Raw genomic sequence first — 288358 nt, forward strand, 5'->3', positions numbered from 1 at the left:
TCAGCAAACACTGGATTACTGCAGAAGCCTAATTTATCTTATTTTTTCCACTTATATTTCCCTAAAACTCCTTAGATATTTCCTACATAAGTGGATGACTTCAGTAAAATTTAAATCAGATCAGATTTTTCCCATGGTTAAAGCACTGCAATGATTTACACTATTCTTAGAATAAAATTTAAATTGTTTAGCAAAGCCTGCAAGGTTAAGTTTTGAAGAACAGGAGCTCTTTATGTTCTTTTGTTCTGTTTGGCCTTTGCATTATTCACTCTTCTCTGGAATAGGTTTCCTCTGGCCCTTGGCATGCATAACTGACTACATCATTAAGGCTTACCTAAATGTCATGACCCCCATGAGCACTTACCCAAACTGCTGCACACATGCACAGAGCCCCTTGCTAATACCATCCATAAGAACCCATTCTTTATTTCCATTAGTCACCAGAAATTGCAGTATTCTCTCCTTTCTTCACTAGCATGAGGAACCAGCTCTCTTTTATCTGTTGTTGTACCTCATGGCCAAAGGAATAAAAATACAGAATAAACACTTTTTAAATAATCAAGGAGTTCTCTAAATTTCCTACTTTTCTAAATTACATTTTTGAGTTTTATTGAGCTATGATTTACAAATAAAAAGTTATATAGTTAAGATATATAATATGGCATTTTTCTATCAGTATACTTCCATATGAAAGTAACTAAAATCAATTAGCATATGAATTATTTCAATACGTTCCCATTTGTACTATTTATACAATAAGATTTAGTTTATTAATAAATTTTAGGTATACAATACATTATCATTAACTATAATCATCATGGTGTGTATTATATATCAGAACTTTTTCTTCTCAAATTAAAATTTGCACCCTTAAATCATCTCTTCAATTCTCCTACCCTTTGGTCCTTGACAGCTTACTCTCTGACATCAGTTTATCACTAAAGTATTGTTTATAAATATCATAAACATGAACACAAGCCAAGTGTCCATAGACCTACATATGGATAAAGGCATAGTGGTATATAATTTACAAGAAAATATTATTCATTCAGCTTTAAGAAGATGGGAAATCCTGCCATTTGTAGAGCAAATGTGGTGAGATTGTGGTAAATTAAATAAGCCACATATAAGAAGTATAAATATCAGATAAATATAACTTGTGTAAATATTGCTTATATTTACTTTATAAAGCTAACTGTAGAAAATCATCTGCAATATTTAGAAAATCAAAGAACAAAGAAAGCTATATTAGATGAGACAAATGCATATGATAAAAGAAAATGAAAAAAAAAAAATTTTTTTGGTCGGCCGTGGGGCTTGAACTCTGGGCCTGAGCGCTGTCCCTCAGCTTTTCAGCTCAAGGCGAGCGCTCTACCACTTGAGCTATAGCGCCACTTCCAGTTTTTCTGGTGGTTATTGGAGATAGGAGTCTCATGGTCTCTCCTGCCCGGGCTGGCTTTGAACCGCGATCCTCAGATCTCAGCCTCCTGAGTAGCTAGGATTACAGGCGTGAGCCACCAACGCCCGGCGAAAATGAAAATATTTCTATACAATACATACCACCATTTGTATTCATAAATCTTTTTTTTTTTTTTTGTCGGTAGCAGGGCTTGAACTCTGGGCCTGGGCGCTGTCCCTCAGCTCTTCAGCTCAAGGCTAGCACTCTACCACTTGAGCCACAGCGCCACTTCCGGCTTTTTTCCTTTTGCTTATGTGGTACTGAGGAATTGAACCCAGGGCCTTATGTATGCAAGGCAAGTGCTCTACCACGGAGCCACCTTCCCAGCCCCTCATTTGTTTTTATATCATTGAGAAGCAACTTTTCACCACTTCAGTGGAAAGGATGTAAGAATTCTCAATGAACTACAATAGCCCAGGAAGTATTTTCAGAATATGCTAGATTATGTAAATATCTTTGTTCACTTCTGTCAGCAAATGTTTCCCATTGCTTAGGAGTCAAATTTCTGAGCAAATTTATTGACTGTCTCAAAGATTAGATAATTCTGCTAGGAATAAAGACATTTAAGTGCTAAATTATGAAAATATTGTAGGAGAGAAATATAAAGCAAACTGGCCACAGTGATATTCAAACTTCAAGGTCTATGAAAATCATCAGCTGGTAATTTTGGCCTAATGATTATTGCCTGCAAGCTAAGACCTTTATAGATTTTTACAGTAATGCAATGTTCATTGATTTCCTACTGTGTTCAAAGAGATGTATGTGATCAAAAGTTGAATCACATGGAAATGCAGTACCTGCCTTTAACTGAATATAGTAACCAAATTAAGCACATGTATCTATCAGTAGGCTAAACCCTTCCTTTATAGGTAGCAGACCCCAACTGCTTGAACCACCACATATCTATTTATTTACAGTGATGTTATATTCCTGTATTTCTAGGAAACAGTATTTCACTACAGAAAGAAAAGATCCAGGTAGTGTAATTACTCTATCTTACCTGTACATTGCAATTCATTTTAGATGTACAGCACTTGTCATGGACAATGATAGCTTATACACTGAGGGATATAAGGCAAAACCACCTGATCCTGAGATCCTGATTCAGCCAAAACTCAGAGACTGGAGGCCACGTGCAAATGAAATAATCATGCCTGAAGGAAATGAAGTGGTTCAAGGTGTTAAATCCAGATAGCAGGTGCAATATCACTAACTGTCTATCTATTAATTACCTGACTCTAGGAGATAAACCACAACAGAATTTCAGTTTTACCATCAACCTAATGGAAACTGAATATCTTAACAGTATTCAAAAACACTGGAAGATGAAAACTTTTTTTCCTTAAGGGCAATTTTCAATGTTGACACTGTACCTTCTTGTAATAGGCAGCCTAACTGGATTTTCCTTAACTAGATAACTTTTATATAGCATTTAGTTAAGATGTGCCATATGATAGAAATATGCAAGGAGAAATGCACCCAATAATAAATAACATCTGCCTGATAAAACATTATATTACTCTACAAAGAATAGTTTGTTTGCCTGCTTTTTATTTTATTTTATATTTTTTTTCTATCTTCAGTGAAGTGGAGACAGCAAGTCCTTTTTTAAACGTAAGAAAATGTGGTGTCTGTTACCTGTGAATTGCCTGTCCTCCCATACTTGGCAAGACAAATAGAATTACACACTGTGAGTGACTCAGAACAGAACTTCACTATCAATCATCTGGCTGGCTCTGCACAAATTCTGTAGGGCATTCAGGACATTTTGCTGCCTATGAATATTTTAGACAAGAAGAATCCCTGAAAGCTTCCTGATGGATTAATATGAGAAAAGAGGACGTTTTCATGTTTTATAGCTATTTGCTAAAGTACTATGGCCATTACTACAATCCAATGAAAGGCTGCCTCTTTACACAGAAAGAAGTGGCCCTGTGGAAGAGTTCTGGCTCTCTTTGTCATAAACTGACTTCGAAGTAATGATATATCACATATAAATACTGCATGTACCCTTCTGCAGAAAATGAAATGTCATGCTAATGCAAGCACCTTTACACATAGTAATAATTGTGAGAAAAATAAAGAAGAGAAGAAAATGTATGCCTACCACTTCTTAAAAAAGAGTTGGCTTGCATACTTCTTTAGCTTTACCAATGAAATAAAATAGTTTATTAATATCACCATTATTTTGGTGTAGAACTCACACTCAAGAATTCACAGCAGAGTAGCATTCTTGATTGCAGCTCAGAATTTCTCAAACAAATCTTGTGCTTTATTTTAAAGTTAATGCCAATTCAGGAAAATAAAACAAAATACTTATTTCTTGATCCCTTATTATTAATATTTTAAAGTATTTCCCACCAGTTTTGATGTATTTATATGTAGTATTCTGTTATGCTATTTTTCTTTTTAATTTAATTTTTAATTTAATTTTATTGTCTAGGTGATGTACAGAGGGGTTACAGTTACAAAAGTAAAATAGTGAGTACATTTCTTGTCAAACTTGTTACCGCCTCCCTCATTTTTTTTCTCTCTCTCTTTTATTTTGGCCAGTCCTAAAGCTTGAACTCTGGGTTTGGGCTCTGTCCCTGAGCTTTCACTCAGGGCAAAAGCTCTACCACTTGAGCCACAACATGTCTTAAACTCTTCATAAACATTTTAATGGATATGTAATCTTTATGGAGAATATTTTAAAATAGAGCCTCAAAATTGTCCATTGTGTGATAGAAAGTATCTAAATTTTTACTTTATTAGTATCATTAGGTCACATTACTGTTTGTATTATTTTTGATTACTTCAACTTTTTTTAGTGGAGGGATGATACTGAGACTAGAACTTGGGCCTCATGCTTGAAGAGCAAGCACAGTCTATTTTTTTATGCTGGGCCCCATCTGGACTGCTCGATGTGTGATTTGTGCTGTCCTTCATCACTGGGAATGATAGATATGCACAGCATGTAGCCACTGCTTGAGATAGAGTCCTGAGAACTTTTATTCTTGGACTGTCCTTCCAAGTATTGAAAATTACACCAATGATCCACCATGCTTACTTGTGCCTCTTTTAAGTTCTAAATAAGCAATATCTCATCCATCCAGAAATGTGGCATAATGTGTCCCACTATTCTCCTTTTCAGCACCTTTTCTATTACTAAGGACAGTATATAGAAAATGTACAAATATAGATAGATTAAACTAATTACCATGTGCTTTACAATTTGTCAACCTTGGGGACAATTGCAATTACAGTTTGAGTAATACAATGAAATGTTGCACTTTTCAAAGTGAACAAATGAGTTTAAGTGACCTAGTCATACGCAAATAATTAGCAAGTCATGGGGCTGTTTCATGTGTTATCCAATATCTTTCTAACTCCACAGAGCTTCCTGTTCATGATCAGCAGGCTGATCTTGACAAGAAGCTGGGGGCTAGATTGTTTAGAGTATGAGTCCTCAGCCTGAAGCCATGGCTCAAAACCCCGCTCAGCTTTATGCTCTCTGAAATCTTGCATAAATTACTCTTCCCTACTGCACCTCAGTTCTCTCTCTCTCTCTCTCTCTCTCTCTCTCTCTCTCTCTCTCTCTCTCTCTCTCTCTCTCTCTCTCTCTCTCTCTCTCTCTCTCTCTCTCTCTCTCTCTCTCTCTCTCTGTGTGTGTGTGTGTGTGTGTGTGTGTGTGTGTGTGTGTGTGTTGGTCGTGGGTCTTGAACTCTGGGCCTGGGAGCTATCCCTCAGCTCTTCAGCTCAAGGCTAGCATTCTACCACTTGAGCCACAGTGCCACTTCTGGTTGTCTGTCTGGTGGTTAATTGGAGATAAGAGATTCATGGACTTTCTTGCCCTCAGATCTCTGGGATAGCTAGGATTACAGGATTACTGGTGCCCAGCTCATATCTCAGTTTTCTAAGCTCTAAAACTGTGATGTTGGTAAGAATGTTAAGACTCTCAGAGTTTCAATAATTCAATTTTAAAATTTAGCCAGGTTCAGTGGCCTCTACATGATTAGGATATCTGAGGGGAATTATGGTTCAAGGCGAGTCTTAACAACCATTAGGAAGACCTCCATCTCAACAAACAAGCAAGTGTGGTATTACATAACTAGGTAGGTTTTTGGTGTAAGGTTAGTCCTGAGCAAAAGCATGAGACCCTATCTAAAAACTAACCTAGAGTAGAAAAGGATTAAAGAAGTAGCTCAAGTGGTAGAGCACTAGCCTAATAAGCAAAAGGCCCTAAATTCAAATAATTTCTCAAGTAGACTTTGTACATCACCAAACATTATAAGTAAATGAAACAAAGCTATGCCACAAAACCATCACTCAGGATCTAAAAGAGTATAAAGTCAATTACTAACTGCTTACGTATTCAGACACATTTTGAGGACTCAAATATATTGGCTCCAGCCTTAATAATTAATATGGTGTATTAGAATATATTCAGATGAAGTTTTTGCTCAAAGTCTTTAACATAGTAGTTTTAACAATAGTGGTTATGATTATATTTGGGATTACATTCAGAATGCATTGGAATGTGAACACTGAATAACTCAAGAAAATCAGTTTAGACATCTTGCTAATAATGGAAATCCAATGTGAGTATATCAAGACAGTTATATCAAATTTAAAACATAAATAGTAATTTATGACAAAAAAAAAAAAAACAAGAATACACCTCATTGTAAATAAGTTTCAGCATGAAGAACTGAGTTGGTTAGGAGTCACCCAGGTAGTCAATCCACCATGAGCCATGGGCCAATGATTTATTGTAGGAGTCAGACTTAATATTCAGGGACAGGGATGAGTACTCCAGAAGGCAAGGTGCACAATCAGGAGAAGTCAACATCCCTCCCATGTCAGAAGCTAAGCACATCCAGCCACTAAGATGGAACTATGAAAGGAAGACTCATGGGAGGTCAACGGACAATGCAGACATCCTTGCAAGGGATAGCTGGCAGCTTCTGGCTCTTCTATACTTGTCCGTCACATCTAACCATGCCACCTTCTTGAATGATGGTTCCTGCTTCACTTCTGCCTTCCCAATCTTACCAAAGCCCTTTGGGTCAATGCTAACCTAAAATTACACAGGGGAGAATGTTATAACATAGTGTTAAGACACAGTACAAACCACCAAAAATGTGTTTGGTTTAAATGCACAAGTAACCTGTGTTGTACTATAGGACATCTCTCCTAAAAACAGTTCTAGCATAGAAAGAAAAGGATTCAGGGGTTGAGGATGTAGCAAAGGTGATAGAGTGCATACCTGTTGATCCTTGGTTCAATCTCGAGCATTCTCTCTATGAAAGAAAAAGGTAGATAAAGACAGGAAAAAGGATGAAGAAAGGAAAGTGAAGAGAAAGGAGTGAAAAGAAAGAAAAGGAGAGGGAAAGAAATGTAGTCATTAGCATCAAGAATGACTGAAAAACTAGCACAGTGAGAAAGCAAGTCTCTTTGCACTGTAAAAATTAGGAGATTGTAATAGAAATGAATATTAAACAACTGAAATTGTCTAATTTTCATGTCTTAAGGTGAACTGATTAAATCAGATTATTCTTCTCAATTTACTAATAAATTGTTTTCTCATTATACAGCATTGACATTAAACAATAGTGAACTAAAATATTTGCTGTTTATTTATAGCTTATAACAATGTAGGATTCGTTAACATTTCTCTCAAATTTGTGATAGAAATTTAGAAGTTAAAGATAACAAAGGGAAAAGACAAGAGAAATGCTAAATGATTGCACTCCATCAATCTGAATGTGACTGATGGAATGTGAAATAAGTCCTAGGACAAAAATGCACCAAGGAACAACAGGAAATGTCAAATATTATTTATCTGTTTAATGTAAGAAGGCTCAGGAAAAAAAATGTTTCCCTTAAATAATTTGAAACATCGTGCGCACTTAAACATGCTCTAGATCCTCCAAATATGAAATGTTAGGTCATTGTTTTTAAATACATTATTTCTAAAGTATAATATAGTATATGCCATAATATCCTATTATGAATAGAATTTCTCAATGAGGTTAGTTTACAAAATAAAATATATTAATACATAATCATCTAGCAATAGGTTTTTTTTCTTTCTTTCTTTCTTTTATTATGAAAATACCAAATAGCGGGGTTGCAATTACGTGGGCAAGGTAATGAGTACATTTCTTATCAAGCATTACTGCCTCCTCCTTTGTTTCCCCTTCCCATCCCTTCCCATCCTCCCCACCCCACCCCACCAAAGTTATAAAGTTCGTTTTTAAACATAATGTCTTGTACATCTCATTGTTGCAATGGGTCCACCAGTATCGCTATTTAAACAATTTGTTTTTTCCCTTCCCCTCTACACATTATACCAACATCAAATACAGTGAGAACAGGGGTTATACCTTGGGGGAGGGACATACAAAGCAACAAAGAAATCATCTTATAAATATGTTAGAAACAACAGCAAGAAAGAAAAACCATTTGAGTCTTTTTTGGGGGTTCATTTTGACTAACATCAACTTATCTGTTTCTGCTTGTCCCAGACATATAGTAATTATAGCAAATAAGGGAAACCATGGGACATATGTTTATTTGGACCTGGCTTACTTCACTTAATATAATTTTTTCCAAGTCTTTCCATTTCCTAACAAATGGGGCAATGTCAATCTTTCTGATGGAGGCATAGAATTCCATTGTGTATATAAACCACATTTTCTTGATCCATTCATCTACTGAGGAGCATCTGGGTTGGTTCCATATCTTAGCTATGGTAAATAATAGCAATAGGTTTTTAAAAGACCAAATTGAGTGTTTTTGTCTGAATTATTCTGAATCATTTCTAAAATAATTCCAAGATTCTTTTTGAAACCAATTATTTGTTATTCCTTTTATGTTCCTACTATAGAAAGTGCTAAAAAAAAATACAAAGCATCAGATATATGAGTGGAAATATGAACTCCTTTGTTCTTATGAAGAAGTTAGAGTTATTTTCTTGGCCAAAGGCAAAATCTTATTCCCTCACAAAAAGCTGAAAAGACACCCAGTATCTGATAGCCTGAGAAAATGTAGGCTATCCACCTAGTCATATCCTAGTCTCATTCACAGTGTCTACAGATAGCATTCACTAAGGGAGGCTGTAAGGGCAGGGGGACACAGAAAGGGCATAGAGATGCAGTTGTGGTAAATGAAGAGTAGACACCAAAGAGGCAGCAGGGCAAATGTGTCACATGATGTTTTGTCATGGTTTTCAAATCAGACCAGTTCCAGGCAGGATTTGAATCATGGCTCCTAGAAATCATATCTCATGCCTAGTACTCCTGGCCTTCCATTAAACCTAGTAGATACCCAAGGTCTTTCAAATGAATTCATTTTTCTTTGACATTGGTCTTTGTAGCTTTTCTTCTTGTTATAAGCAATCAAAACTCCCCATATTTTTAAATACATTTTTATTGTGAAAATACTGTACAAAAGGGTTATATGAGCAACATAATGAATACATTTCTTATCAAGCGTTGTTGCCTCCTCCTTTGTGTTTCCCCTACCATCCCTTCCTCCCACCTCCTCAACCTCACTCTCCTCCCCGCCCCCAAACCCCTTCCTCCCACATAAATTGTAAAGTGCGTTTTAAAACACAGCATCTTGTACATCATTGTTACAATGGGTCAATCTGTATCCCTATTTAAGCATTTTGGTTTTTTCCCTTCCCCTCCCCAAATTATACAAACATCAAATACAGTGAAAACAGGGGTTATACCTTGGGGGAAGGACATACAAAGTAACAACAAAAATCACATGATACCTTATAAATATGTTAGAAACAATAGCAAGAAAGAAAAAAATTTGAATACTTATCTTGCGGTTCATTTCACCTAAAAACTTATCTGACCTTTTCTGCTTGTCCCAGACATATAGTAATTATAGCAAATAAGGGAAACCATGGGACATATGTTTATTTGGACCTGGCTTACTTCACTTAATATAATTTTTTCCAAGTCTTTCCATTTCCTAACAAATGGGGAAATGTCATTCTTTCTGATGGAGGCATAGAATTCCATTGTGTATATATACCACATTTTCTTGATCCACTCATCTACTGAGGAGCATTTGGGTTGGTTCCATATCTTAGCTATGGTAAATAATTCTGCAATAAACATAGTTGTGCTGGTAGCTTTAGTGTGGTCTTGTTTGTGATCATTTCGGTAAATAACCAAAAATGGGATTGCTGGGTCATAGGGGAACTCTATGTGGAGTCTTTTGATTAACCTCCACACTGCTTTCCAAAGTGGTTGAACAAGTTTACACTCCCACCAACAATGCAGTAGGGATCCCTTCGGTCCACATCCCCTCCAGCATCTGTTATTAGAGTTCTTGATTATAGCCATTCTAACTAAGGTGAGGTGGAATCTCAATGTTGTTTTGATTTGGATTTATTTTATGGGTAGAGAGGGTGAACATTTTTCATGTGTCTATTGGCCATCCTTCTTTCCTCTTCAGAGAAGTTTCTCTTTAAGTCTTTAGCCCACTTATTTATCAGAGAGTTGTTTCTTTGAGGATTTGTTGTTGGGGGTTTAATTTTTTGAGTTCCGGGTATATTTTAGATATGAGACCCTTGTCCATTGTATGGCTAGTGAAGATCTTCTCCCAATCTGTGGGCTTTCTATTGATCTTGCTATCTATGTCCTTTGCCATGCAGGACTTCCTCAGCTTCATGCAATCCCATTTGTCCAACCTTTCTTTGATTTGTTGTGTTTCTGGGTCTTTATTAAGAAAATTTTGGCCTGGGACAAGGAGACCTAGGGTTTCTCCTATTCCATCCTGTAATGTTTTCAGAGTGTCTACTTTGACTCTGAGGTCTTTGATCCATTTGGAGTTGATTCTGGTGTAGGGTGATATAGAAGGATCTAGCTTTAGTTTTCTACAGGCAATTAACCAATTTTGCCAGCACCATTTACTTCTGAAGAGGCTGCTTTTCTTCTATTCTAGTTTTTTAGCTTCTTATTGAAGATTAGGTAGCTATAGGTCTGTGGGTTCATTTCTAGATTTCCAATTCTATTCCATTGGTCCTGAGGTCTGTTCTTGTGCCAGTAGCAAGCTGTTTTGATTACTATGGCTTTGTAGTAGAGTTTGAAATTTGGTATTGATATTCCTCCAGCACTGTTCTTTCTGTTAAGGATCCTTCTTGTTATTCTGGGTCTTTTATTGTTCCATATGAATTTTTGGATTGCCTCTTCTATTTCCTTGAAAAATGACATTGGAATATTGATAGGCATTGCATTGAAGGTGTAGATAGCCTTGGGAAGTATTGCCATTTTTACCATGCTAATCCTTCCAATCCAGGAGCATGGGAGGTTTTTCCACTTTCTAAGTTCTGTTTTGATTTCCTTTTTCAGGTTTTTAAAGTTTTCATCATAGAGGTCCTCCACTTCTTTGGCTAAGTTAATTCCTAGGTATTTTATTTTTTTGTGGGGCTATTACAAATGGAGATGATTTCCTGAATTCAGCCACACTTTCCTCATTGTTGGCATACAGAAAAGCCATTGGTTTTTTTTTTAATATTTTATTTTATTTCATTTGAGAACATACTGTACAGAGGAGTTACAATTACATGGGCGGGATAATGCATACATTTCTTACCAAGCATTGCAGCCTCCTCCTTTGTTTACCCTTCACCTCCCTTCCCAGCCTCCCCCCTCCCCCCCCCACCCAATCATACCCCCCTCCCCCCACACACACACCGACATTGTAAAGCTGGTTTTGACATGACATTTTGTACTTCTCATTGTTGCAACAGGTCCACCTGAATCCTTAAACGACTTGTTTGTCCCCATCTCCTCCACATGTTATACTGATATCAAATATAGTGAAAGCAGGGGTTACACTGTGGGGGAGGGACATACAAAGCAACAAAGAGATAATCTTATAAATGCGTTAGAAACACATGCATTAAAGAAACAAAAACATTAAAATACACATCTAAGGGTTCGTTTTCCTAACATCACATTATCTGACCTTACCATGGGACCTATGTTTCTTTGGGCCTGGCTTACTTCACTTAATATAATTTTTTCCAAGCCTTTCCATTTCTTAACAAATGGGGAAATGTCATTCTTTCTAATGGAGGCATATAATTCCATTGTGTATATATACCACATTTTCTTGATCCATTCATCTACTGAGGGGCATCTGGGTTGGTTCCATATCTTAGCTATGGTAAATAATGCTGCAATAAACATAGTTGTGCTGGTAGCTTTAGTGTGGTCTTGTTTGTAAACATTTGGGTAAATGCCCAAAAGTGGGATTGCTGGATCATAGGGGAGATCTATGTGAAGTCTTTTGAGGAACCTCCATACTGCTTTCCAAAGTGGTTGAACAAGTTTATATTCCCACCAACAATGAAGTAAGGTTCCTTTCTGTCCACATCCCCTCCAGCATCTGTTGTTGTTAAGAGTTCTTGATTTTTGCTGTTCTAACTGGAGTGAGGTGATATCTCAATGTCATTTTGATTTGCATTTCTTTTATGGCTAGAGATGTTGAACATTTCTTCATGTGTCTATTGGCCATCCTTCTTTCTTCTTCAGAGAAGCTTCTCTTTAAGTCTTTCGCCCACTTATATATTGGGCAGTTGTTTCTTTGAGGATTTGTTGTTGGGTGGTTTAATTTTTTGAGTTCCAAGTATATTTTAGATATGAGACCCTTGTCCGTTGTATGGCTAATAAAGATCTTCTCCCAATCTGTGGGCTTTCTATTGATCTTGCTAGCTATGTCATTTGCCCTGCAGAAGCTCTGCAACCTTATGCAATCCCATTTGTCCAACCTTTCTTTGATTTGTTGTGTTTCCAGGTCTCTATTCAGAAAATTTCGGCCTGAGCCAAGGAGACCTAGGTTTTCTCCTATTCCATCCTGTAATGTTTTCAGAGTGTCTGCTTTGACTTCAAGGTCTTTGATCCATTTGGAGTTGATTCTGGTGCAGGGTGATATATAAGGATCTAGCTTTAGTTTTCTACATGTAGTTAACCAATTTTGCCAGCACCATTTACTGAAGAGGCTGTCTTTCTTCCATTCTATTGTTTTAGCTCCCTTATTGAAGATTAGATGGCTATAGGTCTGTAGGTTCATTTCTGGGTTTTCAATTCTATTCCATTGGTCCTGAGGTCTGTCTGTTCTTATGCCAATACCAAGCTGTTTTGATTACTATGGCTTTATAGTAGAGTTTGAAATTTGGTATTGATATTCCTCCAGCAGTGTTCTTTCCATTGAGGAGCGTTTTTGCTATTCGGGGTCTTTTATTGTTCCATATGAATTTTTGGATTGCCTCTTCTATTTCCTTGAAGAATGAGGGTGGAATTTTGATAGGTATCGCGTTGAATTTGTAGATAGCCTTGGGAAGTATTGCCATTTTCACGATGTTAATCTTGCCAATCCAGGAGCATGGGAGGTTTTGCCATTTTTTAAGTTCTGTGTTGATTTCCTTTTTCAAGATTTTAAAGTTTTCATCATAGAGGTCCTTCACTTCTTTAGTTAAGTTAATTCCTAGGTATTTTATTTTTTGTGGGGCTATTACAAATGGAGTTGCTTTCCTAATTTCAGCCACACAGAAAAGCCATTGGTTTTTGAGGGTTAATATTATACCCTGCTACTTTGAATCAGCTTGAGTAATTTAGGAGTGGAGTCCATGGAATTCTTTAAATATAAGATCATGTGATCTGCAAAGAGGGAAAGCAAAACTCCCCATACTTTTATACACAGCTCTTACCACAGTGCGCCATTTTTTTTACAAGATTACCTTTCTAACATTTGTCTCACCACTAGAACCAGAGTTTCAGAAGACCCAAGACTATTCTTGCTCACATTTGTGGACCTGGTACTGAGAACATTGAAAATATAATAAAATCAATAAATATTTGCCAAAAGAATGAATTGTGGAAAATAAATCAATACATCCTACTCGACAGGGACACAAAGGAGGCTAATGGGTTGGTGATGTTAAGGAATGGCCAAGATGCCCAGTATAGTGAAATCACTGTGCTATCATCCCCTCCACTGCTAGAGGCTCCCATATTCAGAGAGGGACAAAGGCCTAGTACACAATGAACTAGTTTAGAACTCTCGTGTTTTCTGTAAACCCTTTACAATGAGAATATTTTTTCTCCAGATATAGTCACATTACCATTTAAAGATAAGCATTTGCCATATAAAGATAAGCAGAAAAATATAATTGTCATTACAGCCATAAACTCAATATATCAAAGACCCTCAAAATGCAGCAGCTTAGAGTTCCAAACCTGAGTCAATGAAGAAAGGTGCCCAGGAATACTGAAGGCTTGTTCTATAAAAACAAACAAACAAACAAACAGATATTTGGGGATCTCAGCCCCAGAAAAAGCAAGCTACAGAATCTTGGGATCAGCATTACCCAAATGACCACAAAACAGTCTACACTAATGCCATGATTATTGCAGCATTATTTACCATAGCTAAGATACGGAATCAACCCAGATGCCCCTCAGTGGATGAATGGATCAATAAAATGTGGTATATATGCACAATGGAATTCTATGCATCCATCAGAAAGAATGACATTACCCCATTTATATGGAAATGTAAAGACTTGGAAAAATTATATTAAGCAAAAAAAATTATATTAAGCAAAGTAAGCCAAACCCAAAGAAAAATAGGCTTTTGTAATAATTAGAATATGTCTGTAAATCTACAAGTTAATCTAATGGACAATAAAAGACAAATAATTACACTTGGGCATGATTAATGAAACAACACTCTAAGCATTGCACAGTGAGTACAAAGGAAGATATTCTTAGAAGAGGATCACAATGGCTCAATAGCTATGTGCATATGACCATAAAAAATGATGCTTATCAAAATAAACTCCAAGAAATTGAAACATGAGGTTGTTTCATTATACTGTTTGTAGCTATTTCTTCTTTTTTTCATTTAGTTTATCACCTTTTGTCACTTTTATTTATTTCTGTACCCTTTGTCTTGTATATAAGTTTATATGATTTGGGGAAGGGAAAGGTAATCATAGAAATGGTGGGACAAAGGGCAAACCAATCTAACAGTAATACTCACTAGACACTATGTTTGGAAATGTACTATATAACTTGTGGAGGATAGGGGGTCTGAGAGGGGAAAACAGGAAAAAAGTAGGGAAGAGGTGACACTGTTCAAAGAGAAATGTACTCATTACCTGATTTACGTAACTGTACCTCCTCTGTACATCATCTTTATAATAACAAACTTAAAAATAAAAAACCAAGATGTTTCTTAGTCATTCCAAAATGACTTATAGGACCCCTACTTATGTCATATATTTGAGCAAATATTTTGTGAACAAGAGAACAATTTTTCAAAGTTTTAAAATGGCTACAAATTCATAAATGGAAAAGGCCAAAATAAACCTTATGGGATTTGATTGGAATAAAAAAATGTTGGTATGGGGGCTGGGAAGGTAGCTCAGCGGTAGAGTGCATGCCTTGCAAGCATGAAGCCCTGGGTTCGATTCCTCAGCACCACATAAACAGAAAAAGCTGGAAGTGGTGCTATGGCTCCAGTGGTAGAGTGCTAGCCTTGAGCTGAAGAGCTGAGGGACAGCGCCCAGACCCAGAGTTCAGGCCCCATGACCGGCAAAAAAAAAAAAAAAAGTTGGTATGAACTCAGATAGTTCAGATAGATAACTAGGTATGCATTAATGCACTTACATATTACCTATATCTGTCTTCTAAGGGAGAAGAGAAGAGATAGTCAGTTAATTTGTACTTCAAGGAAAAAAGTATGCTCTATGTTCCTTCTGTGACATCCAATCATCCATTTGTTAACTAAAACCTAAAAATGTCTTGATTCCTGTATTTTATCTGGATTCCAGATGCCTCTTCATTGTAGCAGCAATGAGCACAAAAGCACTGAATTATAGTTTGTAAATAAAGTAGCTGGTTTATAATGAGCAGGGAAGAAATAGGAAAAATTCAAGAATGTTCTAGAATATTCTACAATGTCAAAGGCAAAAACATCCTAATAAAGGCATGAACATCAGGGTGGACAACAATATCGTTAAAATATATGTACATCTTAGTATTCTGAATAAGCTTGACTAAAACAAAGGAGGGGGTAACAATGCTCGACAAGAAATGTACTCATTACCTTTCTCATATAACCCTCTGTTCAGCATCTTTACAAAAAATAAAATTAAAAAATACTGAGTGTTTCTCACCTTTAAATAGACAAAAAATGTTTAATATATACATATATAATAATGGCATATATGCATATATATGCACATGCATATTAAAATATTGCTGAATGGGGAACAGTGCAAACTCTATAAAAAGATTTAACACTACCAAAAAAATACTTACTTAGAAAACCTAGCTTAAAGAATCTATGCCAAATATAAACTGTTACAAATATTTTTAAATTATGCATAAAGCTATTTTTCAGAACTATTTTTAATATATAGACCAAAAACTAATAAGGCAGACTAGTTAAATAAACAAAGTCACATTTGCACAATGGAGCATAACATAAATATAGAAAGCAAAAATTTAAAAATCCCCATACACTCATATAGAGTTATCTTCAATTCATAAGATTTTTTAAAAAGCAATTAGAGAAAAATGAGTATGATACTATAGTAACTAAGAAGAAGAAAATGTATGTTTTTGTACACTGTCCTTCACTTGGAAGGACAGTCCAAATAGTAAATCAAGTAAAAACAAACAAAAATAGTTTACTCACATGAAAAGGGAGATGATCAACAAAAGGAACTAAGACTAAAGCTATATTTTCAGAATACATCCTACTTTGTGCATTTCATGTTGAAACTATAGAAATATTTTATTAATCATAAATTGGAATTTTTAAACAATTGATAGAAAGTAAAAGCAAAATATATTAATAAGATTGACAGGTTATAAGTACAGATGCATTACTTCAAGTTATTTTATTTTTTATTGTGAAAATGTCATATAGAGGGGTTGCAATTAATGGGCAAGATAATAAGTACATTTCTTATCAAGCATTGTTGCCTCCTCCTTTGTTTTCCTTTCCCATCCCTTTCAAGTGATTTTAAAATAAAATAATTTGATCCTGCTCATCTAGTAAGAATATACACAAAGAGCTCAAAGAGCTGCAAATATACATGTTTTTAAACACTGCAAAACAAAAACATTTAAAATTGTTTTCTGTAATCATATGGCTATTGGCCATTGGTGTATTATGCTGGATACATTGTTCAATTAGAAAAATCTAGTGGTGTTTATGATAAATTTTATCAAGAATTGAAGAAGAATCAAATGTAATATTGAAGAGATTAAGTAAAAATCTCTATTTTAAGTTTGAACTGAAATTATCAACATAAATTAAGTGTTTTTAACTTCACTTTAACACAGCTCTGTCCATTAAAAAGGGAAAGTGTTCCTAAAAAGCTGGCATGTTCTTTTTGTTTGTTTGTTTGGGGCGGGGAGGGGGGGGTTCTGGTCAAGGGGCCTGAACTCTGGGCCTGGGCACTGTCCCTCAGCTCTAAAGCTCAAGGCTAGCGCTCTACCACTTGAGCCACAGCGCCACTTCTGGCTTTTTTCTTTTTGCTTATGTGGTGCTGAGGAATCGAACCCAGGGCCTCAGGCATGCAAGGCAAGCACTCTACCACTGAGCCACCTTCCCAGCCCCTGGCATGTTCTTTTTAAGTGTTGTTTTCCCCAGAAAATAATCAGAGCGTCTTGAATATTAGACATCTCTAGCACTACAGCAGAAAATATGGAACATGGTTTTATCAAAGACTACTGAGTATAAATACAAAAGATTCAAGGGGAAACAAGAAACCCTTTCTAGCAAAAGTGGATCTATGAGAGAATCAACAAGAATAACCACAATAGATTGAAAAACCAAACAGGACAAGTTATATGAGTATTCAATGATAGTTTAAAATTATTGCTTATCTTAAGAAAATCTTAGGAATTCAATTCATTATTTTGGAAATTAATAAATCCTCCCTTGTTTGAATTAACTCAGGGTATTTGGGGCTTAGATCAATGAGAATATTGGAATTATTTTAAAAGTGAGAAGGAAAATAAGGAACAGTGATAGAGGGCGATGTTTGATTAGTATACTCTGTATATATGGAAATAACACAATGAAATTTCCCTTATACAACTAATGTATACTAAAAAAATAATTTAAAACTAAATAAAATAAAATAGTTCTTTAAGGAAAGTTTCTCTTTTAAAAATATTTCCACTAATGAATTTTAAATGCAGCGTGAAGCATCATCATTTTGTCATTTCTAATAACATAACATATCTGTAATTATCAATGGCTGCCACTAGCCACAGAAGAAAGATAAGATGATATCATGTACTATCTATGATATAGCCTAATAAAATTTCCCTGCAAGGAAAAAACAAATTCCAACAAATATCTAAATGCACTGTTAATAAAATAAAAGAGAAGCGAGTTAAAGAAAAGCAAAAAGGAGCAATCAACAAAATCTGTATTGTAGGAAATTTTACAGAATAAATATCAATAGGAAAAAAAAGACAGGAAAGGAAAATGTAAATTAAAATAGATTTAAGATTCTCTTAATTATAATTTTGGACCTCATTTGGATAGTGATTTAAACAAGGAATTTAGAAAAAAGAAATCATTAGGAATATTTCAATACTGGATTGAATATTTGATGACATGAAATAAATTTTCAGGAATAATACCATCATCACAAATATATTGGTAAGAACATCCTTTATCCCAAACACTAAAATGACCCCCTAATAAATTCATCCTGGGAATATAGTTCCATTAAAGAGAGCTAGCCTGGCATGCAAAAGGTTCTTGATTTGGTCCACAGAACCACAGAATAAAAAAATAAGAAAAAAAATTGTTTCCTATAGGAAGTATCAAAAAAAGTAAAATAGTATTTGTCTTTTTATTATAAATATTGTTATATATGATTCCTCAGCAAACTATTATCAAGTTAAATGCAACTGTGTAATGTGTGCAAATATGATCTAATTTGAGACATTCTAAGCAATAAGTATAAAAAAATTAGAAATTCAATTTATAGTTTCTAAGCCCAAGAGTTTAAAGACAGAGACGGAAATAAATGAAACTTCATCATTTTAACTAAAGGAGGAAGATAGAAAATATAAAAGAGGGACTGAGCTAAACAATAAACAAAAAAACCCACAATCTAAGAGTAGAAGAGTTAAAACAGTGGAAACCTAAAATAGCTTTTATATTAACTATGAGCATAAATTGTCATAAAATAAATAAGAATTAAGAGATCAACAACCAAAGAGAAATCAAGGTTACAAAGTTGTACATTGTATCTCCTCACCCCTCACCCAAGTACGTGTGTACACATGTGTGCCCAGGCACACACCCGATGCACACACACACACACACACACACACACACACACACACACACACACACAGATTGAGCAAAGTGTTCATTAATTCATTGAAATATCTCAGAAGTTATTACGTTCTTAATACTTTCTGGAGAGAAGTGATTACATACTCAGTATTCTCTAGGTACAATTGGCATAATAGTAAATACAACAGAAGTGGAACAAGGAAGACTAACAAAGGGAGTGAATCTGATGGAAGTACATTATATATACATCGAATGAACACAAAGAATCCCATTTTGTATATTAATAAATGCTAATAAAATAGAAAAGGTAGATGACTGAATAAATAATACTTTTAAAAAAAGATAGATGTGGTATCTTTCCTTGAAGCTTGCAATCCACTGGAAAGAGGCCGAAGAGAAGGAAGACAATTCCAATCCAAATTTGCAAAGTGCCATGATGGGTCCTGCTCAGATAATGTGGTAAGCGGAAAAAGTCATTTGTGCAATGCTGACATGTCTTGTGTGTATTGCCTGCCTTCTCTGTAAGGATAACTTTTGCTAATGCATATAGGTGCCAGGAAATGCCAACATTGTCAATGAAATAAGATTCACCATCACATCATGTTTATAAAGACAGCAACAGAGAATCTCTGATACTTGTCCTTCCTCTAAAAGAGATCAACAGCCACACAAATGGATGAGAGTGCACACTGCAGAGCCCAAAAGGCCTCCTCAAATTATCTCACATTGAAAACATACTGATTGTACAGACTCAATGAGGTCTTATCAAAAACATAAACTGTGCTAAAATAGTTCAAGCACGGGAAATTTGCTACAAGGAACATTTGTAAACTGTTCAAAAGAATAAAAGACTGGAAAGCTTTAGGTAAAGCCATCTAAAACGCAGCATACGAACTTCAAAACCTGCTACCATCCCTTGAACTGGAATAAGAAGCCCTGATGAAGCAAGAATACCAGAATCTCAGAGCAAATTAACTTCAGACTCTGTCAAAGACTATGGCACCCCTGAAACCTCTACCACCACTGCCTGACCCATCAAACCCCACAGCATCCTTCTGATGCTATTACAACCAGAGGGTCCAGGTGTCCCACTGCTGAGCCTCTCCACTATCTTCTGCAATCAGCAATGTCCCCAGGAGCACAAGCTACTCTGTTCATTTTCTTTTTGTTAATTTAATTTATTTTTTCTTGTGAAAATACCATACAGAGGGGTTACAATTGCATGAGCAAGGTAATGAGTACATTTCTTCATTTCTTATCAGGCATTGTTGCCTCCTCCTTTGTTCCCCCGCCTCCCTCCTCGCCACTAACGCCCTCCCTCGCCCCCCAACCCCTCCCCCCCCCCCGCCACCCCCCCCCCCCGCGCCAAAGTTGTAAAGTTCGTTTTTTGACATAACGACTTGTACATCTCATTGCTGCAGTGGGTCCACCTGTATCCCTATTTAAACGATTTGATTTTTTCACTTCCCCTCCACAAATTATATCAACATCAAATACAGTGAAAACAGGGGATATACTGTGGGGGAGGGACATACAAAGCAACAAAGAAATCATCTTATAAATATGTTAGAAACAATAGCAAGAAAGAAAAAACATTTGAGTCCTTATCTTGGGGTTCATTTCACCTAACATCAACTTATCTGACCGTTTCTGCTTGTCTCAGACATATACTTGTTATTACAAATAAGGGAAACCATTTTTTTCCAAGTCTTTCCATTTCCTAACAAATTGGGCAATGTCATTCTTTCTGATGGAGGCATAGAATTCCATTGTGTATATATACCACATTTTCGTGATCCATTCATCTACTGAGGGACATCTGGGTTGGTTCCATATCTTAGCTATGGTAAATAATGTTGCAGTAAACATCTTTTCACTTTCTTTTTCCCACAGGTACCTCCCATTGACCAAACTTACCTGGAAGCTACCTATCAAAAGAGCCTAGAAAATACAATTTGCCTTTTGAGATACAGAATATGGGAATACAGGATATGGGAAAAGCAGGAATATAATCAAGACCATCCCAAACAAACAACAACAACAAACAGATCACTTTGCACCTCTGTCTACTGTCCATATGTAACTTCCTTGATGCAAATTTTTACTTAAAGGATTGAAAGCTGAGGATTCAAAAACTGAGCAGAAGCTTTTATCTTCCAGCTGAGCCTCCTTCAACCACTGGACTCCATGAAAACAGAGCAGTTCACTTGAAATAGCAGCTCCACAAGATGGCCAATCCCAATGAACTCTAAACCAGAATGCCTACGTTGAACCAGCATGCCAACCACTGTGAGTTAATAGTAATGACTCTATAGAAGTGAAAAGTGAAATGAACCCTAAGATATGTATTCAAATGTTTTTTTTTTCTTTCATGGGATTGTTTCTAACACATTTATAAGATTAATTCTTTGTTGCTATGTATGTCCCTCCCCCACAGTATAACCCCTGCTTTCACTGTATTTGATGTTGGTATAATTTGTGGAGGGGAAGGAGAAAAACAAATCGTTTAACTAGGGATACAGGTGGACCCATTGCAAAAATGAGATGTTATATCGAAAACAAACTTTACAACTTTGGTGGGGGGGGGAGGATTGGGTAGGGAGGGGACGGGGGGGGGGGTGGCGAGGGGGGGAGGAGGCTGGGAAGGGATGGAAAGAGGAAACAAAGGAGGAAGCTACAATGCTTGATAAGAAATGTACTCATTATCTTGCCCATGTAATTGTAACACCTCTGTACAGTATTTTCACAATAAAAAAAAAAGAAGTGGACTTTATCAGAAAAGCAGATTGATAGTTTTCTTCCCAATGGATCAAAAATAGATCAAATTATAAGCATTTATTTCACTGATACTAATTCACTAATACCTGAAAGAATTTAAATTGGGCAATACCAGTACACATTTATATCCAGGAATTAAACCAGAAATTACTAGTGACATCACAGTTTTATAATAAGAAATAAATCATTGTATTGCTGAAGGCTTATTTTTAATTGTCCCAAGAAGTTAGAAAATCTGTCATTTTATAACTCAGTATTTTTATGATATCTTTTATGCATTCCATATTTAAAACAAAGGCTGGTTTATTAGGCATCCATATTGATATCACAGTGACTCATAACATTACCACCACACTGTTGAAAAATACAATCAAAAAATGTAAATCTTTTATTCCATAATGGATGTTAGTGACAAAAATTCAGTTGAATGAAAAAGAATCATTATATTTGATATATCAGGACAACTTCTAATAGATAAAATGTCATCTCCCAGGTGTGAATATAAAATGATTCCCTGTTTTCTACAATCCCCATTCATCCACTGTATAATACATCATGGTTCATGCTGTTTTACATTATGTAAAATAAACAATGAATACAGACTCTGGGTTTTAATGCCTCAGGTGTGAAATTAGTTCTCTACCAAGTGTGCTTTTGATTGTTAGAGATTTAAAACATTCAGAAGTATGTCAGTCTGAGACAATGTTTCTTCAGTTCAGAGAAATGAAAAGTAAGCTAGACATTTAAAGGAATTGTTACAGAATGTACCACGTTGTGATTTTACACAAGGTCTTTGATATCCATTGTATTTTATGCATACTCCATCTTTTTAATTTTTCCTCTGAGGCTCCTTTACATTGCAGTTATCACAAATCCTCCATTATAACAAGATTGCCTTGTTTACAAAAGTATAATCTCCAAAAATATTTGCATCTCTAATGTAATTAAATACTTGTTCACATGATAATGTATCCTACCTAATCTTCTATTTGCAGATTAGAAGAAATTTCGGTACAATGAGTAGAGATCTTTCCTGGCTAACAAAAACTTGGGGGAGTTCTGAGGTAAGATGGTGAATAAAAACTGGTACATAACACTTCCTCTCTCAACCTCCACTGCAGTGAATCAAACAAGCACAAAACATTCAACAACAGCAACAAAGAAACACCATGAAGTTCAAAAAGTTGCAACCAAGAGAGAGAAAAAGATAAGACCAAAGCAAAATAAGAAATGCTTTATAGGGAGGTGCCTAGCCCATTTCCACACTGTCCCTCAGAATCAATGAGTCATGGAATCTGAATCCTCTCCTAATACTCTCAGATTGGGGGAGAGGGTCATAAGCTGATGGATGTTTGATGGGGAAACAGGAGGGAGCTAGAGAAGAAGCAAGTAAAGTTTGGGACACGAAAAATGAAGCTCAGCATCTGAGTACCTTTAATGGGTCTCACAGTAGGCACAGTAGTGAGAAATGGAGCAGCTCTACCACCTGTTCGTATTCCAATTGATTTCAAGAACACCTAGTGTGGAATGTTTAACAAATTCCCAGAAGTGAGAACGGAACATACATGTTCTAACAAATCCTGAACAGGTTTCAGCACAAATGTCTGTGTTTTGATGAAAAGTAAAATAAAATAGAATAAAAAATAATTTTTTCATAGAACCAAAGAAGAGTGACCACACCAATAGAAATTTGGACAATGCTGTAGTTGTTTTCAATAATAGATACATTTCCATGAATGTAAGCAGCACCTTCAATGAAGAAAAATCTCCCTCCACCTCACCCTATTACTTCTGTTGGCTTCCTTTCCCTTGACGGTCAAAAGGGTAGGGAAAATGGTCAGACTCTCACTTACCCAGAAACTCTTAAGAGCTATTCAACTCAAGCTGTCCAGACAGTAGCTGCTGACAACTACCCTGATGTGAAAGGATACACACTGAAAACATATACCCAAGTAAACTGTGTGTGTGTGTGTGTGTGTGTGTGTGTGTGTGTGTGTGTATACTTCCTCTCTGAGCAAATCATTAAGTAATTACCACCTATTAACTCCTTTCATTTCAAGGAACCAGGTTACAAGAAGGCTATTGTGGTATTTTTTTTCATGAGTTTGAAACTGCAGAGAAGGAAGAGGGAAAATAAACACTATCACTTATGCTTTCTCCAAAATAGATTTAAACATTGATTCCTAGAAGAGTGCTCCAAAGTCCAAACTCTGAAGAATTATGCCTCCAGAACAGAAACAAAAAACAAAACTTGCCAGTTATCCAGTCAGGTTTTTCCCATGCACTCACCCAATGGTATCACACCTAAAAAAAACTGAGGAGACTTTTCAAGCAACAGGGACCACATCACAATTGGGAAGCACTTCTCTTGTCTAACTATTCTTAAAATGGTGTCCGGATATTTTAATGAATTCATTAAACAGAGACGATCGTTTTGAATTATAGCTAGGATTATGCTTAGAAAATTAGTGTATCTCCACTGGGCTATTAATGAGATGACTACAAAGAAATATATATAGAATAATTGATTTGGAACAATGAGAAGGTCAAGTTGAATACATCAGTATTTCATGTTCCTACTAGTCAGCCAAAGATAAATACAATCATTTAATCAGATACAATTAAATTGCTGCTGTAAGTCCAAGTCTTACAATTGTAGCCAAAATGCCAACAAAACCACAAGAAAATTCCTTAAATGATTTATCTTAAAATTTTCTTTCTATAAGTTACATTATATTCTTTTCATAATGGTTTCAAATGTCTTGCCAGTGTATTTACATATACAGACATATATTTAACTATTTATAAATAGTTATATCTAAGTATATATAAAAAGATCATAAAAGAGGATTATGAGTGTTTATGGATAACATATACATAATGATTTAGAAATACACAGAATCTGAAAGATATAAGAATATGTAATCCAAACATTTATTTTTCAATCCTCAGTCTAATTTCTTACTTTATGTTTTATAGGTATGCCTTTGTGTAATCTTTATAAATAGAAAATTTTTTCAGTAAACAGATTCATATTACTTTTTTATTTTTATTGTAAAGATACTGTACAGCAGGGTTACAGTTACATGAGTAAGGTAATGAGTACATTTCCTATAGAGCATTGTTACCCCCTCCTTTGTTTTTCCCCTACCATCCCTTCCCTCTCCACCTCCCCAACTCCTCCCTCCCCCCCCACCTGCAAGTTGTAAAGTTCATTTTCAACATAGTGTCTTTACATCTCATTGTTACAATGGGTATAACCCTGTTTCAGCATTTTGTTATTTCCCTTCCCCTCCCCAAAGTAGAAAAATGTATATACAAGCAGGGCACCAGAATCAAATACATTGAAAACAGGGGTTATTACTTTTTATTCTTTTTTTGTTGTTGTTCAGTCATGGGGCTTGAACTATGGGCCTGGGCACTGTCTCTGAGCTCTTCAGCTCAAGGAGAGAATTCTACCACTTGAGCCACAGCACACTTCCGGTTTTCCAGTGGTTAATTGGAGATAAGAGTCTCATAGACTTTCCTGTCTGGGCTGGCTTTAAACTGTGATCCTCAGACTCAGCCTCCTGAGCAGTTAGGATTACAGGCGTAAGCCTAATTTTTATTCTTTTATTTGAAAATGCTAAAAAGACAGAGGGCTTACAGTTACAACTTGCTTTCTTAATTAAAGGTGAGCAATAAAAGTTCTTTAGGAAAAACAAAATCTGATCATTTCCTTTATGTGAACACCTGATTGAGTTTTGCACCCCTCCTAGGTAAGTTTTAGAATCAGCCCACCTGTAATGCATTTAGCAGACAAGACATGGGTCACAGATGTTGCAACATGATATTTTCTTTTGTTTCCTATTGTTTGCCTATTTTTCTCACAATATCTTTCTAGCTTTTGTTGGGTGCTGATTATAAATTTCAAAACACCTAATCAAACTAGAAAGGCTGCAATTTAGGCTTTATTCGTGTAAATATATAAATAGTGTTAATCTATTAATGTTTAAAGTGGATAGATTAGTACAGTCCTACTGTTATAACTCACAGGTGTTCTGAAGATAATCAAATTCAAAACACCCCCCTGCCTAAGCAAGAATGCACTTATTATTGCTGACCAGGGCCTTGTCTTTAAATACATATAATGTAATAATTTGAAAGTGCTAAAATTTTGATGAAAATGGAGTGACTAGCATGGTGTAAACAACCTCCTAAATTCCCTTTGAACCATTATTCAATTGTTTTTGAGAAGCTGGCAATCAAGGTAGAATAAAACAAACATGCAGAATTGTACAATCACAGGCTAATTTGTGCATTGCTGCTCCTCCCTGATCTGTACTAACAGATGACTTTTGCTAATTTTTAAAGAATTGAAATTAAAACATGTAGAAGAAAACAATCCTCATTAAATGAAAGTACTGGCTTACTATAGGATGACATAACATCTATCAATAAAATGAAACATCTGCCTCAGAAAACAAAGGTAAAGCTGGGAAGGTGGCTCAGTGGTAGAGCACTAGCCTTGAGCTGAAGAGCTGAGGGGCAGCGCCCAGGCTCAGAGTTCAGGCTCATGACCGGACCCAAAATAAAAATAAAATTTAAAAAAACCTCTTTCCCTCTGTATTTTCACAATAAAAAATAAATAAATTTTTTTTAAAAAAAAGAAAACAAAGGTAAAATCTAAGTGCCTTCATAAAGGAAAAAGGGAATGGAAGACAACGTTGTGTTACTCATACTCGGAAGTCTGGCCATAATCTGAAGGAAAAGGTCATTGACAGGTGCATCTGTGAGGTCCAGGTACACATGTCATGCTGAATGGTTTCAGTCTAAAGAACATCTGCTCAGAGATCTTTCCTGCTTCATCTCACTTCACCCACCCTGCTCAGGAGCAACCTCTTTATCCCTATATCATTCATTTCTTTCAAGGCACTTATCACTTTATTTCTCCCATTGCTCCAGTAGAAAGGGTGAAGGTCAAGGCTTATTTGCTCACCTCATCATTCCTAGGAATCTTAGTGCCTACTGTAGAGTAGATAGTGCTACTAAACAAATAGAGAGAACACCTGAACACAACTGGTACCCTAAAAAAACATGGGCCTTAACTCCTCAAGGAATGGATTTTGGAGTATCTACCTTATCAAAACTGCTCTCTCAAGGGCTGGGAAGGTGACTCAGTGGTAGAGCGATTACCTTGCATGCATGGGGCCCTGGATTCGATTCCTCTGCACCACATAAGCAGGAAAAAAAAAAAAGCCAGAAGTGGCGCTGTGGCTCAAGTGGTAGAGTGCTAGTCTTGAGCTGAAGAGCTGAGGGATAGCGCCCAGGCCCAGAGTTCAGGCCCCACGACTGGACCCAAAATAAATAAATAAATAAATAATAAAACCTAGAAAAAAATGCTCTCCCAAATGACTGAACCCAGAAGCATGAAAAATATGAACGGTCTTTTAACTAACTGCCAAACATGAACCCAGGAATTCTTGCCAAAAAAGAGAAAAGGTTGATTTCTGCTAATAAGTACCTCCTTGAGTCTATGAGAGATGTCAGAGTAATGATGATTTTGTATCATCCTTATACTAAATACATTACAATTCCATTACTGAAAGATTTACAAACAAAAAATATTTGAAGGGTAAACAAAGGAGGAGGCTGCAATGCTTGGTAAGAAATGTATGCATTATCCTGCCCATGTAATTGTAACCCCTCTGTACAGTATGTTCTCTAATAAAATAAAATAAAATAAATAAAATAAAATAAAAAATTACAAATTTCAGGCACTGTATACTTACTGCAGGAACGAATAAAAGAAAAAGAAAACTGAGTGGTGGCTAATTTTATCCAGATGGCTAATAAAGTGTTCTTTTCAATTTCTGGATATGTCTGTGAGTTTATTTCTGGAAGGAATTATTCTGAATTGGTAAACTAAATAAAAATGACTCTTGTCAATACAGGTGGTAATCTTCCAGTCTGTTGAGAAACTGAATAGAAAAGAGATGGAGTGCTCCCCCACGGTATAACCCTTGTTTTCACTGTATTTGATATTGGTGCCCTGCATCTTGTATATACACTTCTCTAATTTGGGGAGGGGAAAGAAAAAAAATGCTTAAATAGGGATACAGGTTGACCCATTGTAACAATGAGATGTACAAGACATTATGTTGAAAAACGAACTTTACAATTTAGGCTGGTGGGGGCCTGGGGGGAGTATAGTTGTGGAGGTGGGAGGAAAGGTATGGTAGGGGAAAAACAAAGAAGGAGCTAACAATGCTTGATAGGAAATGTACTCATTACCTTGCTCATGTAACTGTAACTCCTCTGTACAGTATTTTTGGGGGGGGGGTCCAGTCATGGGACCTAAACTCTGGGCCTGGGCGCTGTCCCTCAGCTCTTCAGCTTAAGCTAGCGTTCTACCACTTGAGCCATAGCACCACTTCTGGCTTTTTTTCTTTTTGCTTATGTGGTGCTGAGGAATGGAACCCAGGGCCTCATGCATGCAAGGCAAGCACTCTACCACTGAGTCACCTTCCCAGCCCTCTGTACAGTATTTTTACAATAAAAAACATATTTAAAAAAGAAAGAATGGGGCTTGCCTTGCATGCATGAGGCCCTGGGTTCGATTCCTCAGCACCACATAAGCAAAAAGAAAAAAGCCGGAAGTGGAGCTGTGGCTCAAGTGGTAGAGCGCTAGCCTTGAGCTGAAGAGCTGAGGGACAGCGCCCAGGCCCAGAGTTCAGGCCCCTTGACTGGACAAAGAAAGAGAGAGAGGGAGAGAGAGAGAGAGAGAGAGAGAGAGAGAGAGAGAGAGAGAGAGAGAGAGAGAGAGAGAGAGAGAGAGAGAGAGAAGATGGAGGAAAGACAAAAGGTAGAGATTGAGCTGAGGCAGCCATCTTCCCTGACAACACCACATGCATTGACATTCCTGCTTCTCAGGTCTTTGGGTTCTACCAGGATTAAACCACTTACCTGTTGTCCTTCTCAAGCTTCAACGTTTAGGCTCACACGCACATGCACATACACACACACACACACACACACACACACACACACACACACACACACACGTATTATATATTCTACTGTTTCTGTTTCCCTAGACAACTCTTCCTAATTCAGGTTACCATCTATACTTTAAACATTAAATGTAGTATTTCTAAAATTTGAATAATGACTTCAATCCTAACTGAATATAATTGTTTTCTCAAAAGAAGACAACACAATAGAAATCATAATGTACTTTCTCCTTTAAAACTGCTTTCTATGCCTTTAGTAGATAAACTACAATAAGTCTTAATAACCTTTTCTATAAAGTACTGATAATTATCTCCAAAGGAACACGTGGTTTCTATGAAGGATTTATAAATATGATCTTGTTAGAATCCCACAATTCCATGAGATTGCTATTTTATGACCATGTTTTTATTTAGGAAACCTGAGGTTCACAGAGGTCAAAAAAATTTGTCCTGTGGTTAAGTGGCTTGCAAATGGCAGGTACAGAAACCTTACAACTGAACACAATTCTAGAAAATAAAGCAGAATGACATTGTAAAATCAAGCAGGTAATATTCTTATACTAGAAATTTTAAAAGTATGTTTGTTATCGGTGATGGTAATGGTGCTTTAAATTCAAGGTCTCGTGCTTATTCAGCCCATGCTTTACCATTTCAACGATGCCCCTGGCCCAGAAAATATACATGTATCCTGAAAAAGGAAGAAAAGCCTTCAATTCATTTTAGAAGCAAAAACCATATCCTTCACATGTTGTGCATTGGGGAGAGTTCTTAAACTTAACCTGGAACCAATCCCAAATTTTTCTCATCTTTTAAAAACTTCTAATTTTTAGACTTTATATCTTGAGATATTGAATGTAGACATGAAAGAATCTTGTAAACCAATGAAATTGCAAACTCCAAAGATACATGGCTGTTGGAAAGTTTGCAGCAGGGCTGTGAGGTCACCTCAGTCCACAGATAGTCACATCACAGATACAGAAACAACTTATGCAACAATTCATTTATCTTCTGTTACATCTCAGCCTACCTGGTCATGAATATGCATCATTTTTGGACACTTTCTTTGCTCTCCTATGCAAATAAATGCCTCATTTCCTTCACACATTATGCTTTTATTCAAGCAGCTTTCCTTGAGTCCACTGCAGGTGTTTTGATATTTTTTGGGGGGGGGTGCACATTTACAATGTTATGTGTCTTCAGTGCACATTGAATTTGTGTCTCTCCTAACAGATGACCATAAAGTCCAACACAGGTTGCTTAGCAACTGCCTTATGCCCAGAAGTAGAAATAACTCTTTGATATACTCACTATGTGTATTTCTCGTGATTTATTTCATTTGTGTTTAACATGGTAGATCAAACAGGACCATTAGAATCCTATGAATACCCCCAAGGGTAGAAGAATTCCTAGCCCACTTTAAGCTAAGTACTCAGAGATCAAACCGCTTATGTGTCATCACAGAACTGTACTGCAGACTAAAATACACAGTCCCTGTTACCAAGGATAAGGTGTGTACATTCTCATCAAATGCTGGCACCAAGATGTTCTTTAAGACTTGAAAAGATTTCTCAACATTGTGATGTCAGTCTCACAGTTTGCTAAAGGATACAGGAATATATATTTACCATCATGTTATTTGCTAAAACTCTTTGATATCCTGAAGGACAATCCATTGTTTCAATGGGTGAGATCGTGTAATACATTACACGGCAAGAGCAATACTAATCACCCCTTTTGTGTGCATCTCATCATTCTTTAATCCTTGTCATATCTGATCTAATCGAAGCTCATTTATGTTATTCGTGACTCGTTTGTATAGAAAGAAATCAACCAAATGCACAGTTGTATTGCAACACTTTCACAACACTAATCCATGACAAAAGGGTTTTGGTTAAATTCAAAAGTGAACATCTTAAAAGCTTTAAACATCATCTTAGATTGGGAGTATGAGGTTAATGTTAGGTTGTAATGAACATAGAGCTTATTGGCAAAGATAAAATTCAGAGAATTTTATTGAAAACTTCTGTTGTGTTTGTGTAAGCCTACTAGTTTAAAACCAGTTTGGAAAACACAGTGTTCTAAAAACCTCAACAAATTTTTCTTTATTTAAATGTTACTGTAAATGTGATGCACAGAGGGGTGACAGTTGCACGTCAGGGACTGAGTATATAAACCTGAGCATATTTATATAAACCAAATATAAGTCAAAACTTTTTTATTTTAAAAAGCCAATTATAAAGCAATAAAAGAAAAAAAGATGCAAGTATAAAAGGAGTAATATCAAGGCAAAACTTCCATTAAAAGACTAATGTTTAAAAGTTTATTTTGTTTTAGACAATCATTTAAAATCACTCGAATATCTATGAAATCAAGACTGGTTAAAGCAATTATATATTTATACATATGGTAGATTATACTTAATAAAGCTAGCAATCTGCAAGGGGATACTCTGGCATCTAGAAAGATGTCAGTGTTGTCCTACCTGAAGGTTTTGAGCAGTGGACTTGATGGTTTCATCAGGAGGCTGAAACTTGGGCTCACATTTTCACACAGCTCTGTCCTGGGGCGAGCTTGGAATTGTAGGTTGTCTCTTGTCTTCCAGCTACCTTATCTTGTAATAGAGCTAAGTTAATATTCTTCATCATAGTCTTTCAGTCAATGATACTTCAAAAGATTAAAGGGAATTTTACCATGATCAAAAGACTAAAGAGATAGTAAAAGAAAGAAAATTTGAAGGTCTTTCACCTAACAAGTCTCTACGTAAATGAAAAGGATTAACAATTGATTTTTTTAATGCTGCTTAAAGAAAGGGAATTTTTATTTAAACATAGATCAAGACAGAGTCAGAATCCCAGGAGCAAATAAAGTTACCTCTTAAACAGAGGGATGGAAGAGAAGCAAAGATGAATCAAAGCAGAGAAATGTGTTGTAGCAGTGAATGGGCCTTAGAGCACAGAGAAAAAAAAAAAAAAAAAAAAAAACCTTAACCACCTCCCAACTGCAGAACCTCTGAGTTTCCTTATCTCTGCCTACCAATCTCTAAAAGGCTGAATACATAATACTCAATGAGCATTAAAACAAGGACTGACTTGTTCACTTCTCATGTTTATGCCCTCTAACCAAACACCATCATGACTTTATCCAAGAGAGATTAGCTTTAATGGCTTGTTACCATATGGAGGACCAGGAAGGATTGGAAACTGTGTGGCAGCATAGCCAGTGACTGTAAGCAAAAAAATGGGATGCAGGCTCATGTTCGGGGAAAATTTACAGAAGTGGAATGTTGATCCAGATTTGAAACTGATAGAAAATGGAGGTGATTCTATAACTGGCATTCTAGTATTTATTATCTAGAAAGCAGGAAGAGTAGATTAAGACTAGATGTGCAAATGGTAATGAAATTACAGGCACTTGGAAGTGGTGCTGTGGTTTTGCTCCTTGACCAAAAAAGCTCAGGGAGAATACCAAGGGAGAATGCCCCACAACTGACCTAAAATATGTTAGTAAAAAAAAAAAATTATAGGTACGCATTTAAGTCAGGAGACAAGGGAGTTTGGTCATTTTAGTGTGGGGACGTGTATTTTTCTATATTTGTCTATATTCATATATGATTATTGAGTAGTCTTATGCTTGTTCTTATTCATCTAATTTGTCTGAATAATTTCAGAGAAATCTGATGTTGATACTCCAGCAGGCCAAGACCCACAAGCATAAGGCCAGTAACTCCGTAGTCCAGCTGATAGAAGTGGCCATTCCAGCTGCTACATGTTCCTTTCCTTTACTACCCATAACAGTCTATTAGATAAAAAGTCATTATCTAGATGCTTTCATTTTAAATTACGGAACTGTATGTATTCATCAAGTACTACATTATGTTTTAAAATATGTGTATATTGTGGAAAAGCTAAATCAAACCACATAATATACACATAACCTATTATACATTTTTGTGATGATGAAACTTAAAACCTACTCTCAATCATTTCCAAAAATATAATACATTGCTGTCAACAATAGTCACCAAAAAAAATCACCATAGTGAATAACAAACAAATATATTGAACTAATTCTTCTTAACAAAAATGTTATAGCCTTTGGCCAATATTTCCATAACTCCACCATACCAGTCTCTCGTCTCACATCCTATCTACAGCATACAGATAAAGAAGACAAGCCTACCCAGATACTAAAAAGGAAGTATGGAATTTGAATCCAGGTGCACTTCTGGATAATCCTGACCAGTGCCCAAAACTTCTGTATAGGTGACAGTTGCCATCACCTTAAAATCTGTAGCTGACACATGAATGCACCTGACCCACCAAAAGCCTTTGACAGACAAATGTGGGATAGAGTTTCTATTATTATAAGCTTATTTTTCATTTTTCAGGATGCCTGCCTTATGAGTTAAACATCTGAGAAGGTACAGGAAACTTGCTTCAGAGCCAGATTTGGTCACAAAATGACTCGGGATGAGCTACAGAATTCCTTAAAAACCCTGGAAAGTCCTGTTGTCTAAGGAAGACAAAGTATACTCAGTGAAATCAATTTGATTCTGTTTTGGACAAGGACCTTCTCTAGTCTTTGGATAGGGACATAAAGCAAAGATATAAAGATTCTTTCATTATTTGTTCTTAAGAAATACAAATTTGAATTTAAATTTTCCTGTAGTGATGACTGCAATTTTAAGAGCAAGGTTTAAAAGAGAGGGTCCCTCTAGTAAGCCAGCATCTGAAGCAGGAATAAAAACACGGCACTTCAGAATAACATCCGTACTAAAGGACATGGCTTTCCTCAGAATGCAGATACTATTAGAAAACTCTCCTAAGTAAAATTATTTTCTAAACTACTGTCAGTGTCTTTCCATTAACATGTCACCAACCCCAGGCTCCTAGTGATTTATAGAAAAATCTGGTTGTTGTAGCATGTCACTTAGGTGTCCTGAATCCCATTGTCCATCTCACTCCTTCTCCAAATTTTATCTTTCTTGGTTCTCATCTCTATTCTCTACTAGTTAACCTGGCTAAGGAAGTAGATCATATGGACTTGGTTGTACTGATAATAAATCATTGCATTTACCCACCAATGTGACAGCTTTTCATTTGACAAATCTTTTTGATAAAGGAACTCCAGCATGTTGGTAGGGATAGTAATAGAGATTTTATGTTGTATAACCAGGAAAGGGACAAAGTTAGAGTGTACTTCCTGTCTAAAAGAGTATGTCAACTATTCTTTGGTGTTTGAAGGATACTCAAAATAGATTTTCTCTTCTAACTCTAAAAATCCTCGATTTGAATACCTACTTGTGAAATCAACAAACACACAAATACAATGTTCCTATCTGGCTTCTGTGGAATAAGAAATTAGTCATTTTTAATAATAAAGTTCAAGTAATAAACCTCACCTTCTGTGTGACACACACTAATTCTCAATCTCAAATGATTCAAAAAACAGTAGAGAATATTACTTTGCAATTATTTTTAAGGAAAAACCTAGAATTTAATTCTGTGCAGATGATACCCAGAATGTCTTCTAAACTTCTATCTGTTTAGTTTAAATGCCATCTTAGGAGAAAAGAAAAAAATCAATCAACCCAGATGTCTACATTCACCTTTTGTGAGAAATATGAACTGGACTTCATTCATCACCATAAATTGTAATGAACAGTCTTACAAAAGAGGGCACAGCCAGTACTCTAATGAAAGCACAAGATTTGCATTGTTAAGAGAGTTGTGGGAAAGTACAGATGCTGCTAGACATGCCAAGGGCTTAGATTGTGGTAAATCCATCCTATAAGTAAAAAATGCATTTCATACTCCTAGCCTACCAAACATGACAGCCTGGAAACATAGCACACTGAAGATTATCCATTGTCTTCCCTGGAATCGATGTCTGACTAACACGTGCAGCTGACTGCCACTGCCAAGCATCACAAGACAGTCCCACTGCACCTCACAAGCCCAGGCAGAGTTCACAATTCAAACCATGAAGGACAACTCATCTCAATGCATGTTCTTTTCCACCATTGTCAAGCTGAGAAACCAAGGCAAATTCTAAACCAGTATATATATATTTCCCCAGAGTCATCTGTGTATGAGAGACCAAAAGATGGTTTCAAATTTCCAAAACTATAACATAGCTGAAGTATGTGTTCAGAGTAAACCTTCATTAAAAACTAAAAAAAAAAGAAGAAGAAATATAAAAAACAAAAAGGTAGAGGGTTTTTTTTTAAGCTCTGTTGAAATTAATTACATCAGGATGGTGTTTTTGCTGCAGCCATGTTACGAAGATCAGTAGTTGTGTTTCCAATTAACTTAAAATGGAAAACCTAATTATCATTGAAGAAGTTTTTGTGGAGGGTAAGTGGACAAAATATTTCAAAATGTTGAATCGCAGAGAAAAATAGCTAAAAGATCTCTTTGCAGGGAAAAGGTCAAGGACCACTTGTTTCAGACAATGTGGTATCTTGCAGCTTTAAAAATCAATTTGACTCTACATTATTCTAAATCTTGTCCAATTTTTTGTATTAAATTATATTTTAAAAAAGAAGTTCAAATGTTTGTCTCTACACAGTTTTAAAGTTGCTTGATAATTTTAAATATCTACATGTTACAAGAAAATATTCACAAGAGAATAGTTATCAAAAAACAAACATTGTACTCTGGTAATTCTAAATAGCCTCCTTAGATTTATGCATTAACTACAGTTTTCCATAAAGGCATGCAAATCACACTGCAGTAACTTCCATTTTGAGATAACATTATAGGTAATTTAAAAGACCTTTGAAAACAAAAGTTACTTTGAGTCATGTAATGACTGTTGGAAAAATGGAAATGATGTGCATTTTGACATTGCATTCATCATTATTTTTACTTTGGAATTCAGGAATCTAAGCTCTGGTTAAAGAAATCTGAACTACCCTTATTATCTATTAAAGCCTTCCTTGACCCAAAGTGTTAGCAACTCAAATGTTTAAGCTGTACTAGGAAATTTTAATGCATTCTCCTACAAATCCTTTAAAGATTTTACAAAGACACACGTCAGTCTATTTAAAACAGAATCAAAGACTCACAGGAAACCTTGTTCTTTCTCTTCCTTTTACGCAAATGCTCAGTATGAAATGTCAAGTATGCTGGCTTCTGTTCTTTACACACAGAGGAAACATAGGTTTGCAACACTGGCAGGCTAGTCACACCAGACAAGGACAGATACTACAGAAGGATCATTTCAGATTGGTGTCTCAATTTGTCTACATAGTGTTACTGGTGATCATGTGGACTAGATACCCATCAACCCACTCCTTGAATTTCAAAGATCTTGTATTTCATCCAATATCAGGTCCCCAATTTGTCTACAAGAAACCAAAACTCCAATAAATGTAAATGATTTACTTATGTTCCTATAACTGTTTGATTAAAAAAAAAAAAAAGATCCAAGTCCTAGGTCTCATGACCAGGTGTTCCTTCTACTACAAAACGTTACAAACCTATGTACTAAAATGTGTCCCCTCCCAACTTCTAATCTTCCCATGTCTATGGTCTCTTCCCATCAGAATTTCACTTGTTAACCTTGCAAGTGGACTCTTTTAATACAGGGTCTGTTCATCTGTCAATCATATTGTCATTCCCCTCTGACATCCAAAATTCTTGAAAAAATACACTGCTCTGCTTCAATAACACAAATGCTTAAAACTGCCACATAGCATTAACTCTGCCCTCTCCTTCAGATAGACTCCTAGTTACCCAAGCCTTTTGGTTTGTACTTGGTGATTCTTCCTAATCTTCATTTGTTTCAATCCCCCAAAAGATCTGAGGAATTAGCACATCACACACACTTAAACATTCATGGCAATCCTGTACCTCATTTATTTTGCTGGACTCTCAACTCAAACTTGTCTTTCTACATGCTTAGAGATGGTTTCCAGGTCAGGACTGAGCAATGTTGGCTATTCAAGTTTATGTATATCCCCTGCCTGTTCCAGGCTTCTGCTGCCCTCTAGCAACCATTAGAAACATGACAGGATTTGAAATAAAGTCACATTCATTGAATAGAGCTACTGGATAGGTGTTTTGGCTTCATACAAGTAAAAATAAATACTGTGATGTGACCAGTGCCAGTGTTCTGCAGCTTCCCTAGCCCAAGGTATGCTTTAGAACCCAGTCTTAGAGTTGTAAGTTGGGAATGGTAGCAGCTGCTTGTTATCACAGCATTTGTGAGACTGAGATGTGATTCACAAGTTCAAGGCCAGCCTACACTACTTACCAAGTTTCACACCAGTCTGTGAGAACTTTCCTCAAAAAAAAAAAAAAACAGCTGAAAAAAGCCTAACAATTCAGTCTATATTTGCAATTGACTAGTTTATGTCTAAATTTCTAAATTTTTGGTCCACTATTGGTGACCATAAATTCTTTTTTTTTTTTTTTTGCATTTTTTATTGTGAAAATACCATATAGAAGGGTTACAATTACATGGGCAAGATGACGAGTACATTTCTTATCAAGCATTGTAGTCTCCTCCTTTGTTTCCCCTTCCCATCCCTTCCCATCTCCCACCCTCCTCTTTACCCCCCCCCTCCCAACCCGGTCAAAATTGTAAAGCTGTTTTCCCGACATAATGACGTGTACATCTCATTGTTGCAATGGGTCCACCTGTATCCCTATTTAAATGATTTGTTTTTCCCCTTCCCCTCCACAAATTATACCAACATCAAATACAGTGAAAGCAGGGGTTATACCGTGGTGGAGGGACATACAAAGCAACAAAGAAATCATCTTATAAATATGTTAGAAACAATTGCATGAAAGAAAAAAACATTTGAATACTTACCTTGGGGTTCATTTCACCTAACATCAACTTATCTGACCTTTTCTGCTTGTCCCAGACATATACTAGTTATTGCAAATAAGGGAAACCATGGGACCTATGTTTCTTTGGGCCTGGCTTACTTCACTTAATATCATTTTTTCCAAGTCTTTCCATTTCCTAACAAATGGGACAATGTCATTCTTTCTGATGGAGGCATAGAATTCCATTGTGTATATATACCACATTTTCTTGATCCATTCATCTGCTGAGGGGCATCTGGGTTGGTTCCATATTTTAGCTATGATAAATAATGCTGCAATAAACATAGTTGTGCTGGTAGCTTTAGTATGGTCTTGTTTGTAATCATTTGGGTAAATGCCCAAAAGTGGGATTGCTGGGTCATAGAGGAGCTCTATGTGGAGTCTTTTGAGGAACTTCCATACTACTTTCCAAAGTGGTTGAACAAGTTTACACTCCCACCAACAATGCAGTAGAGGTCCCTTCTACATCCCCTCCAGCATCTGTTGTTATTAGAGTTCTTGATTATAGCCATTCTAACTGGGGTGAGGTGGTATCTCAATGCTGTTTTGATTTGCATTTCTTTTATGACTAGGGAGGTTGAGCATTTCTTCATGGGTAAATATACACAATGGAATTCTATGCCTCCATCAGAAAGAATGACATTGCCCCATTTGTTAGGAAATGGAAAGACTTGGAAAAATTATATTAACTAAAGTAAGCCAGACCCAAAGAAACATAGGTCCTATGGTTTCCATTATTTGCAATAACTAGTATATGTCTGAGACAAGCAGAAATGGTAAGATAAGTTGATGTTAGGCGAAATGAACCCCAAGATAGGACTCAATTTTTTTTCTTTCTTGCTATTGTTTCTAACATATTTATAAGATGATTTCTTTGTTGCTTTGTATGTCCCTCCCCCATGGTATAACCCCTGTTTTCACTGTATTTGAAGTTGGTATAATTTGTGGAGGGGAAGGGAAAAAAAACAATTGTTTAAATAGGGATACAGGTGGACCCGTGGCAACAATGAGATGTATAAGTCGTCATGTGGAAAAACGAACTTTACAACTTTGGCACAGGGGGCAGGGCATGGTAAAGAGAAACAAAGGAGGCAACAATGTTTGATAAGAAATGTACTCATTATCTTGCCCATGTAATTATAACCCCTCTGTACAGTATTTTCACACTATAAATAAATAAATAAATTGATTCTCATAAATATCAAAAAGAAAACTGTGCAATCTCATCAAGCCAGATAGCAGCCACAGGTCTACTCAGTGATCAGCATAAAAAAGATTCTATATGTAAAGATAATAAAATTAATAAAGCACTTCCCATAAAACTACCATATATTAAACACATAAAAGTTAGTTTTTATTTGTGTATATGTAATTCAACTTAAATAAGAAACAGTGAACAAGCTGGTAGACTATTCTTCCAAGTATTATTTTTGTAATTTTACAAATGGACTCTTATTGTAAGCAACTAGCATTAGCATATAGTTGGAAATTAATATCATAGTGTTACATAGTGTAAGCATTATGCGCACCTTTGGTCCTCACCTCCACCCAAATCTGAGCTCCTCCCCTCCCTGGAGTTCCTGCCCTCCAGCTAGTCCCTCCCTCTCCCCATCTGAGCTCCCATCTACCTCACTTTCTACCCCTAGTTCTCTTCTGGGCCCTGGAGAGTGAAGGGTGCCATGTGCTCTCTCTGAGGGGAAATATGGCTCCTCTAATAAACCTTATAATAATCTTATCCTGTGCCTGCCTGTCTGCCTCTGCATGGTCCCCTGGGATGGATGTGAGGGATCTTTCACATAGCATAGTCTTATTATATCATAGTCTGATATAAATGTAAAAATGGGGCTTAGCCTTTGTGTTGCTGTTATTTATAGGAAACTTATTCATATATACAAATTATATTATTTCAGTCTGAAATTGATTTGTACCATATAACATTTCATTTGTGTTTACACACATTTGTCTCTCACTGATGAAATAATTTTCCAAATCAGCTTGAATTTGTCATCTCTGTTCATAGCAGAGAGAAACAATCAAAGTTCATTGGATTAATTTACATAGTAAGTATAGTGGATTTTTATTGTATATAATCAAATATAAATATTAGTTCAATGAATTCCAAAGAATTTTGCAGCATAAACTAATTGATCCATATAATTTTATATTTAAATCCCATTAATTGTTTAAATAAGTAAAAGTGTTACACTGTTTGCTTTTCCTTTCTATTAACAGTATGATAACTTATCCATAGCCTCATTCTGATTCCAGTATTGGATAGCTACTCTTGGTTGAAACGAATTTTCTTCAATAAAGTTAGATGGCAAACTTTTTGCAACTCCTTCAGATCTTCTGGTTCATGCCAAACCTAGTTGAGACAGGAAAGCATATACTGAGTGATAAGAATGGTCAGCTAACACTTCAGAAACTACATCTAAGAGATCTAAAAACCATATTGTTTCAGCTGTGTCTAAACAATCTACTATAGTGTATATAATAAGTATATTTGTTACTTTTTCAGACAGAGTCTCATTTTATTGCCTAGGCTGAGCTCTAGCATATGATTCTCCTGCCTCTGTCTCATGGGTACTGAGATTATGTGCTTGGGCAGCCATGCCCTGTGAGTATAAAGAATTTTCTCTTAGTATTAAGGATAAGATTCATATTTATATACTCAAGACTGAGGTCTCTGAGGTAGCTCAGTGGAAGAGCATGGCCAAGCATTTGTGAGGATCTAGGTTCCAGAAGACATCTGATAGAAGGCTTCCAAGAAACAGCTAAATTAGGACTGTTGTATTAGGATAGGTGAGTATACAGTAACAGTTGTACTCTTAGTACAATTTATAGCAGGTAACCTGGGGTTGTTGACCTATATGTAGAAGCCAGGAAATCCTCCCTATTCATGTTCCAAGGCAGACAGAAGGTAGAATAGCAGTTTACAAACTAGTTCTCTTAAAATTGTTCCCAAAAATTATGTCACTCTGCATTGAAAAAGTAATGTAAATAGTCCTAAATAAATTCAAAGGTATCAGACAATGTAATCTAACCATATATCAAAAGCAAAGGCTCCCTAGAAAAATTTCATGAACTGAATTAATGACTACCATATTATATACTAACATCACCAGCAATATTTACTCAAAACCATCAGAAAGAGACAATTCAAAAATAATGTCATGAAATGTAGAGTACATGATCTCTAGGTAATATGGCCATATCTTGGATGTGCATTCTACCAAGCTAGGAGTTTAAGAATTTTTAAAAACGAAAGTTATCTGTCCCACAAACTCAGCATAATAACTATTAAAGTGAGATAGGATAACAGTAGTCTCATTCCAAAAGTCAAATAATCAGAGACATCATGTAGAAGACCATAGTCCTTAGCAGTTATGAAATTTTCAAGAAAGAATTTTACATATTTGAAGTCAAAGTGATTGTTAACTAGGCACAGCTTTAAATTTCTTGGAAGCAAAAAGATTCCTGTTTTTGTTTTATGTCCCTTGGCTCAATCCACTAAGATATTCCTCTTTTCCCATAGTATTTTTTTACCAGATACACTTAAAGTTGGCATCAAGACAAGACAGATCTTCCTTGGTGTCTTGGCATAGAAGACATTATCTTAAACACCAAAACACAGTCGCTTTTTAATGCCAGGGGAATGCCTTGCCTTTACGGCTTCTCTTACAATTTTTATGCATTTTGTAAAAAGCTAAGGCATTCCAGCTGCCATCTTTTCTAACAAAAGCCGAGCAGACACAGAGATGTCCTTGCCCACTATCTTTATGAGAAAAGATGAGCACACCTGAAAACGATCCATCATTCTAACCTATCTTCTATGGGTTTCATGACCTGGACTTAAGAATGCTCCAAAATGTTTCTGCCATCTTTGCTTCTTAAACAATAACCTTAAAAGATAAATGTATATCCTGCCCATGTAATTGTAGCCCCTCTGTACAGTATGTTCTCAAATAAAATAAAATACAATTAAAAAAAAAAAAAGAAAAAAAACAAAAAAAAAAAGATAAATGTACTCCTTAAGCTGAACATGCTCAGGGATGTGCCCTATCCCAAAGTGCTTTCATATGTGAGTATGTGCAGATTCCTGAAATAAAATTGCTGTACTTCTTTTGTTCAAGGAAAATATTGCCTTGAAAATAACCCATGTGTTCTCCTTAAATTCTGCAGGTGATAAATACTGGTCTGCTCATTTATTTCCTGTCCATTCTCACTTTGGGTTTCCCTCCATCAAGAGGCAACATTACTTACCCTTGGTTACACTACTCTAGATCCTGCCTGAGGAAGTCAGACAGGCAGATTTGGAGGCTACAATCTAAAAAGGTACCATCATAAATAATGATCATGACCAAGTTTCATTTTCAGTGTCCACCACACTAGCAACCAGATGATCCTCCTCCAAAATATGTATGAATTTAAATACTTAATCTGGTAGTAAACACATGGTTGGTGTGTATGATGCCCTGATTTCATTCCATAGCTTCAAAAGGAAGTAAATAATGCTTGCTTACTTTGAAAAGATTAGATTTTAAATTTCTTTTCATGATCAAGGTAGATCAAGAGGTAATGAACCTGACATACTTAGTGTAAGGATCTGAATCCAAATATTTCTATCTCAAAAAAAATACCCTCTTTTCATTATCTAAAATGTTTCTGATCATTACATTTGCCAATGACAAACTTTTAAAAGGTATTTGCAAAAAAAGGCTTTGAAGCTGATTTCAATTTTTGTAAAATAAAACATCCTAAAGAATTTGCTTTAACTTTGTATTATGTGGATCTATGAGTAACATGTCTTATTCTAATGATGATGGATGTTTTAAAGGTGCCATCACGTAACACTTTTAATCAGGAATTCTATATGGCAATTCCAAGAAAATTCCCCATATTGAAAAGAATCATTAGCCTATGCATTAGATCAAAAAGTACTTGCCTACCAAGTGCTAAGCTCTGAGTGCAAAACCTTTTAACACAAAAAAGGTATACAAAAGAACTATGAAAATAAAATCAAAATGTCCATAAATATAATTAAGCAACAGTCTACAAAACTACAAAAGAAGCTTCACTACAAATGGAGTGTGCTAGCACTATAACCTTGAACTTCTAGCCTATAGGACTGTGAAGGGAAAACTTGGTGTTCAAATCACCTGGACTCATGCATGTAACCACAGCAGCAGAGGCTTGCCAACCACCACACAAGAGGAGTTTACAGTTTGAAGATAGCCTGCTTATCTCCAAATTAATCATTCTGCCTATAGGCTTCATTCCACCACCTGTCATTAAAGTCCTTTCTGTTTGTCCCTTTCCCAGAGTTCATTTTCCTTTGCTGGTAAGACACTGGATTGCTATTTAGATTATTAGACAGGCAAGAAATGGAAAAGCAATGGATAGTACTGATGTTTTTGTTAAAGCAATCGTGAATCTGAAGAAGCCTGATCTTGCTCTTCAGCAATGGGCTCTGTAGCCATGAAAATAGTCTTTTCCTCCACATTCATCATCACCTCCCTTTCTAGCTACTGGAGCAACTGCAGTGAATTCTTAGACTTTGGCCTCTTATTTCTAGGTTTTATGCTCACTATCATCTCCTGCTAATTAATTTCCATCTAGAGATAAGTAATGTAATTATGAATTGGTAAATTTTCCATTTACTCTAGTATATTAAGCTTAAATTCAATTATGTTACAACTGTTTGCTTTTAAATATGATTAGTTTATGTCTGGAGATTATTATCTATATTTGCTGACTCCATTTCAAATTCCCCACTCACTCTGCATATATTCTAATAGAAAATATATTCCTTGTTATTCAAAACTTCTGTTGCAGTTAAGAATAGTTTCAGAATCATCACCTAATCTATTATATAACATCCTAAACCTAAATGTTTGTGGGTGTACAAGACCTAAAGTATACTAAATAACTGTTTCTTACCCTACGTGCTCACGGCTAGTGCTCTACAACTTTATTCACAGGTCCAATTTTGACTTTTTGATGGTTAATTGGTGACAAAAATCTCAGGGACCTTTTCTTCCCAGGCAGACTTTAAACCAGTCAAATCAGATCCTGAGATCTCAGTCTCCTGAGTAGGTATTGTCATAGGCATGAGCTTTAAACCTAAACCTAAATTTGAATCAACATCTCAAAGTGACTGTTGAATATGAATCACATTTTAAAACATCATAATACCGATATTGTGATTCTCAAATGAGACACTTAATATCTCAGAAAAAACATTTAAAATACACATAAAACTATGTTAAAAATAAAGTATTGTTTCAAATATACCATCAAGTTCAAAAAGATTCTAAGTCACCAGAGTTGTGGGGTTACATGTATTGAATAAGTACTTATTGGGAACAAGGGAAAAGGAATATTCTAGGAAATGGAGGGACAGAATATAGGCCAAAACTTCTTCAGTGCTGACTCATAGCAGATGCTCCTTTTGCTGCTTTTGGAAGTTATGGTCATCTGGTCATCTGGAACCTGGTCAAATATCAAAATACAACCGTTGTTTGGTTAGGAACACTATTTGGTGATTTGAATTTTAAAAATCAGTTTATGTACCCAGAAGCTAATACACCTTCAATTCTAGCTGAGAATGGGAGACTTATGTTAAGAGTTGGAAAGAACCCTGGGGAGAAAAGGTCAGGAGAACCCAATGCCACAGAAAAGTTGGCATGGGGTAGTACCTGCCTATCATTCTACCTTATATGGAAAATTTAAATAGAAAAATTATTGTTCACGCCAACTTAAACAAACCATGAGACCCTCAAAGATAAGTCAAAGAAAAAAGGCCTAGAGGTGTATGTCAAAAAGTCAGCACCTGTCTAGGAAGGCCCAATTTCAATCCAACGTGCCACTCAAAAGAAAAAAATCATAAACAAAAATTATCTTACACTATCTTCTTAAGAAAGACATTTGGGCTAGGAAGGTGGCTCCGTGGTAGAGCACTTGCCTTGCATGCCAGAGGTCCTGGGTTCGATTCCTCAGCACCACATAAAAGAAAAAAAAAAGCCGGAAGTGACGCTGTGGCTCAAGTAGTGGAGCGTTAGCCTTGAGCTGAAGAGCTGAGGGACAGTGCCCACGCCCAGAGTTCAGGCCCATAACCGGAACCAAAAAAACGAAAGACATTTATACAACAGCAAAATAAGGGTAAGATACCAATAAAGTATTGCATAAAGCATCAAAACATTTAAGACATACTAAACAAGCATGTTTTTCTGTATCTAAGGATTAAACTCCATCCCAGCAGCATTGGCTGTAGTGTGAGAAGGAACATCCTATGAGTTTATCCATTTGGACAGAGAAAGGGACACCAAGAACAATAACACAATCATCAATATCTATAAGCCAACTATGGTATTTTAGCTTAGATAAGTAGTCCTGTTTTACACTGGGTAATTGAAGGGAACAATATAGAAAAATGAAGACAAAAGAAGAAGAAGAAGAAGAAGGAGAAGGAGGAGAAGGAGGAGAAGGAGGAGAAGGAGGAGAAGGAGGAGAAGGAGGAGAAGGAGGAGCAGGAGGAGCAGGAGGAGGAGGAGGAGGAAGAGGAGGAGGAGGAGGAGGGAAAGGAGGAGGAGGAGGAGGAGGGAAAGGAGGAGAGGGGGTGGGGAGGGGAAAGGAGAGGAAGATAGAGAAGATCACATTTGCATCTAAACGGATTGCATTTTAAAACCAAGTTTCCTTGGGGATAAAAATATGGTAAGAAATACTGACAAGACTGAATGCGAGCATGCATGTTGGAATGGAGATGGCAGTGTATAACTGGCATCCAGGAATCCTCTGTATCACTACTGGAAGGTGACAAATTGGTCTGTCCAAGGGGAACCTGAAGGAAACATGAATGTAAGCAGAAGAGACTTTCCAATGGTTTTGAAAGAGAAGATAGACAAAGTAAGACATCTCAGATATTGCTACAGTAGGGCAGCAAAATACAAAATTATAAAGGATAGTAAAAATAGAAAAATGAGGCAAAACACTTATAAAGTCCAGCTAAAGAATGACTTATGGTTTTCTTTTTTGTTTTTCTGATAGGATGTTTTTATATTTACATGATACATTTTAACACAATAGCTACATTGGTCAAACATATTAGAAACCATTAAAAAAAAGTTAAGAACTAAAATATATATCATACACTTGTATATGTATTTTACACAGGTAAAAAGGCTTATTATAAAAATCAATACAACAGGGTTTTTTGTTTGTTTTTTTTTTAGTATACAGGTAAAGAATGAATTATGCTTCAGGCACTTTAATTTGTTAATGTCAGCAAATAGCTTTGGGATGTGTGTGTGTGTGAGAGAGAGAGAGAGAGAGATAAAGAGAGAAAGAGAGAGAAGCTTCTAAACAGAAAAATCTTTTGGTTAATGTTTTGTTACCACAGATACAAAAATAAAATCTGAATGGTTTTCTAATCAAAAATATAAATGACCAAAAATAAACCCCTCAAATAATTTGTGGAAGTAGCAGCAAGATGAAGGCAAGCGGTGAGTGGGAGGGGGAGTAAGAACATTGATTGTATGCTTTACAGCTGAGTGTTTTAGGCAAACATCAACCTCAAAAATACCCATCCTCCCTGGAAACTGCAGGAAGTTTCAACTCCAACAATTGTCACTCAAGATTCACTCATAAACATGACATTGCACTTAGAGGGAGTTATGACAGCTAACACGGGGAACAGGGAGGCCACAAGCTCCAAAGATGATGCAAAGGGTCAGGTACTCTATAATCCAGGTGATTAAACATAGCTCTGGTCTGCTCTGGAAACAAAGAACAATGTACATGGCTTTTAGCTTATGCAGGATAACCACCTGAGTTCTTTCTAAGTATACTTTCTTCTGGACTCTTCCTTTCCTTGGAGCTTTTCTTGACATTCCTGGGGAGGGTGCTAAGCATCATTCTTTTCAAATATCCAAACAATTCCAATATGCAGACAATTTGAAAACTACAGATCTAAAATATATCTTAATCATTTACATAAATATAGGCCTCCAAATTTATACCTCATTTCTAAATGCCACCTCTTAACCTGAAACTCCCTTTTTTAGATAATTTCGCACCCCTGAAACATGTTGAAATCCTCTCTTACCCCTCACCCTCTTTGGGAATGTATGGCATAACTATATTCCATAGCTAAAGAACAAGTGCTATCATGGACAGTTTTTTTTTCATGGTCAGTTTTTAATCCTGGATGACTGATAACATGTTGGTCAAATCTGATTCTCACCACCTAGTGTTACACAGAAACAAATAAATGAACATAAAAGAAAATAAAGGTTTTACATAGTTCTATGTATCAAGGAAACATATCACAGACTAGCTCTTTTATAAAAAAAAAAGTTGGGACATAGGACATTATCTCAGAAGCAGCCCAATTTAAGAGCTCACTGTTTGCCTTGAATATCCAGGGTGTGGATTCTACAACACAGAGTCTAGGAGGTATGTAAAGCAATCCATTTCATAATGGAAGAGAACTCACTGCAGCTGTATCCACCACATTAGGGAACTTTCAGTTATGTCTTCTCCTAGAACACTTGGTCAATGTCTCCCACCTGAGCCATGATCTTAATAAAGACCCAGAGCCACATTTCAATCTCACTACACAGAGACTAGAAAGCGTATTGTGCCTGAAGAAGGAACTGGAAGCACACCCTGATTTCTAATGTAGAAATTTTACTCCCCCATTGTCATACAGCAAGCATCACTGTGTCCTGGTATTCCAGTATCTTCACTATGCACTCGAATCTATACAGCACAGCTCCTCAGGACAGCAATATCTACCCTATGTCAGCAATATTCAAGTTACTTCACTACCTTCACTACCACCTGTGAAAGAAGCAAGAACCGCATAATTGACTGTGAAAACAGTGCTTTGGGGTTGTAGCTCAAGTTGTTGAGAACTTCCCTACAAACTGATAATTAAACCCTATTACCAATAAGAGAAAGGGAAAGACGGGGCAGGGAAAGGCAAGAATAATTCTCAAAAATGAACATAAAAGGAAACATTATAACTTACCAACACCGATGGGAGTAAGGGAGTACAGAAGATAGTGAGAAAACACTCCTGCGCACCTTCAAAGATTCAAATTTTTAGAACCACAGGAATAGATGTCCACTGAAAAGTAAGTTCAAATTAACTGCATTCCACATGCAAGCATACCAGCTCCCCAGGTTGAGGACCTATAGTCTCTGCAGGAAGCAGAAAGAGGCAGTAAGGTGATTCTTGAGTGGCCAGACAACATAAAGAACAGAACTGACCTGTTCATGGATCCCACAGAAGCTCAGTGACCATGACATACAATAGATGCAAGGAAAAGCACTAAAGACAAGTAAAAGACTGGTGAGATCTAAAAGTGGCACCTACAATGTTTCATCTGTGCAATGAGTTTCCATGAGGAAACTTTGATAACATTGGAGATTCTACTTTGGTATTCAACTAGTCAGTAGACATAAAATACAGTTAGAGTAAGAACAGATAAGGAGTACGTAAAGCTTATAAACTCTACATTTTTTAATATCAGAATTTAAAATACATACCCTCCCAGACATCAAAATTTCCATAGAAATTACACTGATTTTTTTTTCCTTTGGATATCATCACAATATTACAAAATATTGTGGAAAAAAAATACTGCTATACCAAAGGAAGTTTCAAATGATTCATTAATTAAATTGAAATAGCATTCCTTAGGAATTATGAGAGCACTAAAGTCATGGAAAATAAAGCTCATAAAATCTGAATACCAACATTGTGTCCAGAATTCTCTGAAAACAAACACTGAAGGGCTTACTTCTGCAATTCTACCTCCTTCCTGACAAGGGAAGATATCTCTCAATGAATGTGAAGGTTCAAATGTAGGCATTGGGTAGCGCATAGAGGTTGCTTGGGGGAGGCAGGGGAGAGAAAGAATGTATATCAGAGGAAGTTGGACTGAGGAAGACACTGAGCTTCTCAACCCACTAACAGACTCAGAACAGGGTGAGGCCTTCCTAATGTAATTAGTTCAAGTTAGCCTAATGCTAGTACTGCACCTCCTCATTGTACAGGGCAGGCTCTGTATGAGAACCATGCAGGCAATGGCTCCTGGCTGGTTTCATATACAACAGGGTGAGGGAGGTAGAGAACACCAGTCTTCTGGATTAGAGTGAGGAATGATTAAAAAGAAATAGAAAAGGAACACAAGAGATAAGACAAGACTGCAAATAGGGGATCTGGTGGCTACCATACCATTGGTATGAGGGTCTTGATTACTGAAAAATCAGAGAAGTGTACATGATACCGAAGTAAGGAGGTCAGGTCTGGCCAGCACCATATTGGCCACATGGCGGATGGTAGGGTCTGGCATCTTGTCTTCACGCTGGGGGAAGGAAATCCCCTCCCCATCACCTGCCTCCCAGGTAATGGGCATGCCCGGACCCCTGGAGGCAGGGGCAGGCACTTGGCTGATAGGTTACTGAATCTGTCAGTCCAGTGCCTGGGACTGGGATTTCCTGAGGATCTGCCCCCTGTGCCACCAACCTATTTAGGCCCAGACCAGCCTAGCCGCTAGGTGACCATGTCCTGTGTCCTGTTTCCTGACTTGTCTCCAGTCATCATGGCATCCCAAATAAGTTCTCCATTGGAGCTGAATTGGCTTGTTGGTATTGTTTTTGTTAATTCTTTCCTCTTTAGCATGTTTCCTAGCTTTGTTATGTGTATTTGCGTGCTGCAGGGCTTTGTAACAACTGATGGCCTGCATAATAAAGACTCCAATATTCAATATTTTAAAATGTGACTTCTGGGATGGTTTACCTTACAACAGTACTTCAGAGCACTCAAAATGACTTCATCAAGTTTCCTGCAGGAAAATTGTTTTGAGGAACAAAGTGAGTTTTTATACAAATTCAGATCAGCTATATGTGATTTGCTAGCAATTCCTATCAGGAAGTAGCAGATGAACATGAACACACATGATCTAAGATAAAATTCACTCTAGAACTGTATAAATTCCAAAATGACGGAAGGAATAGGACTATAACCTACTTGATTTGCTTCTCCTTCCACATGCATAAATCCACTGAGCATTACTATATTATGGTTTTAAAACTTAGTGGCAAGGGCATGCACCTGTATAATGCGGACTGAGTTCCCACTGAAAAATTTACATTAATTCAAACACTCATAGTACCTCGATAAGGGGGAAAACACCACAGGGCATGGCATGGTGCGTTTTCATTGACAAGGAATTCAAGAATTATTAGTATTATTTTTTGGCATTTTCTGCCCAATTACACATAATACACCAACATCAAAAGGGTTTCATGAACTTACAAACAGACTTCTAAAACATGCTCCCTTAAATTTTCCAGGACTACCATTCTTGATATTCTTCACTGGCTTCAACTGTATTAGACTGGGGAGAAAAACAACAGCATATCAAACACAGGCATCAAGAAAAAAATATTTTAAAAACTACCTTGCTGAAGAAATAATAGAGCCAAACCAATAAGGAGAATCTTCAGGTCACAAGAATAACACTAATGCTACAAAATCTCACAATGTAAACCAGGTCTCTCCTGAACAGGAGTCAGGACTTACAGAATCAATACTCACTAAAAAGGTTGAAATTAAAAAATATGCTGATAGCAGAATTTTCAATGAAATACAGAATATACACAACACAAAATCTAAAAACCTTGAAAAACAAAAATGAATCTTAACAAAAAATATTAACCCCATCTGCTTTTGTCAGAAAATCCAAGGATGGTCTTTAGTTCTCAGAAAATTGTTAGAATTCAATGACAGGTTTTAGAATGCAAACACCCACTTAAAACAAAAACCAATCAAAGACTCTGTACAACATATTTCCACTACACTGACAGGACAGCAAAGAAGCCACTTGCAAAGAATTTATGAATGATTAAGTTAGCTTTCACATGACACTCACCTTACAGGGGGATGGTGATATGTGAACGATAGAAATAATTTGCTGAAGTATAAAAGTGAATAAAATGAAATACACATAATGAGACTTCATAAAAGGAGTCAGACCATGATACACTACATACAAGACATACTTGACTGATGTGAGGAACAATGGCATCAAATCCAATTGCGTCTTCAAAGATGAACAGAACAACTGGAGCAGTCTCCTGACTAAGAGTTCCATATAGAATTTGTTTTGGACCTGTAAGAGACCACATGACCATTACTAAGGGGCATTATAAGGAAAAAATAGAATACCTTTACTTCAGAACATAACATCTGTTCTCATTCTCAATTGATTATATGCATCACCAAAGCCCAAGTTATATTCCTGAAAAGTGTAGAGAAGGGTTAAGATGACACCTTCACAGAATCCTAGTTTCTAGTGTGGAAACAATGTAAACCAGGAGACTAACCCCAGGTAACATTCAAGAAGTCTCCATCCATTACATGGCTCAGCAAAATCCTAAGAATAAGACACATAAAGTGAGCAAGAGTCTAAAAGAAAACAATAGACACTATACTACATGAGAAAGAAACACTGGATCACACCAGAAAGAAATTAGCAATGTACTTAACACAGCACAAAAGGAAGGGGGAGAAAAAAGACAGACTTAAAAAAAAAAAAGCAAACATAAAACCAGTATGGATATCAGAGAAGCAAAGACCCAGGAATCTGTTTTTATAAATGTTAAGGTTAATTAAATAGGTAGCTCATGAATGAGAACACCATGTGGTGTTTAGAGGGAGAGCAGTTTATTTCCAAACTGCTGGCTTCAGGCCAGGCTGAGGACTTCACCTGATTAGAAAAGGGGCTGAGTCTTATCTATGGCAAAGACGCGGAGAAGATGTAACCAGATGAGGGAAGGTGTGGCCAGGTAGGAGAAGGTACAGTCACACCATTGTAGATGTGACCTTGGCGAATGCAGATGTGACCTCAGAGCCTAGGACCCACCCAAAGTCCCAGGGTAGCTGTAAATGGGGGTGGTCCAGGATGAGAAGGGGGAGGTGAGAGGTGACTGCCCCCAGGTGTGCCAGTTACCTAACTAATGCAAGTACTGGGCGGAAACTAAGGGAGGGAGGGGCATCTGAATGGGGCCCTACCCAGGCGGACCTTACTGAAAGCCAGCTTGTCATCACAAGATTATTCAAGACTCAAATTACTAAAGCTTGGATATTATGTCCAGAAATTGAACCCCACCTACAAGAGGCTAAGTGAATGACAAGCACTCAATACCTAGGAGATAAACATATGTCTGTAAGGACAAATAAAAAGACATGAGGGGTTAGACACGTGTGTAGTAAAAGTGGGATACTTCCAGTTAATAAAACTAAAGAAAGAATAAATGGAAGCTCAGTAAATGACTCATAGTAGGGACAGTTAGGCTTTAAAAAGAAAGCCCGGAAAATTAACAAGGAGGAAGTAATAGAAGGATATTACAAAAGTGGATATTACAAAAGGATCAGGAAAAGCCGGGAAGAGAGGCAACAACCAAGTATGTGTCTCATCTTCAGTCTCTGTTGTGTTTAATTGGGGGCGAGGTCCATGAATCAAGGCAGGACAGGAGGAAGACCTACAGAATTAGGAAATAGGACAGCTTGTACAGTTAATACTAACTGGCTAGGACCAGGAAAACAAAAGACCTCAATAGGCAGTTTGGTAACCCAGTTTTACATTTCTTGTTGACCCCAACTTCCAGTCCTATTTCTGGCCTCCAGCTACAGAATGCTGTCCACATGGTCCTGAACACAGCTGAAGAATAGATCCCCACACACACATAGGCAGTTATCTTTTTTTTTTTTTTTTTTTTTTTGGCTAGTTGTGGGGCCTGATCTCTGGGCCTGGGCGCTGTCCCTCAGCTCTTCAGCTCAAGGCTAGCCCTCTACCGCTTGAGCCACAGAGCCACTTCTGGCTTTTTCTACTTATGTGGTGCTAAGGAATCGAACCCAGGGCCTCACTCATGCAAGGCAAGTACTCTATCACGGATCCACCTTCCCAGCCCCACACACAGTGATCTTCGAGCTTCTGTAAATTGCCAATTGTGTGTAGTTCTGACCTTCATAAACCTTGCCCCATTGGACTTTACTGATGCTTTTAGTCCTCCTAGGACAGCCAAATAAAGTTCTTTCATCTCTTTTGACCATGCCTCTGAAGATTTTCTTGACTCTGAGGTCATTACAGCAGCAAAACAGGACAGGAGACAAGCAAGTGGAATTGAGGAGATAGGCACAAAGAGATGGAACTAACATGGAGGCATTGATGAGAACAATGATCAATTAAAAGGCCAAGGGAGAGAGTATCAGACAAAGGGCAAGGAAATCAAGCCATCAGCTAAAAAAATATATAAAATAAATAAAATAAAACAAACAAAAACCACCTTCTGACAGTCTGGGAGGACATAGCCATAGAGCATACTGGAGCACTGGGAGGGACAAAAAATTGAGAGCCAAGCTGGGCACTGGTGGCTCACGCCTGTAATCCTAGCTACTCAGGAGGCTGAGATCTGAGGATCACAGTTCAAAGCCAGCCCAAGCAGGAAAGTCTTGGAGACTCTTATCTCCAATAAACCACCAGAAAACTGGAAGTGGCACTGTGGCTCAAGCAGTAGAGTGTTCTCCTTCAGCTGAAGAGCGCAGGGACAGCGTTCAGGCCCAGCGATCAAAGCCCCATGGTCAACAAAAAAAAGAAAGAAAGAAAGAAAGAAAAGAAGAAGCAGCAGCTCAGGGACAGTGACCAGGCCCTAAATACAAGCCCCAGGACTGGCAAAAAAGAAAAGAAAAAAGAAAAAAAGAAAGAAAGAAAGAAAGAGAGAGAGAGAGGAAGGAAGGAAGGAAGGAAGAAAGGAAGGAAGGAAGGAAGGAAGGAAGGAAGGAAGGAAGGAAGGAAGGAAGGAAGGAAGGAAGGAAGGAAAAGAAAAGAAAAGAGGCATATGGAAGGGGGGGAGAAAAAGAAAAGAAAAGAAAAAAGAAATTGAGAGCCAAACCATTACAATCCACAAGACAAATACTGATGGGATGGGCCCCTGAAAAGAGACTAGCACAGGAGACAAGGAAACAGACACGAGAGTCCAGAAAAACAGAAGGCAAGAGGTAAGACACTGGAAAAAAAAAATGTGATGGAGATAGAAGAAATCCCATTAGAGAAGAGGTTCTAGCACTTCATTCAGGAAAGTTGGAAGGAAAGAATACTGGGGGGAAACCAGCAAAGGGGCAAAAGACTGACCGTAGGTACACAGGGTAAGGAGGGGAGGGGAGGTGGAAATCAGGTGAAGCTAGGGGATGGCAGGGAAAATAAAGGTCCAAGGAAAGAGGAAATCAAAAAAGAAGAAGGAAGAAGAAGAAAAGAAGAAGAAGAAGAAGAAGAAGAAGAAGAAGAAGGAGGAGGAGGAGGAGGAGGAGGAGGAGGAGGAGGAGGAGGAGGAGGAGGAGGAGGAGGAGGAGGAGGAGGAGGAGGAGGAGGAGGAGGAGGAGGAGGAGGAGGAGGAGGAGGAGGAGGTGGTGGTGGTGGTGGTGGTGGTGGTGGTGGTGCAGGAAACCGGAGTGGACAGTACATCTTAAGCCAAAACAATAAACCCTGTGATAAAGGACTGACAGGAACATCAGAACAAAGACAAAGTTGGAGGATGGAAATTGGCAACTGAAAGATAATGCAGAGGAATGTTGTAGGGTAGAATGTGGAGAAAGCCAATGAAAGGAGAAGGAATCAAACACAGGAGGTAGGTATGGATATGGCTTGTGGAGGATAACAGGAAAATCTACAGACTAGACCCTAAAGAACAGAGACGGTGGTATGGCCTAAGGCACCTATGGGGATGGGTTACAAACAGATATAAGGGAAAGATGGAAAGATGAGAAGAAAAGGAAAGGGTAGAAAGGGACAGGAAGAAGGCAAAAAGTGTAAAATGGTGGAAAGAGGACATCCTGCAAAACTAAAGACCAATAAAGAAAAGCCAGGCAGAGTGTTCTAGAAGAAAAAATACTTTCAATATGGGGTACTGCATATAGCTTGCTTCTGGATGCATAGAAAGCAGGCAGAGGTGGTGGATAAGCAAAGACTGAAAGCAGGAAGGAAATGACCTCAGAAAGAGGAGACACACAGGAGGGATTTGGGGATAAGATGAAATAAAACAGATGCTTATTAAAAGCCACCAAAGACAATCTAAAGGCCTACCACAATGATAAGTGCTAAGACAAACTTGAAAAAAATGGCTACTAGACATTATATGGGAAGCTGAAAAGGAGAAAATAAATGAGAGTTCAAAAATAAGAACGTGAAAATGAAAGGAGTAGGGAGGAATAGAAAGTGAGGAATAGGAAACAATGCAAGGAGGATATATAAGAAATTAAAGAAAATGAATGGAAGGTCATACAGAGTGGTATTGACCAAGGCAGTTTTATCAGATAGGAACCAGGACCTTACCTGGAAAGGAGCATGATGTAAGGAAACCACGTAGAGTGGGGATACAGAGATAGGAGTGGTGTGCAAGGGACAGGGCAAGCACTGACATGTTGAAGGGAGTAAAGAACAGAGAACTGAGGCGAAACCAGAGTCAGAGACTATGCAATGAAGCCGTGACAAAAGGTTTAGTCTACGGGATAGTATGAAGACTTCAGGGAGAGGACAAATGGTAGGAGCAAGGAAAGGAAAGAACAACACATGATGGGTGGTAGAGGAGATGCACAGAGGGAGGGGATGGAAGGTCATCACGAGGAGGGTACCCAGAAAGCTCACAGACAATCCTGTAGCCCAAGCAGGGTGGTCTAGACCAGCACAGGCATTCAGAACACTGGGCATCCTGTGTGCTGTGGGACAGGGAAAGTGTGCAGGATGGCAGGGAAGAGAAAAGAGGAGCAAGAGAAGGACATAAACAAAAAGGCAGAGGGTGAGAAGAGGTCTGGAGGTAGAGATGTTGGCAAAAAGAAGTTTAAGGGACAAACTCACAGAGAAAGCCTTCAGTGAGGCCTGGCAAAGTGGTCTGAACCAGGATACCCATTCAAGACGAGGGGTAGGGATTTGAGAGGGGTACAGAGCCGAGAACGGGCACAGGGAAGGGAGATTAGACAGAACCAGCAAAAGGAGGAGAAGGAGGAAGATGAGCACAGGAAAAAAGGAGAAAAGAAGGGTGGAAGGCAGGATGGCCAAAAAAGGTCAACATGCAAAGGCAAAGGGCGGGCCATGAAAACCAGGCAGTTTGTATGGCCATGGATTCCCTGTCAGGTTGGTGTCCTGACCCATCTGCGGTGCAGGCTGCAAGGCAAGCTTCCAGATTAGGGGTAGGGGCTGCGTCTGGTAGGGAAGGGAAGAGGAGGAACAGGAGGGATACAGGAAGGCCATCTGGGGTGGTAGGATGGCCAGTGGAGGCAAGCTAGCTTCCTTAGCCACAGAACAGGCCATGAAGACCTTCCTGGGGTTCTGGCCAAAGGCCAGGATGGGGGCCTGGCAGGCCGATGGGATAGGTGTAGGGAGAGGAGGCAGGGTAGGGGCAGGTGAAGGAAAGGATGACGCCCAGGGGCCAGGGAGTAGGAGGTCAGCGAAGGAGGTACTTGGGAAGACATGCAGCCCACCCAGTAGGCCAGGTAGGATGGTCTGGCCCAGGACACTCTTCTGAGACAGGGTCCTAGGGCACAAGTGGGGTAGAGGACAGCGAAAGCACAAGGGGTCGCAATGGAAGAGAGAAGTGAAGCAAGAAGAAGAGCTAAGCAGGGAGGGTACTATTAGTTTTATTAATGACTAAGAGTACCTGAACCCATTGAACTGGCTTTTAGGTCCCTACTATGGGACCAGTGATATTACCTGGGGAATCAGAGTACAATTACAATTTTTATAGTTAACTTGCCGCTTCCTGGGTGTGAGATGACAAGTTGGAGTCAGAGTTTCCTTTACTCAACTGTGGTGTGTCCAACCCTTTTCAGCAGTCCAAACAGCAGTTTCTGTGCTTAAGAAGATCAGAAAAGGTTGCACCAAGACTGGCTCAAGCCTTTTTATAGGTCTTGATCAACACATAATTACCAGTTTGATGAGGGTGAACAGGAAAGTCCACCTTGCCCCACTCCTTAGTTTTCTAAGGGAGAACAAAGTAGAGGACAACTCAAATATACACCCATGGGCTCAGAAACGCATTGACTTGCTCAGATTCCAAAGGGGTCCTCTAGAGAGAGTACAGTTTCTTGATTTTTACCTCAAAGTGAGAAGGGCACTAACAAACCCAATTCCACCTTCCCCAAGGAGAAACTCTCATAAAGATGGGAGAAAGGAAACCATGAGGAGGACAAGAAAACCCAGAGATTAATAAAGCTGGCAGAGTCTGTAGTTGCAGGGGAAAACACTGTTCCCCTGCTTCCTGTACCTGGCCCTAAAATCAGGGCCTGTGGGACCAGTACATTAACCAGAGCAGCAACTGCCTTCACCCCTGAGAATGGCCAGTATGAGAATCTATTCTGCTTTTGTTGCTCTCAGGGTACAGCAAGGAGCAAGGTAAAGCCCATTATATTGGTCCCTACAACACAGAAGAGCCTCCTACTCTCATCTTAGGGGAATGTGTAGTATTGCTCAGAAGTCCTAGGGGTCTGGATCTCACTCCAATCCTGGAATACCTGGTTGTGTGCAGAGTTGGGTAAGCAGGACACACCCTTCCCTGGGTACCTTGTAGGTTCTATCCAGTGAGAAATCAAGAAGTCAGTGGAGGGGAAAACCAACCAGAGGAGCAACCAAGAAGTGGCAGAACAAGCCCTAGCTTCCTCAGCACTAGCGTGAGAGCCCTCCTCTTTGGGGATGTGGGTGTATTAAGATGAACAAGTCAGACAGGACTTTTTCCCAAGGCCCTTTGAGGAACAGGGAGGTTTTCAATGTTAAAGGCATTGCTTTTAGGGCAATTAAGGATAACCTGGAATAGCTGTCAAGGATAACCTGGAATAGGTGTCATGCTCTATGTATTAAAAGTAAATCTGGCTATATCAGCAAGATATTGTACACAGAAAGACTAGTTGATGTCATTTTCATAATCCTCGTCTGGAATCCTTTCTGCTTTTCACAATATGGTATAAGAGGAATAAGCATTACTGATCTTCTGTGGTAACGGCTAGTCTCTGCTAAGCATACTGTAATACATAGAACTATCCATTAAATATATAAAGAATTGGCTGAAAAAGTCTATAGTGATAATACTAAGCAATCCTGCTCCCAAGATTGAAATCATGAAAGACACTAATATTTTCTGAAGATCTGATTCATCTTAATTTTTTTCAGCTATTTATATTTTGAAATAATCCAAATGTTTAATTCAGTACCTTACAGGTTAAAGATGCTTAACGAGCTTTTTACTTATGTTAAAGTCAAAATCATCTCATTAAATGTTTCTATGATGTGATAATTTCTACCTCTATGTGAAACCAGATATAGAAAATATGGTTAATTCTTGGGGCTGGGAAGGTGGCTCAGTGGTAGCGCTTGCTTTGGATGCATGAGGTCCTGGGTTTGATTCCTCAGCACCACATAAGCAGGACGGGCCAGAAGTGGCACTGTGGCTTAAGTGGCAGAGCACTAGCTTTGAGCTGAAGAGCTGTGGGACAGCACCCAGGCCCAGAGATCAAGCTCCACAACCGACAATATGTGTCTGTGTGTGGGAGGTGGGGGGGGGTGTAATTCTTGATTAGCCATAACTGAAATTTTTTGCTCATCAACCCATTTGACTCTATGAAAGGATCTGAACTGGGTGTTTGTATCAATGACAAAAACATACATTATGTCTTAAACCTAATTCCAGTTCCCTAACCTTTCCTTTAAAAAGGTAACTCTCCCTCATATCCCCTGATTTACTTGTATGCCATTGAAGGTATGCCAAGACTCAAAAGAAGAAATTTTCAAGATCTCTCAGCTACTAGCTCCCATTTGTTAGCTAATGAAGACTCAGAATCCAATTTATAATCCTTGGAAATCTTCAGCAAAGACAATGCCAAGGTAAAAAATAAAATAAAATAAAAAACTAAAAACTGGATACATTTTAACATCACTCAGTAACAAAACATCCAGCTCTCCAAATTGCCAGTCACAAAGGCTTGAATATTCTCCCTAAGAATTCTTTGCATAATTTCCAGCTCCAATTCATTAAATACTCTACTAGTAAAGTTGTGAATGGTTGCACAGTAGATGAAAATTTATTAAAGCAGCTTAAAGTCTCATTTTCAATTATACATATTTAAGAACTTCTTCAAATTCGAATAGCTTAGTATTTTTCTATATCTTAGTTATAAAAGTTCAGAGTGGATTTGCAGCATTAAATAGTAACACACATCAAGTTTCAGAGATTTATTAATCAGTGTAATAAATCCAACAAATCAACATAATTATGACATGCATTTACAGGAGATATTTCCTAGCGAAGTGGAAAATTGTGCGGATGGCTTCTGAAAGACCTTCATTTTAAGCAGCTTTATTGTGAGGTTTTTTTAATTTAGAAGTCTGGACCTTCTTTCTTCAGTTTGCTGTAGTCCACATTCACAGAGTAGAACTTGAAAAAAGGGAAATGACATTTTAGATAATCTATCAAATACAGAGAAAAAGCATAAAAGTTTTAGAATTCTGTCTGCCTAGTAAATGCAAGAACCTGAGTTTAAGGCCAAATAGAGTAAAAAACAAAACAAAACAAAAAAACCCACAATTCTATTTCAAAGTAATACACTATTTCGATGTGGTACACTATTCATTTTGTTCTTTTCTCTGTGTGTGTGTGTGTCTGTGTCTGTGTGTGTGTGTGTGTGCGCGCGCGCGCACGCGCGCGCTTTCCAGTCTTGGGGTTTGAACTCCAGGCCAGAGTACTAATCTTAATTGCACAAGGCTAGCACTCTACCACTTGAGCCAGAGCTCTACTTCTGGTTTTTAGGTAATCAGTTGCAGGTAACTTCCTTACCCTTGTTGGCTTCAAACCTCAATCCTCAGATCTCAGCCTACTGAGTGACTAAAATTACAGGCATGAACCACTGGCATTTGTTTCTTATTGTATATGCCCCTACTTCTAATTCTGTAAATTATTACTTCACGTACATTAAATACATAGCATCTCCAATAAGAAAAATAGGAATACAGACAACTGTCATTCCTATTTGACTCAGCACTATAAACCTTGATGGGAAAACTCTTAAAACCAAGAAAGCTAGAAATATGCTTCATTTGTGGTTTATGCAACTTCTCAGACAAAAACTGACTTTGCAGCCTGATGCTTGTTGCTCAGACCAGGAGGTTGAGATCTGAGGATTGTGATTAGAAGCCAGCCTGTGCGGGAATGTCTATGAGACGTATCTCCAAAAGACAAAAAAGGCAGGTCAGGGACAGAGCCCAGGCCCTAAGTACAAGCATCAAGACCAAGTTCAAGCCTCAAGATCGACACACACACACACAAAAAAACCTGACTTGCTTCAATGGCTTCTCCATTTTCTGTCTGTCATAGAGTCTTACTTATTTCCTAATCCAGGATGAATCAATATCAAAATGACACAATCACATCTGGTGATAGCATTGAGAAAACACAGAATTTTTGCAGATTTAAAATTTCTAAGGGCTGGGGGTGTAGCTAAAGTAGTAGAGCATATGCCCAGTAATCATGACACCACAAGCTTAAACCTTGGCACAAAATAGGAAAAAAGAGAAATTATTTATATTCAAGATTAATTCTAGAAATAAATTAAAAAGCTCCATTTGATTGACCCAGAATTTCTCCTGAAAAACAGAAATCACAATGCACATAAGTCCGGAAGATTTACTCATTTGTGTGCCCAAGACCCCATAGAAGCAGTCATTCTATAATTACTTGAAGACTACACGACTTATTACCAGAAGAATCCATGTTACAGAATCACCACTGATATTTTCTTCAGTTTATATTAAATAAGAAACTCAGGGCTGGGGGTTAGAGTAGCTCACTAACCTGTGTGAGACACTGGGGTTTGATTCCCAGCACTGGCTCCCCCAAGAAAAAAGAAAAGAAAAAAGTGCACACATCTGTTTCTATTATTTTTCAAACTTTTTTTTTATCTCTGATTCAAAAACTCTTACTTCACTTGATTAGGGAAAAAAAAAAATCTCCCCTAACCTGGACAGTGAGACTTAAAAAAAAAATGAAGACATGGTATTCTCTAATATGTTCACAGAACATTAAAAAAATATGTATAGAAGGGTAAAAACAGTAATATCAATGTTTTAAGGACTTTCTAAAAGATGTCATACACAGGCCTACATTCTGTATGCTTTGTATCTTAAATCATAAGCTTTTCCAATTTTGTTTTAATGAAGACAGGTGAAGATGAAGTTATATGACTTAGAAAACAGAGTAAAAAGCAAGATCAGTCTCCTGTGCCCATGCAGACAGCTCAAGAAATCATTGCCAATTTTTTCAAAGCTAACAGACTTCTAATGCATTGCTTCATAGGTATATATTCATAGAGCACATTTTCAGATCTGCTGCATTTTTTACTTTTATGTCCCTGTCCTTTTTCTCAGCTTAATAGTGGGTAACCTGGGAACCCCTACAATAATAATCTCCAATCTTAAACCTGAGATAATTTATTACCTAATGTGTTGCTGTGCCTTTAATGCTTCTATTCTATTCTATTTTGGTCCCATCTCATTGTTTATATTGGCTTTTCATAATTAGAAACACATAACCCTTTATGTGAAGTGAATATTTACATCTTCCTAAAATTCATATTGAAATCCTAATCTCTAACATGATGATGGTATTGAGGAATTGGGACTTCTACAGGTAAAGTATGTCATTAAATTACTTCCTTTATAAGTATGAAACATGACACAGCCTCCATCCTCTCTCACAACTTCAGGAAGACATAATAGTACTTCATCTTGAACAGAACTGGCTGGCACCTTGATCTTAAGAACTGTGAGAAACTTCTGTTAAGTCATCCATATAGTACCTTGTCATAGCCACCTCAAATCTTAGTGGCTTATCATAAAATTTTATAAGCCCTTCATAAATCCCTTGTTCTACCTTTTCTTCAAGTCCAGGCTGAAGAACAGCCCTTATCTGTCAATTGTGATCTCATGAGAAATGGAAAAGAACAATGGAGGAAACACATTAGTTCACAAGGGCAGATAACATTGCCCCTTACTCATGATTTCCCAGAGAAAATCATATGTCCACAGCTGATGTTAGTATGTTGCTGGGCCAGAAAAACAAATTCTCTTAGGTCAGACAGTTAATGATAAGAACAATAACGTAGTCAACTTTAGTGCTTGGGTTTAAATGTAGTAGTAAGTTGACTTCACTAACCCCTGGTTTACACATTTCTACATTTAGTTTCTTTTTATTTTTACAATTATATAACATGTGTCTTCAGCTCTCCAGTCTCTACCAGTAATATAGCTATTCACAGCTCACTCTATGTCACACACTAGGTTTTTTGTTATTCCATTTCTAGTTCATTAAGCCTCATATTTACATGTGTTATTATATTCCAAAGCACAGATTACTAGCTTCTTTACCAGCATCATTCAGCATGTTTTCTGAACTACGTATATAAAAATAATTCGGTATGCTGTTTGGTCAAAGGATCAAGGCCTCTTTGGTTTTATTCAGCATTTCTTATGTACCAACTTTTTTTTTCTGAAATTAACTACTTAAATTCATAAGACAAAAAGAAAATAAGGCTGGGCATGGTAGTTCATGCCTATAACTCTTACTACTCTGGAGGTTGAGATCTGAGGATCACAATTTGAAGCCAGCCTTGTCAGGAAAGTCACTGGAACTTGTCCACTAACCACCAAACTCCAGGAGTGGAGTTACGGCTCAAGTGTTAAAGCACTAGACTTGGCCACAAGAACTCAGGGACAGTGCCCAGGCAGAGTTCAAGCCTCAGGACAGACACAAAAACAAAAAAGAAAAAATATCAGGTATCTATTGATCATTTTTTGAGACAAAGTATTCACATACTGGTCAGATGGCATGTTTCATCTAAAGCAGTGTTGTGTGTGTGTGTGTGTGTGTGTGTGTGTGTGTGTGCGTGTGTGGTGTGTGCGCGTGCGCGCATGCGTGTGCCCACACGTGCACCAGCCCTGGGGTTGAACTCAGGACTTGATCACACCCAGAGTAAGAAAGTAGTAAAACAAATTAGAGAGAAAGAGATTAGTAAAGAGAAAAAAAAGAAAGATTAGTAAAGAGAAAGAAATTAGTAAAAATGTTCATTAGAACAAGCCACAGAAGTCTACATTGGACAAAGTTCATTATAACAGAAATTTAATTGTATATAATTATCTTAATTATACAATTAAGATAAAACTATCCATGGCCAATTTATTAGTTTCCAACAATTCTGAAACCTTACCTTGTATTGATCATTGGGACCCAGTTTGTTCCAGGGTTCTGGGTTATTCTTCCTGTCCCAACTAAATTGAATAAAAAAATTGTAATTACTATAGTACTGAAGTACTTTTTAGAATGATGTTTTATATTTATTAAACTGATGGTATGAATAGGTCAATTTCATTCCATCACAAGGAGTACAATACTTTCATTGTGGAGTTACAATAAAGCAATCAACATAATCAAGTAATGAAAAAGTAGAACACAGATCTTTGGAGGGAAGCTGTCTTGTCCCTATCATTATCACAGGAGAAAGATGATGGCTTCTACAAAGGCTTTTCATTTTATCACTGAAGTGACAGGTATGTTAAAACTGTTTGTTTTTTTTCAACATTACCTATTGTGAAAAAGTAGGCAGCTCTATTCCTAAATCATTAGGAAATACTTCATACAAAACAAATACAATTTTTAATGTCATCATAAAATATGGTATTATTAGCCAGGCACCAGTGACTCACACCCATAATCCTAGCTACTTAGGAGGCTGAGATCTAAGGATCATGGTTCAAAGCCAGCCCAGGCAAGAAAGTCCGTGAGACTCCTATCTCCAATTAACCACTAGAAAACCAGAAGTGGGGCTGTGGCTCAAGTGGTAGAGTGCTCGCTTTGATGAAGAACTGAGGGATAGCGCCTAGGCTGAGTTCAAGCCCCACAACCAACAACAACAACAAAAAAGGTATTAGCAATTCTATTATACCAAAAAGAAAATAAGAAAATAAAAATCAAAGAAATTAGTTTCAAAATCAGAAAAATAATAAGTGACCATAGCTAAACAAAGATCTGAACTTACTATCTGGCCACAAAAGTCAGGTAACTACGACGTTACCTACCCTAAAATGACTAACTCTTAACCAGTTTGACAAATCATCAAAGTTTTTAACTTTTTTTGTTGTTGGTCCTGCCTGGGTCTTGACTTTAAGGCCTGGGAGCTGTCACCGAGCTTTTGTGCTACCACTTGAAGTCACAGCGCCACTTCCAGTTTTTCTGGTGATTACTTGGAGATAAGAGTCTCACAGGCTTTCCTGCCCACTCTGGCTTTGAATTGTGATCCTCAGATCTCAGCCTCCTGAGTAGCGCATTACAGGTGTGAGCCACCAAGAAAGTTGTAAACATTTTTAAGTACTTACCAGACATCTGGATTGAACAGGGCCAGGCGTGCCACATACAGGGCTGCTCCTGTGCCTCCCGCTCCAATAAATACAAAGAGGGGGATCAACTGGAACCGAAAAGAAAATGGACAAGAATTAAGAAACAACTTCAAATTTCCTGTTATTGACTAAAGGAGAGGTTACAATAGCTTCTACAGATAAACTTCCAAATCTCCAAACTGCTTCTTTGCTAACTTGTCTTACAATTTAAGTAAGCATAATAGAACATTTCGTATAAGAGTAATCTAACAGAAGACTTATAATTACTATTCTAATGAAATGGGAGTTTGCAAAGGACGTTAAAACGATCCTGCTTAAGTATCTGATTTACTTATATGGAGCACGTTTTATGGGCATTTTAAAATTTCCAACAATTTATACCACATTTTCTTGATCCATGCATCAGCTGTAAGTGTTCTGGAAATTATTTATCTGTGCCCCCAAAAGGATGTATGAAAAACATAACCTCTGTGAAAAGAGTCCGCATAAGTAGCAACAAGCCTATTACCAATATTGGCTTTAATCAGAAAACGCACTTACCGCCTCTTATTAAGTATTCAGGGAACTGGGTTTAAGACAAAGATCAAAAGGTATATAGCTGAGGGCCTTTCAATTATTGTTGTTTTTTGCTCATAGACATGCTGAGGGGGGGGGAGGGGCAGGGAATGAGACTCCAAAAAGATTTAAATGAAATTTAAATTCTGCAGTTTCAAGTTCCCCAAATGTCAAGGCATCCAAAGTGAAGATTCCAAGTTCAAGGGCTCCTTATACTCCGGAAGGCCTGGTGGTGCAATGCGGGGAAAACATGCTCCCTACAGAAGCCTCACAACAAACAGATCCGAACCCCGCCAGGCGCACGCCCACCTCTACCCACCCACCCACAAAAGGCCCCCCCTTAACTTTACCCCCACAATCACCAGGCAGCATATTTTCCTCGTAGGTGTCCCTCACCTTAGGCCCGCCAGCAAAAACCCGACAGGCACGGCCTAAAAGGCCACAGGGCTCGCGGGCCGGGGTCAACCTGGACGCCCGAAGGCCAGACAGGGTCTAACTCGAAGGGTCGCGGGGGCTGCGGGGGGAGGCCGTTCCCACGGGACCCAGACAGTACTCAGGGGGACATCGGGACACTTACGCTCGGATGCTTCTTGGCCTGACTGATGATCTGGCGGAGCATGTTTGCAGCAGAGGCCTGAAGGATAAACAAACGTTCCAGGCACGAGACTTACGCCGTCTCCGAACCCTAGCCGGGGTGGACGTCCAATGTCACCCAGATCCACCTACCTGAAGGACCCCTCGCTCCAGCGCAGCCGGAGCGGGCGGGAGGTCCCGGATGCGGCTGTCTCTAATAGTGCCTGTTTCCATCAACCTCCTTACGCCACCGTCCTAACCTGGCCTGCCTGTCACCATTCCATTCCAAGGTGACATATCCTTCATTCCTGTGCCGTGGATATTTCTGGCTGGTAACTTTGCCAGTCGGAACGAGAGACTTTCGATGGACCAGACAGGCACTTTTCTGGGAGACCTATATGTTGAGAACTGAGAGGGTCCCGCGGAGCCAGAGAGCCGGGGCCGCGCGTGCCGGGCGCGCGCCGGGAGGCCCTGGCGGCCGCCGAGGGAGCTGCGCGGCGCCCCGGAGGGCCCAGAGCCCGGCGCCTGGAGGGCGGGTCGGGTCTCCAGCCGCCAAGGTCACCCGCCAGCTGTGGTTTCGGGAGACAGCAGCTGCTTCTTCCTGTTTTAGCCTGTGGCTTACAGAGTGGAGGTTAAGCATGAAGCTATGGTCTCTGTTGAATATTTATCTTCACGAAGAACTGCAGCATGCCCTCCTTTCTGCTCCACCGTCTGCCAATCACAGCACTCTCGGTGTGGGCCAGTGGCACCTGTCTAGAAATTGCATTTTTAATATGGTCTTGTTCCTACAAATAACCTTGGCCCACTACCTTCATTCGATTTCTTCCAGAACTTTCTGTACAACAGGCTTTGTGGGACAACTGAGGTTACATTACAACAGATAATCGGATCCCCCACAGATCATCCCTTAGTGATCCAGCAGGTAGAGAACTAACAAGAGTAGGAGACAGTTCCTCCGGAAAATTAAGCTTAGAGCAGACAGTACCTAAGTGAAAAATCGCAGATGCAGATGTGTGGAGCAGATATGATTGCCATAAAAGGGAGAAGCTCCCGAATGACCTGGAAGTCTAGCATGACTGGAGAGGTCAGATTGGGGACCAGATCTGCGCCCAGAGCCACTTATAGAAGGTTTTATGTGCAGAACTTTTGGAAGCTGGTCAAACAGAAGCTTCCACTATTTTGCTTTGTCCATAAAGAATGTATAAATGATGAGTAACATGAAAGATGAGGAACCTACTTGCAAAAAGGCCATTACAATAGTTCATGCAAAGTGAGAATAGTAGCCTGGAATAATACAGAGAATATGATTGGGGGGAGGAGGGGAAAGACTCCAAAGACATTTAGGAAGTGTAGGAAGTGAGCAAAACAGTTAAGAATAATTTCAAAACACACAGGATGGTAAAAGACAACAACAACAACAACACACACACTTAGACAAATTATACAGGGCTGTAGACATTCACATAATGAGACCAAAAGAGGATATTCTTAGGAGAGAATCACAAAAGATACCCATGAGCATATGTTCATATAAAACGATGTTTATGGAAATGAACTCCAAGAAATGGAAATAAAAAGTTATATATTACTTTGTTTCTTTTTAAAAAATTCTCCTTTGTCACTGCTTTTGATTTCTATACCTTTTGTCTTGTAGGTACATTTATCTGTTTGGGGGAGGGTAAGAGGGAGAACAGAAATGGTGGGACAAAGGGTGAACAAATGCAGCAGTGATACATACTAGATATGATATTGAAAATGAACTAACTATACAACTTATAGGGAAAGAGGTCAAGATGGAGAATCTGGGAGAAAACGAGGGAAGAAGTGACACTGCTCAAAAAGAAATGCATTTAGTACCTGACATGTTTTTTTTGTTTGTTTTTTTTTCGGGATCCAGTTGTGGGGCCTGAACTCTGGGCCTGGGCGCTGTCCCTCAGCTCTTCAGCTCAAGGCTAGCACTCTACCACTTGAGCCACAGTGCCACTTCCGGCTTTTTTCTTTTTGCTTATGGGGTGCTGAGGAATGGAACCCAGGGCCTCATGCATGCAAGGCAAGCTCTCTACCACTGAGCCACCTTCCCAGCCCCAGTACCTGACTTATGTAACCAGAACCTCTCTGTACGTCAACTTTACAATAACAATAATAAAGTCACTTAAAATAGGTAAAATAATAAAGTAATGATTACCAACATATTTTTTAAAAGAATAATTTCAGAGGTTCACTTATGACTAGCTGTGTGAGTGTTGATGCTAATTATTGAAATAAAATCAGAGAATAGTAGATACATGTCCACTTATACAGTGATTTTTCGATAGGGCAGAATAGAAAGCTAGACTGTAAGAATGTGTGTGTGACAGAGAGAGAGATTGAGAGAGAGAAATTGAGATTGAAGAGAGAGAGATTCAGAAGGAAATATGAGAGAGAGAGAGAGAGAGAGAGAGAGAGAGAGAGAGAGAGAGAGAGAGAGAGAGAGAGAGAGAGAGAGAGATTGTCCTAGGGATGGAATTTAATGGTCTAGGTACTGTTCTGAGTTTTTGTGCCCAAAGCTGGAACTCAACCACTTAAGCCACAGGCTCACTTTTGGTTTTTTGGAAGGTCATTGGAGATAAGTGACTCACAGACCTTCCTGCCTCGGCTGGCTTCCAAGCTTGATCCTAGATTCTTGCCTACTGAGTAGGCAGGATTACAAGCATGAGCTACTGTTACCCAGTAAGACTGGAAGAATAAAATTAGGTAGGTTATGGAGCTTGGACTCAGGACCTAGGTGCTATCCCAGAGCTTTTTCACTCAAGACTAGTGCTCTACCACTTAGAGAAGTTTATCTGATTTGGGAATGGGAAGAGGGATCACAGAAGTGGTGAGACACAGAATGAACAAATGCAACAACGATACTCACAAAACACTATAGGGAGATAGGGGAAGAAAATGAGAGAGGTAATAATGTTCAACAAGAATTGTATTCATTTTCTTAGTTATATAACTGTAACCCCTCTGTACATCACCTTTACAATAAGTAAAAGAATAAATTTAGGACTCTGGTTTAAAATGAATCACATAAATCAATGAGATTGTTTAGCAAGAAAAGGTTGAGAAGAGGTCTGTCACAAGGTCCAGACAACTGAGGATTCCAACATATACTGAGTGGGAGAGGAGATACGACAAATACATCATCATCGTCACCATTATCATCACAAAATGTATGATTAGTAAAAAGGTGATATGACATGAATTTTATGAAGCCTATTACCTTTTTTTCCATTCACTTCCTGAACTTTTACAAAGTACCTACTCTGTACTAGGCATTGTTCTAGCCACCAGGAATATAGTAATGAAGAAGAAAATTATCTTAACATGCTAAAATTATCTTACATGCTAATTGGGGGCGATAATCAATACTCAATAGTCTTAAATAGTGATGGCAAAATACAATGAGACAAAAATCACATGAGAGACGTAAAGGAGAGAAGGTTGCTTTACTTAGAGTAAACAAGAATCTCTCTGCAGATATTTAAGTTGAAACCTAAGTGAAAAGAAGTTGGAGGGCAGGCACAGGTGGCTCGCGCTTGTAATCCTAGCTACTCAGGAGGCTGAGATCTGAGGACCACATTTCAAAGCTAGCTGGGGCAGAAAAGTTCATGAGACTCTTATCTCCAATTAATCACCAGAAAACCAGAAGTTGAGATGTGGCTCAAGTGGTAGAGTGCTACATTGAGCTGAAGAACTCAGGGACAAAACCCAAACCCAAAGTTCAAGCCCTACGACTGACAAAAAAAAAAAAAAAAAAAGGATGATAACCCATTTTGTTTTGTTTTGTTATGTTTTTTGGTTGGTTGTGAGGCTTGAACTCTGGGCTTGGGCTCAAGGTGAGTGCTCTACCCCTTGAGCCACAGCTCCACTTCCCCATTTTGTTTTGTTTTAAGGAAGAATATTCTAATTGGAGAGACAAATGGCTTTGAGACTTTAAAAATCTTTAACAGTAAAAGAAAAAAAGTGCTGAAAGAAAGCCAATGTGATAGATATATAACAATAAAAAGAAAAATCAGTGAGAGATTAATAATTTCTGACATCTTATAAGATGGTGGTAAAGAGTATGTCTGTTAAAGATCAGCATAGTATTACAGAGACAGAAAGTCCTTAGACATGAACAAAGAATACTGAAATACTAAGTGTAGGTAGGTCAGTAAATAAATTACAAGGTAGAAGAGACCTTGTTGTTAATTAATTAGCTAATTAATTAACAGTCCTCGATTTGAACTCAGGCCCTGAGCCCTTTGCCTAAGCTTTCATGTACAAGGCTAGTGCTCTACCACTTGACCCACAGCTCCACTTCCAGCTTTATTTGGTAGTTAATTGTAGATAAGGGTCTTGGAATTTTCCTGCCTGGGCTGGCTACCCGTTATAGTCAAATCTCAGCCTCCTGAGTAACTAGAATTACAGGTGTGAGCCCCCAGTGCCTGGATGAGATCTCTTCTTCAATATTTTATTTTGAATGATAATGCAATAACTTTTAAGTAATTATTTGACTAATAAATAATAAGTGAATAAAAATATTCATAAAAAAGTAAAATCTAGCAAGTTAATGTGTTGTCATTGATCTTGTTTCTGCACATGACAGTACTATGGATAGCTAAGTGATGTCTTTGGAAATGTTAACAAATTAGAGGTACAGAATATAAATTTCACTAAATATTAAACAACATGTCAAACTGTAACATTTATAGTTTACTCATTAAAGTTAGAGAGAAGAGTATATGAACTATATATTAAGCTGGTTTGGATAGAGTTAAAGCGAGAAAAAAGAGCCATAGAAAGGAAACATGATAAAATTCAGTGTGAGCTTCACAAGTAGAAATTATATATGTAATTGATTATATTATACACAAATACTTCTCTTGTAAAAGGAAATCACGTTGGCTTACTTCATTATTATCATGTTTGATGAAATGACCAGTTTTGTTAGTAAATGAAATGTGAAAAATGACATGTTGTGCATAAGCTTTAGGATCCTACTCTGCCATGTTTGTTGTCTTCTCTCTGTCACTGATAAAATAATATTCTAAATAGTGGCTTCTTTTATGGATGTATCAGAATAAGAACCACTTAGAGCAAAGCCATTGTTGATCTTCAGTGGTACATAGGGAAAATGAGAATGTTGGAAGTCATCAGATTTGTGATGTGTAGTATTTTGTCAATGCGTAGCATGGCTCAAAAAGATTCATGGGTGTGGTCATTGGTGCACAAGATGACAGGAATCAAATAGAAGAGAAGTAGACTACATTTTGATAAAATAACTATTAGCTTAGAGAGTGTGACTGCCTCATATGTGAAATGATATTTGGGCTCCCCAATCTTCTGAAGATAAGAAGCAGGTAGAAAGATATGCTTATCTTTCTATACCTGATTCTCTAGTGTGCTTTTTAGATTGATCTAAGGCCAGAGCCAAGAGAAGAGCGAAGCAGAAAGAATTCTCAGATGGCCAAATCGGGCCCTAATCAAGATTAACTCTAGACCTGGGCACTATCCCTCAGCTCTTTAGCTCAGGGAGAGCACTCTACCAATTTAGCCACAGTACCACTTCCGGTTTTCTGAGTGGTTTATTGGAGGTAAGAATCTCATAGAGTTTCCTGCCCAGGCTGACTTTGAACTGTGCTCCTCAGATCTCAGCCTCCTGAGTAGGTAGGATTAAAGGCGTGAGCCACGGGCACCCAGGTCAAGGCTGCTTGTACCTTCAGTCACCAGTAACTTCTACCCAAAGAAACTTCAAAACAAGTATATATCTCTTTCTCTTTCATTGTAGTTACCCAGTCTGGATCCCATCATTGACTGTTGGAAGGTAGATAAAGTCTTTATAGCTCACCAGATCAAGATGATACATACATAGAACCAATATAGAGTTTGTTGCCTTGAGGTAGGATTATAGCTCAGACTGGAGGACTTAGATAGGAAGCTTGAGGAAAGGAAGGGGAAAGAAAGAAAGAGACTACAGCTTTATTCACAGATCATAGACTTTGAGTTAGAAATAATGACCTATAGGATTTTAGATTGTTTCTTTTCTTTCTTTTCTTTTCTTTTTTTTGTCAGTCATGGGGCTTGAACTCTGAGCCTAGGTGCTGTCCCTGAGCTCTTCAGCTCAAGGCTTGCACTCTACCACTTGAGCCACTGCGCCACTTCCAGTTTTCTGAATGGTTTGTTAGAGATAAGAGTGTCACAGACTTTCCTGCCCAGGCTGGCTTTGAAACCACAATCCTCAGATCTCAGCCTCCTGAGTAGCTAGGATTAGAGGTGTGAGCCACCAGAGTCCAGCTAGGTTGTTTCTACCAGTGAGAATATCTTGAGAAAAACAAAATGAGAACTGAATGTAAACCAAAGACATAAAATTTTTTTTGGGGGGGGGTCCGGTTGTGGGGCCTGAACTCTGGGCCTGGGCGCTGTCCCTCAGCAATTCAGTTCAAGGCTAGCGCTCTACCACTTGAGCCACAGCGCCACTTCTGGATTTGTTCTTTTTGCTTATGTGGTGCTGAGGAATCAAACCCAGGGCCTCAGGCATGCAAGGCAAGCACTCTACCACTGAGCCATCTTCCCAGCCCAACATGTAATTATTGTAGTCAGAAAGTCAGACTTTGCTACAGTGGCTTTTACTCTTTTTTTGGGGGGGGGGGGCGCGTACAGACATGAGGCCTGAACTCTGAGCCTGAGCTCTGTCCCTCAGCTGCTCTTCAGCTCAAGGCTAGCGCTCTACCACTTGAGCCACAGCGCCACTTTTGGGTTTTTTCTTTTGGCTTATGTGGTGCTGAGGAATCAAACCCAGGGCCTCAGGCATGCAAGGCAAGCACTCTACCACTGAGCCACCTTCCCAGCCCCGACTTTGACCCTTATTACAGATTTTATTTAATTTCCCTGTTGATATCAAGTTTAGCCAGGTGACTTGGTTTGGGAAATGGAGCATATAAAAGTATATACATCTATCTATCTATCTATATATATATATGTACAGGATGGATGAGTCAAAAATGAAGGAGCTTTGAATTCCTTATAGATAGAATATCCTGCACAAAGCAGAGAGATGCAAAGTTCACAGTGTTAAATAAAGAGTATGCAAAAGGAAGTGCTGCAGAAACTATGGTGGGGACACAGATTGAATAGAGGGGAAGGGTGAGGAATCAGATTGAAAAGGCTAGTTCGGGTTTTTGAGAATTTGACATCTGGAACATTATCTTTTAGGCTATTAAGATTCATAAATTGTTATCTTTTCTGTGCTTGTCTTGGGACCTGAACTCGGAGCTTGGATACTGTCCCTGATCTTTTTCTTTTTCCTCAAGGCTAGTGTTCTACCAATTGAGCCACAGCTTTACTCCAGCTTTTTGGCTGTTAATTAGAGATAATAGCCTCACAGATTTTCCTGCCCCAGTTGGTTGTGAGCCACAACCCTCAGATCTCAACCTCCGGAGTAAGATTACCGATAAGAGCACACGTGCGATTTCTTCAAGGGCCCCTGCTTGGGGTGCCTTTCTTCCCCCATGGCCAGACACCTGCCTTCTGACTTCCCCTTCTCGCCCCCACCAGGAGGTGGGGGCGACGGGCCTGGAGGGCTAGAGCCGGGCTGGGTGGACCCAGCGTACTTGGTTGAGCTTCCAAGGCCGTCCTGGTGGACCTGGAATCGGGCCAGGGGTTGGACCAGGTTCTGAGGTATGGGGGATTCTTCCTTGCCCTCTGCCATTTGAGTTCCATGGAGGAGTGGCGTACTGTGGACCTCAAGTTGGAGTGGGCCTAGTGCCCCAAGTCGGAGTGAAGCCCTTTCATCCTGAGGGTGAGGTGGGAGCCGGGGTGGAGAGCCACTCCGAGGGGGCTTCCCCTGGGCTCTGCACTGCCCACCCTGATGCTGTGAAGCTGGAGAAGGAGAAGCAGGAGCAAAACCCTGAGGACAGCAAGGATCTGCATTAAGAACGTGAGCAATTTGCCAAGCTACTGAAGCAGAAGAGGATCACTCTGGGATATACCCAGGATAATGTGGGGCTCACCCTGGGGGTTCTCCTCGGAAAGGTGTTCCGTCAAACCACCATCTGCCGCTTTGAGGCTCTGCAGCTTAGTTTCAAGAACAGGTGTAAGCTGAGGCCCCTGCTGCAGAAGTGGGTGGAGGAAGCTGATAACAATGAGAACCTTCAGGAGATATGCAAAGCAGAGACCCTTGTGCAGGCCCGTGAGAGAAAGCGAGCAAGTATTGAGAACCTTGTGAGAGGCAACCTGGAGAGCATGCTCCTGCAGTGCCCCAAACCCACACTGCAGCTGATCCACATTATTGCTCAGCAGCTCAGGCTGGATGGAGAAGGATGTGAGTGCCCCACGCCCTGGCCCTGTGTCTAACCTTCTCTTGCCCCTCTTAGGGAAGGAGTGGTAGGGCTCCCGTCCTACCACTCCAGGGCTGTTGGCCTAAGGGGAATAACTCAAGTCCTGAGTTCATGGTCTAATGTCACTTTCTCCTGTGTTGTCAACTCCCAGGTGGTCCGAGTGTGGGTTCTGTAACCAGCGCCAGAAGGGCAAACGATCAAGCAGTGATTATTCTCAACGAGAGGATTTTGAGGCAGCAGCGCCTCCTTTCCCAGGGGGGCCTGTAGCCTTTCCTCTGACCCCAAGGCCCGATTTTGGAACCCCAGGCTACGGGACCCCTCACTTTGCCACACTGTACTCTGTCCCTTTCTCCGAGGCAGAAGCCTTTCCCCCTGTCCCTGTCATTACGGCTCTCCCATGCATTCAAACTGAGATGCCTGCCCTTCCTAGAGATGGGGGAACAGAGAAAATGGCAAAGCTAGGGAAGGAGAACCTGGAGTCTGTGCCAGGGCTTTTGGGATTAAGTTCTTCATTCATTAAGGAAGGAATTAGAAGCACAAAGTGGGGAGGGGTGGTCCTGGGGGGGAAGTGGTTAGAGGGAAGGTGAAGTTCAATGATGCTCTTGGTTTTAATCCCCATGTTATTCAACTTTGTTCTTGAATAAAGAAGCCTGGGACACAGTAGATAGATAATTCTGTCTTTAGTTTATCCTTTAGTTCCTGAAGTGGGAGCAGAGATGGAGAAAACTAATGGTCCATACTAACTGCTTTCATACCATTCTGAAACAGAGGCATCGCCTAAATTGCTTTGTGTGTGTGCATGCACACGCACACCAGTACTGGGACTTAAACTCAGGTTCCTCATATTCTTGCTTGAGTTTAGGGTTCAAGGCTGGGGCTTCTACACTGGTATCACCCCTTTCCTCATTCTCCCCATCCCTCCCATCTCTGCTCATTTTGCCCACCTGCCCCAAAGAACCTGACTACATTCCTAGAGCTTTCTAAGAACTAGGAAGCAAAGAGTAGCAAACCCACAAAAAAGTCAGGTCCACAAGAATAAGAACTCAGGGATGAATGAAGCTGCTTGTGCTTTATTTCATTTGGAAATAAAAAGTGAAGTTTTGAAAAGCCAAAACAAAATCCACACATGTGTGCACACACACGCACACACAGAGACTGTGACCTAGAGGATAAAAATTTGAAGACAACCCTAGCAAAAAGTCTGCAAGACTCCACTTATAAAGTAACCAGCAAAAGGCAAAAGATTGGATCTGAGATGTGTCTCCAGGAGTAGTAAACTAACCAGACAAAGATATTTTTATTATTTTTAAGGTGCTTTACAGAGGGGCTACTATTTCATAAGTTAGGTAATGAACACATTTCTTTTTTTGGTCAATGTCACTCCTTCCTTCGCTTTCTCTCAGTTTCCACTTTCTGTCACTGCCCAGAACTTACATAGGTTATTTTTCATATATATGGAATGAACTAATGCATAATTACATTAGTTTACCCTTCCTCTCTCATTTTCTGAACCTCTCTTCCCCCCCTAAATACCTCAAAGCAAGAATGAACCCTACCTCCACCAGCTACAATAACAACAGCAACAGCAAAACCATGTTTAAGAAAGGAAAAAATATTGGTAGAGTGCTTGCCTAGCATGCATGAAGCCCTGGATTCAATTCCTCAATACCACATAAACAGAAAAGCCTTCAATTAACCACCGGAAAGCCAGAAGTGGCACTGTGGGCTCAAGTGGTAGAGTGCTAGTTTTGAGCAAAAGAAGCTCAAGGACAGTGCTCAGGCCCTGGACAGAAAAAAAAAAAAAAAAAAAAGGAAAAAATTATATCTAAACCCAGAACAAAGCAGTTGCAGGGCATATGATTTTAATAATTGAATTGAATTGGAATGTTTACCATCCAAATCTGAAACCAATGCCCTTTTTATTTATTCTTATTTTTTACTTGCCAGTTGTGGGTCTTGAACTCTAGACCTGGGCATTATCCCTGAGCTCTTTTGCTCAACCCTAGCATGCTACCACTCTGAGCCACAGTGCCACTTCTGGCTTTCTGGTGGTTACTTGAACATAAAAGTCTCACAGACTTTCATGCCTAGGCTGGATTTGCACCATGATCCTCAGATCTCAGCCTCCTGAATAGCTAGGATTACAGGCATGAGCCACCAGCATTATATTGTATTGTATTGTATTTATTTATTTTGTTGGTTGTGGGGCCTGAACTCTGGGCCTGGGTGCTGTTCCTCAGCTCTTCAGCTCAAGTCTAGCACTCTACCATTTGGGCTACAACATCACTTCTGGCCTTTTCTGCTAAAGGGGTGCTAAGGAATTGAACCCAGGGCCTCATGCATGCAAGGCAAGCACTCTACCATTGAGTCATTTGATTCCCAGCCCATCATTTGATTTCTTGTTTCTTTGTTTTATTTAAATTGTGAATAACTTTAAAATACAAAACATATAAACAACTTGTTCAAGTTAAATAAAATTGCATACAATTTTAGATCTAAAAGTAACCATCACTAGCACCTAAATAAAATAAATTATTCTTTTTGCATATTTTCTCTGATGACTGGAGCCTAGAAACTTAGAGAAGTTTCACTGATTATGTGTTGTTATTCATGATTGATAGTATAGAAATTGTTTCTTTTTTGTTCTGATCTTAGGGCTTAAACTCATGACCTGGGTGTTGTCATTGAGCCTCTTTTTGTTCAAGGCTAATGCTCCACCACTTGAGCCACAGCTCTACGTCCGTCTTTTAGGTGGTTGATTGAAGCCCAGGCTGGCTTTGAGATCTCAGCTCCTGAGTTGCTTGGGTTATAGTCGTGAGCCACCAGCAGCTAGCAAGAAATAGTTTCTTTAGAGAAAAATAAGTAATTCTTGAGCCAGGGAGAACAATTATAATAATGTAAATTGAAGTCAGAATCCTATACTTATATTCTGTTTGCATTTAGGCTTTGAAATTTTTTTTAGTAGATAAATTGACAACTGAAGTTGTTTTTATGATAGTACAAATGAAAATTATATTTTTACTTGCTAATAAAGATTTTGAGACTATACTTAATCTAAAAACAAATAAGATTTTCTACCAGTATGATTATTTAGCATAAACTATAATTAATTATAAAATTTATACTAGAAAAATGAAAGTACTTGGTGGTCTGTGAATGTTTACTTCTGAATGCTTCACTGTCATCAGTTCAAATTAAATAGTTGAAGCACTTAATGTACAAAATTCAATGAATATTAAAAAGAAAAGAAACTAGCAATTTTTTTTCAGTCATGGGTCTTGAACTCTGGGCCTGGGCACTGTCCCTCAGCTCTTCAGCTCAAGGCTAGCACTCTACCACTTGAGCCACAGCTCTACTTCTGGTTTTCTGGTGGTTAATTAGAGATAAGAATCTCATGGACTTTCTTGACCGGGCTGGCTTTGAACTAAAGTGCTCCTATCTCAGCCTCCTGAGTAGCTAGGATTACAGGTGTAAGCCACTGGCGCCTGGCAGAAACTAGCAATTTTGGGGGGGGGGGGGGCTGGGGGGGTCTGGTCGTGGGGCCTGAACTCTGGGCCTGGGAACTGTCCGTCAGCTCTTCAGCTCAAGGCTAGCGCTCTACCATTTGAGCCACAGCGCCACTTCTGGCTTTTTTATTTTTGCTTATGTGGTGCTGAGGAATCGAACCCAGGGCCTCATGCATGCAAGGCAAGTGCTCTACCACTGAGCCACCTTCCCAGCCCAAAACTAGCAATTTTAAATAATAGTACTTCTTTATTGAAACTTTGTGGCTAACTAGTATCTTAGGATAAGTTTATGTGTTTTGAAATATTACAATAAATACTAGACCTTCAGCTTATAGTGATTTTTGTTTATGTATTTTCTACCTCCTTTCCACATAATTTATTGTTTCTCTTCAAATTTTCAATTACAGTACTCTTCCTCCTCATTCTCCTTTTCTTCTTTTGGTGTCTGAGACAAGATCTCTGTACAGGCTGACCTCTAATTCATTATGTAGCCCAAACTGATCTTGAACTCTTAAACCTCTTACATCAGCCTCCTGAATGCTGAGATTACAGATATGTACCACCATGTCTCACTAATTTATCTTTCCTATGAATTCCTTAATTTATTCAGTCACTTGCTCATTAATTAAAGTTATGTTGGGTGCTTGCTAAATATGTTTTAGTTTGCTAAGTACTTAGGATAAATATCTTAAGATAGGGCCGGGAAGGTGGCTCAGTGATAGAGTGCTTGCCTAGCATGCATGAAGCCCTGGGTTCGATTCCTCAGTACCACATACACAGAAACAGCTGGAAGGAGCCCACACCTATAATCCTAGGTACCAAGGAGGCTGAGAGCTGAGGATCTCTGTTCAAAGTCACTTTTGGTTTTCTGATGGTTAATTGGAGATAAGAGTCTCATGGACTTTTCTCTGCGGGTTGGCTTTGAACCTCAACCCTCAGATCTCAGCATCCTGAGTAGCTAGGATTACAGATGTGAGCCACCAGTGACACCTCTTAGTGTTGACATCTTAAGTAGTAGTATTGTTGATATTAAGTTTCTAATCTAAAAACACATTTTTTTCCATTTTGTTTCCTCTTTAATTTCTTTCAGTAAAGTTTCATAGTGTCACTTATATAAGTCTTTCAATTCTTTGGTTAGTTACTATGGATGTTGTTCCTTTGATACAATTACAAATGGAATTATTTACTTAATTTTTGTATTTTAGATTCCTTATTGTTGGTGTATAGAAATGTAAGTGATTGTACCCTGCTTCTTTGCTAATTGTCTTTCAGTTTTATGGTTTTCCACTTTCATATATATCTCTTTGCTTTGTTTGATGGTGCTAGGTTTGAGATCATGTTTCTACTTTGCCAGTTAACTCTTTTTCCCATCTCCTAATAGAAAAACTAGAAATAGACTGAAAGGGGGAAAATGATATATTGTTTCTTGCTTTGTTTTCTGTTCTGATAATCATTATTTCAGAAACACTGTTTGATCTTAAAAGTAACAGTAATTGCTGTAGTAGCATTTTTTCCATCCTGCAGGATTGGGCTATTTTTTAGGGGAGGTGGGAAAGTAGAAAGTGTCTTTTTTTTTTTTTTTTTTTTTTTTTTGAGACAGGATCTTGTTCTACAATGCAAGCTGTCTTCAAATTTGCTATCTAACATAGGCTGAAGTTCAATTTTATAACCTTCTTCTTCAACTCTTCTTCACAAATGCTTGGATTACAAGTATGTACCAGCTTGTTCAGTGCCTTGTAGGTGGTGGTATTTTATTTGTTGTTGTTTTTTTTGTTTTGTTTTGTTTTTATTTTTGCATTTTATGCTTGCATTCTAGGCCTGGGCGCTGTCTCTCAGCTCTTCAGCTCAAGGCTAGTGCTCTACCACTTGATCCATAGCACCACTTCTGGCTTTTTCTGCATATGTGTTGCTGAGGAATAGAACCCAGGGTCTCATGCAGGCAAGGTAAGCACTCTACCACTGACCCATCTTCGCAGCCCTGTTTGTGTTTTCTTTTCTTGGTGCTGGTTTGGAGGCTTTAATTCTTGGCCTGGGCACTGTCACTGAAGTTGGTTGTCGTTGTTGTTCTTTATTGTTTATCTCAAAGCTAGTTCTCTACTACTTGAGCCACAGCTCCACTTCTGCTTTTTTTTTGGGGGGGGGTGAGGGGTCCGGTTATGGGGCCTGAACTCTGGGCCTGGGTGCTGTCCCTCAGCTCTTCAGCTCAAGGCTAGCACTCTACCACTTGAGCCACAGTGCCACTTCCAGCTTTTTTCTTTTTGCTTATGTGGTGCTGAGGAATCGAACCCAGGGCCTCATGCATGCAAGGCAAGTGCTCTACTATTGAGCCACCTTCCCAGCCCCCACTTCTGCTTTTTTTGGTGCTTAATTGGAGATAAGAGTCTCTTGGCTGTGGCTCAAGTGGTAGAGCACTATCCTTGAGCTGAAGAGCTGAGGGACAGCGCCCAGGCCCAGAGTTCAGGCCCCATGACCAGAAGCCCCCCCCCCCCCAAAAAAAAGAGTCTCTTGGACTTTGCTATCTAGGCTAGCTTTGAGCTGCAATCTTCAGGTCTCAGCCTCCTGAGTAGCTAGGATTACAGATGTCTGCCAATGTCACATAACCCCTTGTAGTCTTTTTTTTTTTTTTTTTTTTTTTTGTCGGTCGTGGGGCTTGAACTCTGGGCCTGGGAGCTGTCCCTCAGCTCTCCAGCTCAAGGCGAGTGCTCTACCACTTGAACTACAGAGCCACTTCCGGTTTTCTGGTGGTTTATTGGAGATAGGAGTCTCACGGTCTCTCCTGCCCGGGCTGGCTTTGAACCGAGATCCTCAGATCTCAGCCTCCTGAGTAGCTAGGATTACAGGCGTGAGCTACCAGCGCTTGGCCTTGTAGTCTTTTTTTAATGTATGAAAAACTTGCCTTATTCCAATTCCTCAAATTATCTAGTATACACTCCTTTTTTTTTTCTTTGCCAGTCCTGGGGCTTTAACTCAGGGCCTGGGCACTGTCCTTGAACCTCTCTGTGCTCAAGGCAAGTTCTCTACCACTGGAGCCACAGCACCGCTTCTGGCTTTTTCTGTTTATCTGGTATGGACTAATCAAACCCAGGGCTTCAAGAGTCTAAGCAAGCACTCTACCACTAAGCCACATTCCCAGCCCCTACCCTGCACTCCTCTTTATAAATGTGAATTTTAGTTTCATGGAATCTATTTCTCAAATTCCTTGGGCATCAGCACCAGACAGCTCATACAGTTTAAATTCTAGTTCCTTGTGGTTCTGAAATGCTTGGTTTGATTGTCAACCCAGGAACACCACCCTTCTATTTTTGAACCTTGAAAGATTGCCTTTAGCCTCCTGAGTAGGTGGGATTATAAGCACGAACCATGGAGCCCAAGTTATAACTCCATTTCTAAGAGTCTGAGAACGTTTTTTTTTTTATTTTTTTTTTTGGGTCCGGTCGTGGGGCCTGAACTCTGGGCCTGGGCTCTGTCCCTCAGCTCTTCAGCTCAAGGCTAGCGCTCTACCACTTGAGCCACATCGCCACTTCTGGCTTTTTTTCTTTTTGCTTATATGGTGCTGAGGAATCGAACCCAGGGCCTCTGGCAGGCAAGGCAAGCGCTCTACCACTGAGCCACCTTCCCAGCCTCTGAGAACGTATTTTTTATTGGAGCAGGACCTGTAACAAATGAAAAGGATAAGAATGAAAGGTAGTGGCTGTAATACACGGACTCGGGACCCCCGAAAGACCACCAGAGACCACGACCAAAGCAAACAGCAAAAGAGCCGTTTATTTGCAAGCTCGAGCTTGATCCTCTGCGCACTTGGTAACCAGTGACGCTAAGAGGCCCCAAACCTAAAATCAGCATGACTTTTATAGTATTGAACAAACAAGTTTAGGGGATTTCCACACAGGCAGTAACACAATTGGTAGATTTTTTACAGAGATTATACTATTTATCCACGTTTGACGGTTCCATGGTTGCAAACCCATTCTGTTCCGGGAACACCTTTTAGCAGGTGTTCTGCTTTCTCCTGACTGGCTGTTGCTAGTGGTAGACAGGGTTGATGGCTATCTGTGATTTTTCTGAGTATTGTTTTTTCTTTTTCTCGGGTTATTCTGAGGGCAGCCTAGCACAAGATGGTGGGGCCAGTCTCTAAATGGAGTTACTTTGGCTCTTCATTGGCCAGTGCCCAATCTAGCACACTATTTGTTTGTCTACACAGCAGCCATTCATTTACACTGTTCTACATATAATCCTCCTCAGAATAACAGTTACAATAAAATCATGCTGTCACCAAACACTGGGAGAATATTCCTAATATAAAGGAAAACACTGTCATCAAGGTCAGACTTTGTCCTTGATCTTTAGGCATATGGGATCAGACTCTAGTTACAGGTACATAGAGATGGACATCAGGGTAGTTTTGCTTAGTAATTCATTTTAGTGTCTTTAACAAGACAGTCTGTTGGGTAGGAAAGAAAGCTCTAATTTTACTAACAAAGAGAACCCCCCAAAATGCTGCCGTTCATGTTCCACTGTCAAGATGCCATTCTCCCCCAATAAAACCCTCCACAAACTTGCCTGAAGTCTGAGCTGATGGGTTCAGCTTCACTGATTGTTGGCTGCATTGAGTATATGATTTCATGAGATGTGATACTTTTTAGAACGATTATTCTCAGTGGAGGTGTATGTGGGTAACAGTGTTGATAGTTCTCTTCAAAGGACATTCAACAAAGTGTGAACACGTGAGTGTTTTTAGTTGCCTCAACTTGGATGAGTATGAGCTGGATAGAGGCCAGAGAAGTGGGAACATCCTATACACTACAGGACATTATTTCACAGCCTTGTGTTACTGGTCTCAAAATATTCACAGTAGCTTTTTTTTTTTTTTGCTATGGGCCTGGTGGGTGTGTCGAAATGGGGACATTCATGAACCCCAGGAAAGTGGTGTTGGGTCCTGGCTGCATGCCTGCAAAGTTGTCACTGTGAAGAATATTGAAGATGGTACCTCAAATCACTGCTACAGCCAAGTTTTGGTGGCTGGAATGGATGGTTATCCTTGAAAAGTAACAGGAAAAAAAAACCACCAAGAGGTCAAAGATCAAGTCCTTTGTGACTATTTGTAACTACAATAATCTTATTCCCACAAAGTACACAGTGGCTATCCCCTTGGACAAAACCGTGCTCAACAGGATGTCTTCAGAGACCCAGTTCTTAAATGCAAGGCCAGATCGGAGGGGGGAGGGGGGGACAAGATGAAGTTCAAGAAGATACAAGGTCAGCCAGAAAAAGCGGTTCTTCCAGAAGCTTCAGCTTTAGAGTTTGTTGTTGTTGTTCCTTTGTTTCCATCATTAAAAATAAGGAAAAAAATATCCACAGTGCCTAAGTTGAGAAAAGCCTATATAAAAGCAATCAGAGTGGCTGTGTGTTTTTCCCCCCTGCTGCTGAAACAAAGTTTTTAGGAAAAAACAAAAACAAAAAACAACCCTGGGTTTTCCCTTACCATTCTTCTAATTTCCCAAAGCCTTGGAGAGCTTCTGCTTCAGCCTAAACCTCACTGTCAGTGTTGACATTTTGCTGTCCTCCTCATTGCCTGAATGACTTTAGGTAGCAATTCTCAGTATCAACATGCTCTTTTAGCCCTGAGCATTCACATATATTCCTTCTCTGTCTCCTTTCCTCGATTCCTTGGAGGAGTTCAGATACTTTCTACCTGGATCTAAACATAATTTTGTATAGAATGACTTTCTTGAGTCTTTCTTCCCTCTTTGGCAAGGGTCCCACATTTTACTCCAGTAGCCTTATAAGCAGTAACAGTAATTTACCGGATTATATCGTCAACTGTAACTTCTTATCAGGTAAGGAAAAGTCAAGAAGCATTTTGCAGAAGGTATATTTCACAAATTATTCCACATAAATATTTTCAAGCTTGGTGCACTATTGGTTACTATTACAAAAGACTCAACACTGCATTATGTGATTCCATTTCTGAAAATTTTTATTTCACAGCCTTTTAGATCCCAGTATTTCCTATGCACCAATGATTGCCATTCAAAGATTATGGTGGAATAAATAGTGAATTGAATCAGCTTTACCCAAACTTTCCTCTACCCTCAATAGACAGTATAAAAATCATTGAAATGGTTTCAGGTTCTAGCATTTTAATATCTTAAAATGAGTTAACATACATGTGAGTAAATAGGGTTTTCAGACTGTTGAAAGATTGCCAGACCTGTGTGTACATATTGTCCTGATTTTACTAATGGATTAAAAATGTCTTAAAAGAAATTTTATAGCTAGATATGGCATTATTTCATTTAGTGCTAGACAAACAGCCTAAGAAAAATTCACAGTTGTAAGAAGGAATTTTCCCCATTGTTATTTTCTTAGCAAAGCTTGCATATTTGGAAATGTCTATGTACAGTACAATAGTAAGTACAACTAAAGAGATACTGAACAATTTTTTTCTGTTAGAATAATAATGTTCAAAATGGCCACTAAACAAACTCTAGTGTGATTTTTGTTTTTGTTTTGCACATTCCACGATACCTTAAGAGATTCAATTATTGGGTGAGTTTGGCTGTGGGATGAGGTATGGTTTTTTGAAGTGACTTAAGGTAGCAAAGGTCCTTTTGTGGAACATTTATTCTAACTTGTTTAATTAAATGAAAACTAGGGGCTAGTGGTATAGTCATACAGTTGTGGCCTAGAGATCATGGAGCTGTGGGTTGGTTCCCACCATCTCAAAGCAAAACAAAGAATTAATTCATTAAAAAGAAAAAAAAAAAAAGCAGAGAATCTGAAACATGAATTCCCTCCTCACCGTTGAGCGAAGGGGCAGGACTAGTCGCGGAGGGGGAGGACACTGAGTGAGATGGGCGGAGCCTCCAGGCTTGTGGGCGGAGTCTGAGCTCAACGTCTCACCTTCCTTTCGACTTCCTCTGAGCTGCGTGCGTCACCTGTGAGCGAAGGGGGTCGGCTGGCGGCGACTGTTGCGCATGCGTTCTCCCGCTGCTGCGCGAAGGGCCGCACTCAACCTACTTTCACTTCCTTCTTGTCAGAGCTGTATCCGGGTCAACGCTTTCTCTATTGTCTGTGGCAGTCGACCTCCGACTGCAAACTCTGGGTCTTTTGTCGCTTCGGGTGCAGGCCAATAAAGTTTTTCTTCATTTTTTAATTTTTTCCTCTAGTTGTAGCTGTGGACAGTTGCCTTCCCGGGGCCCGCCGGGCTGGCCTGGCTGCCCGGACCTGAGGGCGCCTGTGTCCGGGGTGGGGCGCCGGGGGACGGGGCGCGGGCCGCGGGGGCCGGGCGGGGGTCGGGGCGGGGGTCGGGCTGACGGGGTGGGGGCTGCGCTGGGGGCGCCCCGCGAGGCCCGCTCGCATCCTCCGGCCCGGCCTCCGCGGCCCCGGGCCCCCGCCGTCTCTCGTAGGTCTCTCCAGACGAGCACCGCGCGGATTCCTTAGTAAGTGCATCCGAGGCCCTGTGGGGAGCGAGGGCCGTTTCGACCCTGGTGGACGGCCGGGCTCGGGGCGGGGCGGGTGGGCAGGGGGTGCCTGGCCGTTCCTGGGGCGCCCGTCCGGTCCTGGGGTGGATTGCGCTACCTCTCTCTGGGCTGCTTTTTCTAGTGATTGTTAAGTTGTCTGAACGAAAGACCCTGCGTAAGATGTACAAGGAGGAGGGGGGCCGTGGGATTTTCGCCTCTCTCCGGGACCCTGAAATGGACCCCAGAGGTATCCAACCTTCTCCTTCACCCCAGGCCCCACTCCAAACCTTCTCCGACAACTCAAGACAAAAGAGCATCTTGATCTTCCCTCCACATCCCCAGTCTCCCTAGGGTCCGCTGTGATTGTGAATGACCATGCCATTTTATTTTTCTTTCTTAATAGTGGATCGCAGCTCCAAGAGGAGGCAGGTGAAGCCTTTGGCAGCTTCTCTCCTAGAAGCTCTCGATTATGATAGTTCAGATGACAGTGATTTTAAAGTTGGAGATGCTTCAGGTAAATGTTTCCTTTCTCTCCCCCTTGCTCAGTTTTCCTGGAGTGGGGCTAACTTTATTTTTTTTTTTTGGTTGTTTTTGTTAATCTTTGTAAGAAAGAATCAGTTTTGATTAAAATGTGAAGGTAAAGTGATGGAACATAAACTTCATTTTTTTTGGTAGGTTTTCTGCATTTCCCTGTCATTGCTTCTGTTTTCCTTTGATACTTCTTCAGAGATAACTGGCTGGTAGGAAGGACTTTGTCCAAAGACACAAACATATCTCCACTATTGTACACTTTACAATGTGCTTATTTCGTGGACTGAGGAAAAGTAAAGAGGTTCCTTAAAATACAACATCCCAAGGGTAATGTAGACTATGAATAACTGAACAAAGTTCTCTTTCTCACTTGGCACCCTCTGAAGAGAGTTTTGTGTTCTGTCAAATCTCTTACTACGGTAAAGTTGATCAGAGTGAGAATTATTTTTTGGTGGTACTGGAGTTTGAACTTAGGACCTCATCACTGCTAGCCTAGTGCTCCACTATTTCAGACAGGTTTCCAGCCCTTTTTAAGTCTATTTTTTCAGATAATGTCTCATGTTTTGTGTCCCTCACAGGCCTTAAAACATGATCCTTTTACCTATGCCTCTCATGCAGCTGATATTGCAGGTGTAGATTCCAGCTCATTTGTTGAAATGCTAACTTTTTGAGGGACTGACTACCCTTGAACTGAGTGAGCTAGCTCTTCCAGATCTCTTGTTTCCTGAGAGAAGCTGGAAATACAGGTGTGAACCACTTTACTCAAAAACAAAAGACATAAACAAGAAAAACAACTTGTATTTTAAATTATGATAGGAGCTGTATTCATAGATTCTGGTGTTTGGACATTCATGAGGTATAACAAGGCATTGAATATAGTGATATAAAACGTTTTTAAGAATCATTCACAGAGTACAAAATTGAAATACAGAAGTTTTTTTTTTTTCTCTTTCCTCCTCTTCCTCCTCCTTTTTTTTCCCCCCTAGTGCTGGGCTTGCACTCAGGGCCTGGGCATTGTCCCTGAGTTTCTTTTGCTCAAGGCTAGTACTCTTCCACTTGAGCCAGAGCACCACTTCTGGCTTTTTCTGTTTATGTAGTACTGAGGAATCAACCCAGGACTTCATGTTTGCTAGGCAAGCACTCTACCATAAAGCCACATTCCCAGCTCCAGAAGTATGTTTTTCTTTGTATCTTTTGTTCAGTGTTCCTCATTTACTTAATAAAGTTTTAACTGAAGGAATCTGAGAAACAGTTATATGAAGTATTTTATATGAAAAAATACTGAACATATAAGCAATAAAAGTATTTATAATTTGACTTTTTTGATAGAAATTTAAACTAATAAGAAATAAAATAAGAATCTTTCCAATTTTCTTTTTTTGCTTGAGGCTCAGTGAATCAGACCCAGAGCCTTTCATATGTTAGGCAGGTACAGTACCAATGAACTATACTTCTGATCCAACTTGAAGTTTTTAAGTATCTTTCAGAGAGCTTGTTTTGCTTAAAGATATCTTGCTCCTTTCCTCGTGTGTGTGTGAATTGTAATAGTATCAGCAAGTTGAATTTGCATTGTGATTTATTGAAAACTTTTGGTTTTATAATCTCAGCTAACTTCTACAATAACTCAATGGAGGAGGTACTTTTTTTTTAAACAGGTCACTGGGTTACTGAATGATGAGTTCACTCAGGCAGTAATGATTCCAATAGTTATGACTCTAGATTTTACTAGTAGATTGACTAGTCTTTCCTCTATTAGATACTAAAAATTAATGGATATAATTTTAAATTAAAACCTCATGATTATTGTGGTTTCTAATATATGAATCCTAGCAGCCAAAAGTTGATATGTTTATCTTTATTAACTTTTAATTTTTGCTTCTAAGCAGCTCCCATTTGGTTCCCTTATGTTTGGCTCTTCCAAAGAAGGAAAAGAAAGAACAGAGAAAGGAGAAAAAATTTAAATATCTTTCCTGTCTTAGTGAAGATTGATTAGATGAGACTATTTTAGGTTAGAAGATAGGTTTGTTAATGAGATTGTAAAATATGAAAAAAAATAGGTGTCAGAAGTTGTGAATTTATGGGGGAAAATTCCAAAACTTATTTTAAATTTCCTGGAAATACTTTTATGTCAGTAAATCTTGTTGAGGATACTTTTTTTCTTTTGTTAATTGAGTCATTCAGAGGTATACTACAATTATAAAACAATGATACAGATATAAAGTGCTTTCTCAAAATAATTTGTGTTCTCAACTTATTCAGAGATTTCTAACCTTCATTAATTCTAGGAACAGTGATAGGATAATGTTGTAAACAGTGATAGAATGAGTTTTGCTGTATTAATATGCTCTCCTAAAAACACTCAATTACATACTGTTCTTGCTATGTCGTACCTAGTTTGCTGTATGTATAGTTTATCTCCCTGTCTTCTGGTAAGATTAAACTTATGACCTAAGATGTGAGGTCACAAATTTATCTTGTTTGTTCTTATGTTATTGCAAAAATCAATTAGTGGAAAATGGTTTTGTCTGTATACTTAATAGAGATTGAGTCTTATTTTCCACTCTTGGTTCAGGTGAGAAGGTATTCCCCTTTGCTGAGATGTTCATGTTCCCCAGATTACCCTTTGCTGAGATGTTCACGTTCCTCAGGTTACCCTTCTTTCACCTTTGACTTTTTTTTTCCTATGCCTAACATATAATTGGCTTTTTGTAGAAAATAAGACATTGGACTCATTACTATTTTTGAAACATACCGAAATTATGAAAGTCTTAGTCTTACTTATAATTAAGAAATTAAACAGAAGGCAAAGAAACAGGTAAATACCCATACATTCATATTTTCTTCCAAAAAATTTCTAGGAATATACTACAAAGTTCTTTAAGACTTAAGTAAAATGCTTAGATTGTCTAGCCTTTTTTTTTTGTTAACTCTATTCTATGGATCATTTTTTAAACAAAATTTTTCATCTTGAAATTATTTTGTGTTTTTGTTTAAATATAAAAGATACCAAAAAAATCATTATCATTACACTAGAATATGAACACAATTTTACTTATGTGCTTTTCAGATAGCAAAATAGAAAAGAAATCACTAAATGCCTTCCAACTAAGACAAGTAATTTTTTTTTTTTTTTGGCTGGTCCCGAGGCTTGAATTTAGGGCCGAGGTGCTGTCCCTTAGCTTTTTTTGCTCAAGGCCAGTGCTGTGCCTTTTGAACCAGAGCACCCCTCAGGATTTTTCTGAGTTAATTATTGGAGATGATAGTTTCACAGACTTTCCTGCCTTTGAACTAGAACTGGCTTTGAATCAGAATCCTCAGATCTCAGCCTCCTGAGAAGCTAGGATTACAGGCATGAGTCACCAGCACCAGGCTCATAAGTAATTCTTGACAAAGTTAAAAATTACTGGGTGCTAAAAGAGATAAGCTTGGGAAAGTAAGAGGCAGTCAAATTGAGACTTTAATATACTAAATGAGAGGTTTCTATTATACCTTTTTCTTTTTAATTACTATAGTTAGTTGCAAAAGGAGGGTTTCATTGTTATATTTTCACACAAGTGCACAATGTATCCTGTCCTCCTTTACTTGGCTTCCTGCTTTTTAAATAATTTTAACAGGTTTCATTGTTCTGTTTTCCTACATGCATACAAACCACTTTGAACATATTCTAGATGAAGGTTTTTCATCTTTAGTGCTATTGGCATTCTATGCTGGATAATTCTTTGTTGAGGAAGAACCTCCTGTCCATTACAGGATGTTTCATGCTCCTTGTCCTTCTCAATGCCAGTAGTATCTTTCTAACCTTTTTTCTCTAAAGCCCCATCTTGTTACAAACACTTTTCCTTGAAGCTGAAACTTGGCCTTTGGGGGAGAGCATTTGTCCTCACTTGAGATCCAATGGTTTAGATTACTCAGAAAACGTAAGAAGACACAACTGTACTTAGAATCAAAAGTCAAGAATGAATTGTGTTGACTGACTTTTGTCAAGAGTGACTCGGGATTAGTCAAAGATGAGGCCAGGGCTGGGACAGTGGCTTAGTGGTAGAGTGCTTTGCCTTGCATGCATGAGACTCTGGGTTCGATTCCTCAGCTCCACATAAACAGAAGCAGCCGGAAGGGGCACTGTGGTTCAAGTGATAGAGTGCTAGCCTTGAGCTGAAGAGCTTAAGGACTGTTCCCAGGCCCAGAGTTCAGGCCCCATGACTGACTTTAAAAAAAAAAAAAGAGGCTAAAATGATGACTCATAATGAACCAGTTGACTAGTGATCTGTATGTTATTGATCGTGTATATTTATGTACTAAGCATTTTGTACTGAATCAATGAATAGACTAAGGTTGATGAAATTGTTGAAAATATGTTGCAAAGTTAAGTTAAAGCTGAATCAAATCATAATTTTGTTTAACATCATGGAAAAGCTTGGTTATAATAATATTGATGCTTATTATATTTTTTATTTCTGAATATTGTGAAGGGATTCTTAAAAGTTTACTTTTTAATTCTGTAACTAGAAAATTTGTGTGTTGAAATTACTACTGCTTCACGTGATTGACGTGTTGTATACTGAAAAAGATGATTTTTTTGTTTAAATAAACGGGAAATAGGATTTCAGTTTTAAAGACTTTTTAATGTTAATTTTTTATAGATTTGGGATTAATTCTGTCTTTTGCCTTTGATCGCTTTATTTGAAATAGCTGGCTCATTTCTCCACTATATTAATTCTTTCCTCTTTTTTTCTTAATTTCTTATCCTTTTACTTTTTAAATCCTCTTGACAGTTTATTGAACACTATAGGCTAGATGTTTTGAAGCCTCGATTACCTTTAATTTCATCCCTCAGATATATCCATGAGAGGAGCTGGGAAGGTGGCTCAGTGGTAGAGTGCTTGCCTTGCATGCATGAATCCCTGGGTTGGATTCCTCAGCACCACATAAGCAGAAAAAGCCTGAAGTGGCACTGTGTCTCAAGTGGTAGAGTGCTAACATTGAGCTGAAGAGCTGAGGGACAGCACCCAGGCTCAGAGTTCAAGCCCCAAGATGGATAAAAAACAAAAAACAAACAAAAAAACAAAAACAGATATGTCCATGAGATAGGCATGCTCCTCTGTTTGACAGAAGGCCACAGGAAGGCCACAGTACTGCACAGGTAGCTGGTGACCAGCCTTGCAAAGAAAGAAGAATCCTTGGGCTCTAGCACCATGCCAGATCCACTCAGAGATGGAGGCTGGCCAAAAATGAAATGGGACTGGGGACCTGTGGCTCAAGCCTGTACTCCTTAGCTACTCAGGAACAGGAAGTGTAGATCTGAGGATCAATTGTTCAGAGCCAACTTGGTCCAGAAACTGGAAGAATCTCTGGGTTTCAGTACAATGCCAGGTCCACTCAGAGATGGAAGCTGGCCAAAAGTGAATGGGTCAGGGCACTGGTGGCTCAAGCCTGTCATGGTTCTAAGCCAGCTTGGTCAGGAAATGGACCATGAGACTATTATCCAATTAACCATCAAAAAAGCCAGAATTGAGCACCCTCCCCTCCGAAAAAAACACCCCTCCCCCAACATTGCTACACTGGCCAGGCCCCAAGTTCTAGTTCCAGGACTGGCACAAAAGTAGGTGGGTTGGCATCATGGAGGTACATAAAGCTTACGCAGACACAGACCTTTACTTGGGTGCAGTGTAGGGGCTTGGTTCCCTGACTTTAGAAGGAATCTCATTGTCTCAGGGCAGACTTTCCACCGTTTCTCCAAATAGGGCCTCGTAACCCAGACAGTGTAGTTGTTCTGGGCCTGGGGCCTACGGATGGACAGGGTAGTAAAAGCATTATCAGGCCCAAGAATGAGCTGGTGGTTTAGGACAGGCAGGAAGCTCAGGTTCCTGTTCTAGCAGGCAGGGATCCAGCAGCGAGTATACAGCCACAATCCTTGGCCGTGTTGTCTGGGGACCGGTGCATGCGCAGCTGGAATGCAGGTGTGGGAATGGTAGATTTGAAATGTGGCACAGAGCTGTTCATTGACATTTTAGTAACAGGATTTCTTTTTAAAGAGAAAACCTTGTTTCAGTTTTTTTTTTCCTTCTTTGCAGTCTGTAAAATGATAGGCAGTCAAGGACCTAATTTTTCTTGTTGTCAATATTACCCATCAAAAATACTATTATTTCCATTCGTATGGCGCACATTTAACAAGGAGAAGTGATGACTGATCACAGAAATTAAATGATTTATGTGGCCAAATTTGATATGTTTGTAGTCTCTGTGATTAGAATGTGAGTAGTATATCCTATTTGGTAAATGAAGGGTTGGGCAGACTATTAGGATTTGTGGAAAAATTTCACATTCTTCTAGTAATATATTAACATATAAAAGGTTTGAATCTCTTAAAAACATATATTCATGCAAAATTACAAAACAAACAGAACCAAGAGTAGCAGTTTACATTTGAAATTAATTAATAGTAACCATAAAGAAACCATAAAATTCTCTGTTAAAGTTATTTGGTAAAATTTATCATATAATGTCAAAGTTAGAATCGTCTTAATTTGTATCTACTGTTAAGTTTTTATTGCTAAGAAGGCCATTAGAAGATTGATTTAGAAGAAAAGAATCTCTTCTTTTTATCTTCATCTTCTAGCTCTTTTAATTATAGCATTACTTTTTTAGCATTGTTATTTTGTTTAGTCATTATTCTGAAAAGCTCATTCTACCTTTTACCTTTTATTTTGGAGATTTTTATTTAGAAATGTATAAAAATTCTTAATTTTACCAGAGGTGATTTTCTTTGTCAATTGAATTTGTGTATGATTTAAAAAATAAAATTTTTTCTTAATGACATGTAGAAATTTTGAACTAAAGAAGTTGGTTAAAATCTGTGAAGTTTGGGAAAAAAATCCAATTTCTTTTTGGTGCTGGTACTGGTGCTTGAACTCAGGACCTTGTGCTTTTGCTTGGCCTTTTTTCTCCTCTACTTAAGGCTGGTGCTCTACCACTTGAAGCATGCCTCTATTTCTGGCTTTTTGCTGGTTAATTAGAGATTGGGGTTTCAAGGACATTTCTGCTTAGGCTGTCTTCAAAGTGTGTTCTAAAGATCTCAGTCTTCTGATATGAATAATATTCCAATAAGCAAGAGCACTGAAAACTTCTCTTGCATCTTCCATTTTTTTATTGCATTGCTATTGTCCCTTTATCTGAATTTGATCTAAAATTAGTTTGCTGTATTAGGTTGTGCAAGTTGACTGTTATAAATAAATATTTATGGCCATTCTGGGTAAAGACACAATTTAAAGAAATAAGTTTTGGGGTGAGATTTATATTGTTTTCAAAGTAACTTTTTGTTTAATATAATTCTATATTGTTTATAAAAGAAAGAATTTGGGGCTGGGTGCCAGTGGCTCACACCTGTAATCCTAGCTACTCAGGAGTATGAGATCTGAGGATTCAGGTTCAAAGCCAGCCGGGGCAGGAAAGTCCATGAGACTCTTATCTCCAGTTAACCACTCAGAAAAAAACCAGAAGTGGCGCAGTAACTCAAATGGTAGAGCGCTAGCCTTGAGCTGAAGAGCTGAGGGACAGTACCCAGGCCCAGAGTTCAAGCCCCCCTGACCGACTCAAAAAAAATTGTCCATATTAAATTATCATTAAATTAAAACAAGTGTTCATTAAAAAATTACTTTTAGAAGAAAATTGTCTAAGTGAACTAGATGACACAAATGAGTGTTACTTTTTATACAGTTAACATACAGTTTTATACAGTTTAACATACAGTTCATATACTCATCTTCACTAATGCTATATTGAATTAAAACCATTATATCAACTTCATTGATTTATTATTTAATCTAGTTGGGAATGTCTACCATTCTTTGACTTAGATTTGTTTATATTGTTTTGCCAGTTATTCACAAGTTTTGGTGGTTTCATTTTGTGTCAGTGTTGTGTGTGTGTGTGTGTATGTATATACATATGTGTGGTTTTTTTTCTCATATTTTTAACAGATTCTGAAGGGAGTGGTAATGGAAGTGAAGATCCTTCAAAGGACAGTGGAGAAGGTTCCTGCAGTGATTCTGAAGAAAATATTTTAGAGGAAGAACTGAACGAAGATGTTAAGGTTAAAGAAGAAGAACTTAAACATTCTGCAGAGGAAGAAATACTGTCATCTGACAAACAGTTAATTAAAATAGAAAAGAAAGAGGAAGAAGAATATGGAGAGAGACCTAGAAAGAAAAAGGAGAAAGAGAAGGAAAAAGAGAAAGAGAAGGAAAAAGAAAAAGCAGCTGGACCTGATAATGTGGCTGTTTCTGCTGCTGCCACCACACCAGCCACAAGTCCTCCTGCAGTTAATACATCCCCTTCCGTACCTGCTACGGCAAGCACCACAGAAGAACAAGTCAGTGAGCCGAAAAAGTGGAATCTCCGACGAAACCGACCACTTTTGGATTTTGTATCCATGGAAGAGCTGAATGACATGGATGATTATGACAGTGAGGATGACAATGACTGGCGACCCACTGTAGTGAAGAGAAAAGGGAGGTCAGCATCTCAGAAGGAAGGAAGTGATGGAGACAATGAGGATGATGAAGATGAGGGAAGCGGGAGTGATGAGGATGAGAATGATGAAGGCAATGATGAAAACCATAGCAGCCCTGCTAGCGAAGTGGGTTGCAAGAAGAAGAAGAGTAAAGTTCTTAGCAGAAACAGTGCTGATGATGAGGAGTTGACCAATGATAGCCTGACCCTATCTCAAAGCAAGAGTAATGAGGTAGATCAACCCAATTTTTATGATATCTGTCTGTCTGGGGAAAAGGGAATTCTTTAAATCACTTTACTCATTTTATTGAGTGGCTTCCTTGAATTTTATTTAGCTATGTTAGTGAATGAGAACTCTCAAAATAACATTTATTTATTTGATCAACAAACTTTTATTATCAACTATTTGTTACCATACTCAAGGAGCTCATAATTTCTATCCTCAAGGAGCAAAAGATAAATATTTTTGTATCAATAGACTTGGGAAATGATAGCTTCCTTTCCCCTCTTTTCTTCCTCTCCCTAATATCATAAGACTGCTAAATTGTGCTGAGTGGATTATGAAAACAGCTCACTTTTCTTTCCACTTAGCTTAGTTCATATTCACAGACATATGCAGGGTTTTACAACTCTTTTGAAAGGGACGACAAACAGCTTAATTCATTTCTCAGACTTTTAGAGATTTAAAGGTTAAGTCCTTAAGCAGCTGTAACATCAATCATCAGCATAGTCACCAACCTTTGCTTTGTGTATACGGGAGTAAATATGGACTACCTTTACATGTATTTAGTGAACAAATTCTTTCTGCAAAGAAATGAAAGAAAAAGCAAACATTCCATCATAAACAAACATTTCTATCATAAAACTACAGTAATGGCTCAGTTCTTCCTCTTGAAGTTCTACTCCTGAAAGTTAGGTTTATCCATTGGGTCCAGAGATGCAACAACAGTCAAGACTCGTCAGTCAAACACATAATCTGTCTCTTGTCTGTGTGTTTATGTATATGTTTTTCTTCAAAGGAAAGCTTAAGTTGTTGTCTTACATGTAGATGTATCTCCTACATCACATGTAGAACTATAATAATTCTGTCATTTACGTTAATGTGGTTATAGTCACTAAGATTTACTTCTTTGCCACTAACGTTTTGGTTGGTTTTCCATTTCATTAAAATAGTTTTAATAGATAAAATTTCCTTCTTATGCTTTATTTGTTCTTCTATATTTTTCTGCTTACAAATTTTACATAACTGATTAATTAGGTTTTGTGTAGAATTTGGTGACATTTTTCTTGCCAAAACAATGTATAGTTGTTAGAGGTTAAATGTGAGTAGAGATGAATCAGTAGCTGAACACTTTGAATTATAGATAGTGGTTAATGTCCAAGTTGTTCACTTTTTTTTTTATGAAGAATGTTGCCTGCCAATGCTATCCTAATTTTTATTTTTAGGTAAAGTTAAACTCGTTTGGGATATTGTGCTGCATTTTTAAATGATAATAGCACAGGGTATTTCATATAATTAATGCTATCTTTAGAAAGTAGAATTATGGAAATTTGTCAATATTTCATTTAGGCATACATTCAGTTTATATCATTTGATATATATATTTATTGCCCTAGTTATATGATACTGGTATTCAAAAGAGTAGTCTAAGCTGGGTGCCAGTGGCTCACACCTGTAATCCTAGCTACTTAGGAGGCTGAGATCTGAGGATCACAGTTCAAAGCCAGCCTGGGCAGGAAAGTCTGTGAGACTCTTATCTCCAATAAACCACTCAGAAAACCTGAAGTGGCACTGTGACTCAGTCGGTATAGCACTTGCCTTGAGCTGAAATGCGCAGGGACAGCACCCAAGCCCAGATTTCAAGCCCCACTACTGACAAAAAAATAGAATAAAAAAGTCTAGGTAAGAAAGGAGGGAGTGTGGATTAGATTTAGGCTAAGGTATTTGGGAATACCTGAGTAAGTTCAGAAATATGTAAAATGTATATTATCTATTAATAAAACTACAATGCATAAGAGTACTTGAGGCTTTAGCTCACTAACTTTTTTATTTTTTATTTTTTTGTGTTGGCCTTGTAGCGTGAATGCAGGGCTTGGGTGAGCTGTTTTTGCTGAAAGCTAGTGTGCTACTACTTGAGCCACAGCTCCACTTCTGGCTTTTTTTGGTGATTAATGAGAAATAAGTCTCATGTACTTTCTTGCCAGAGCTGGCTTCAAACCATGATCCTCATAGCTCAGCCTCCTGAATAATAGGATTGCAAGTGTGAGCCACCAGCATCCAGGTTAGACCAGTAACTTTAAGTGCATTTAAAATCACATGTGAAATTTAGCTTTTTTTTTCTTCATGGAAGAGATTTTAGTAAATACTAGGACCTTGAAATTTTATGTTAATTATCTGAAAGTCATTTCAAGAATGAGTTTCCAAAGCACTTCTTGGAAGAACATTACCTGGAAGAACTTATATGTCCCTCTGATAAAGGTTTTATAGCTGTGTTTGTCCCTGCAACTGTACTATTCAAACTCTCCAATATTTTTGATCATTCTAGCTCTATTTATGTCACTCAAACTAGTTAACATTGAATCTTAATTGAAAGAGAATCAATTTAGATAATTTTTAACTTATAAATTGTCTATATTATCTTGACATAAGAAGAAAGATGATTGAATTAATTCTTGCTGCCTAGGGGCCAGTGTTTTACTTAATCTTTCTAGTTATCTTAGATAGTGATGATTGCTAAATATAGTTAATACATAGATAGTTGATTGTATTTGAAGTTTTATTTTTTTATTGCTTTTACTTTTAAATTTTCAGATGCCACAGCTCAGAATGTGCCTTTAGAAATGCAAGGCAATATTTAGTTTATAAGCAGGGAAACTTTTCTTGGCTGTTGTATCAGATGGATTGGTAGAGAAATGTTCTTTCTAAAGAAAATTTGAAGTTTCTTAGGGAAATTTAAATTGTTTTTGAGTAGGGTCCTTTATAGTTATGGCTTTCAAACATTTTGGTTCCAGGACCCTTTATATTCTTCAGAATTAGGGAGTTCCCCTATTATTATTTATGTGGATTATTTGTTGATATTTAAATTTCAAAATAAAACTTAGAAATTTCAAAAAGCAAGACTTACTAGAAGCAGACAGTTATTCGATTAATATTAGTTATCTCCCGAAGTTTGTGGAAAACTTCCTATCCCCATGAGATAAGGAGTGAGGAAGGGGCAGACATTGTGAACATAGGCTGCAACACTTGGACCGCCTGATAGTTTCTTGCTTTTGAAGTGGGCATTTGATAATGGTGTGTTTTCTGCAGATGGACACACCTGTCTTCAAATGAAATGCATTTTTAAGTGTAGTGTACTCTAATAATGCTCTGGTAATAAGGTTGTGTCCTGTTCAACCTTTTATATTGATGCATTTGAAACTCACTATTTTGCACTTTGGTCTAAGGGGCAGGTTTTTGAGGAGGGCAGAGTAGTTTTTATATTTTATTTTATTTGTATTTTATTTTTAAGAAAATGACTCATTTTCATGACTTTGTACCTGAAACTTGAAAGAAAATTTATATATGACAATCCATGCCAATAGAACCATCTACAAGTGCATATAGTAAAAAAAAAATGGCACTAGTTATGAATATCTACTTCTGTTTATATGCCTAATTTATTCACTTATTGTTTTTTTACACATTTCAAAATGAAACAATAACCATCTAAGATCTGAGGATGGCAGTTGGAAGCTAGCCTGGTCAGGAAAGTCTTTGAGACTTATTTTCAATTAATCAGCAAATAAAAAATGAAAATATAAAAAAATAAGCCCGAAGTGGGGCTCAAGTGGTTAGAGTGCTAGCCTTGAGCAAAAAAGCACTAGGACAGTGCCCAGACTCTGAGTTCAAGACACACACACACACACACACACACACACACACACACACACACACACACACACACACACACACACACACACACACACACACACACACACACACACACACACACACACACACACACACACACACACACACACACACACACACACACACACACACACACATTTCCTTACTACCACCATCCCTGGCAGTTTTGTAACATTGTTCAGATAATATTCGAGGTTTCCTTACTACCACCATCCCTGGCAGTTACGTAACATTGTTCAGATAATATTCGAGGTTCTGATAATTTACCTTTCTTTTAAAACTTAGAAATAATTATTTGTGAAACAATGCACTAATTTTCTCTCTTTTTGCTGGTCTTGAGCTTGAACTAAGGGCCTGGGCTCCCTCTTAATCTTTTATCCAGGTTTTACCAGAGGTATGTAGAAATTTCATACCAATATGAGGTAATATTATGATATATAGGATCAATTTTAAACTTCAAGATAAAAATAGAAATAAGTAGCCAGGTGCTGGTGGCTCACGCCTGTAATCCTAGCTACTCAGGAGGCTGAGATCTGAGGATCGCGGTTCAAAGCCAGCCCAGGCAGGAAAGTCCATGAAACTCTTATCTCTAATAAACCACTCAGAAAACTGAAGTGGCACTGTGGCACAATCGGTAGAGTGCTTGCCTTGAGCTGAAGAGCTGAGGGACAGCGACCAGGCTGAGTTCAAGCCCCACACCACCAACAACAAAAAAAAAGAAAAGTGGGCCAGGCACCAGTGACTTACACCTGTAATCCTGAGTCTGAGATCTGAGGATCATGGTTCAAAACCAGCCTGGGCAGGAAGGTCTGTGAGACTCTTTTTTTTTTTTTTGGTCGGTCGTGGGGCCTGTAAGCTGGGCCTGGGCGCTGTCCCTCAGCTCTTCAGCTGAAGGCTAGCACTCTACCACTTGACCATCAGCCCTACTTCCGGCTTTTTCTGCTTATGTGGTGCTGAGGAATCGAACCCAGGCCCTCATGCAAGCACTCCACCACTGAGCCACCTTCCCAGCCCCTCTGTGAGACTTATTTCCAATAAACTACCAGAAAACCGGAAGTGGCGCTGTGGTTCAAGTGGTAGAGTACTTGCCTTGAGCTGAAGAGCTGAGGGACGGTGCTCAGGCCCAGAGTTCAAGTCCCACGACCGACAAAAATAAAAATAAAACAAAATAGAAATAAGTATTCATTGGTTATCTAGTGTGCAATAAATATACTCCCTACATAGAAATTACATTAGGTCCAAACTAACAGTTCTGTAGTATTATTACAGAAGATGCATAGCCAAATGAGTAATAAATTTAGCTTTATGTTTAAGTGTGCCAAAACCTATGTTTTACTTATTAAAAACAACTTAGATTGTTTATATTTTCCTATTGACATATTGTCTAGTAAGTTGGCCACTTGTTTTTAGGATTATGTAGGGCACATTAGCATTCCTTATTAAGGATTGTAACTTTTCTTTGGGATTTCTAAACAGGTTCTCCCCCATCCCACTGCCCACAAGCGCTGTCCCACGCCAGTGTCATAAATTACTAATTCATATTTTTCCTTTTGAACACTCAACAAGTTCAGATGGTTATTGTGCCTAATATAGGCCAGGAACATTCTTGCTATGCACCTTTTTCTTGCCATGTATTACCAAAGCTTCATGAAGTATGTCTTATTATTTTTTTTTTGTCATACACATTTTACAAATGAGAAAGTTCTACCTTTAAAGATTCAATAGTTATTGAGAATGGATCATGGTACCCAAGGATGTTTTAGTTTAAGTTAAATGTCATTTCCTTTGAAATATGTCTGATGTATGAAAATCTGGACAGATTTTTATTTGTTTACTGAACTAATGAATGGTAAGACATCGGTTTTGCCAGTTTTGCCAGTTTTGCTGGCGGTGGCTCACGCCTGTAATCCTAGCTACTCAGGAGGCTGAGATCTGAGGATGCAGTTCAAAGCCAGCTCGGCAGGAAAAGTCCGTGAGACTTTTATCTCCAACAAACCACTCAGAAAACTGGAAGTGGTGCTGTGGCTGTGGCTCAAGCTCTAGAGCGTTCACCTTGAGCTGAACAGCTGAGGGACAGCCCAGAGTTCAAGCCCCACTACTGACCTAAAAACAAAACAAAACAAAAGACATCAGTTTTCTATGTAGGATTTTTTCCCCACATTTATTTGGTAGCCATTAACTACGAAGTATTTTTTTAGTTTTATAAAAAAGAGCAATAAAATACAAACTTGGAAGCGCTGAAATTCTCAAGAGAAAGAGCTTTTTCTCCTTGATGACTTTTTTTTTGTCAGTCGTGGGGCTGGGTGCTGGGTGCTTGAGCTCTTCAGCTCAAGGCTAGCCCTCTGCCACTTGAGCCACAGTGCCATTACCAGCTTTTTCTGCTTATGTGGTGCTGAGGAATCAAACCTATGGCTTCCTGCATGCAAGGCAAGCACTCTACCACTGAGCCACCTTCCCAGCCCTCTGTATATAGATTAGCTGCAGTTTTAGGTGTTATATGCAATATATATATATATATATATATATATATATATATATATAGAGAGAGAGAGAGAGAGAGAGAGAGAGAGAGAGAGAGAAATAATTATTTGTTGTGACTTTCAAATGTCTTCAAATAGAGTTTACAAATGCAGTTTACAGAGGGCTGGGAAGGTGGCTCAGTGGTAGAGCGCTTGCCTTACATGCATGAGGCCCTGGGTTTGATTCCTCAGCACCATATAAGCAAAAAGAAAAAAAAGCCGGAAGTGGTGCTATGGCTCAAGTGGTGGAGCGGGAGCCTTGAGCTGAAGAGCTGAGGGACAGCGCCCAGGCCCAGAGTTCAGGCCCCATGACCCGACCCCCCCCCCAAAAAAAATGCAGTTTACAGAGATTGAAATAATGGACCCAAATGTTACTTTTGAATAATGTTGGACTTGAAAAGGTTATAAAAATATGAAAAATTAATGTGAACTATAGGGAATATCTTCTGTGGAACTAATTTATTCATTTTGGTTTTGGGTATGATTCAAATTATGAGTAGAAATGTATGTGCTAAAGTGTTTTTTTTTTTATTACATATGATAGGCCCAGTATATTAAATACGGTAAGAGTTATTTTCTTTTTTGTTTTGATTTTTTTGAGATAAAACTTATTGTGTAGCTCAGGTTGGTCACCAGTTCCTAAGTGCAGGTTCTTTTTGTCCTCAGCCAACAGTCATGAGCCATTGTGCTATAGATTTAATCATTTTCTTCTCTTATTTTAGGTGTTACTGGAAATGGAATCCAGAGCCTTATGCTTGCTAAACAAGCACTCTACCACTTGATCCACACTCCTAATGCTTTTTTTTTTTTTTGGTTTGTTTTCAGATAGCATTTCCCATGCTCTTATCTCCCCCTCCCAGTAGAGGATTACAGCTGGGATTATAGATTTGAATCACAATGCTTTGCTTGAATAGTCTTTTTCATTTATTTATTGACAGAACTGTGGTTTGAACTTGGTGTTTCTGAGCAAATGTTCAAATACTTAAGCCATACTGGCAGCACTTTTGCGTTAGTTATTATTACTATTATTTTTGGATGTGGTCTTATGTTTGTTCTGGGACTGGTTTCAGACCTCAGTCCTTTACTTAAGTCTTCCATATTCCTGTGGTTATAGCACACCCTACCAACATGCTTGGCTTGTTAGTTGAAGTGGAGTATAGCTAACTTTTTCCTTAAGACAGCCTTGATCCATGATCTTCCTTTCTCCATCTCGTACTACAGTTGTGTGCTACCGTGTGTGGCTCCTTAATCCTGAGACTACAGGCACAAGCTATCATGCCTAGCTCTTAAATCAATTTCTTATTAAAACTTAAATCCAGTCTACAATTCAGGAGATTTAAATTAAAACAGAATCTTCTCTTGTTTGGAATTTTATTTTTTAATACTTATCTATTAATCCAACTTCTTTCTTTATAGTTAACTAGCTATTTTTATTGACTTTGGGAGGAGTGTTTCTTGACATAAATCTAATAGAATATTTTTACTTTCCTAGCACTTAGTGGACCTGGATCTTTTTTAGGTGATTAAAAAATATATTTAGGGCTGGGAAGGTGGCTCAGTGGTAGAGCGCTTGCCTTGCATGCTTGAGGCCCTGGGTTCGATTCCTCAGCAGCACATAAGCAAAAAGAAAAAAGCCAGAAGTGGCGCTGTGGCTCAAGTGGTAGAGCGCTAGCCTTGAGCTGAAGCGCTGAGGGACAGCGCCCAGGCCCCACGACTGGACCCCCCAAAAAAAAAAAAAAAATATATATATATATATTTAAAGATGTGGCCATCCAGACTGTCATTGATCCAGTATTTAATAATGTTGCAAATTTTGAACTCCCTAGCAGTTAGAGGGTATAGATTCTATAAACTCAAACCTCACATGCACTTACTAATATGTTATCTTGAAGTTATTTCTTCCTATTTCATATGTGCATGTCTTGTGTTTTCCAAATAGGATTGAAAGTTCCTAAAGTGTAGGAACTTACTTTTAGAATCCATATGCAGGATTAAAAGTTATTTGTGGATTAATTACTCCTTTTTTATTTTAGTTTAAGGTGCAAAGTAGAATGACCAAGCAAGTGAACATTTTTTCATATCTAGTTTTAATGCATAGAGAAGAGAATGTATGGAACTTTCAGAGAAGTGAAAAATGAGTAAGAGGGTGCTTAGAAGATTCTGTGACACAGGTATACTTCTCAACTGTAGACAAACGTGCTTAGAAGGTTCTGTGACAGCTATACTTCTCAATTGTAGACAAACTCTGAAGTTACTAAAAAGAATGGAGAATGCAGCATAAATTACAAAGTCAAAAGTAGCATCTAAAATAGTTTAAAGTAGGAGTTTTATTAAAATTATTTTTTATTTGAAATGTCACTTTCTGATGTATTTTAATGTTAGGACTCGCTGATTCTTGAGAAGAGTCAAAACTGGAGTTCTCAAAAAATGGACCATATTCTGATTTGTTGTGTGTGTCTTGGCGATAATAGTGAAGATGCAGATGAAATAATTCAATGTGACAATTGTGGCATTACAGTCCATGAAGGTAATTTGGCTTTGTTTTTTCTCCTTTTAGAAATAACTGATTGACACTATTTAAAGCATCCTCTTTTCATTTGGTCAGTTCCAAGGTTTGTGTTTCATGATGTGATATTTTAATTAAAGTTTCAAAATAGATGAGCTCTGGTGACTTATGCCTGTAATATTAACTACTCAGGAGGCTGAAATTTGAGGATTGCAGTTGAAAGGCAGCCCAAGAAGAAAAGTCTATGATTTATCTCAAGTTTGTAATTTATCTCAAATTAACCAGCAAAAAGTCAGCTGTATATTAAGTGGTAGAGCACCTACTTTGAGAGAAGATGCTAAGGGAGAGCAGAATTCTCTGAGTACAAAAAGAGTTTCAAAATGAATTTTCATTAAATATTAATCCCAAGAAAGGAACTAAAATAAGGCATAATAGAAAGTAGTATTACTAGGGTTTTGTTTTTAAATTCCAGTCTTTAAAGTGACAAACTTCCATATTGTACTTCAGATATACAACTTTTAAAAAATGCCCTTCGGGGGGCTGGGAAGGTGGCTCAGTGGTAGAGCGCTTGCCTTGCATGCATGAGGCCCTGGGTTCAATTCCTCAGCACCACATAAGCAAAAAGAAAAAAAGCTGGAAGTGGCGCTGTGGCTCAAGTGGTAGAGTGCTAGCCTTGAGCTGAAGAGCTGAGGGACAGTGCCCAGGCCCAGAGTTCAGGCCCACGACTGGATCAAAAAAAAAAAAAAAAATGCCCTTCGGGAATGAGAAGTCTCATTGGTAAAGATCCTATAGTTGACATCTCCAGCAAAGAATTTAGCTAGGTGCTAGTGGCCCAGGCCTATAATCCTAGCTACTTACAAGGCTGAGATCTGAGGATCACACTTCAAAGCCAGCCTGAGCAGGAAAGTTTGTGAGATTCCTATTACCAATTTACTACTCAAAACCCAGAAATGGTGTTGTGGCTCAAAGTGGTAGAGTGCTAGCCTTGAGCAAGTAGAGGTCAGGAACAGTTCCCAGGCCCTGAATTCAAGCCCCACAACCAACAAAAGAAAAAAAAGAGAATGAACACCCCCCCCCCCCCCCCCACACACACACGTAAAGCAAAGAGTTTGATAGAGATACACCCTAAGAAAAAATGGTGGGTTAGAGCTAGATGACTCAAGAATGGTCAGGATGTTAAGAATTTCAGTTTTCCAAGAAATTGTGGTCATGGAAGGTACTAGGGAGGAGAAAAAACTCCTTGTTGTCTCTATTTTGACTAGGAATGGAGATTGTTTTCAACTTTTTTTCCCTTTAGCTAATCTGCCTCAGTCTCATAGTTATTAAATATGAACTTCTTGAATGCTTTACTTTAGAAATAAAACTTTTTAACTCTCATGATAGAGCTATATTAAAGAGTATAGAAGAAAGAACCATTATACAATATACAGTTATTCTAGTGATCATGGGGTTACTTCCTTAATTAAAGCACTGTTCATTGAAATACTATCCACTGGAAAGATGTCCAGTACACCTAATCTAGTGAACATCATAGCTTGGCAACACAGATTGCTATAAAGAATTGGTTTTAGAATATTGCTACCTTGGAAAAAGATCACTGTCCAAAAGTTGAAGAATGGTTTTTGCAAGGTGGAAATATTGAAAGTCAAATAATCGTAAGTCAAGAATTGATTGTAGTCCTAATATGTACACAATTACAGTGTTTAGTTTCATTTTCTTTAGCCTATTTCTCTCTCTCTCCCCTCTATCCCCCTTCTCTCCCTCTCTTTCCTCCTTCCCCCCCCCCCTCTTTAGTACCAGTTCTGGAGCATGAACTTGGGGCTGATGTGCTGTCCCTGAAATTTTGTGCTCAAGACTAACATTCTACTACTTGAGCTACAGCTCCACTGCTGGCTTTTTAGTTGTTGATTGGAGATGTCTTTCATGGACTTGCCAGTCCAGGTTGACTTCAAACTGTGATCCTCAGATTGTAGCTTCCTGAGTAGCTAGGATTACAGGTGTGAGCCATAGGAGTCTGGCTTCTATAGTCACTTCCAGCTTTTTTGAGTAGTTTATTAGCGATAAGAGTCTCTTTGGACCCTCCTGCCCACACTGGCTTTTATCCAGATCCTCAGATCTCAGCCGCCTAAGTAACTAGGATTACAGGTGTGAACCACCTGTGCCCGGCAATTACCTCCCTTACCCCCCTCACTTTTTTTTTTTTTTTCTGCTGGTCCTGGGGCTTGAACTCTGGCCTGGGTGTTGTCCCTGAGCTTTTGTGCTCAAGGCTAGTTCTCTACCACTTGAGCCACAGCTCCACTTCATTCTTTGCTTTCTGTAGTTTAGTGGAAAGAAAAGTCTCAAGGACATTCCTGCTCATGCTGGCTTCAAACTGCAATTCTCAGATCTCAGCCTCCAGAATAGCTAGGATTTCAGATGTGAGCCACTGGCACCTAGCATTAATTTGAGATTTTGATGACAGATAACATTCCAAATGTTGCATGTTAAATGCATAACTGTAATTACTTGGTAGAGAACTCACTCCATCCAAATAGAAAAATCTATTTTCTTTTTGAAATATAAGGGCTGTGTTTTGTCACTTGCTGTAAACACCTTTGTGACAAGATACTGTAAGTGAATGTTAATAGCAGGCTTCCCCTGAGTGTGATGTCATTTATCTGATATGCTGATTGCAGCATGTCTGACAAACAGTGTTGAGTATGTATCATAACAGTGACAGGATATTAGGTAGTGCATTTACCCAGCAGTTGTCTTCAAACTGAGTTGCTATGCATTGAATGAGATAAAGACTACCAGGAGATGTTGTCTTCTCATTTGTTTTATTTATCTATCTATCTATCTATTTATTTTCTAATATCTGTTAGCCTAGCCCCTAGACCATTTTTACTTTTCAGAAATGCAAAAAGCTATCCTTATGACTCTTTCCTAGGTAGTAGAGTATGCTCTTTGTGGCTTTAGGACATCTTTTTGACAGGAATTGTGCATTTTTCAGGTAATTTAAACAGCATTACTCATTTTAACTTGGTTTTCTAATAAGAAAATCTAATGATTGTTAACTTATTTTTGTATTAGTATACATTTATAATGTGAGGTGGTTAATTATAATTTTTTTTCACACATTTATACAATACACCCAGGACATTGTCTCCACTGTGTTTCCATTCTTTTCCTGTGTTAAAATGTTAAATAACAGAAATGTATTTTCTTCTTCTTTTTGGTTATCAGGAAATTAGTTGTACAAGAGGTTTCAAGTCAACATTTCAATTTATGAGTACAATGCTGTTTTTTTTTTTTTGGTCGTCGGGCTTGAACTCTGGGCCTGAGTGTTATCCCTGAGCTTTTTGGCTCAAGACAAGCACTCTACCACTTGAGCCACAGCAAAACTTCCGATTTTCTGGTGGTTAATTGCAGATAAGAGTCTCATGGACTTTCATGCCTGGGCTGGCTTTGAACCATGATCCTCAGATCTCAGCCTCCTGAGTAGGTAGGATTACAGGCATAAGCCCACTTGTTCCTGACAAGTACAATACATCTGGATCAATGTTACCCTTTCCATCATTTATGTGTTACAAATTTTTAAGTGGGTAAACTTTTGTGTTCCTTTTTTCCCTAACATTTTGAGAGATATTAAGTAACATTAAATATGTATTACAGATAAAGTTGCTATGCTTTAGAGTCAGTTTATTCAAAGTTACATAAGTAGGAGGCAGAAGACTGAAGAGCTTTGGTCTCTTGTAAGTGGAGAAAACTTTTGAAGCAGATCGACCGTACGTTAGCTTACATTATTTCCTTAAATTTGTGTTCATTGCATATGTTATTCAAAGGTTGAATGTAATTATATAGAAACATGTTTTCTATGTTTACTCCTTTGAAAACAGTTCCCATGTATGCTTATAAATTATTTATTTTCATTTTTTACTCATATGGAAAAATCTCTCTTTTCTGTACTCAATGTTTTGTGTGGAAGAAAAGAGAGAAGTGGCTGTAACATTCTGGAACTTTTTTTTAGGGCTTAGTAAACTCCCAGTTATGGTGGAGGAGTATGGAGTCAGTGGCAGGCTAAAGTGTCAGATAAGGAGCTATTAGATTGGAATTTAGTTGCTTTTTCAGAGGCAATGAAGCTAAAGAATGAATTCTTACTTAGTGCTGTTCTTTGAGCTTGCATAAATTGTCAGTATTTTTCTTTACAAAGGAAGAATGCTATAGAAATCATTCCTAAGGTTATTTGTAAGAGTTTTAAGACTGTGAAAATGTACATAGTGTATTTTTTAAAGCAAAAGTGGAATTTTGCTTTATTCAAAGTGAACTGCTGTGATTTGTTCTGATTTTGCTAAATGAAGTTAATACATTTGAATGCTCCTTGGGAGCTTTATTGACTTGGTAATTGCCTATTTTCTATGAATATAGATGGACTTTTTCTAGTTTCAAATAGTTTGTTTTAGAGGAACATTATTGAATTAAGAAAATAGGTTTCTCTGTGGCATTGTATAGTACCTTGAGAAAATAGATTAAACATGTTTATATTTTAGTTTATTGGTGACAATTACTGTTCCCAACAAGAAAATGATACATCTTTTAATTTAATTTCCATTTACAATATTGATGGTAGTGATAAAAGACAGTGATTGCCGACTACTACCTAATATTAAAGAAACTAATGAGTTTTGATTCCTCTCGTATCTTGGGTGCAAGAATCTACTTTCTTTTGAATCTGAAATTTGACATTTATTTTTTGTGACTTTCAGATTTTAATAAAGTTCACTGTGGCAAAATTTTCAAATAAGATTTGAGAATATAGTAATTAAGGATTTTCATGAGACAGGTTATGTAAGTCATAAGTTGGAAGCCAGTCTTTTAGCTACAGACTATTTTACTATCCTCCTGTGTTTTATAATAGTAGTAGTAAATAAAATACATAAATATTGACCTATAATTCTTCTTTTCATCTGTTTCAGTTATGAATAAATATTCACAGAAGACAGAATTACATAATTTTAAAGAGAGTAAATACTTCACTATTGAATACCTCAGAGGTTGACTTGAGAATGGAACTCATCATGTCTACCTCTATTTTGATTTTTTTTCAAATTGTTCTGTAGCTCTAATTATGTGTGCATGTATGTTTCTGTATTATTTCTTTTAATAAAATTTCATTTGATAGTCATGAGTTTATGTTATAATCTGCTTTTTTCAAATTGTTTTTGTTACTTTTTTTGCTGAATTTGATCTCATGTAAATTCTAATGTTGGGTACAAAGGGAGTTCAATAAATTTTTACTACTGGACAGTTAATCTAGTTTCTTATAAATAGTAATTCACATTAATAATGTATTTCTTAATAAAATAAAAATTTCTAAAAGTTTTCCTTTTAATGCTTTTTCTATAGTATTAAAACTTTTTAAAATGTAACTTAATTCACTAAATTATTTTTTGGTAAAGTTTTTTTTTTCTTTGCTTGTTGGTTTTTGTTTTTTGTGCTGGTATTAGGGTTGGAATTGAGACTCTCACCCTTTAACATGGCTTTTTCCCTCAAGTCTATTTTCTATCACTTGAGCTACACTTCTACTTCCAGCTTTTTGATGATTAGTTGGAGACAAGAATCTTAACTGACCTTATTGCCTGAACTGGCTGCAGACTGTGATCCTCAGATCTCAACTTCATAAATAGCATTCAGCATGAAAAGTATTTTTACAAATTGAAAATGTTTACAAATAGTTAATCATAACTGTTTCTTTTTTAGGTTGTTATGGAGTTGATGGAGAGAGTGACTCCATTATGAGTTCAGCTTCTGAAAATTCCACTGAACCTTGGTTTTGTGATGCCTGTAAATGTGGTGTTTCTCCTAGCTGTGAGCTGTGTCCAAATCAGGATGGAATTTTCAAGGAGACAGATGCTGGAAGGTTGATGTCCTAATTCTGCTTGATTCATATTCCTACTATATAACATGTCTACTTTTAATTCTTTATTTTATTTATGATTTTTGATATACATACTTCATTTCACTGCTTCTTTGAGTTTCTTAAAGTAGAATAAATGGGCCAGTAGGCTATAGATAAAGGAAGATCATTTACTGAGTACTTGCATTTATGTTTACATTCTCATCTCATCTGTTTTTAATAATGACCTTGTGAAGAAACAAATGATAGTTTACCAAATGTTAGGAAGAATGACTGAGACTCAGATCATTTACATATATTTTTATTATTAACTCAGCACCGTAAGTTGATAAATGTTCATATTTGAACTCTGATCTGTCTCATTTAAATAGTATGTCATACTCTTTGCTTTGAAAAAGGAGAAATTTGATATACATCATTATTAGCTGTGGTTAAAGAGTAAACATAAACTATAAAAACTCTATAAAGAATCCTGGGGATGAGGGAGATTATCTGAGAGTGACAAAATCAGAAAGAAAAATCTCTTTCCCCAGATTGGGGTTCAGACTTTGTTGGAGAAACTGTAGTTATAGCCTGATGGATGCCAGAAGGGTTTCAGTACTTAGCAGGTAGTTGACTAGGCATAGGTTACAGGAGGTTGTGGATCACTGTTTCGAAACCTGGACTGTGTGGTATCTGGATTGAGACATAGAAACGTGATTTTCAGGTGTGTCAAGGCTGTTCAATCACTGAAGAACTGAGCTGGTGACTGGGACAGAGGAAATGCATTCTAATCATCCCTCCTAGGAGATTCCTTCTTTTTACAGTACATTCTACCATGGAGTTGTAGTGCTCATTGCCATTGAGCTTAATATCATTCTCACTATAAAGGATAAATGTAAAAAGAGAATTTACTATTGTATCAAGTATTAAAGTACGAGTTTGAAGCTGAAAGACAATGAATTGATGTTGGTACACCACTTATATTCATGAGCACATTTGGACCATTGCTATCATAATAGTATTGACTTCTTTTATTTAAAATTTTATTTTAGGAGACACCATTTGGGGAAGGTGATTTGAAATGTAAGAGTAATTTCTAATCTTATGTGTTTTGCAGGTCACTCTTCTCTCCTATTCTTTTGCAGTAGAAAAGGGTGTATTTATGTGTTTTAATTTTTCCAAGTAAGGTTATTATATTATTTTTCTAAACATATTTAGTATTTAAACAGCACAATAGCGAATATAAATTTCCCATGTTTTTACATTGAAAAGAGTAAGACACATTTTTGTATATTTTACCTAAGTAAATTAAAAGCATATATATATATATATATATATATATATATATATACACACACACACACAGACACACACAGACACACACAGACACACACACAGAGATGTAGTGAAGAGATTTGTAACATGATACAGTAGCCTATAGCAAGACATACATATGTGTGTGTGTGTTTCTGCCTCAAATAATGGATAGATCCTTGAGAAATGTTGCTACATATTGGGATGACATAGGATATACCATAGATTATTGGGTACATTTATGAATTGAAATCCAGAAAACAAAGGCTGAAAATCTTACCTCTTCTTTCTGATCTAAAAATTAAAGTAAAATAGCTATGTAATTTGTATATTGACATGCATTTGTATTCTGTATCAATGACACAGGCATTATTTTATATTTAGAATGGTCTAGAATAAAGGAGGTTTTTTTTGTTGGTTGTGAGGCTTGAACTCTGGGCTTGGGCACTGTCTCTGAGTTCTTCAGTTCAAGGAGAGAGCTCTACCACTTGAACCACAGTGCCTCTTCCATAAAGGAGTTTTTGTAAGCATAAAAAGTATTCATTCATTGTTGCAATGGGTCAACCTGTATCCCTATTTAAACAATTTTTCTTTCTATTCTGCTCCCCAAATGATACCAACATCAAGGGAAGGGATGGTAGGGGAAAAACAAAGGAGGAGGCAACAATGCTTGATAAGAAATGTACTTACTACCTTGCTCATGTGATTGATTGTAACCCCTCTGTACAGTATTTTCACAATAAAAAACTTATTTTTTTTAAAAAAAGAATATAGTAGAGAGAGTAGGAAAAAGAATATGCATTCAGGGGTTGGGAAGGTAGCTCAGTGGTAGAGCGCTTGCCTTGCATGCGTGAGGCCCTAGGTTCGATTCCTCAGCACCACATAAGCAGAAAAAGCCGGAAGTGGCTCCATGGCTCAAGTGGTAGAGGGCTAGCCTTGAGCTGAAGAGCTGAGGGATAGTGCCCAAGCCCACAGTTCAGGCCCTACCTTTTTTTACTATGATTTTAGGCAAGTGCAGTTTTTTTTTTTTTGGTCTCAATTCCCTTAGCATTATTGAGGGCATTCAATGAGGTGATTTGTATAAAACATTATAGTTTTTGGAGCAAAATTATTAGTCAATAAATGTCTTCTGACCCTTTTGTACTGTTCCTGCTTCTAGTGCTTTCTTATTAGCAGCATTACTAAGGTGATGAGCTACAGCAGAATTTCTTTCCGTAGCTCCTTTAACCTTGAGATTTCAGAGTTATGACAATAAATTGTGATGGATAAGTAAAGCAGCATTGAAAAATATGGAGCTTCCTTTTTGGGAATACAATTTGTAATTTTATGTTTTTTTTCTTGTTAACGATTTGAAAATTATATTGAAAAGCTTTCTTTTCATGCTATCATGATTCACAAAGCAACTTGTAAAGCTGTTTCTGAGTGCAGTAAAAAAAAAGCTTCTTTAACCACTGAGATTTACTGAGAAATATTTACATTAGGTATTGTGAGTATTGCATATATAGACACATATCTCTTGATGTACATTCTGGCAAAAAAATTTTTATGTACTACTTAAACACTTTATGATGATGTTATAATGAAAGGCAGACTATAATAGAAATACATGTTTTTATATATTTTGCAGCATATAAAACAAGCTTGATAAACCAGCATAGAAGCCGAGAAAATTTGATATAGACTTGTAGTATTCTATTTTTAAATGGAAATTAGGGGAAAAGAAAGAGTAACATATGTAAATAATGAAAAAAATTGAAATTTTGTAGCACATGGCTTAATTAGACCCTTCCCCCTCTGTTTTATAGGAACCACAATTCTACATTCTAAAAAAATGATGTTATAGATGTGGGAAAGCCAGTAGAACATTCTTGTTACTGCACTTTTAATCTCATTTATTTTTTTTTAGGGAGAATATTTTACTTTATCCAAGTGATCCTGTTGACCTGCTTGTAGGAAACAGAAATATCCTACTACTTTATATCCTTGAAGATTGTCCTCCAATTTGTGAAATGACATAGCAGTCTTATCTAAAGGGCTGAAAATTTTACCTCTTCCTCCTCATCTAAAAAAGTGGAAATAGATGAATGATTCATTATATTGACATAAATTTGTAGTTTGTATTATAGACCCAGACATTCAGTCCCTATATGCCAAATACAGAGATTTGGTGAAAAGTAGAGATAGGAGATTTATAACATGACACGGCAGCCTACAGCAAGATAGTTTGCTGGCATATTGTCAGCCATCTTTGGGGCACGACTTGAATTATAGGTTTAATAGACAAAGAATTAGGGGGAGGGGACAAAAAGGACTCATGGTTAAATAGTCTCAGTGGCAGGTGTGTCTTTGTGGTCAGAGATGGCTTTGTTCAGATTGTCAGAGGTGGTGACAGAGTGGTCTGACTATTGTTTTAGGCTTTGTTAAGTTACTGATACCTGGCAGGTTGTTCAGTCTCCTATAGGCTCCTTCTTGGCTTCTAAGATGGCTCTGAAGTGTATGCAGGAGAGAATGGCTCAGGGAAAACCACAGAGATATAAAATGGAAGATGCTGGGGTGCCTTGCTTTTCTCCTGGTTTTATCTAATTTGTAGATCCATGTTAACTAGTCAGTGCTTTATAGCAAAAGCAGCTTTTAAGCACCCATGACAATTTGATTTATTAATATCATTTTTATTCTAAAATGAGAGTCTTCTGTGAAGTATGGTACTAGTCTTAATTTGCTTTATTAAGATACATAAATTTAAAAGCATATATTAAACAGTTTCTATGCTAAAATGACAATTGCAACTTTTTTGGGTGGTTCATAAGATGTTTGCTTTTCACTCCTCAGTCAACATCTGTCATCATAATGCTGATGGTAAAATAACAAGATTTCTTGTCTTGTTGTTTACCCAACTTTTCTTAATTACAAAGTTCTAAAGTATGTTCATGATAAACAAGTGAACAAAAGACTATTTATTGGTTTAAAATGGGCCTAAATCCTATTAGGAATGATTTTATTTTGTCTTGGTTTGGTATGTATTTAAATAAGGACTCACCGAAGTTTCCTCACATGAGTGGGTAGGTGAAGTGATATACTGATGTGCCAATCACTCTGAAATGGCAGTTTAAATCTGCACTACTTGTGTGACTTGTTCTCAAGCATTTTAAGAAGGTCAGTATGAAGGAAGCAGCCAGCTGTTGGGTTTATCAAAGATAAACTCCTACAGAGTACAGCGACATTTAATACATCAGTGGAGCATGAAGAAACTGCGTAAATTAAATTGAGAAAGCAGCTGCTTGTTGAAGATGTGTATCTTTATATTGAACTCTACGGGATGCATTTGGGAGGTTGGATTAAAATGCTCTATCAAGAAAATCTCAAAACCTTGGATTTTTTTTTCCCTCAGTAAAAAATGATAGTATTTTTAAAAAAGATTTGTAACTTTTCAGTATTGAATGATTATGTAGTCCATTAAAACTGATAGTGTATCAGAAAACCAGAATCATATAGTTTTCAAACCATTTTAACTCTTGAGCTCAAGGCGAGCCCTCTACCACTTTGGATTTTCTGGTGGCTAATTAGACATAAGAGTCTGACCAGGCTGCCTCAGGTCCCAGCCTCTAGTAGCTAGGATTATGGGTGTGAGCCACCATGCTAGGCTCACTTTAATTCTTTTTTTTTTTTTTTTTTTTTTGGTCGGTTGTGGGGCTTGAACTCTGGGCTTGGGCACTGTCTTGTGTTCTTCAGCTCAAGGCCAGCACTCTACCACTTGAGCCACAGCCAGCTTTCCAGTGGTTTATTGGAGGTAAGAGTCTCATGGACTTTTCCTATCCAGGCTGGTTTTGAACTGTGATCTCAGCCTTCTGAGTAGCTAGGATTACAAGCGTGACCCACAGGTGCCTGGCCAGATCAATTTTTTAAAAAATGAAATACTAATCCATTTTTTCAGCACATTGAACACGTCATTTAGTGTTTCAGCATTATTCAGACTTGAAGAGTATATTTATATGCATATAAGGCATATACATTTTAGTACATAAACAGTATGGTTAACAGATGACTATTTTTTTTTTTTTTTTTGGTCAATCCTGGGGCTTGAATTCAGGGTCTGGGTGCTGCCCTGAGGCTTTTCGGCTCAAGGCTAGTGCTCTATCACTTTGAGCCACAGCTCCATTTCTGGTGGTAAACTGGAGATAGAGCTCTCACTGGATGTTCCTGCCTGGCTGGCTTTGGACTGTGATCCATATATCTCAGCCTCCTGAGTAGCTAGAATTACAGGCGTGAGCCACCAGCACTCAACTCAGATGAGTAATTATTATTTTTCCATACCTTCTTCCAGCAAACTACTTTTATCTGAGAAGAAGGTCAACCTCTACACTGAAATTGTTAAAATAAGTTTGTAAGGATTATCCAACAGCTTCAGCTTTTGGAAAAGAATGACCAACTATTAGCAACTACACCTAATGATCACAGATTAAATTCACAGCTCTTAAGTTCCTTAAATTTAGAAGTTCTTATAATAATGAATGTGAATATTATTCTATGCACTTGAAAATGATACTTTATTTTATTTGAATTGTACTCCCATGCAACTTTTTTTTTTTTTTTTTTTTTTTTTTTGGTTGTGGGGCTTGAACTCTGGGCTTGGGCACTGTCCCTGAACTCTTCAGCTCAAGGCAAGTGCTCTACTGCTTGAGTCATGAGCCACTTCCGGTTTTCTGGTGGTTTATTGGCGATAAGTCTCATGGACTTTCCTGCCCTGGCTGGCTTTGAACCATGATCCTAAGATCTCAGCCTCCTGAATAGCTAGGATTACAGGTGTGAGCCACCGGCGCCCGGCTACATGCAACTATTTAAAAACAAGAATAAACTGCCTTGGATTTTAAGCGAAATCTAAGTTTTTGGCTAAATTGCAGTCATTTTTCTATAACGAACTGCTATTATTCTATAGATGTTGCGTATTCTCTTATGTGACTGAAATTGAGTGTGTAACATGTGATCACAGAATTGTTTCAGTAGTCATTTAAGATGTCACATGTTTTCTGTGTTTGTTTTCCATGTGAGAATCTCATGAACGGATTGATAGCAAAACCATATCTTCTCTCCACTAGATGGGTTCACATTGTTTGTGCCCTTTATGTTCCTGGGGTAGCCTTTGGAGATATTGACAAATTGAGACCAGTAACGCTTACAGAAATGAACTATTCCAAATATGGTGCCAAGGTAAGGCAAAAACATCTATGATTCTCTGAACAGAAATTTCTTTTTTTTTTGGGTCTGGTCGTGGGGCCTGAACTCTGGGCCTGGGTGCTGTCCCTCAGCTCTTGAGCTCAAGGCTAGTGCTCTATCACTTGAGCCACAGCACCACTTCTGGCTTTTTTTCTTTTTTGCTTATGTGGTGCTGAGGAATCGAACCCAGGGCCTCATGCATGCAAGGCAAGCGCTCTACCACTGAGCCACCTTCCCAGCCCCCAGAAAATTTTTTACTGTTAGTGTCTAGGGCTTTTAAGATGTTCATATTAATGATCATGCTCTTTGCTGAGTCTGTAATATGACATCATTGTTACTGATTTCCTAGAAAGCAAGTAATGCATGAATCCTTCCATGTGTTCTTAATTTAGTAAAATGATACTTGAAATTATTGCTTTTTTCCCTGGCTTGTGACACACTATCAAATACAGAGAGCTGAGCCTTTGTGTAACTAGTTGGATCAAATTGTATTCTATTTTTTAAAAATTTTATTTTTGTCTCTGAGACAGGATTTCCCTTTATAGCCCAGGCTGGCCTTATCTCATGATTCTCCTGCCTCAGCCTTTCAAGTGTTAGGAGTATAGGCCATGTCACCATGCTCAGTTCAGTCCTAGATTTATACTTTTGGAGTATAATTTATCAAACTTTAAAACATGTATACATGGACATACACACAACAAGAATATAAGGAGTATGTTTTTGTTTTACTCAGGTTTCAAGAATTTAATTTTTATGACTATATAAACTTCTGTCTAGTAAGTGATTCTTAGCCTTAATAGTTTATCAACCATTGGCAGGATTATAAATAATTGTAAATGCCACATATTACCTTATAGCCAAGTACAAGCAGAACTTAGTACTTTGGCTGCTACAAGCAGCCTAAGACCGCTAAAGCTAATTAGACATGAATTCATTCTTTCAATTACTGTCTTTTACGAAATTGGAAAGGAAAACTCTTTAATAGCATCAATAATATATTAAAGTTGGGATAAAGAGATGTCCTAGTGCTTTTAGGTTGGTATAAAAAATGCCTACTTTTTAAAATATTTTTTATTTTTTTGTCTTGGAGCTTGAACTCAGGACCCAGGTGTTGTTCCTGAATTTTTGTGCTCAAGGCTAGCACTTGACCTCTTGAACCACTCCGCTTCTGGCTTTTTTGGTAGTTAATTGGAGATCAGAGTCTCATGGCCTTGCCTGGGCTGTCTTTGAACTGCGATCCTCAGATATCAACCTCCTAAGTAGTTAAAATTACAAATGTGAGCCACCAAGGCCTAGCTTTTTTGGTTGTGGTTGGTCATGGGGCTTGAACTCTGGGCGTAGGCACTGTCCCTCAGCTATTCAGCACAAAATGAGAGCTTTACTGTTTGGTCCACAGTGCCCCCTCCAGTATTCTGGTGGTTAATGGAGATGAGTCTCATGGACTTTTCTGCCCAGGCTGGCTTTGAACCGTGATCCTCAGATCTCAGCCTCCTGAGTAGCTAGGATTACCAGCATGAGCCACTGGCACCAGGCAAGTGCCTAGCTTTTCAGGGTATTTTTTTGAAAAGGGATAGTTTGTTTCATTGCAGCGCCTCGAGTTTTGTATGAATGTTTTCTAATTTTCCAAGTGATAATGTTATCATAGACTAGTCACATAGTGCTGGGTTGCAACTTCACTCCCTATAACTTTCTTTGATATTTTGAGTAGGTATGTTAACTCATCTTCACCTCTATTTTCTCACATGTATGTAAAATGCTTGGACTAATACATGGCACATAATCCTAAAGTAATATTGTTATTATCATTATTACACCCATTGAGTTTTGACTTACTGGAACTATATAAAGAATGTCTATTTTCCTATAAATACTTGGCTTGCCTACAGTTTGTATCGGTACCCAATTGGTTCACTATTTTATTAGTATTTTAAATATTTAATGGATGCTTTATACAAGATACAGTCTTTGGGTAAATATTTTTGCTCTAAGTATTTATTTTTATTATTCTTTCATAGGAATGTAGCTTTTGTGAAGACCCTCGCTTTGCTAGGACTGGGGTTTGCATTAGCTGTGATGCTGGCATGTGCAGAGCCTATTTTCATGTGACCTGTGCTCAGAAAGAAGGTCTACTTTCAGAGGCAGCAGCAGAAGAGGTAAGTTTATGTAACTCTTGGTTGATGAATGTGTTCATTAGACTTCTCATGAGTTTGTTTAGTCATGTAACAGGTGTAAAGCATAAATAACAACTTAAAGCTTATTCTTAACATCTTTATCTTCGTCATTGATCTAGAACTTCAAAAGTGAATAGCTGCTGGGTGATGGTGGCTCAGGCCTGTAATCCTAGCTACTCAGGAGGCTGAGATCTGATGATTGTGGTTCCTGCCCAGGCAGGAGAAATCTGTGAGATGCTTATCTCCAATAAACTACCAGAAAACCTGAAATGGCACTGTGGTTCAAGTGGTAGAGCATTTGCTGAAGAGCTCAGGCACAGCGCCCAGGCCCAGAGTTCAAGCCCCATTACAAAAAAAAAAAAAAGTAAATAGCTATGAGTTTTGTCTCTTCAAACTTGTTTGACTTTTGGAAATCTTAATAATTTTATTATCATTATTATTATTGTTATTGTTATTATTATTTGTTGGCTCTGGGGCTTGAACTCTGGGCCTGGACACTGTCCCTGCGCTCTTCAGCTCAAGGTGAGCCCTCTGCTGCTTGATCCACAGCGTCACTTCCAGTTTTCTGGTGGTTTACTGGAGATAAGAGTCTCATGGACTTTCTTGCCAGGGCTGGCTTTGAATCTCAATTCTCAGATCTCAGCCTCCTGAGTAGCTAGGATTATAAGCTTGAACCACTGGCTCCAGCTTAATTTTTTTTTTTTTTTGACAGTACTAGGTTTCAAGGTTAGCTTGGGAAAAAAGTTAATGAAACTTCATTTTAGCCAATAGAAACTGAGTGTGGTGGCACAGGCTTTTGCTTGGCTCTCTATGAATTCTTATAGCTGAGCTATAGCATGTATTCACTTACGATGGATGGAACTCAATGTTTTATAAAATAGGTCTAAGCCTGCATAGGCGTTTCTTCTGTGATTACAGCTGGGTACCAGTGGTTCATGACTATAGGAGGCTGAGATTGAGTGTCATAGTTTGAAGCCAGCCCAAATAAGAAAGTCTGTGAGACACTTATCTCCAGTTAACTACCATAAAGCTGGAAGTGGAGCTGGGGCTCAAGTGGTAGAGCACTAAAATTGAGCAAAAGAAGTTCATGGACACTGCCCCAGGCCCTGAGTTCAAGCCCTAGAATGGGCACACAGACACACACAGACACACACACCACACACACAAATTAATCACAGAACTATTACATTATACTGTTATGTAGAAAATTCTCTTTCAAACAGTGTAACAGGGTAAGATTATTTATAGATTTTATTGGATTTTTTTTTTTTTCTTTTTTGCAACCTTGGTATAGAAGGTTGAGTCATTTATGGATTAAATTTAAAGGGCTCAAATGAGATCTTTGGCTACTGTATTGATACTTCAGTATCAGGACTAACAGCAATGAGCTCTTGGTAGATCAAATAATTTTGAATAAGTTTGTCAAATAACATATTTAGTAAGTTTCAGGGGCTTTTATTTAGCCCTGCCTAATATGCTTATGATAATTTATTTTATATTTTAAGTTATCCTAGATTAACTGGACAGTCCTTAACTTAGGCTAATTTCTCTCACACACTATATCCTCTCAAGAGTATTTTCAGGTTTTGGTACCTCCTTAGAAACTTATTGCTGTGACATAGTCCAAGTCATCCTTTGTCTCCTGAATTAATTCTTAGTCTTCTTCCTTTAGCTTTTCTCCAGCAGAGAATATATTTTGCTGTTATATAGAGCTAGATTGAAAATATTTTAGGCTTTGTAGATTTCTAATTTATGTCTAGGTACTTTAACATTGTAGCATGAAAGCAGCCATAGACCATTAAATGAATGGAATAGCTACATCCCAATATAATAAATAAAACTTTATAAAAACAGGTAGGGCAAGTTTTGGCTACCAAAGTTGCAGTTTGCCAATTCCTGTTTCTATGTTTTGCACAGCCAGTACAAAATTAAGGTCTAAGTCAAATTTTGTTATTCTATTGGATAAACTCATTGTCAGAGTTTTCCTTTTTCTTACATTATTAATCTTATTGAAAACTACTGTGTTTCTTTTGTATTAACTGATAATATTAGTAAGCCAAGTTTTCAGTACATTAGGTTAGTACCTTTCAGTTTGTTTTTTTTTCTAATAATAGATTGGGGAGGAAAGCCTTTTTCTCTGTCTCCTTAGGTTTTTAATTAGAGGACTGTGGCTTAAAATGACAAATGACAGATTAGTGAGAGAAGAGAAAGATTCTTACTCACATATTTATACAGAAATCTACATATTTATACAGGAGATTCTCTACAAAGCAAAAGTGAAAAGGTAATCATCCAAGCTTTACAAAGAAGAGGGAATGGAGAGAAATGGCTTTATAAGAGATATTGAGCTTTCAGGAAAACAAACCAGGAGATAAGAAAATTTGTGATAGTATTTACTTATGCAGATGAGAGTGGACTTTGCCAATAATCCTCCTCTAGAGAAAGGAGGAAGGCCACACTTCTACAAGTTCTGTTTTAAGATAGACAAAAGAACCTGTGAAAATGTTTGTTTTTACATCTGTTCGCTCTCATGTCTTCATCTGAAAATAACTCTGGGATTTTGAGTGGGCCTTTATGTGAAGTATATTCTGTGGTTGATTAATAAAAGGTTTGGTTATTGGTGTATGACTATTCTAAATGGGTAACTGATTACATTAACCTTTTCAAGTTTCTGGAAATTTCAGAGCCAAATTTTTAGTCTACTCCTGCCATTGCACATGAGGCTTTAAAATGTATGTTTTGATTGCTAGCCTTTTATTACAAGCTGTTGAATATTTCTCTCAGGTTTTCAGTGTCAGATAATAGAATACTTAAGTACAGTGGCTTTCACAGTCCATTAACCATCAAATGCTAAAACACAAACAAAACCTAAACCCTGAGTTTGCTTAAACTTCAGTAGCTTACTTAATTAATGATCCAGAATAAGTTTTATTTTCTTTTATTCTGACATCCTCCATCTCTCCTTTTTTTTTTTTTTTTTCCAGTACAAAGGTTTGAACCTAGGGCTTTGTGCTCTCACTTAGTTTTCTTGCTCATGGTTGATGCTCTACCATTTGAGACATACCTCCAGCCTGACATTTTGGTGTTTAGTTGGAGATTGAGTTTCCCGGAGTTTTCTGCCAGGGCTGGCTTCCACTGCAGTCTTCCAGATCTTAGCTTCTTGAATATCTAAGATTACAGGTGTGAGCTACTGGTTTCAGGTTCCTCTTTTACTTTCTTATATTTTTTTTAGTTTATTTACCTGTTGTTTTTTTTTGTTTGTTTGTTTTCTTGGTTGTGGGACTTCAACTCAGGGTGCTTTCCCTGAGCTCTTTTTTGCTCAAGGCTAGTCCTCTACAATTTTGAGCCACATCCCCACTTCTGGTTTTCTGGTGGCTAATTGGAGATGAGTCTCATGGACTTTCCTGTCTGGGCTGTCTTTGAACCATGATCCTCAGATTTCAGCCTCCTGAATAGTTAGGATTACAGGTGTGAGCCACCAGCACCCAGTTTATGTATTTTGTTTTGTTTTATTTTGTTTTGTTCTTCTTAAACTTCTTGCCTCATTTTCCCAACATGATTGAAATAAGTAAATGTTGCATTGTAGCATTTAAGTAGAAAAGGAGGAAAGGGGCTGGGTGTGTTGTGGGTGGTTCTCAGGTTCTCACATTTGGGCAGGCCAAAGAAGATTCGAGGTATGGTACGGATGGGAAGTTATAATTTTATTCATAAGCTCTTGTATTCACAAATTCATCAGCAGCAGCAGCAGCAGCAGCTGTAGCAATCAGTACCAGCATCAGCGACATCAGCCCACAGTGTAAGAACACACTGTGTATTGGTTCATCACAGCACAGACTCACAGACTACATAGGAACACCAGCTTTATTCTGCCCACAGGTTCACATTCTCCCAACTCCTGACTCATAACTCTGTAATTCCAAAGTCATAACAACATAATATCCCACTGTTTAGCAGATAAAGTAGCACTTGGGTAGAATGGCTTCATAGGCCATGCATGTGTATCTAGTCTCAAGGCTACCTAAGGTAGCCCATGTATAGAAGACTCAAATGAACTTTCTTGAATTTGCTCAACTAGGTGAATACTAGTTCTTGGGAAATGTAGGCCCAAAGCCTCTGGAAGCTATGGTGAGAAATCCTCACCTACTCTATTTACCATTCAGGGGCATTTTTTTTATTATTAGGAGTGAAAACTTCTCTCATATGTCTATACCTAGGAGAGTTTCTGATCATTTTATGTGCCAAAAGAGTCATTATGGTCACTGTTACCAGTGAAAGACTGGGAAAGTAAAATCTGCTACTTTCAGTTTCTCTCAAAGTAAAGGAGCTCTGCAAAATAGAAACTGTGGGAAGAGAAAAATTGGGAAGTAAGTGAGCAACTTGATAGCTTGCCATAGCCAGCTTAAGAAGGTGCCAGTTTACTTCCATTCACTATGGCCTTTCCAAGAATGTACACCTAATTAAAGCAGGCATTAAAGTACAGAAGGAAGAAACAGACTGAAAAAAATAGCTGGGCATTAGTGCTTCATCCTATAATCTTAGATTCTCAGGAGCCTGAGACTTGGTGGATCGAGGTTCAAAAGCAGTCATTTTCTTGCAAATGACATAATTTTATTCTTCCTTATGGCTCAATAACACTCCATATGTATGCATACCACATTTTCTTGACCCATTTATCTGTTGATGGGCACATAGGTTGAGTTCCTTGGTTTGGATTCGGTATAGTGTTTCAATAAACATGAATGCTCAGGACTAGAATTACTGGGTTATAGGGAAGATCTAAGGTTAGTCTTTTGAGGAACCTCCATACGGCTTTCCAGAGTTGTTGAACAAATTTACATTCCCACCATCAGCGTAGTAGAGTTCCCTTTTGCCACATCCCCATCAGCATTTGCTGTTTGTTTGCTGGATTATAGCCATTGTAACTGGGGTGAGATGGAATCTCATTGTTGTTTTGATTTGTATTTTCTTTATGGCCAGCTGGAGATGTTAAGCATTTCTTCAGGTGTCTATTGGCCATTTTTTTACTTCTTCTGAGCAGTCTTTGTTGTCTTTAGCTCATTTATTAATTGAGTTGCTTTTTCTTTGAGGGTTTAACTTTTTAGGATTTAATTTTCTAAGCTCTGAGTACATTCTAGAAGGCTCTTGTCTGATGTGTAGTTGGTAAAAGTCTCCCTTCTGTGGGCTTCCTATTTAGCTTTTTAGTTTTGGACTTTGTCATGCAGAAATTTTTAAATTTGATGCAATCCTATCTATTTTTGATTTTTTTTGTGTGTGTGTTTCTGAATCTTAGAAAGTTTCAAACTGTGTCCAGAAGCTCTTGTGTTTCCCCTATCCCTTTCTGTAATAGCTACTTGTAATTTTATCTATTTATGGTACTGGGAATCAAACTTAGATCCTTGAGCATACCAGACAAGTGCTGTACTGTTGAGGTATACTCCTATACTTTCTTCTACAAGGCCTTAGAAAGAAAATGATTGCTAATTTGAAATTTCTAATTGGAAGTTAATATATAGTTATGTTTCAAAAGCAGTTAACTTTATCATAGATCATACAAATAACATTTGCAATTTATTAGGAAGGTAATACTTCAAAGGTAATATTTCAAAAAGGAAATCATTTTGCAGTAGGTTTACTATGATAAATGGAATAAAATTATTCACTTTACCTCCTTTTTTTGTATAGGATATAGCAGATCCCTTTTTTGCTTATTGTAAGCAACATGCAGATAGGTTAGACAGGAAGTGGAAGAGAAAAAACTACTTGGCTCTACAATCCTATTGTAAAATGTCTCTGCAAGAGAGAGAGAAACAACTGTCACCAGAAGCACAGGTATGGGAATCATGCCAACACTTGTTGATTTTTTTTCTTCAGATTATAGATTTCAGAATTTGGTGTGTTTGCCAATGACATGTGACCTCTTGATCTGGCCATATGCAATATAATTATGCCATTTGGTTAGATACCTAACTAAAGTAGTCTGTGCTTAAGGCAAATAGTTAGTTGACTTTTAAGACATTCATTTTCATCTTGTGAGAATAGCTGATTATAAAGAATATTTCCACCTTGTAAAGTGGGACTGAAGGGAAATTGTGAAATGTGCTCAGTACATCCTTGTCTTTCAGTCAGTCTTAATGTTTATTTATCCAGGGGATCTGATTTGCCTATCATTCAAAATATTCTTGTATGTATATTAAATATATGAGAATATTACAGTTATTGAGAAGAACAACTACAGCTTAATCAACTATTTTACTACTGTAATCATAAATTAAGATAGTTGATCCTAAGTGTAGATTTAGTTTATTGTAACTCTTGAGTTGTGTATTGTATCTTAAAGGCCATTTGTACTCAAAAGGAGATTCTTGTTATCTTTATTTTCTCCTAGTAAAAACATAGCGTGTTCCATGTTATTACCTTTTAAAATTTGTGTACATTTCTTTTATAGGCAAGGATCAATGCTCGGCTTCAGCAATATCGTGCCAAGGCAGAATTGGCTCGCTCTACCAGACCTCAGGCCTGGGTTCCCAGGGAAAAACTACCCAGACCCCTTACTAGTAGTGCTTCGGCTATTCGTAAATTGATGCGGAAAGCAGAACTAATGGGAATCAGTACAGATATCTTTCCAGTGGACAATTCAGATACTAGTTCTAGTGTGGATGGAAGGAGAAAACATAAGCAGCCTGCTCTCACTGCTGATTTTGTGAATTATTATTTTGGTCAGTATAGATAATGGTACATATACTTTTTTAAAAACTAGAAATAGTATGTTAATGAACATATCTGTTTAGCACCTATTCATTTTTTGTGAAAATTATTAGCCAAATTACAGATGTTAAAAAAGCATGTTTATTTTCCCAATTTGTAGATTTCTTTGAAAAAAATAGATTCATGTTTTTTGTATACATAGAAGTTTTATACAATGTAGCTTTATCCTTCTATTTCTTTTTTTTAAAATCCTATTTCTATAGCTAGTTTCTTTGTGTTTTTCATATTGGCTTTTACTTGCACCTAAAGTAAACTTGGATATTTAATTTAAATAGAGAGAAATATGCGCATGATTCAAATTCAGGAAAACATGGCAGAACAAAAGAATATAAAGGATAAATTAGAGAATGAGCAAGAAAAGCTTCATGTAGAATATAATAAGGTAAGTTGCTGCACAGTACACAGAATAATATGGTACATCTTACTTATGATGTCTTTTGTAATTTTTATGGCATTTGTACTTGTTTTATTTTCACACTTTAATGCTTTTAATCTCTTTTCTAACTCTTCGCTATCTTTATTATCAATACTATTTCTTAGTATGTGCCAAGCATAATTCTCAACTTTACATAGAGTAACTCATTTCATCCTCCTCTTAACTTTATAATATAGGTATGCTTATTGACCCAATTTCCAGGGCAGGGAACTAAGTTCTGAAGAAATGACATAAATTGCCCCTGTCTATATAGTTGTCAAGTCATATAGTTGGGGTATGAGGCTAATAGGTATGACTACATTTCTTATTCCTGACCTATACTTAATGTTACAGAGCTTTTGCTTTTAACTTTGTAAAAAATTTCTGAGTTTATTTTTAAGGTTTTTAAAAATCTTGAATTGTATTGTAATGATACTTTTAATTAAAAACTATTTGCTAATTTATTTTTTATTGTCCCTCTTTTCTTAAAAATATAGCTTATTTATTTATGTGTTTATTTTGTGTGTTTTATTGGGGGTTGAACCCAAGACCTTTTACATGCTAGGCACGCATTTTACTACTTCATCCATGCCTTCTGTTGTACATCTTTACGTTTAGTACATAAATAGAGGGATAAAGATAAAATTCTACATTCTAAGAAAAATGAACATTGGCCCAGCGAATACCAACTGTCTATAATCCTGTCTACTCAAAAGGCTCAGATCTGAGGATCATGGTTCAAAGCTATCCCAGGCAGGATTATATGTGTGATCCTTCTCTGATAAAGTACACACACACAAAATGCTCTTGGTAGAGTTGTGGCTCAAGCAGAAGAGTGCTAGTATTGAGCATAAAAGCTCAGGGACAGTGCCCAGGCTCTGAGTTCAAGCTCCAGAAACAGCAACAAACAAACAAACAAAACCCTGGTATTTAATTTGGTAAAAATTTATATTATAAATTGAAGTATTATTCACACAATGGTAAAAATACTGTACTGGAACCAGATTTGGATTGCCTGGAGATTCTTGGTAGTTCTGTGATCTTGGCCAACTCACAAAACCCAGTGAGTTTTGTTCACTTATTGGGAAAATAAAGGAAATGCATCTTAATGGAAGCATAAAAAATAGAGTGTGTGTGAACTTACAGCAAACTGTAATAAAATGTGTAAATTTGTAGAGATCATCATTAATTAAAATGCTAGCATAAAATAGAATGATTAGGCCTATTAGACTTTGTGTCATTTGGTTTCTCAGTAGTTTGTTATCTGAATATATTAAAATATATGCGATATTAATGTGAATATTTTGGGATATTTATGTATAAATTCCTTAAATTACCTAAGGAAGTTTACTAATTTGACCTATTCTTTGTAGCTGTGTGAATCTTTAGAAGAACTACAAAATCTAAATGGCAAACTTCGAAGTGAAGGGCAAGGAATTTGGGCCTTATTAGGCCGAATCACAGGGCAGGTTAGTTTATTTCCAATTATTCTCCTCAATTCTTACTATATGATTTTCAAAATCCAGATTTTTGACACAACTGTCACTGTGTTCACTGAAGAACTGTGTTTGATCAGGGCCTGATCTTCTGGGATAATGATTTCTTCCTGAAACATATCTAGAGCATTGCAAGCTGCCTACTGAGAACCTGGGGCTTAATTTGGTTGTTTCACCAGCTATCTTGTTTGCGGGATTTTTTCATTTGCTCTAACTGATTGACCTGTCACTTGTGATAAGCCTCGATTTGAAGCATGAGTTTCTGCTACTACCTTCTCCTTTCCTTTAATTTAGCAAGTTTAGGCTCTTTGTCACAGTTTTCCTTTCCTATTCTTGCACTTTATTCACTTTTCACTTTTTTAATAGTATTTGGTTTAAAAAACTTACAGAGCGAACTAGATAGATTGATTTTGTATTAATTTGAGCTATGTAAAAGAGGTTTTTTTCCCCTTAACTAAAATGTTACAAAGTATAGTTTTTACCTTTCAGTGGTATCTATTACTGTCATGGGGTAAAATGTCCTTTATCCATAGATACCTTTAGTTTGCTAAAGTTCTTGGTGTTGAAAAAACATGTATTGCAAAATGGAATTTTTAATACCATTTTATTACTGTATAATTGATAAATTAAGAATTTTTCAAGTAATTTCAAATACATATTTTTAAAATATAGTTGACACAGACTGTGTTTCTTTCTCTATAAAAGGTGGCTTCAGAGCCAGGAAGGTAGCCTTAGTGGTAGAGCGTTTGCCTCGCATGAGTGAAGCCCTGGGTTTGATTCCTCAGCACCACATACACAGAAAAAGCCAGATGTGGGCCTGTGGCTCAAGTGGTAGAAAATGAAGCCACTTTTTTTTTTTTCCAGTCCTGGGACTTGAACTTAGGGCCTGAGTGCTGTCCCTTGAGCTTCTTTTGCTCAAGGCTAGTACTCTACCACTTGGGCCACAGCACCCCTTCTGTTTTTCTGTTTATGTGGTACTAAGGAATCGAACCCCAGGGCATCATGCATGGTAGACAGCACTCTACTTCCAAGCCCACTGGCTTCCTTTTTGAGGGAGACTTTTTTTTTTTTTGGTTGGGCTTGAACTTGGGCCTGGGCACTGTCCCTAAGCTTTTCTTCTCAAGGCTAGCATTTTACTGCTTTGAGCCACAGCACCACTTCCAGTTTTCTGATGGATAATTGGAAATAAGAATCTTATGGACACTCCTGCTCAGGCTAGCTTTGAACCATGCTCCTCAGATCTCAGCCTCCTGAGTAGCTAGGATTACAGGCCTGAGCCACCAGTGCCTAGCTGTGAAGGAGGCTTTTTAGTTATTTTTCACTGTATTTGTTTCAGAGCTGTGCAAAGAGTCAAATTCATAATATAGCCCATATATAATTTTATAGAGCCAGGAAAGCTTTTAAGATAATTCTGAACTGATAATTCTGAGTTATCAGAGTAATTTGTCTTAAAAGGTGAGAATGAAGACTTTTTTGTGTCTGGTAAAATAAACTTTTATTTCTATTAATAGGATGTTGATGGATTTTGGAATATTATAATATTTTATATTTAGTGAAGATAATGTTGAATACAACATTTTAGTTTATTTTCCTTTTTAATATTACCTTTTGGCCTAATTTTCAAATTTGTCTCATAAGAACCTTTTATGTAATGTAAACTATACCTATTATAAAAGAGATTTCATTTATAAAATAAGCTTTGCAGAGGTTTGCAAATTTCCTTGTGAAAATGTAAAATGCCCAGTGTAGGTAGAATTCATTTGTATTGTTTGCATGACACTTTTTTTTCCAGTTGGCTGAACAGATGTGGGCCCACTGGGCTACTGAGAAATGACTTTGATAGATGGTTGCTGTCTGAGAAGCCAACATACTTCAGATTAGTAGAAACCCAAAGAGAATCTCATCCGCTTTGTTGGAGAGCTTGGTCCAATAAGATAATTTTTCTAATTAACCTATGGAGCACCAATATGGCTGGGGATGTTGAGGAAAATAAACGGCCTTAATATTCTTTTTGTCAAATGTACTGTGTTACGCTTTTTCAAACCTCCTTTATGCTTGTCCTCATCTTTCTCTTTTTAAGCTAAAGTAGTTTAAGTTTTATATTGTTGTAATATGTCAGAGAAAATTGATGAAAGTATGTAATTATAAGTTTCTAATGGAAGTAACTGCTTAACAAAATGTAATTTTATTTTTGCCATTATAGTAACTGATAAAACAGATTTACCTCTCAGAATCCTAGAATATTTAGGTGGCTTGAGTGCCAAATCTAGGAAAATACTGCATTATTGTTAAATTCTTACAATATATACTGCATTTGTTCAAATCAATAGAAGTTGAACATACCAGCAATTTTGCGAGCACCCAAGGAGAGAAAACCAAGTAAAAAAGAAGGAGGCACACAAAAGGCATCTACTCTTCCTACTGTACTTTATAGGCAAGTAATTAAATTGTGATAGAATAACTAATACTGTGGATTTTTTTAAACTAATGCTTAATTTTAGTTTGTCCAACTTAGAATGTAAGTGAAATGCATTCAAAGCTCATTTTATCAAGTACTATTTTACAGGGAATGGTAGAGGAGAGTTTTGCTGGTATATAATAAGTTAAATGACTTTTGTGTCTATAAGTAACTGGAAATGCATTTGTATAAGCTTGATGGAGATGATGAGTTTTACTCAGGGAATCGGAACTACTTAAAAATTTGATTACTATCTTACATTTAATTATTTACATTTACTTAACATTTCTTGTAATTAGTAATTGATTATTTTCAAGAATGCTAGCTAACATGAAAATGACTGAACTTTTATATTTTATATTACTTGAGTGAGTTATAAAGTTTCGCTTGTTTGCAAGTAATGATGGATAGCCTATATACACCTATGAATCTATTGTCTTTGTAGGTAGTGGATACTGAAGATGAATTTTAGATTTGAATTTGTATAATTTTATCTTTATGCCCAGATACAATAATTTTGTTTTTAGAAATATTTTTATTCTTTACATTCTGTGCTCACTTGTTAGAATAAGCTTTCATAATATTTCTTTCTAAGCTGGGTGCCAGTGGCTCATGCCTGTAATACTAGCTACTCAAAAGGCTGAGATCTGAGGATCGCGATTCAAAGCTAGCCCTGGCAGGAAAGTCCATGAGAATCTTACCTCCAATTAACCACCAAAAAACTGAAAGTGGTGCCTTAGCTCAAGTGGTACAGCACTTACCTTGAGTTGAAGAGCTCAAGGACAGTGTCCAGGCTCAGAGTTCAAGCCCCACAACTGACTATATATATTTCTAACTCTAAACAAAAGCCTCATTTCTTTTTGTATCTAAAAAATTAAAACCTTGGACTAGGAGGTGGCTCAGTGGTAGAGTGCTTGCCTCCCATGCATGAGGCCCTGGTTTTGATACCTCAGTATCACATAACTAGAAAAGGCCAGAAGTGGCACTGTGGCTCAAGTGGTAGAGTGCTACCCTTGAGCTGAAGAGCTGAGGGACAGACCCAGGCCCAGAGTTCAAGCCCCATGACCGACTAAAAAATAAAAAAGCTAAAACCTCATTTTTTTGTGTGTAAAGATTTTAATTACATCAAGAAAAGGGAGTTTAGAAAAAGCTATTTTTAACAGTCTCAAAGCATTCTGAATTGATTTACAAATATTGTAAAAAGATCTCTGTGATGAACTAAATTATCAAAATAGAAATAGTATGTAATCAAGATGAAATTTCACAAAGTTTAAAAAAGTTATGGTGAAGGGTATTTCACTATGACAGTCTAATCTTCATTTGCTGCTTTTATTCTAAGTTGTGGAATTTGTAAGAAGAACCATGACCAACATCTTCTTTTGTTGTGTGATACCTGTAAACTTCATTACCATCTTGGATGTCTAGATCCTCCTCTAACTAGGATGCCAAGAAAGACCAAAAACAGTTATTGGTAAGTAAGATGGAGGGTGCTTTGAATTGGGTTACTTCTAGCACTACAACAAGAAGTATTATACTGATTCATAATAAAGTATTTGGAACATTTTAAAATTCATATTTATATATATTATAATTATGATAATTTGTTATAAATGTAACAAGGCATTTTTTGCATTTTTATTGGAATATATATATAATTGCATTGTATAGTAACTTTGTGTTTTATTTATTTATTTATTTTATTTTTTGGGGTCCGGTCGTGGGGCCTGAACTCTGGGCTTGGGGGCTGTCCCTCAGCTCTTCAGCTCAAGGCTAGCGCTCTACCACTTGAGCCACAGTGCCACTTCTGGCTTTTTTCTTTTTGCTTATGTGGTGATGAGGAATCGAACCCAGGGCCTCAGGCATGCAAGGCAAGCACTGTACCACTGAGCCACCTTCCCAGCCCAGTAACTTTGTGTTTTAAACTAATAAATTGCACTTTAGCATGACATTTGGAAACGTGTATATTTTTTTTCTAATAAATAAATTTTCGGTTAAGGAGTTGTTTTTAAAGGATGAATTCTGTGTGCTGTGTTTATAATTTTCTTCGTTTTGTTATCAGCTATTGCTCAGATGCTTTATCTTCTATTTGCTAGTTGAATTTTTAATCAATCAGTCCATTCTTTACATTATGTAGAAGCATTTGAGAAAAAATTTGATTTGTTCATTGAATTAACAATATTTAACCCTACAGATGTTTCATCCTTCTTTTAGTCCAAAACAGATATTCATATTTTAAGGGATTGATTTTTATAAGAAAAATAATGACATGAGAAATTACAACAAATATGAGTGTTTTGTGTAGTGTGTGTGTGTGTGTGTGTGTGTGTGTGTGTGTGTGTGTGTGTGTGTGTGTGTGTGTGTGTGTGTGTGTGTGTGTGTGTGTGTGTGTGTGTGTGTGTGTGTGTGTGTGTGTGTGTGTGTGTGTGTGTGTGTGTGTGTGTGTGTGTGTGTGTGTGTGTGTGTGTGTGTGTACTTGGGCTGGAACTCAGGGCCAGAATACCCTTTTCCTAACTTTTTCATCAAAGCTGGTGCTCTAACACTTGAGCCACAGCTGTACTTCTGACTCTTTGCTAGTAAATTGGAAATAAGAATCTTAGTGATTTTTCTTCCTGAGCTGGTTTTGAACCATGATTCTCAGCTGTACTTCTTGAGCCACAGCTGTACTTCTGACTCTTTACTAGTAAATTGGAAATAAGAATCTTAGTTATTTTTCTTCCTGAGCTGGTTTTGAACCATGATTCTCAGATCTTAGCCTTTTGAGTAGCTAGGATTACAGGTGTGAGCCACCAACACCCACTATAAGTTTGTTTTTTTACATTACACACACACCCACACCCACACCCCCCCCCCCACACCACACACACACACAGAGTTTTAGACAAAAGCAAATTCCAAATCTTTGAATTGCAATCTACTCAGACATTAAATGTCTTTGTAACGTTCAAGGACTTTAACTGTTTTTCACCCTGTATGACTACTTCTGTTCCTTTTTTGTTGTTGTTCCTGTCCTGGGGCCTGGATGCTATTCCTGAGTTTCTTTTGCTCAAGGCTGTCACTCTGCCATTGGAGCCCCAGCACTTCTAGCTTTTTCTGAACAGTTTATTGGAGTTAAGAGTCTAATGGACTTTTCTGCTTGGGGTGGCTTTAAGTCACCAGCACCGGACTAGTTCTGTTTATTTTACTAAGGTTGTGTCTTGTTTAAGTCTGTTTTATTTATATTGTAGAAAATGGTATAATGAGTCTATTACTCATCCTTTCCCTACTCCATATTCTGTGATTACAAGGTAGTAGCTTGAATTTGACAGGTGTGGAGCTATACATACCATGAAAGCTAGATAGTTACCAGTTTGAGTTCTCCTCCTCCCCCAAGTACATCCAGGTGTTAGACATTTCAGAGCATATCACTAATGTGGTCAATATTTTAGTTGTTATCTTGTTTTGGTGACTCTGGTTAAAGCTCCCAGAAATCGCATTGGTTTATATTTTAGAATGTTAGCAATTTCCGGTTTTGCAGGTTGTATTTTCTGCAAGGTTGTGGTGATGCTCTCACTACCAAATCTCTATTTTACTCATTTTAGTCAGAATTGTTACAGCACCTGTAGTCTTATTTCTCAGATCCCACATTCTTAACTATTGGTTTTTAGAACTTGCTATCTGGCTGCTTCTTCCAATGATAGGTCTGACTTATGAAGGTGTTAGCTCAAGACCACTCCCCCCTTCTCTCTCTCTCTCTCACAATTGTTAAAAAGATAAAGTATTTATTCATATGAAAAATTAATCCCTAGCTGGGTGCCCGTGACTCAGGCCTGTAATCCTAACTGAAAAGCGAGGTTCACGGCTGAAAGCCATCCTGGGAAGGAAAGTCTGTGAGCCTCTTCTCTCCAATAAACCACCAGAAAACCAGAAGTGGCACTGTGGCTCAAGTAGTAGAGTGCTAGCCTTGAGCTGAAGAGCTGTGGAACAGCAACTAGGCCCAGAGTTCAACCCCATGACCCACAACCGACCAAAAAAACCCCCAAAACCAAAAACCAAACCAAAACAAAAACCCCAAAAACAAAACCCATATACTGAAAATACAAACCTACTTGCCAGGAAGCAATATTAAAATTGGAGGCTTAAGGACATCACAGTTGTTTTGAAAAAAACCTTTGTATTGTAAAGAAGATGTACAGAGGGGTTAGAGTTATGTAAGTCAGGTAATGAGCATATTTCTTTTCCTTTTTTCTTTTTTGTTGGTTGTGGGGCTTGAACTCTGGGCCTGGGCGCTGTCCCTCAGCTCTTCAGCTCAAGGCTAGCACTCTACCACTTGAACTACAGCGCCACTTCCGGTTTTCTGGTGCTTTATTGGATTTTAGAGTCTCAGGGACTTTCCTGCCCGGGCTGGCTTTGAACTGCAATCCTCAGATTTCAACCTCCTGAGTAGCTAGGATTACAAGTGTGAGCCACCAGCGCCCAGCCATATTTCTTTTTGGAAGGTGTTACTCTTTCCTCCTTTCAGTTGTTTCTCTCCTGATCCTCCTCTCCCACAAATTGTATAGTTCATTTCAACATAGTGTCTAGTGAGTATCACTGCTGAATTTAGTTCACCCTGTGTCCTACCAATTCTGTGCTTCTCCTTACCCTCCCCAAATCAGATAAACTTACATACAAAGCAAAACATACAGAAATCAAAAACAGTGACAAAAGGGGAAAAACAAAACAAGAAACACAAAAAGTTAAATACAAAATATATTATTTCCATTTCTCAGAGTTCTCTCCTTGTTTTTTTTGTTGAGTACATCCCTCAATAATCAGTGCTTTTGGCTGGGTTCATTTGAGACATATGATAGGCAAGAACAAGTACATAATAATACACAAGGAATTGCCAGAGTAGGGAAAGGAAGGAGAGTGAATTCATATTAGATATGAACATTTATTCTAATGACATAGAAGTAGTCTGCTGAGACTATTGAAGGAAATGGCCTGGGTGATGATGGGGCTTGGGAAAAGGGCAGATAGTTTGTAACAGTTACTGTGGAAAAAATATTGGAGATGTTTGATTTGATGAGCCTACATGTCAAGATATTTAGTGAGTAAGCAAGTGCTATGACCATTTGGTTTTTCTCAAATTGTATCAGCTGCTTAGGAGAAGAGGGGGAACCTACATGTTTTAAGTGGGAGATAGAGATTGTAAACAAGATTAAGCAGTTAAGGAATTTTCTAGAAAGAAGATTAATAAATTATAAGTTACAGTCAAAGGTACTGATATACATACATATTTAAGTTAAACATATACAATTGTATATATAACTGCTTTTGTAAAGAGACTACTATAAATTATACTTAGAAAATTAATTTCTGATTATTCTTTCAAAATTGAAGAAAATAATGAATATAAATTTGCTTTTTCACAACTGGTTGTAAGCTTTTCAATGGCCCTTCATAATTAACAGTATAAAGATTGTCAATATCCAAATTGCCACGTATTTTTTTTTAACAGTTTCTAAAGTTTTAGAAATTTTTTTTTTAGGTGATATGTTCAGCACAACTTGTTCAAAGAGTTCAAAGCTATGACAACTGTGATAAGGCTGAGAATCATAGTCCACAAAGGAGTGTAATTTTCAGATATATACTATGAGCATATGTCACACAAGGAAAAGTCATGATTAAATCACTTTTTTTCAAATTTTTTATTATGATTAAGTGGTTACATAATTTCCCATATTTCACAGTATTGTGGGATAGTGATGCTTAGTTAAAGTCACAAACACATTCTAACTTTCATGGAGCAAATTGTCTATCATGGTCTATAACATTTTTGAGTTCTGTGAGCTTTGCAATACAGTTATTTCTTCCACATTGGGGGATTATGTACATTTGTTTTGCATAGCGTCAGGTGTTAAATCAGTTTTTAATTGCTGTTAACTTAGAAACAAGTAGCATTGCCACATGTATTCTTACAGTTCTTAGGGTATATTTGAAATTATTGTGTATGTTACTATTCATGATAGTCATTCTGAGAGGAATACATGTTTTCCTGTGTATTTCATTATTATCTCACTCCTGTGTGTTTATATTCTTCACATATACACACCTTTTGTTTATGAAACTGCAGCTGAAACTGGAAGGTAATAAATATATGACCGTATTTCTCCCTATTTGCAGGCAGTGCTCCGAATGTGACCAGGCAGGGAGCAGCGACATGGAAGCAGACATGGCTATGGAAACCTTACCAGACGGGACCAAGCGATCAAGGAGGCAGATTAAGGAGCCCGTGAAATTCGTTCCACAGGATGTGCCTCCAGAGCCCAAGAAGATTCCAATAAGAAACACGGTAATTTGTTCCATATTTATCATGATTGTAATGTTCTGAGGCAAAATGTGAGAAAGATAAAGGGCAAATGTATACTCAAAGCCAGAGATCTAGCCGGGCGCCGGCGGCTCACGCCTGTAATCCTAGCTACTCAGGAGGCTGAGATCTGAGGATCGCGGTTCAAAGCCAGCCCGGGCAGGAAAGTCCGAAAGACTCTTATCTCCAATAAACCACTAGAAAACTGGAAGGGGCACTGTGGCTCAAGCGGTAGAGTGCTCGCCTTGAGCTGAAGAGCTGAGGGACAGCGCCCAGGCCCAGAGTTCAAGCCCCATGACTGACAGAAGAAAAAAAAAAGCCAGAGAACTAACTCTATTACTAGTGGTAATTTTTACATTTTTTTCTATATTATGAAATACATGTATCTGAGTTTATAGTTTGTAGGGTCAGTTAAAAGCATAATAAAAATAATTCAGTATATATTCCATTCAGTATATCTGTCCTTCAGCTTACTGCAGTGTTTTCTTTCTCCCTTTGGCAGTTCCAGGAATGGGGCTCAGGACCTTGCTCGGCACATATTTTTTAACTGAATTACACTCCTAACCTTTCACACCCCACACCTTAAAAGAGGACCTTATCAGAGCCTTGGGTGCCTCCTGTGAACTCATGGCAGTTGCACTAGCCTAGCACAGAAGTTACTTCTCTCAATTTTATGTTGGTCGTTCTCTAGTTGTTTTCTTCAAAATGTAACTGTATTCTTAAGTAATATATGGCTTATGTTCAGATTTTGAGTCTTACGTGAATGGGGTCAAACTTTTTTCCTCTTAAGATGATATGTTGACCAATATTATTTTGACTAGGTTCATATGAATTGGTCCGCTTAGTTGTAGTTCATTTATTTTCAAAAATATGTAGTTTTCTTTTGGGAGGATATAGCATTAGATTTTCTTTTGCTCTTTTGATTGGCAGATATTTTCTTACCTTCCTACTGTTGCTAACGGAGTTTTATGTTTTCCTGTGTCTCCTGCACTATGGTTACAGCATATACAGAGGCTGTATATTTGCCAAGTTTTAGGCTGTTTGCATTTTACAGTTTTGCTGCCTCATCCATTTATTTTCCACATATGCTTATTGAAGCAGTGGATACTGTTTCCTTTTCAAAATGATTCATGTAAAGTGTATATTGTCTTTTTAGTTTTTCCTCAATGCCAATTTTTTGCTTATTTATTTATTTTTTAATTTATTTTTTATTGTGAAAATACAGAGGGGTTACAATTACATGGGCAAGATAGTGAGTACATTTCTTTTTTTTAATTTAAATTTTTATTTTTTTGTGTGAACATACTGTACAGAGGGGTTACAATTACATGGGCAAGATAGTGAGTACATTTCTTATCAAGCATTGTAGCCTCCTCCTTTCTTTCCCCTTCCCATCCCTTCCCAGCCTCCCGTCCCCTCTCCCACTCTATCCTCCCGCCCCCCACCAAAGTTGTAAAGTTCGTTTTCGACATGACAACGTGTACTTCTCATTGTTGCAACGGGTCCACCTGTTCCTTATTTAAACGACTTGTTTATCCCCTTCCCCTCCACAAATAATACCGACATAAAATACAGTGAAAGCAGGGGTTATACTGTGGGGGAGGGACATACAAAGCAACTAAGACATAATCTTATAATTGCATTAGAAACAAATGCATGAAAGAAAAAAAACATTTAAAATACATATCTTAGGGTTCATTTTCCTAACATCACCTTATCTGACCTTTTCTGCTTGACTCAGACATATACTAGATATTGCAAATAAGGGAAACCATGGGACCTATGTTTCTTTGGGCCTGGCTTACTTCACTTAATATCATTTTTTCCAAGTCTTTCCATTTCCTAACAAATGGGGCAATGTCATTCTTTCTGATGGAGGCATAGAATTCCATTGTGTATATATACCACATTTTCTTGATCCATTCATCTACTGAGGGGCATCTGGGTTGGTTCCATATCTTAGCTATAGTAAATAATGCTGCAATAAACATAGTTGTGCTGGTAGCTTTAGTGTGGTCTTGTTTGTAAACATTTGGGTAAATGCCCAAAAGTGGGATTGCTGTGTCATAGGGGAGCTCTATGTGGAGTCTTTTGAGGAACCTCCATACTACTTTCCAAAGTGGCTGAACAAGTTTACATTCCCACCAACAATGAAATAAGGTTCCCTTCTGTCCACATCCCCTCCAGCATCTGTTGTTATTAGAGTTCTTGATTTTTGCCATTCTAACTGAGGTGAGGTGGTATCTTAATGTTGTTTTGATTTGCATTTCTTTTATGGCTAGGGATGTTGAACATTTCTTCATGTGTCTATTGGCCATCCTTCTTTCTTCTTCAGAGAAGTTTCTCTTTAAGTCTTTAGCCCACTTATTTATTGGGCAGTTGTTTCTTTGAGGATTTGTTGTTGGGGGATTTAATTTTTTGAGTTCCAAGTATATTTTAGATATGAGACCCTTGTCCGTTGTATGGCTAGTGAAGATCTTCTCCCAATCTGTGGGCTCTCTATTGATCTTGCTAGCTATGTCCTTTGCCATGCAGAAGCTCTGCAACTTCATGCAATCCCATTTGTCCAACCTTTCTTCGATTTGTTGTGTTTCCGGTTCTCTTTGATAGTTTATTTGTAAAGTTTTGGTTACTTACCTATTTTTCTGGTAAATGTATATGTAAATCTTTTTTTTAAAGTTTTTATATGTTTTTATTATAAAAATATTGTACAGAGAGGTTACAGTTACATGAGTAAGGTAATGAGTACATTTCATATACGTAAATCTTTATGATTCTTATTACTTATGTATCTGAAATCTATAAAGCTGAGCCTATTTTTTTAATATTGGTATTTGTGTTTTCTAGCATATCAGTACTATAAAATTCTGAACCTGTAATGGCTGGCTTGCAGTTACAATCTTTTTTTTTTTTTTTAACTTTATTACTTTGAGCTCTTCAAAAAGTCTGACTAGAACTCTTCAAAAAGTCTGACTACTACTCCTGTTTTTCTCCCTCCCCCTCCCCTCCCCTCCTCCTCCCCCCTCTTCCCCCCTCCCCCTCCTCTTCCTCCCCCTTCCCCTTCCTTCCTCCTCCTCTTCCTCTCCCTCCCCTCCCCCTCCTCCTCCTCCCCCTCCCTCTCCCCCTCATCCCCTCCTCCCTCTCTTCCTCCTCCTCCTCTTCCTCCTCCTGCTCTTCCTCCTCCTCCTCCTCCTCCTCCTCCTCCTCCTCGCTGTTCAAGGTGAGTGCTTCATGACTTGAGCCACAGCGCCATTTCCACTTTTCTCATGGTTTTATTTGGAGATAAGTTTCATGGACTTTCATCCCCTGACTGGCTTTGAACTTTGATCCTCAGATCTCAGCCTTCTGAGTAGCTAGGTTTACAGGTGTGTGCCACCAGAGCACGGCTGGATTTTGATTTTTAAAAATCATTTTATTTTACTGAACCTTTTTTTTTTTTTTAATAAATTGCTCTAAAGTTTTCTTTTCCATTTTTAAGAATTGCATATTGGCCGGGCGCCGGTAGCTCACGCCTGTAATCCTAGCTACTCAGAAGGCTGAGATCTGAGGATTGCAATTGAAGTCAGCTGGGGCTGTAAGACGCTTATCTCCAATAAACCACTAGAAAACCAGAGGTGGCACTTTGGCTCAAGCAGTAGAGCGCTGGCCTTGAGCTGAAGAGCGCAGGGACAGCTCCCAGGCCCAGAGTTCAAGCCCAAGGACACCCCCCCCCCCCTCAAAAAAAAAAACTTGCATTATGATTTGTATTTTGTTACAGTTGAAATGCTTTAAGTGAAACTCTTGAAATTATTTTATTTAGTTTTGTGTTATGGACACATGTAAATTGATGAGCAAATTTGGGAATTGCTATCTCTTTGCCAGTTGACTAGTTTATTTTGAGTGCTTTAAATAGTCATTTGAAATAATTTTGTTTGTACTCCAGTTATTATTTCTTATTAGGCTCTAAAAATGCATTTTATTTGTTGGGAAAAGAGAAATAGGTTCTGCTGGCAGGTAATTACTAGCTTATCTTTGGGGGTTGGGCTTAGAAAAGAGAATAAGCTGATGAATACAATTGAGGTAGATTGTTTAAAAACTATGAAAACAAGGACAATGTCATCCCTTCCCTCTTGTTTTCTTGTTTTAAAGGTTTTCAGACTTTTTTACTCCTTTTTTGATAAGGAGTCCATGCTAATTATTAATTTTTGAGTAAAACTTTAATAATTCAAATATGCATTTAATACAAAGGTAAGTGAAATGAAGCAATAGGCACAACAATGTACAATGAATTTTAGCATAAGATTACTTGAGGGAACTAGGCAAATAAATGTTAACATGCTATCTATGCACCCTTGTAGTAAATGACTTACCTTTCTCTTTGTTACACTTTTATAAAACTATTGTTCTTACTATTCTCTTCTGTATGCTATTTATTTTAACACACTTTTGGATAATCTATCTTTAAATATTATAGATTTTTGTCATTTTCATTTTCCTGCCCATATTGATACAAATACAGCTTTTTTTTTTTTTTTGGATCTGGTTGTGGGGCTTGAACTCTGGGCCTGGGCACTGTCCCTCAGCTCTTCTGCTCAAGGCTAATGCTCTACCACTTGAGCCACAGCACCGCTTCCGCTTTTTTCTTTTTGCTTATGTGGTGCTGAGGAATCGAACCCAGGACCTCAGAGGCATGCAAGGCAAGCGCTCTACCACTGAGCCATCTTCCCAGCCCCCACAGCTTGTTTTTACATTAATAATTTCTTCTCTCAAGCGTTTAAAGCAAATTTTACCTTCATGACATAATATAGGATAGTGCTAAGCTTCAAGCCTTCATTTCAAAGATATGTCATTCAGTGGGCTTTTTAAATGAGCAAATGCAGCAATTGTATTCACTGGATACTCACTATTTAATTAAAAAATCAATTATATAACTTGTGGGGGGAATGGAAGAGAAAAACTGGGAGAGAACTAGTGAAGGGGTGACAATTGTTCAAAAAGAAATGTACTCTTGCCAGGTGCTAGTGGCTCACACTATTCAGGAGGCTGACATCTGAGAACTGCAATTCAAAGCCAGACCATGCAGAAAAATCCCCATGAAACTCTTATAACCAATTAACCACTCAAAAACTGGAAGTAGGGCTGTGGCTCAAACTGGTAGAGTACTAACCTTGAGTAAAAGTGCTTAGGAACAGCACCCAGGCCCTGAGTTCAAGCCCCACAACTGACAAAAGAAGAAAAGAAATGTATTCTTGGGGCTGGAAAGGTGGCTTGGTGGTAGAGTGCTTGTCTTGCATGCCTGAGTCCCTGGGTTCAAATTCCTCAGCATCAATTAAATAGAAAAAGCTGGAAGTGGTGCTGTGGCTCAAGCGGTAGAGCACTAGTCTTGATCTGAAGAGCTAAGGGACAGCACTCAGGACCAGAGTTCAAGCCCCATAAGCAGCAAAAATAAAATAAATAAATAAAAATGTATTTTTTACCTGACTTATATAACTCATTTCTCTGAACATCACCTTTATAATAATAATAGAACATTTAAAAGAAAGATCATTTAAAGTTCTATATATTTATGTCCAATTCCCTTGAATCACACACTTCATGCTAAAGTTGGCTTTAGGTTATTTAAAATACTTTTAGGTTATTTGACGTTACAAAAAATGAATATTCTCTCATTTTAATAATGAATATTATCTTGGAGAGTATGGTTATTTTCAAGAGTTCAAATCTTCCAGTAAATTTAATTGCATAGCTCTTACTGAACAGCTTGCTTCTGAGTAATTGTTTAGAAAACATTAGAAATATGAAATTATTTGAGATATTTTAGATTGAAGCCTTACTTTTGTTTTAATTTTTGGACTTGGCACTATCCCTGAGCTTCATTATTGAGTTATTTTCTTTCCAGTACTATTCTTTTCGTTTAAAAAAATAACATTAGGCATGTGTGAACAGCATCATGGATTGTGTTATTAACAAATTTAAAAATGCTCTGTGTGATACATGTTATTAATAGTGTCACTTCATGGTATGTGTAATAACAAAGGATATGTAAAGGAAAAGAAGGCCTTCATATGTGAAAGTATTTGAGGAAACCCTGGTATGGTGTTAATAGGCATGTACTATTATACCCAACCTCAACCATTTTACTTTTAATATAAATAATTGTGAATACTTTTAGGGTAGTTGTTTTTCATCAAATTATTTCTGTTTGATGGAAATTTTGATCATTAGCTTTTGTATATAGATTGAATTATAAGCATTTTAAACTTAGTATTTATATAATTATTGATTGAAGCCAAGAGGCAGGGTTTGCTGGAACTTCTCTGGAACTTTCTGTTCACTACCAAGGAGTCAGTCCCCTTCTCCTGTATCTGTCATATTGCACTGGGGAAATAGTAAGATTACCATACAGATAGCTTGCCATCCTCTATTTAAGTACCTTGTTTTTGAGACATTTTCTCTGTATTATTTTTATGTGGAAACCTTTTTATCCTTTTTGGCAAGAAAATTACTTTGAAGAAAATATAAATTAGCTTATCCATATCCTTTTTGAAGTTATTTTAAAATTGATGTTTGTACTTTTGGGCATATTTTGTAATAACTTTAATGTAACTTGAAAGCTTTCAGATTTTCCTTTTCATTTTTTTTACATTTGGTGTCATCTGGTAACTTTTCATCTTTTATGCAAGTGCCAAAGGACTTGTTAGGACCTCTCTTTTTGCAGTGTTATAGGCTCACACACGCCTGCCTAATCTTCTGTTTTCTTTGAAGTTCTGAGTTCTTTCTCCTGAGTTAGATATTTTTGTTGTGTTTTATGTATTTCACTATTTTGCAAGGTAAATACAATAAATAGAGTATTTTTAGCAGTATGACTGAAAAATTTATTATTTTATGGGGTGATATATTTCTTTTAGGTTATTATTTTAGAAAGGAAATTAAACACATTTAATTTCTTTCTTAACAGACTTTACTTGAGAGACAATCTGATGTCCTAGATTCTACTTTTATTACTGTTATATTTAAAAAGTCTTTACACATATTCAGAATAGACATTTAATAGTGTAAGGGCTGAAGTATTGAGAATCTAAAATCATGAAATGGTTATATACATAGGTATATGTTATATAATATATGTATTTGGATGCTAGTATATGAAAATTTGAAAAATTTATACTCTGTTCAATTACTAGTTTTTTTTATATTGTGCTCATTGTCTTATTTCACTTGCCTTTGTATTAAATATTTGAATAATTACAATGTATAAAATTTATTTGAGAGGGATTTAAATACCAGAGTTATCTATTATTAGACTGAAGAACACCTCCAAGATTCTAAGTAGATGATGAAAACTCTGTATGTCAAGATTTCTTAGAAGAAATCCTGGCAAGTAATTCTCTGGTGAATTAAAACTTTTTTGACTTTATTTAGGCCTGCTGGATGATACCCATTGTTATTCTTAATGTAGGCAGACCTATTTAAGAACCAAATATTCTATTTTAGCTATTGCTTCTTTAAAAAAATCATCATTTAAATTAATTTCTAGGACTATGAAGGAAAGACACTGAAGGACAGAGGCAAAGTTTGTATTGATCATGATACTGGTGAAAATCTTGATAAAACATACTTATTATCTAAAATATGTATTTTGTTATATATATTTGTTCCAGTGGTTATTTTTGTAGGGAAAGCCAAATTGGTGCTAAGTTCCTTTTCCTTTTTCCATTGATTTTCATAACCCTGTTAATATGAATTAGATTAGATAAAAATCAACTCCATAGCCAAATGAACTGAAGGAAAAGAACCCATTTTTGATGATTACCATTCCATCTGGCATTTGTTGGTGCCTCACAGAAACAGCACTTAGCTCATACCTCGTTTATATACACACACACACAAACACACACATACATGTGTGTATATATAAATATTTATATGTGTATATATACACAAACATCTATTGCCATATTCTTTTAATATTTTATGAACTGATTTGCTTTTAGTATAGTTTCATAATTGAAAACTATTTTTAGATATATATATATAGGCATATATGAATATACTATTTGTATAGCTGCCAGGAAGTTTGCTAACATTTATTTCATAATATAAATCAGAGCTTATGAGCTTTCATGTTCTCTCCTATGAATTATACATATATATATATATATATATATATTTCTTATTCATCAAAACTTTTTGACTTATTTTTGTTTGTATAAATGTTGGTTTGTCATAAAAAAGATACAATGAAGAAAGATAAAATATTTTCCAGTTCTACTTAGGAGGCTGAGATCTGAGAATTGTGGTTCAAAGCTGGGCAAGAAAGTCCAAAAATCTCCATCCAGTTAACCACCAGAATATTGGAAGTGGAGCTATGGCTCACAGTGGTAGAGTGCTAGACTTGAGCAAAAATTGCTCAGGGATGGTTCTCAGGCTGAATTCAAGGCCTATGACTGATCAAAAAACAAACAAACAAATAAAAGTTGATAAACATATGAATCCCAGCTTAATGATATTATGTTGTAAAAGTAATAGTTATTTATAATTTTGACATTTAGTTTATATGCCAAATAAATATTTCCAACCTTGGGAAAGTCATGATACCTTTGAGTTAATGCTAAATTGAAAAAAACAAAAAGAAAAACAAAACAAAAACCTAGCTCTGAAAAACCATGAAAATATTTTACTTTTACGTTTTAGATACAGTGTATCAACACTATCCCTCTGTCTCTATCCCTGTTTTTATCATCTCTTTTCAAGTAAAAGTAACATAGACAGATTAGAAACTAGATGATCTAATTATCCTCCAAGCAAATGCATTTGTTCAAAAATAACACAGCAAAAAATAAAATCAGTACCCATTACTGACTTTTTACTTATTTCTGTACTGATTATCTGATTTATGAAATGGTAACCCTTCTTTATATCATCTTGTGAATTTTATAGTTTAATTTACTTTTATTAATAATTGCTTACAAACTGTAATGTAGTTTGGAATTGAGGCTTGAATTGATCAATCATGTGGAACTTCTAGCACTGCATCTGTATATCCTAAAAGGTTTAAGTTCTTCCTTCTTCCACATACTGCCTTCATACTGCTTTATTAATTTTGTTTATAATTTATATCATCCATAAAATATAATATGAAATGGTCTCCTTATGGATTCTTGTATATGTTTAAGATGAGGCAAACTCTTCATTAATTATAATTTATTATATAATCCTATATTTTGCTTTTGCTTTTTGCTTTATACCATATCCCATCTCTCTTACAAACTCTCTTATGTTTATGACTCATTGAAGGACATCATAATTGAAATACCTTGCTTAGGCAAAATTTTAAATGAGTTCTTTTGAGGCTTTACGCTTATAGTTGTTATTATGTCCTTAAAAATAGAAAGAAATCCATAGCTTTCAAAATTTTCCTGGCTTCAAAACTGGTGGTTTTGCATAGTTGTATTTGAAATTAAACCATCTTCTAAAAGTGTATTAATTTGGTAAATACTAAAGATGTATGCTATTATTTATTTTGATAGCATAATAATATAGATATAGATATGTAGATATCAAATTAGAATCAAGTAGTAGTTGGAATTTCTTTTCACTGGGCATAATCCTATAATGTTTTCAATTGTAAGTAATGCTTATTGAGTTTTATGATGTTATTGTTCATTTAGTAATTTTATTCATCTCTTCTTGGGATTAAATTATTAACTTTGGAGTTAACATTGCAAGAACAATGATTAGGTTTAAGAGTTGAGATACTGGTTTGAGGATTTCCTCTCATACACTTATGGTATGACACCAACAAGTCATTTCTCTAGATTCCTTTTTCTGAGATGGTGTCATTTTATATTCTTCCTTTTCTACCAGGAAATTATGTTCCTTGTGTTAAGTTATTACAAATATATAGCAGTGATTACCATTGGTAATAAATGAACTTAATTTAAAATAGCTGTTACAGATAATTAAAAATATACGAGTTCATTTTAAAGTGATAATTTAATAATGCATACATAGTTACAGGTACTTGTTTATTTCAGTGTAGAGGACTGTCATTTGCTATGCTTTTCTTTTATGATATAAATTGTAACAAAATGCAATGAAGCCATATAATACTAATTAGAAATGCTAATTTTCTAAGTATTACTTTTTCAGTAACATTTATCAGAGAAAGTTTGTTTTATTATTATTTAAACATTAGATGTTTTTGTGCATTTCTTTTAGAGAACAAGAGGACGAAAACGAAGTTTTGTTCCTGAGGAAGAAAAGCATGAGGTTGGAATAAGTTAAGCACTTTTTATAGTCTGTACTTTGAGATACTTTCTTGTTTGAACTTATTTCTGTTTCCCTCATAGTCTGATTTGGTTTTGTTTTATTCTCTCTTTTGTGGCAGGAAAGAGTTCCTAGAGAAAGAAGACAAAGACAGTCTGTGTTACAAAAGAAGCCTAAGGCTGAAGACTTAAGAACTGAATGTGCAACTTGCAAAGGAACTGGGGACAATGAGAATCTTGTCAGGTAAGTGAAATGCTGAGACCCTGCCTATAGGGATTCAAGTCCTGCATTCATCATTTTCTCATCACAGATAAAATGAAAAAAAAAAAAAAGACCCAAATTACAGCATGGAACCTTTATAATATTTTATTTAGGGAGGACAGTAATTCAGAAACCGATTTTCTCCATTCACTAACCTGCCACATGTGATTATACTCTGGATGTAGATGTGAATAAGTGATAATCTCAATTTTGAACACAAAACAATTTAGTTTTCTCTTGGCAAAAAAAAAAAGGTGACAATGCTTTATATAGAGGCCAAAAATTATAATTTAATGTAGACTCCTGTATGTATTATTTATTATGTTCATCTCATAAGACCATAGTTAATAAAATGGGTTAGCATATTATAAAAGATGAAGTATTAACAAGGTAGACCATTTACTGGCAGGGGATCCATTAGCACTTCCTTATTGTTTTACCAAAATAAATGTGTTAAATGCTTCTTTCTTGTGAAATAAAGAAAGGTGAAAAGATGGCGGAGGTGAATTTTGGTTTTTGTTTCTTTCTTTCTTCATTGTTTCTTTGTTTTATTTTGGTACTTTTCTTTCTTTCTTTCTTTCTTTTTTTTAAAAATCAAACATGACAGTACTCAAGAATCTCAGGGATGGTGCACAGTGGCTATTCTTGAAGGTCAGAGCCTTCTAATTTTAGCTACTTGCTTATTTGCTGGAATGAAAACAATTACTCAAGGTGCCTAGTGCGATGGGGGAGAAGGTTGTTCAAAATTGGCACTAGACTTTCAAAGGCAGTTGCACAAGGTTCTCCTAGTACGCTTTCTTTCAAAATTTGTTTTTAGTAATGCCCTATTAAATTAACTGAGACAAAGAAGCCAAACATTTCAAAAAGAATAATCGTATGTTAATAAGACAAATGTATTAATATTGTATTTAAAGACTTAATTTGAAAATGATGTCATTTAATTTAGTAATTAAGAACCTAAGTACCTAGCTTCAAAGGATGTCTTGCAGTTTTAAATATATTAGTTTTGAAAAACTTATCTAGAAGATAAAGTAAAAATACAGCTCCAAGGAAGAAATACAAAATGCTTTAACCAAGCTAACAATTTCTGTAATATTAGGATAATGTTTCTTTAAGTAATTTATGTAGAGTCTCTGGGAGCTATCCTGAGGAATAAGTTTATTGAAATTTAGAGTGAAGTAGTTCCAAATTTAGGTGCTATTTACGAGCACTTCTGATCATAGGGTCATTTTTGTAGTATGTTAGTGGTGAAATCCGAGGCTCAAACAAAATTCAATGGAGTATATGAAACTATAAAAAAGAAACAAATTAAAAATAACAAGATTATATAATAAATAAAATTCAGTACATGGAAATTTCCTTGGGGTTGAGAATCATTTGTTTCACATAGTTTGACAGTTACTGAACTGCGGATTTTAAGTTATTTGAATCTATATGCATTTGGACCATCTTACTACAGTTTTTAGATACTAGATTGATTCAGACCTTTTCATTATAGGTGTTACACATTTTTATCAAGCTTTGTTTATTTTTTACATAACCCAGGAAATGAATATGATTTTTTTTCAAAAATGACTTTGCATGTTAGGTGTGATGGATCATATCTAAATTTTTAGCTACTTAAGTGGCTGAGCCTGAGAGGATAACTGTTCAAGGCCAGGCTGGTCAAAAAGTTAGTAATACTTCATCTCAACACATTAAAAGCTGGGTGACATGGTGTGCACCTGTCATCTCAGCTCTGCAGTAAGCATGGATAGTATGCGGACAGCCCAGGACAGACCCTAGTTCACAAATAACCAAAACAAAATGGTCTAGAGGTGTGGCTTAGGTGGTAGAGCACCTGCCCAACCTGCATGAGACCCTTATTTCAGTCCCATAATAAAAGAAAGGGGAAAAAAAGACCACTCCATAGTAGGGCATTTCCTGCTTTTCATATTTATTTGTCTTGAGAAAAAGTAGGATTCATCCGTCTTGATAAGATCTTTGAAAAGTGTTAAAATACACAATATCATAAAATACCTCATAGTTTTGTAATGCTATCCTTCTGTTAAAAATGATTGAGTTTAAGCAATGTTGTTCTTGGATTAAAGAATAATTTAATATAAGAATTCATTGCTTTAGTAAAAATACTACAGCTAATATTTGCGATTTTGCCTAATATTTATTTTGGAATTGTATTACTCTGTCAGGAATCTACATTTTTATGATTATGTTGTATCTTATATATTATGTATTTTCATGATACATTTTAAATTTAAATTTAATTTTAATTTTATGATATTTTTAATAAGGCTTTATTTTCCACAAATATGTATTTCAGTATTTGGTCAGAAATGCATTGTTCTCATTGTGTGTGCCTATTGGGTTCTCCTATAAAGTTAAAACTTTTATTAGTTTACTGAATATGCTGTGCTTGTTTTTACAAGTTTTTTGAACTAATATGCTTAACTGTATAGCTTGCTCTTTAAGCAGCTTTGATTTGGAAAACACTCTTCTCTGTAATTCAGGCTATATAGGAAATCCCTTAATTATTTTGGTTGCTTTTATTTGTATGTGTTTTTATATAAATTTACATGTATAATTTTTTCATATCATTGGAAATTTGCATGCAATTCATCTGTAAACTATAATTAGTAGTTACCAGCTGGTATTTTCTGCTTTACCTCCAAGTTTTCCTTAGGTGTTTAGTAAATGATTTAGTAGTTCTGTTCCTCTGTTTATCCTCTATTGTACATGATCAAAATCTTATTTTGTTCACTTACGTATCTTGTAAATAATTGTGAATGATAAAATCCTTTCCACATAAAGTATTAAGAGTAGTATTATTTACCCTCACAAAGAATACATATGTTTATATTGATACAGGGCTATAATAATACTGATTTTTACTTCTCAGGAAATGTATGTATCCTGTTTTGGTGTATAATTATTTCTAAATTATAGGGGCAAAATTAAATTTGGAATTTGTCATTACGTGTCTGTGAAAGTATCAGCTTAAGCTATTTCTACCAGCTGCAGAAAATAAGACTATTATTAAGGTACTAAAGGAAAAGATATTTTATAGTCTCTTAACAGATGTTTTAATAATACTTCCCTTTTGACATCCACTTTTTAATCTTAATTGAAAATTGCTTATTTTCCTTTAAAAATATATTTAAGTTATTCATAAATGTACCATTTAAATGCTAAAGACCAAATCAAAACTGTTGAAATTCTGAGATCTCTGTTAGGCCTATATCTGCTCTGGGAGAGATCTTTATTGTACTTGTCCACTTAGTAGGTCCTCATTTATATTTGTTCCCACATCTATTGCTCATTAAATGCTTGATAAATTGTTAATAAGTAAACTTCATATACATTAATAGCTCATTAATTCTTTTGCTGAGTTAATTAAACTTTGGCTATTATAATGTAATTGGAGGACAAATTGAATCACTAAGTGTTTAATATAGATGTTTAGAAGCCTTAACAGTGGAGGATTACTCTTTGTCAATTTAGTATAGTGGAATGTTTTGTGTGTAAAAATGTGTTAGGTAAGGCAGTAATAACTTCAAATTTGAGATTAGTTGATGCATCTATGTGAAACTAACAATGAAGTGATTATTCTCATTGAACATGTTTGTAGGTTTTTAAGGTTATCAAATAACAATAAGACTAAACTTCTAAACTTCATTTTTTTGTAAACTAAACTCAGTGTGAAACATTTAATGGGAGGAAAAAGAGCAAATATTTTCATAGAATTAAAAATCTTATCATTTAGGCGTCCTTTTACATAGTATTTTGTATTATGGTATTATTTTGAATCATTGAGAATAGGAAATGAATAGTAAATGTGAAGCTAATAATTTTGCAGCTAATTCTACACTATCAAATGCTTACTAGTTTCCCCTTATCTGAGTATATGGAAAATTATATAAATATTGAGCTATTTTAGATACAACATAAGGATGGCAGTTTGTTTTCTAAGCAGAATTGCTACCACTTTTTTTTTTTTTTGCCAGTCGTGGGGCCTGAACTCTGAGGCCTGGGCACAGTCCCTCAGCTCTTCAGCTCAAGGCTAGTGCTCTACCACTTGAACCACAGTGCCACTTCCGGCTTTTTCTGCTTTTGTGGTGCTGAGGAATCGAACCCAGGGCCTCATGCATGCAAGGCAAATACTCTACCACTGAACCACCTTCCCAGCCCTGCTACCACTTTTTGTCTATTTCACATTTCAGACATATAACTTGAATGTTCCTCCACTAATAAATTTAATCTTGTCACATATTATTAGGAACAACAGCATGGAATATATATATATATATATACACATACATATATATATATACACACATATATACATATATGTATATATTTCAAGTCTATTTGATTATTCTAATTAAGATTATTTTGCTTTTTGCTTTTTTTTTTTTTTTAACCAGTCCTGGGGCTTGAACTTAGGATATGGGCACTGTCCGTGAGCCTCTTTGTGCTCAAGGCCAGGCCCTCTACCACTTGAGCTACAGTGCCACTTTTGGCTTTTTCTAAGTAGTTTATCGAGTCCTATGGACTTTCCTGCCTGGCTTCTAACTGTGATCCTCAGATCTCAGGCTCTTGAGTAGCTAGGATTACAGGTGTGAGCCTAGTGCCTGGCTGCTTAAACAATTTAAATTGATTTTCTGGGCCAACTAGTATGGAGTCTTGTAAATTGCTTGAGTTATAATTGACATGGTTTTCTCTCTGACAAGCTAAAATTAATGATAAGGTACTTACTGTTTTCATACAGCTTTATTTGAGTGAAAAATGAATTACTTAAATTATTTTGAAATGTAATCTAATCTGGAGACTATGGTTATATCTTTAATCCTAGCTGCTCTTTAATCCTAGCTGCTTAGGAATGTGAGATCTGAAGTATCGTGGAGAACAGGAGTCAACTGGAGAAGAAAAAGTCTGTGAGATTCTATCTTCTATTAACCAGCAAAATGCTGGATTGGAAGTCTAGCTCAAATTGTAAAGTGCCAGTCATGAGCAAGAAAGTTGATATAATAATCACTCTTAATGGTGATGAAGTTCTTTCTTTCTTTCTTTCTTTCTTTTTCTTTCTTTCTTTCTTTCTTTCTTTCTTTCTTTCTTTCTTTCTTTCTTTCTTTCTTTCTTTCTTTTCTTTCTTTCCTTCTTTCCTTCTTTCTTTCTTTCTTTCTTTCTTTCTTTCCTTCTTTCCTTCTTTCCTTCTTTCTTTCTTTCTTTCCTTCTTTCCTTCTTTCTTTCTTTCTTTCTTTCTTTCTTTCTTTCTTTCTTTCTTTCTTTCTTTCTTTCTTTCTTTCTTTCTTTCTTTCTTTCTTTCTTTCTTTCTTTTTTTGGTGCTTTTTTGGTACTGAGGCTTTACTTCAAGGCCTGGACACTGTCCCTGAGATTCTTATGCTAAAGGCTTATGTTCTACCACTTGAACCACAGCTCCATTTCTAGCATTTTGGTGATTAATTGGTGAAATAGCTTCACAGATTTTCCTGCCTATGCTGGTTTTGCAATCTGAGGATCTCAGTGTTGTAAATAGTTAGGATTATATGTGTATCAGGAAATGATGATACATATGTATATCATTTGGACACTTTTAAAACTAAGAAACACAAAGAGGTCTTAAAATAATGATGTTTTCTAAAATTTTCATATGCATTACAAGTCATTTCTTACACAAAGACATTTCTGGAGACATTTTTGTTTCTACTGTTATTTTTTTTGACAGTTTCCAGGATAAATTTTCTGTTTTAGTTTGCCTTTTACTTTTTTTTTTGGTTTGTTTGATTGGTTGGTTATGGGGCCTGAAGTCTGGGCCTGGGTGCTGTCCCTGAGCTCTTCAGCACAAGGCTAGCGCTCTACCACTTGAGGCACAGCGCCACTTCCTGCTTATGTGGTGCTGAGGAATGGAATCTAGGGCCTTATGCATGCAAGGCAAGCACTCTACCACTGAGCCACCTTCCCAGCCCATGTCTTCCACATTTGAGACAAGGTCTTGATGATGTGTAGCTCAGAATGACTTTGAAGTCACTATATGAAATTTTTGTTTGTTTGTTTCTGCTCACAGTGCTACTCTACCACTTGAGCTAAACTTCCATCTCCGCTTGTTTTTTCTAGTTACTTGAAAATAGAATCTTATGAATTTTCCTTTGTGTGCTTGCTTTGAACTCTAATCTTCATGGTTTAGCCTCCAGAGTTGGATTACAAGCATGAGCTATTGGCACCTAGTTCAGGATAGGGTTTTTTTTTTTTTGTTGTTGTTTGGTTTTTACTTGTGTTTTTGTCATTGATAAGTAGATTGAAAACCTTAACTTTTTTTTTCCCCTCGGTTGTGGGGCCTGGGTGCTGTCCCTCAGCTCTTCAGCTCAAGACAAGTGCTCTACCACTTGAGCCACAGCACCACTTGCAAATTCTTAACTTTTAAAGGAAATTTTTTTTATCTTACATTTTCCTTTAATGTTATCTTTAAGTAGTTGTACAAAGGGGTTTTAATTCAATGTAACAGTTTAGAAGTACAATGTATCTTTTTTTTATTGTGAAAATACTGTACAGAGGGGTTACAATTACATGGGCAAGATAGTGAGTACACTTCTTATCAAGCATTGTAGCCTCCTCCTTTGTTTACCCTTCCCATCCCTTCCCCCCACCCAATCCTCCCCCCCCCAAGTTGTAAAGTTCATTTTGACATGACAACTTGTACTTCTTGACTTGTTTTTCCCCTTCCCCTCCACAAATTATACTGACATAAAATACAGTGAAAGCAGGGGTTATACTGTGGGGGAGGGACATACAAAGCAACTAAGAAATAATCTTATAATTGCATTAGAAACAAATGCATGAAAGAAAAAAAACATTTAAAATACATATCTTAGGGTTCATTTTCCTAACATCACCTTATCTGACCTTTTCTGCTTGACTCAGACATATACTAGATATTGCAAATAAGGGAAACCATGGGACCTATGTTTCTTTGGGCCTGGCTTATTTCACTTAATATCATTTTTTCCAAGTCTTTCCATTTCCTAACAAATGGGGCAATGTCATTCTTTCTGATGGAGGCATAGAATTCCATTGTGTATATATACCACATTTTCTTGATCCATTCATCTACTGAGGGGCATCTGGGTTGGTTCCAGATCTTAGCTATGGTAAATAATGCTGCAATAAACATAGTTGTGCTGGTAGCTTTAGTGTGGTCTTGTTTGTAAACATTTGGGTAAATGCCCAACAGTGGGACTGCTGGGTTATAGGGGAGCTCTATGTGGAGTCTTTTGAGGAACCTCCATACTACTTTCCAAAGTGGTTGAACAAGTTTACATTCCCACCAACAATGCAGTAAGGTTCCCTTCTGTACACATCCCCTCCAGCATCTGTTGTTATTAGAGTTCTTGATTTTTGCCATTCTAACTGGGGTGAGGTGGTATCTTAATGTTGTTTTGATTTGCATTTCTTTTATGGCTAGGGAGGTTGAGCATTTCTTCATGTGTCTATTGGCCATCCTTCTTTCCTCTTCAGAGAAGTTTCTCTTTAAGTCTTTTGCCCACTTATTTATTGGGCAGTTGTTTCTTTGAGGATTTGTTGTTGGGGAATTTAGTTTTTTGAGTTCCAAGTATATTTTAGATATGAGATCCTTGTCCATTGTATGGCTAGTGAAGATGGAATATCCCTTTTCTCAAATTTGGCTAATTTATATCTAGTATAAATTTAACTGTGTTTCCCTTTTTTTGTTGGTGTTTTTGGTCATGGGGCTTGAACTCTGGGCCTGGGCACTGTCACCTTCAGCTTAAGGTGAGCGCTCTACCAGTTGAGCCACAGCACCACTTCCAGTTTTCTGGTGGTTAATTGGAGATTAGTCCATGGACTTCCTGACTGGGCTGGCTTTAAACAGTGATCCTCTGATCTCAGCCTCCTGAGTAGGTATGATTACAGGTGTGAGCCACCAACGCCCTGCTGGGTTTACCTCTTTGAAATGATCTTGAAGGAATAGTGATTGTTTTGCTCATTTTGGTCTTCAAGCACTGAGTGAAGAATGACCATTATACAATGGTGAGTCACTTATATACTTTGTAAGAAATTGCATTAGGAAATCTTTGGCAAGATATTTAATCTTCCAAATATTCATGTTAGATTTAATATAGAAGAAACTGTATCATAGACAGATATCTGTAAAGAATTGTCATTGACTAGCACTCTACTAAATAAGCCATGCTTTTTTTGGGGGGGGGGGGGTCCGGTCGTGGGGCCTGAACTCTGGGTCTGGGCACTGTCCCTCAGCTCTTCAGCTCAAGGCTAGCGCTCTACCACTTGAGCCACAGCGCCACTTCCGGCTTTTTTCTTTTTGCTTATGTGGTACTGAGGAATCGAACCCAGGGCCTCAGGCATGCAAGTCAAGCACTCTACCACTGAGCAACCTTCCCAGCCCCAATGAGCCATGCTTCTAACCCCAAGTTTGATCACCTAAATTCAGACAAATCAATCATTAGAAATTATTTAAAAATTTAAATATAAGAATATAATGTCCTTTTCAAGCTTTATTTTCTCCTATTTTTTTATTTTTATTTTTTAAGTGTGAAAATACTGTACAGAGGGGTTACAATTACATGGGCAAGATAATGAGTACATTTCTTATCAAGCATTGTAGCCTCCTCCTTTGTTTCCCCTTCCCATCCCTTCCCATCCTCTCCCTATCCCCCCACCCAATCCTCCCCAACCCTCTCTCTCTCCCCCCCACACCAAAGTTGTAAAGTTCGTTTTCGACATAATGATTTGGACATCTCATTGTTGCAATGGGTCCACCTGTATCCCTAGTTAAACGATTTATTTTTCCCCTTCCCCTCCACCAATTATACCGACATCAAGTACAGTGAAAGCAGAGGTTATACTGTGGGGGAGGGACATACAAAGCAACAAAGAAATAATCTTATAAATGCATTAGAAACAATTGCATGAAAAAAAACATTTGAATACATATCTTAGGGTTCACTTCCCTAACATCACCTTATCTGACCTTTTCTGCTTGACTCAGACATATACTAGATATTGCAAATAAGGGAAACCATGGGACCTATGTTTCTTTGGGCCTGGCTTACTTCACTTAATATCATTTTTTCCAAGTCTTTCCATTTCCTAACAAATGGGGTGGTGTTATTCTCTCTGATGGAGGCATAGAATTCCATTGTGTATATATACCACATTTTCTTGATCCATTCATCTACTGAGGGGCATCTGGGTTGGTTCCATATCTTAGGTATAGTAAATAATGCTGCAATATACATAGTCGTACTGGTAGCTTTAGTGTGGTCTTGTTTGTAAACATTTGGGTAAATGCCCAAAAGTGGGATTGCTGGGTCATAAGGGAACTCTATGTGTGGAGTCTTTTTTTTTTAATTTTTATTTTTTATTGTGAAAATACTGTACACAGGGGTTACAATTACATGGGCAACATAATGAGTAGATTTCTTATCAAGCATTATAGCCTCCTCCTTTGTTTCCCCTCCCCATCACTTCCCAGCCTCCCTCCCCTTCCCCCCGCCCCTATCTGGAGGTTTTTGAGGAGCCTCCATACTGCTTTCCAAAGTGGTTGAACAAGTTTACACTCCCACCAACAATGCAGTAAGGTTCCCTACTGTACACATCCCCTCCAGCATCTGTTGTTATTAGAGTTCTTGATTATAGCCTTTCTAACTGGGGTGAGGTGGTGTCTCAATGTTGTTTTGATTTGCATTTCTTTTATGGCTAGGGAGGTTGAGCATTTCTTCATGTGTCTATTGGCCATCCTTCTTTCCTCTTCAGAGAAGTTTCTGTTTAAGTCTTTAGCCCACTTATTTATTGGGCAGTTGTTTCTTTTGTTGTTGTTGTTGTTGTTTGTTTTTTTTGGGGGGGTCCAGTCGTGGGGCTTGAACTGTGGGCCTGGGTGCTGTCCCTCAGCTCTTCAGCTCAAGGCTAGCGCTCTACCACTTGAGCCACAGCGCCACTTCTGGCTTTTTTCTGTTTGCTTATGTGGTGCTGAGGAATCGAACCCAGGGCCTCAGGCATGCAAGGCAAGCACTCTATCACTGAGCCACCTTCCCAGCCCCGGCAGTTGTTTCTTTGAAGATTTGTTGTTGGGGGATTTCATTTTTTGAGTTCAAGGTATATTTTAGATATGAGACCCTTGTCCATTGTATGGCTAGTGAAGATCTTCTCCCAATCCGTAGACTTTCTATTGATCTTGCTAGCTATGTCCTTTGCCATGCAGAAGCTCTGCAATTTCATGCAATCCCATTTCTCCAACCTTTTTTGATTTGTTGTGTTTCTGGGTCTCTATTAAGAAAATTTCAGCCTGTGCCAACAAGACCTAGTGTTTCTCCTATTCCATCCTGTAATGTTTTCAGAATGTCAGCTTTGACTTCGAGGTCTTTGATCCATTTGGAGTTGATTCTGGTGCAGGGTGATATATAAGGATCTAGCTTTAGTTTTCTACAAGTAGTTAGCCAGTTTTGCCAGCACCATTTACTGAAGAGGCTGTCTTTCTTCCATTCTATTGTTTTAGCTCCCTTATTGAAGATTAGATGGCTATAGGTCTGTAGGTTCATTTCTGGGTTTTCAATTCTATTCCATTGGTCCTGAGGTCTGTTCTTATGCCACTACCAAGCTGTTTTGATTACTATGGCTGTATAGTAGAGTTTGAAATTTGGTATTGATATTCCTCCAGCAGTGTTCTTTCTGTTCAGGATCGTTTTTGCTATTTAAGGTCTTTTATTGTTCCATATGAATTTTTGGATTGCCTCTTCTATTTACTTGAAGAATGAGGTTGGAATTTTGATGGGTATCGCATTGAATTTGTAGATAGCCTTGGGAAATATTGCCATTTTCACAATGTTGATCTTTCCAATCAAGTCGCATGGGAGTTTTTGCCACTTTCTAAGTTCTGTTTTGATTTCCTTTTTCAAGTTTTTAAATTTTTCATCATAGAGGTCCTTCACTTCTTTGGTTAAGTTAATTCTTAGGTATTTTATTTTTTGTGGGATTATTACGAATGGAGTTGCTTTCCTAATTTCAGCCACACTTTTCTCATTGTTGGCATACAGAAAAGCCATTGATTTTTGAGGGTTAATTTTATACCCTGCTACTTTGCCAAAGTTTTGAATCACCTTGAGTAATTTGGGAGTGGAGTCTGTGTGATTCTTTAAATACAAGATAATATCATCTGCAAAGAGGGAGAGTTTTACTTCTTCTTTCCCTATTTGGATCCCCTTTATGTTTGCATCTTGTCTTATTGCTGTAGCTAGGCATTCTAATAATAGATTGAAGAGAAGTGGAGAGAGTGGACATCCTTGTCTTGTTCCTGAGTTATGAGGAAATGGCTTTAGTTTTTCACCATTAAGTATAATGCTGGCTGTAGGTTTGTCATATACAGCCTTTATTGTATTGAGGAATGTTCCATGCCTAATTTTTCCAGAACCTTCATTATAAGGGGTGTTGGATCTTGTGAAATGCTTTTTCTGCATCTATTGAGATAACCATGTGGTTCTTATCCTTGCTCCTGTTGCTGTGATGAATTATATTAATTGATTTGCGTATATTGAACCAGCTTTGCATCCCTGAAATGAATCCTGTTCGATCGTGGTGTATGATTTTTTTGGAGGAATTGTTGAAGTCGATTGGCCAAAATTTTTTTGAGAAGTTTGGCATCAATGTTCATCAAAGAAATGGGTCTATAGTTCTCTTTCTTTGATGAGTCCCTGCCTGGTTTTAGGATGAGGGTTATGATGGCTTCAAAGAATGTGTTTGGTAGTGAACTTTCTCTTTCAATATCATTGAAGAGTTGGAGGAGTATTGCTGTGAGCTCTGCTTTGAAGGCCTTGTAGAATTCTGCTGTAAAACCATCTGGTCCTGGACTTTTCTTAGCTGGGAGGTCTCTTATTGCTGTTTCTATTTCAATGCTTGATATGGGCCTGTTAAGATGGTTTAACTGATCTTGGTTTAGTTTTGGCATGTCAATATTTGCTAGGTAAAGGTCCATTTCTGCCAAGTTCTCAAACTTATTAGCATAAAGTTTTGAGAAGTATTCCCTTATTTATAATGTTCTGAATCTTGGTTGTTTCTGTGGTGATATTTCCATTCTCATCTCTGAGGTTATTTATTTGGGTGTGTTCTCTTCTTTTTCTGATAAGATTTGCTAAGGTTCTGTCAATTTTTAAAATTTTTTTGAAGAACCAACTCTTTGTTTTGTTGATTCTTTCTATAGTTTTTTTGGATCCTAATTCATTTAATTCATTTAATTTTAATTATTTCTTTCCGTCTACTGGATTGGGGTTTATCTTGCTGCTCTTTTTCAGATGTCTCATTAAATTGTTGGCTTCAGATTGTAGGAACTCCGAGCTATAAACTTGCCCCTGAGTACTGCCTTTGCTGTGTCCCAGAGGAGCTGGTAATTTGTGTGCTCATTTTTGTTGAATATCATGAACATTTGAATTTCCTTTCTAATCTCTTCCATGACCCACTCGTGATTCAGCAGTGTGTTGTTCAGCCTCCATGTGTTACAGGACTTTCTTTGGTACCTTTATTTTCTTGTGTATTATTTATTTATTTATTTATTTATTTTTGGGTCTGGTCATGGGGCCTGAACTCTGGGCCTGGGTTCTGTCCCTCAGCTCTTCAGCTCAAGGCTAGCGCTCTACCACTTGAGCCACAGCACCACTTCTGGCTTTTTGTTTTTGCTTATGTGGTGCTGAGGAATCGAACCCAGGGCCTCATGCATGCAAGGCAAGCGCTCTACTACTGAGCCACCTTCCCAGCCCTTTTCTTGTATTTTTACATCTCATTTTTATACTTAAAATAACTTATAAAGCAATTGATTTTCATGGAAATTCTTTGTAAAAAGTTGTTTTGTTTTTTTTTTTTTTGGTTGATTGTGGGGCTTGAACTCTGGGCCTAGGCGCTGTCCCTGAGCTCTTCAGCTCAAGGTGAGTGCTTTACTACTTGAGCCATAGTGCCACTTCCACTTTTCTGGTGGTTAATTGGAGATAAGAGTCTCTCGGACTTCCCTGCCTAGGCTGGCTTTGAACAGCAATCCTCAGATCTCAGCTTCCTGAGTAGCTAGGATTATAGGTGTGAGCCACCAACTCCCGGCTCATTATTATCTTTTAAGTAGTTGTAAAAGGAGTTTCTATTTAACAAGTAGTTTATGAATATAATCTATCTTAATGTGATTCCTTTCAACATTCTCACCCATCCTTTCCCTACCTATCCCTTCCTTCACTCTTCTTAATGCTGTAGCTATACATTGGATTCATATCTGCATTTTCCCTCTGTTCTCTTCTGCATTTGTCTACATCTGCCCTTTTCTTCTTAACCCCATTGTACCCCTTTCTAAAACTTGCTTCCTGATTTTATTTTGCTGGACTTTGATTTTGGCTTTCTAAGAAAATTGCACCATTTGAGAACTATCTTGAATCTACATTATATTAAGAAATACATTTGTATATATATTCTTGCAAACCACTAATATGTTTTCTTATGACTTTGTGAGCAAAATCTAGGTTCCATATATAAGGGATCCTTTTTCCTTCTGGGCCTGACTTACTTCACTGTATTTATCAATCATGAGAATTAGTTATTGTTTATCTTGTTGAGTGCTTCTTTCCCGTTTAGCAGGACTGTTCTTTTTTCAGTCATTCTCTTGTCCTGCACATACCCCAAAACTCTATTCCCAAGACTTTTCTACTTACAGTGTTTTAGAATTTCTTGCTTTCTTGGCTGGGAAGGTGGCTCAGTGGTAGAGCGTTTGCCTTGCATGCCTGAGGCCCTGGGTTCGATTCCTCAGCACCACATAAGCAAAAAAAGAAAAAAGCCAGACGTGGTGCTGTGGCTCAAGTGGTAGAGCACTAGCCTTGAGCTGAAGAGCTGAGGGACAGCGCCCAGGCCCAGAGTTCAGGCCCCACGACTGGACCCCCCTCCCCCCCAAAAATAGAATTTCTTGCTTTCTTTTGTAAGACTAAGTCAATATTTACTTATTTAGTGTATTTTTTCCTTATTTATGTGCTGGGGTATTGATTTTGCTTTGGTTGTGTTTGGAACCAAAATCCCACATCATGCCACCATCCACTTGTTTATATCTTTTTGCATTCATTTTACTTTTTCTGCTAGATAACAGTAGAGTATAAGTCTTCTATTCCTAATGACCCTAATTTTTTTAGTACTACATGCCACAGTCAATTTAATATAGATGTTTGTTAAGTGAGTTTATAGATATATTGCTGTACTTTTACATACTATGCGATTCAAATAAAACATTTTAATAGAAAAATGTTAGTGACCTTTTGTTTATTTTTAGAAATTTAAAGTCTTTCACAATAGGGAATAGACTTTTTTTAAGCAAAAAAAGTAGGTTACAAATAATTTTTGTTTTGTTTTATGTTTACAACAGGGTCTCACTATGTATTCAGGCTGGCCTCAAACTCCCAGTCCTCCTGCTTCAACCTCTCAAATGCTGAGATTTCAGGTGGTTGTCATAATTTCTGTCCATAAAAAAATTATTTTTATTAACTTTTTATGTGCTCATACTAGTACTTGAACTTCAAGCCTGGGCATTGTCCCTAAGCTCTTTTGCTCAGGCTAACAATGTAGCACTTGAGTCAGAGATCCATTTGTGGCTTATTTGTGGTTAATTGGAGATTAACGTCTCAAGGACATTATCTGCCCTGGCTGGCTTAGAACCAGGATCCTCAGAACTCAGCCTTCTGAGTAGCTGGGATTACAGGTGTGAGCCATTTGTGCTAGGCTGACCATTTCTTATTTTGTAATAGTTGTTTACTTCAGCGAGTTATACTTACTCTCTGTGGTTCTGTTTCTAATTTTAGTTGAGTTTTTAGCTTAAATCATGTCTGAGGAACAACATGGCAACTTTGATATTCACAAGAGTATATGCTGTGTTCAATTTTTGTTTATACTTGGTTGTAAGCACTTATATTCAAAACATAGTTCCGTAAACTTTGTTTCATAGCAATTCAATTACTTGAATTATTTCCCTTGATTAACTTTCTTATAATGCAAACCAGTTTCCTAGTTGTCCTGACTCTCAGTTGTCTAGGTTAGGAGAAAACAAACTTTTGCCAAGCAATTACTTATAAGAACTGTTTTTATTGCAATGACTCTATTGGGATCTAATTTTCATCTCCTAAAATTGTACCCATTTTAATTGTGGAGCTTAATGATTTTTAGTCTGTTTATAAAATTGTGTAGCTATCCCCACAATGCAAGTTTTAGGACACTTGCATGGCTTTACACAATTCTGTGCTAGGCTTTCCTGGTCTCTGGCTTCAGCAAGCTCTGAGTTGTCCCTTCTCACTGGTTCCTTGCAACCTCTTCCTTTCCTGGCTACTCTTTTCTTCCTAATAGTCAGAGGGCGTTGTTCATTTTCATTGATAATGTAGACATAATTCCAATTATTCGTGAATTAGATCCTCCACCCTCCCCCCCTCATCTCTTTATTCTACAAGGGAACTTTTCACTAAATAAATACCCTGAGGGTTTTTGTTTTTTGTTTTTGTCATTTTTTGTTTTTGTTTTTTGCTCAAGCCTATTGAGCCACAGCACCACTTCTGTCTTTTTCCTTGTTAATTAGAAATAAGAGCCTCAAGGACTTTTCTGCCTTGGGATAGTTTCGAACCTTGATCTTCGATCTCAGCCTTCTCAATATTTTAAATGTTAGATTAAAAGAAGAAGGTGGGTCGGGCACCAGTGGCTCATGCTTGTAATCCTGGCTTTTCAGGAGGCTGAGATCTGAGGCTCACAGTTTGAAGTCAGCCAAAGCAGAAAAGTCAATGAGACTCTTATCTCCAATTAACCATGACAAAACAGAAAGTGGAGCCATGGTTCAAATAGTAGTGTGCTAGCCCTGAGCAAAACATAAGGAGAATTCCCAGGTCCTCCTGAGTCCAAGCTCTATCTATGTGCAGCATCTCCCCTCCCCCCCCAAAAAAACCCCACATCTACTCTTTTTATATAAAGACCATAGATTTTATTAAATTTCAAAGATGTATTTCATATTATGGGAAGCATGTTAGATGATGAATGATTAAGGTTGAGGATTTATAATTCTTCTGGGTCTGAAATCTGTTTATTACCTGTGAATTTTATGTTTATCTTCCTGTGATTTAATTTTTTAACCTTTAAAATAGTTATAAACAATAGTACCAATTCATTAGGTTATCTGGAAGATTAGCTAACTAGTAAAGGGCTTGCCTCAATGGTTAGTAAATGGCTCCAAATTCTATAATCTCAGTGTAATTTATCCTTTTGTTTTTTAGTTGAATAAGACTTGCATATGATAAATGTATTTGTTATAGGCTGAATAATAGTGTCCTTTTCAGGGTCAAAACGAATGTATTTTTTTTTTTTTTTTTGTCGGTCGTGGGGCTTGAACTCTGGGCCTGGGCGCTGTCCCTCAGCTCTTCAGCTCTAGGCGAGCGCTCTACCACTTGAGCTACAGCGCCACTTCCGGTTTTCTGGTGGTTTATTGGAGATAGGAGTCTCACGGTCTCTCCTGCCCGGGGCTGGCTTTGAGCCTCCTGAGTAGCTAGGATTACAGGCGTGAGCCACCAGCGCCCGGCTAAAACGAATGTATTTTTAAAATTTTATAGCCTTCAAGAATATATTTGATAATTTTTTGAGCCTTTAGGACTATATTCTTTATTCTCTTAAATGTGCTATTTGATATTTTTGGAACTAAGTAGATTTATTATAATCTAACTATTACCTTAAAATGGTCTCAGTAAATTATTTTATGTCTTGTATTTAATAAGTTCATAGCATTTATAATGTAACTGGACATTCGTAGAAATTGTCTCTGGAATATTTGCTATTTGGCAAGATTATAACATTTATAGATAATTTCAATTAATTAATTTTAGTACTTCAATAATTATGAATGTTATTGTACTGTATTTACATTGTATTTGTACCTATTAAAATAACACATTTATATATATTTATTTTAGACATATATACAATTAATTCCATATCTTAAAGGTGCCAGTGGAAAAATCTGTGAAGCTAATTCTGCACTTTTAAAGATGGTCATCTTTTTATTAAATACTTCTGTAGATTCTTTTATCTTGTCATGAAGAATGGTAGATCATTGCTCTAATTATATGTTGAAAAACCTCTGAATATGTAGACATACTGATGTGACACTTTAGAGAGGTATTTGAATTAACTATAGTTTGTGGATAAAAGTGCACCATATTACAAGCACACTGTCTTTGCCTTTTGTGAATGAAGTTTTTAAAACCAGTGTACCTCACTTATTCTCTACTTGCTGATTACTTGTGATCAAAGGGTATTATCATTGCTGAGCAAGAGTTATTTAAATGAGTGGAACAGTGAAAGACAATAGATGATGATTTGTAGTTCTGTGAAAAGTAGTAAGTCTAGAAAATAATATCATTATCTTTTTCTTTATAAATATAAATGTCAGTTTGATTCTCAGTTGAGAAGTTTTGTACTATTAGACTGGTTCTGTCTTCACCATGCATGAATGAGAGATTTTTTAACTCCCAAGAGAGATATAACCTCACAATTATATACCCGTGGAATGACTTAGGGTTCTGGGTTAAAATACTTGTGTGTGTGTGTGTGTGTGTGTGTGTGTGCGCGCGCGCGTGCGCGCGCAAACGCACATAATAGAAAGGTATTTTTGTTAAGCTGTGGTATTTGAACAAGAATGCTTTCACATTATATTTTTTTCATTAAGGGTTGAGAAGTATTCAAACCTATTTTCCCCTTGCATTTCATCCTATTCATTTTGTAAACAATTAATTTTTCTGTTAATAATGTTGACATGTATACATTAGTATATTGACTAATAAGATTAGGATGATCATTTTCTTAACTCATTGGTAAAACCCTTATTCAAGTTTCTGCCTTTAGTCCCCAAAGCCATAATCAATCAGTTCATCAATCAATTTGATGTTGGAAATTTTTGTTAAGTGGAAGTAACTATGATGAAGGCAGAAAACCTCTGTGGGAACCAGTTATTTCATTTATAAAATACACAATGCATTACATCGATTTGAAAAATCTTTTGTATTCTCACATTCCATTAGTTTATAACAGTATAGAGGGTGGAAAGAGTAAAACCTTGGAAATATTAAATATCCAAGTGTAAGCTATTCTGAATAATTTATAGCACAACTGTCTTACAGTGCTATTTCTTTTTAACACTATTATCAACCCATAATATTTTTTGAATTTGATTGTAATTGTACATATTATGGACCATAACCAGTGAAAATTATGTAAATTAATTACATAGTCACTTTTAAATCATTATAGAGAATTGTTTGTGAAAAATGGCTATGGTAGAAAATATTTTTAATCTGAAAAATTTGTCTTTTCTAAAACAAATTAGTTTCATTTTTAATTAATTAATTTATTGCTAGTCCTGTGCCTTGACCTTGGGGTCTGAGCATGTAATGATTTTTTTTTAATTCGATGTTTTAAACAGAATAAAATATTATTAGATAAACATGACTTATGCTGTCTAGGTAAGTGTTTATTATATTTTTTCCTTCTATAGATAACTAGTAACTATTCTGCATGGATAATACAGGTTTCTTTTCTTTTAATTCTTAAGGGTTATGTAGTTTCAAAGTGTAAACACCTTTATCCTAAACTGAGGTGATTTAAAGTAATCAGTTTCTGAATTAACTTTTTATATTATAATGTAGTTAATAACATTTAGAGCTAAATTTACTGTGTATAGATGGCAGATTCCTTTTCAAAAAGAGTTTCCTCTAATACTCTTCTGTTTTTCCAGAAAGACCTAATTTTCTATTAAAAACACACAATCAAGATTAAGTTGACATGAGATGGCTTGTTAGCTGGCTTTTACCACTGTACATTATCAACAGCAGTTTCTTTAAGTCACAGCATCACTTTCAGCTGGATAAACTACTCAAACCACTGCTCTGTGATTGTTTGAAAATACCATAATCCTTCAAATGGCACATTGAACTGAGAGAAAACCATCAGTAGTTCCTGCACAGTTATGTAGAAGGATGAGCCATGCACCAAGTTAAAACATGTTCTGGAAGAACAGTAACCTTTCCCTTGATGTGTGCATTTTCTATTACATTTTTTGACACAAAATGTTGCAGAATGATTTAATGGTGACATTTTGTTTTGCTGACTTTCCTTTTTTTTCATTAAAAAAGAAACCAAAGTTAGGATGGAAATGTAAGGAAGAGCAACCAAGCACTGAGTTCTATAATAAGAGTCTATTTTCAAAATAAGTTAATACAAATATTTTAAAAGTATGCTTTTCCCTTTCATTATATTGTATGTTAACTATGAGGTACAAAATTACTAGGTTCAGTTATATCAAAAATGACTTTGGTTCTTTAAATTTTTTTTTTTCCCCATTCTTTCATTTTAGTAACTTTTGATTATAAATCAAGTCAATAAATCAGGAAAGCTTTAATTATTATGTAGACCTATATATAATGCAGGAAGTTCCTGCTTCACATTTCCATTTTGGAATAATATATAATATGTATATATATATAACCTCAGAAATTATTTATATCTATGAAAACATACTAATTGTAGTTATAGAAAATAACTTGCCAGGCTGGGAAGGTGGCTCAGTGGTAGAGTGCTTGTCTTGCATGCATGAGGTCCTGGGTTCGATTCCTCAGCACCACATAAGCAAAAAGAAAAAAAGCCGGAAGTGGCGCTGTGGCTCAAGTGGTAGAGTGCTAGCCTTGAGCTGAAGAGCTGAGGGACAGTGCCCAGGCCCAGAGTTCAGGCCCCACGACCAGACCAAAAAAAAAAAAAAAAAAGAAAAAGAAAATTACTTGCCAAAATATAGTTTATAAGACTTGTACATTAAATTTTTGGATTTATAATTAATATGATATGATTAATAATATAGTATACTTAGGTATGGGCTTTGTCACATAGTTACTTTAAAAATCAACTTGAGAATTTATGTTCCACATTCATATTTGATAACATTTCATTTTAAAACATCTGTCAGAACTAGGTACTGGTGGCTTACATTAGTAGTTCTGGCTATTCAAGAGGCTGATAATGAGGATTGTGGTTGAAGCCAGCCTGGGAATAAAAGTTCATGAGACTTGTATTTTCTTTTTTTTTTTTTTTTTTTGGTCGGTAGTGGGACTTGAACTCTGGGCCTGGGCGCTGTCCCTCAGCTCTTCAGCTCAAGGCGAGCGCTCTACCACTTGAGCTACAGCGCCACTTGAGACTTGTATTTTCAATTAAGCATTAAAAGATCTGAAAGTATTGCTGTGGCTCAAGTAATAGAGGGCCAGCCTTGAACACAAAAGTTCAGGTACAGCCATTAGGCCTTGAGTTCAATCCCCAGGATATACTCTTTCTCTCTCTCTCTCTCTCCCTATCTCTCTCTCTCACACAAAACCCATCGTATTTTGTTTGACTAAGTATTTTTTTCTTGTCAGAATTGTCTGAGAATTATATGAGAATATTCATGAGTTAGTTTCAATGAAAAAAATTGTAATTTCTCAGCCACTATGTCATTAAATGTTCTCAACAGAGTAATATTTTTAATGTGAAGGTTTTATTATTCTTCCAATTAGTATAATTAGATTTTTTATGAAATTTGTCTTGATTTTTCTCCCAAATATTTCAACAAAAAGGTTTATATTCGGGGCTGGGAAGGTGGCTCAGTGGTAGAGCGCTCGCCTTGCATGCATAAGGCCCTGGGTTCGATTCCTCAGCACCACATAAGCAAAAAGAAAAAAGCCAGAAGTGGCGCTATGTCTCAAGCGGTAGAGTGCTAGCCTTGAGCTGAAGAGCTGAGGGACAGCACCCAGGCCCAGAGTTAAGGCCCCATGACTGGACCAAAAAAAAAAAAAAAAGGTTTATATTCTATTTAAACCTTTTTAATATTCTTTCTTTTATTTAATATATTGCCAACAATAGTTAATAAAGATAAAAGAACTCATTAGGACCAAATAAAGGTAAATAAATATCTTCATGCTTTCAACTACAAATCATAGGAGATGCTTTGTTAGTGATAGGATTAAAGTGTTCCCTGCTGAGCCAAATACACTAGGGGGGACTTCAAGTACAAAGTGAATTTTGAGTTCCTAGAGAATTTCTAAAGAGTTGGGCAATGTGCTTCCATTAATTTATCTCATTAAATAACTATTTATTGTTACCTGTTCCTTATGTTAGTGGTGCTTCCACAGTGTGAGAATAAGGTCTAAAGGACTTCAGATAGCTGCTGGTGATTTGGCTTAAGGTGACAGTAGAAAATATGAGACTAGTAAGAAATTTATCACTCTTGTTTGGAAAAATGAGACAAGCACATGAAAAATTAAAAATAATGTCCCAATAATAGAAATTTAACGTGGTATAGTGTTTCTAAACAACAGTTTAACAATATGAATCAAAGGCATTTAGGTTAAATATAAGAATATTGATTCTAAAGGAACAGCACTTGTAGGCATCCTTTCAAAGAAGTGTTTAGAAATTAGCACAGTTTTTTTAAGAATATTCTTCATAAGTATTCATTATAATAGTGAAACATAATATGGGATCAAGTGAAATGCTAAGTATTAGAGAATGGTTAGGTGCACTATATGTACTGCAAATTTCTATTTTCTGATTCAATCACTTATTTCACTACAAAGAGCATTTTATATTATGGAAATCTTTGGTGTAATATTAGGTTTTTCTTTCTTTTCTTGTTTTTGTGGGGCGGGGGAGAGGGGAGATGTGGGACTTGAACTCAGGGCCTGGGTGCTACTGTCCCTAAGCTTTTTCACTCAAAGCTAGTGTTCTACCACTTGGAGCCACAGTGCCACTTCCAGTTCTGGTGTTCAATAGAAGATTAGAGGCTCAGGGACTTTTCCTGCCTGGGCAGGCTTTGAACTGCAATCCTTAGATCTTAGCCTACTGAGTATAGCTAAGACTGCTGGCATGAGCCACCAGTGTCCAGTAACAATTATTATTACTATTTTAAGTCTAACTTAAGACCTTTTGCATATTGTCATACTTTTTTTTAAAGTAATAAATACATCCTTAACTTTTTTTTTTTTTTTTTTTTTTTTTTGTTGGTTGGGGGCCTGAACTCTGGGCCGGGGTGCTGTCCCTCAGCTCTTCAACTTAAGGCTAGCTAGTACTTTACCACTTGAGCCACAGCTCCACTTCTGGCTTTTTCTGCTTATGTGGTGCTGAGGAATTGAACCCAGGACCTCATGCATGCAAAGCAAGCACTCTACCACCGAGCCATCTTCTCAGCCCCATAAATACATCCTTTCTAAACACAAACATTGGTTTAGACAGAGTTCTGATAGACTTTGAGTGTTAGTTAGAGAAGAGGGCAAATTAGATTTAAGAAATTGTAAATAAAACTGGCTCAAATTTGTAAAAGCAGAGATTAGGAGATAATGAGGTATGTGGCCCTTTCTTGCTATCTTAGGTATGAGGTAAATACTAACTGGGCCTGTGATACTTGGAAACAAAGTAGGATCAGAACACAGACAGGCTTAGACATGTAAAAACAGTCCTTTGAGAATAACAGAAAGCTCCAAATCCTAGCTACTCAGGAGGCTGTGATCTAGGGATTTTGGCTCAAGGGCAGGAAAGTCTATGAGACTCTTATCTCCAATTAACTTCCAATTTTTAAAATCTCCAATAAAAAAAAGGAAAAATGCATGAAATTAATAAATTTTACTTTATCCTAACTTTGCCCAAATGGAGCATAATGAATTTAGGAATTTTATTTCCTTATACTTTCAATACTCATTTTGAGCTGTTTGCAGATAATATATTATTATGTAATAAGAAGCAAGTGCTGTTCTGCCCAGTAAAATTCCTGGCCCCTCACATTTTTCTTTGTTTTTCATATTGTTCAGGCATTTATTCAAGTGTTCCATGCCTTTCTGATTTATTCAGCATGAACTGTTGACTTCTGATTCTTCCTTGTATTATATGGCATATATACTTAGAGATTTTAAAAAAGTTTTAGATACCTACACATACTCAATTTATCCTGGCAAAGTAGGTATGTTTTTAAAAATTCATTTTAAGTTATATATAGCATCTCTATCTAGTTCGTCAGAACCCCTTCTCTCCAGGACAACTGGGATGAAAATGTTCGTAAGACTCTTATCTGGAGAGAGACAAGTTAGATGTGGTGGCATGCACCTGTCATCCAAGCTTCAGTGGGAAGCCTAAAATAGTTTGTTTATGGTCTACAAATCTGGGCAGGAAGTGAGACCCTATCTGAAACAAAAGATGACCAGGCACACAAAAAGGCTGGAAATGTGGCTCAATGGAAGAGTGATTACTTAGTGGGTAAATTCAAACCCCACTACTACCAGTGAGAAAATATTGAAGTTTAGACACATAGGTTTAGGCTTTTCTAGGAATAGATAATGTAGACTATTAGATGTACTAAAATCACCTAAAATAATTGTAGTTTGTTTAACCACAGTTATAAAGTGGTCGTTTGAAAGACTCTGACATACTTAAATAGTCCTTGGCGTTGTTGGGACTCAGGGTTCCTCATTAGTCAAAAGCCTAATGAATTATCAGAGAACACAGCAACTACCATAATATAAAATATTTGTCCTTTAAGCCTATTTCCTTTATTTTGTTTTGAATTTTTAAAAATTATTATAAAGGTTATGTATAGTTACATAAGTGTAATGAGTACATTTCTTTTTGAGTAATGTCACTCCTTCCCTTGATCAACTCTCCTACCACTTTAGAATGTTATTCTCAGCATAACAATATTATTGAAACAGTCTTATTATTATAGATAGAGCAATAGGTTAGGACCCACAAAGAAAATGATCTTAAATTGCTGTTCGTAGGTGAAAAGCAGGGCTAGAGGCATAGTTCAAATGGTGGTGTGGCAGCCAAACAAGTAAGCTGAGCAAGCTCAAAGCTCTAAGTTCAGACTTAGATATTGGCACCTAGTTGAATAAGAACAAATCACATTTTGTGAAAAAATAAAAACATATATAAACATAATATTGCTCCTTTTATATTTCTTTGCTTATCCTGTAGTTCTTTGAGGTAATGAATAGGATTAAGAGTGAAATTATTGTTATGGTTTTATTAACTAGAATTTTGGATTATGCCATCATTTTGTTAGTTAAACTAGAATTAGAAGCACGAACATAAGAGTTATAATACCAGAAGTTTCAAAAGTTGTGTTTATTGAAAAAAATTTATTTTTTTCTTTTACTTTTTTTTTATTGTGAAAATACTGTACAGAGGGGTTACAATTACATGGGCAAGATAATGAGTACATTTCTTATCAAGCATTGTAGCCTCCTCCTTTGTTTCCCCTTCCCATCCCTTCCCATCCTCCCCTCCTCCCCCCCCCCCAACTAAAGTTGTAAAGTTCGTTTTCGACATAATGACTTGTACATCTCATTTGTCTGAGTCAAGCAGAAAAGGTCAGATAAGGTAATGTTAGGGAAATGAACCCTAAGATATGTATTCAAATGGGTTTTTTTTCTTTCATGAGATTGTTTCTAACACATTTATAAGATGATTGCTTTGTTGCTTTGTATGTCCCTCCCCCACAGTATAACCCCTGCTTTCACTGTATTTGATGTCGGTATAATTTGTGGAGGAGAAGGAGGAAAACAAATCGTTTAAATAGGGATACAGGTGATTTTTTTTTTCTTTAAAATCTTGCAGATTTTCAATAACTGGGTTCTGGTAAGCTTAGCCCTTTGCATATATTGTTATCACAAATTTAAAATATCAGTTTCAGAATTATCTCTCCCTCAAATAATAACTTTTAAAATTACCTACCAAAATTGGTTATTATATTTAATTTTAGGCAAGGTTATGTTTTTATTTATTATTTCATTGTGCTATAACTTCAGTTCTTTGGTAAAAAAAAGGAAAAATATTTGTAAAACTTTTAAAAGTAAACTATGTAGCCCTGTGCCTTTTGTCTTCTTTAATTCTTACAATTTCCCTGTGAACCTCATCTAACCATACTGTTGGTTTCTTTTTGGCTGTTCCTGGGGCTGGGATTTAGGGCCTGATGATGTTCCTAAGATTTGCTCAAAACTAGCATTCTCCAGTTGATCCACAGCCCTACTTCAAGCATTTTGTTGAAACTTACTGGAGATAAGAGTTTCACAGACTTTCCTCCTGGGGCTGGCTTTGAACTGTGATCTTCACATGTCAACTTCTTGAATAGCTAGGATTATAGGCATAAATGACTTGTGCTAGGCCATACTGTGGTTCCTTAATAGAGAATAATTTAAAAATCTGGGAACATTACTTTGTGAATTAGTTAATATATATTGATGTTCTTAAAATACTTAAAAGCGAATTTGAAAACAAAATCTTATGGCTGATAGAAGAAAGCCAATTTAAAGGGCTTATTATCACATAATTCTATTGGCATTTTATTCTTAGGATTTCAGTGTACAATTGTTCTGCATTTTTATGTGTGTATGTGTCATTTGTAGTACAAAGTTAATGCAAGAAACCAAGGATTTTGTGATTGAGTTCATATTTTACAACCAGCTGAGCTCTGTAAGTACTGATTGAGTAGAATACATAAAAGTAATTCTTTAAGTATATTCTTGATAAATTTACAACCAGCTGAGCTCTGTAAGTACTGATTGAGTAGAATACATAAAAGTAATTCTTTAAGTATATTCTTGATAAATAATATCAACTGTAGTATTTCTGCGTTAAATGACACTATTAGGGCACTTCCTGTATTGCCCACTGAATCTCATCAGCACAGCTGCACAGGCAAGATAGGCCTGGGAAGGACTAAATCAATGGGATTCAGTCACACCTCAGTGAAATGACATCAGTCAATAACTTTCCTTTTAAGTGATTGAAATCTTTCAGACCCATATTTCTCTTTTCAGGTTACCCATTTGTGTCAATGATTAAAAATCACAAAATTTTTTCATTATATCAAGGACCTTGTTGTGAGATAGTCTATAAACATTGATCTTTTTAAAAAGAGAATCAAGCATTGAGCATAAAGATTGAAGATTTCTCTGCTCTTCTGTAACTTTTATTTATAAAGACTTTATATTTCCCCCTAAGTTTATAAAAGAAGATTCCTATATTCTACTAGGTTTGTATTAATTTGGGTCATATTTTAAAAAAAGATATTCTAATAGGCTGTTTATTCATTCTTTTTAAACAAATTTTTATTGTGAAAATACTGTACAGAGGGGTTACAATTACATGGGCAAGATAATGAGTACATTTCTTATCAAGCATTGTAGCCTCCTCCTTTGTTTCCCCTTCCCATCCTCCCCCTGTTTATTCATTCTTTAAATTATGCAAAAGATAGATTAGAATCCTAAGAATGTAGGCGATCATGTGGTCATTTCTGAAAGGCTGAGAGACAATTTTTTTGTTTATTTTTAAATTTTATTGTCAAGGTATGAGACACAAAGGGGTTACAGTTACATAAGTACGGTAGTGAGTACATTTCTTGTAAAACTTGTTACCCACTTTCTCATTTTTCTCCCACTTTCTCTTCCTCTATCCCCCTCCCCAGTTTGTACATCATTTCCAACATACTATCTTGTATTGATGTTATATTGGTTCTCCCTTTGTCGTCCTTTGTCTCACCATTTTGTTGTTGTATATAAGTGTATATACAATACCGGATACCCAAATCAAATACAGTGACAACAAGGGATAAACCATAGGGGGAAAAATACAAAAGAAACAAGACATCATATGTACATTAGAAACAACAACAACAAAGAAAAACCTTTTGTGTCCATGTCTTGGACACAAATGTAGTCAAGTGCACATAGCTATTGAGCTATTCTGATCATCTGCTAAGATTATCTTAGACATATACTTAAATTATTACAAATGAGAGAAACTATGGGACCTATGTATCTTTGGGTCTGGCTTACTTCACTTAATATAATTTTTTCCAAGTCTTTCCATTTCCTAAAAATGGGGTGGTGTCATTCTTTCTGATAGAAGCATAGAATTCCATTGTATATATATTGTGTGTGTATTATATATATATAATATTATATATATATATATGTATATATAATTTTCTTGATCCATTCATCTACTGAGGGGCATCTGGGTTGGTTCCAATTCTTAACTATGGTAAATAATGCTGCAATAAACATAGTTGTACTGGTAGCTTTAGTATGGCCTTGTTTGTGATTGTTTGGGTAAATGCCCAAGAATGGGATTGCTGGGTCATAGGGGAACTCTATCTTTAATCTTTTGAGGAACCTCCATACTGCTTTCCAGAGTGGTTGAACAAGTTTACATTTCCACCAACAGTGTAGGAGCTTTCCCTTTTGGCCACATCTCCTCCAGCATCTGTTGTTACTAGATTTCCTGACAATGGGCATTCTAACTGGGGTGAGGTGGAAGCTCAATGTGATTTTGATTTTCATTTCTTTTATGGCCAGAGATGTTCAGCATTTCTTCATGTTTCTTGGCCATTCTCATTTCTTCTTTAGAGAAGTCTTTCTTTAAATCTTTAGCCCAGTTATTAATGGGATGATTGATTCTTTGAAAATTGTTTTTGGGGAATTAATTTTTTGAATTCTAAGTATATTTTGGATATGAGGCCCTGTGAGAGACAAGTTTTTATGTTAACCAAGGAAAGTGACATTTGCATTGGAGCCTGGGGAATGAGTAGAATACATTTTAGGTTATTCCAAGGGAGGTAGTAGATCCTCCAAGAGGATGAATGAGCAAGTAAAGATACTGTGTGGGACTGTAGGAGTTGTTCACTCTAAGTTTAAGAGAACATATAGATAGGGCCTGGATTTGTTAAAGTCCTAGTGGACATTCATTGAAGGCAAAAGGTGATACAGAGGATAGCACTATAGAGGATTGATATTACAGGGGCTTATGAGATAAAGCAATGGGCTTTAGAAATAGACCAATTTGACAGTTGGGAACCTCATGGAAGTAGAAATGCAAAGGATTAGAGTGATCCAGAGAACATTGGGGTTAATAGTAGATAATTAATAAGAATGAAGGAGTAAAAAAGAAAGAGCAGTGTTAAATGAAACAGGCTGCTTATTAAGGTAAGTAATTTGAGAGACTGATAGACCAGTTACAGAAAAATGACACGTTTGTTTTGGTTTCAGAAATTCAAGGTGAATGGTGTTGCAAAGGATTATGAGATTTGCTTTTGACCTGTGGAACTAAAAATTTAAAGAGAACACTTAAAAGTTATGAGATTATAAATATAGAGAGAAGTAAAACTTTGGGGGAAAAAAGCCCAATCCCTCAAGAACTAACTTTACTCAACTCTACTATCCTGAAAGTAGAAAAACAACAACAAAAACAGCAATAAAAACCCCACAAAATAGATAAAAATAACATAGGGATACTCTGCCATTTACCTCATGAAGCCAAACATTCATTGGAAGAGAAGGGAAAGGGAAGGAAGGAGACAGGGAGAGTTAGAGATAGAGAGAATGAGAGGAAAAAAAGAGTAAGGAGAATGGGAGGGGACTTATTTTCAGTATGCCAAAGATTGGTATGCCACATCTGGCCCTGGGTAGTTTTGGTTTTAACTATTTCATTGATAGCTTTTTGCCCCCAAAAATGTAGACCCAGAACATTTTAACCTATTTTATTTATACTAGTATATTATAGCTATCAAGAATTATTTCACACTTACAATAGATACCTTTTTTAAATAAAGGCAAATGTTGGCATTCTTTGAGTTATACTTAATTAGGCACCTTATCTGATATAGAAATCTATAGGGCAATCTCCCAAGTTATCACTACAAATTATAATTAGGCATAGTAGGCCTTATTTGGAATCCCAGTTTAATTTTTTGTTGAATTAGAAATTTTGGGCTATTAAAAAGCAGCCTGACTTTTGAACCTCTTCAGTAATAATCCTACCATTGTTCTTTAGTTTTTGTTTAAGTACATTATAAATGTACCTAATGCTGAAGGCTGAAAGTTGACCTTCCTGTCACACTGTCTTCAAATAATTGTACAAGGAGATTTCAATTTAATATGTCCATTTATGTGTACATTGCATCCTGATCAGAATCACCCTTGCCTTTCACATTCTTAAAGTTCACTGTTTATGAGCCATATCTAACTCAGTGACTCCTTCAGTATGATTGCACTGAATGAAAGTCAATGAAGTGTACACACTCCCAAACATAGTATGCTTGTCTCTTCTTTTTCTCTCTTTGTTCATCTTTCTTTACTCTTGAATTGAAAAACATGATATAGGAAATGAAGACTTTAACTTCTAAATTAAAATGGAGATGTGCTTATGTTGTTCTGTATGGGGGCAATATTTCTGAATCTTCTCAATTTTTCTGTAATCTAAAATTTTCCTATAAAACAAACTCTGTTTTAATATAGTTTAAGAACAGCAAGCTTGCTGTTCATTAATAAATAATGAACAAACAGAAATAAACATGTATAGGACCCTAGGTTAGATCCCTGTACACAAACAAGCTTTGCTCATCATAAAAATAACTTTCTAATGCTAAAATCATAAACTTATGAAAATACAAAAGTATAAAAAGTTCTGCCATAATCATATGGCATCTCAAAACACTTAAAATGAGCTATTTTTAATGTGTCACTGAGTTTTGTAGCTTTGCTGCTTTTTTTTTTTTTTTTTTGGTCGTGGGTCTTGAAATGTGGGCCTAGGATCTGTCCCTCAGCTTTTCAGCTCAAGGCTAGCATTCTACCATTTGAGCCATAGCACCACTTCAGTTTTCTGGTGGTTTATTGGAGATAAGAGTCTCATAGACTTTTCCTCCTGGGGTGGCTTTGAACCGTGATCCTCAGATCTCAGCCTCCTGAGTAGCTAGGATTACAGGCCTGAGCCACTGAAGCCTGGCTTTGTAGATTTGTACTGCTGCTGCTGTTGCTACTACTGCTAGTACTACTACTACTATTACTATTACTATTACAACTACTACTATCACCACCACTACATCAATTCCTTTGGTCTTTATCTTGCTCAATAAATTGGCCCGAAATTGAACTCCAGAAACTGAGAAATATCTCTAAAATTCAGATCATGTTTTCTCTTCCTTTTTCATTCTCTATTGTACTCTTCTATTCTTTAAGTCATTCTCTAAATACCATTATTCCAAAGCTATCTTGGACATGTACTTAACAGTTCAATGCCATAGAAGGCATGAACTGTAAATACTGTAAACACAACACAGAATAAGTCTAAAGTTCAAAATTGATTGTTTTATTCTATTTTTAATTTACTTGAGGCTAGGGATTGTCCCATGCCCGTGTAAACGCAACACTCAAGGGGCTAAGATAGGAAGATCAGTAGCTTAAAGTCAGCCTGGGCTACATAGCAAGACCATGTTTCAAAAATCCAAAAGCTTGGGATATAGCACAGTCATAGAATACTGGATAAGAATGCACAAGACCCTAGAGTAGAACCCTGCACCACAAAACAAAATTAAATGCAAAGATCAATGATTTAATCTAAATATCTTTAGAATGAAAATGATGCTTCATGCAGTAATTATAAAGAAAAATTAGTAAACAGCTTTTGAATGAGAACTTTACTGAAAAGTACTTGTTGTAAAGGTGATATACAGAGAGGTTACAGTTACATAAGTCAGGTAATGAGTACATTTCTTTTTGAACAGTGTCACTTCTTCATTTTTCTCCCAGTTTTTCCTTCCTGACCCCCCCCCACAAGTTATATAGTTCATTATCAACATAGTGTCAAATGAATATCACTGCTGCATTTGTTTACCCTTTGTCCCACTATTTCTGTGCTCCCCCTTTTTTCCCCCCAAACAAATGAATTTACATACAAGACTTACATACAAGATACGGAAATAAAAAACAGCAACAAAGGGGAAAAACAAAGAAACAATTATAGAAAAACAAAAGCAAAATAACAAAAAAACCCCTCACATTTCCATTTCTTGGAGTTCATTCCAATAAACATCATTTCATACAATCATATCCATATAACTATTGAGCCTTTGTGATCCTTTCCTGAGAATATTCTCTTTTGGTGTCACTGTCTGAATGTTTATGTAATTTATCATGTCTAAGTGTAATGTTTTTTGTCTTTTACCATCCAGCTTGTTTATTTGTAGATTTATAGACACATTCTAGTTACAACAAATGAGGGAAACCATGCAGTCTGTTTCTTTGGGTCTGATTTACTTCGCTTAACATAATTTTTTTCCAAGTCTTTCCATTTCCTTACGAATGGAGCAATGTCAGTTTTTCTGATGGAAGCATAGAATCCCATTGTGTGCATATATGATACATTTCCATTAGTCCATTGAAGGGCATGTGGTTTGATTCTGTATCTTGGCTATGGTAAAATTGGTACAATGAACATGATTGTACTGGTAGTTTTAGAGTATCCTCGTTTGTGGTTTATTGAGTCTATTGGGAAAATAGACCCAGGAGTGGAATTTCTGGTCATAGGAAAGCTCTATTATATAGTCTTTTCAGGAATGTCCAAACTGCTTTTTTAAAAAAATTAATATGTTTTTTATTGTAAAAATACTGTACAGAGTGGTTACAGTTCCACGAGCAAGATAATGAGTACATTTTCGATTAAGCATAATTGCCTCTTCCTTTGTTTTTCCCCTGCCATCTCTACCCTCCTACCTACACAACTACACTCCCCACCCCTTCCCGCCTAAATTGTAAAGTTCGTTTTTCAACATAGTGTCTTGTACATCTCATTGTTACAATGGGTCAACCTGTATTATCCCTATTTAAACATTTTGTTTTTTCTCTTCTCCTCCCCAAATTAGAGAAGTTTATATACAAGATTCAGAGCACTGAAATCAAATACAGTGAAAACAGGGGTTATATTGTGGGGGAGGAACATACAAAGCAACAAAACATGGAACATTATAAAAACATTAGAAACAATAGCAAGAAAGAAAAAAACAGTTGTGTCCCTATTGGGGTTCATTGTGCTTCACATCATCTTTTTTTTTTAATTGTGAAAATACCGTATAGAGGGGTTACAATTACATGGGTGAGGTAATGAGTACGTTTCTTATCAAGCATTGTTGTCTCCTCCTTTGTTTCCCCTTCGCATCCCTTCCCATCTGCCCCCCTCCCAGCCAAAGTTGTAAAGTTCTTTTTTGACATAACGACTTGTACATCTCATTGTTGCAATGGGTCCACCTGTATCCCTATTTAAACGATTTGTTTTTGCCCTTCCCCTCCACAAATTATACCAACATCAAATACAATGAAAGCAGGGGTTATACCATGGGGGAGGGATATACGAAGCAACAAAGAAATCATCTTATAAATATGTTAGAAACAATTGCAAGAAAGAAAAAATTTTTGAATACTTATCTTGGGGTTCATTTCACCTAACATCATCTTATCTGGTCATATGTACATAGCTTTTGACCTTTTTTGCTTGTCCCAGACCTATACTAGTTATTGCAAATAAGGGAAACCATGGGACCTATGTTTCTTTGAGCCTGGCTTACTTCACTTAATATAATTTTTTCCAAGTGTTTCCATTTCCTAACAAATGGGGTGGTGTTATTCTCTCTGATGGAGGCATAGAATTCCATTATATACACATATATGTACATATATATGTACACATGTACATATATATGTATATACATATACGTACATATATATGTACATGTGTACATATATACATATAAATGTATATATACCACACCCACATTTTCTTGATCCATTTATCTACTAAGGGGCATCTGGGTTGGTTCCATATCTTAGCTATGGTAAATAATGCTGCAATAAACATAGTTGTGCTGATAGCTTTAGTATGGCCTTGTTTGTTATCATGGGTAAATGCCCAAAAGTGGGATTGCTGGGTCATACTGGAACTCTGTGTGGAGTCTTTTGAGGAACCTCCATACTGCTTTCCAAAGGGGTTGAACAAGTTTACACTCCCACAAACAATGCAGTAGGGTTTCCTCTGTCCTCATCCCCTCTAGCATCTGTTGTTGTTAGAGTTCTTGATTATAGTCATACTAACTGGGGTGAGGTGGAATCTCAATGTTGTTTTGATTAGCATTTCTTTTATGGCTAGAGGGGTTTAGTATTTCTTCGTATGTCTATTGGTCATTCTTATTTAGTCTTCAACGAAGTTTCCCTTAAGTCTTTACCCACTTACTTATCGGACAGTTGTTTCTTTGAGGATATGCTGTTGGGGGATTTAATTTTTTGAGTTCCAAGATATGAGACCCTTATCCGTTGTGAAGATCTTCTCCCAATCCGTGGGCTTTCTATGAATCTTGCTAGCTATGTCCTTTGCCATTCAGCAGCTCTGCAACTTCATGCAATCCCATCTGTCCAACCTTTCTTTGATGTGTTTCTGGGTCGCTATTAAGAAAATTTTGGCCTGTGCCAAGGAGACCTAGGGTTTCTCTTATTCCATCCAGTAATGTTTTCAGGGTGTCTTCTTTGACTTTGAGATCTTTGATCCATTTGGAGTTGATTCTGGTGCAAGTGATATATAAGGATCTAGCTTAAGTTTTCTACAGATTATTAACCATTTTTGCCAGCACCATTTACTGAAAAGGCTGTCTTTCTTCTATTTTTTTTTTTTTTTTTTTTTTGTTCGATTGTGGGGCCTGAACTCTGGGCCTGGGCGCTGTCCCTCAGCTCTTCAGCTCAAGGCTAGCACTCTACCACTTGAGCCAAAGTGCCACTTCCAACTGTTTTTTTTTTTCTGTTAATGTGGTGCTGAGGAATCAAACGCAGGGCCTCAAGCATGCAAGGCAAGCGCTCTACCACTAAGTCACTTTCCCAGCCCACTTACATTCTATTTTTTAAGCTTCCTTATCTGAAGATTAGGTGGCTATAGGTCTGTGGGTTCATTTCTGGGTTTTCAGTTCTATTCCATTGGTCCTGAGGTCTGTTCTTGTGCCAGTACCAAGCTGTTTTGATTACTATGGCTTTGTAGTAGAATTTGAAATTTGATATTGATATTCCTCCAGCACTGTTCTTTCTGTTAACGATCGTTTTTGCTGTTCAGGGTCTTTTATTGTTCCATATGCATTTTTGGATTGCTGCTTCTATTTCCTTGAAGAATGAGGTTGGAATATTGATAGGTATTGCATTAAATTTGTAGATAGCCTTGGGAAGTATTGCCATTTTCACGATGTTGATCCTTCCAATCCAGGAGCATGGGAGGTTTTTCCACTTCCTAACTTCATACTGCTTTGCAGAGTGGTTGAAGTTTACAGTCCCACTAGCAGTGTAGTAGCTTCCCTTTGTCCACATCTGACCAGTATATATATATGATAGATGCAACTATATCATATATATATATATATGATATAGTTGCATCTATCATATATATATATATATTTTATATATATATATATATACATGCCATTCAAAGTGGGGTATGATTAAATCTCAATGCTGTTTTGATTTTCAATTTTTAATGTCCAGAGATGTTGAATATTTCTTCTATTATTCTATGTTGCTTCTATTATTGATGTTTGGAAAAGAGATATTGAATTTTCAAGATATTCATATTTAGATAATGAAGATAGTCAGCTATCATTGAATATTTTGTTATTAATATGGTATTCTGAAAATTGTTTAAAAGGAAGATATTTGCTGATTTTGTTAGATATGTGGAATGCCAACCTGCATCATACTATGGCTATGACTTTCAAATCTTTATCAAGTCACTAAACCTTTAAGTAACCTTGAGTGTTTCATAAGTATGTTTGTTAGGTATTATAGGTATTTGAATATTTAAAACTTCCTTTTCTATGTAAGTACAGAATGGACACATAATCAGTACTTAGAGAAAACAGAAGCCTAAACATGATATATTACATAGTGAAGTGTGGTGTTTCTGGGGTAATCAGTTTTAGGGGAGTAAACATTTTAAATTGACCTATACATAGCAGTGAAGTATTTCTCTTTTCAATTATTTATCAGTAAAATTTATTTTTTGAAATTTCAAAATGCTTTTCTATTGCAGTATGTTGGCATTGCTAATTTATACAAGAGAAGGATTATTTATAGGCATTAATGATTATATTATTTAGCCAGACCCAAGGCTGTGGCCTCATTTCTACTGTGAGCTAGATGAATGACTTTGATCCAAGTTACCAGTAAAATTTTGTCATCTGTAAAATAAAGGAATTCTGCTTCCTTTTTTTTTCTACAAACATTGTGACAGGGGAATTCTAAAGTAATCAACCTGTAATTCTGAAAATGATCTTGAGTCTATAATCTCCTTATTAATCCACTGCTAGAATTATCTACCCAGCATTATTACTAAGCAGGAGAGCACAAGCTTTTGGTAGAAATAGAGGTGTAAGTCCTCTGCCTTTTGAGACAGTTCTTGTCACAAATTGAGTTTCTGTCTCCAAGTGAACCATGTGTTTTTCTGTAAAAATTTCCACCCTCAGCGTTATATGAAACAAATATAATAAACTGCTATTAGAAACTAACTATATTCTCCCTCCCTTCCCACCCTTCTACCCTTCCTCATTCCTCCCATCCCTCTCTCCCTGTCTCTTTTTCTTTCTTGCTTCCTTCATTACTTAACTTGAATATCCTATTTCATGTATTACTCCTGTAATGGGGTTTTGGATTATTGTGTTTTATATTGAGTTGAATGTATGAAATATATAATATTAATGAAACAAAAGTTGAGAGTGATATATTTGGTATCTAAGGTATAATGTATAAAAATCTCAAATATTTTTAAACCTCAGATAATTGTTATTTAAAAAGTCTTTTTGGCATGAGAATATTTTTATATTCTACTCCAGACTCTTGTGTACAAGATGTATTACCTCATTCAGTTCTTACAATAGTCCTATGCTCCATTTTAGAAATGGGGTAACTGAGGTACAGAGACACTAATCACTTAATATGAAAGTAAATTGTTCCAAGTGTGTATTAAAATTGCATTTTGAAAATTCTTACATAATAAAATAGAATTTCTTCCCTTTTACAAACATACAACTGAGAAATCTGCTGACCTTCCTATTAGTTAGCCAGGAATTTTTGAGGATTATTTTGTGGGAGTGCTTTCCATATATATCATCTCACCCTCACCCCACAACCTTGTAAGATAGATAGCTGATTTTGTCTTTGTATTTTGGCTAAGGAACCTGAGAATTATTTGCCTAAGATCATGTATCTAGAAATGGGTAGAACCAGAGATTGATTCTAAGCTATCTTTACTATACATCCATATACTGATTATTAGGCATACTGCCTTGCCATACTACATTGCTTTAACATATTTGACTTTGATGGGGCATATGAGGTGGTTACTTCTTTTCACAAGCAATTCCAGAAATACAAGATGCAAAATACTTTGGTATCTAGTGATGTATGCATCAGTGAAGACCCCTGAAAGTAGTTGATTCTTTTCTTTCCCTAAACCAATCTTTAAGTTGGTTTATATGTGCATATTGAGTAAATACAAAGCCAGAAATCACGTTTTTGTCCTAGTATTATAGGATTCAACATAAGGCACATTGTTTATTTGGTATTAGCAAAGATTTTAAGTATTAAATAAAATTTAGGTTGGAAGAACTTTAGCAATGGTTATTTAGTTTTCTCCCTGTTCATATTCAACTTGGATTTAAATTTTAAAGCAGATTTTCATGATCTCTAATTTACTCATATTCAAATGTATATCAAAGTCAAATAGAAATACACTTTTTCAGTTATGTTGTTAGTTTTCATTACATATACATACAATTAAGTTCATTATGATATAGTTATAAATGATGTAATTGCTTCCTCTTGCATTATGTTTTTCTAGTAATACTTTGGCAGAAGACAAGTGCTTGGGAAAGTATTAGGTTGAGAATATGTTCTGACCTCTTCACTTGCAGACTAAAGTGCTGAGAAAAATTAGCATGTACTCTACTATTCAATAAGAAAATTCAGCTCTGTCTATTACTCCTCATATGTTCGTAAATTCATCATTTCTCTGGAAGTTGTTTCACCTTATATTCTTTTTTTCTTCTTCATAATTTTGTTTTCAATTTCTTTGGAAGTTACTCAGTTTGGCACGACAGCTCTTCGTAGTGCTTTACTTTTCTCTATGCCACTTTTCACTTTCTTTTTCTCTGGAACTTAGAAGCATTAAACACATCGCTCCAATATTTAAATATTAAACTAGACACTTGATATGATGTGTGACTCCTTGGCAGACTCTTGTTATCTATGCAGACCTAAATATTTGAAAGAAAATGTACATATTAATTAATGTTTTTCACATTTAATAAAATGTTACCTTTAGTCGCTAAGCCCCTGTAAGATTTCTCCTCTGAAAATAAAGATACTAAAGTAGTAAATGGTGGTAACCAAATATTTTTAATAAAGTATTGTTAAAAGAAAAAAAGAGTGTAGGGACAAGGAATAAACCTCACTTGAATATATCCTCCTTGAGACTGTATTTGAGTATAACCAGCTCTGCATTATATTAGTTAGGTTTTTGTTTTGCTTTTGTTTTTGTTTTTGCACAATTGCATGCTGTTTACTCCAGTATTGTTAAATTGCCACATTTGGAGGGAAAAAGCAAACATCAATTTATTGATCAATTTTATGTTTTCCTTTAGAAACATAAGCCCTTAATCTATTTATTTGTTTATTTTTTGTTTTAGTAAAATAGATTTATTTTGATGACTAAAACTAGTATGATAGTAAGAAGAGGAGGCAACTCAGTGTTTTAAAAGAGATAGTTCAGTTTTATCCAACAAGAGCTTAGGTAAGATCATGGCATTCAGATTTAGATTCTCTATGTCTTTGGACCAATCATGTTATTTTGAATCTACTGTGGTATTATTAGTATGTTTCTTAAGACACAGTGCAGAGCTGCTATGATCTTTAAATGTTAATGTTCTTTTCTTATCACTTTACTGTGTAGATACCCTTCATGAGACCCAACTCTGCCACAGCTCGTCCTCGGAGGCAATCCCGGAAACCACTTTTATAAGTGTGATTAAAAAAAAAAGTGGATAAGTGTACTCTCAATTGAGTACGTAAACTAAAGGAGAACAGCTATCTTGTCCTTCCCATAACCTTTTCACTACAGAAAGTTGCTTTTGCTTGTCAGGTTTGGATAGAATGTGATTGGTTTGTTACTTGGACTGACAAGGCAGTTCATTTGCTGGTATGGATTTTCTTTCTTTTTTCTTTTTTTAATTTGGTTTCCTCCCCTACCCTTGTTTTTTATTTTATTTTTTTCATTTTTTTGCACTAATCAGAAATATTATTTGATCTGTGCATTGCTGAAAAACATTGGATAAATGTCTTGTCAGAATTGTCCTGTTAAGTAAATGTCTTTCCCTCTTGCTTTTTTTGGCAAAATTATATACAGTGTTTGGACTCACTGAAGAGTTGTAGAAGCCTGTGGCACATATATGCACTATGCGCTTGCTGTTGTTGAACAATACCAGTAACAAACAAGGAAGACGATGCTTTCCATTAGTGTGCAAATCTGTTTCACCCACCTTACTCTATATATTCATATAATGAAATGATGCTGCATTGGGGAACAAGTAAACCTTATTTCTATAGTAAACCTTATTTCTACTTATAATTCTAGCAAAAGTGAAAGACTTGTCAAGTATGTGACATTTTATTTTGGACTTACAGTGTGAAAGCACTTATATTAGCATGAAATTCTTACAACTTTAGATTTTAAGCTCATAAACATATATCTGTATAATCTCTAGGTAATTTTAGTAATACCTCAGTTTAGTTGTTATTGTTTTATTTAATATGAACATTTTGTGTTCAGTATAATTATCTTTCAATCATAATTATGAAGTTATGAAATAAGGAGGGAAATACAAAGCTTGACTATACAACCTGCCAGCTGAAAGATCTTCATCAACATCAGTATCTTTCCAGAAGTTTACACTTAAAATCTTCAAGCTTTAATCAGCCAGTCTTAAGTCAACGACAGAAATATGTTGAATATTCCATCACTCAATCTTGAACTGATTTAGAAAAGACTCTGGTGAAATTGAAATGCAATTATACATGTAAATTGTCAACATGTCTCTTGGAATTTCCTGATTTGTAAATGTGATTTTGGATCTTTTTCCAGGTATACTGGCAAACTGGAAATAGTTTAAAGTGTAGTTATAGAGTAGGCAATGTTACTGATAACCAAACACTAAATGTAATAATAAAGTTGCTGTGTACTAGTAACCTGTAGATATAGGGACTATGTGGTTGGTTAAGATGTTTAATAAAGTCATACATGTCTGAAGTTGTTTCACAAACATTGGAGAAAATATTAATAATGATTAATTCTCATTAGCAAAAGTTGGTAGGCTCTTTTTAAGCATATAAAAGGATTATCTATTATTACTTAAGCTTAAGGAAAAGTTAGTATTTGTTGCTATGCCTAAACTTCAGCTGATTTTAAGAAATATAACATTTTCTGAGTGAACTATATTAATGTATTAGGTCTTGACTCACTTGTAATATATGGTGAGGAGTTACTTTAGATCTTCCTCTTCCTTCCTTTTCTACTTCCACGTCCTTTCCTTCCCTCCCTTTCTTTTCTTTTTCTTTCTTTCTTTCTTTCTTTCTTTTTTTTTTTTTTGAGGAGCCTTTGGGTTAGTATAGTTTTGTTGTTGCTGTCAACCAAAATCCTTTTCATCAAATTCTAATTAAAATACTCTTAGACAGAAAGCCTGGCAATGCTGTATCTTGAAATTTTCAGTGGTGGATATGCTCTTTCATGCTTGATCTTAGTCTTAGAAATCTATGCTACACATTGCAAACTTCACCTGCCTAATTTATAAGCTGATAGCTTCTGCAAAAGTATATCACTTCTGAAGGGAGAAAATTTCTCCTAATCTTCTAAACAGAGTAGCATTTCTACAAAATAAAATTAACCCATCCATAATTGATCCATTGCTATTCACTTAGCGTGTATTTAAGCTAGTATTAATTACTTTTATTTCATAAATATAAGAGAAAATGTAGTGGCACATCAGGTGTCACGTAGTTAGTTGGCACAGAATAGGGGAAGGAAGAAACAATCAAGAAATGTTACATCTTTGAAATGCCAAAATGGTGACATAATAGTAAATAGAAATGACCTCAGATTTTTATCATGTATCACTATCACAAGAAGCATTTGTTGAAACTCATGGCTGTCCTATACCCTTCCTTTTCTACACTCATTTTTTTTTCTTTTTGTCAGTTGTGGGGCTTGAACTCAGGGTTTGGACACTTTCCTGAGCTCTTTTGCTCAAGGCTAGCACTCTTATCACTTTGAGCCACACCATCACTTCTACTTTTTTAGTGGTTAATTAGAGATAAGAGTCTCATGGAAAGTTTTCTGCCTTGGCTGGCTTTGAACTGTGATCCTCAGATCTCAGCCTCCTGAGTAGCTAGGATTATAGACATGAGCCACCAGCACCTGGCCACCCACTCTTTATTACACTTCATCTTCCTCTCTTCCTGTAGTTTCCTACTTCAGGTCTGGGATGAGGACTGAAAACCATTCTTCATAATAAATTCCCAGATAGATGATGTTGATTTATATGACCAGGGTCACAACATCAAGAAACATTTATATATAGTAATAAAAAATTATTATATTGTTCTCATCATTCATTAATAATGTCTCCTTAAAAGAGCCTGAGATTTTCGAATTTTTTTTAGATAGAAGGACTTGTGGTAGTTTCCTATATAACACTTCAAGTATAACTCCTTTATTTTTTTATTAGTTAAATGTTCATCTTTATATGATAACAGCATTGTTTCAGATACAGAAAACAATCAGGATACATAGCCTTTATCCAGATTTACCACTGCTGTTGTGTTATTTCAACATGGAAACAGAATTTAGTCTTAGGTTTTATTAACTTTAAGCTTAGAAATTATATTTTTGCATCATTTATGTGTCAGTCATTCATGTTTCTTATTTATTTGAATATGTTTACATTAAAAATAGATTGCTAAACAATAAGGAAAATATTATTTACATTCATTATCCCACTTTCCTACTTTTATATCCAATTCTTTAATGAAATCTTTGTAAGTTCTAGGATTCAAACCCATGCTAAGCAAGAGCATACCACTGAGCTGCATATCCCCTGTGAAATCACATTACTGTCTTCAAGCATTTGAAGTTACTTACTTGGTGAACCAAATTCACTGTTTTTTTTTATTGGATTCACAATATGGAAATATTTTATGAAATTTTCAACAAAGTATGCTAAAATGCAAATAGACTGCAGCAGAGTATAACACTTACATTATGTCCAATTGAATTTTCATTTTGTGAAACCACTCTTGACAGTTGAAACTGTTTCAAAAGATTTAACTTAGAATTTCATGCATGTGATGGCAGAATTATTTCTTAACCTGTCTGAATCATCACTTTGTAAATGCACATAAAGGGTTGTGATTTGAGACAGGTATGCTTTGTAAATACTTCTTCACAAAAAATGTAAGCCTTAGTACTCACTGCAGGATTTTCTGTAGGCCTGCAGATAAGATTTACTGCTGTTCAGGTACATAAGATGTAATGAATTTTGGATGCTCATGCTGGGCTTCGTAAATAAAATGAGATTGACCCCTAGCCGTTATCTCATTTATCTGATTTACCTTGTAAAATCAGGACCTACACTATTGATTAGAGCTTAATTAGTTAATTATGAACAAGGAAATACCAAGTTATATGGAGCTTGATCACAGCAGGTTGTACTGCTGAAAAGTGTCCAAGGGCATGAGCAGATGGAGATCCGTTTCTAAAAGAACAAAGCAGACAAGTTTCAGTATGGAAATGTTGAATCATTCTCTCTTGCTGTGACAAGATAGTTGACCTTATTGTACATTTTCTTCTGAGTTGCTTTGTTTCATGGCCTACTTTTCATCTCATTTTTAATCTTGTAACAGGGCTGCTACAGATGTAGATAACTGAATTGATTCTAAATGGATCTGGATTTTGATAATTTCCAAATATTTCTTAAATTAATATATCTTCATGTGTAAAGAATTTTTCATCTGTTTTGCTGCTCATTTATTATTGCTTGTTGTAGAAATCAATAGTGGCATTAATGAGATATGTTCAGGTTTTCTACCTTAGTCTGGTATTTGTGGAACAAGGCAGTTTCTGATTATTTTGTATGGACAATGTGGTTTGCACTAAAACTGTAACTTATAAGGAATAAAATGTTGTGTTTATTGACAGTATTATAGTATTAACAGAATGCAGAATTTTGTGAAAGCTTGTATTATTTTAAAAGTGACTTAGATAATTGGCTATAATCCATATTTGTCATCTATTAAGGTGTTCACTTGAAATATTGGCCACTGTTCAGTGAAATAACCTATCACTACTAGTTAATAGATTTGTGTGTTTGAGCTGCTACTGAGGTTTTTAAGTAATGGTAATTAATGTTCAGTACTTTAAAATTTTTTATTGTATGAATTCTATATATAAATGACAAAATTGTCAGAAAATTCAACCCACCAATTCTGTTAATATTTATTTTTTAGGTAAGCAAGTAAAATGCTGTATATTTTTAGAGTTAATTATTTAGCTTTGTGTAGACTTGGAGTGACTAAGTAAAATGACATAAAAAATAACCATGGTTATTAACTTCAACTTTAAAAAAATGTATGCCCTTTTGAAATCTATGCTACAAATTCTTCATGATGTTCAGTTCATCATCTGGGTATAAATGATTTACATAGAAAGTCCATGAAACTGTTTCACTTTTTAAAAAGTATTTACTTACTTAGTAGTTACTTCCTTAATGAGTTTATCATTTGGGAATCAAAAGTTAAACAAACTCTGTAGAACACTGACTTTGCCTGTCTCTTAGGCTTAGGAAGAAATGTATCAATTGTTCCTTTTTTGCCTATTGGCAAATTGTCGGTAGTAAGTAAGCACCTGATAGATTGCTTGTTGTATGATTGTATCACATATGAAGATAAATCATTCTCTTCCTCTCCTTTACCTAGGGTGCTATAATTAATCATAATGCTAAGTAAGTATTTCAGATACATATCAAGCTATATATATGTGGTCACTGCCTTTTATTAATTCAACGTGTAGAAGATCATATAGAGCTGCTTCATTATTTGTATCTGTATCAAACATTATTCTAATATATGGGGAGTTGTGTTTTGTAAGAGTATAAACAGTCAGGTTTTGTTTAATTTTATAAATCAGATTCATTTGATCTCTATAGTGATAATATACACAATGTTTATTAGAAGCTTTAAAGAAACCGAAACCTCCAGTTTGCATCTTATTTTAAGAACTCAAGCAAGTGTTTCTTTTTAGGTTAGTTTTATATTCTCATTAGTATTTTTAAGGCACTATCTTTCTATTTCATAATGTACTATTGGTATATCATAATAACGTATTATAATAATTATATAGATATTTGTGCTGTTTAAATAAACTACATTACATTATATCACTATACTTTGTGGGCCAGTGAGTTCTTTTGTAAGCTTTAAAAAAAACACTTTATTTGCTATATATTTTGATATACATATGTTATTGCATGTGCTGCAATTAAGGTAGTTTTTAAGTATAAATTAGATATAGAAATTATAGATAAAATTAATCAAAATTAACTCTATGACAGCCTTTAGATAGCAGATGGTTATAAGAATTCTGGTTCTTTAGTTTTTAAAATGCTCTAGGTTGCAACTTAGCCAGAAGACTAAGAAGAGTTGATAAACTACAGACTGTTATGTTCATGTTTGTATGAAGTAAATGATCCAGTATTTTGATCATCTCTACATGGCTCTTCAATTTCTAGGGTTCTCTTTGGTATCTCTTAATTTGCTGATGGTATGTTAATTCTTACAGTTTCTCTTAGAGTTCATTTGTCTTATTCAGGACATTGTTGTTAATAGCAAATAAAGCTATAGATTTTTGTCACCTTAATTTTCTAAGGTAGAAACAGTGAGATCTCTTTTATTTTATTAAAATTTATTATTTTTAAATACTTGTATAGGGAGTTCCCATTTAACAGAACAGTTTATGAATACTATGCACCTTGATCAATGTCATCCCTTTTAGCATTCTCATCCCACTTCAACCCACCCCTTCCCTTTAATTTTGAAATTTGATCTCTTACACATGGATATAATTTTAGAAACCCTTAAAATGATTTTATGTTTGTATATTTACTTATCAGCAAAGTTATTTGCCTTAGAAGACTAAGTTGCTTCCTTTTTTTTTTCTTTTTAATTTTCTCTATTAGATTTTGGCAAATGCTAAGAATATTAACTGCTCCTTTTTTTTTTAGCCTTATACTTGCATTTTTTACTTAGTGGCAGATAAGTTAGAATGTTAAGAGAACTGCCCTATTATCATCAGTTCTCTTGATCATGAAAAAATATATTAGTGTTACACATGTCCCCTAAGACAATCTGAAAGGTAATGAAGTAATCAATGAGTAAGAATGTAAAGTCATTTAAAAATTGTATGTAATTCAGATTTTTTTTCATTGTTGTTGGTGGTCGTGTGGCTTGAACTTGGAGTCTGGGCACTGTCCCTGAACTCTTTTTCTCAAGACTAGTACTCTACCACTTTGAGCCACAGCACCATTTCCAGTTTTCTAGTGCTTAATTGGAGATGAGTCTTATGGACTTTCCTGCTCAGGCTAGCTTTGAACCATGATCCTCAGGTCTCAGCCTACTGAGTAGCTAGGATTATAGGCATAAGTCAACAGCTCCAGGCTCAGATATTTTTTAAGCTAGGATATTAAACTTGTCATTTTCCCTTACTGATAGTTCTTCAGTTAAAAGTACATAGTTGAAACCAGCCACAGACTGAAACTGTTTCAATGTAACAAACTTGTCCTTAATTTATAAATTGGAAATTAGTAAACATCACTTTTCTGTACATAGATGATGAATAATGAATTATGATTTATTTCTACATTGCCTGGTTTGTATACTAGAAATAATAATTTCTAAATTAGTATGCTATTTTAAAGTAAATATACAGATTAGTTTGTATTTGGTAGGAACTAGAAAAATATTAATATTGTTGCTCTCTTCATCAATCAATAACTAGTATCATTGGCAGTCTGAATCGTAAAACTTTGCCTAAAAACCTGCAGTGAAGGAAAAAGTATAGTTGACAACCAAAATTGAATTCATGTGTTTAACATAGTAGAAATGATCATTTTCTTGTCCTTATACTGTCTGTTTACATAATCTTAATAGTTTTAGTGGTCTGATTTCGAGTCAACTGTTATTGTTAGGACAATCAGACCTAAACAAATACAGGAAGTAATGGCTAGTAGTTTTCAAGCAAGTGGGGACTGTGTAGAATTCAAACCAAGCTGGGCATTGGTGGCTTATTCCTGTAATCCTAGTTACTAAGGAGACTGATTTCTGAGGATCATGGTTCAAAGCCAGCTCAGGCAGAAAATGCTGTGAAACTCATATCTCCAGTAAACCACACAGAAAAAGCCAGAAGTGGTGCTGTGGCTTACATGGTAGAGAGGTAGCCTTGAGCAAAAGAAACACAGGGACAGAGCTCAGGCCCTGAGTTCAAGACCAAAAAAAAAAAAAAATTCAACCAAATAACAGATTAAATTTAAGCACTAAATATCCAACCTTAACAGAAATACATAGGAACATCTATCTGTACATCACATTGATGGCCCTTAGGTGACCAAAAGAGATTGGGCTGTATTTAATATAGCTCCTCAATGAAACAAATAATGCGTTCCTTGTGAAGTTTCTTATCAGAGATTTTTGAAATAATAGCTTCCATATTTGAAGGAAGTAAGTGTACCTTTGCTGTGTAGATAGATGAACCTTCTCATAAAGTCCAGAATGCTTATCTTCTGAAGGTCTGTGTCCTCATGGTTTAATGGAATTGAAATATTAGCTATTGAAAGGTGAATTAGTTGTTGGAAGAATTATAGAGAGAAAAACTATGACATGGCTGTGCCATAATTTTTGCCATAAATTTGTTATCTGAATCATGTGGCTGTTGCTTATTTTCTGCATCTCTTTATTATTTGGGAGGTTAGGCTTTTGTAGCATGGTAGAAATTTTTAGTAAGAATGTAGATTCCTAGTTTTCTTTATTGTGATGATTTTTAAAGTCTGTTGATAAATGTACGTTTTATAAAATTTCTATTGGTTTTTTTGACTTTAAAAAAGTTTTACATTAATAAATGAGTAATAAAGAATCTGATAGATTGTTTAAGAAAGCATGATTTTCCAATTTTTAAGAAAGCACAAAGAAAATGAGAAGATAATCCTTTCTATAAAGTTTATACATTTTTGTTATTTGTTGTTAATTTTTGGTCTTGTTATTCCAATTGATGCAAAATTCTTTTTACACAACACTGAAATAATACACATTTTTCTTCATTGTCAGCAGGATGAGATTGTCTGAAACGAAGAATAGGTATGATAGTTTTCTTAGATTTTGTACATTATAGGAGGCACGGCACTATCAAAACATTTCCTAGTAAGTTTTCAAATATGCTAGGAAGTACTTTGAAAAATGAAAAGCGCAGAAAGAATTTGACAGATAATACTGAGAGTAACTTTAAATTCTCAGAGTGTTTTTTTACCCCTTTGTAAACTTAAATGTTCTGTTATTTTAAAAAATTGCTTATTTAATATGGAAAGATTGTATTCATTTGCTGTTAGAATGCTATAAAAGTTAGAAAGTGCATTTACAATCTAACTGGAGGAGAGAATTAAGGCATAAATTATATGACATCAATTGCAGTTTAGAAATGTGTAAAGTTCCAAAACTTTTAAAAATAATTACAATGTATTAGTTTGAATTACTAACCTTGAATTATTTATATGTTATATTAGTAAATGTTTTCAAACTGTCTAAAGGACAAACAATTCTTTCATTTTAAAATTGAAATAGTTATGGTTCTTAGTTTTGAGCAAATGTTTTATATATATATATATACATCTATTCATATGCCCTTATTTCTAATATCAAAATATTCTGAATGAAACTTGTTTTGCCAATTTATTATGGTTTCATTATTTCCCCTAAACATTTATTTCAGATTTAGTTTGTCTTTATCATAAATATTAATAATCATGAGCAAAGGGTAGAAGTAACAGTTGAAGTGTAAATATACAATAGTATTTTGCCTTTGAAATATTTTACAATTATTTAGATATTCTATAAATCTGTTTATCTTGCAGGTGTGATGAATGCAGACTTTGTTATCATTTTGGCTGTTTGGATCCTCCCTTGAAAAAGTCCCCTAAACAAACAGGCTATGGATGGATATGTCAGGAATGTGATTCTTCATCTTCCAAGGTAAGGCAAAAAATTCTGTAAGATGTCTAACAAAAAGAATAACAGGAAGGTAGAACTCGAGAAGTGTGTATGTGTGTATGTGGGGGGGGGGTAAGGTCAAGAGAAGAAGAAGGGTTAGGTGAATGAAGAGAGGAAGGGTGGGAGAATACAATCCTAATAGCCAATATTTAAAAATGAAAATGGAGCCAGGGAACTTGAAGGGAAGGGTGGGACTGGGAAAGGTGGGGAGACTAATGTAATGGGTGACATCGATCAAGATGCATTTTTCTTAAATTGACATGCTGAATTAAAGCTCTTTGTACAGCTGCTTAGAGACAATGCAATGTTTTAAAAAGACAAGGCAGACCAAAGAAACATAGGTATAACTAGTATATGTCTGAGACAAACAGAAACGGTCAGATAAATTGATGTTAGGTGAAATGAACCCCAAGATAAGGACTCATGGTTTTTCTTTCTTGCTGTTGTTTCTAACATATTTATAAGATGATTTCTTTGTTGCTTTGTATGTCCCTCCCCCACGGTATAACCCCTGTTTTCACTGTATTTGATGTTGATGTAATTTGTGGAAGGTAAGGGAAAAAACAAATTGTTTAAATAGGGATACAGGTGGACCCATTGCAGCAATGAGATGTACAAAACCTTATGTCAAAAAACAAACTTTACAACTTTGGCTGGGGGTGGGGGGGAAGGAGGGAAGACAGGAAGGGATGGGAAGGGGAAACAAAGGAGGAAGCAACAATGCTTGATAAGAAATGTACTCATTACCTTGCTCATGTAATTGTAACCCCTCTGCATGGTATTTTCACAATAAAAAACAAAACAAAAAACCCCACATTACCCCACAAATAAACAAACAAAAAATAAAAAAGCCAGAAAAAAACCTCAAAAAGTCTTAAAAAAAAAAAAAGGATTTGTTCTATTCACTGTCACTTTTTTCCTGTCATAGCCTTAGCTTCATAACTTTAAAAACAACTGGAATATGAATGATAATTGTTTAAAATATATATTCTAATGGTGATGTTGTTGCCCTTAATTAAGGGGAAAAAAGCCCTCAAACTCTGATAAATGGTATATATTTCCACATTGGAATTTTAGCTGTTTTGTGTAGCCTTTGTATTATTGTAAAATATTCAATAGTGTCCTAACAGACATAAGTCACTCTCTGCTAATGGATTCTGGCAGGAAAATTGTGTTGTCAGTCATGAGAAATTATCTTAGCTAGCAGACTAACAAGTGAAATTTAATTTTACTTTATAGATGATTTATCTTAAAATATAGAGAATATATTGTGGATATTCCTATAAAGTCTTTTTAAAGAGAAAAAGGAGTTATCATATGATAAATCTATAGAGTTTGGAAGAGTTGTTTAGTTGGTAGAGCACTAGCCACAAAAGCATATTGTACTGAGTTTAAATTCTAGTCTTGTACCTTTAAAAAAAGAAAAAAGAAAAGCTGGGGCACTGGTGGCTCAAGCCTGTAATCCTAGTTACTCAGGAAGCTGGAATGTGAGGATCACGGTTCAAAGCCAGCCCTGGCAGGAAAGTCCATGAGACTCTTATCTCCAATTAACCACCAGAAAACTGGAAGTGGTGCTGTGATTCAAGTGGTAGAGTTCTCACCTTGAGCTGAAGAGCTGAGAGACAGTGCCCAGGCCCAGAATTCAAGCCCCATGACCAACAAAAAAGAAAAGAAAAGAAAAATTAACTTTTAAATCAACTATTAAATTGTGAAAACCTCTAGTTTTGTGAAAAAATAGTTAAGATTCTTTACTGTTGGGTCTTCCTCGGTCTTTGGACGGACGGGGTCTGAGGAAAGGTAAGTGCGAAGTGCCTCCTTCCCCAGCCTCCCTTAGCCCTTAGACTGGGAGACAGTCAAACACAGCTGGGAGTCAAACCAAGCAGGAACTCGTTTATTAACACGGAGCATCCCCTTTTTAAAGCAAAAGACTGCGTGGGAAGGGAGGAAATGGAGCCAACCAATCACTGAAAGGCCACACCTGATCATGCACCTAAGCTTCCATGAATTGTTTACACATTGAACCTAAACAAATCCGGCTCTGCCCACTCAACTTCCTCTCAGGGCCATCTTTGCTACCTGTGTTCCCCACAGATTTCCCCATACTTTACTTTTTGACCAGAAATATTGAGTACATTTGAATGAAGACAATTGTGATCATCAACAGGTTAATGAAATTGTCCTTCTTTAAAAAAGACAATGGAGGCCAGGCGTAGTCACACAGGATTGTAACCCCAGCTGTTCCAGATGCAGAATTAGGAGGATTATGAGGTCAAGGATAGCCCAGGCAAAGTTTGTGAGACTGTATCTCAAAACAAAGACTAACTAAAAAGGGCTAGGGGTATAGCTCAAGTTCAAGTGGGAGAGCATGGGTTCAGGCTCCTAAGCCCCTCCCCCCAATCAGTGAAAATTATACGTTTATAGTAGTATATACACAAAGCTTGCTTACTTTCTTCAGTGCCAATTTTTTGTTATTAGAGGAATTAAGCTTAATATAAAATTCCCTTTAGATCATGTCATTGAAATATACTTTATTGTTCATTAAAATGATGAGGCCCTCTACAAGTTTATTTGCTTACATTTTTGGCTACATATGTAATGCTGTGTGTATTTTACCTATATGTGATTTTGATTGTTAACAATTGCTAACTTTTTAAATTTGTTGATTGACTAATTTTCTGATAATCTCTGTAATAAGTTATTTGTGGTAAAGAAAGATGAAATTATGTAAATGTCCAATTCATCAGATTTTTACTTTTTTGTTGTATTTCATAGGTTATAGCAATTATTATCACTATTTATTTTAATGGTGGAATCGTTCCTGACTTGACTTACACTTTTTTGTTCTTATTCTTGGAATCATTTATGTTCTTCCAAGAAATTTGGTTTCCTAACAGAGAATAGCATTTGGAAACCAAGGTGTGCTGAGCTGTTTGATACTAGAATGATGTTCCTTTTTTGTTGGTTGTTTTGGTGGTTGTGGGGCTTGAACTCAGGGCTTGAGTGCTGTCCCTGAGTTCTTTTACTCCAGGCTTCCTCTCTACCACTTTGAGCTACAGCTCCACTACTAGTTTTTGAGTGGTTAATAGAAGAGTCCCACGGGGACATTTGTGCCTGGGTTGAACCTTGATCCTCAGATTTCAGCTTCCTGAATAACTAGTTTTACAGGCATGAGCCACTGGTGGCTGGCCTAAATGATGTTTCTTAGTAGATGAAGATAAGGACTAGACGTATGCAGGTAGATTCATATGCATACATGTTTATGTTTATACTTGCCGTTTTAGATACTGGAGAAAGATTTATTTTCTCCCCTTTTATCTTTGTAACTCCTCTGACAGAAGACTGGCTCTAGTTTCCATGAACATCTATTCTTAAATGTTTACTTACCTCATCTAGAAACAGTTTCTTGTTATATGCTACCTGTTCATCATATAGACACCTGTTTTTTTTTTTAATTTTATTTTATTTGAGAACATACTGTACAGAGGGGTTACAATTACATGGGCAGGATAATGCATACATTTCTTACCAAGCATTGCGGCCTCCTCCTTTGTTTACCCTTCACCTCCCTTCCCAGCCTCCCCCCTCCCCCCACCCAATCATACCCCCCTCCCCCCCCACACCGACATTGTAAAGCTGGTTTTGACATGACATTTTGTACTTCTCATTGTTGCAACAGGTCCACCTGAATCCTTAAACGACTTGTTTGTCCCCATCTCCTCCACATGTTATACTGACATCAAATATAGTGAAAGCGGGGGTTACACTGTGGGGGAGGGACATACAAAGCAACAAAGAGATAATCTTATAAATGAGTTATAAACACATGCATGAAAGAGACGAAAACATTAAAATACATATTTAAACGTTCATTTTCCTAACATCACATTATCTGACCTTTTCCGCTTGACTCATACCTATACTAGATATTGCAAATAAGGGAAACCATGGGACCTATGCTTCTTTGGGCCTGGCTTACTTCACTTAATATAATTTTTTCCAAACCTTTCCATTTCCTAACAAATGGGGCAATGTCATTCTTTCTGATGGAGGCATAGAATTCCATTGTGTATATATACCACATTTTCTTGATTCATTCATCTACTGAGGGGCATCTGGGTTGGTTCCATGTCTTAGCTATGGTAAATAATGCTGCAATAAACATAGTTGTGCTGGTAGCTTTAGTGTGGTCTTGTTTGTAAACATTTGGGTAAATGCCCAAAAGTGGGATTGCTGGATCATAGGGGAGATCTATGTGAAGTCTTTTGAGGAACCTCCATACTGCTTTCCAAAGTGGTTGAACAAGTTTACATTCCCACCAACAATGAAGTAAGGTTCCTTTCTGTCCACATCCCCTCCAGCATCTTTGTTGTTAGAGTTCTTGATTTTTGCTGTTCTAACTGGAGTGAGGTGATATCTCAATGTTGTTTTGATTTGCATTTCTTTTATGGCTAGGGATGTTGAACATTTCTTCATGTGATAGACACCTGTTTGAAATGTTCAGAAGGTGTATAGAGGGAGAATGAGGGTGGGCATTTATATATTTTACATGGTCCATTGGTGATTTTATGAGTTATCATCCATAGCCATATTTTACTTATAAAAATTTATAATTTTATAAAATTTACAAACATTTATTAACAACATTCGAAAACTAAAAATTAACTTCCAAAAAATTTAAAAACAAATATATAACAATGCACATACTCTAAGTCAAGTCAACATCATGACATTTTAGCATTAAATATAAGGTATAAAGTAAACTTAGTATTGTATTATTTGTTTAAAGAGAGAACACTTCATTATTTAGTTTTTTTCTTGGACAAATTTCACATAGATCTCAATAACTTCTGTCCACTGAAACACCCCAAATGAAGATAACTTATCTTGACATGTTTTAAGTGAAAACATACAAATATTTCTTTAAAAAGTGCTTTGTTTACCTCATTTATATTCACAGGCACCAGTGGGGACTTAAACATAAATCACCTGCTTTATGGAGACCATGCCAGTTACTGCTGTTCAATCTTTTCACCCATGTTTAAGCTATTTGATGGGAAGCCATATAATGTATATGACAGGTCATTATCTGAGTAGTACAAAATGAGTTGTCTTAACTTGAAGATTTCCCTTTGGTTTGTTCTTATTTGCCCTTTCTAGTATGCTGCACATTTTGAGCAGTAATAAATTGTGGATTCACATGAATAGAAATTCCATGTAACTCTTATGTAAGATGTTCTTGAATTACCAAAGTATGAGACAAATGATATTTCTCCGTAGTCATTTGTATTAGAAATCTCTTGAGTAGGAGAAATATAATTTAATTGTTTTTAATTTTATTTTGCCTATTTTGTGTTAGAATTTTTAATTAGAATTTTAAATCAGTGTACAACAGTGATATATATATTTCAAGTACCCTGACACTAAAACTTTTGTCTCTTTACGAACTGAACAGAACTATCTCCCTAAGGAGTATTTTGCCACAATACATTAAACAAGCACATTTAATTGAAACCTGGTAATATTGGAAATTGAATGTCTGAATTTTATGTATTGTGAAGATTTATGAAAAATGTGCAATTAGAATGAATTATCCTTTAAAGCTCTTTTAAATTTGAAGCATATAACTAGCCCATATATTTTTAAAAATACATTAACTATTCATTTGACCTCTGGGATTTTTGTGATATTAGAGTGAATTTTAACTTTTTGAGTTCTGCATGTTTGACAGATAAATAATTTCACATGCAACTGCCCTCATTCAGTACTCTTGTAGTAAAACAAATGGTAGAGCTAAGAAAACTGTGCTTTAGTAAGCTTTAGTGAGCTTTTCATTGCCCCTTTACTGACACATACAAGTAAAAGTCAGAAGTACAGTTTTCTGCATTAAGATCCCGGGGAACAAATCTGTGGTGATTAGTAGACTTGCTAAAAGTCTGAAAATCCAATCTGTGGTGTGGTTGTCCTTGATGATGGTTACAGTTTTGAACTGAACCTTTGAATTTCTTGTTTGCAGGTAAATACAGTTAAGCCACAGATTTCTAGTTGATTTGGACAGTTGAAGTATAGTCTGTTTTTGATTGTTCTCCTTTGGGGCTGGGAAGGTGGCTCAGTGGTAGAGCGCTTGCTTGCATGCATGAGGCCCTGGGTTCGATTCCTCAGCACCACATAAGCAAAGAAAAAAGCCGGAAGTGGCGCTGTGGCTCAAGTGGTAGAGCGCTAGCCTTGAGCTGAAGAGCTGAGGGACAGTGTCCAGGCCCAGAGTTCAGGCCTCACGACCGGACCCCCCCCCAAAAATAATAATTTGATTGTTCTCCTTATTTATTTATTTTTGTGTGGAAAATAAAGTGTTTGTTTAATACCTTTTATCTTTTAATTTCTGATTGAGTACTTTGGGATATTAGTAATGATTTTCCATTAATAACCCTACTAATTGTATGTGTTTATTTAATATTCTTTAAAACAGTGAAAGTTAGGTAAGCTGGTGCATATATGTAAGCTAAACCTCATGAGGTGGGAGGAGGATCAAGGCCAGGAAGGACAAATAGTGAGTGACACCCCATCTCACGAAAACAAAATAAAACACCCTTCCTAAAAACAACAAGAACAATAAAACCAGAACCAAAGACTGTTATGAGTAATGTTATCTAAGCAGAACATTTGTGTTTCAAACTAATTTATTATCTATCATCTATTAATATCTGTTATCTATTACTATTTCATCTATTATTGCTATTTTTTACTTGATCATTCTAAACACCTTTTAAAAATTATTTTTAGGAAATACTTTTTATTAAATAACAGTGGTCAGCATAAAAGATTTTCTTTTGGCCACTTTTTATATTACAATTAGAATCAGGACTGATACATTGAGTTCTACATTCTGAGGTAATTTCACGAGAACTATATACTGATATGTACATGAAACATGCACTTCAGTAAATACTGGCCAGGCATTCCTTGTTTATCTTTTTGAAAATAAAACTACTTCGTAAAATTTGTCGATATTTATTATTTGTTTCATACTTACAGAGAAATGAATATTCTTAAAACCTAAGGTGCTTTCTAAATGCATCTATTATAATGCAGAATTAAAATACTAAATGAATTTCTAAGTTGTACTTAATTACAAACTTGAAAAACCAAGACATTTTGTAAGTTAGATGGCATGTGGTCCTGATGTTTTTGTATAGCATGCTGTGGAATACCATATGTGACATGAACTAAATCAAAACTGAGATAATTAATCAAAGTACAGTGGGGTGCTATACATAGAATGTCTTTCAGAGTTACCAACTTCCCAATGTCCTTTAGTTTAAGACCATATTTCATATTCTTGTTTTTTAAAAATTATTTTAGGATGTTACCTACCAAAAGTTTGAGAGGTATGCTAAAGAATATTGTATTATAGCTTCTAAAAGCCTTATTATTCACTCAGTACTTGAAAAAGTTTTTCAAGTATTATAGTATTATAGATGTATTATATGTATTATAGATCATAATGTTGTAAAATACAGAAGGATTGTGGAACATAGCACATATATGAAGTTGTTATTCCCATATGTAAACATACATAGCATGAGTAAAGGAGACGTGCACTGTGAAGACATTGTTGGTCCTAGTTGACATAAAGTACCCCAAAATCATGAAAAAGTACCTGAATGACTTAAATCCTAATTTCAAGAATCAGAACAAAAAATTTTCATATACTTTATATATGGATAGAATAAGTTGTTTTTCTAATTTCATTATCATTGTGTACAGCTACATATGTGATAAATTCTTTTTTTAAACATATATTGTTCTTTAAGAAGTTTATGTCCTTGCTCTTAAATTGTCAGGTTTCTTTAATTTAAGAAAGCTCAAAGAATGAACAGTTTTTGAGTTCTCATATCAAATGTTAAATAGCATTGGTTTTAATAGGCTCTTTATTAATATTAATAAGACATTATTAAGATTTATATTGTCAATTAAAATACATTATGATACATATTGCGTATGATGTGCAGAGAGGTTACAGTTACTGAAGTCAGATAGTAAGTTCATTTCTTTTTGGATAATGTCACTCCTTCCCTTGCTTTCTCCTAATTTGTTTGTTTTAAAGAGACAGTCTTCAGGACTTTTCTGCCTCGGGTGGCCAGCAACCATACTCCTCCTAATCCCATCCCACATCGTATGGAAGGACAAGTGAACACCCTTGAGCCCAGTTATGGGTTGAAAAGGGGTTTCATCAAAACATATCAAAGAAAGGTTGAATAAATGGGATTGTATAAATTGCAGAGCTTCTGCATGGCAAAAGACATAGCTAGCAAGATCAATAGAAAGCCCACAGAGTGGGAGAAGATCTTCACTAGCCATACAACAGATAAGAGCCTCATATCTAAAATATACTTAGAATTCAAGAAAGTAAATCCCCCAAAAACAATTTTCAAAGACACAACTGTCTCATTAATAGGTGGGCTATAGACTTAAAGAGAGACTTCTCTAAAGAAGAAATAAGAATGGCCAATAGACACCTGAAAAAAAAAATGCCCAACATCTCTGGCCATAGAAGAAATGCATATAAAAACCACATTGAGATTCTGCCTTACCCCAGTCAGAATGGCCATTATCAAGAAATCTAATAACAACAGATGCTCGAGGAGATGTGGCAAAACGGAAAGCTCCTACACTGTTGATGGGAATGTAAACTTGTTCAACCACTCTGGAAAGCAGTATGGAGGTAACTCAATTACACATAGATCTCCCCTGTGACCTAGCAATACCACTCTTGTACATTTCCACAAATGACCACAAACAAGGCCATACTGAAGCTACCAACAAAACGATGTTTGTTATTTGCCATAGCTAAGATTTGGAACCAACTAAGATTGCCCCTCAGTAGATGGATGGATCAAGAAAATGTGTTTTACATCTATATCTATATCTATCTATCTATCTATCTATCTATCTATCTATCTATCTATCTATCTATCTATATGAATTCAATGCTTCCATCAGAAAGAATTGCACCACCTCATTCATAAGGAAATGGAAATACTTGGAAATAATCATATTAAATGAAGTAAGCCAGACCCAAAGAAACAGGCTCCATGGTTTCCCTCATTTATTTATTTATTTTTGATTTCCTTCATTTGTAATAATTAGTGTATGTCTGGGATAATCCTAGCAGATGCTCACAACTGCTCAATAGCTATGTATGACTATATAAGATAATGCTAATTGAAATGAACTCCAAGATATGGAAACAAGAAAAGTAGTTTCATGAACATTTCTATCCAGGGACATATGCTTTAATATATTTATTTTTGACATTTTTTAAAATGAGGATATGTATTTTAAGTAGCTTGTATCTTCAAATGACAATAATTCTTTTTCCATAAAAATTTGACATTAAATTCATAGAATGGTTGTTTTGGGGTGGGAGGATAGGGGTGTGTGTGCGCACGTGTGTGTGTGCTGTCCTGGGGCTTGCACTCAAGAGTGCACTGTTCCACTGTCCCACCAGCTCAAGGCTAGTGCTCTACTATTTGAGCCATAGTACCACTTTGGACTTTTTCTGGGTGACTTATTAGCAATAAGAGTCTCATGGACTTTCCTGCCCTGGCTGGGTTCTAACCTTATCCTCAGGTTTCAGACTACTGAGTAGCTAAGATTTCAGGCATGAGCCAGTGGCTCATGGCTTAATGGAGTTCTTATAAACTGAGATATTGTATAATAGTAAGAAATTGAGTAAATTATATAGAAAGTCAAAGATGCCAAGTAGTGTAGAGCAAAAAGCTTTGTGAGTTTGAAAAAGACTAACAGCAATCAGATCCTGACCATTTACAATGTGTGTGACCTTCAGCAAGTTGCTACCGTTTGGTGAACTTCTGATTGTTCATATGTAAAGTGTTTCATGGCAGAACATGGCATAATAGAGGCCCTTAGTAAATGATGATCATTTTAGCCTGAGAGAAAAGTTGAAGAATAGTGATAATGTTCTGATTTCCAAATAGGAAATGTTTTGTTGTTGTTGTTATTGTTGTTTAATTTACTTATTGATAGGCATCAGGGCTTGCTCAGCTTTCTTTCTTTCTTTTTTTCCTTTGAAATTTTTTGGGAAATGTTTTTGATCAGTCATCCAAGGAGCAATTTTCTGCTTTAATTTTTTATATATGAAAAAATATATATAATATATATCAAGTAAAAACCTTTCTTTTTTCAGAATTTTACATTAAATAGAACACAATGATATTTAAATTTTTCATGCAGAAAAATCATCCAGTGTTAATTTCTTTGTAAAGAGGCAGTGAAAGTACAGGGAATTTGTTGTTCTCTAAGCTTTAAAAAACATACTATTTCACTTTTTTTTTTCTAAATTTGCTATATGTTATTAGCAAAAAGTTTGTGCTTTTTATACTACAGTATTCATAGTTCACACTAAATATAGAGTTATTGTATTCTGTGAACCACATAGAAGATCATACAGCAGTGAAATTATTTTATAAGTAGAGGGCATGATATTCAAAAAATTAAAATACTTACTGTTTAATCCATTGCCAGGATTTGAATTGCAGGGAAAAGCCTGTTAGAACATAAATGGAAAACTTCACATGTCAGTAAGGAAAGTTGTATTTTTAGAAGCTACTATCCTCTGTTTTTCATATGTATGAGTAATAGGATAGTGATTTATATATGTAGCCCTAAATATGTTCTCATTTTGTTGGTATACCCTATTTACACGTGTGTGTGTGTGTGTGTGTGTGTGTGTGTGTGTGTGTGTGTGTGTGTGTGATTGGTACTTCTCTTAGGGTTTGAACTCAAGGCCTGGATCCTGTCCCTAAGCTTTTTTGGTTCAAGCCAGTACTCTACCAACTGAGCTAAAGTTCCACTTCCAAGTTTTGGCGGTTAATTGGGGATAAAAGTCTCATGGACTTTTCCTGCCTGGGCATGCTATGAACTGCCGTTCTCAGATCTCAGACTCCTGAGGTAGCTAGGAGTACAGGTGTGCACCAACAGCACCTGGCGTCCTACCTACTTTTAAAAAATTGTAATCATGGGCTGGGAAGGTAGCTCAGTGGTAGAGTGCTTGCCTTGCATGCATGAGGCCCTGGATTTGATTCCTCAGTAACACATAAGCAGAAAAAGCCGGAAGTGGAGCTGTGGCTCAAGTGGTAGAGCGCTAGCCTTGAGCTGAAGAGCTGAGGGACAGAGCCCAGGCCCAGAGTTCAGGCCCCACAACCGACAAAAAAAAAAAAAAAAAAAAAAAAAAAAAAATTGTAGTTATGTCATACTTTCTGTTACAACATGTGGAGGGAACTTTATGACAATAGTTTCCCTCTACATAATTACATACATAAGTTACTCTTTTCCATGGTGTTAGATATTCCCTTCTAATCTAAAATTTAAATGGTGTATTTTATAACTAGCGATTGAATCTCAGTGTAATTACTGAAGATATATAAAATAAGAAAACATCATGCTACTACAGATAATAGCAACTAACATTTATTGAGGACTATTATGTGCCACTGTTATCTAAGCACTTGCAGTGTATCATCCCACATAATAGGGAGTGCAGCCATTGATAGTTGTTCTTTTGATATCTTTTGTGCTAAAGGTGGTATACAGTGATTCAAAGCCAGATCTGCCTGATTTCAGAGCCTATATTTTGGAAACTGAAATTTGAGTATGTATTATTATATGTTCTATTAACTATTACAGAAATTCTCAGCTTGAATTTTATTCTAAAGCTATTTTAGATTTTCATAATGTAGAAACTCAGATGACTCTTCCATTATAAATAAACACAAGTAGTTTAGGGAAAGTGAAAATGTCTTTATTATTAAGTGGGATCTACTTTGGTCCTTCTAACATGTAGAGATTAGTTCTAAACAAATAAATTAAGTAAAAGTACTCCTAAAATGATGAAAGATAGATGTGAATTTTACTGGATTCAGTAAAATGCATATCTGTGTTAAGGTTGGTGTTACCTGACAACAAGGATGACTTATGTATACCAAGCAGAGCCTAAATGGAGGTAAGGAGAAGGGATCTAAAAATGAATTTCTTTGGCCAAACGCTGTATTTTAGTTGGGTCAAAATTTTCTGTTCAATGTTTGTTATTAATTGTTTGAAAACCTGTATTGTAAAAAGAAACTAAATCTGGTCACATTCAACATCTTTGCAAAGGTAGTCTAATATCTTTTGAGTTGTACAGTATCAGCCACAATAAGCACCTAGTTGTTTTTTTTCTTCTTCTGATTTTGTTCCCACTTATCCACATTCCTTTGCAATAAAAATCTCTTTTAATAGAATACTTTAGGCCAGTACTACATACAGCACCACTTAGACTCTCACTGTTTTGCTAAGACTTGTGTTAATCTTTTTTAAATTAATTCAGTAATTAATTATTACTTTTTTGTTGATCATGGGGCTTGAACTCTGGGCCTGGGCACTGTCCATGTGCTCTTCAGCTCAAGGCTAGTACTCTACCATTTGAGCCATAGTGCCTCTTGTTTTCTGGTGGTTAATTGCATATAAGATTCTCATGGACTTTCCTGCCCAGGCTGGCTTTGAATCATGATCCTCAGCCTTCTGAGTAGCGAGGATTACAGGCATAAGCCACTGGTGCCTGGTGTGTTAATCTTTATAAACCGATAGTTTTTATCTTTTAAACAGAAATTATTACCTCATATACAAAATATTAAAAAAATTAGTTTCCCCCTCATTGGCAGGTAGAAGTCTTTGTATAACTTTTGTTTTCTTTTTGTTTTTGTTGTTTTTGGTGCTGGTCCTGGGGCTTGAACTCAGTGCTTAAAGCTAGTGCCCTACCACTTAACTCACAGATCTACCTCTGGCTTTTTACTTGTTCTTTTTGTTGGTAGTTAACTGGACATAACGGTATCATGGGCTTTCTTGCCTTCGCTGGCTACAGTCCTCACCCTCAGATCTCAGATCTCAGCCTCCCCCTGGTCACTGTTCTTATGCTGTTTCCATTTCTACTTTTAACTTAACTTAGGCACTTTCTTTTGTGATTTCAGATTTCCATAAGTTGTAGTACATTAAATATGTCATTTCTTTGCTTTTGGCTATATTCATGTGTTAAATCTAATCTCTGATCACCTAAGAAACAACCTATTTTAATGTTTTCTTTCCTTTTCCTGAAGGTTTCTTAAAGGTTTATGTTGTAGTGTTAAAACTTTATAGGAGTTAGTTTTTTTTTTTAATGTACCTTCAATAATGGCTAAAATGATTATCTGCTTCATTGGTTTGAAAATACTTTTAGAGTAGGCATCTAGAGGTTAAAAACTTTTAGAATCCCTTTGAGATGATCAAGAGGCATGAAGGCGTTTTTGTCAGCAATACATTCACTTTGTGTTCTAGAAGGGCGGGCCATCTCAATTTTAAATAAGAGTTTTCTTTACATTCTACATCTGAACTCATATTTATAAATTCACATGACTAGATACAATAATGGACAAGTTTCCAAGACGTACAGATTGATTATAACCATTCAGGAGAATAATGTATTTCAACATTATTGCATTTTGTTAATTTAATGAAGCAGTTTCAATAATCCACAACAGCAAACCATTGCTTAATAACCCAGTTTAAAATTTATCTTATTATCTAATTATTATCTTAATTATAATTAATTTTTCCCCATTACAAGTTATTGTAGGAGTATGAATGGAATAAGTATTTTTAGAAAACATTTTGTGTCTTTTATAAGAAGGTGAAGTGCTATACTGTCCTTGTTCTTCATTCCTCTGTGAATTGTCACTCTTAATGTCTTTAAAGCTTAATGAATGTGCTAAAAAGAATAGTAAATACCATCTTAATTATTCTTTTCTTTTTTAAAATTATTCTTTCTTTCTGAGTTTTCCCAAATATATATCAGACTTTTCCAGTGAGATAAGCTTCCTTTGTTTATGAAATTAACAGTTTCAAAATTTCCAAATTTTGCCTGTCTGCCTCCCTCCCCCTTCCTCCCTCTCCCTCCCTCCCTCCCTCCCTCCTTTCCTCCCTTCCTTCCTCCCTCCCTTCCTTCCTACCTTCCTTCCTTCCTTCCTTCCTTCTTCTCCCTCATATTTTGCATTTCCAAATAGCATTTGGTAACTTGAAGCTCTGTATATTTGCCCATCACTTTTTTTTTTTTGTTCCTTTATCAGTAAAAGGTTTTCCTGAGATCAGAACTTCCCAAATAGGGGAGGTATGATTATATTTTTCAAACCCCTGGTAGCAATATAAAAACACAAATCTTGCAGTCTGAACCTGACACATTTAAACAAAAACTTCAAGTTCACTTTAAGGATAAAAAGAGACAATAGAAAATGTCAAGTACTCTATCAGCATGACTCAGATTGTGATCTTTCTTCTACCTCTCTTTTATCACTTGCCACTTCTCAAACATTTTGTACCTCTACACCCTCAGCCCTCAGCTCTTCTCAACACTCTATCCTTCATCTGTTTGTTCTCCTTTGTGTTAAAAGATTGTGACTTAACATTTTAATATATGCTATTTCAAAACCAGAATCTTCAGTTTCCATGGTTTTAGCTGCATTGGTTTACTTTGAATATGTCATTTTGGCTACTAGTAACTAGAGGAGTTATGGTGTTAGGTTTACTAGAAATCCATGCGTATTTATTTAAACCTGGTCTCCCTGCTGTCTTTTGCTGACTCTTCATTAGCATTTTGTAATGGATATTCAAATGCTGGCCACATATTTCAAGTCTTTAGTTTTATTGTCAGTATGTTCACTTTATTTTTTAATTGTTACTATGAAAGTGATGTGCAGAGAGGTTACAGTTATGTAAGTCAGATAATATGTATTTCTGTATTTCTTTTTGAACAATGTCACCCCTTCCCTCATTCTCTCCCAGTTTCCCTTCCATCTCCATTCATAAGTTGCAGAGTTCATTTTTAACACAGTGTCTAGTGAATACCACTGGTGCATTTGTTCACCCTTTGTCCTTCCATTTCTGGTATCCTCTTACATTGTCCCCTGCCCCCCCGCCGTCCAGACAGATAAATGAACAAACAAAACAAGAAAAGAAAAGAAGAATAAGAAGAAAAAAACACAAAGAAAAATCTTGTTTCCATTTCCTGGAGAAAATGTTCACTTTTTAAAGATAATCTTGTTTCTTCAGTGAGGAAAAGGGTACCACATCATTATTTTTCTCCTCTCAATTAAAAATAAAACAGGCAAGCAAACAAAATGTTTTCTACATTGCCATTTTTTTTTGTTGTTGTTGTTGTTGCAGAAACAAAACAGTGTTACTCCTTTCTCTTCTGCACCTATACTTTGGCTGCTGGTACTTTTTTTTCTTACCTTTCTTTTTTTCTCCCTCTCCATCTCTTCCTCCCCTTCCATCCCTACTCCCCCAAGCTTCCCTTTCTCTTTTTCCCTCCTCTTCTTTCAATGCTCTTTTAGAAAAAGCCTCTTCAAGGTTTGTAGTTGTTTTTAAGTGAACTGTTCCAGTTTAGTAGTTTATTTATTATTGCCACTGTAACAAAATACCTGCAGAAGGGTACTTCAAAAAGAAAACTTCAGAGGCTGATTCTAGTGGGGACTCATTGTAGATAGTTTCCAGACAGTTGACACACATGCTAGAGAAATCACTAGGAAAAAAAAAACAGCAGCAACAACAACAAAAAAACCCCCTACTTCTTCAAAAGTTAGGCATGCTCTTTTGTAAAAACACCCTCATGAGAAATACCCAAATTCCCTTCAAGGACAGTATTCACAGTGACCTAAGGACCTCTCCTAGATAATGCCTCTTAAGAATTCCACCACAGATAGCTCAGGCCTATAATCTTAACTACTCAGAGGCTAAGGTCTGAGCATCACAGTTCAGAGGCAGCCTTCCATGAAAAAATCTGAGTGAATCTTATCTCCAGTTCACCACCCAAAAGCCTGAAATAGAGGCATAACTCAGGTGGTAGAGCCTGAACTGTGAGTGAAATAGGTGAGCAAGAGCATGAGTCCCTGAGTTCAACCCTCACAATCTGTACACACACAAAATCCTACCACATCAGTACAATCACTCAAAAGCAAGAGGCCTCCTTTATGTGAATCCTTGGAGTATAAACTACATCCAAATAAGAGCATCCAGTGTAAGTCCTAGTTTCCCCACTGTCATTAGGACAGTTTTTTGGTGGTTAATTAGAGATGATAATCCCACGGACTTTACTGTCCAGACTGGCTTCAAAGCACAATCCTCAGATCTTAGCCTCCTGAATAGCTAGGATTATAGGTGTGAGATAACAGTGCCCAACTTAAAATTATTTTTAAGCCTTTATTTTTCTGAAAGACAGTGTATGTGGCATATTTCTGATTTTTGCTTTCTAGGCCTAAGGCTGTTTGTTGAAGCACCGAAGGTATGTGGAGCATAAATTTCTGCCAGCCATGATCAAAAAAAAAGTCCAGGAATAAACACTATATGAAAATACATGTTCAGCAGATAATTTTAGAGTACTTGTCTTCCTGTCTAGTTTTCCTAGTTCATTTCTATTAATATTTAATAATTGTTGCTCATACTAGATATTTTTGAACAGAAATTTTAGCTTTTTAATTAGAAAAAATGTTTTTTCCTCTAGAATTAATAATACTTAGAAGTTCTAGATGTGTGAAACTGACCTGACAATATGAATATTTTATATTTTTTCTACACATAACTTTAGAAGAAGCAGTAGCCCTTTCATTAATACAGATACTTTCCTTTTCTTGAGGGACCTGTGATGTGTCTACAATGAGTCTCATCAGTTATTGAATGAAGTCTGTGGTTTATTCCTAAGAAGCACATTCATTCTACATGTAATAAATAATAAATAATTCTACCAGAATAAAAAAATTCTTGCCCCTAAATATATATATACACATTTTAATAGGATTGTATCATAAAGGTTGATAGATTTGATACCACAAGCCACTGAAGTTCTTTGTGAAGATGTTGAAGTTCCTTAGATGTTAAACATCAGAAGAGGGAAGAAAAGGTTTATCTTTAGAGGACTTCTGAAGGAAAGATTCTTCTTTATAATAGGTGTGTCATTCAGAGTAGTACTCTTACTTTAAAATCTACAGCTACCTAAAGACTTACTGATTTTTCACTTGGATTCCATCTTCCAAAGGCAAACACTAACATTGTTCCATTGCCCACATCTTGTCAAGAAGATAATCTTTCTGAGTACTTACTTTCTAAAACAAATTATACTGTTAGAAATGTTTTAATAACAAGTTTGCATTCCCACCAATATTGTAATAGGATTCCCTTTAGCTAAATCCCTGCCAGCATCTGTTATTGTTAGTTTTCCTGATAGTGGCCATTCTAACTGGGATGAGGTGTTATCTCAGTGTTTTGATTTGCATTTCTTTTATGGACAGAGGTGTTGAACACTTCTTCATGTGTCTATTGGCCATTCTTATTTCCTTTTTAGGGAAATCTCTCTTTAAGTCTTTAGCCCATTTATTGAGTGGTTTGTTGAGTACTGAGGGTTTAATTTTTGGTAGTTTAATTTTTTGAGTTTTAAGTATTTAGATATGAGGCCCTTGTCTGATGTATAGCTAGTGAAGATTTCCTCCCATTCTGTGGGCTATTTATCTTGCTAGCTATGTCCTTTGCTAAGCAGAAGCTCTTCAGTTTGATACAATCCCATTCATTCAGCCTTTCTTTGATTTGTTGTGATTCTGGATCTTTGTTAAATTTCATTCTGTGCCTAGAAGTCTTTGAAGTAAGCCAGAGCCAAAGAAACATTGTGCATGGTTTCCCTTATTTGTGGTAACTAGAATGTGCCTATAAATCTACAAGTAAACACACTGAATGACTAAAATAAATAACATTAGGACATGATAAATTATATAGAACACTAGTCATTAACATGCAGAGGCCAAAGGAGGCTATGCATGGGAGTGGTGGACAAAAAGGCTCAATAGTTTATGAAATGAACTCCAAGGAAAGGAAACAAGAGACATTCTTTAGTTGACATTGTTGCTACTTTTGTTTTCTTTTCCCTTTGTCTTGTTTGTTAGTTTGTACTTATTTGGGAGGGTAGGGGAGGACACATAAAAGGTGGAACAAAAAAGAACAAAGACAACAGTGATACTCACTAGACATGTGGAAAATGAACTGGATATCTTCTGGGTGGGGACTGGAGGGAAAGATTGGGAGAGAATGACAGAAGGGGAGGCAAGAACTGTACTGATCGTACCTGATTCATTTAACCCCTCTGTTTATCAATTATACAAAAACAAATAAAATGTTTTAATAATAGATGTGTTTTTGAAATAATTTTGAAATATGGAGGGTGTTTGTTTGTTGTTGATTGTGGGGCTTGGGCACTGTCCCTGCACTCTTCAGCTCAAGGCTACCACTTGAGCCACAGCGCCACTTCCAGTTTTTCTAGTGGTTTATTGGAGATAGGACTCTGATGGACTTTTCTCCCTGGACTGGCTGCCTCCTGAGTACTTAGGATTACAGGCGTAAGCTCCCAGCTCCCAGCCAGTTTTTTGGTTTTTTTTTTTTTTTTTTTTTTTTTTTTTTTTTTTTTTTTTTGTATAAAGAGTCACCTGGATCAAGTAATAGAGTGAAGAATTTACTTACATCAATTACTTGAGTTGGAGGTACTAAATAGGAAGAGGAAGTGACAAGCTAGACTTACTACTTACCTTTTTTGTGTCTAGATTACCAGTGCCTAGGAAAGGGGATTTGTTTCTCTCCTTACTGTGTCAGGAGTCAAAATTGAAAACCTGTCTTAAATTAGTCTAAGTCCCACTTAAAAGTTTTGTGAAGGTGGGTAGGGGTGGAGGGTTGATAGCGTTGTAGCTCACTAGCAAAGCAAGTGCAATGTCCTGGGTTTTATCCTCTGTACCAAAAAAGGAAAGACAAAACATTAACAACAATAAACAAACAAAAAGATTTGTTTGAACTCTACCTACCTATCTATTTATCATCAAGTTTAATTAATACCTCTGAAGCACTGAGAATAGTACATACATTGTGCTTTTATTTAAAATCATCTTAATAACTAACTATGATTATTGGAAATGCTCCTTATTTTAAATTTGTTTAACCTAGTATTCACTTTCATATATTTTTCACAGAAATGTTTCTGTTCTTGCCACAGAGAGTCCAGTATTACTAGCAGTGCTAAATGTAACTTCAGCTTTCGATTCATTGCGGCAGTTATGTTTTCAGAGCCTGCTGTAGGAGATAAACCCATTGCAAATGAAGACAGAAATCATTTTCTTTTCACCTCAGGCCATACAGAATTGATTGGGGTAATAAAATGACAGCACCTTGTAATGTATTGAAGGCTCTTTAATTTGAAAACCAGTTCCAACCTGATTCAGAGCTTGTTTAAACCTAATTTATAGCTTATATAATTTTCAGCTGGCCGATCAAGGGAAAAGATGATGTGTAAAAACAAGGGAAAAGATGATGTGTAAAAACTGATAAAGAATTAACTTATGTACATTGAAAGATGTCTTGTTAAAGGCAACTGATATAAATAAAAACACAGACAGAATGGCAGAAATAGTTAAGATGTTGTTTTATATAAATAATATAGTAGTTAGTAGTAGCTTAAATGTTTCTTTGTAAGATCAGAGGTGATTTCCTTTCTTCTATTTCAATTGAAATCCTTCATTTTTCATCACATTAAGGTCAGTGCAAAGTCTGGATACATTAGCAGCTGTTGTGACTTCCACAGTGCCAAAGCTTATTATATGCCATTGTGGTAGAGCGGCTGCTAAATAGTTCTGGTCTGTCAGCATTTTAATTACGATTAATCCTTATCAAGAGGCAAGCTGAAAGGACTTGGAGCTCCTCATATTTATGTGAGCTGAAAAATCAGTATTAGACCTTTTTGCTTTGCAGGCTACTTTTATCACTTTATTCTAACATACTTGATCCTAGAAAGTGTAGGAAATTTCAAGATTGCATGTATCCTTCTTATGTATTTGTACTACACCAAGTACACTGCAAATACTCTGAATATCTTTGCTAAAGATGAATGTGAACAAACAAGTATGTTTGAATGTAAAATTATATTAGGAAGAAACTAAGCTATTCTGTTTTTCTAGATATTTACTTAGTCTATGGACCAAAAGACTTTAATCAAATTAAGATGTCTAGGGCAAATATTGTCCTAAGAATTTTAGTAACTTTAAGCAGAATTATAAAGAAAATGGGTTTCTTGATTCTTGCCATGGTAAAATTGAAATGATGTATTTCACTGTGTGAAGAGTGTGATGATTATTGTGAGATGTACTTGGATTGGAGTATCTACTCTTCACCTAGTAGCTGTGCCATTCCTGGCCAACTCCTTTATCTTTGTTAGAATAAATTTCTTTGTCAGAACAGTCTCCAAGCTTATGTGAAGAAATACAAGTAATACTATATTGCTCAGTTCTTTAGTATAGTAGGAATTTTATCATTTAAATCTAGAAGTGAATTATGGATCCTCTAGTTAAATCAATCTTGGTTTCCTCAAGGTCATCCCTACAATGAAAGAAATTCAGAGTTTAGAAGGGCAGGTGTAGGAGTTGTTTGAACCATAATAAAGGGTGGTTAGTCCCAGATATGGATCTGACCTTCTGTGTCTAAGTCTTTTCCCCAATACAGTCCTAATGTCCAATGCTCATGACACATTTGTAGTTAAAGCTCTTAGAGTACTACATAGTTTCAAATAGTGTGCCAATTCCATGATTATGCCAGTTGGTTTTATTTATTTTTAGTATGCAAAGAAAGTAGGAAAAAAACTAATTGGTTTGATATGAAATATGTTACTTTGAAATTTTCCTTGCATGTGTTATTTTATAGTTTGCATTTTATCTAAGGCATGATATGATACAAGACTCCCACATATACATATTTTATTCTTTGTTTTTAGTTTCATGTTGTATCAGTGCAGTATGTGAATCTCTAATTATTCATTTTTGAGCTCTTTCTCTCTCTCTCTTTTTTGGTCAGTCAGTTGTGGGGTTTGAACTCTGGGCCTGGGTGGTGTCTCTCAGCTCTTAGCGCAAGATGAATGTTCTACCACTTGAACCATAGCATCACTTCTGGTTTTCTGGTGGTTAATTGAAGATAAGAGTCTCACGGACTTTCCTGTGTGGGCTGGCTTTGAACCATGATCCTCAGATCTTAGTGTACAGAGTAACAGAGTAGCTAGTATTACAGGCACGAGCCACTGCTGCCTTGCTTTGAGCTCATTTTTAAGACCTCATTATAACTTGTTTATTTGAAGGACCTATAAACTTTATATGTCATTGTTGATATAGATGTTTTAATTCCTATATGCTACTTTTTCTTGCTATATTGTATAACAGAGTTAAAAAAAATACTGCTTCATAAAGCCAGGTGTTGGTGTCTTACCCCTGTAACCTTAGCTACTCAGGAAGCTGAGATCTCAGCCAGCCTGGGTGTGAGAGTCTTCACTCCAATTAACCACCAGAAAACTCTTAAGTGAGACTGTGGCTCAAGTGTGGTAGTGTGCTAGGTTTGGGCAAAAAAACTGAGGGACAGCACCTGGGCCCCGAGTTCAAGCCCCACATTTGACAAAACAACAACAAGACTCCAAAAGAAAAAAAAAGTTTAATGAAAAAAAAAAGAACAATTGCTAACATGTTCTGAAATTATCAGATTATGAGAGTTAATTACCCGTAAAATAGTAAGTGGTAATAGATACCAGAAATTCAGCCACTTACAAATAATTAAACAGAAAGATTCAATAGTTTTTAGGTTAGGTTTTTCTGATATTTTGAGGGTTTTGGGGGGGGTGGGGGGATGACATAAGTGCAAATAATTTTATTGAATTTTCTTTAAATACCCTATGTACAACAATGCTAAATTTGTTATTAATGAAATTAACGAAGCACAAATACATATTACTCAAATACACAAAACTGTGGTTTCTTATTTTCTTAAAAACCTTAGCCACCCAGGAGTTTAAAGAAGCAGAAATACTCAATGACCTTTTGTGTTCTTATAGTGGTATACATAGTGATTATTCAGGATTTTATAATGGATCATTTTTATCTGTATCTGTGTCTGTTCTGTTTATATAGAATAAATATGTATGTTTCCTCATTTTTCTGGAGTAGAAGATTCAGATAGGAAAGGTTTGAAGTATCTGCTATAAATCACTGCTTGAAAAGAAAAGCCTTATATAGTGCGGAAAAGCAACAACTATCTAAATCATTTTACCAGCAAGCTTATAACTAAGATAAGATCAGCACTTTCCTTCTTGGAAATGTGTCTTCCATATATTACAGTGAAAAGGAAGTATTTTATTAAAAGTCTTTTTGACAAATTTAACTTATCATCACCCCACAAACTTAGCATGAAGAAGGACTTGGTATATTTGATAGGCAAAAAAATATTGTAAGATTTTGTTTTAGTCTTGTGTTCAATATGGAGGATTTTTGTGAAATACCTAAAAGATAGAATGTGACTAAAGTAGTTATTATGTTAATAGTCCAAAGTTTTCTACTAAGATCTCACAACAGATTATGATTATATTTATTTAGTATCTAGTGATAGTATCTAGTGTCTAGTGATAACATTGCTTTAATGAGTCAATTGCTAGTTGTCTATCATAAAAGTTTATTGGTTGTATGGATTTGAAAAATATGGATTGTTGTTGTTGGTTGTGGGGCTTGAACTCTCCTGAGCACTCTCCCTGAGATTTTTTGCTCTATCACCTTGAGCCACAGAACTGTTTTTGCTTTTCTGGTGGTAAATTGGAGAAAAGAATCTTACCAGACTTTCCTGCCCAGGCTAGCTTTGAACTTTGATACTCAGATCTCAGCCTACTGAATAGCTAGGATTACATGAGAGAAATACCAGTTCCCAGCTTAGATTTTTCTTTAATATGCTCTCACAATTGGAAGCCTCTTTATTAGTTGGATTATTCATCCTTTGGGGTTTTAGCTCTTTGGGTTCTTTTGTATACTCTGATTAGTAGACTCTTGTCAGATGTATAGGTAGCACAGATCTTCTCCATTCTGCAGGCTTTCTTTTTTTTAGCTTAGACCAGGTCATATCCCTGTCCTCTTGATGTCTGTCAAGTATGTATGGACATGAACGTATAGAAGAATCCATAGTTGTTAGTTGATAGTTCCCACCAAATATCCCTGCTCTATTTAGAATGTGGTAGTAATCCTAACTTGATTCCAGGACTTGTGTGTGTGTGTGTGTGTGTGTGTGTGTGTGTGTGTGTGTGTGTGTGTGTGTGTGCTCACATGAGCATATGTACGCACATACACATATATACATACATACTTTTTGTTCTCAACCCCTATTTTCAAAATCTAATCCATTGTTTCAGTAAGATTGAAAGAGGAAAAATGGTTCTTATGAACATATTATAGCCTTCATATCTGAAAAGTTCAGATTTTTAGTAAAAAGTTACATTGGTATTCTTATTGTAGCTATAAACTTTTTTTTTTGGGGGGGGGGTTGGTCATGGGGCCTGAACTCTGGGCCTGGGCGCTGTCCCTCAGTTCTTCAGCTCAAGGCTAGCGCTCTACTACTTGAGCCACAGTGCCACTTCTGGCCTTTTCTGCTTATGTGGTGCTGAGGAATCAAACCCAAGGCCTCATGCATGCAAGGCAAGCACTCTACCACTGAGCCACCTTCTCAGCCCCTAAAAACTTTTTTTTGTTACCTATAAAGTTAAAAGGATGAAACGTACAGATTTCTAAGATGTTATTTAGCCAATAACTTCACTAGAGGCAGGTAAAACAATGAACATTTCCAAATTATTTTATGATAATATAAACTTGCTGATTCAATTGTTACAATTTGTAGAACCATTTTTCTAGTTTCAACACTATTGTTGCCTAAAGCCATTAATGTACTTATACACATAGCAATTTTGTGACAATAATTTATGTAAATAAGCTTAATTCCATCAATTATTTGAACAACAACTTTTCTAATCAAATAAGTCTATGCTTTGTGCAATAATGAAATACACAAAAGAACATAAAACATAACATGTACTGTAGATATATGGAATATTACTATAATCCTATTTAATTAAAATAGTAAATTAACATCATAGAAGACTAAGCATGTTAATCTTTTTTCTCTTTTATTTCCATTGTATGCAACTGAAATTACCTTATTCTAAACTTGTTGGATTAATATTAGTGAGTGAACTAAGGATAATGTGAACACATATTTCATATTCAAATTATTTTAAAACAATAGCAGATAAACCCTTGAATGTGTTGAGCTAAGTTTTTCATCATAAACTCTTATTAATTACATTACTTACGTTATTAAATATTTTAGTAGAAGCACTAGGTTTATGGAAGTCTCTGCTTTGTGGCAGTTTTCAGCAGGCTATTATTAAAATGTGAGGATTCCTGCAATAGAATATTTATTTTCATGTTCTAAATGTTTTGAATTAAAATAATTTTAACATGATCTAAGACTTTTATTTTCGAGACTGTTGCCACAAGAGTATGAAGTATGGTAAATGTCTTTGCTCCTGTAAAAGAACTCTCCTGACTCGTGTGTTGTCTTTGGCCCCATTCTTTCAGATAATCTCACCTTGTCCTCTTCCTTCACTTGCTATCACTGCATTTATATACTACAGTGTTGTTCCTGAAGACTAGAACAAGGTGTTTTAAGACCTGCATTGCTCATCTCTTTTCTCCTTTTCCTCCCAAATTGGAAATGTTTATAAGAAATGACCAAACAAATACAAAATATTATATACTTCCTGTTTACAATCATGTAGATAATTCTAAGAAGGCTAGATTGAAGTTGAGAAAAAAATTAGACTTGTCTATGTGTCTATCTACTACTTTTGATTGTAGATGTAAAGATGTGTGTACTGTTTTTCAAAAGCATTTGTAGAATTCAGCTTTGTGTAAGTTTTCCTTGCATCTATACATTTAGCTCCATATAATCTTCCACTGTAGGACTTATGATCTTTAAATAAGATGCTGAATGATGTTCCGTTTATAGCAAATGTATTTAACTCTATACAGATCAATCCCTGAGCTTTTTGTTGGCATTGCTGCAAGATCAGAATAGAGTACCTCTTATATGTTGTTGGGATAGGAGGTCTATGTTTATACTGAGGAAAAGTTTGATTCAGTGTCAGCAATAGTAAGCATAACCCTTGGCCAAAAGCTCAGAGGTCATGCTGTTGTACTGTTTCACTGTGAGGCTTTCAATTTTTCCATTGTGGATCAAAGATGACCTCAGCAACTCCAATCATTCTACTCATGTTCCTGAAATTTAAAAGGAAAGGTTAAGAACAAAGTAGCAGCGCTTTTAAAACTACTTCAACAAGATGTTGATTCCTCTTATTAACATCTCTTGTCAAAGCTAGTGTTTATGTCTTTGTCTGACTCATACTTAGACTTCATTTGATAACAATGATCCTTCTTTTATTTGAAATTTCTTTTCCTGATTTCTATGACCTCTGTTACTATTTGGGCTTAGTCTGTGGGTCCTTTCTTTTCACATGTCTCTTAATGACTGCATTTTGTTTCAGAATATGTGTTGGAGATTTCCAAAGTTTCAGACCTATCTTGGAACTTATTTCTTAAAATCTAAATCGATAACATTCAAATATTGGCCTATTATTTCCATTGGAAAACTAAATCAGCTCAAACTTAATGTTTACAAAATAGAATTCTGATTTTCTTTCTTTTCTTCTCTCATGATAATGTGCTTCTTTCTTAAATTTTCCAGCACAATTCCATTATTTTGGAAGGTTAGAAACAGAAATCATTTCTAATTACTCTCATTTGTTCATTCCCCACATCTGTCTTATCTGCCTGCCCTAATTCCAGAGCACATCACGCTTCTTCCCTTTCCATGACTTCTAAGACACCATATTCACAGTCACCGGCTTCCCAGTTTTCATATTCATATGCTTACATAAAGTCTGCTCTGTCTTCAAGCTGCAAGAATAACCTTGAAATTTCAAATCAAAACATATTACTTAGTTTCTTAATCTGTACAATGACGCTGCACATTAAATAACCTGGCTTGTGTAGTCAGTCCTGAATGTAATCTCATGCCAGATACCCTGACCTTTCAGATGCTCATTTCTGTGTTAACCCTTGTACTCCTATGCTGGGCAGTCTTGTATCATAGATTGGTGCATGCCTGGCTTTTTCCAATCATTCCAATCATTCCATGAAAGAGGATCTTCTCTGACTAGAACTTGCCTAAGAAAAAATTTGATTTTATGTTATAAATTGAACTTCACATTTTATATTTGTAACAATGTTTCAACTATTCTCCTGAAAATTCTAAGTATATGACAAATAGCAATGGAGAAAACATATGTATTTCCCTTTCCTGGTTGTATTGACTGATATAGTTGTTATACCTTTGTCTTTAGCTGTAATGTTTCTAATATGTGATGCCAGCTTTTGAATGGAAGACAAGTATGTTATCCAGCTTTCTCTGACAAAAATTAGCACACTATTAAATCTTCATTGTGTTGCTTGTGATATGTGTGCAACATGCAATACAGAGTAGTTTGAAAGTTGAATTTTGTGTCCGGAAACCTAACAATGATTCAGGATGCTTACATAATAATACCACAGTTCTAAATATTTATTCTTCTTAAATGTACCTGCTTTAATTAATCTTTTGTATTCTGTAGGATAAAGAGTCATTTTAAGAAATGTTGGAAAGTTAACATTCAAATATAGCCAGTTTTCTATTTTAAAAGAAAATTAGAGTAAAAGAATATATTATCTTTATGCATTTTCAGGCTGTGGAAAAAGCCTCATAATTCAATTATAAATTTAAAATTTTGGAATAATTGTTGAACATCACCATTATGAGAAAAAAATCATGTTTTCAAAACTTTAACATATTTTTGATTCGACAGTGAAATTGCCACCCACTTTCAATATAACATAACTTACTTTGTGTCTTTTCTCTTTTAAATTCTTTTTCTTAGCATGCATTTGTTTTAGAGGGATGGTTTCATTGTCATATTTCCACACATACATATAATGTAGTTCATTAATCTTTGACCTTTCTCCATTTTATATATTTAAATACATAATCTCATTTTATAAGTATAATATTGCATCAGTTTTATATGCAATTAATTGTGAACTGGATTTTTCCTTTAGGCCCCTTGAATTTGAACTACTAATATTCCCAAGAGTCTCAAGAGTCTGGAGTTGTTCTAACTCTAGAGACTTTTGAATCTTCTTATGTACAGAAGCTGTTTTTTCTTCTTTTGAAAAGTGAGCTTTTGTATTAGTAGCTGTCAAAGAATTGAGAAAAATGGATACCCTGATAGTAAATCTTCTTTATATGAGTTTATTTTAGGACCCCAGAGCAGTCTTCTCAAGATAAAGACAGAATGTTATGTTGCTCAGAAACTGATCCTTGCAACATTTTTTTCTAGTGTTTCTTTATCTTCATGAGATTTAACAAATCTTTTTACAGCAGAATACAGCAGCATATTGTCAGAATACAGCAGTCTCTCCTTATTTTTAATTTTAGTTTCTGAAGTTTCAATTACCTGAAGTCCAAATATGGAAAATTCTAGAAAGGAAAAATATGTAAGGTTTAAATTGAACATTCTTCATAGTAGTGGATGCAGTCTTGCATCATTCCATTCCATCTTGCCTGAGATATGAATAATCCCTTTGTCTGGTATATCCATACTATAGACTACCCACCCATTAATTAGTAGCTGTCTTGGTTTTCAGATATCCTGTGACAATATCACAGTGCTTGAGTAGTAGACTCTTTCCAGTTGGCAGTGACAGTGCCTTGTGCCATTCACTTCACTTCATCTCATCATGTAGCCATTTGTTATCTCACATCATTACATGGAGGAGAAGAGGAGTTCAGTATGATCAGATGTTATGAGAGAGAAGAGTCAACATTCACAGAACTCCTAATTTCAGTATATTGTTATAGTTCCAATTTATTCTTATTTGTAAATGAAACTTTAGATATGTACAGGACTTATACATACATCCTGGATATGTAGTGTGCAGGACAATGTGCAGTTTGAAGTGTTGGCTAGTGTGTTGAAAAGTTTCCCCATTGCATTAAGAAGGCTATTGTTCTTGGAAAAACAGAAAAGACAGTATATTTATCAAAATTTTTATGTGTTATGTAGACCTCCACAATTTGTACATTTTCCATTTGAATATGTCTATATATTAGGACATTTGTATATGTAAGAAAATCAGATTTTAAGCATTTACTTCAGGAAGGTAAATGGTTATTTTAAATTTCTATGCAGTATTATTTTGTTGTTCTAAGAATCTTTTCATCTTTATACTTATTATCTATTTTATTTTTAGTGATTAAGTCCTTGAAAGAATCTTAATTTTATAAACCATATTTTTCAAATTTGTGTGCCAAGTAATTATTATTATTATTGTCAGTCATGGGGCCTGAACTCTGGGCCTGGGTACTGTCCCTCAGCTCTTCAGCTTGAGGCAAGTGCTCTACCACTTGAACCACAATGCCATTTCTGGTGTTCTGGTGATTTATTGGAGATAAGAGTCTCAGGGACTTTGCTACCCAGGCTGGATTTGAACTGCTATCCTCAGATCTCAGCTTCCTGAATAGCTAGGCTTACAGGTACCCGGTGCATTATTGTTTTTTGTATATTGGTCCTCCCTAGATGGTTTCCATTTGAACTAGTAAACTAAGATTGATGTTTTATTCAAGGAAGAAAAAATGATTAGTTTATATTCATCTTTAGAAACAATATTAGGCAGATTATAGGAAAACTGGTAGAAATTGCAGTTAAATCTGCTAGAAAGACAGAAAGAGAAAAAGACAGACTGAAAGAAAGAAAAGTAAAGAGAAAAGAAAGAAAGAAGAGGAGGGGAAGAAGGAAGAAGAGGAGAGGAAAGAGAAGTAAAACAAAAACCTGCTTGTCATAACTAAAAAAATAAAAATATCCTCCCAAATAAACCCTCAAATAAACAACAACCCAATTAATAAAAGGGCTAAAGACTTAAAGATGGTTTCCCAGAAGAAGTAAGAATGAACAATAGAGACATGAAGAAATGTTCAACATCTCTAGCCATAGAAGAAATGTCAATCCAAACAACATTGATATTCCACTTCACTCATTAGAATGACTGTTATCAAGAAAACTATCAATAACAGAAGCTGGTGGTGATGTGGCCAAAAGGGAACCCTACTACACTGTTAGTGGGAATGTAAACTTTGTTCAACCACTCTGGAAACCAGTGTGCAGATTCCTCAAAAGACTAAAGATAGCATTTTCCTATGATCCAGAAAATTCCACGCCTGGGCATTTATCCAAACAGATAAAAAACATGGGTACACTAAACCTACCAGCACAACCATATTCATTGTACCATTGTTTACCATAGCCAAGATATTAATATTATTGAAATGAACTCCAAGAAGATTTTTTTTGTTATCCTAGTTGCTGTTTTTGTTTTCTGTACCTTTTGTCTTGTTTGTAAGTTTATCTGTTTTGGGGAGGGTAAGGGGGAGCACAGAAATGGTGGGACAAGGGTGAACAAACGCAGTGGTGATACTCACTAGACACTATGTAGAAAATGAACTATATAACTTGTGGGTGCATGGGAAGGAAAAACTGTTAGAAAGCTAGGGAAGGGGTGCCACTATTCACAAAGAAATGTACTCATTACCTAACTTTTGTACTATAACCTCTCTGTACATCACCTTTACAATAACAATTTTAAAAAGAAATAAAATGCTGCTAGTCAGCTGTGCATCCATGGCTCATGCTTATGTTACTTTGCAGGCTGAGAACAGAAGGTTCTCGTGTTTCAGGCCAACTCACAGAGCAGTTTAATCCGTTGCTGGGCATGATACTGTGTGCCAGGGGCAATAGGAAGCCTTAAAGTGGATGGACTGAGGCTTGGTATAAAGGTAGAGTGGAAGTGTGGCTCAATGACATTATACCAAACTAGCAAGTAAAGGTCCTAAGTTCAACTCCAGTGACACTAGGAAACAACAACAAAAATAACAAGCCATGGGCTGGGAAGTTGACTCAGTGGTAGAGTGCTTGCCTTGCATGCCTGAGGCCCTGGGTTCCATTCCTCAGCACCACATAAGCAAAAAGAAAAAAGCCGGAAGTGGTGCTGTGGCTCAAGTGGTAGAGCGCTAGCCTTGAGCTGAAGAGCTGAGGGACAGCGCCCAGGCCCAGAGTTCAGGCCCTACGACCGGACCCCCCCCCCAAAAAAAATATAACAACAAGCCATTGTAATCACAGGCTTATGTTTTATTTATTATCCCAGGCTTGGATTTTTATTTATTTGTTTATTTAGGGGTTTTTTTGGGGGGGGGTAATTTAGTATGCCATTTCCCACCTAACTTATAAGCTGTAGTTATATTAAATCATCTATTCCAGTGTCACACATGGTTGATATTCAGTCAGAGTGGACTATATTGATGGTTTTATTTAGGCTGTTGTATATTTCTTTTCTTTCTTTCTTTTTTTTTTCTTTTTTTTTTTTTGGCTACAAGTTTATTCAACACAAAACAGTCCTCTCCATCTTTCCTGGGGTGGCTGACCATGTCCACGACCAAATCCACCTCTAAACTGGAATTCAGTTGCTGACCCAGCCCCAGCCTCGGCTTTCTTGTCAGCACCAGGGGCACAGCACTCTGTCTGTAGGTGTCTCTGTCAGCTTCACCTCTTGTGAGTCTTGCAGGCCGCTCGCCCTCCAGACCTCCAGGCCGTGGTCTTCCAGTCTCAGGTCAGCTGTGGCGCAAAGTAGCAGGCACAATCTCAGGAGGCAGGTGGAGGTAATCACGGAGATACTGGATACTTTCGTTGGTTAGGTATCAATAAAAATGCTTACAGACAAACTGTTCCATCATGTAGCCCCGAGACTTGAGAGCTGTATGGCCTTCATGACATGAAGGTTGGGCACATTCTGTCTGCCAGTTCTGGGTGGTTGGCCATGTGGGTATCCTTGGCCACCATAACCCCCTCCTTAAAGAGGAGTTCGTAAATGGCAATCCTGTTTTTCTTGGGCATCAACATCGCGGTGGCTTCCTATATATTTATTTTTAAGTAGGATATTTGAAAATGTCATTGCATGAAATAATATTTTCCTAATAGTTTTGCATCCCAGATTATGAAATGTTGGTAAGTACTTCATGCTAACGGAATCATTTACTGTTTAAACATTGGTTAAATGAATGCATTGTCAGGCAAGCTTTCTAAGTGATTTTGGAAATCGTTTAAGCACATGTCAATAGATGGACTTCCTTATAATAATGAAGTGAAGAAGGTAAAATATTTAATACTAGCTAGTTACTCTCCAAGTAACTTATTTTAATCCTAAACTTCTCCTTCTTATTTTTTCTGCAAAAATTGAAGGATGATTGTGTGCCCTATTCAGAAAAAAGTGTGAGTACCACATCAAAGATGAGTAAAATATCTTAAGGCCTTCAGAATCTCATGTTCCAATCTGGTGGACAGGCACACAAATAATCATAAGGACAAACAAAAAGTACATACTAAAATACATAGGTATATAAATGTGATACAGAAATATAGGCATGAGATTATATAAGGAAGTTTATTTTTATTCATTAATACTCTAGTGTTGGTCTGTGATATCAAAATAATATATCTTTCCTCTATGCAAAGATAAGTATCTTCAAAACAAATTATTTTTCTTTTTTTTCTTTTTTTTAAATTTAATTTAATTTTATTTGTGAACATACTGTACCAAATTATTTTTCATGTAAAATAAATGGATCCCTTATTCAGACAATCTTAACATCAAGGACTACAGCTATTAGAAATAAACTTACTAGAAACTGAATTTTAAAACTTTATTCCCAAGTGAACAGACTAAATTGTCTCAAATATCCTATTTGAAGCCTAATACTATTTTCTTCACAGTGAATCCATTAATCTTCATTGTTTTATTGAAAATTAATAGCTCATTAGCCATCCAACTAAATGTCTACTATGGCACATTAATTTTTCATGGACTAAGAAAAGCAAATTTTGCTGTAAGAAAAATTAAAAATACTATTTTAGAAAATTATGTATAAAAACTTTCCCAGTTATGGCACTTTATTATCAATGTCAAAAATAACAGCCTTATCTTGAATTTATAGATTATTTCTTTGCTACATTTTTGTATTTTTCAGTGAAATTAAGTTACTCTGTAAATAATTTCCATTAACGGAGTATAAGTTACATTTTAGGGTTTTGTGGTGGGGGAGAGGTCAGTTGTAGGCCTTAAACTCAGGGCCTGGGCACTGACCCTGAATTTTTTTGGGGGGTGAGGGGGTCTGGCAGTGGGGCCTGTACTCTGGGCCTGGGCGCTGTCCCTCAGCTCTTCAGCTCAAGGCTAGCGCTCTACCACTTGAGCCACAGCACCACTTCCGGCTTTTTTCTTTTTGCTTATGTGGTGCTGAGGAATCAGACCCAGGGCCTCAGGCATGCAAGGCATGCGCTCTACCACTGAGCCACCTTCCCAGCCCTCCCTAAGCTTTTTCACTCATGGTTTTACTCCTTTGAGTCACAGTCCCACTCTGGTTCTATGGTGGTTAATTGGAGGTAAGAGTCTCATGGGGGGATTTTCCTGCCCTGGGCTGGCTTTGAACTGCAATCCTTAGATTTCAGCCTCCTGAATAGCTAGGATTACAGGCGTGAGCCACCAGCACCTGGCTACATTTTAGTTTTTGAAGTGACATTGAGATTATTATATTAGCAGATATATATATATATATATAATATTCAGTTTCACAATGATATGTGTTTTAGATGTACGTAACAGTTCTTGATGTACAACATTTAGTAAAGAATCTAAAATATGTGTTATTTTCTAGTTGTGTTATCAACTAGAATAGCTAAAGATTATGACTGATTTTTTTTCTTTCTGGGGGAAGTACAGAAGTTAAACTATAGCTTGAATTAAAAGTATACTCAGGGCCTAATCAAAAAGAAAATATTTTAAAATCTATAGTACCTTTTCAGATTGTTATATCAAAATGCTAATTGTCCTGTGAAGGCCAAAGAAGCTGTCATATTCTACTGAAGAAGCCACTGGGACAATGGGACTTCCATTGTCACGTAAGGTCTCACATTAGGAACTAATTGGTGGTTTGAGAGTATCTTCTCATTTGTGTAATGAACTTATTGTGTAATTTCTGCTCCTGCTAAACAATACATGGATCTGAAATTGTTCATGAGACTCTCAGTGACTTTTATCCAATGTTCAAATTTCTTGGCTATGGAGCTATAATTTCACTGGTGATCTAGTCTTTCTTGAATAGTTTTTGACATTATTTTGTCTCATATTAAATTCATAGAATTTTTTTCTATTTTACTTCTGGGAATTTAAATCTCCATGAGTACTTAAATCTCCCTGAGTACTTAGGATAAAAATTCAAACAAACTAAGTTTAGAAATGTCTGTTATTCAGACAAGGGTCTCATATCTAAAATATACCTGGAACTCAAAAAATTAAATCCCCCTATAGCAAATCTTCAAAGAAACAACTCCCAATAAATAAGTAGGCTAAAGACTTAAAAGAAACTTCTCTGAAGAGGAAAGAAGGATGGCCAATAGACACATGAAGAAATGCTCAATCTCTCTAGCCATAAAAGAAATGCAAATCAAAACAACATTGAGATACCACCTCACCCCAGTTAAAATGGCTATAATTAAGAACTCTAATAACAACAGATGCTGGAGGGGATGTGGATAGAAGGAACCTTACTGTTTTGTTGGTGGGAGTGTAAACTTGTTCAACCACTTTGGAAAGCAGTATGGAGGTTCCTCAAAAGACTCCACATAGAGCTCCCCTATAACCCAGCAATCCCACTTTTAGGCATTTACCCAAATGTTCACAAACTAAAGCTACCAGCATGACTATGTTTATTGCGCCTTATTTACCATAGCTAAGATCTGGAACCAACCCAGATGCCCCTCAGTAGATGAATGGATCAAGAAAATGTGGTATATATACACAATGGAATTCTATGCCTCCATCAGAAAGAATGACATTGCCCCATTTGTTAGGAAATGGAAAGACTTGGAAAAAATGATATTAAGTGAAGTAAGCCAGGCCCAAAGAAACATAGGTCCCATGGTTTCCCTTATTTACAATAACTAGTATATGTCTGAGTCAAGCAGAAAAGGTCAGATAAGTTGATGTTAGGGAAATCAACCCTAAGATATGTATTCAAATGTTTTTTTCTTCCATGCAATTGTTTCTAACACATTTATAAGATTATATCTTTGTTGCTTTGTATGTCCCTCCCCCACGGTATAACCCCTGCTTTCACTGTATTTGATGTTGTTATAATTTGTGGAGGGGAAGGGAAAAAACAAATCGTTTAAATAGGGATACAGGTGGACCCATTGCAACAATGAGACGTACAAGTCGTTATGTCAAAAACGAACTTTACAACTTTGGTGGGGGGTGGGGGAGAGAATGGTTGGGGAGATAATGGGAGGATGGGATGATGGGATGGGAAGGGGAAACAAAGGAGGAGGCTACAATGTTTGATAAGAAATGTACTCATTATCTTGCCCATGTAATTGTAACCCCTCTGTACAGAAAAAAGAAAAGAAAAGAAAAGAAAAAAGCACTAAGCTTTTCTTCCTGTAATGAGAATTTCAAAAGAAATGTCTGTTATTTTTAAGTACCATAAGGGAAGTAGTTTTTAGATATTTTATACATTTAAATATTGATACATTTGAGATTTTAAAATGTAAGAATATTTCAAAGAACTTCTTTAAATCATATTCACAATACACCATAATTTTATTTTTACCTTGATGTGGTGCTGGGGTTTGAAATCATAGCCTTGAGATTCCTAGGCATATACTTTATTAAGTGTACTATGTTCTAACCCTTTTTGCTTTTAGGTTATTTTGCAAATAGGATCTCATGGTTTTGTACAAGCTGGCCTTAAACCATGATCTTCTCACTTTCCATCTTCCACATCACTGCAAGTACAAGCATGAACCACCATGCCTAGCTTACCATAAGCTTTCAAACAAATATATGTTGGACATGTGCCATTCACATTTGAAAATATATTTCTGTTGGCCCATGATGAATTTTTTCCATTATGAATTTGAGGTTGGTTTGTTTTTTTGTAATCAGTATTGACCATACAAGAACTTGGAAACCTTAAAACTGCCCAAGAAGGTAAGATTTCTTTTAAAAACCAAAACAGAACCATTGTGAATGAAAGTTACCAATTCAGTAGTTTCTCATGTAGCCATTTCCCTATAATGGATGTCTACCAGGGACAGAATTTTCTATCTTAAAGCTCCTCGAGTTATCAGACATATTCATTATATAAGAACCCATCTTGGCTGGGAAGGTGGCTCAGTGGTAGAGCGCTTGCCTTGCATGCTCGAGGCCCTGGGTTCAATTCCTCAGTACCACATAAGCAAAAAGAAAAAAAAAGCCGGAAGTGGCACTGTGGCTCAAGTGGTAGAGCGCTAGCCTTGAGCTGAAGAGCTGAGGGACAGCGCCCAGGCCCAGAGTTCAGGCCCCACGACCGGACCCAAAAAAAAAAAAAAAAAAAAAGAACCCATCTGTAGCCGGGCACTGGTGGCTCATGCCTGTAATCCTAGCCACTCAGGAGGCTGAGATCTGAGGATCATGGTTCAAAGCCAGCTCAGGCAGAAAAGTCTGTGAGATTCTTATCTCCAACAAACCACCAGAAAAGCAGAAGTGGTGTTGTGGCTAAAGTGGTAGAGTGCTCACCTTGAGCTGAAGAGCTGAGGGACAGTGCCCAGGCCCAGAGTTTAAGCCCCATGGCCAACCAAAAAAAAAAAAAAAAAAAAATAGAAAAGAACCCATCTCTATGAAGAAAACATTCATAGCCCATGGAGGTTAGCACCATATCTCAGATACTTTAAAACTTATGTGATTTTTTTTTATAGAAGAAGCTTCTAGAATTGTTTTTTTTTGTTTTTTTGTTTTTTTTTTTTGCTCATTAAGAAAATGCCCTAGCATATTACTACAAAATTAAGAAAAGTGAGGGAAAGATTGGGCTGGGAGGGGTGAGTGAGAATGTTGAAAAGGGTGACATTGATCAAGGTGCATTGTATTCATAAACTGCCTTGTTAAATAGCAGCTCCTTTGTACAACTACTTTAAGACAACTATAATAAAAATGACAATAGCCTTGCTCATGGTGATGGTAATTGCCATTATTCATTTCTTGTTTTCCTACTTATTATTCCACATTGACTCCTTCCACTCACTGATTATGAGTCCTTTAAGTGTGCTTCCATTGATGGCCTTGCCAATTTATTTATTTATTTATTTAGGTGAGTTGTGGGGCTCGGGTGCTCCATGTCAATTCTACACTGGTCAGGGAGACTCATTTGTGATCCCAAATCATACATAACAAAATCCCAAGTGTTATGTTTAGCTATCTCATTTCTGTGCTACCTTAAGCCACCATAAGGAAGTAAAAGATAAGAAAAGGAGTTGTAGAAACAAAAGCAAATTTCCTCTACTAGTTCTGTTCCAAAATAATACATTAGAGAGAGAAATGATTGTGCAAAGAAAAGTTAGCTATTCATGCATCTTCATACAGAAATTAGAAATATATTAATTTCTTTTCCTATCTTGCTGCTAAAATAAAGGTTATAATTTTATAATATGAAATAAATTTTCTGATGTATGTTTCTTGAAGCTGGAAGCAAAAAAAGAAATAAAAGATTTCTTTAATATCTTAGTTGCATAAGTAAATAAAAATGGTAAAATAGCTCCACCATGCTTCTGTGTGTGTGCATGTGTGTTGACATCTTGCTGGGAATGGAACGCAGGCATAGCTCTTGCCAGCCCCTCACTGGATTTAATGACACTTAAATTTCAGCTGGGTTAAGTTGGAATGCTCCCTTTAGTTTTATTCCAGCCCTGGAATTTGTAATTAAATATGCAAGTTGGCATAAGAAAAATTTCATACACTTTTTTTTTACAGTGAATTTAATTAAGCATTTCTTGTAAGTTCATTTCAGTATCTACCATGCCCCACTGAAGTTGGAATTCAGTTGTAAAATGGTAGATTAATTATCTTTTGTATTAAATGAAATAAGAGCCTCAAATATGCAATGTCAGGAAATTTAATTGTGGTCTTCCGTTGCTTATTTAATGCATTGGAAAACTGAATGCAGAAGTACACGAAGAAAGGCCAAAGGTTATTAAATGTAGCATATCACACACATTCTGCACTTTACTTAATGATCCAAGTGTTTATTACTATGAAGTAAATGCACCATTTAAAGAATTATGGTGGAATTGTAAAACATTAAAAAGTCTAATTAATTTTAGTCTAAAACATGCAATGTGCTCATTTTGCCTAAAACATTTTCATTATCATAAGTATTTTTCGTTATTAAGATAAATTTTTCCTTGTTGTGCAGCACTAGCATATTTTCTGTACTAAAGCAGTTTTAAATACTGTTAAGAGTAATAGCTGATGTGTTTTCATTGAGCAAAAGAAAGTAATTTGAGCGCAGATGGAAGCAATATTGCTTTTCTCTGCTTGTTCTATAACTGCCAACACTCAGAATAGATTGTATCTACATATTTTCCCTAAAAGATACAAGTACTTACATTTTTTAGAAGACCATCATTAAAACATACAGATAATTTTAACTGTTAATTTAAATCCAAATTCAAGGGCTTCTTTCCATAGTCAAAGGCATATTAAAAAAACCCAAAACCTTTTAAATTCTTAAGAATGTAGACGCCATTTAGCCTAGTTTTTGCTTCTGTCATCATTTTACTATTGTAGTATCAGGTGTCTTTCCAATGACTATCAAGGTTGGTAAAGTAAAAGCAGCTGGTATCATTTGCTTTGTGAACATAGATCCCCATCACTGACTTACTACTGGAAATAAATCACAGAACCAGAGTATAAAGGGGCTCAATGAAGAAAAATATATTTATCGGGGGGCTGGGAAGGTGGCTCAGTGGTACAGTGCTTGCCTTGCATGCCTGAGGCCCTGGGTTCGATTCCTCAGCACCACATAAGCAAAAAGAAAAAAGTTGGAAGTGGCGCTGTGGCTCAAGTGGTAGAGCACTAGCCTTGAGCTGAACAGCTGAGGGACAGCGCCCAGGCCCAGAGTTCAGGCCCCACGACCGGACCAAAAAAGAAAGAAAGAAAAAGAAAGAAAAAAATATATTTATCAGGTGTGAAGTTGCTTTTATCTGCTCCAGTTTGTGGCAACTCCATTTATGACCTTTATACTTTAGGGAACTACTGTTCAGGTATTTTATAGATGCTTATGGCATTTGTTTTTTTACTCATGATTGCATTGAGATTATACATTGGGAAAAGTTACTACTACTGACTAGTGCTTATGTGATCTTTTTAGTGCATCTAATCAGGGGTCAAAGTAATATAAATTACTGATGATGTTAACCTTAATTCCTTGGTTAAGGTGCTATATACATCCATCTCTGACACCTCTAGTTTATTTATAAACTATAATTTGAGTCTAAATACTACCAGAGCAATAGGAATTGTGGTGCTACAATAGTTGCCCCTTTTGCTTGGATTTTGCTTCATCTTAATAGAAAAGAGGGATGAATAGGTTTTATTAATTGGCATCAATTCTTTGAACTACTCGAAGTATCTAAACTTATTTCCGTATTTGTAATAAGGAAACATGATGGTACAAGTTGAATAACATTTAAGCAAAATCTTGTAAGTCTAATTCAGTGGAAGAAGGATTTACCTTAGGACAAACATGGTAGCTTTTTATTTTATTTATTTATTTTAATGTATGTTTTGTGAGTATAGCTCTTTTAGTCTCATACTGCCACCCTATTACATACTCATGTGTGCCTAGAAATGACCATTTTCTTTACTCTCATTCTGTCAATATAAGAAGGAATGAAGAGCCGGGCGCCAGTGGCTCACGCCTGTAATCCTAGCTACTCAGGAGGTTGAGATCTAAGGATCACAGATCAAAACCAGCCAGGGCAGTAAAGTCCGTGAGACTCTTATCTCCAGTAAACCACTAGAAAACCAGAAGTGGCGCTGTGGCTCAAGTGGTAGAGTGCTCACCTTGAACTGAAGAGCGCAGGGACAGCCCATAGTTCAAGCCCCATGACCGACCAAAAAAAAAAAAAAAAAGGAATGAAAATGTGAAGGAACCACATGTAGTCACTTCATATTATGTGTTATGTGAGTATGTATTCCTGAAATTTCACATACAACTAGCCAGGTGTATGGGACTGTTAGAACCAGCCTGTTTTCTGGAGTATGAACAAACTGACAATGAGAGGTAAGCTGTCTGCTTTCCATACCCTCAAAGGGTATGTTTTCTTACTAGTTGTTTCAGAGTACTTCATGAGACAAATGTCAAACTTGTCAGGGCTGGCTGTCACTAACAAAATGATGCATGTAACAAAGGCTCTTCATTCATTGGGAAACAAAGCAGATGTCTTACCTCAACAAAGAGTCAAAAAAACCTATCTATTAAAATATATTTTGCTTTCCTTTAATATCCCATAGTGAAAAAATGCCTTGGCGGATAAAGGTTGTTTTAATTTTTATTCCTTATGTAGTTATTTGTCGTTAATATTAGATTACCTTCTGAATGGAATTGTTAATTATGAATTAAGATTTGAGTTAATAAATGCCCCATGATGTTAAATGCACATATTTACATATTTCCCAAAAGAGTCCTTCTGGAGTTTAGTGAATAAATCTAGTTCTAATATGTTTTTTCAAAATATGTTTTTGTCATCTTGATAATTTTTTTGGGGGGGGGGTCAGGTCATGGGGCCTAAACTCTGGGCCTGGGTGCTGTCCCTCTGCTCTTCAGCTCAAGGCTAGTACTCTACCACTTGAGCCATAGCACCACTTCCAGCTTTTTTCTTTTTGCTTAGTGGTGCCTCATGCATGCAAGGCAAGTGCTCTACCACTGAGCCACCTTCCCAGCCCCTCATCTTAATAATTATATGCCAGAGCACTTTTAATGTTATTCCTTAGCAGTGTGAGTTGACTGCCTTGTATTCCCCCTTGTAATCCTTTTCTACATCTAGATTATCTGTCTTTGTACAAAAGAAGAAATAGATTGACTATTATTAGTCATGCCAGTGACTTAATAAAAACCTGAGATGTGGCTCAAGCAGTAGTTCTTGCCTAAATGCTCAAAGTTCTAATTGAAATTCCCATACCATGACAAGTAAAAAGAAAGCACAGACAAAATGCTTTAAGTCCTTAACATTACCAAAGGTATGAAACAGTTATAAACTGTCCCAAACAGGAAACAATACCAGTGGTGTCATAGTCCTCAGGTTTAGTTTCAAGCCTCTGCATTTATTTTGAGTTAGGATGACATTAAAGGTTACTGGGTGGGGGTGGGGGAGAAACTGGATAAAACTTGTTAAATGGAGAAGACATTCTTGGGAGGAGCATCCCGGAGCAGAGCTTCTATGTCCCCTAGCAAGGGCCGATGTTCCATCATGGCTGTGTTGGCATGTTCTGTCTCACATGTTTTCACTCTCTATTGCTTTTAGTTTCATTAAGTTTCTGAAAGTGGCATTGCATAAGGAAAAATGTTTTTTAAAGTATGCATTAATTCAGGCATTTTTATTCTATTGTTTTACATAATTAAAAAATATTAGCTTCCCCAAAATGGATTCCAACTGTGTACTGTGTGCCCTGTTAAATGGAAGGAATAGGAAATAAAGAAAATGAAAAGTTATTTTCAGAAACATCTTGACAAATTCAGTGTTCTGCAGAAAATTTGTTTTCATCACCTTTACATGTAACACCTGAGAAGATAATGGAAGATGGAGCTTAAGATTTGATTTATAATAAATTATAGCTAAATCAATCTCTGGGACTTTTTGTCTAATATGGAAACTACCTATTATTAAGATATCTTCAGGAGGTATTGAACATAATCAGTACCTCTACTCACCAGAGATACACTGGTAAAAGTTAATTGACATATAGTGGCTTTTATGCTTGGAAAAGTACATATAGTTATATTGAAAAAAGATATTCAAAATCTCTACTAATATCAACAAATTCTAAATCACAGATGCTGTTGAATTTAAAGAGACAACACATAAAATAATATTTCTCCATTTTACTGATTATAGGTGAAGGTTGTGTTTCCTCATAGAAAATAAGTATGTGAGTCTTGATTAGCATTTGCTAATAAAACAGTTCATTAAACAGGGCTCCAAAGTTGTTTAATTCAATTGAATTTGGTTTTACAAAATACAGACATATAGTATGACATGTTGTTGGTAGCTGATGTTATTACTATTATGTAGAAATACTTAAATTTCTGTTCACGCTTTAATAAACTCAGAAAAGAGTTAGACAATGCCTTTTATTTGTTAATAAAAATGAAAGATCTCATGTGATAAGCCAGAAGTAATATCAAGACTGCTTTGTTCTTGTACATTGTTGAAGAAACATGTGGTTTATAAATAAGGTTGTAAGATGAAAAATTTTCCTGGGCTGTCATTCTTTATACTTTGACACAGTCACCAGTACATATTAAACATGAAATGCATTTCATTCTCATAGTAGCAGCCATTATGATGTCACTTCATTTATTCTCTGTATTTCCCAGGAACATGGTGTGAATTATAAAGCCACCACTTAGCGTGGACATTGTAGATGATCGTAAGCGTTCTACAGCCTGACGTGCCCATGCTTCCTATTTAGACCTGATTGGTCTTCAGATAACATATGGTGGTAGAAGTAATTGGAAAATTGACAGACCTGTCAAGAAATTATAATAGATAGGACCAAAATACCATGTCGAGCACATAAAGTATCTGAGAGTTAAATTTATTGTTTTGTATCAAAGAGTGAAGTAAAATTATCTGGTTCACTCCTACATTGAACACTTTTCAGTGGCAGATATTATCAAACGTAATTCTTAGGACATTGATAAAATTGATTGTGTTTAAAATAACATAGTAACTATGAGCTAAGGTGAGATAAAACAGCACAGACTATATTTAAATGTTACAGAATTTTCTTCTATGTGTTCATAATCTTTTCTTTAGAATTCTAGGAGTCATTGGTGATCATAGTCTTGTAGATAAAATACAATTGAAATGTATAGTTGAAGTACAGTCAAAAAGCTATATTAAAGTTTACATTTTAATGTTTCTTTTTCTAAAATTTATTTTACAGGAAGATGAGAATGAAGCTGAAAGAAAAAATGTATCTCAGGAGCTCAATATGGAACTGAAAAATCCAAAGAAATAGCTGATTTTCTCTAGTGTTTTGAAAAGTTTGCAATTTATCTAGTAGCAGATGAAATTTCTAATTTGTAAAATGATAAATTGTAAAATTTAATTTGCAAAAATGTTCTCAATAAAGTCATTGAAATAGGAGCTTGCATTTCAAATTTTATTCTTTTATAACACTTCAACTTTGATTTCAATGCTGGATCTTTTTAATATTTTTTTAAAGGAAAATACCTTACTGAAATTTGAAAGCATGTATTTTTTTTTCTGTGTTAATATAACACATCTGAATAATTTAAAAGAAAATTCTGAGAGTCTTAACTCTTCTTACTAGTCTCTATTGTCTACCTATCTTACCATAATTTTATTTATTAATATAGAGAATAGGCGACATAGTTAAAAAATGAACAGAATGTGGGGGGAGGGGGGAGGCGGGGAAGGGAGATGAAGGGTAAACAAAGGAGGAGGCTGCAATGCTTGGTAAGAAATGTATGCATTATCCTGCTCATGTAATTGTAGCCCCTCTGTACAGTATGTTCTCAAATAAAATAAAATAAAATAAAATAAAATAAAATAAAAAAGAAAAAAAATGAACAGAATGCTTACACATGGAAATACTTAAAACCATTCAGTGCAGCAAGATGAAATACTGGTATCTAATTTCATTGACTTATGCCACCTGGTGCTCTAGAATGAGGGGGAAAGGAAGAATGACAGATTAACCTTCTCCTTGATAGAGGTGATTTTAACTTCGAAAATATTTACGAAGAACTTATAGAGTGCAGGGCTCTACACATTTTCCCTAAATATTTCAAGAACAGTATCTGTATCTGGTGCCTGGGCTTCCGACTTGCCAGAATTCCTCAGATCCTTATCCTGACATGTTCAAAATAACCAGCCATTTCATCCATCCTGGTTGTAATTCCTATTTGTCATTTGCCAACTACAGCAGAAGTAGTGAATCTACTTGATATTTGTGGAGCCAAATGTTTTGGGCAGATGTCTTTGTTTGATTATTGAAGGCAGAGTTTCTTCAAACGAGAAGCAGAACTTCAGGAGACTTGCAAGAGAGTGCCAGCATACAGCCTCCTCCCCGTGAGAATGGAATCAGTGTATTTGCCTAGAGCCATATTTTTATCACATGCATCTGACTAGCTCAATAACTGTGTGACAGTGGGACATGCTAGCAGCTGTGGTATAGTAAGCTGAAAACAAAAGCTGTGAGTATGTAATGAAGGGAATTCATCGAAGGATAGCCTCTAATAATCTGACTATGGAGATCAGAAAAGCAACAATAACCCACAGAACAGACTCCCTGGAAGAATTTTTGTTAAAGGTGTAGAGCCGAAGAAAAGGCTGAAAAGGCAGTTTAGAACCTGCAGAGGCTTTTAGAATAAGCAAATTTTCCCTATATCAATCTATTTTTGAATACTCACATTTGCACAGATTGGTATTATGTCAGTAGTGACACTTCTGGAAGAAAACAATACATGACTCATAGCTACCATTGTTATGCACTATGCCAAATGAATTACGGATTAGCATGTAATATACCACATAATGATCCCTACACAATTAGAAGATTAATAATATTGCTTCTTAGAAATTATCAATGTAAGGATTAGGGAAAATAAGTTAACCAAAGTTATGCAATTTGGAGTTGGGAGAAGAGAGTTCAAATCCAATCCCTGAGTTCAAGCACCAAGACCGGCATCCCAAACAAACAAATACAGTTTAAAAAAATTTGAACATGGCCCTGCCTTCTAGCAAATTCCATTGGATTGAGAAGCTTAAGTAGAGGGAAAAAAGAGTATGTATTTATACTCTTTGAGTTTCATTTTCATGTACACCATACCAAATGTGATATGCTCTCCCTGTGAGGCAGTAGTTTATCATGTATAACTTTCTCATCCAGATTAAATGAGGTGAATCGACATAGGTTTGCAGTTCTAGTACTTCTCAAAAAGCATTGATGGTATTATTCAATTTTTGTGTGAATACATACATATGAATATGTGTATATATTTCAGATACAAGTACACATACAAAAAATGAACAATGCTATCTTTCTGTGAAACAATCACTACTGGTTTTCCTCAGTGCTTGAACTGTTGGAAGCAGTAGCTATATCTGCCTTCTTCTATATCCATTGTAATTTGTCTTCTTGTTTCCCAGATAGCACACACTGTTGCTCTCTAAATTGAATGTGTCCAGCACAAAATGGAAACTTTTCTGCCAATACATCTCTTGCATGGCTACATCAGATTTATTCCAACACTTACTGAGAAAAGAAGAAATGAATTCAATTAACTGCTTTGACATTTCTCCAGTGCCTTGGGTTCTTGAGGCCTCTACGTATTTTTATTAGTTGAGTGCTCACATTGTTTGGGACTGAAGCAATTTACCCTGACATTGGGCTAAATAAGATTCTTGCTTAATGGTAAAAGTTGTTTAGAAAACTCCCATTTTTTTTGAAACCTCAAGGAAGCAAGATTTTGCATAGCTATGATTGAGAAAATTTCAAGTATGTCCAAGTTCCAGAGTATCCTGGGCAATCATGTTTTCCCATTGTGAATTTGATGTGGAGTCCATCACTTTGTTATCTGGAGAGAACTTGAAGTGCTAAGAGCAAGAGGATAAAAATGCAAGGAACTATGGTATTATTCTGATTTGTTTGAGGAAAACGATTAATTTCCTGGTTATAAAGTCTAGTAAGAACAACCCTTTAAAACTGTTGAGCCATGAAAGCCATTTTCCTTAAGGGCTTTAAATTTGGGAACACACTCATGAAATTTATAGCTTGATGAGATATTCTTTGCCTGCAGTCAAGATGAGAGCTAGATCATTTGTTTCTCAGCATGAGCCCTATGTGTTCTTGTGTGCACTAGATTTCATTAGGCTCATAATAACACAATGAATATTACATTAATGTTAGAAAGGTTCGCTTTTGTCTCTTACATCTTTCATTTACATTTACAGATGCTAAACATCTCTCTAGAAAGTAAGATACACTTTCCTCGTACTGATAAAATCAGTGGAGTAACAAAACAAGTCACCATTTTCATATCCATGTTGTTTAAGTTATATTGAAAGAGACAGCTTCCAAAATCAATGCATGATAGAATCAGATGTATATGCAAGTCTAAATATGATCATTTCATGGTTGGTACGTAAGGAAAAGAAAATATGCATCTTCATGTTGCATGTCTAGTCCAGTCTAGTTTGTGTGGTGATGTGAAATCTTGGTTCCTTTTAAGAACAGATAAGTTCCTTCAGGACATTTAGATTGGAGACAACTGAGCAAGGCAGCTTATTACCTAATGACCAGAAAGAGTAAACTGTCACTGTGGGAGACTGTCATTCCACGTCCTCATGCTGAAATAACATTTGGCAAAGAGCTGTGAACAATAAAACCCTGTTACACTAGGCAAAGAAATTCTGTGATTAAGGAATCTAGTACTGCAGCTGTGTCCCTAAATTTGTGAAAATATTAAAAGGTATTGTATCTGTAAGTTATGGTCATTTACCACTTACTATTTCAGACATACACAGACTAGAGAAGAGTGCATGAGCTTCAACAATTATTTCTTGTCAGGCCTGTTTTGTCTGTCCCCTTTAAAAAACCCTTCATTTTACCAGATTATCTTTAAGCAAATATCAGATTGCTCTTGTTTTAAATATACCTGCTTCCATGCTCCTAGCAATTAATTTACAATTTATATGTTTAATTTTTTTCTTTTTTTTCTTTTTTTTTTTTTTTTGGGTCCAGTCATGGGGCCTGAACTCTGGGCCTGGGCGCTGTCCCTCAGCTCTTCAGCTCAAGGCTAGCGCTCTACCACTTGAGCCACAGCGCCACTTCCGGTTTTTTCTTATTGCTTGTGTGGTGCTGGGGAATCGAACCCAGGGCCTCAGGCATGCAAGTCAAGCGCTCTACCACTGAGCCACCTTCCCAGCCTGTTTAATTTTTTTCTATGAGAAATATTTTTTAAATGTGTGGCAGTAGGTAGATTAATATGTTAATAGAAAATTGGACAACAGAATACTCTGTCCTGTGCACTTCAAACAATATTATTAGTGAGACTCAAAAAGAAGATATTTGTTTGGATTTTCAATTTTTAAAATTTTATTTATTTAGTTATTTATTTAGTTATTTATGTATCTTGCCAGTCATGAACTCAGGGCCTGGACACTAACGCTGAGCTGCTTTTTGCTCTAGACTAGCACTCTATCACGTGAGCCACAGCGCCAATTCTGTTTTTTTCTGTTTATGTGGTACTGAGAAATCGAACCTGGGGCTTTCTGCATGTTTGGCAAGCACTCTACCACTGAGCCACATTCCCAACCCTGTTTGGACTTTTAATGGTAATGATGTAAGAATCAGAAATACACAAATGCTCAGTTTCTTTTTGCATTTTTTTTTTACCGTAGGCAAAAAAAGTAGAACTAATCAGAGCTGCATTGTTGAACTGAGATATCTTTTCTCATTATATTAACAAGAGACAAGAAATGTTATGTTGTTTGCCAGGCGTCGATGGCTCACGCCTGTAATCCTAGCTGAGGAGGCAGAGATCTGAGGATCATGGTTCAAAGCCAGCCTGGACAGGAAAGTCCGTGAAACTCTTATCACCAATAAACTACCAGAAAACCAGAAGTGGCACTGTGGCGCAAGTGGTAGAGCGCTAGCCTTGAGCTGTAGAGCTGAGGGATAGCGCTCAGGTCCAGAGTTCAAGCCCCACGACTGACCAGAAAAAAAGAAAAGAAATGTTATGTTATTAGTAAAAATTAACAAAATGAACATTTGTTTAGGGTTAGGATTTTTTTTCTTCTAGGAAAAGTTTGGATTTTATTTTTGGTAGTTGTGGGGGAGAATGTCTTTTTGGTTTTATTGATTTGGGATATCTATTTGATTATATGTAGTTCTCAAAGCCAGGAATAATCTCATGGGAAAGGTTTTTAGTGTGGTGTTTGCCTTCAGTGTCCCTAAACATTTAATTTTGGAATTGCTACTTCCTTCATTTCAGCTCAATCCACCTTCTCTGGAGAAAAAGATCTACCCAAGACTTGTTTTCCCCACCTCTATCTTTCCTAGACTCTGCTGTAATAAAACCCTCCTTCTCCCTAACCTACCCCCCTCTTTCAGGTCTATATTCTAAGAAACAGCTGATGACTGTGATGGATTCTTAGTCATGCAAGATACAGGAAATGCCATGAATGCAATCTCAGTGGTTTCAGCCAACCAAACCTTACTTCTCTCAAGTATCATTGCCTCGTACAGATCAGGTGGCTCTTGGTTTGGCAGTTTGGAGAATTGTCTCCGTGATTCCTGGCAAAATCACCATTTGCATGTTCTTTGCCCCACCATTGGTGCTGGTGAGGAGTGAGTGAGAGAAGGGAGAATCAGCAGAATCAACTCACACTCCATTACTTCTGCTACATCATCTCCACTCACATTGCAAGTGCTGAGAAATTAGTCACATGCTCCTCCCAAAAGGGGGGCTTGAGCTGTGAGCCCTGCAAGGGCAGTATTGTTGAATACAGAACATTAAATATGCCCCCATTAGTTTTCATATTCCTCATTGCGAGGAGCCAGAAGTGCTGGAAATGTCTCAGAATATTGGGGTGTCACATAAGAATAGAGAAGACTTGAAGGGATCTGGGTAATGCAAGGTTTGTTTCTGCAGAAGGACACATCACTATCAAAAAGACAAGCCTTTTTGTGTCCTTACTGCGTTTACTGCCCTTTGTGTTGATTGGTCAGAAGTTAGGTTCACAATTTTGCACAATTGGCTAGTTTATAAGGCTTTTAAATTTTATCTTAGCAATCAAATGACTCCTGACCAATGCAGGAGCTTGTCAGGAAAGCAGTTCTTACTCAGCTGGTATTCTACCATTTGATTCATGCCTCCAGCCTCTAGAAAAACAATTCTTATGACAAACTGTGGTTTAACTAAAATAACTTCTTATAACATAGCAGCGAAATGACAGTGCTTATGCCGCCCCACCACTTTGGCAGGAAAGAGTCTAACTCTTGCAGAGGTCATATCTAATAGGGTTTGTGAGGTTCATGAATTTCTCCTTTTTTTTTTTATTTTTCTGTCATGGGGTTTGAACTCTGGGCCTGGGCGCTGTCCCTCAGCTCTTCAGCTCAAGGCTAGCACTCTACCACTTGAGCTACAGCTCCACTTCCAGCTTTCTAGTGGTTTATTGTAGATAGGAGTCTTAGGGTCTTTCCTGCCCCGGCTGGCTTTGAAGCGCGATCCTCAGATCTCAGTCTCCTGAGTAGTTAGGATTACAGGCATGAGCCACCAGTGCCCGGCACATTTCTCCTTTAAAAGAAAATTGTCAAAATAGCATAACATGAAACATCATCAGCACTATTTTATGTATACAGTACTGTACTCAGAAGCAAAACAGGAGTATGATGGTTTCCAAGGATTTCAGGAAGAAAGAGAAGTAGAGTTTTGTTCAATGTTAAAGAGTTTCAGTTGTGCACATAGTTGTATAATAGATCTATAGAGTGTTTTCATCCTGAAAATCAGAAAATCTTTACCATTGCACAAAAGTTGATTTTTTTCCTCTTCCACTCACTGGAAAACACCATCTACCTTGAATACTATGCATGGATAGTCATGCAGAGTTTTCTCTCTGTGTGTGTGTGTGTGTGTGTGTGTGTGTGTGTGTGTGTGTGTGTGTGTGTGAGACTTTATTTCAGTTTATATAATATCCTCAAGGTTTATCCATATGACACAATCTTTTTATAAGATGTGAGCCACTGTTTAGCTTCATTGGCATGGTTTTCAAAAATTAAATCTGAAATAAAAAAAACCTGTGGGCGGCTTTAAAAATTAGATGTTCAGGCTTTCTTTCTGTCAGTTAAGTCAGAATTCTTGAATGTGGATTCAGCACCCAGAATATGGATTCCGCAGTCACGCTGCCGAGTCAGTACTGGAGGTGATACAGACCATAATCAAGGGAATAACATGATCAGATTTGCACTTAGGAAATCTTCATAAGTTGAGTGGAAAATGGATCTTTGGTTTCTCTGCTTGAATGTTGAGGAACCACATGATTGATGATAGAGACCTTGTCTGTCGTCAAATCCTGGAAACAAGTCAAATGCACCTCAAAAGGCAAATGGAAAATACACTCTGGGTCATTCATACAATAGAATACATACAGTATACAGGTTCCAATTACCTCAGTTGTATGAATGTCATGGGTTTCTACTGCCTTAAATTCTCTCTCTCTCTGTTTCCCTTTCTTTCTTTCCTCTTTCTTTTCTTTCTTCCTCCCTCCCTTCCTCCCTTCCTCCCTCCCTCCCTCCCTCCCTTCCTCCCTTCCTCCCTTCCTCCCTTCCTCCCTTCCTCCCTCCCTCCCTCCCTCCCTCCCTTCCTTCCTTCCTTCCTTTCTCTTGTTTTGCCAGTACTGGGGTTTGATCTCAGGCCTGTCCACTGTATCTGAGGTTCCCCCCCCTTTTTTTTCTCAAAGCTAGTGCTCTACCACTTGAGCCACAGTTTTACTTTTGGCTTTTATTGGTGGTTTATTGATGGTCTCATGGACTTTCTTTCTGGGCTGGCTTGGAACCTTGATCTTCAGATCTCAGCCTTCTGAGTAGGTAGGATTTCAATGGTAAACCACTTTCACCCAGATGCTTTGAATTCTAATTCCTGAGGCAGAAGCGACTTTCCTGTGTGCTATTGAGACAGGGGCTTTTCTATTAAAATCACTCCTCAGCTGTCACTGAGACCAGAAACCTCCCTCCTTGTCTTCTTTGTTGTCAAAGCTATGATTATGATAAAATTCACATATCTCGTGCACAGTTTTGTACATTTTTGGCAAAATACACAGTACAGTCAACTAACACACCAAAAGTAAGCAAAATAGTTCTAGAGTTTTCCCAAGTACGCTGCTGTCACTATAGCATCTTGTCAGTGCCTCCTCCCCACATACTGCTTCTAGCAAGCACCAAGCCATTTTCTGTCCCAGGCATTTTCACAATGTGGGATAAATAGCATCATAGAGTGTGCAGCCTTCTGAGAAAGGATTTTCCCCCTTAAAATAAACCACCTGGGGCTGGGAAGGTGGCTCAGTGGTAAGAATGCTTGCCTTGCATGCATGAGGCCCTGGGTTCGATTCCTCAGCACCACATAAGCAGAAAAAGCCAGAAGTGGCACTGTGTCTCAAGTGGTAGAGTGCTAACCTTGAGCTGAAGAGCTCAGGGATGGCGCCCAGACCCAGAGTTCAGGCCCCACGACCGACAAAAAACAAAAAAAAAAAAACAAAAAAACCCACCTGTGTCATCCCATGTACCAAGCCTTCATTTCTTTTTTATTCCTGAGTATTGCACGGTATAGATCTATCAGTTTTTCATTTACCAGCAAAGAGACATCTGAGTGGTTTCCAGTTGTTTTTAAGCTATTATGAATAAACTTCCTCCAAGCATTTATGAAAGTTTTTTTTTCTCTTGAGTGTGCCTAGGTGTGCGATTGCTGGCTTACTACTTTTAAGTGTTTGTTCACTGTGTAAGACACTTTCACCACACATCCTTAGAAGCACTGACTATCACCAGAATTTAGTTTTCATTTTTATCCCCACCCTCTCACCCCCAGTCTCTTTTTCTCTCTCTCTTGTCCTTGTCCATGAGCTTGAATTTAGGGCAGTTTTCTCACATTTGCTGTTCTTGCTCATAGCTGGCACTCTATCACCTGAGCCACACATCTAGCCTGGCATTAAAAAAACCTTTCTAAGTAGTTGTACAAGGGAGTTGCCACTCAACAGAAGCAGTTTATGAGTATGACTATGGAATGCTTGATGAATTTGCATGCCATCTTTGTGCAGAGGTCATGCTTATCTTTTCTGTGTCATTCCTATTTTAATATATGAGCTGCCAAAGCAAGCACTCCAGCCTGGTTTTGTGCTTATTATTAGAGCTGGAGTTTCACTGATTTTTCTGCTCTGGCTAGTGATGAACAATGATCCTCTGGATCTTAGCCTCCTAAGTAGCTAGAATTAAAAGTGTGAGCCACCAGAGCTTGTATAAAGTTTTTATTAAGTGGTAATAAAGGTTGAACTCAAACCCTCCTAACTGCTAGGAAGACACACTACCATTGAGCCATTACTCTAGCCCTATTTTGTCTTTTTGTACCACTGACTGAGGCACTTAATTGCTCTTCCATTAAAATAGCCAAATTCCCTTTCTCTTAAAAGCCATGCTGTCTAAAAGCAGTTGCTTCCTCTTATGAAGTATCTGTCTATATTCACTCATTAGAAGTCATTCTTTCAAAAAAAGGCACAAATATTAGAGAAGAAAAGAACCCAAATACAAAATAGAAGGTAAAAATCTATGCAGAATTTAATTTAGTTTAGGCCTATTGTAGATTTCAATAATATTAATCAGGTAAGGATACTATGTAATGACATTACAATGACAGAATTCACAGAGTACAAAATACTAAATGTAATACACAATGAAAAATTACTGGTTCAAAATGCCCTCACAGAATCTGTTACCAGTAAATTTCATTTAAAATTGGGCACTTTCGAAAACTCTGGGTAAGGAAAAGTTAAGCAACAATTAGTCTCTAAGTATTCTAAACACATCCAGGGAAGATATACTTCTCTGGTTTTAAAGGCTTTCAACTCTGCAGCTCACTGAACTGATAAAATGTCAAAGGGAAATCTCAGCGTACAGTATCCATAGTTTATATTACAATATATTGTGGGATAAAATAGCTCCTAGCCTCCCTTACAGGATATCACAAAACACATCCATTAACAAAACCCTCTTGTTCTGCACTCATTCACCTTTAGTCTTGGTCTTTTTCCTACTGGTTTAGAGCATCATGATCCACAAATCACATTCTCTGAGGACTGAGCTGAATGGACAATCTTGGGCAGCCAGCTGAGGAACTGGCCCTCTTCAACATTAGAAATCTCCTCAAGAGAAGCCATCAGAAGCAGCCCCTGCTTTCTGCTAGACTGTGGCCTGTGCAAAAGTCTGGTAGGGACATATACTCTGTGTTCACTCCTGGGCCCAAATAATGATCTCCAAATTGTGTATCTGTTTGCCAGACAAGCCTATTTCTTTTCTTTATTCTTTTTTTTGCCAGTTCCGGACTTTGAACTCAGGGCCTGGACACTGATCCCGAGCTTCTGTTTTTTTGTTTTGTTTTGTTTTGTTTGTTTGTTTTTTGCTCAAGGTTAGCACCCTACCAATTGAGCCACAGTACCACTTACATTTTTTTCTGTGTATGTGGTACTGAGGAATTGAACCCAGGGCTTCATGCATGTTAGGCAAGCATTCTACCACTAAGCCACATTCCCAGCTCCCCATTTCTTTGTTTTTTCTTGTGCATTTAAAAAGAATTGTCAAAGTGATGTACAGAGGGGTTACAGTTACACAAGTAAGGTAATAAGCAAATTTCTTGTTAAACTTGTTACCTCTTCCCTAATTTTTCTCCTCCTTTCCCTCTCCTTCCCCTTTCCTACTTCAAAGATGTACAGATCATTTCCAATATATTGTCTTGTGTATATTACTGTTGCATTGGTTTTTAATCTCATCATTCTGTTGTTTCCCTTCCCTACTTGAATTTAAAAAAATGTATATACAATACTAGGGTACCAAAATCAAATACAGTGACAACAAGGGATATACCATAGGGGGGAAAACCTAAAAAGAAACAAAAAAAATCATATAGTACATTAAAAACAACAACCACAAAGACCTCTTGTGTCCATGTCTTGAAGTTCATTTTGCTTAGCATCATCTTATACAGTCATATGTACATAGCTATCAAGTTATTCTGCTCATCTGTTAAGATTATCCCAGATCTATACTAATTTTTGCAAATAAGGGAAACCCTGGGACCCATGTTTCTATGGGTCTGTCTTATTTCACTTAATATGATTTTTTTCAAGTCTTTCCATTTCCATACAAATGGGGCAGTGACATTCTTTCTGATGGAAGCATAGAATTCCATTGTGTGTGTGTATGTGTGTGTGTGTGTGTGTGTGTGTCTGTGTGTGTGTGTGTGTGTGTGTGTATACAACCCTATTTCCTATAGAAACCAGTTTTAGGGCTTTTTTGGTACTTCAATGGCTGTTCTAGTTCTGGCCTGAGCTGGGTGAATGAAGTATTTCCCTGCTCAGGATTCTCCTGATATTCCAAAGGGAGAACTAAAACCAAGAAGTTTTAGAGAGCTTGGTTGGTTAATAATATGTTACTCAACTTTTACTTAGTTTTTCTAAATAAAATGAGAGAATATAAGATCTTTTTGTCCTCCTGAAGTGTCTAAAGGTAACCTTGTCACCAAGAGAATTTGTGTCAATTTATTAACCAACAGAGTAGACTATGGGACAGAGTCAGACCTACCCCTAGGTTATGCTTCTTTTTCTGTAGATCTCTAGCTGTGGTTACCTTTAAGATCAACTTATCTGGTTTTAAATTTTGTTAATTTATTAAACATATATGTATTACTCTTCAAGAATATGTTGGTTATAGGAGAAGAACCATTTAAAAAATATAGCATCTATATATGCTCATTGAAACTGAGTTTTACTAGACTGAGTCAGAACGAAGAACACAATGATACTCACCAAATCCTTGGATAATTGATTTGGGACACTTTTAAGGCTAGTCCTGGGACTTGAACTCTGGGCCTGTGTTCTACTCCTGGGCTCCTTGCTCAAGGCTAACACTATACGACCTGAGCTTCTGGCTTTTTCTGTGATTAATTGGAGCCAAGAGTATCATAGACTTTCCTGCTCAGGATGGCTTCGAACCTTTGATCCTCAGATCTCAGCCTCTTGAGTAGCTAGGATTATAGGCATGAATCAGTGGCGTTCAGCTCAAGTAGACGTTTGTTAAAGGTGGCAAAGAAAATTTTATGCTGGGAATGCAGAAAGAGTGAGCGAGCAAACAAGCTAGCAAGAGAGAGAGAGAGAGAGAGAGAGAGAGAGAGAGAGAGAGAGAGAGAGAGAGAGAGAGAGAGAGAGAGAGAGAGAGAAGAGAGAAGAGAGAAGAGACAGAGAGTGAACCCCCAGTAAAATAGCATTCAACTCTATTAAAACAGAAGAACTGCTAAAAAGAAGTGTACTGAAGGACGATATAGGGAGATGATGTCAGCCATTATGATTAGGCTATCTGCATTTGAAAACTAGCATTTATCAAACTTAGGGTCCTACCCTCTGACAGTATAAAATAGAGTTGTTTGTGTTTAGAATTTCACTGTTCTTAACCTATGCTTCATACTTCCTCATATTTATGTCTTCTTTTCCTCCCCTTTCTTTCATTATGGGTAAACCTATCACTTGCTTCTAACCAACCACTAATGATTAAAGTGAGAGAATGAACAATGATGATTCCATCTTCACTCCATGTAACATCCATCTAATGAAGGAGTTTGTTATGGTCTGAGTGTTGGGTCCTCCTCCAATTTGCAAGTTGAAATCCTAACACCCAAAGTGATGATATTAGGCACTGAGAGTGCTGGGATATGATTAAGTCATGATGAAGTCATCCCCAATAAATGAGATTAGTGCCTTTGCAAAAGAGGCCCCCCAAAACTGCCTTCCATGTAAAGACAGAGAGAAGATACCATCTGTGGGTCAGAGAGGGAGTCTTTAGAGCTCACTGAATCAGTTAGGTCCCTTGATCTTTAACTCCAGCCTCAAGAACTCTAAAGAAACCAAATCCTGTTGTTTATAGGCCATCCTATTTATGGTATTTGTTAGAGAAGCCCAAATGGGCAAAGACAAAACTCTGCTCACTTGCTGGCTTTGATGAGAGACACCCAAGAGACAAAGAAACGAAGGGGATTGCTGGAACTGAAGATAGCCCACAGCCAACAGCAGTCAAGCAACAAGACTTTCAGTCCTACAGCAAGGAGGAAATAAATTCTGCCAACAACCTGCTTGATCTTGGAAGGAATCCTTTCCCAGTAGAACATTCAGATGAGATACTTCCTTCAGGTGATGCTGTGATTACAGCACTGCAGAGGACCAAGCTAAGTGGTACACAAGCTCTTGATCCACACACACTGTTACATAATTATGCTTTTTTCACCCTAAGTTGGTGGCAATCTGTTTATAGCAATAGACAACAACAATGGGTTGGTGTTTACAAAAGCACATTCATTAAATGCTATACCCATACCATGCTTCATTTTTTTAAAAGAAAGTTTTAAATCCCATGAAATAAAATGTTGCATTCTACATTTTCCACTCCCTTAAATCTCCTTTAAATGCACAATGCCTCCTGAGAGATACAATGAGGAAATGGTTGCACTTGCCCCAATTCTTTCCCATTATTAAGCTGTTAGACTTTATCTCACAGTGACAGATACCTGAGAGAAACAATTTAAAGGAAGAAAGATTTATTTTGACTCATGCTTCAAAAGTTTCAGTCCATGGTTAGCTGGCTCCATTGTTCTTAGGCTTGGATAGAAAGGCAGAAACGTGATGGAGAAGGGGTATGGCCAAGGAAACCTGCTTTCCTCATGGCAGCTCAGAAGCAGAGAGAAGTAACAAAAAAGGGGCAGAGCCAAGAAACCCATTAAAAACATATCACATATGACCAACTTCCTGCAACTTGACCTCTCCTTTCACAGTTCTAGCACCTCCCAACAGTCTACTTAAACTTTGAGTTTATCTTGTCTAGAAACATCTTTACAGATACTTGCTCGCATATGCTTTGTTCATCTCCTAGGCAACTCTCAATCCAATGAAGTTGAGAGGCAAGATTAACCATCATAGACCCCAGCCTTACTTTGATTTTGTAAGTTTTAGTCATATCAGCTAAGACTGGTTTTTAAATGATCAGCCACCAAGGGGTGGTTGTAAAGAGCAATCACTTTTTGAAATGTATTCCCACTTCCTCCAAGGTACATTGCTATCTAAAATGGGTACTTGCCAGGTAGTCTTAAGGGAACCAAATTCCAGATGCCTAGATCTCTTGTATTCTCATTTCCAGACTAATCTAACTAGTCTATAAAAGGTTATTCCCATGGAGTAGACTCCAAGGTGGTTTTCCATTCCTTTTTTTTTTTTTTAACCCAAGTAACGCATCCTTCCTATCTATCTCTAGTATGCCTAAAGATGACAATCAAAAACACAACATGAAGTTCTAGAGTCCATATGTCCATATGAAGAAGTGAAAGACTAAAACTGGGTATCAAATTCTTTCACCAAGTAGACTTCCTATTCTTTATTTGTACTTTGCAAAATATCTTGTAAGGAGGAGGGGAGTTGCTGCAGCCATCTTGGGGATACAATCTGCCTCCAATGGGCAAATATATGCATAGATGAACATCTATTCATAAATCATTAAGACAAATAAAATTATGTCAAAATATACAGCAAGGCACATTCCCAGGACTTTAAAGTATAAAGCCCTGTGCTCTGGTAGTTAATGGCTGTCTGAGTGTGGCAGTCAATCACAAAGGAAAGAGACTTGATAAGTCCTGGGGTTCATGCATATTTTTAGTTAATTTGTACTGCAAAGCAGAAAGGGAGCAGATGATGAGGTAACCCAGTTTCCAGGCCAAACATATAGACACTAAAGCCTCACAGTCAGGCTAAAGTTAAGGTGGAGTTTATAAGTATGAGAAGTGCACTTTAATGAGTTACAAAACTTGAACATGAACCCAGATTTGGACTCTTACGTTCTGAATGCTTTACATGCCATAGCATCAACTGGGAGTTTCCCACTCAAGAAGGCAGTAAACCAATGCTGACTCTTGTAAGACAACACTTCAGGTCCTTTTTATGATATTCATGTGTTTAATACAATGTGCATGGCATTAGGCTCCCAGTGTGATTTAGATTCTACTCAGGTCTTTGAGATGTGAGCCTGTTCAATTGTATTCTTAACCTATATACATCATGACAGACCACATTTTATGCCCCAGGAGAGGTTTATAACAACCCCCCCCCCACACAACTTATGGGATTCTGAAAGTACTTTTGTAATAAATGATAATGTACTGGTAAATATTTATGAAAACTGAAAATGCATTATTTTTGAGACATAGTGTCACTCTGTAGGCTAGGCTTGTTCTGAACTCACTATCTTCTTGTCTCAGTCTATCCGGAGTGCTGAAATTATTGATGTGTGTCACCATACTCCAGTCCCTGGAAATACAATATTTAAACAATGTTAATTATTTTTAAAACTGAGAGGCGCAGATTTATTTTAGTATGATTTTGTTTTTTATTTCTGAAGTGGGTATACAGCACCAAAAGGAGTTAAATAAATACCTAAGTGTGAATGCTTCATTGACTGTACGAAATACATCAGGAAAGAACAAGATAAAGTTGTTATTTTCCCAGGAATTTCTCAATACAGAGGCATATATAATCTATTTCTGCAAATGTATTCTTTACATATGGTTTATTCCTCAAAAAGTAGGGATAGTTTATACAATGTATACAAACAAATTAGAAAGAAATAAACATTAAAAAGTAAAAGCAGGAACAGGTTACATGAATTAGGATAGAAAGCCAAGACTAGAAAATAGTAAAATGCAGAGAAGTAAGTCCTACTGAGTTGTTAAAGTCAAGTTTCAAATTCGGTTCTGAGTTTCCTGGAGGCTAAGCAGCTAGAAATTAATGGATAGACTAACTGATTGTGATATGTTATCAGTAGGAAAAATGTATTTCCCATTAGCTGCCTAATTCTTTAATACTTTACACTAAATATCCCTTACAGATAAAGCTTACTATGGAATTTTTTCTTGTGAAAAATAAAAGGATTGCTAATTAGAAAGAAATACATAAAGAAACATGTTTATAGAAGTGTTTGTCATGAAACCCAGTGGTTTTGAAAAAAAATATGATAAGGAAGAATCTTTCAAAGTGTTCCAGGTTAATCGGGGGAAAAGTAACCAAAAGCCTGCTGTTTGAAGGTTTAATCCAAGATGCTTATCCAAACCCTTTGTTGAGCAAATCTTGCAAATAAGACCTTGTCAGAAGATCCACAGCATTTTCTGTGGGAGCCTGAAATGTCAGCAAAACAGGCTTTCTGATGATATTATGCAGCCAGAGCCCCCTAACAGATGGGGTGAGGGTGAAAGGGGAAGATAGTAAATTTTTTCATTGCCTGAGTTTTATACTATATGACATAATGGATTTTCTGATGATAGGCATAACTTAAAGAGAAAGGAATGGAAATAAGATAGCATGGCAAGAGCCAGACACACAAATCCCCAGCAATTAATGGTGTTAGTGGATACGTTTTGAGTGAGAGTGGTATGACTTTTTTTTGGGGGGGGGTCCAGTTGTGGGGCCTGAACTCTGGGCTTGGTCGCTGTCCCTCAGCTCTTCAGCTCAAGGCTAGCGCTCTACCACTTGAGCCACAGTGCCACTTACGGCTTTTTTCTTTTTGCTTATGTGGTGCTGAGGAATCGAACCCAGGGCCTCAGGCATGCAAGGCAAGCGCTCTACCACTGAGCCACCTTCCCAGCCCTGGTATGACTTTTATACTGATCAAAAATGCATATTTTATTTAATTCATTGTTAAAAAAGGAATCCAATGAGATGTTATAACTGGTTCAAAGGACAATCCAGAGAAAAAGGCATTTATACATCAGGAATATTGAAAGGAGTTTTCAGATGGATCCCAACATGTTTTTTTTTTCCATGAAAGAGGAGGGATCTCATCCCACCAGACAATTCATTTGCATATCTGTAGATATATATGATTGGCTTTGCCTTCGATTATACATTAGCTCATAGATAATGAAAAGTTAGCATCAGTTATCTCTGGAAATGTACCTCTCTAGAACTCACAGATGTCAATTAGAGATTGAACGGAATAATCTGATTTTCATGTTGGGAATTCCCTAAGTACATATGACTGACATCCTAGACACAGCACTGATGTGATTAGTTTGGGAGAGTTTGAAGTGAATGCTGTTCTTTTTCATACTTCCTTGGATAAATGGAACAGTAGCCTTCAATCCACACATGTCAGTGATGGGTAACCCGTTCACTAAGTTTATTTCCAGCTTCTTTGGTAATCAGAAGTTCTGGTCAAATCAGTGTGGGTGTAGTGACTGAACTGCTTCCACATCCACACCTCCTTTTCTGTCCCTGTCAGCTAGATGCAGGAGATGCCAAAGCACATAGGACATGGAGACCTATTCCAAAAAGACCCTGGGTGACTGAATGACTATGAACTATTGGCATGAGTTTGTGATTTATTTGCCATAGCACCTAACATTACCTTAGTAAATGTATGTCAAATTTCTTTTGAATTTAAGCATGTTAAATATAGATAATGTGTTCACTTTGTTTATACTCAAAACAATAGAAGTCTGTACTAGGTCTATAATGAACTGTTTAAAATAATTTCTTGGATATCATTCAATGTATCTCCATATATATGTGTGTGTATATATATATATATATATATATATATATACAATAAATCTATACAAATAATATGTCTTCTCATCTTTTTTTCTTCTTAGCCCAAAGTTAACATAGGATAGCAACTTTTGTGTATCTTGTTTCTTTCAAATTCTGGTGGCTTTTTCATTGAGTTACACAAGAGCCTCCTCTTTTTTATTGCTGCTACATGGTTTCTTTGGAAAGGTTACTGTAAGTTATTTAACCAGTCACTTATCGATGGATTTTTGTATTTTATATTGTTTTGAATTTGTATTTTATATTGTTTTGAAGAAAGATTTAACTTGAGTAAACCGATGTCAGCATAGGATTTAAACACAGTACTTATGGATTGCAGGCTGCAGAAGAGATAGCTATCTGGAAGAGTTTTTTTTTTTCTTTCATTCACTGAAGACAATGTATAACACACCTAGGGAGAACCTAAAAGAAAGAGTAGGAGCAATTGAGTAGAATTTCTTTCACCACAGCAGGCAGCAACGGAAGGGCATGGTCACCTCATTCAACTGTTCCAAGATCTTATTTGTATCCATAGAGTAGTTGATCTGTAGTTGGCTCCAACAGATGACCATTGTTATCTCTCATAAAGATAGACCCTCACTGATTTGCATTTGTATTTAGAAACTTTTTAGCCTCAACTCCTCTTTGTAGGAAGAATGAAACTAAAAAAGGCACTAATCTCACTGTCAACTAAAAATTCTGTAACTCTTGGAATTCATTCTTACTTTCCTATCTGTCTCTTCCATATTTTCTCTTGCATGTCTAGGACTAGACCGTAAATCCTTACTTCTTGTCTCTTCCAGATTCAAATTCAAGAAGGATCCATCACTGAACATCTTTTACCCCAAAAGTAAGAACAAAGTCCTATTGATTGTTTCTTCACACTGGGCACTGTGGACAAGGCTTGATTTGAATACAGATTTGAGTAATTCTAAATGGGGAATGCAATACTTTTTAGTGTTGTATGAATTAGTGATTGATGATGGCTTGGTAAATAGACTCCTTGGTAAATAGACAGGAGTCCCAGGACTCCTGTCATCTTCATTAATAATAAAACACATCAGGAATACATTTAGGTAACAATCCTGGAAAAAGTTGGAAATTGGATATTCTCTTAGAACTGTAGATCTTCCAATGTGAAGAGATTCTTAGGTATTAGAATGTCTGCCAGTCTTCTTCCTCAGATGAAGACATACATTGCTCAGGGATACACTAAGAATGGGTCTTAAAGATTTGAGCTTTCCATAGCCATATTTTTTTCATTGTAGCTCATGTCTCTTTTCCACAATGTGGTATAACTACATTTTGACTACTCTTGACTTAGCAAGTATATTGATGGGGGAGGGTTTGATATGAGTAAGTAACCATTGGAATTAATTGAGGCTGAAAGAAATCATTCATCATTGAAACCTTCTTGCCTATGAGTAGTACTGCAAATGTTAAAGGAAACATGGAATTTTTTGCAGTCAGGATTACAAGCAGAAACCTGCTGTCTGGGAGAGGACTGAAGGATATGCCATGGGGATGTCACTCCTTTTACTGTCATTTTCCCCAAAAATCTGAAATATTGCTGATGCCAAACACTGAGGCAATATTTCAGGGCACATGAATACATCTTCAAGGGAAAAGAAGGATCAAGTAATACACACTATTCATTTGGCGCTCAGCCAGATTTAATGCATCTGCATAAATGCACTACCCACAGAGTTGACTTACACAGATGTATTTATTTAACAAAAAATCAACAAAAATTTCTGGGGTACTTCATCTTTGGAAGGGGCTGCAGAGTTTGGAGGTGGATCCACATATGGTCCTACACTTTGTGGGTTCAGACTCAATTTCTTCTACTATCCTTATATGTACTGGCATTTAAGTGTCACTGGCTCATCATAAAGATGATGACACTGATTTTATCAATCAGGCAAATACCCTCCCTTTACCTCACAGACTTTAATACAAGATGTTCCACCATTTTTGACCATGTAACCCCAAACTGGACCAATCACTGTGTTTCATCCATCACAAACCAGCATGAGGTGAAAATCTGACCAATAGGATATACCTTATCTTTAGAATTTTCTCTACTGGAATTTTCAGAGTAATTTCTTTCTTTTCTTCTTCCTTTTGAGCTAGGCATCTTCAATGTATAGAAAGACCCTAAGCACTGAGAACATCATGACACATTTCATGTTCTAAAGATCCTGCAGCAGCTCAGGCACCTGATGTTTCTCCTTTGCAATCCCAACTGATAATCTTTTGAGAAACCCTTTTTGTTTAGTTTATGTTGGGTTCAGGCACAGTAAATAGCCATGATTATGAGCTAGACTCCCAAGAGTTTGTTTTATAAACCAGGATGTTAGGTTTGTTTTTTTTTTTTTAGATTAATGCAAAGATGTCTGCCAAGTGGATTGGCATCTGACCGTAGGCTGGTTAGCTTCTCTTCTCTAGAGAACAGCCTGTGTGGGAAACCAAATTATGATGAAAAAGTTGCTTCACAAGTTTATTCCTGACAGATAAAAGGAGTAGGACAATCTCAAAGGGGCACTTTTGACAATCCATGGGACTTCAGGGACAGAATGCCTGTTAGGTAGGGCGGAACAATTCTGCCAGCTAAACCAGACCCCACTTGTATGCAAAATTCTTACATCCACATTGACAATTTTTCCCCCCACATTTCACTTGGGTATTTATCAGTCACTAAGGAATGTTGATCTTTTCATCCAGGTCATGCAGTTTCATATGTCTTCAACTTTACCTGTTGACCTTGGCACTCTTCTCCATGACCCTTCCCTTCTGCAACTTTCTTTTCCCCTCTCAGATTGTAGAAACACTGCAAACCTTCTAGGACTTGGAGCTCTTCTGTGAACATTCCTATTTCTGCTCAAATTAGAGTTCAATCCTTCTCCTCCCATGTCCCTCTTCATCAACACATTTCTCTCCTTTTGTGGTGGCATAAGTTGCCTGTGGATGATGTCTGCTAGATAATGAATTCTTTGAGGACAGCTATTCAATGCTATCCATTCTTGATCTTCAGTTACTCATATGATTCATTACAGATAGTAGATGAATAGATTTGTGTTCAGTGTTAGCCGAGGGAGGTAGGTGTGTGTGTGTGTGTGTGTGTGTGTGTGTGTGTGGTTGAACTCAGAGCTTCACACTCTTGCTTAGCTTGCTTTATTTATTTATTTATTTATTTATTTATTTATTTATTTATTTATTTTATTTTTGTCTCAAGCTTGCTGCTCCACTTGAGCCACACCTCTATTCCTGGCTTTTTGCTAGTAAATTAGATATAAGTTGCACTTTTCTGCTTGGTCTAGCTTTGAACTTTCATCTTCAGATCTAAGACTTCTGAGTAGCTAAGCTTGTAGTCATGAGTCACCAGGGCCTGGTTGGAGTTTAGTTTTTATTAATTATAAGAGGTTGTTGCTCAGAATTTTTGATAATCATTGAGCAGAAAATAAAAAAAAAATTAAACAACCCCAAGCCTGGGACACAGCAGATGTTTGGGGACACCTGGTAGAAAGGTCATGAGCATTCCTGAAACTTTCTCTGAATCCTTTCCACATTCTGCTGCAGATCTACTCCTTCTTTACTCCAGGGAGATGAGCACTGACAAGCTTGGAGTTTTATATCTCACAACGTTAGCTACCGAAAAGGAACAAAAAATTCTGAAGCTTGAGATGGAAAATTCCTGAACATAATGGCATTGGTCCTGAGTCTTTATTTCTCACTAACTTTCTTCCTTGATTTTGACTGGGACATTCTCCTCACATGCTCAGAAGGAGTGGAAGCAATGGTGTGCTGAATTTGAGCCCAGCTTCAGGAGGCCTCTTCTGTTTTTACGTCTGTTCTTTGGCTGCTCCAGGAGGCCAAGCACAGGCCAGCCCTCAGGTCCCAGCAGGGGATAAGAGCTGTGAGGAGCAGACTAACCTTGTTCTGGGTGCAGGCTGCATCTGCTGACCCCTGTTGACTCAATTGCATGAGTGAGCCTAGCCAAAACCATCAGAGCCAGCCTGCCAAGCCCAGCTGCCATTCAGCTTTGGAGAATAAGCCACAAGAGTCTACCTCAGAAGTTTGGTAGGAATAACTACAAAAATCTCAGCTTTACAAACATGCTAATTGATCCTTAGCAAGATGCTCACTCATTTGTATTTCACTCCCCATCTCTATAAACAAAGGGATAGTAACTAGCTAATAGCTAGTTACTGATTGATACACACACACACACACACACACACACACACACACACACACACACACACACACACACACACACACACACACACACACACACACACACACACACACACACACACACACACACACACACCAGAGAATTGTTGTGAGAATAAGAGGTCTTAATATGTAGAATGGCTGTCACATAAACAGAGACACAGTTGGTATTACAGTCTTTCCCATGGAGACCCACAGGTAGGATGGGGGAATCTTGAAATTAACCTTGCTTAGACAGTGGTCATCCCTTGACTCATCCAGTGTGGATAGAGGGGCAGAGGATCTATAAGAAGGTAGCAGTTTCCATGTAGCTAGAAGTTTGGAAATTGAAGAAGAGGCATTTGTCAGGGATTGCCGAGGCAGATTCTACATTAAGATGGGAGGAGGGAGAGGCAGACAAACAATTAAAAAATGCAGTCATTTTCTAATTATTTCTCAACCCCTAGTTTCATCGGTAAACTTTGAATCTTGACAAATGATTTCAGATACTTAGCAAGGAGCATGAATGCAACCTGTCTCTTTAATTTGCCAGCCATTTCCATCCAGAAAAACTTCTCTTAAATTCTTTGTTGTGTGAAAAAAATTAATAATAAATGCAGGACATAATAACAGATGTAAAGCAAACAAGAAAGGAGCTTCTTCATAAGTGGTAGCTAGTGCTAGAGCCATTTTTGTTCTTGGCTTCTTCTCTGGTGGGCTGTTTCTCATTAGCTTGCTCTCAGAGCAAGAGCCTCCCTAACCTTGCCACTTGCATTTTAGGGGTTCCCTTTCCAACTTCAGCCTAAAGCACTCTTGTTAAAACATGATATTCCTAGGAAAGGATCACAAGGATTCAATAGCTATGTGCATGTGTTCATATCAAATAATGCTTATTGAAATGAACTCTAAGAAACGGAAACAAGAAGTTTTTTTTATTTTACTTTTTTGAATTGTTTTAACATTTTCTTGTAGAGGTGTTGTACACGTTGTATAAACAAAAAACAAAAGTGTTTTTTTTTTTATTTTACTGTTTTGGTTCCCCCTACCTTTTGTTGTCATTTTTGACTTCTATACCCTTTGTCTTGTATGTAAGTCTATCTGATTTGGGGAGGGGAAGGGGAAGCACAGAAACAGTGGACAAAAGGTGAACTAATTCAGAAGAGATACTCACTGGACATTATGTTGGAATGAACTATACAACTTGTGAAGGGGGGGGTTGGGAGGGAAAATACTGGGAAAAATGAGGGAAGAAGTGACACTGTTCAATACCTGACTTATGTAACTGTAATGCCTCTATATATCACCTTTAACATTAAAAACAATCACATGTTTATAAAGCCTGTATCTGAGCACGGTATGGGGAGTCTGATGTAGCTAGCTCCTGCTGGATGCACTCCTGTCTCTAGTTATACAAAGGGCTCAGATCAGGAGAAACCCTAGATTTGTGATTGGGAAATCCTCTTTCATAAAGATTCTAAATGACAAAACTGCTACTAAAACCTGCAAACAATGAGTACTGGAAAAAAAGGGAGGCATTAGCTGCCCACAATCCCTTTTGTCTCTCCTTGGCTGAAACTCCTGACCGACACTGGGGAAATGGCATACAGCCTGCTGCACTGGGCTGTCATTCGTGTGTGCCTGGAGAGTCAGATTTCTTTTTCTTTTCACAAATAGACCTTTACAGGGAATTGCTCATTATTCCCATGACATTATGAAAGGAAGAAAAATCCCAATTAGTTTTCAACCCCAAGAAAGAAAGGAGAGTAGCAAGTAGTCTTCCTCAGGCAACAAGCAGAGAGGGAAGAACCTGATCCCCCCTCCCCTGCCCCACATCTTCCAGGTTTAAGTATACACAGAACACAAATCACAAGATGATAGAATGGATTTTCCTCTTTTCATCCCTCTGAAAGCAAACAGACACAACCTCCATCTTTCCCAGAGGAAGAGGAAGATAGACCCAAATGGGCTGCCATTTCTGAGCACTGGAAGCAATTGCCCTTTGTTATGTCACTTGCTGGTGTCAGGAAGCTGTGAAGAAGAGCGTTCATAGTGTCTGAATGGAAGAATTTACCCAGGAGAGGGGAGCGAACAAAGAAAACGTTGCTACAGGGAATTAGATAAACTTGAAGACAAAATTATGATACATTCTCTGGATCCATTAAACCATTTTTAAAATCTTGGCATTTATATGTTGGGACTGTGGGGTGTTGAGCAGGCACAGGGCAGGTAGGGGTGTTGAAATGGAGAACTGTGGATAGAACGTCGTTATGCTGTGGAATGTGGGAAGCATGGAATCGTGTGCTTTGTGGGTTGCTCTGGTGCCTAGCGATTAGTTCCTCAGAGATGACAGGAAGACATCAGCAGGCTCAGGCATCTCAGCATGTCCACAGAAAGACCACTCACTCTCCTTAGGAATAATTTGTTAATTCTCAACCAGGACAGGGGCTGCAGAGAGCCGTGGGGGGGGGGTCTTGATCAGACAGTACCAGTAGCTTTTCAGAAAAGATAGGATCAATGGCTGTTTTTTTTTTTTAAGACCTTGATTTTAGGTAAATTTATTATCCCATCATGAGTGCCAATGCCATTGAAGAGACAAATTAATTTAACATGAGTGACTTACTAGTCCCTTATGAATTACTTTCCAATTGTTTTTAATAGCATCTCTTTATCTCTAGCACAAGAAAAACACAGTTGACCTTTTATAGCCTCTTTTATAAATGAACCCAATTGCAGTTCAGCTTTTCCACTTTCAGATCTTTATCTCCTGGCACCTTAAATGCAAACTCATTTGAATGCAGGTCCAGCTGTCTCTCTAATGGTATCTATCCATTAATTAAACACTCTGTGCTTAGCCGTTTGCACACCAGCAGCTGTAAAGGATGAGAAGGCGGTTTTCCTTTAATCTACAAATATTTATTTTCTTTGGAGGGATTGGTTGGGAAAAGATTAAGTATATAGGAGGATAACCAGCTTATGGAAAATGTGTATTTGTGGTGGAAGTTTCCTGCCGAGACACATCAGGTGCAGCAGGACGCAGGAAGGCTGGCTCCTAATCCCTGCAATCATAAATTATGAAATGCTGGTTAGAACACGTATCTTCCTCCATCTGGGCAACAGAATGGGTCTTTGTTCTCTGAGTATTTCAATGAATGCATATGAATGCATTTGCAGGGAAGAGTGAATATCACTCAAATAGAATTGAGTCTGAAATTTATGGGATCCTGTCTGCACAGGAGCCAGGTCAAGGCTTGAATATTCTTATCCTGCCACAATGCATTATGGGGCTTTCCTTAGTCCATTTACAATTTTCCTGGGGTCTCAGACACATTCATCACTGGACTGTACATATACTTCCCTGGAATAACAACACAATAGGTTGAAAGTTCGACATAGCTTTAGGTTTTCAAAACAAATGTATTTAAATGTAGAAGAAATGTATATAGGAAGTAGAGTATTGTTTTCTAGTGGCTAATTGGAGATAAGAGTCTCATGGACTTTCCTGCTCAGGCTGGCTTTGAACTGCAATCCTTAGATCTCAGCCTCCTGAGTAGCTAGGATTATAGGCGTGAGCTACCAGCTGTATTTCATTTGCAAGAGACTAATTCTTCAGATCATTTTAATGTCATATACATACATTTGTAATATATTTATTTAGTTAGCAAATAGTCTATTTATAGTCTATTTATACCTCACAAAACACCAGACCACATTCACATGTTAAACAACATCACTTGCTTCATTTAATCAATGTTCATTTAATACCTATTAATAAAAGGACATAGTTTCCTATGCCCATTTCTATCTGTGTCACATTTTTTCACAGACTGTTGTGTTGGAGAGACTGGGCCAGTTGTTCAGGATAAGGATCATGGCTTCATTTCAGTTTCCCTGAAAGCAGAACCTGGCAAACAGACTCAGATGCAAACAGCTTCTGGAAGGTTATCTCATAAATTAAAGGCAAAGGAGCCAGTAGGAAAGTAGAAGGAAGGCAATGCTAAAGAGAGGATTGTTATTTAAGTTGTCACGGTAAATGATGAAGTTTACACCTCTGGGAAGAATCTAGAAGGTCCTGGGAATCGTTCACTTGGCTAATCGGGATCTAAAGAGTTTAAAGGCCAATTCTTCTTGGAGAGGAGGGCATTCACTCCCTTCTGTTTCAATTTGTGTTAAGCAGGCCATGAGCTCATACAGTATTCTAGAAAGGCTTTGGGCAAGAGCACAGGAAGACACCTAGTTTCTCTGTAGTCCAGCTGTAGTCGGAGTTGGCTGTGTGTATCAGGACCACTAGGAACTGTTTTCATATTATGGATTTGTCTACATTTCCCCCCCCCCAAATGGTCCCAGTTTGAAAGTTATATAAGGCTTGGTATAATTAAATTAAGCCTCTTGGGAAAAAAAGATTTTATTACTATTCTTTACATATATCTGCAAAGATGTACTAAGATCCTTTATATTATTTTCAAGAGATTAATTCACCAAATAAGTTTTACCAAGCATCAGATATTGAGGTAGATATTACAGAAACAATCTTGCCATTCAAGTTAGCAGATTTTGTAAAATAAAATAAAATAAAATAAAATGTTGCTGTGATAGCAGAAGTATCCATAGAAGGGGTGTAGGGTTGGGAAGGAAGTGATCAATTATCTCAAGTGAAGGAGGGGTGGGAGGAGAGAAGAATGCTGCATTAACAAATTTGCTCAACCTGGGATTCGGAGAGACAAATCGAGAGAAGTGTATTTTAGATAGAGTGACAGTAGAAGTAAGATTAGAAAAGGAAAAGGAAAACCCTCTGGGAACTGAGAGTGTGACTGGGAAGTGGGTACAGATAGGAGGGCCTAGAAATGGAGAAAGGCCACGGGACTTGCCATGAAGGTCTGATAGCTCACACTACGGATTGCCTTTTTGACTGATTTTACAAGAAACTTTGCTCAAATGGGCTCACATTCTGAGTTCCGGGAGAAACAGAACTATGTTTAAAAATAATAATGGAAACTTTGTCTGGAAGGCAACACCAGAGGGCGATTACAATTTAGTTAACAAAGATTCTAATTGCCTAAGCCTACTTTCCACAAGATTTACAAAATGCAGCTATTTGTGTAAGCTCTTTAGAGGGTCATGGATTGCATTAGACGTGAAGTGTGTGAAATAGAAGCTGAGGAGCCAGTAGAGGTGGAGCCTTGTAACTCTGCTTTTCAGGAGTTAATTGGTTCAAGTGGAAGTAGACTTCTAGAAAGCAAGAAACAGAAAAGAAGGTGTCTAAGTTTATTCTGCTACTTCTGGTGCTCTAGTTCTAGAGATGAATGCCAAAGCCTGTAAAGAGGCGCTTAAGTCTGAGACTAAATGGGAAGCTTCCATAGGGAATGAGAGGCAAAGGGCATAATAAACAATGATGCATTTGTAACCAGGTGCTGAAGGGGTGTTGCGGGGAGAGCATTCTCCCCCTTCCTCAAGAGATACAAGGCCACACTCATTCTTTGAAAGCTGAGAAGACCATGAAACTGGCCCTTAGATCTTGGCATTCAAGTTTTCAAAGGAAACATGGCTAGTAGGCAGCATCTTAAGTTTTGTTTTCAGGTAGCAGTTATAAAGGAACAGAACAGAGAGAAATAACAAATGCCAAAACCTAACTCTTGGTGGAGCCAACATTTAATATGTATATATTTTAGGGTTATTTCCTGGTAACTGCAAACTTTTTGGATTTTTTTTTTTATAGGAAATGACGATAGGTGGAGTTAATGCCCCTGGTATCAATGTTAACATACTATTACTTATTTCCACATAAGGGAAGATTTGGGTTAGGAATGAACCAGGAATGTGTCCAGTTGAGACATTGTTCAAGGTCTTTTGTCTTTACCTTGTACGTGTTTATCATGATGATATGACATATTATCCTGGATTATACCAGGAAGTCTAAAAGTCCCTTAAAACTGACAGGTAATCATGGACTGGAAGAACCAGTCATGTACCCTCTTTCTGGATGGCTTATCTTAGTGCAGGTATTGATCAGTGCTGGGAACAAGGGCTGTATATTCAACTCTTCTGCCAAAGCAAGGAGATTTATCTGAGTAGAGGTAATAGAAGGTGGCAGAGAGAAGGAAATTATGGCCAGGAATCAGCTACATTCAATGAGACAATGATATTTGGAGGAGACTATGACAAAAAAGAGAAAAATCAGAGTACTGTCATTCTCCGGAAGATGGCCAGCAGCACCACTGGGTGATGTATGATGATACAGGCTGCTGAGTGCTACCTTCCTAACCCAGGCTATATCAGGTTCTTATGAAGCGACAGATTTATTGTATTGTCATTGGTGCATCACCCAGCAGAAAAGCTGAAGGAATTGTGGGTAATGTTTTTTTTTTTCCTGGTTAAAGCCAATAACCTGCCTCTTTTATCTCAGTAAGCAAAAGTCTCACAGACAAAGTGAATTAGGACCCTGACATACATTGATTATGTTCCCATCCTCCTATGTTTTGTGACAGTATGTGTTTGACTATTGTTGTCACAAAAATAACAGAATAGAAATAACACACTCTCCAGTCATCTATAATATGTGGAGTATCTTTATCTTTTAGTCTTCCTAATGTTCCTATGTCTTTACAAAATTTTCTATTTGTAATGTTTTAAATAATTGTGAGTGAAAAATAAAATATACCTGTAGGTTTTTTTTCCTAATAAGAAAATATACTTGAAGTAGGAGATTATTAAGAATGCGTGTGTGATTGGGTGGAGGGGCTGGGGGAGGATGGGAAGGGATGGGAAGGGGAAACAAAGGATGAGGCTACAATGCTTGATAAGAAATGTACTCATTATCTTGCCCATGTAATTGTAACCCCTCTGTACAGTATTTTCACAATAAAAAAAAAAAAAAGAATGCGTGTGTGTCTGTAGTGGGGTGGGTGTTCACACATCCTGTTGGTGCCAAGTTATTTGGTGTATTGTTTGGATTGGTGGATTGGGAATATGTAGTAAAATTAAAATGTGAATTCCAGGAATTTTTTTTTTTTTGTCGGTCGTGGGGCTTGAACTCTGGGCCTGGGTACCATCTCTGGCTCTTCAGCTCCAGGTGAGCGCTCTACCACTTGAACCTCAGTGCTACTTCCAACCAGGAATTTTTATCTGCCTATATAAATAGGCAAGAGGAAATGGAAGAGCTGGATGTGGATGGTAAGCCTAGCTACTCAGGAAAGCTGAGATTTGAGGATTGTAATTCAAATCCAGCCCAGGCAGGGAAGTCCATGGGACTTTTATCTCCAATTAAGCACCCAAAAGTCAGAAATGGAGTTGTGCCTTAAGTGGAAAAGTACTAGCCTTGAGCATAGAAGCTCAAGGCACAATGCCCAGACCCTGAGTTTAAACCCCAGGATCAACATGCACACACACACACACACACACACACACACACACACACACACACACACACACACACACACACACACACACACAGAAGGATGTTCATAGAAGAAATATTTAGTAGTGAAAACTCATTAATGGCTTAAATATTTGTCAACAATATTTCTTTAAATTATAGTGTGATCTCATTAAATATTACCTAGCACCAAAATGAATATGTACAGTAACAAAAATAAGCTGTAGAAAAGTCTGTGGTGTGTGATTACATTTTAAAATGCATGTATGTGTGTTTTTATACCTGAAATTTCCAGAAAGGAATAAAATTTCAGAATCATCATGCTTCTAGAAAATAGAAGTAACAAGAAGTCGTAGGAGTAACAGTTATATACCATTATAAAGGAGAAAAGAATTCTATTTCCAGTATTTTGTCTTTCTGTAAACTTTAAACATAGTCAAAGCAAAAGTCAGAGGAGATGTGATTAACTTTGAAGATTTTCATGAATACAGTCTGGAAATCAGTAGTTGAAAAAGTTTGAAAGATAGGTAGCTCAAATGACTAGCAGAGGAGATCTTTGTCATGTGAAATCTTATTCTAACTAAGCAAGCTTTCTTATCCCTCTTTTTATATTCACCATGAATTTTAACAACCAAAAATATGTCAAGGAATTGAGAAAAGTAAGTAAAAGTGGTTATGTGGAATTATGAAAAAAGACAACTAGAAAGAGTAAAGATTATTAACCAAGATCTTTGTACTATCTGCTTTCAACAGTGCTGTGTCACTAGGACGCCACTGAGGGTATTATTCTGAAATATTTTCAATCACATTCAATTCCCGAGAGGTAGGATTTGGAACACTTTTTACTTTTCTTTACACTTCTTTGTTTCTTCTGTTGGTCCTGGGCCTTGAACTCAGGACTTGGGTGCTGTCCTTGGGCTTCTTTTGCTCAAGGGTAGTGCTCTACTACTTGAGCCACAGTGCCACTTCTGTTTTGTTTCATTTTGTTTTCGGAGTTGTTTATTGGAGATAAGAGTCTCACAGATTTTCCTCTCCTCCTTGCCTCTCCTCAGCCTCCTAGCAGCTAGGATTACAGTTATGAGGCACCAGTGCCCAGCTGTACTTCTTTTTTTCTTCTATAAAGATTTAGCTCATGTTCTTGCAACTGAGGAGGAGCAGACAGACCATTTAGTGATCTTCCAGTTCTCAGTAGACATTTGAGCTGAGAAATCACCACATCCCAAGGCATCTTGGGCTACCTGATATAATTTGCAAAGGAAAAATCTGTTCACAAGACATGCACATAACTAGTATTCTGAACTTTTCTGATTGAATGGCTACTTTCTTAAATCAAACATATTTCTACTTTACTGATATTTGGAACATATTCTGTGCATCTGGCCCTACCAGACACTGGACAGATGTCCAGTGCATATTTTTGTGGAGTTTATAATATAGTTGGACAAGTGAACATATAACCCACAAATTATAATATTGAGCACTAATGTTTTTTTTTTGGGGGGTCGGCCATGGGGCCTGAACTCTGGGCCTGGGCACTGTCCCTCAGCTCTTCAGCTCAAGGCTAATGCTCTACCACTTGAGCCACAGTGCCACTTACAGTTTTTTTCTTTTTTGCTTATGTGGTGCTGAGGAATCGAACCCAGGGTCTCAGGCATGCAAGGCAAGCGCTCTACCACTGAGCCACCTTCCCAGTCCGAGCACTAATTTTAATGAAGTGAGTAGGTACAAGATGTTGTCAGCAGGAAACACATACTGATATTTATAAGTAGAAAATACATGCTCACTCTAGCTTATTAATTAGGCTGACAAAATCACTGTGTAGACATTTAAACATTTCCTAGGATGAGCCATATAGTGTAGAAGCAAAAATTTAATGGCTAGGACACTGTTCTTACAGGAAAATGAGGCAGTGAGGAATTTTGAGATCTTCTGTTTAAAAAATACAACCTGGAAGGTGGCTCAGTGGTAGAGTGCTCTCTTCACATGCATGAGGCCCTGGGATCGATTCCTCAGCACCACATAAGCAGAAAAAAGCTGGAAGTGGCGCTGTAGCTCAAGTGGTAGGGTGCTAGCCTTGAGCTGATGTGCTGAGGGACAGTGTCTAGGCCCAGAGTTCAGCCCCCACGACCGACCACCCCCCCCTAAAAAAAAATACTGCCTGCTGGGTGCTGGTGGCTCACGCCTGTAATCCTAGCTGCTCAGGAGGCCGAGATCTGAGGGTCATGGTTCAAAGTCAGCCTGGCAGGAGAGTCTGTGAGACCCTTATCTCCAATAAACCACCAGAAAAGTGGAAGTGGAGCTGTGGCTGAAGTGGTAGAGCGCTGGCCTTGAGTTGAAGAGCACAAGGGACATTGCCCCATTACCAACAAAAAATAAACAAAAAATCCTGTTTTCTGTCTTAAGAGATCTCTCACTGCTTTAATGAACACTGACCTTAAAAAAAAAATCTGTCTTCTTGAGCCATTTTCCAAATGAGTTAATGGAGGAAAAAAAAGTTCTTTCTAAATACTGTTCAAGAAACAGTAGATATGGATTAAAAAACTTCTTAAGAAAGGTTGAAGTAAAAGGTAGCAGCTCTTCGGGAATCAACAAGAGAACATTTGGTATCAGAGACCATAGCACCCTCTTTCCCTTTCTTTTTTTTTTTTTCACCCTCTTTCCCTTTCTGAAGTCCTATATAAACTTTTTATGTTTTACTGATTTACTATTTTTATTATTATATTTAAGAAGTTTTACAAAGGTGTTGCCATTTAACAACAAAATTCATGAATACAATGAATCTTGGTCAATGTCACTGCTTTCAACATTCTCACCCATACTTCCTCTCCCCACCCCTTATATATTCAATGGTTGCAGTTACCTTAAACTAGACCACCATTAAAACACACACACACACACACACACACACACACACACACAAACAATAGGTTTGGACATGCTCATTGGACATTGAAAGATAACTAGATTTACAGGTACAGGTATATTCTCTAATTTTGTTTGACTATATGCTTTCATGGATGCCACATAGATTTACTTTGACAGTACCTTGAAAGGAATGAGCAAAAATTTTTACGAAAGTAAAAATTAAAAATGATAGCGCACAAATGATAGAGTATACCAAGTTTGTTAAATGTTTCTAGCTCTTCAGAAAATGCTATAGAGTCAGCCTCACACCACCTGCTGGACTGTATTCAGGTTTGCCATGCACTTTAGAATTTTCCATACTCCATAATATGGAAAAACTTGCTTTGCTGCCAGCCACAGTACAGCACCCTTTCTTTTGTCAGACTGTAGTATTTTCCTGTGAGTGGATATTTATCTTCCCTGGTCTTTACTGCCAGAAAGACAGACTAAATTAGAAAGTTTTCATTCATTTTTTCCAATAGGATGTGTATAAAGTATGGCTTCTGCAAACAAATGAAATTTAGGGAATAATGATAAATATAGAGTCCTGGGCCACATTCTCACATTTTTATTTTTGTTTTTGTTTTTGGATGGTTTACTGTAGGCGGTAGACAAAAAAAAAAATAAAGTCAAGTAAGTTAACTACTAAGGGTTTATTTCATTTCCTTCTGTTCTATAAAATGTCTTGAACAAAGGTGACCATATTAAGTTTATTCTGATAAATGAGCTTTATGTGATGTAATTAAGAAAGAAAATGTTTTCGTTATGAAAGAATGATAAAACAATGAGCATTTAAAGTATTAGGTTTATGAAGAAATTAACATTCTTCTTAGTTCTTTTGCTTAGAAGTCTCTAGGTCCTTTGCCATTTATTAATTCAGTTATTGATTTTGTGGGAGAGATTTATTTTCTTTAGCTTCTTGTGTATTCTGTATATGAGGCTGTATAGCTGGTAAAAATCTCTCAATCCATAGAATGTCTTTTTTTTTTTGCTCAGTAACTATATCATTTGCTTCTAGAAACTTTTTAGTTTGATGGAGTCTCATTTATTGAGTCTTTCTCCAATTTGCTGAGTCCCTGGAAGTCTACTCAGAAAGTTCCTGCCTATGCCAATAAATTCGAATGTTTTTCCTCTTCTTTCCTGTAGTAGTTTCAAGTTTACAGGTCCGACATTGAGGTCTTTGAGTTGATATGAGTACAATGAACCAGTGGGATTGAATTCCACTCTTCTACATATGGATGTCCAGTTTTCCCAACACTATTTATTGAAGAAGCTTCCTTTTTTCCAATATGTATTTTTGGTTCCTTTGTCAAATATCAGATGACTGTAAGAACAGTGTTTTATTTCTTGATCTTCCATTCGATTCCATTTATCTTCAGGTCTATTTTTATTCCATTACTAAGCTGTTTTTGTTATTATAGCTCTGTAATAAAGTTTGAATTCTGGAATTGTGATACCTCCAATATTGTTTTTTTTTTTTTTGCCTCAGATTTACTTTGGCTATTTGGGGATTTTCAGAGTTCCATAGAAATTTTTGGATTTTTTTTCTTTTTCAGTGAAGAATGGCATTGGGATTTTGATGAGTATTGCACTGAATTTGTAGATCACTTCTGGCAGTATTGCTATTTTTACAATATTAATTCTTCCAATCCATGAAATGGGAGAAATGTCTACTTATTGGTGACTTCTCTAATTTCCTTTTTCGGAGTTTTATAATTTTTCTAGAGAGGCCCTTCATTTCCTTAGTTAGGTTTATTCCTAGATTTTTTTTTTGAGGCTATTACAAATTGAATTGTTTTTCTGATTTCCCTCTCTGTCTACACATTGTTTGTATACAGAAAAACTATTGATTTTTATGGGTTAATTTTGTATCCTGTCACTTTGCCAAAGTTATAGGTCAGCTCTATATGTTTGGAGGTGGAATCTCCAGGGTCTTTTAGATATGGGGCCATGTATTCTGCAAATAGGGATAATTCCTCTCCCCATATTTCTCATAGTCTTGTAAATTAAAATTCCAGTAGTTACCATTTGACAAACCAGTAGTATTTTAACAAGTCAGGACAAGAGATGAATTTTGGGCTCTTAAGTCCTTGCCTTACAAATTATGAAATTTCATGGAAAACATCAAGTCAGACTTGAGCTATCATTGTATATTCTTCAAGGCAGAGGACAATAGGCCAGCAGGAAGGCAGTAGGAGAGGGTGCATAGGTCCAGAGGCGAGGGATCTGAGAATTGACAGCTTGCTGCAGGCTTGTTATGCAAGATCAGTTGTTCAAGAACAGATCTGTTACATCTGTTACATTTATTTCTTGTCTGTCACTGGGGTTGGCCACTCTAACAGATGTAGATGATGGGAGGAAGGCAACTGTAATGAAACAGAGTTTTGCATCTCAAGGAAACTTCTGTCAATGCCCTGAGTACTAGGTCCTATCAGGTCCTAGCTGAACATCTTTCTATCTGTGAGATACTTTGATCCACCAAAGTGAGTTTCTTATGACTGGGGGAGAAATGAGAAAATATGTGTTTGAATAACTACTGATGAAAATTCTTGAATGAGGCCACTTCTAAAGGCATTTATTAAGTGAATGTTTATTTAGAACAGTAATGGCAATGGAAGTATGGGAAGTAATTTTTGTGATCATTAATACCTGCCTTTGACAACTTTTTTATGTATGATAATTTAGTGGGCTCCTTATTTATATCAACAAATGATAGCAATAGAATTTTGTTTCTTCTTTCATCAAATATGATTGTTGTGGTTTGTGGACTCTATACTTGTCAATTTTACATATTCATGAATGTTGTGAAAACATGGAGATCTACTATAAATAAACTCCCTGTGTAATTCTAATATTTTGGGGGCATAGTCTTAGGCTCCAAAAGCAGAAGCGAGTGTATTGACAAGCTGTAGTCAAGAGTAGCTTGGTACAGCCTCTTTTTATTCCTTCTACCTCTTTATATTTGTCTACTTTTTAGATTTAAAAAATATTGTAGGGCTGAGACCTTGCATGAATGAGGCCCTGGGTTCGATTCCTCAGCACCACATAAGCAAAAAGAAAAAAGCTGGAAGTAGAGCTGTGGCTCAAGTGGTAAAGCTCTAGCCTTGAGATAAAAGGGACATTGCCCAGACCCACAACATTGCCCCACAACTGGACTCCCCCCCAAAAATATTGTAAAGGTGATATACAGAGGTGTTACAGTTACATGAGGAAACTAATGAGTTTATCTCCTTTTGAATAGCGTCATCTCCTTCCCTCATTCTCTCCCAGTTTTTCGCCTCCCAACTTCTCTCCCTCTCAAGTTGTACAGTTCATTTCCAACATAGTGTCTAGTAGTTTCTTCATTGAATTGGCTCAGGCTTTAGTTTTGCAAAAGCAGATACTTGTCCATGGTTAGGTTTTGTCAGGTATTGGTCATTCAAAGCAGAAACTAGACAAAACACTTGGAGGTTCTCTTGGTGGGGGTTGTAATGGTTATTCTATGGCTTATCTAGAGAAGTTCTACAAGGGTGGGAGTGAAAGATTAATTCTCTAATGACTCCAGTCTTCTCTGTCTCATTTGGGCTCATGATGTTCTTAGTTTTTATGCTTCTAACATGGCTTCAAAGAAACAGCAATCCCAGCACAGCCAGTTCACTTCTCATCTGTTACATGGCCCTTCAATGTGTCCCTTTGGACCTATAGCTCTAACCTCTGTACAGCACTCTTTCAATTTGCTCCATTTCAGCCACACAAGACTGGTATTTGGTTGTTCAACAAAGAGAGGGCATTCCTGCTGTAGAGCCTTTACTTCTAGATTTCCTTGAGCCTTTATCTGCTCTGGTGAGAGCTCTTGTCAATTTATCCTCTAGTTATAGGTGACCACTTGAGAGATCACATTTCTTGAATGCTTTGTAACTGTCTTATTATAGTTATTTCCTTTTATTCATATCTCCTATTGGCATTATTTTTATCCTGCCACTTCTCTTCAGAATATAAACTTCATGAGCACAGAAATTGTCTTACTCATCTCTGTGTTATCTGCTTCCTAAAAATGCTTAGCACATGATTAGTCCTCAAAAATTATACGCTGGCTGAATAAATATGAATTCATAAAGTCTTCTTTGGGAATCCCATGGCCTCTTATTATTCCATTTGTGTAGTTCAGGGAATCTAAAATTTGATCCTGTCAAATTATATTGCAGTAACACACACTCAGATTTAGAACATGTTATACTTAAAATCAATAGCAAGATGCTAACACAGAACAATGAGAGTTGTAAAGCACACCTCTGATTGCTTCCCTAGAAGCATTACTCTCATTGCAAAAGGTTCTGGCAGGATGACTAGCAACGCCTTCATAAATGCAAGGGTTGTGAGTATTCTGAATGGTCAGGAAGCAGGAACAGCATGAACAAAAGCAAGTAATATTTTAAGAAACAGCAATAACTGTGTGAGACTAGCAATGAGGGCACGCGGTGGGAGTAGAGAAAGGATGAAGGTGTGAGGATAGAGCAATGAATAGTTTTGCCTGTTGGGTAAGGGACTCTACTCTCAATTGAATTTTGAACAAAGAGAATAAAAGGTTTTAAATGGAGAATTCTTATCCTGTCTGTTTTGGAGAGTGAGTCGGCAGTGGGTGGTACATAGTTTGGAGCAATTGTGTGAGAATTAATGAAGGGGGTTAGGAAGCACAAGGGAAATGTAGGAGAGCTTGAGGGAGCTTGAGACCAGAGCAAGGAAAGAAGAAACTTCCTGAAATATCATCAGTCAGACTTGGAGAGCGTTTGGATATGAAAAGAAGCAAACATTTAGCAATCTGATACACAATATGGGAAAAATAAAACTGCATAAGCAAATGCTACAAAGTTAACAAAGAAAGGGGAAACCGAGGGTCTTGTCTTAAGGAACAATCAGTGGGAAACAGAAAATCAAGTCATAATGCTTCAGGGACAAGCACAGATAGTCCCAGTTCCTGGCAGGTTTCTCTGGAAGAGATTTAGGATCTAATGAGAACAGGGGAGAGATTTAAAAGATGATGTCAGAAAGTACACAATGAACTTGAGCTCAAGGAGAGATGTGTGAAACAATAGCAACCAATATGGGCCAAACTGCTTTAAAATATGTACTCTACCAGTAACACCTATTCCATCTCCATTGGGATAAACATTGCTAGGAGTACTTCCTTGGACCTAGCCAGAAAGAGTCTTAAGCTATTTGCTGACTCACTGTGATGTACGAATGACATTGAGCACTCAATACCAGAAGCCTACACAAAGAAAAAAAAGGAGCAGTGCTTTACCTGGTGTTTGACAAAACCCATGGAAACATTGGGAGTAATTCCCAACCTTCACTCAGTTCTCCCTTTGCTCATATCCTCAGGTGTGGACACTTCCCACTGGAACTCATGAGGCTCAGAGGATGCCGGTCTAATGGCACCTTCTTGAAAGAAATTCAGCAGTGACAGGTCCCCTAGCCAAGAACCTTGTGCATTAGGCAAAGGGAGGACCCTGGGGGAAAGAGATGTAAGTTTGTGAATATGTGTATAGCACATCAATTATATCAGCCTCAGAAAGTGATCATCCTGAAAGCTCCCCTCAGTTTCTGAATGGTGTGTGTGTGTGTGTGTGTGTGTGTGTGTGTGTGTGTGTGTGTGTATTTATGTGAATGGTTTATTCTTAAGAGCTGTTAAAAGAAGCAGACTCAAGAGATTTGTCTTAGAGGAACAAAATTGAACTAACGTTCAGATAACTTGTACTTATCACTTTTTATGGCTAGGCAGAAAGACTCACTATTCCAAAGTAACACAGACTTGTACATTTTAAACAAAAATATCTATAACAAATAATGATTAGTATGATTTTCCTAACCTTTTATTTTTTTTTCCAGGGCTGAGGACCGAACCCAGGGCCTTGCGCACACCGGGCGGGTGCCCTTCCGCTGGACTAAACCCCCAGCCCCATTCTTTTACATATTTTTATGATGAGCTATTTGTATCTTTCCTTCATAATTAAGTCAATATCAGCTTTCCTTATCTTACTTTCTTAGTTGAGAACATCACAAATAAAATCATGACAAATCATGTGTACAACTTATTATTTGTTGCTCTATGTTTGTGAAGGCCAATATAATGCATACAGTGATTAACTAGAGCCTTAAATTTCCATTTCAAAATGGAAGTTTTCTCAGACAACTTATTCGCTCCTCTCACATCACTTTCCCAAAGCACACACTTGCTCCAATCATTAGGATTAATGGTTTCCAAGAACATAGCATCCATCTTGGGCTTCATGAGCAGCATGATCAAGTAGCTAGATAGCATTCCAACAAAGGTCCAGAATGATTTTGTTCAATTTATGTGAATAGTTTTATACTTAATTTTTATGCTTTCCTTCTTGTGGTACATTGTTCAGGCTCTTTAGCTCAGAGACTTTGAAATATCTTCCACATGCACACATATGAGCATACTCCTAGTCCCTTATTTTTATAACAATCTCATGCATATTAAGATTCATTGTGACAACAATTGCTACTAGGATTCCGACTATCTGAACACAAATTTAATTTCAAATTATATTGAAAAATAGCACTTACAGACCATGAGCTTGGCTCTCAAACTACCACTTGGGAAAATCAAGTATTAATTTAGGCCATTGATGTCTAACCTTGCTTAATTTGGATATGAACAAATTGGCAAATCAGACTCATTCTGTTGCTACTGGTTTTGAGGGCTTGAGTTATTGAAAAAAACATATTTATAAACATCACATAAAAGGAAAAAAGAGGTAAGACCCACTTTCCATCTCTCAAACCCTGTAGTCTAGAATGGGAAAAACACTTAGACCTATCAGTCTCCAATCATAATTTAGGGAAAATTATTATTATCCCCCAGTGAGGGATAAATAGAGCTCTGAAAAGGTAATAATAATTCTGAGGAGATAATTAGGAAAGGCTTTATGGAGGAGATGGTGTTGGAACAAAGCTTTGAAAGATTAGGAAGTAAGAAAGCTGATGGAGTAGAGTAATAATCATATTTAGGTCATAGATAATGACCACCTAAAGGAGGCCACTGGGAACTGAGAGGGAAAAGTATATTCAGACAATGCCCCTTGTAGGGGCTGATATGTGGCCTATGTGTGATTAGACACTCAATCTTATTTGAGAGGAAATTGGAAGCTACTTCTGGGTGCCAACAATGGCACTGACAGTACCAAAGCATAATTTTAGGTAAGTCTATTTAACTTCCATTTTATAGTTCTATGTATCAATATTGGAAGTTCTACTGATGACACAATAAATTTTCTTATTCCCCAATGGTTCTGTGAGAAGGTATAGTTTCAGATAATTGCATGGCTTTTATTATGAACATTCATTTCCTTCCAGTTTTGAAGCTGAGTGTCTGTTAATTGCTCTCTGCACACTGAGGTCCTAGGTATAAGCATTGATGGCTGGTATCATTCACTAATACTGTTCAGTATGTGGTAGTGAACTGATCCATGAATGTTTAGAGATCTTTATTGAATTTTCTAATTTCATTGAGAACAATGGCTCCAAGAACAGATGCTTTGCTTCAAATATGATCATTAATTTCGCTCCATTTGCTGAACTTTTGTGATTCTTGTTTTGCAAATTCCCTGTATGTTACTTTACATCTAATTGTAGTCTGAAACGATGTCTCCAGAATCAGGACTTGCACTTTGGAGGGCTCTACATATTTTCAGTGCAGTCTTTCTAAGAATGGTAACTGGACTGTTTTTGCCACACTCAGAAATAGAAGCGTGTTTCCTAAGTATGCTTAAAAAGCTGCATGTCAGTGAAAGAAGAAATGAAACAAGAATCATGGTGGAGAGCATATTGGTGGAGCAAAACTGCTCACTGCTCACTTCATGGCATCAAGGAAAGACACACACACACACATATCCAACAAGTACATTCTTCTAATTGTCTATTTCCTCCATCTAGGCAACATCTGCTGAAATCTCCATTACTTTCCAGTACCACCATCAGCTGGGGACTATGCCCTCAACATTTAAGATCTGAACCATAACTCTAAGTCTGTGTTGGACAGATAACTTGTCTTTTTTTTTCTTGGTCAGTCATGAGGTTTGAACTCAGGGCCTGGGCACTGTCCTTGAGCTTTTTCACTCAAGGCTAACACTCTACCACTTTGAGCCACAGCATCACTTCGGTTTCCTAGTGGTTAATTGGAGGTGAGTCTCAAAGACTTTTCTACTGGGACTGGCCTTAATCTGTAATCCTCAGATCTCAGCCTTCAGAGTAGCTCAGATTACAAGCCACCAGCATTCAGCAGATAACTTGTCTTTATGGTAAGACTAATTTGTATTAAGGAGACTCACATTCAGACCCAATGTAGATCACAATGTAGATCCTACACTTTGGCTTGGATTAGATGAGACTTGTGGATCTCTGAGTGGGGATAAGTGTGCTTTACATATGAGAAGGATAAAAATGAATAAATATCATTAAGAGTAGAAACCAGAATAACTTGTGTGGTTGTTCATAAAATTCAAATTTTCCCTTTTCACTTTTCTACCCTGAAGATATTGGCTTAGCCATGTGATTTGGTTTGCCCTTGGGGTATTTGTAGAGATAAACAGAAGCAAATAATTGAAATGTAACTTTGTGTTGGGGCTCTGTCATTACCCTGAGCAAAGTATGCCTCAGGGAGCCTGCTGGACTCAGGAGAAAAGATCTATCCATCAGAGCTACTTCAGCTACCTACAGCTCTACCTGTAACCTACAGTTTGCAGTAACACCCCAGGCAGCACCAGATCTATGAGGATGAGAACAAAGGCTTGCTGCTGTCAAGCCACTGAAGTCTGGAGTTCTTTGTTATATACATCAATAGCTGACTGATAGAATGTTGCATCCCCAGCACTGGTAATGCTCTGAATCACTATACCAGTCTGTACTTTTAGTTCTGTTTTCCAGAAAACAAAATAGATTTAGAGAAATTCAATAAGAGAGTTTAATGTATAGTCAGCATGCCAGAATACAGTCTTTATTTAACTCTTCAGTGCCTTTTAATGTCCTAGAAAACTCAGTTTGGGGGCTGGGAAGGTGGCTCAGTGGTAGAGCCCTTGCTTTGCATGCATGAGGCCCTGGGTTCGATTCCTCAGCACCACATAAGCAAAAAGAAAAAAGCCAGAAGTGGCGTTGTGGCTCAAGTGGTAGAGAGCTAACCTTGAGCTGAAGAGCTGAGGGACAGCGCCCAGGCCCAGAGTTCAGGCCCTACGACCAGACCCCCCCCCCCAAATAAAATGAAAACTCAGTTTTGATATTTTTCCTCTGCTGCTTGACTCTGATGGTAAGAATCTGCTTCTTGATGAACATCCTCAGTGGACAGAAAGATACCTCTTCAGCTCCATGTGATTTTGGTAGAGAGGGAGCATACCAGGGCTGACCAAAGTTCTACTGTGAAGTTTGCAAAAATTAGTCTTACACCAACCACATCTTACGTTTACATTTATTCTTCTAGTAAAATATCCCACCCATATACTTCAAGTGTACATATCAAGTATATATATATTATATATAGTATGTAAGTATATATATATATACCCATATGTATATATAGTATTGCATATATATGCATATATAGTATTGCATATACATAATGTATATTTGTATATGTATATATGTATGTATACATATATGTATATATAAATAAAAATTTTAGCCTTAAAATTAAGACAAGAATCTAAGATGCTAAGTTGGTCAAAAATCTCACATGTCAAAAATCTTTTCATCCTAGTGTCTTACTCCATTCAGGCTGCTAACACAAAATAGCAGAAATGGGATGTTCTATACTGCAGAAACTTACTTTTCATAGTCTAGAAACTGAGCAGTGCAAGTTAAGATACTGGTAGAGTCATTGTCTAGTTAGAGCCCGCTTCCCCATCACTGGCCATCTCCCCAATATTTCTTCTTATGACAGAGGAAGCACAGGATCTCTCCTGGGGCTCTTCATAGGGGCACTAATTCTTGTCATGAAGACTCTACTCTGATGATCAAGTAACCTACCAAAGCCTCCCCTTCCCCAACAAATACCTGCACACTGGAGATTAAGTTTCCACATGTAAATTTCAGAGAACAACATTGCATCTACTTACTTGCATTTTAATCATCTAACTCCTAAATGTGAGATGTATAACTTTATATCTCTTTTGAATATATTTGCGATTGATGTGTAAAGATTGGGAAGATCATGAGAATCTGGAGAGCAAGTATACCATTTTATTCCTGGACTCTTGTCATAAAGACAAGTTCCAAGTCACAAGAAGGAAAGCAAAGGAAGCACAGTGAATAAAAAGTAAAGAAAGAACTAAAGGTAGAGTTGATCTATGTTCATACCAGGCACTTTTCATGTGTTCTGATATAGCATGAAGCCCAAGCAGACAGAAACACTCCACTGAAGGTTTGTGTATAGAGACACCACAACCAATTTCAACTATTCTGGCAAGTTGAAATTTGAAGTAGCTAGACAGGGGTCTCTCATGCAGGAGAGTTTTTCCTTATCATGAGAAAATAACATGGAGTAATTCTTGGAAAAGGTCCCATGTTTTTGGTATATTGGGGTTAATTTTTAAATTTTGTTTTTTTCCCACAAAATATGCAAAAATCCTTAGCCAATGGGAAAATATAACAAAATTGGTTTGAGACTGAATATTTTTTGTGTACTATAACACAGGGCTTCCTTCTGAAATGATAGTAATATACCTTAAACATGTTAAGCAGTTTTCTGATTATCTTAATGAGAATTAGTAGACCTTGGATTTTTTTTTGCTTTCTCATAAAACATTACCTATTCTTTTAGAATCAAAAGATACTTTTCAATATTTTGTCTATCAAAAATCACTTCAGCTTCTGTGCACCTAAAAATGTCATTACCAAGGCTAGATATCTAAACTGTTCTACTCATTAAATTGTTCTTTAAATAGTGACAGTCGAACTGTAACTAAACATTTGTCTGTATATTTAAACAGAAAGATCATAGCCAAGTATGTTCTCATAACTAAATTCCTAATAACAGAAATTTAAAAACATTTGTCTAGGCCTATTTCTCTTCTTGTGCTGTTTAATGTGGTTGTGTATGAAACCTTTCTTTCTGTCATAGGCTAGTATCCTGGGGGTGGGGTCTTTGGACTTTGTGCTGGTGAAGCCATGTTAACACTTGCTTAGTATGAGAGAGCTCCTCAGTTAGATATGTAGTTGCTTGCCTGCCTGCCTGCCTTCCTTCCTTCCTTCCTTCCTTCCTTCCTTCCTTCCTTCCTTCCTTCCTTCCTTCCTTCCTTCCTTCCTTCCTTCCTGCCTTCCTGCCTTCCTGCCTTCCTGCCTGCCTGCCTGCCTGCCTGCCTACCTGCCTTCCTTCCCTCCTTCCTTCCTTCCCTCCTTCCTTCCTTCCTTCCTTCCTTCCTTCCTTCCTTCCTTCCTTCCTTCCTTCTTTTCTTCCTTCTTTTCTCCTTTTCTTCCTCCCTCCTTCCCTTTCTCCCTTTTTGTTTTTCTGCCTTCCTGACTTCCTACTGTTCGGAGTTGCCATTCAGTCAAATAGTTTTAGGGAAAGATTTCCTCATTCTCTGCTCATGACTTTTTATGATTTCGACTTTAAGAATTGCTTTTATGAACTATTTTGATTCACAATGATTATTTTCAATCCATGTGGCTGACACTGTAGATTGATCTTTACTGACATGGGGTGTGCTGTGCATATACGATGGACAGGGTGTGCATCTGTGGGGGATGAAGCAGGTGCAGGCACTTTGTTCTAATCCCTTCAACTCAAAGACCTCAGATGGAAGCTGATCATAGAGCCCTCCTTACTGGCAGACATGGGTGTCAGGGGCCTCTCTGTCCTGCATCATTAAAGTTTACCCCCAACAGTAGAAACCCAGGGATTCCTCTCTCTATTTCATGCCTCTTCTGATTTGTTCAGGATAAAAAGCACACTAATCATTGCAGGAAGCCAGAAACAAGGGGACTCAGATCTTTATTTTGTAGAGGGGAAGCTGGTTCTCAAAGAGATTAGATCAGTTTCCTCAAGGTCAATGGCTAGACAGTGGTGGAGAAAGATTCAAACACTGTCCTACCACACGAATGTATCTCTATCACACCTCTGTATCTCCAGTGCCTTAGATGCTACCTAAGACTGTGCTGCCCACAGTCTTGTTTGCAGCCACGCAGCACTGACAACACTGGAAATGAGTTGACAATGCAAGACCCAGACTCACTCCCACTATACAAAGCAGGATCTTCTCTTTCAATATACCATGCTCAGATGATGTATATACACATCAGTGTTTGAGAAGCAAAGATATCAGGCCTAAGTAAGGATACATATTTAACTTATAAGGGCATGGAATGTGTAAAAGAAAAATATACATCGGTGAGATCAAGAAGTTCTGACATCAACTAATTAGGAGATACTAGAAGAAGACCCCATGGCTGCAGGTACAGCTCAACCGTACAGCTCCTGACTAGCAAGTGCAAGGCCCTGAGTTCAAACTGAGTACTACAAAACAAAACAAGACACAAAGAGACAAAAGAAAACAGAAGTAAAGTGCTATATGAAGAATAACAAAGAACAATTTCTCAGCATTAAGTAACAGACTGAAAGGGCAATATAATGAGAAGCAGGTATATAAATACAAGGAGAGCTGAGAGCTGAGGATCACAGTTCAAAGCCAGCCCAGGCAGGAAAGTCCATGAGACTCTTATCTTCAATTAACTACCAGAAAACCAGAAGTAGTGTTGTGGCTCAAGTGGTAGAGCACTAGCCTTGAGCTGAAAAGCACAGGGACAGTGTCCAAGCCCAGAGTTCAAGCCCCATGACCGAACCCCTCCCCTGAAAAAAAAATACAAGGAGAAAATAGAACAACATAAAATCTGGAGGGAACCTGGATTCAAACCTGTTTATACTCTGAGTCCACATTATTAGCAAGGTAACTGGGTTTTCAGCCTGGGTTAGTAGTGGCTGAGCACATATTTCTTTCTCTTAAGCAGTAAAAGACTTCTTTTGTTGTTTTTGTTGTTATTGTTGTTGGTCACAGGGCTTAACTCGGGCCTGGGCTGGGTCCTTCAGTTCTTTCTCTCAAGGCTAGTGCCTTTGAACCACAGCAAGACTTCCAGTCTTCTTGTAGTTAATTGCAGATAAGACTCTCATGGGCTTGCCTGCTCAGACTGACTTCAACCCATGATCCTCAGATCTCAGCCTCCTGAGTAGCTAGGATTACAGGTGTGAGCACCAGCATCCAGGTAGTAAAATACTTCTTAAAAGACTTCAGAACCTCTGGGAGGGTCACAAACTAGACTACCAGGGTCTACAGACAGAAATAGTCTAGGCAAAGGCAAAAACAAACTACTAGACAGAGCCAGCAAATCCCCATGACTAGGCTTTCTTGCAGCAGGGCACGCATGATGTTAAGAGCAGGATCTCTATTGCATTTCCCAGAGGAGCTTGGCCAAGCACAGCTCTCTCTACCTTGGCATTCAATTGTTATCTCTCAACCACATTGGGGACACCTACTGGGCAGAACTAAAGGCCCATAGAGTCACTTTCACTTCTGAAAGATTGAAAACATGGTTTTCATGATGGTAGAATCTTTAAAGCAACAACAATAACAACAACAACAAAGGCAACTAGAAGGAGAATTGAATTGGAATTGAGGGATCCATGTAACAGTATGTAGATTCATCCACACAAAGACAGATACTTTTTTTTAAAAAGAATCTTGGTTAATTGGGCATATAAAAAGGGAGGAATAAATCTGAATATACTGGTAATTATTGCATGTGACTGCTTAATTAAATAATTAAAATGTACTCAGCCAGGCCCTGGTGGCTCATGCATGTACTCCTAGGGACTTGGGAGGTTGGGATCAGAAAGGCTGTGGTTCAAGCCCAGTCCAGCTACAAAAGTTCTTGAGATCCCTTCTGAACCCATAGCTGGGTAATCCTGCCATTCCAAACTATGTGGGAGGCTGGGATTAGGAGGATAAAGGTTCTAGGCCAGCTCAGAAAAGTTAACAAGATTCCATCTCCAAGGGAGGCTGGAACTGTGATGAGCTCCTTTGATCCCAGCATTGTCAGGAAGCCTAATGTAATTGGATCAAAGCTCAGGTAGGAACAGCGACTCTAGCCTACAAACAATGAGGACTAGAGATGTGGCTCAGCATAGATTCTGAGGGCCTGCTTAGCAAGGTCAAACCCCAGTGCTGTCAAAAAATAGCAACAGCAACAACAAAATATAAGCAAGAGTCACAAATGTAGAAATCTAGCTAAAAAAATATCAAAATGCAGATGGTCTCAGAATTACAATGGTTCAACTTAAAATTGAATTTATAGTGCTGTGAGAACAGCATAATCTTTGGGCAGCAGCAGGAAGTCACCACTTGCAGTCAGCATTCCAAAGACAAAGCAAAACAAAACAAAAGTGTACTACAGTAAACTGTTGCCAAGCAATGAGGCTTGGTGTAGGTGGTATATTAGGTGCATTATCTTACCTTACAGTATTTTTAACTTACGATGGGTCTATTAGGCCACAGTTCCATTACAATTCAAGGATCATCTCAAATGAGATATTTGAAGAAGTCTGATGTAATTGGTTAAAAAACAGTTTTCCCCCAGGAGGGAAAACAGGCTAAGTTGCATCTGAGCCTTTGTGTCTTTTGGGTTAACTCACCAGTTGTTACTAAATAATCAGTTACTGACATTAGGAAAAATGTATAGAAAAATCATAGCACAGAAAGATGAAAATGGGACTAATTTTTTTTAGCAATGCAAGAATAATTCCTTTTCTGTCTTCATTTCCTGTGTTCACTATGTCATTAGTTACAGAGGACATGAAAACAGAAAAGAAAAATGCCAAACAGATCAAGATTTCAAGTAGAACTATGCTACATAGACTTACATAAAAATGTTGTTAATGCAACTGGCCTGGCCCAAGTTAACCAAATCTCCCTGAAAAAACAACATAACTTGAAAGAAACATTTAATGACGACAACTAGAAGTTGATATTAAAATACCATGGCATGGCATTTACACCATACTCTCTGCATTTATAGCATTAGCTACTTTGTAGAAAATATATTGAGCTCATATTCCAGAATGCAGCTCCATTTATCTCAGTTGATGAACTTATCACTGAAATCCAACTGTGTTTTTTTTTAACCCAGCAAGGTATTAGTTATTATCCCTTATATGGTAGAATAAAATATCCACACAGACAAAGTAAGTTAAAAATGAAATTAAGGGTAGGGCTAGATTGTCTTTGAAACCACATACTCTGGTAGGAAGTTAGATACCCAAAGAGGAAAACTAGAATTTACAAATATTTTCTAGCAGTTTGGTATTTTAATAGGAGCATCCTGTTTTTGCAAAAGTCACCAGTTATAGTTGGCCAGTTCAGAGTACTTTTGCTGTCCCTATGCACACAGCACCCTCGCCACCTGGTGGAAGACTCTTCTTCTTTTGATGGAGGGGTTGTATCCTGTAGATCACTGTTTGATGGTCACTTGTACGTCATTGTGATTGAGTATATCACTTATGTTCTGCTAGAAACAAGAACACATGAAGTTTCAAATTTCCTTTCCCTTCATTTAAGAACAGATTTATATTCAAAGTCCCTTGTTAAATCTTGCAAGTAATGAGTAAGATGATACTTCCCACTTTTACCAAGTTAATTAATACATAATTGGCAAAATAAATATTGAGAATATTTATGACCTATCATGTGATATGTTGTTTTGATATAGGCACTCCTTGTAAAATAATTAAATCAAGTTTATTAACATATTTACCACTTCATATAAATGTTTTGTGGTAACATTTAAGATCTACTTTCCCAGCAGTTTTTAAGTATATGAAACTATAAATCTTCACAATTCATGAATCAGGAAGATAGGTATTTAAATAATATATCCAATAATGTATACTAGCACCGAAATCTAGGCTCTGCTACTTAGTAGCTATCATTTATCCTCTCTGAGCCTCAGTTCTGGTAATTTATGCCAGCTACTTACAAGGCTGAGATTAAAGAGATCAATTTTTGAAGAAAGTCAAGGCAGAAAAGTCTGTGAGACTCCACCTCCTAAACAGACAGCAAAAAGCCAGACTGAAGGCATGGCATGGCTCAAGTGGTTAAGGTACCACTAAGCAAGAAAACCAAGCAAGTGTGAAGGTCTGAATCCAAACTCTCATAACAGTAAATAAGTTAATAAATTAAAGCAATGTTCAATTGGCAACATCAAATTGGCAGATAATGAATAAAGAGAACTTGATACAATGTTACAATGTTTTTGTATTGATGCAGAACATGTAGCCTCACAATCCAATAAAAGAAAAAGAAAGAATTCGCACATATGAATTTAAATATTAAAGGCAAAATTTGGAAGGCAGCAATTACCCTTTCAAAGAAGCTTTCCAAATGAGTTAATCATTTGTTCTGAGCCTCTGCATGAACCCTCTGCATGATTGGAAAATACAAATACAAAAATTAGGCAGTTGCAAAAATGTGTGTTCTACTTTGATCCTTACAGCTTGAGTTGTGTAATGGGTTCAGGCTGAAGTAGAAACAAAAGAAAGTTTTTATTTTCAAATAAAGTCTAATGTTATCACTTCTGTATCAGATTAGCCACGAGCATGGTAAAGTTTTTTGGAGAGGGACTGGAATCTTTTTAATGAAAGGAACATTAAATCTATTCATTTAGTCATCTACAAAAGCTTTTATAGCTTTAAAAACATATTGTGGAGGAAAACCGTGAAGACCAGCTCAGCTATTAGCCGTTTTCCAGTGCTGATATTACTGTTGGTCTCTGCTGGTGATGCTGACCTCCGTCCTACTAACCACACAATATCAATCCACAGAGTGACTATTTCACATCTGGTCTATTCCTTGCACATGCCTGGCAGTTCTTCAAAAAAGAGATCAGTTGCCACATTAGACAGCAAAGATCACTCTTGTCAAAGCATTAATACAGTTTATCTCTAGGTACTGGGATTATGGATAGCTTCATTTTTTTTTCTCTTCGCTTATCTGTAATTTCTAATTTTTCTATAAGAATGTGGATTACTTGTATTAAGTTTTTAAGTAGGGAAAAGCCTCTTTAAAGTGAACTTTATCAGTTATATTCAATTCAAAATCCCCTTTCTAGAGCTGATCGAGAAAAGAAGATTAAGCATGGCTATTCATTTTTAGAATGGTGAGAACAGGATTTCCCTTTTTGCACTAGCCTTTTATTCAGCAAATAATTAAGAGCAAAGGTTTGTGATAGGAGGTACAGCTGGTAGGGAGATGGGGCTTGAGAAGAGGCCACTCAAACACCTTACACATGGTCACCAGATGCTAAGGAAACGCACAGCATCCTTTGTATTCAGTATCACAAGGCAACAAGGTGATGGACATAGTGCCTCTGCATTAGTAAGTTCCAACTGGAATCTAGGTCTAGGTCAGGAGTGCCTGAACACTCAGGTGGCTGCTTGTTGAGAGATGGAGAGAACTGGTGGACAGATGCAGGGATGAGTCAGGCCTGCCCGGACCCTGATTCCCTACTGTTAGTGACTTGCTTAGGTGACTTTCAATGACATCTCACTTTGTGGCTCCATTTTCTCCTTTCCAAATGGAAAATCATAATAGTACCCTTGTAATACATACTTTGAGGAATGAGTAGTTGCTCCTGTGAGTATTGGAACTCCCAGCTGCCACTCAGATGGCCCTGTGGAAGAGGGAAAATAGTTCAGATCCAGCTTTCAGGCAGCAGGGCCCTCTGACTGGCAGCTATGAGTTCCAATACTCACAGGAGAAGCTACCCTGTTCCCAGTCAGAGGGCCTATTTCCTTTCTCAGCACACTTGTCTCTGGTGGGGGTTGGGAAAATGGCATTTGAGTGATAAGCACTCTTGAATGGCTCTTCATCAGCACACTTCTGAACTCTGTCCTGGATGATGTTTTTAGAAAGTGTTGCATACTGGGCATACCTTCCATCACTACTCAGCGTGTCTTTAACATCAGGAAGCTGTGTCCAACAGATTTGCTCAGATGATGGACGTAACATATATGTGATAAGCAGAACTTTTACATGATACGACTCTATTAGAAATTTCACAGGTTACTCGTATCAAGCACATTTCTCACTGCAATTTTTTGTTTGTTTTTAATATATTTTTATTGTACAAATACTGTACAGAGGGGTTACAATTACATGAGCAAAGTAATGAGTACATTTCCTATTGAGCATTGCTACCCCTTCCTTTTCTTTTCCCCTACCTTTCCTCCTCATGTCCCCAACTCCTCCCTCTCACAGCCCCCCAACGTTGTAAAGTTCATTTTCAACATAGTGTCTTGTACATCTCATTGTTACAATGGGTTAACCTGTATCATTTCAGCATTTGGTTATTTCCCTTCCTGTCCCCAAATTATACAATGTGCCTCCATCAGAAAGAATGACACCGCCTCATTTGTTAGGAAATGGAAAGACTTGGAAAAAATTATATTAAGTGAAGTAAGCCAGGCCCAAAGAAACATAGGTCCCATGATTTCCCTTATTTGCAATAACTAGTATATATTTAGGACAAGCAGAGAAGGTCAAAAGTTATGTACATATGACCATATAAGATGTTGCTAAGTGAAATGAACCTCAAGATAGGGACATAAATGGTTTTATTTTTCTTGCTATTGTTTTTAATGTATTTATAATGTACCATGTGATATTTTTTGTTTCTTTTGTATGTTCTTCCCCCATGGTATAACTGCTGTTTCACTGTATTTGATTCTGGTGCCCTGCATCTTGTATATTCAGTCATTGTTTTTGATTAGTTCTTGGCCTTTTCTACTTCTATGTAAAGCTTCTTGGTCATTTTAATTTTGCTCGTCATGGAGCTTGGTCATTCATTTGCTTCTTTTGATGTAATTATTTTGGTGGTCCTGGATTTGAGCTCAGGGTCTCACACTTGACATTTTACGGCTTGAGCTATGTTCTTAGAGCTATTTGTAGGCTACTTTTTTAGTTTAAATTTTATTGTAAAAGTGATGTACAAAGGGGTTACAGTTACATGTTAGGTAACGAGTACATTTCCTTTTGAACAGTGTTCCCCCCTTCCTTATTTTCTCCCAGTTTTCCCCTTCCTGTCCCCATCCCCAACAAGTTGTAAAGTGCATTTCCAAAATAGTGTCTAGTGAGTATCACTGTTGAATTGGTTCACCCTTTGTCCCATGGTTTCTGTGATTCCCTTTCCCTTTCCCAAATCAGAGAAACTTATATGCAAGACAAAGGGTACAGAAATTTAAAAAAAAACAATATCAGGGAATAAACCAAAGGAAAAAAGGAAAAAGTGAATAAGTGCAAACAGTACAATAAAAAACAACTCTTGTTTCCATTCTTTGGAGTTTATTTTGATAAACATCATTTTATATGGTCATAGACAAATAGCTATTGAGCCATTATGGTCCTCTCCTAAGAATATCCTAGACATATTCTATTTTTCTTTTCTTTTTCTTTTTCTTTTTTTTTTTTTTTTTGTCGTGGGGCTTGAACTCTGGGCTTGGGCGCTGGCCTTGTGCTCCTTAGCTCAAGGCCAGCGCTCTAACGCTTGAGCCACAGCGCCACTTCCTAGACATATTCTAGTTATTACAAATGAGGCTAATGAGCCTATGCTTCTTTGGGTTTGGCTTAATTCACATAATTTTTCCAAGTCTTCCTATTTTCTATGTTTCTAATAGAAACATAGAATTCCATTGTGCATATATACCACATTTTCTCAATCCATTCATTCACTCAGGGGCATCTGGGTTGATTCCATATCTTAGCTATGGTAATACCCAGGAGTGGGATTACTGAGTCATAGGGGAGTTCTATGTTTAGTCTTTTGACCAATCTCTATACTGCTTTCCAGAGTGGTTGAACAAGTGTACATTCCCACGAACAATGTAGTAGTGTTCCTTTTTGGCCATATCCCTGCCAGCATCTGTTATTGTTCATTTTCTTGATAATGGCTATTCTAACTGGGGTGAGGTAGAATCTCAATGTTGTTTTGATTTGTATTTCTTTTATGGCAAGAGAGGTTGAGCATTTTTTCATGTGTCTATTGGCGATTTTTATTTCTGTGATGGAAAAGTCTCTTTGTAAGTTTTTAGCCCACTCATTAATGGGAGTGGTTATTCTTGTTTTTTGGGGTTTAATTTTTGGGGATGTATGTCTTAGATATGAAGCCTTTGTTGGCTGCATAGCTGGTAAAGATCTTCTTCCATTCTGTGGGGTTTCTACTTATCTTGCTAGTTAAGTCCTTTGCTATATAGAAACTCTTCAGTTTGCTGCAATCCCATTTATTCAGCCTTTATTTGACTGGTTATGTTTCTGGGTTTTTAGGAAGTTTTGAACTGTACCAAGGAGTCCAAGTGTTTTTCCTATCCCTTCCTGTAATATTTTCATGGCATCTGACCTTTACACTGAGGTCTTTGATCCATCACTTGGAATTGATTCTCGTGTAGGGTGACATATAAGGCTCTAAATTCAGTTTTCTGCACATTAATATAGGCTGCTTTTTTAAGTTAGTATCTTCTTCCTGCTTCTACAGGTAATTGGCAACAAATCTGTTTATTTTACTAGACTGACTGAATAATTTTGTATTAACCTAGGTTCTATTCTTCATTTAACTTTACCTATTAAAACAAGACTCTAGTGTCTTTTAAAATGAAAAAAAAAGGTAATGCTTAAATCAACTGTTCTCTCACCAAGAATGTGGAATTTGAGGCCTGGTTTCTTTTCATTTCATAATCAAATTTTTCCTAACCTATTGCCACTGGCAGTTCTGCCCACATTGAAGCTGGATTTTGAGATCAGGAAACTTGAAAACAACTTGAGACAGCTGTATTTCTACTAAGCCATATCTCTACCTATACTTAACACTTCGAAGTGAAACTATAAAGTCCTTAATTTAACTAAGCTCAAGCATACATCTCCCCATTATTTATTTCTCCATTGATTTTTCCCCCAATGCCTTAGAGTGCTTTCACAAAAGAACTTTATAAACCTGGTTTGATTGATAACTTCTGTAGGCTTCATAGGCACCAGGGCTGAAAGATAAATAAACCTAAATGCAGACTGGAAACTGTGTTTCAAAGGACAATGGTGATGGGGAAGAGTGAGAGATTGCTTTGAATGCTGTTGCCAGGATCATTTCAACAGCTTGAAAACAGCTGATAAACACCATAGAAAAAATATTGAAGCCCTCCATTCAGCGAGACCTGCTTGTCCAGATAGGGCTGGGAGGCTGCCAGCAGGTGAATCAAATGTCAATTGGGTTTATATGGTAGGAGACAGTCCGTTCCAGCAGTACTTGGACTGAAATAAGAGAAAGAATTGGTAAAGTGCTATTCTACAGCAGGCCACAGTCTTTAAGGAAGGGAAGAGACCTGCTGAATGCCAAACACTTCTGAGGCAGGACTGAAACACATATTTATTGCAGGAATAAGTGTAATCATTTTTCCAGCATTAAGGGTACTATTTTAATTCTGCCTGACTGAAAAAAATATGTAATATTTATGGAGAAAACTCAGAATTTGAGTAAAACTAATAGCTTCTGGTTTCTTTATTTATGACAGTCATGGGGCTTGAACTCAGGGCCTGGACACTGTTCCTGAGCTCTTCAACTCAAAGGTAGCACTTTACCACTGGAGCCACAGCATCACTTCTGGCTTTTTCTATTTATGTGGTGCTGAGGAATTGAACCCAGGGCCTCATGCATGCAAGGCAAGAGCTCTACCACTGAGCCACTTTCCCAGCCCCTGCTTCTGGTTTCTGTTACCAATCTATTCAAAAGTAACTAGTGGTGTTCATAAACTACTTAATTTTTTTTTGGTGCCAGTCCTGGGGCTTGAACTTAGAGCCTGGGTGCTGTCCCTGAGCTTTTGTGCTCAAGGACTTTCCTTCCTGAGTTGGCTTCAAACCTTGATCCTTACATCTCAACCTCCTGAGTAACTAGGATTATAGGCATGATCTACCAGCACTGGACCATGATTACCTTTTAAGACTTAAGGATTTTCATTTCTCTATGAATAAAACTTACTAATTGCAATAGCTGAAAATGATCATAACTTTATATTTGGCAAATATTCAAATGAATTATGTATATAT

At 36.9% G+C, this 288358-nt stretch overlaps 2 protein-coding genes, 1 non-coding gene and 2 pseudogenes across 9 annotated transcripts; 2 read left to right on the top strand and 3 right to left on the bottom strand.

The window, feature by feature from the left end:
- Window positions 1-58690: 58690 nt before the first annotated feature.
- On the bottom strand, window positions 58691-65202 carry Ndufa4 (NDUFA4 mitochondrial complex associated). Its single transcript, XM_069996577.1, has 4 exons — window positions 65049-65202; window positions 63896-63984; window positions 62731-62791; window positions 58691-58907 (listed from the first exon to the last, which is right to left on the bottom strand). The coding sequence occupies exons 1-4, from the start codon at window positions 65088-65090 to the stop codon at window positions 58851-58853; spliced, it is 249 nt and encodes an 82-aa protein (XP_069852678.1). The 5' UTR covers window positions 65091-65202; the 3' UTR covers window positions 58691-58850.
- Window positions 65203-72561: 7359 nt separating this feature from the next.
- On the top strand, window positions 72562-73801 carry LOC138810105 (POU domain, class 5, transcription factor 1-like; annotated as a pseudogene).
- Window positions 73802-83904: 10103 nt separating this feature from the next.
- Phf14 (PHD finger protein 14) lies at window positions 83905-234490 on the top strand. Of its 7 annotated transcripts, none has more exons than XM_069996581.1 (19): window positions 83905-84337; window positions 84762-84872; window positions 92866-93629; window positions 102209-102353; window positions 108072-108231; window positions 114618-114729; window positions 116751-116888; window positions 122589-122735; window positions 123352-123622; window positions 123947-124053; window positions 125460-125555; window positions 127913-128016; window positions 129380-129511; window positions 134185-134353; window positions 144569-144619; window positions 144738-144859; window positions 191221-191250; window positions 192021-192138; window positions 234288-234484. In XM_069996581.1, coding segments are annotated over exons 1-19 (2853 nt in total). In that variant the 5' UTR covers window positions 83905-84336; the 3' UTR covers window positions 234363-234484. The 7 variants fall into 7 exon arrangements, with proteins under 7 accessions (XP_069852682.1, XP_069852686.1, XP_069852684.1 ...); XM_069996578.1 differs by lacking the exon at window positions 83905-84337 and adding an exon at window positions 84473-84605; XM_069996579.1 differs by lacking the exon at window positions 83905-84337 and adding an exon at window positions 84473-84605 and having other exon boundaries at window positions 191224-191250.
- On the bottom strand, window positions 222632-223153 carry LOC138809996 (small ribosomal subunit protein eS10-like; annotated as a pseudogene).
- Window positions 234491-243136: 8646 nt separating the features above from the next.
- Window positions 243137-243243, bottom strand: LOC138810323 (U6 spliceosomal RNA). The gene has a single exon (XR_011367115.1). It is a non-coding gene; the product is annotated as a U6 spliceosomal RNA (small nuclear RNA).
- Window positions 243244-288358: the final 45115 nt, after the last annotated feature.

Source organism: Dipodomys merriami, unplaced genomic scaffold (assembly GCF_024711535.1).
Source record: "Dipodomys merriami isolate MVZ:Mamm:240054 unplaced genomic scaffold, mDipMer1.0.p SCAF_5, whole genome shotgun sequence".
NCBI lineage: Eukaryota > Metazoa > Chordata > Mammalia > Rodentia > Heteromyidae > Dipodomys > Dipodomys merriami.

What these genes read in the sequence shown, in the direction of transcription:
- Ndufa4 (XM_069996577.1), bottom strand. Translation starts at nt 65,090, where the DNA reads ATGCTCCGCCAGATCATCAGTCAGGCCAAGAAGCATCCGAGC. An exon ending in AGGCCAAGAAGCATCCGAGC is followed by an intron (nt 63,985 to 65,048) that starts GTAAGTGTCCCG and finishes TTTCGGTTCCAG; the next exon opens with TTGATCCCCCTCTTTGTATT. An exon ending in CTGTTCAATCCAGATGTCTG is followed by an intron (nt 62,792 to 63,895) that starts GTAAGTACTTAA and finishes TATTCAATTTAG; the next exon opens with TTGGGACAGGAAGAATAACC.
- Phf14 (XM_069996578.1), top strand. Translation starts at nt 84,539, where the DNA reads ATGTACAAGGAGGAGGGGGGCCGTGGGATTTTCGCCTCTCTCCGGGAC. An exon ending in CAGAGGCAGCAGCAGAAGAG is followed by an intron (nt 116,889 to 122,588) that starts GTAAGTTTATGT and finishes TTTTTTGTATAG; the next exon opens with GATATAGCAGATCCCTTTTT. An exon ending in TTCATGTAGAATATAATAAG is followed by an intron (nt 124,054 to 125,459) that starts GTAAGTTGCTGC and finishes TATTCTTTGTAG; the next exon opens with CTGTGTGAATCTTTAGAAGA.